Below are 288358 nucleotides of genomic sequence, written 5' to 3'. Positions count from 1 at the left end.
TTTACAGTTTTTAGCATACAGATCCTGCACCTATTTTGCTATATTTATTCCAAGTATATCATTTTGGAACAACCATAAATACTACTAATTTTTTTAAAAATCTCAATTTCCGGGGCGCCTGGATGGCTCAGTCGTTAAGCGTCTGCCTTCGGCTCAGGTCATGATCTCAGAGTCCTGGGATCGAGCCCCGCATCGGGCTCCTCGCTCTGCGGGAGGCCTGCTTCTCTCTCTCCCACTCCCCCTGCTTGTGTTCCCTCTCTTGCTGTGTCTATCTCTGTCAAATGAATAAATAAAAAAATCTTTAAAAAAAAATCTCAATTTCCAACTGTTCATTGATAGTATATAAAAACATAATTGAATTTTGTTTATTGCTCTTTTATCCTATGACCTTGCTAAACTCAATTATTAGTTCTACAAGTTTTTTTGATAGATTCCTTGAGATCATCTACATAGACAATCATATCATCTACAAGTAAAAACTGTTTTGTTTTTTCCTGTCCAATCATTTGGGAAGAAAAGAAAAATGCCTTTTATTTCATTTTTTAGACATATTGCATTTGCTAGAATTCTAGTACAATATTAAATAAAAGTGGTGAGACTAAACATCCTTGTCTAGTTTCTGATGTCAGGGAGAAAGCAATCAGACTTTCACCATTAAGTACAACATTAGCTGTAGGTTTTTCATAAATGCCTTTATCCGAATTTTTATGTTCTCTTTTATTCCAAGTGTGCTGAGAGCTTTTATTACATATTGGATGTAGAATTTTGTCAAATGCTTTTTCTGAATCTATTGATATGATCATTTGTTCTTTTTGTCATTAAGTCTGTTAATGTGGTTATATATATATTAACTGATTTTAGACTTTGAAGCCAGGACTGGTGGAATGATCTCTCATTTCTAATTATTTGAGAGTTTCCCCAAGATAAACCTTCACATGGTTGTGATTTATTATTCTTTTTATATATTGCTGGATTTGACTTTCTAATATTTTTTGAGGATTTTTCTGTCTATGTTTAAGAGGAATATTGGTCTGTAGTTTTCATTTCTCATGTTGTCCCTGTCTGGTTTTAGTGTCAGAATAATGCTAGTGCTGTAAAATGAGTTGGGAAATGTTCTCTCTTTTTCTAACTCAATGTGAAATTTGAAAAGTTGATGTCATTTCTTCCTTAGATATTTAGTAAAGTTCATCAGTGAACAATCTGGGCTTGGAAATATTTTTTGAAGGTGTTTAACTCTGAATCAGATTTTTTTTCAATAGGTAAAGGATGACAAGTTATCTCTGTTCTTGAGTTTTGATATTTGTGTCTTAAAAAGAATTGATTTATTTCATCTAAATTATAAATTATGTGCATAAAGTTGTTCATAATATTTCCTTATTATCCTCTGAATGTCTTTTGGGTTGTTAGGAATATTCCTTCTTTTATTCCTAATCATTTGTGATCATTTGTGTTGACCATTTATGCCTTATTTTCTTGGTCAATTGCACTAGAGATTTATCAATTTAACTGTTTTCTTTTTAAAGAACCAGATTTTTGGTTACCTTGATTTTTATGTTTTCAATTTCATTGACTTTGCTTTTCTATTTGTATTGAGTATATTTTGCTCTTTTTTATGTTTCTGTAGGTAAATAAACATAGCCATGTTGGGTTAAGAGCCATTGGGTTTATTCCTCTTCTTAAAGCAATCCCAGTGACTGTGGTGATATGTAGAAGTGAAACAGGTAAGTGAAATGAACACTTCTGCTGTGAATGTTTTAGGGAAAGAAATTTTAAAAAATTTGTACCTAAAAGCAAACTAAGATGTTGAATATGGATATTAGCTTTATTCTACACTTTCATTCTTAAGATTAATCAGTCAGCCTCACTTTAATGAGTATTGACTCATAATAGTTATTCTCAAATATTAAATTACTGATTTGAGAACTTTCTTTTCTCATATAAATTTTTAATGCTATAACTTTCCCCCTAAGCACTGCTTTAGCTGTATCACGTAAATTGGGGTGGTTATATTTCCATTTTTATTCAGTTCAGAATCATTTCTAATTTCCCCTTGAGATTTCCTCTTTGATCAATTATTTACTAATGTTTTGTTTAATTTTCTAATATCTAGAAAACTAGTGATTTACAGATATGATTCTGTTATTACTTTCTAGTTTAATTTTGTTATGATCAGAGAACATACTTTCAATAATTTAAATTCTTTTAAATTTAATAAGGTTTGCTTTGTGACTCATAATATGGACTCTCTTGGTGAATGTTCCATCCATGCTTGAAAAGAATGTGTATTCTGCTATGACCTGGGGTGTTATACAAATGTCAGTTAAATAAAGTTGGCTAATGGCGTTATTCAAGTCTATACTTTTGGTTTTCATTTGTTTGCTTTTTCACATACTTTCTTTTCTCCTTCTATAACATGAATATTATACCCAAAGCTCCCTGATTCAATTTGTCCCAAAGCTCCCTGAGGTTCTGCTTCTCTGTGTGTGTCTCTATCTCTGTCTGTCTCTGTCTCTCATTGTTTAAAATGGATAATTTCTATTCCCTGTCTTCAGGTTCACTGACTTTACTGATTCCTTCCTTCCCATCTACATTCTGCTGTAAGCCTCTTCAGTGATTTTTTAAAATTTCCATTATTGTATTCTTCTGTTCTAAAATGTTTCTTTTTTTTTTAATAGTTTCTATTTCTTTGCTTCTATGTATCTATTCTCTTCAAGAGTCTTTTGCCTTACTTCCTGGAGAATGATTATAATGGCTGCTTCAGAGACTTTTTCTGTTAATTTCAACACTTGAATCATCTTGTGGTTGGTGTCTGTTGTCTTCCTTTTCCCTTAATAGTTGTTCAGATATTCCTACTTCTTTGTATGTTGAGTAGTTTGGGGTTGTATCCTGGACATTTTGAATACTATAAGACTCTGGATCCTATTTAAATCTTCTGTAGAACACGGATTTTTGTTTTGTTTTAACAGGCAGTCAATACATATCCTGGCCCACTTTCTATGCACTGTCTTTACAATGTCGACTTGGTTTTCAAAAAATTTGCAGTGACACCTGGTTTACCCAGCTTGTGAGCCACCCAGAGTTCAGACTAAAACCTGAGCAGTGGTCCTCACCATAGGTCTGTGTTCAAAACCTTTGCTGAGGTGATTCCATTTAGTTTCAAGCATGTACAGCTCAGGAGTTAGTCCAGGACTTTAAACATAGATTTAAATGGTCACTTTCTCCAGCTACTTCCTCTCTATTATCCCTTCCCCACTCTGGTTCCCGGGGTTCCATCTTCCTGGTGTTATTATTAGAAAGATAGAAAGTTAGCCTCACCACACTACTGTCAGGGTGCTGATCTTTAATTCTGCCTCTGTCACAGCAGTGAGGAGGGAAAAGGGCTCCATCTCTTCACTGGTATTCTGAGGGGTAACAGGGCTAGGCAGTTCTGCAGGGCTTGGCCTCACAGTGTTTCTGCTGCCATGCTAGCCCGGAGGTGAAGAGGTCTCACCTTTTTGTCGCCACTCACTTGATGTAGGCTGGGGAGAATCCGCAGGGCTACTCTCCTTGGACCACCATGTGCTGGTGGAGAGAAAGAGCTTTTGGAAAACAAAAATTCAACAGGAGACTCACTTGCCAGATCATTCCTCCAGTCCTGAGATCCTTATCCAGTCTGCCTGCTTTTGTCCATCTGTCACTCAGTTGCTTAATGTATTTTATTCTGGGCTGTTTTAGTTATAATTAGTGGATGAGATAGGGTGGAGTGTGTTTACTCCATTGTGTCCAGAATCAGAAGTCCCTTTTCAAAAAAAAAAATCTAAAAAGTGGATAAGAGAGAAAGGAAAAAGGAAACCTACCTCATAGGAATATGTATAGCAAAGAGAATAAATGATAGAATACGTCTGGCAAACGATAATGCTAGGGTGAGGCATTTAGTTTCCACTCCGGATGTATCCTTCCATGTAACACACCAGGCTCCCCCCCTACCCCACCGACTGCTTCCTAACGAATCAGGAATGAGCTGAAGTCTATTGGTGAGTTTGGAGTAACACAGGACATGCACTGCCCAGCCACATCTATTTCCCCCTGCTCTTGCCCAGAGCAAGACTATGTTCTCAATTCCTCTAAGTCATATGATAAAATTAGTGGCAAAGGCCCTATCCTTATGGCGCAGGTGTGCAATGGTGCAGTTCAGTATTGAGAAACCTGCTTACAGGTATAAGCCACATTTCTCAATTTCAGCAAATTAGATTGGATATTTTTGTCTCCATATGATTTATTCATTCATCCTGTTAGTTTAGCACTCCAGTGAGAACAAAAGGGGAGTAAAATGCTGGGCCTTTTTAAAGATGCCAACATACACTAAATAAACAAAAGTTAGTTAATTCACTGAAACACCATCCTTTCAATAACAGGGTATTCAGTTATTATATGACTATAGGGCACCTTAATATCTTATTGTGAAAGAATCTAATTCACTTTTTTATCCCCAGTGCTTAGCACATTGCCAAGTAAATGAACACGTAGTAAGTGCTTAGTATATGTCTACCAAATAAACAAATAAATGATTCAGTGAATAAAAGAATTTCGATATGCATAATGTTAGGTGTACCTTTCATAGGAACAATCTTTTATTTAATGGAGGCGATTCCATCTCAGATAGCTCCTACTTCCTCAATCGATATAAGATATCTCGGAATATCTAGCATTTACTCTACCCCAATTAGAACAGTTGCCAATTCATTTAATCCACATAAAGCTCCTCTGAGGTAGATACTATTATTATCCATATTTTACAAAGAAAAAAAGTGCTGAGCAAAGAGAACAAGTGACTTGTCAGTGGTCAGAAAGCCAGTCAATGACAAACCCGTGAAGTTGGTACCTATTTCGAACACACCAGACCATCTCCCAAGGCTGAGCTTCCATTGCCCTCACCAACACCGTGTTCATATGTGGGCTAGTCCTAGGCTTACAGTCAACCTCTCTTTCCCTTCCGTCCCCCAGCACAGGCACACCTCGAGACCTGGCCTGGCTACATCAACTCCGTCGCCCCTCCCCGTGCCTCTACCACTCAGGGCTACACAACCACAGCCAGAATCTTCTTCCACATACTGTCAGTCCTCACCTCAAAGGATTAGCCTACCTTCCTTCAACCATCATCAGCCCTGCTGCAAGCCTATGGAAAATCCTTTGTATCTTCAGGTCTTACCAGTTAAGAACAGGGCACAGTAAACTGAGAGCAAATAGTCAGTGGGAGGGGAATGATAACATGTAGGGCTGATAAGCAATAAAGAAGTTATAGCACTTTAAGTATAATGCCTTTCATTTTTCAATACTATTTCTCTTGACTTAAATACCTGTATACTTGAAAATTTTTTGTCATTACAGAAAGCTATGATTATTTTCCCCTGCTTCCAAAGTCCAAAAAAAAAAAAAAAAAAAGATGTAACAGCTTAAAACAAAGCCATTAATAGAATTCCTAATTCTAATAATTTGGTTATTTCATTATTAAAAATGTGTAATCTAAGTCAATTTGGAATATTGCCTAGAATAATTATGCAAAAAGTAAAATGTGAAACAACTAATTCAGAAGCAAAATGGGTTTTAAACTGTTTCATGTAGACCATAGACTCTAGATGAACTCTGACCTTTGTTTTAAAGATTTTATTTATTTATATGAGAGAGAGAGAGAACGAGCAGGGGGGAGGAGCAGAGGAAGAGGGAGAAGCAGACTTCCCACCAAGCAGGAAGCCCAATGCAGGGCTCAATCCCAGGACCCCAAGATCATGACCTGAGCCGAAAGCAGATGCTTAACCAACTGAGCCACCCAGGTGCCCTGAACTCTGACATTTTTAAAAAATATTTTATTTATTGAAGAGGGGGAAATCGGGTGGGAGACGAACCATGAGAGACTATGGATTCTGAGAAACAAACTGAGGGTTTTAGAGGGGAGGGGGGTCGGGGGATGGGTAGCCCGGTGATGGATATTACGGAGGGCACGTATTGCATGGAGCACTGGGTGTTATATGCCAACAGTGAATCATGGAACACTACATCAAAAACTAATGATGTAATGTATGGTGACTAACATAATAAAAGAAAAGAAAAAGAAAAGAAAAAAAGATTTTATTTATTTATTTGAAAGAGAGAGAGCACACAAGTAGGGGAGGGGCAGAGGGAGAGAGCCAAGCAGACACCCCACTGCTCGTGGATCCCGGACTCGGACTTGAAGCTCGACCCCGGGACCCTGATCATGACCTGAGCCAAAGTCAGACACCTAACTGACTGAGCTACCCAGGCGCCCTGAGCTCTGACATTTTTAAAGGTATAAATGTTTTACCATTCAAGTGCCATGGTCTCCTATCATATTTTACGTATGTTATCTTCCCCAATAATTCTCAGATTTCAGTGTACATAAGAATCACACCTGGGGAGTGAGGCAAAGAATAACGTTAAAAGTACTGGTTCCTGAGGACTAGCCTCAGGGATCTTTGAGGACAGAACCCAAGCAAAAATATTTTGAAGGAGCTTCTCCAATGATTCTGATGCCCACAAAGTTTGAGAAACACTAATACATATTTGACTTTCAGAACTGAAAGATACAGGAATAGTCTGTAGACACTAAAAAAATTTCAGATAATTAGTCTGATAACATCTCTACTCCAGCATTAAACACTTACTCATATTGGCCCTTGTGCTGATATCTTTCTTAATTTTCCACTTAAATACCTCTTTGAAGAAAAGTCTACTGTAGGTTCCCCAATATAAAAATGTGTTTTTTTCCACAAATAACAAATAAAAGTGCAGTTACGACTTAAAGAAGAGTCTGGTCCTATATGATACAGATAAATGTACTACCCCATTTTATTTATTTATTTATTTATTTATTTATTTATTTATTTATTTATTATTTGTTGTGTGATTTACCACCTTTCTTGTCAATTTATTTTCTGGGTGTGTGGGTGTTTATGTATATGTATTTGAATACACAAGGCATTTAAAAAGATTGGCAGCTAGATAATTAAGAATTTTTTCTATGTAGTCTTTTGGCTTTTTACATATCATCTGCTAAACCTCAACCAGCAGGCAACAACAACAAAAAATTATGCTGAAATCATTGGAGAAATACTAAAATATGTCATGTGCATTTGCTTCAAAAACCTGTTTAATAGCTCTGTTAATACTTGTCAATCACCATGTGTTCTTAATCTTCTTGGTTATTTAAACATAATTTCTAGTTCCTTGTTGAAATCTTTTTCTAGTACCTTTAGTATCTTCTACATAACTGCACATTTTTCATATTAAAATCAAAATTGCTTTCCATTTGATTTGTCTTCCTAGCCCTTCAGTTGCTAAAGTTACTACTACAATTCACAAAATATTCAAATTCCAAACTTTCCTGTCATTTGTTGAATCAAAACACTCATCTGAATGCTTTTTGGGTAATTTTATTGTATGTTTATTTCTCCAAGACAAACCATTTCAGAATGCCTAACAATAAATTACCACCTGTCTAAAGAAGTCTTGCTGTTTGAAGAGTTCTTCTCAGCTTAATTCCTTAAAGTAAAATGTAGCAGGTTCATTTAACATCTCTTCAGAAAGAAGAGCGTACACAATGCAAAACTAACCTGTTTATAAGGTAATGTCATATTAGTATCTCAAGACGTGTTACAATGAATTTTCTGAAAGCAATGGTAGTCATTCAAAACCAGAAATGGAAATTAGGATATAAAGAGAATTAAACTTGATGAAGGGAGACCGAGCACCGAGCTTTAGAATAATCCCTTTCAAAACATGCTTCTAAGCACAGTATTAAGTGCATTCAATCAGTTCCAGCCATAGGTTGAAGAACCTGTGCAACTCACAGAAAATGTCCATTCTCAGCCCCATGGATTATCATCCCTACAAGGAGATGAAATAAAAACAAGTTTGTTTTCAAATTCTGCCTAGCATCAAGGAGTAACCCCAGCTGCAAAAAGTGGTCATGTGATGCCCCAGCAGCATGAAAGGATGGAAACTGAGGTGCTGTGATCAGGGCAACACCTTTAATCCTGTACTTGAAGTTGTCTAGTCTCAGTAAGGTATCAGATACTAACTAGTAAATGGCAAGGCTTACATGGCATAGACGGTCCTGTCAATGACCACACTCCTGGGGCTCTGCTTCAATTCTCCTAGGTAAAGGAGCCCATGGCCCCATTCGTGGAAGTGCCCAGGGAAAGAGATAAAAGTCTTGCTTTCATTTCAACTAACATGTTCCATTCTAGTCAAACTCCCAAAGAGGCCCTATCCTGATAACAGTGCTCAGACATAAGGTACACATAGTTGTCACAAATGCATCATCATTTAGCTACCCGAGTCTTCAACAGAAGGCCAAACTATTAAACAAAAGAAAATTACTGAAGCATATGGGATCAGCTAAAATAATATAATTGTGGGAAATGAATGATGGAGTGCTTCTCAGAGGCTAGTAAAAGACCAACCATGATTATCCTCTCCTTTGCCAGGGCAGATCCTGTTGGCAATCCAGAAGGACAAGAACTTCCATGTTCAATTCTAACTGGGCTTTGATAGTCTCCTTTGGATGGAAGGAAGCAAGCTGATAGTAACAAGTATATTTTGAAAAAGAAAATTTATGTCTATGATCTCTCTTTCCCACCCCAAACCCTAGACCAAGAGAGGCTCTGGCTTTGGGGGAAGCTCGATCTCTTGTATACTATTGCTTCATCATGCAAATCAATAGCAGTTCAGTTGTGAATAGAACGGATGTGGACAGAGACTAAGAAGTCACCCGGGCCAGCTGGTATAGATTTTAGCAAACGGATTTTTCTGGGTTTCCATGCAAAGTCCTAAAATAGATAATTTTGAGAACCAGTTAAAGGCCTCTCCTCTGGCAGAGAAGTCAAAGGTGCTGGGGTTCGATTTGTTGAATGCCAGTCTCAGCTGAACTCTAGTCTGCCCTGAAGGAAAACAGCAGTCATCATTTATACTTCACCTGTGAGAGCTAAATAAATATTTACTAACAAAGAATGTTGATACATGGCTTCAGGTATAGATTTTCCTATGATTTTCCTGTCTACTTTCAATTTGCTGGGTAAGATTTTTCTGAGACTCTAGTCATGATGGAAGATTTTGTTCAGTCACAGAGAGAGAAAAATTAGGTTCAGCTATGCACATAGCTGAGGGTCCATGATTGTTCAGAATGTCCCCTTCTACTGGCATCGACAGGACAAGGTGAAGACTCCTTTTATTTTTTAAAATTGCTGACACTCAGCTCTTCCTGTTAAATCACCTCAATCAGCTAATGCCCCCATCCATCCCTTTGTCCTATTTATATTGTGTATAACTTTCTTCAATGACAAAATCGTGACACCTCTTATGTGTCATCAGAACCATCTTTTCCAAACTTTCACAAAAATATCTCCTCCCTTTGAATATGCTTCTTCCAGAAAATATCTCTTGCATCCCAGAATAGTCTTGTCACTCTGGGGACCTTCAGAGGTACCTGAATTGGCATTTCTCTAAATAGGGATTATATTTTCCAAGGCGGTTCCAAGATCTCCCATTGTACACTCTCCAGTGTGAATATGGACACTCTTCCCTGGGGCAAGAAGGGGTCCACATTTCTTCCCCTTGAGTGTAGGTGGCCTGTGACTAAAGCAGAATTGACACGGTGTGCTTTCTGAGACTAGATCATAGAACCTACCTTCTATCTGGTTCTCCAGGAAACTCACCCTTAGAGCACAGCCACCTTGCTGTGAATGGATTCTAGTCTATGAAGAGGCCCCATGTGGAAAGAAACTGAGTCCCTTGCCCACAGCATGACTGAGCAACCAGATGACAGTCAGGACTATAAACTTGTCAGTCATGTGAATGTGCCATCTTGAATGAAACCTTCAGTCAAAAATAGAGCTGTCCCAGCTATGCCGCATGGAAAGCAGATGAGCCTTCCCAGCCAAACCCCAACCAAATCGCAGATCCAGGGGCAAAATGAATGATTGCCATTGTTTTAGGCTACTAAGTTTTCAGGTAGATTGTTAGGCAGCACTGACCCAAAATGAATAAAGCGGTATAGTAACTGATGTATTTGTCTATTTGTGGTTGGGGGGGCGGGGCGGGGTTGTGTGCACGCACACTTTAAAGCACAGTACTGAGACTGCTGACAAGGGGAATACGTTACTCCTTAATCACTGAATATAGCAGTTCTGAATCTACCTTTTTACAATCAACCTAATGCTGATCCCACGCCCCGCCCCACCTAACTGAGGAAAACTTCCTATTCAGTCCCTCTGGGGCCTCTCTTCCTATGTGCCATGATCTGAGAGTTGTGTTCAGTGCCAAAGCACTGCAAAAGCTATAAGGGAATGAAACAAAATGTTGTTTCTGTGAATGGTACTTTTAATTTTACACATACTGGAATTCTGTTCTTCACTGAACTGTTTACTCATTTACTTGACATTTACTGAGAAGTTGTTACGTGCTTATTGTGCTTGGCACTGTGCTAAGCACTGAAGACAAATTCACAATTAGACTCCTTCACAATTAGATGCTAAGAACATGCCCCATAGTCATGTAATAACTGGGTTCTGTGTACAGAAATAACCTCTGTCTTACCACACAGAATCTCTTTAGGTGTGGTGGTGATTCCACTATCTCTGAGCCATGCTCAGAATACTGAGGCTGAAAGCCCCAACATTTAGGATCAGACTCCCCAGGTACCTCATACACAGGCCTTCGAGACCTCACAATCTCTTCCCACACAAAGCAGTATTTCAAACAATTGTCCTGCCTACCTGAGGATAACAGAAGCGTACGTGGTGTACTTGCCGTGTGCCAAGTTCCAGTCTAAATTCCTTACGTGTAGTATTACCTCCCTTAATTCTCACTGAAGCCCTGGGAGGTAGGCAAACCATTCCCATTTTTCAGATGAGCAAATTGGAGCACAAAAAAAGTACTTTATTTGAGGTACAGAGTTATTACATGGGAAAGCCAAGAGTTGAACCCAGACACTGTCTGCAGAGGTATTCTCAAATACTGGGTTGTACTGCTCTGTGGCCTTAAGAGCAGATAAGCATTTAGAAGTTCCCACCAGACTGATTCTGTTCAACTTTCATGCTTACTTTTTGACTAATGTAGAATGTGGAACCGTAAGTCAGATCATGACTTTCTACATTTTTTTTTTTAAGGATTTTATTTATTTATTTGAGAGAGAGAGAATGAGAGACAGAGAGCATGAGAGGGAGGAGGGTCAGAGGGAGAAGCAGACTCCCTGCCGAGCAGGGAGCCCGATGCGGGACTCGATCCTGGGACTTCAGGTACATTCTTCATGATATAGTATACTATGTGTTTTCACGTAAGGGTTTCTTTGTAATTGTTCCTTTAATTTTATCCACTATTCTTACAAAAATATATTATTCATAAGCAAATGGTAAAACAAAACAAAACAAAACAAATGGCAATCATCTAGTCCAGATATATAGTGAAAGCAGCTAACCACACAGCATATTCTTAAAGGTCATTACTGAATCTGGGTCAATGCCCTTGCACATCTCTGTTCCTATACTTTTTCCTTTTGGGGTTTGCTAACTTGGGCAATGTTATCTCCTTAGAGAAGATCAAGAACTTGATCTCCCTCTCAACTATGAATCAAAGCCAAGTATAAAATACAAATATGGAGTTCTAATGGCCCCAGCTTATTTCTCACTACTCCCACATGTCTAAGCTACTCCATGTCTCCAACATACAACTTAATATTGCCACATCTGTACCTTTCTTCATGATGTTCTCCATCGGAATCATCTGCTTTTATGTCCTTCAAAGCTGCCCACCATTTTCCTTTGGAGGGGACCTCCCCCTGAAACCCTACATGGCCAATACCCCACAGGCCTTTCTGCTGTTCAGATAAAAGTCCTACCCTCTCTCTTTACTCTTTCCCTTGTGATTGTCTCTGCACCATCTCTGCCTGTATTCAGCACCTAACTTTCTAGCTCTGTCTTCTGTTCCTGACCCATCTCTTGAACTGCCTACTCTTGGGCACAAGGACTTATCCATAAGGGCTGCAGCATTTCTGCCAACTTTCTACTGGATCTGGTTACACTTGTGCTCTGGCTCCATCCAGCCTCCAGGACTCCATCCAGTAATTTTAACCTGTCTGACTGCGGGACTGGATAAATCTAGACCATATTCTTCCTTCAAGGCCCAGCTCAAAATTTACCTATTCCAAGAAGGCACCTCCTATATTCCATCTTGCAATAATCTTCCCTTTCAAGGCATTCTATTAGTGCTTACTTAACACTGCCACTCTTCAGAGCTCGTTTGAATACTTTTGATATTATTCAGTAGTCACTATGTGAGTGCTTCACTTATTTTCTCTGAACAGTCTATAAGTTACTTGACAGCACCAAGTGGTTTTTCTATGTTTTATGTAGGTTTCTTTTGTTTCACTTTGAGATAAAATAGCTTCAGTTTAGGCACAGATATTCCATCCATGCCTATTGAGTGGAACAAAAATAAAATCCAGATCACAAAACACTGGAGCTTAATGACCCTAAGTCTTGGTGAAATATTCACAGGTAGGTAAGGGAAATGGTGAGGGGGGTATCAAGATACAGGGAGGGTGGGGCGCCTGGGTGGCTCAGTCGTTAAGCGTCTGCCTTCGGCTCAGGTCATGATCCCAGTGGGGTCCTGGGATCGAGCCCCACATCGAGCCCCACATCGAGCCCCACATCGGGCTCCCTGCTCGGCGGGAAGCCTGCCTCTCCCTCTCCCTCTCCCACTCCCCCTGCTTGTGTTCCCTCTCTCACTGTGTCTCTCTCTGTCAAATAAATAAATAAAATCTTTAAAAAAAAAAAAAAGATACAGGGAGGGTGTTTACCCAAAGACAATTTCTCCAAAATTCTAATGCATCTGGGAGGTGCTTCAATCATCATTTCTTTAATAATTCTTGCTACAGTGGTGCATTAGGATATCTCCTATCATTCAGAGGATTTGAGCAGAAAAAGTTAAGAACCACTGCTCTGTTACAGCCATTGAATAAACTATATAATGAAGTTTTCTTAGAAAATGCTAATGACTTATTCAAAAAGATGTTGCATTAAGCCATGGCAATTTAGGACCAGATGACTGTCTCTTCTATAAATCAAGAATAAAGGCCTAATTATATGGATTTCACAGGTTGTAACAATAAAGGGGCTTTAGCTTGCCAAGTTCTGGGGTAAAAAGTTTCTCTAGAGACATTCAAATTGGGAATAAACAAATATTAAATCTTTTTGCTCCACATGATGCCCCCCAAAATAAATTCAGTTCTCTTCAAAATAAAGATTGACATGAGTAGCTTACCCTTGTATAGCACTTAGGCAGTTAATATCTTGTTTTGTTTTCTAAGAATTCAATAGGCATGGCAAGGTCAAAAGCTCTCTACTACAAAAGAGCCAGTAGGCTTTTTCAGCAAGGTATCCTCAAGAAATCCTCAAAACAACCTATGGGATGTTAACAATCTCCCTTTTTAGATGAGGAGACCAAAGATTAATGAGTTTCAACAAATAGCTGAAGTTACACAATAGCAAATGGCAAAACCTGGATTCCGTATTTAAGTTTTTTAACTTTTAAGTCCAGGCTCAGACAGGTATTTCCCAACTACTTATTATATAATTACGTAACACATTGAATTAGACACAGAACTTTTGCTTCATAATTTTAACCTTAAAATGAAACCAGATTTTAAGTTAGGATGAATGGTAGCTCTTGAAAAGAGGTGATGGGATAACTATTTTCTCTTTCATCTATTATCTTTTTTATATAAATTTTAGCCAGAGATTTTTATTGAGCATCACAAACCAAGTAAGAGTTTGGGTACTGAATGCTGATTGAAATGTGTTCTTTTTTTCTGGTTTTACCATCTTTATAATTCTGTTTTCTTCCATGTGAAGAGACAGATATTCAGGGGATATTTCTCATGGTACTTATTAAAAAATCCCAGTTACTGTTTCATCACTCTGTGAATGGACCTATTGTCCTGCTCACCAGACGGGCTACCATTGTAATGATCCAGCACTGTGTATTTTCACAGACATCCTCAAATCAAACTGGTAATTACAACTAGATGAGAAGTCAAATTCACATCAGAAATCATCTGTGACAGAATTTCAGAATTTTGAATTCGTTTAAAATTACGTAACTCTTGTAAAAATTATTTTAACCTGTGTTGAGGTTTCCTCTTCGTGTACACTATTTAAACCTCTGTTAAAATAGCCTTTGGGCCTCTCACCAACTGCAGGACTGACTCTAAATCAGGAGGTGGGAAAGAGGGGAGGGAAACAAGGGTGCTCGTCAAAGACATCCTCTAGCACTGGGAACCAGGAGGGTAATAACCGTGTGTCGGAGACAGTTCATCACAAAGGTTCCATGATGGGAGCAGCGCTGCAATTCTTTACAGCTGACAGAATACAGCTCAGGAAATCTGCCCCAATCCAACCTTCCATGTACAACAGCTGTCCTCGTGTCTTGAGTTTGAAAAAAGATGAAGAACATTCCTTGACCACACAGTCCAGGGGTTTGAATCTACCAGTTTTGTTGTTCTTTTATTTTGTCCTGAAAGAGGCCTTGTCAAATCAAAATGAAAAGAATGTTGTGAAGCGTGAGAAAATTCAAATTTCCTATTTAAAGCCTGGAGTTCATTAGTAGCAGTAGACTCACTTATTTCAAGGGTCACTGGGTTACCTAGAAGAGCCTGTCTCTTTGCTACCCAAATCCCAAACCATTCACCTGAAAACAGTTTAGAAACACTCTTAAGTCTATTAGCTTTCTATGGGACCTAATTCATCTTTGCTGTGCTTTATCTTGTGATCCTGTCAAGTCGAGGGCCCTGCTTTGATTATGTGCTATTCTTTTTTCTCTTGATCACTTTTCAGTTAAGTAATTGTCTCGGTTTAATTAGTTGTAATGATTAAAACTTTGTTTATATTACACTGCAGTTCTATTTTATCAATGACACTTAGGTTAACTATTTTACTATTTACTGCCCAATACAGAAATTTTACCTGGAAGAAATAATCTTTTTAACTGGACTTTTTTTTAATTGAACTATATTTATTATACAGGCATTAAGGCTAAAATATAAATTTTGGGAAATAAGAGAAATTGCCTGTTCTTGACATTACAGATTTAGACTGGAAACAAAGAGATTTTATAACATTATAATACTGGGAGGTGGAATGTAATGAGTATGGGTTTCAGACTCTAACAAACCTGGCTTTGGATTCTGCATCAGGACTTACCAGGACATTTCTGAACTTAAATGGTCTCATTTGTAAAATGAAAATATTAATATCAACCCCATGCAGATGGCTTGAAGATTATAGAAGAAGGGTATAAGGTACAATATTGAATCTAATGTTAGCTATTGTTTGCTTTAGCTTTGCCACTAAGCAGCTAGGCTATCTTGAGATCGAGCAACTTCATTTCTTTGTGTTTCAGGTTCCTCCGATAAATAAGGACTAGATCAGTTCTACTTTTTCTGTTAAAACTCGGTTAATAAGTAAACCCTCTCTATTGGTTCTCTGTAATTCTACATTAACCAGAGTTTTCTCATGTTAAAATTTTCCAGGTGAGTAGAGGTGGCATTAGTTGGAATTTGGACAGTAGTGTGAGGACAAGGTGACAAAAACAAAATGTCCAGCAAGAAGTGTTCCCATACAGAACACTGGGACAAGAACCAGAGTAAAATCAATCACATTTAGAAGATAAAACCACAAGTGAGTGGTTAAATAAAATGTTTAGAGAACTTGTATTATGATTCCCTAGCAGATGTAATGAGTGTTCTTAGAAAAGAATCACTGGAAAAGTTTAATCAGCCTGCCTAATCTCAGCTTACTCAATTTGTAGCAATGAGCATCCCTGCCACCTACCTAGTTGTGTGAGTTCCCATGAGAAAAAAAGGCAATGAAATACATTAAATGTGATCATCTTTATACTTGTCAAGTATTTCTGTTTACAACACATTGACAGTATCTGTTTATCTGCCTTGTGGAGAAACATTTTTTTTTAAATGACCCCTAAGTTTTATCTCTCATCAATAGTGGTAGGTTTTATTTTTAATTTGTTTTTACTTTGATACAGATTTACTATTTTTCTAAATATATTTTGCAAAAACAACTTTATTTAAAGACATAAACCATGTTTAATAATTCAAGCTATAAAGACAGCAACACAGAATGTGAAACCTGGGAACACATACTTTCTTCTTTACAAATGCAGCGGGGGAGACATGGACACCTTTTCCCCCTGTTTGTGATTGAGTGGTCAAGACACATGAGCAAAAGAGTTTCAAAACTAAGTGCTTATCCAGATCTTCCCTTATCTGAAATCCTTACTCTAAATTTGGAATAAATAAACTTTATATGAAAATCAGCATTGTAGGTGGGAGTGGGCATATGGTTAACCAGGCTGGAACGAACAGTTTTTCTATGATAGAACAGCTCATCCTGAAACACCTTACGATAAGAAACAATAACAAAGCATTCATGGCAATGCTAATATCTACCTTCCTTTGAGCTTTAAATAATAGGCTCCATGACACAGGACTTTTCGTACATTATGCCTTGCCTGGCAGTACGTTTCTTATATTACATTGAGAAAATAGGTGTGTAAATATATTTTAGATAATTTGAAATTTCATGTAATAGCTTGAGCCCATTTATAATGCTCAATTAGCTCTATTAAAATTCCATACTCTCTAAACAATCAACCACTCTTTAGACAATTAAAGGTATCAAAGCATGACTAACTTGAGAAAGCTCTCCCATTTTACTCCAAGCACAGAGTATGACGTTTTACAAAATTCCTCATTCCAACTTGAGATCCTCACCATATCACAAAACTTCTTCCAGGGCAATTTTTACCAATTACCCCCAAGGCAGCCTTAAGAATCTTTACCACTGCTCCTGCATGTCATTCTATTCCCTTCCCAACTTCATTCTTCCAACACTACAAAGCCCTATTCCAGGCAAGAAAGCACAAAACAAACACACTGGTTATCTTCTCTAATTCTAGTGCGGTAACCATCAGGGTCAGTCTTAAGGAAGGAAGATAATAAAGTATACAATTTCCTTCTAATGCAGATACTTTATACATTTATTTCTACTTGTACCTTTATTTATTATTCTTATATGAATTTGGAAACAGGGACAAGTAGGAAATAATAACAGGTAATTAAAGCTACAAGGTAACTCTCAAATTCTTCTTAAACCTACCCTCTCAAAGTAGGATATACAATTAATTTAAATTCTTAGTTTACGTCCTAGGAAGAGGATTAACCTAGTAAGCTGGGACAACAATGGGGAAATGAAATAATCTTAAACTTTTTTTAAGTACTTATTTTCTTTAGGGTTCTCAGAAGAACTTGGGATTCTGTGGGAGTCTTGCTAAAGAATAACAAGGAAGGAGACCATTACCTCATGTGACTAAGTTTTTTAATACATATGGCTAGAGAACACCAGAGGCACATTCATAAGAAAGAGCCAGGTAGCTTACTAACAAGTGACAAAAAGAAAACCAAACAACAGTTAGAGTGGAGGAGGTGGTAGTGTTACCCTAGCCAAGAAATGTAGCAACCATCACTCCCTGAGGTATATCTAAATCAAGCAGACAGCAGCAGAAGTTCAACAAAGTACTGAGGATGAAGAATTCAAAAGGAATCTCTAGCCAAAGACATTGAGAGGAGCTGGACATGAGACGTCTCCACTTGGTGGCTGATATCTGGAAACATTACTCAGGATGACGGGATGGTATGGCTTCCATCCTCAGAGAAGGTAGTGAGACTTGAGCTAACTAAGACATGAGCAACATCCGCATGAATTTTGGGAACCACTGCTCCCAAGTGAATGCTACTTCAGCCTAATAGGGGGAAGTAGGAAGCAATCCCACTACTGGGGTAAAGTGTTAAAAACTTCAAAGCTACTTTGCTTTTATCGCTTCTTTAGGCTTAAGGATCTCCGCATAAAAGCAGCTCTCTTTTCCACAAACAACACAACCAAAGGGAACAACAATATGGAGAAAACTATAAAACTAAACACAGGGAGAGCCTGTATTGGCATCAGCTTGCTACAGGCCCTCATGAGGCTGCACTCTGTTTTTGCCCAGATCCCTCAGCAGGCCAGGTCTTAAAGACTTAGCATCACCTCCTGCCTCCGCCAGCTCAGTGCCCTGTCTTCTGGAGGGCTTCCGCTTCCTAGACCTCGAGAAGGTCTGGCAGACACAGCCTAAGAAGCGACCAAAGCAGAGTGGTGGTGATGCCAAGGATGTCACTGCAGGAGAAGAGGACCCAGGCTCCGGGGAAGCTGGGAGCTCACAGGGCTGGATCGGACACTCCTGATGCTTCACACAGGAATCCTCATCCTGCTGACTCTGTAATTGGGCCTGCAAGCAGAAGAAAGTTAAAGCCCTCAATGCCAACACACATACACAGAGACGGCCCGTCACCCTCTAAGCCAATTCATACTTTATCTGGGCCCAAGGATCCCAGTTTGTTCCTCAAGCTCTTTATCCCCACCTCCTCCCACTGCAGGGGAAGAGTTGTCATTATTTTTCCTAGGAAAATGTGGCAAGCCCAGACTTTTGACACCCCATGCCTCATCCTTACCTCATTGGGAAGGTCAGGATCATCTTCCTGAGCACTGAGTATGGTCAGCTTTGCATCTACCACCTCATCTTCTTCACTCTGTGGTGGTACCAAAGGTGTTGGAAGTATCGGGGGGCAGCGGGTCTCCACTTTCTCCTTCCTCTTGTTCTTCCTCATTCTCTTTGTCCTTATGGCCTTCCTAAGATGTCTATGCTTTTTTGGAAGTGGATCTAACTTTCTTCTCTGGACTGGAGGCATGACAGGATCTTGTGAAATGTCACCTTTTTGACTCTCAGATGTCCCCTCCAATGGCTCTGATGATGATTCCAAATTTCTCTTCAGAGGGTCATTCTCCCATAGGTGGAAGGTCTCCTCAGTATCTTGAGTATCTGGTGATATGTTCAAGTCATCAGTGACATGTTTTGGGATGGAGATTGGAGATTCCCAACCTCTTTCATTAAGGGTTTTTTTTTGACCCACTAGGCGGACCCCAGCCAGCTTTGCACGAACAAAAAGCTCACAACAAAAGGACCAAGAGTCAAATGCAAAATGAAGTAGTTAGTACCCTGACCCTTTCCAATAATTTATCCTCAGCTATCACAGACACAATATTATACTGATCTCAGATTTCCTCTCTGGACTTATCTAAGGAATTCAATGGCTTTCAGAGATATTCCTCAGTTTGTTCTTCTTGGCCTGGGAGATCACAGATTTCCTAAAAGGAGAGAGAAGATCATTGAAGTAATTGCTCCATGGATAGTGGAGTTCCTCCTACTCACAGAAAATGTAGGATTTAATAAGACTCTGCCAAACATAGCATGAATTCCTCAACAGTAACAGTATTTAGCAACTTAACCAATTTCCAAAGCAATATTTTTAAAAGTAAGAAAATTCTCCATGTATATCAGAATCACCAGGGGGTGCTCTTTGAAAAAGCAGATTTCTGGGATGTACCCCAGACCTACAATCAGAACCTCTAAACTAAAGCTGGGTTGCAGGAATTTGTATTTTTTCCCAGTAACCTACACTCTAAAATCTGTACTCTAAAACCTGAAAACTACTGCTTTAGAAGGACACTAGATCCAATATTTTATGGGGTTATGGGGATGACTATTCTTAAAAACATGCCACTTTCCCCTATAGGCTTTCCCTAATCATCTCAGCCCAGAATGATCCTCTGAACTCATTTAGTCATCCTCACTCATTTTGATATGTTATCCTTTATTACCTTCTATTATAATTTAACTTCAAAACCTTGTAACTCTGTCTTCTAACCAGAGTATAAGCTTCTCAAGGGCAGAGACTCTTAGAGTTGTTAGTTCTCTACAGTGGCTTGCTAATATTAGTGCTTCATAAATTGAAGAAGTGAATATAAATATGAATAGGTTTATATCCCAGTGTACAATGATTGATATGAGGCTTCTCTGTATGAAGAGTTATAGAGCAACAGAATGTTAAAAAGGACACAGGCCCTGGGAAGAACCTAATCGAATTCCCCTAGGTTTACAGATGGGGAAGCTAAGGCTCAAGTAAGATAATGGCCTGCCTAAAGCTGGGGTTGACAAATTTTTCTGTAAAGGGCCAGAAAGTAAATATTTTAGGCTCTGTGATAAAGTCCTGCCACGAATATTCCTCTCTGCACTGTGGCACAACAGAATTACATAAACAAATATTCATGGCTGTGTTCGAATAAAACTTTATTTACAAAAACAGGTGGTAGGTCAGATTTGGCAGCAGGCTATTGTGTGCCAACCCTGGCCTAAAGCCATACAACTAGTTAGCAGGTTAGCTAGGATTAGAAATCAAGTCACCCGATTCCCAGCAAGTGCTCTTTCCACAAAGGAGTAGACAACTGTACAATGAGAAAGAGTTTTCTCAATTAAAAAAGGGGCTTTAAAGGAGGAAGAGATCAAAATACATCTGGGTGTGTTATACTTCTCAGATGGTTTCTGATGACCATTAGTCATTTACACAACTAGTAGCTGAATTCTGAAACTGGCCAATTTTCAAACAGACTCCACCAACTAGGTGGGGTAGACTGAATATTTTCTATCACACCTGCTTAGGAAAGCATACTATTTGGTCCCTTTTTTACTGAGCAGAAAACCCTGCAGATAGGTAATGGAAAATACTTTCCTCATTCATTTCTTGAAATCATCATGGCCTAGTGAGTACACAGTGCACAGCCCAGTGACCAAAAGTTTCAAGTAATTACCAGAGGAACATGGGAGCAGAGATAGGATAGGTTATCTAAGAAGCTAAAACCTCACTTCCTAACCCAAGATGCTCTTTAATAATGAAAACGACCCTACTATTAAAGATTAAGTACCCAAAGTCTTGAGGTTATTTTATATTCTGGGCTTTCTGAGAACTCTGAGGTCCATCCAGAACTCTCTGTTCTATTTTCTTTTTTTTTTTTTAAGATTTTATTTATTTATTTGAGAGAGAGAGAGAATGAGAGAGAGCACATGAGAGGAAGGAGGGTCAGAGGGAGAAGCAGACTCCCTGCCGAGCAGGGAGCCCGATGCGGGACTCGATCCTGGGACTCCAGGATCATGACCTGAGCCGAAGGCAGCCGCTTAACCAACTGAGCCACCCAGGCGCCCTCTGTTCTATTTTCATTTCCATCCCTAATGTGTTCCTCATGTCATTACTCTGCCTTCACAAAGTAAATGATTAACAAATATTTGCTGACTGATGGATTAATAGATGGATGAGTAAATAAATGAATGAATGAACCAAATGCTATTAGAAAGTTCCTTGATTTTGCAGCTATAAAAATAAACCAGAGCTGGTACATTGTGCAAGAGGAAGTCTAATATTTTTTTAAGTTACCCCTCAGTGAAGCTAATAGTGCCGTCACATAGTGTAAATGTCAATCAAAGTTTCATGAATGAATTCAAGCATTTGATGTAAGCGACTTAAATTACATGTCAAGTACAAAGTTATCCTGCTCGTCTCACACACACACACACACACACACACACACACACACACAGTATCTAAGATACGTTAACATGGAATTCTTTGTAATTAGCTTCAGTTCCGCACCATTAGGAGAGTTTGGTAAAATCTCTGAGAGAAGAACACTCCATGGGATCAATGAGAGAATGCAGGCTCAGGTTAAATCTGTAGCCTCCAGGAGAAACAACTGTGTAGACAGCAACTACAGAAGCAGCCCTTGATGCCCCCAAAGAGGTGGGCGAGGACTCTAAAAGAGAAGTCAGCTGGACAAATTCAAGACTCTAAAAGTCAACCTGGCTTCTTCACTGCCTTGGCAATGGACCTGGACCAGGTCCTCATCATGCCTCAACTGTATTTTGACAAGGCTCTATTCCCTCCACCCCACTCTCCATAAAGGAGCTAGAATGATCTTTCAAAAACAAATCTGACCTGTCACCCTCCTATTTAAAGCTCTGCTCCCTAGGCCCCCCAACAAGATACTGGTCCTTTGTGATCTGACTTCATGTCTCCTATCCTACCTCAAGTCTACCACTCACCCTCAGAGAGCATATGCTGTTGGGGAAGACAGACCACTTGCCATTTCCTGACGACACCGTGCTTTCTTAAACACTCTTCCTTTTGCCTACAATGCGTTTTTCCTCCTCAGTACCTGACCTAGTTTTAAGTATTACCTCTTCTTAGAAGGTTTAGCCGACTTCCTCAAGCAGAAAACAAACAAAAACAGATTCAATTTATGTACCATTCTGTACCTACAAAAATTATCCCATTGAATTTAAGCCATTTGGAGATCTGTGTCCTTCACTGGACTCGGTGCTCCCTGAAGGCAGGAACTCTTGCTTCTCACTTGATTCCTAGTGTCTCTGTGGTGCCTGGCACCTGCAAGGTGGTCAGGATTTATGGACTTCAAAATGCAGTTGTCTGGTCTGCCTCCAGGGCCCGAGCTCTAGAGGCCAATTCACCCCTCTCTCTCTGAATGAACAAACACACTGAAGTCTGGAGGACAAAACCGAGAAGCTATGGCCAGGACTCAAGAGCCATACATCCAGCTACCAATTCAAAGCCTGTGTCATGAGTAACAGGTTTCACTTAGGAAAGAACGAGCTGCTCAGGCAGTGGTTAGCACTACCCAGCACAATTCTACTCTAGGAGCCTCCTTCCACCCACTTCCTCATGAGAATTACAAGGAAAGCTAGCAAAAGAGGTCCCAATCAGATCCCTGGCTCCCTGCAGGCACGCTTTCCTCCAGCCTGGACCACACTTCTCCATCTTGCTGGTCGACTCTCAGCACCCCTTACCCATCCCTACTTCCCCCACCCTGCTCCATGTGGGAGCCTCCCCAAACTCTCAGTGATGCCTGCATTGCAAATTTTCACCCACAATCGGCATTCTCATTCCCACAGGACATACACCCAACTCCAGGCCTTGGTTCTTTCCTTGAGTGCCCCTACCTGGGAAACCTGTCCCTGGGGCTAGATGTGCTCATCTGCAGGGATGTTGTTCAACCCACAGAAGTCATTTGCCTGACCAGAGGTGAAAGAGGTTTATACCACATCAATCTCACTGACTCTGGAGCCCATGATTCCCCTGGATTTTACACATCAGAAAGTATTGGGTATAGGGGCACCTGGGTGGCTCAGTCGTTAAGCGTCTGCCTTAGGCTCAGGTCATGATCCCAGGGTCCTGGGATCGAGCCCCGCATCGGGTTCCCTGCTCCAAGGGAAGCCTGCTTCTCCCTCTCCCACTCCCCCTGCTTGTGTTCCCTCTTTCGTTGTGTCTCTCTCTGTCAAACAAATAAAATCTTTAAAAAAAAAAAAGAAAGTATTGGGTATATAATACAAGTGAATTCACATGTTACACTCTGAGTCCATTTGTCTCCATAGACCTGTTGCACTTCAGCTTTCTTTGTGATAGATTCCCCCCCACCCTTTTCACATATGACTTGAAGCAAAGCTGAGAGTATTAAAGCGTTGGATGAATCCGCTGCTTAAGCAGACTCGAAGCCAACTGAGAGGCCCTAAGACAACAAACTCTTGGCCACTGAACTTCTGGCTCATCCTGCAGAAGAGATGAGAGAAAAATTTCACTAATCACTATTGACAGCGAAGTGACTATCTCTCTTTAAAAATGGGGAAGAAATGATTGGCACGAACTCACTTTGCTTCTCAGTGACTCTCTGGAGAATTAAATAACTGAAGCATCAGACAACAATTTTCTTTGAAAATGACCTTTCATATTAAATGAAAAGCCGAAGAGCTAGTCTCAAAAGGAAAGAAAATGAATAATCTGTGAGGGCAAGTACTCATTCATGAGTATACAGTAACAAAAAGACAAAAATATGATCGTAAACATTGTCAAATGTTGTGTGACAAATTAAGTGTATTTTCATTTTCAGGGTAACATTTATTGAGAGCCTACTATGAATCAGACATTGGGAAAGTTGCTCTTTGATTTAAAAAAATGCATACACTTGATCAATGTAATTTAAATCCGTTGTTTTCTAGCGTTAGCAGGCATGAGAATTACATGGAGGGCCTTTAGAACACAGATTGCTGGGGCCCATTAGAATGTGCATTTTGAACAAGTTCCTGGGCAGTGCTGCTGGTCTGGAGACTGCACTTGGAGAACCACTGAATTAGGTCATCTCAAATTGAAAGAGGAGACAGACTCAGAACCGATTAAGCAGCGGGGGCGGGGGGGGCATTCCTAACCATGTATGACCAGATGAAGATGTACAGGCTTTGAAATGATTATCTGCAGGGCTGATTCCTCCAGCCATGCTGCCATCCCACCCGCCTCTTGAGTTGTTGGGATGATATGGCCAAAATGCAGTGTGCTTGAAATGTGGATACTATGGTCCCTGGGCTTGTCCACGGGTCTTTTCTCCAGGAGCACCCCTCTCCCCCCACAACTCTCCTTCAGTCTCAACCTCAGGCCAGTTACAAGCTTCAGAACTTGAATGTCATAGACACTCTCTAATTATTAAAAGCCTAGGAATGGACATATAAAGCCATGAAATAGTTTCATTTTCTAAGGAAAATATGTGACTATTATCCCTTTATTAAGTTCTTGCTCTTTTCTAAAATTTCATCATCTCCTTTTAAAACTTTACCCCTCTGGGTTGAAAGTCACTGCAGAAAAGAGCTTCAGCAACCTTTGATTTAGCCTAATAAAACAATAACACCACACTCAGTGGGTGGTTAAATCTGATAATATTTTGTGCTGAATTTTCTGTAGTAATTCAATTAAAAATCCTATGGCTGGCCAACAGAAAGCATACAGATCACCAAAGTTTTATAGTATTACATTTTTTGGTCTTAAAATAGCCTATATTAATTTGGTGCCTTTATTTATTAACCTAAATAGTTCAAGTAGAGTTTCTCCTAAATGTAATTTAGGATAACCATTTATATCTGTACTGTTTAAAAACTTCAGCTGGCTCACATCATTATGGTGCTTAAAATTCCAATTAAAGTGGGAGAAACACTAATCAGAGAACATATTACAAAAGCTGTATTAATATGACCGCCACAATATCACCGTTTATTAAAGGTTCTGGGGAATCAATTCATGCTGACTCCTCTATGTCCTCCTTCAATGAGCAAGGCCCCTGGAAAAGGAATATTGTCACTCAAAGCAAGCTGAAGCCATTCAGAATCACTGAATCGTTTGGTCACATCTATTCCTGCCAGGGTTCCTCGCCAAAGAGTCAATGATCCTGGGTTCTCTTCATGCCTTCTTTAATGACAGGCTTGGAACATTCCAGAAAACTTTAGCACTTCCTTTTTTAACCATAAATTGCACGTAACTCTCCAAATTCTTAGTCTATAATTTCTCATAAAACTCTTTGAGATCCTCTGGTGAAGATAAATGGCAAGACTTATTGGACTTTAAATTATTATCCTTCAATGTTATATGCACTGGATCATAACTCTATGGCTTTGGTTCCCTCATAAAACTAAACCATGAAGCCATTCTTTTCATTTGAAGCTTAACAGCACACAGGCCCACGGGTGAAGCAATATAAACACTCTTGAGTAATTTCTCAAATCTCTTCTGCAAAAACAGACTTGTAACTCAGTGGTATATAATCTCTCCTCAGAATCTGTGAAGTTTGTAGTTCTCAGGCCACCCAAATGGAATGGTGAGAATAATGTTCATGTATAGAAGTGGGACAGGACTAAGAACTGTCTGTAACTATAGAACTTAGAGTTAGCTCCAGCTCCACCTCTCTACTGCCCTAGACAAGTCATCAAGCCAGGTTACTGTTTTTGGGAGAAAAGGTGAGACTTCAGGTCCACTGAAAATTTTTTTTAATCCCAGGTTCACAGAATTAGTTTAATCAAAATTACCAGTTCATGACACACTCGCATCATTGCTCCATGCATGGCCTTTTATATATTGTCTTAAATGTCATTTTTATCATATATACTCTTAGGTATACACCTGAGAAAAAGTCATGCAAAATGTGCATTAGAAATATGTATATGTTTATAAAGACACTATATACTACAAAAGGCCTGGAAAAAATCCAAACATCCACCATCAGGATAATGTGGTAGACTCCCACAATGGAACAGTAAACAAAAGCCAAATGAAGAAACCACAGGTACTTGTGAGAATAGAGAGTCACTGTTTCAGAGTCTCTCTTTTGCCCTCTTAAATGGAGACAACAATACCACTTACCTTATCTTTTTTTGAGGATTAATGTAAAAATCCTTTGAAAATTATAACTAATATATGCTAATTATTTTCCTCCTACATTCTCTATTCTCTGATCCTATAAGAATAATCTGGAAACATCATAGTGAAGAACAGGAAAACAGTATAATTGGTGATACTAATTTGGAGTTACACTACTGGGGTTCAACTCTCTAATCTAGCAATTATTTCCCGTGTAGACTCAGGTAAATTAATTAACCTCTCTAAACCTCAGTTTTCTCTCATGTGAAATAGAAACAAAATTAGTACCTACTTGACACGTCTGGGTGGCTTAGTCAGTTAAGTGTCCGACTCTTGATTTCAGTTCAGTTCATGATCTCAGGGTCATGAGATCAAGGACCACGTCAGGCTCCATGCCCACACAAGATTCTCTCTCCCTCCCTCTCCTTCTGCCCCCCACCCATCTCTCTCTCTCCTTCTCTCTCTCTAAAAAAAAAAAAAATTAGTACCTACTTAAGAGGGTTTCACTGAGGTAATCCAAGTACTTAGCACACTGCCTGATACACCATAATAAGTGTTCACATCATCAACAACTATTACATTAACAGGGATCCCTTAACATTTGTCAAATGGACATAGCTGCTTTCCCCTGTCCTTACCTACCTTACTTACCATTCATTCTTCCAATGCAACACATGCACACTCATTCACACATAGATTTTCTTTGCTTTTGCCCATTCTTCAGCTCCTCATATTTAGATTAACATTGAGAATAATAAACACAATAATTAGGCCCAGAGTTCCTGCCTTAGACATCAAGACAGAAACAGGAACAATTTTATCAGATTATAGTACCCTAAAATATAAAGTTCTTCTCAAAAGAATTTTGCTTGGAATTTCCATTAAAAGCGAAGTTCATCTGCATTTTATTTAAAAGACCTGTAAATGGGGAAAGGCAACCCTTTTCACAATCCACACAGAGTACTAAAAAAGTGTGGGAGTAATTCTTTAAATGTAACATAACCCAATTGGAGTAAAAAGGATTAAACTACAGTATCTGAAATATAAACATTCTCTGAAGGACATATTTTACATTTGCGGAATTTGTTACACCAGGTCTGGGCAGGTCATAATGGAAGACGCTGGGACCTGAAACTAGACCTGCCACCAGGGAGGATGGCCCCGCTGCAGGTGCTGGGAGAATGTCCAGTCTGACAGGCAGAACAAAGTAGCTAAAAAATATGGCAGCACATAAGAGCTGATAATGCAGCTAGAAAACTGGCATCAGGAGGCAAACATGAAATAGCGGAAGTTCACTCAATATGAAAGCACCGTGTGATGCCAAGGAATTCAGAAGCAAAAAGTGACCCCAAGATTCAGGCAGGCAGCATCAGACAGCCTGATCTGTGACAGCAGAGCCTCAGTCAGCCTATGGTACGGAGGCTGCGCGCTGATGGCCGAGAGAGAGAGGGAATGGCAAGTGTGAGGTTCTTTGAGGACCTGAGGAAGCTTAACAAGAACTGCGGTGCAAGGTCAATCCTGAACCCAAAGAATGAGAGACATACATGATTCTAGAAATATGGCGTATGGCAAAGGCAGACTAGAAGCCTAAGGCGATGCTGAGGAACAAAAAGTGTGGATTTAGAGTTCCTTCAATGACTTCTATCTCAGGTCTCAGGTCTGGTCACAGAAAGCCTAAAAGGCTCAGTGAACAAGCTGTGGCCATGATGATCATGATGACAGGGGGCAGAGGGATTGGGGGCGGTGCAGCAGAAACTGGAGAACAGGAAGGACTTGACAATAATAAGATCAGGAAAACAGAGCCGGTAGTTCCAAAATTACAATCACTATAATCACCTTGAAACTTCGCAAACAAGTAGCAGCACTCTTATTGAACCAAATCCCAGCACAACAACCACAAAAATAATTAGGAAAGTCCATGTGAATTTGTTTTAATGAACTTGACCTATAGTAAAAAAAAAAAAAAAATAGGCCACTAATCATCAGGGAAATGCAAATCACAATCGCAATGAAATACCACCTCACACTTGTCAGACTGGCTAGTATCAAAAAGATAAGAAATAACAAGTGTTGGAAAGGATGGAGAAAAGGGGAACCCTCCTGTACTGTTAGTGGGAATGTAAATTCGTGCAGCCGCTATGGAAAATAGTATGAAGCTTTCTCAAAAACTTCAAAACAGAAGTACCAATTGACCCAGCAATTTCACTACTGGATATCTGCCTGAAGAAAATGAAAACTTGAATTTAAAAAGATATGTGCACCCCTATGTTTATTGCAGCATTATTTATGATAGCCAAGATATGGAAACAACCTAAGTGTCCATCAACGGATGAATGGATAAAGAAAATGTGGGGTATACATATATATAATTGAACATCAGTCAGCCATAAAAAAGAATGAAATCTCACCATTTGTGACAACATGGATGGACCTTGACAGTATTATGCTAAATAACTCAGAGAAAGACAAATACGGCATGATTTCATTTACGTGAAATCTAAAAAGTAAAACAAAACAGCAAAACCCAGACTGATACAGATAACAGATTGGTGCTTGCCAGGGGGATGGGGTTGGGGGTGGCAAAATAGGCGAAGAGGATCAAGAAGTACAAACTTCCAGTTTTAAAATCACTAAGTCATGGGGATGTAATGTACAGCCTGGGGAATATAGTCAATCATATTAATTTGGTATGGGTGACACACACACAAATGTTCCCCACATCCATGGCCCAGTGCATTCAGAAGAATCACCACAAAGCCATCCTTGCAAGTCAAGGATCTCCCTTTGGGGTGTGAACATTCATGAGATGGAGAAAGAGTACTTTCATAAGCCAAATATACTCCATTTCTGCTGCAGCAGCCTATCCCTTACGAGTGTAATGACCACTGGTAGCCTGGATCTCTAAACTATGCAGTTGCAACCAATCAACAACTTCATAGTCAATGTCCGCAGGTCCTAATAAGCAAGGGATCTTTAGCGGAATAGGTATTCACGAGCAACTGCTCCTGGAATGCTCCAAAGCCAGATAATTAACAGCTGTGTACTGCAATTAATTTTTATTTATGCCTTAGATATTCAGGCAAGATATTATTTCTTGTGTATGACCGATTCATATTTCATGCTGGGTCTCAAAGCAGCAATAAGAAAAACAACATCAGTTATGGTTCTGTTTTTTAGATTTTTTTTTTTTTTTTTTTTTTTATTTGACAGAGAGAGAGAGAGAAAGCACAAGTAAGCAGAGAGGCAGGCAGACGGAGAGGGAGAAGCAGACTCTCCACTGAGCAGGGAGCCCGATGCGGGGCTCGATCCCAGGACCCTGGGATCATGACCTGGGCCGAAGGCAGCCGCTTAACCGACTGAGCCACCCAGGTGCCCCAGTTTTGGTTCTGTTTTTATTTTCTTAATTCAACTGCTCTGCCATTTGTATCGCAAAACACTGTGCTGCCTTGTATTGGGCGAGCAAATTCCAAAGCCCATACAAGGGGACCGTGAGGGAAAAACTGGCAAAGGCAGCCAAGGCTTCCCCCAGGCATTCACAAGCCCTTAGAGGGTGCCAGAAGGCACAATCTAAATTAAGGCGATGACACTGGAGTCTCAGCAGTCCCAGTTCACCTCCACGGCCCCTGTGGGCATGTTATTTCATTCAGCGATTGTTAATTGAACGTCCACCATGCACGAGGTACTGGTCAAAGGTTTGCAAAATAAAGAGACTGGATAGCGTTTTTCCAGATTCTTCCAGCTTTATAATTTTACAAGTCAGTAAGTCTAGAAAACACAGACCAGGACCTCGAGGAGTGTACATTTCTGAAGGTGAGACCAGATTACGCAAAAAAAAAAAAAAAAAAAATTATTCCAAGGCAGGATCACGAAGTGCCAAATCCAAGAGGCCACCGTCATTAAGACCACAGAGGAGAAAGGGCTTTGAACGCCAGGCTGCAGAACTCTGTGGCAGTGATTCTCAGAACTCCAGCATGCATCAGGGTTTGTTAAAAGAGATCAGTGGGCCCGACCACCAGAGTTTCCAATTCAGTAGGTCTGGAGGAGGGCCCCGAATTTACATTTCTCACAACTTTCCAAGTAATGCTAATGTTGCTGGTTCAAGAACCACATCTTCAGACCCAGGGTTCCATGAGAAGCCATCAAAGTTCACTGCACAGTAGAAAACCACGATGGGGGGGCACCTGGGTGGCTCAGTCGTTAAGCGTCTGCCTTCAGCTCAGGTCATGATCCCAGGGTCCTGGATCGAGCCCCGCATCGGGATCCCTGCTCGGCGGGAGGCCTGCTTCTCCCTCTCCCACTCCCCCTGCTTGTGTTCCCTCTCTCACTGTGTCTCTCTCTGTCAAATAAATAAAATCTTAAAAAAAAAAAAAAGAAAGAAAGAAAGAAAATCACGATGGGAGCAGTGTTTTGGAACAATTAATCTAGAGATGGCAGGTAGGACCAACTAAAAGGAAGTCAACAGATTTACAAAAGGGCCAAGGCCAGAGGACCTGTATTTGAAAGAAGAATCAGCTTGACTAGCACAGAATTGACTTGACTAGCAAATCGGCTATTTGGTGACTTTAGCTCCAAAGGATTCCTGATGCACAGAATGGAACCTTGAATGAGTTTATTTAGCTATGTTGTGTCCGAATCCCTCCAGGGATGGTAAAGAATCCCTTGGAAACCCCATCTAGCCTTAATTTGGAGCTGTCCAGATCGCTCAGGCATGAGAAGTTCAGAAGCCTCTCTTCATATTTCTCGCAAGTTTCTCACAGTACTTGAAATCCCACCATTTGAATCACTACTTTAGATTAAGGTGCTGACACCCTAAAGCCTATTAAAGGTAGTGTGTGTTATTCTGCACCTCAGTTAGGAACTCTTGCTCCCTTGTCACTCCCAGGGGACAAAAGTGGTTTTTCTCTTAAAACTCCAGCTTTATGAACTCAGCTCTTTCATAGTGAGTCATTTGGATCCTCACACATTCCAGCCAGTAATTGAAGACATAAGAATCTCGGCAGCTTTACTACATGAAGAGGAATTTTGGAACAGGAGTTCTATGCATGTCAGCAAATTGCAGGTACGTGGTGGTTACCAAGCTGCCCTTCTTGCTTCCCTTCAAAGGATGTTTGCTTTACTGTTTCAGGTTAGCCAGCCAAGGCCACTTGGCACCCACCCTACACCATTTACCTCTTCTCTCAGCCTCCCCCAGCCAAATGGTTCAAGAGTTTTAGCTACTTGACTCCCATCTGCCCTTCCCCACACCTCAACCCCACAGGCCATGCCTAACCTCTGTCAGATGGTTACAGAGTTTAAGCTCAGTAACTGGGGGTTTATCTGAAGTCACACTGAGCTTCTTGTGCCCAAGACCTGGCCCCTCTTTGCTTTGTTCAACTGTTCTGGTAAGTCACAGTATATGCCAAAGTCTCTGTCTCTATTTCTTCTGGATGTGGGACCTACCAACTCGAACTTGTCACTTGGTCAGCCCCGGCCCTACCCAAACCCTTTTCCAAACATTTCTGAGTGACTTTACAGCTATCCATAATTCACCCCACCCCTTTCCAAAACACAGCAACAAGCCAAAGAGCTTAAACAATGGTCTTTGCTATTCACTGTCCGAAGTACGGAGCTTTCACAGTTCCATGTGGAGGAGATTCTAGGCGATTCCCTAGCCTTCCTCTACCCGCTCCTCCCCAATTCGATCCTACGATGGCAGAATCTACTCAGTCCCCTCTACCCACGTCTCTCTGGGTTTCTCTGTCCTTGATCCAAGCACTGTCCCACCCCCCCCCCACCCCCCCGGGAGAAGGGAAGAGAGCTCTATTCTGTATCCTGGTCAGCTGGTGTGAGGGCTTGCTCCTACCTTGCTGGGCTGGCACGACGAAGTGTCAGGCCTTAGGCCAGATGTTGAGGACACAGAGATGAATTAAAAATAAACAAACAAACATCATTCCTACTTTGATGGAGCTTTCATTCTAATGATCAGGTACTGCTGACCTGACTTCCTAAATTTAGATAAAAGACCAGAAAATTAATATGAAGTGAGAATCCTAATATTATTCAGAAATAGGCCAGATGTTTTTTGTTTTTTGTTTTTTTATTTTGTTGTTTTTTTTTTATAATCAGTGTGTATCTCAGTGTGTAATAAGTCTGCTTGAAAATGACTTTAAAAAAGAAAAAGGACTTGGGGCACCTGGGTGGCTCAGTTGGTTAAGCGACTGCCTTCGGCTCAGGTCATGATCCTGGAGTCCCAGGATCGAGTCCTGCATCGGGCTCCCTGCTCGGCGGGGAGTCTGCTTCTCCCTCTGACCCTCCTCCCTCTCATGCTCTCTGTCTCTCATTGTCTCTCTCGCAAATAAATAAATAAAACCTTAAAAAAAAAAAAAAGAAAGAAAAAGGACTTAACACCTGTTGCAGTCTGTTTGCTGGCCCAGACAGAAAAGCGTTTCTAAAGATTTTGTCACAGTGTAATGCAATCTCCCTTGATTGTTGCCCCAGGTGCCTTTCCCTCATTGAAATCTATCATTAAAAGAGGATCCTACATGTCAGATTAAATGGGGAGAAGAATAAAAGAAGGTCCTTTTCCCACCTTCTGGAGTTGGCACCAGTAAAAAAAAAAAAAAAAAAAAAAATGTATCCATGAAATTTTGTTTCTAATACAAACATCAACTTTTTACCTAGCAGCAAAGTTCTTTCACTTTCTTGCTAACTTGTTTCTGATTATAAAAGCAATACATGCTTATAATAGGAAATTTGGAAAATACAGGCAAGTACGAAAAAAGAAAACACCTGTATTCTCACTGACTAGCAATCATCGCTTTTGATATTTTGGTTTACTTCCTTCCAGTGTTCTTTATTTTTCGATGCACATAGGTATACACACACACATTTTGCATACCTCTGATCACACCATATGTATATAATTTTGTATCCTATTTTTTATTCTCACTATTAGACAACAAAAATGTCTCCCTATAATTATTATTTGAAAACATCAGCAAGGCTCTCTTCATGCTTATAGCTTATTTCTCCCATTAATCTAAGCCCCGATCTTCTGTGAGAGACCTACTTCTCATTTACTCTAAACCTGACATTGAAATCACACTGAAGAAAAAAGAAAAAGAGAGAAGTACTGATAATGAAAGCTCTTAAATGAATTGAGGAATAAGACACTCTGCAAACCACGCCTTCCTCTCTGAAGAAAATTCCAGCAAACTCAAGAGAAGTGAAGGTGATGTCCAATTCTCTCTTCAGACCTAACAGGTAGTTCTTTAAGATTTCACACTAAAGTCTAGTCTCCTGGCTATTGACCCTCACCCTGAAAGCAAGAAAGGCATTTTTGTTTTTTGGGGTTTTTTTTTTTAAAGTAAAGTTCAGAATTCCAGTTTGCAAGATAACCTGGCTTGGCCACATCTATGTTAAAAAAAATTCAAGGATTTTTATTAAATTGACATGAACTTGATATGAACCAATGTGTGATATACTTTCTATAAGAGCAAGAGAAAAAAACTTTAAAAATCGAATACATTTTTATTTTATATGGAGTTTACAGGTGACAAATCATTTTAATTTTTTTTTAAAGATTTTATTTATTTATTTAATTGACAGAGAGAGAGAGAGACTGCGTGAGAGGGAACACAAGCAGGGGGAGTGGGAGAGGGAGATGCAGGCTTCCAGCTGAGCAGGGAGCCTGATGCAGGGCTTGATCCCAAGACCCTGGGATCACGACCTGAGCCAAAGGCAGTCACTTAACCAGCTGAGCTACCCAGGTACCCCATCTTTTGTTTAATTTTAAAATATATCTTACTTTTTAACTATGTTGATGTGGTCATAAAAGTAGCCCATAATCATTTAAACCACTTCCTTTTGTATTTTATCCTCTGAAAAACCCTATGAGGTGAGTGAGTAGGCAGAGGAATATTGCTATGCTGGTTTCAGAGATCAGGTCATTCAGAACCTGGAAATGTTAAATGACTCATCCAAGGTCACACAGGAAGTCAAAGAAGTGGAGGTCGAAATTTTCTTTTAACTTAAGTGCACCATTCTTTTCAGATCATCTATTTTGAGCATCTTTTATAGAAATACGGTTTGTCTAGATTCTGTTCTGTTCAGAAATTTATAGCATTCTATCCAACGTTATCACAAAACACATTTTAAGAGGAAAACTGGTAGTCTCAAGTTGGCTCTAGAGGAAGGTAAAAACTACAGATGTGAAAACTATAGAAACCATGTTCTATGACCAATAATGGATGAAGGAACTTGGTATATTTAGCTCGGAAAAAAGAAAATCAAAAGGAGATAAGAGAGCTCTTTCAATGTTTAAAAAGGCTGTCAAATGCTCAGGTGAGCAGAACTGTTCCATGTTGCTCCAAATACCAGACAAGAACAATGGACAGAACTTTAAATCTTTTTTTTTTTTTAAGATTTTATTTATTTGAGAGAGAGAGCATGAGAGGGGGGAGGGTCGGAGGGAGAAGCAGACTCCCTGCTGAGCAGGGAGCCCGATGCGGGACTCGATCCCGGGACTCCAGGATCATGACCTGAGCCGAAAGCAGTCGCTTAACCAACTGAGCCACCCAGGCGCCCTGGACAGAACTTTAAAGAAACAGATTTCTACGCAATAAGAGATTTGTCTTTTGAACCAATGGAACTGTTCAACTGTGGAACAAACTGCTCTCCCTCTAAGACGGCGAACTTTGCTGCACTGGGAGGTATTGAAAAAAAAAAAAAGCTGTCAAGGATGCTCTGATAACTTTTTGGTTTCAGTATTTTCAGTTTACATTTCCTTTGTTTTTCTTGGCTCACTAATTCAATACATAGTGCACTGCAGGTGAGCGAGGAGACGCTACTACAAACCAGGTGCTTCCCAACGATGTTTCCCAGCTGATAAGAATCTCTGGGGGTGGCTGGTGGCTCCCCTTGAATCAGGAGCTGCAGAGACCTCAGAGGAGGGGCCTGGGAACTGTTGGTTTTACAAGTGCCCCCAGGTGATTTTTGTCATCACGGAGGTTTGAGAAAACTTTTCAAAACATCATTTTATCCATATAATCCTCACCACGATCCTGGAGGGCAGATGAGAATCTTAAGGCTCAGAACTCTGTACAGTGTGTCCAAAGTCACACAGCAATGATGTGGCCGAAAAGGGATTCCCACTCAAGGGAGTTTTCGTCCAGAGCCTGAGATCTTACCTGTCCTCCACGGGATTCTGAAAGAATGACACAAAGCAAGGAAATGAGTAACCAGAGATGGGTTTCGTTAGATGCGCATTTGGGGTTTTTTAAAAAATGGGCCATGAGTCGTTGGTATGCACGGTAAAATGTTGAAGCATGTAACTGGTGGTGTTCTGATTTAGGCAGGGACTCTGTTGAAGTTTGCATTTTTGTCTTCCATGAATAATTGTGAAAAGGGTGTACTAACCAAATAAATAATTTCAACATGATTACAAAGAGAACAACATTTTAATGCACTTAGCAGAAGCAATTTACATGCATACAATTAATGTGCTAATTTCAGTGATCTTTAGCTATTCATTAAAACAGGCCTGGCAGGTCCTGTACTTGGCAACACTTTGTTAGTCATTTCCTGCTATTACTTTATGTACTCAAAAGTAATCAGCCATCTATAATTTAAGACTTTTTGCTAATTAAATAGCCCTTTCTCTAATTATGTCCAAATTAGAGAGGTTAGTATTGGATAAATGCGTTTGTATTTGGCACGAGTATTCAAAGAAGGTGATTTCTCAGTATGTGACAACAAAGACCAGTATGTGATCGACAGTCTCCAACACAGAGTAGAGGGGAATGTTTGAGTGTGCAAGAAAGGCCTTTTGACTTAAAATCTGAGCAGCAGAGGAAGAGTATTCTCTTTAAGACAGGCTTTATGCTCAGCCTTGTAAACCTAGCAAAGTCTGGATTTGTTGACCTTCAGGGAATAATACAAGGATCATCTGTTTTTTCAGATCTTTGCCCAAGAGATGAAATGGAATGAGGGTTCAGGGAGAAAAGAGTTAAAGGTTGTGTTTGCAGGAATGTGTTTGCTGACATTGATCAATGGGTAATTTTGTGATCGTAGGTTTATTCACATAGAGGGTTCAAAAAACAGATCAATAATAAAGCAATGGTGAAGATGCCAAAGGAAAGGTGATTAATGAAAAATATGGTGGAGGTGCAATCTGCCACATAGTATGAATGCTCCTTCATTTAGCACCCTATAAATAAATATGCATCCGATGGAAACAGAACATTCCCTTGGAATGTCGTTACAGCCAGGCAGAATCTCATCAGAGCCCATGCTTCAAAGAGCAGTTCCTCATGTCCACAGAAGCAAGTTTAAATTCTCCTGTGTAAAGTCTCTGTAAGCAGTTCCACTCTTGCATTATGCATGATTCTGACATCTTGTAACATGAGCAGTGTTCTAATAGTGATTTCCAATTTTATTTCCTGTGTTACATTTTAACGATCCTATTTAGGTTAGCATTTTACTTTGGCCACATATCTTGTCACATTTCCTCATATAGCATTTAATTACAGTAGCAGTACTGTAACCTAGTATTGGATAGATGCACATGGATTTAGTGTAGCCTTTAAAGAATTTGTTGCTTTTAAGCTTGTGCTTTGTTCCGTCATTTTTCACTGTGCCAATTTAATATGTAATGGTGAGTGTGAGGCAGGAGCCTAGCTCCTTACACCAGGGACCTGATAATAAGTAGTAACGAACTATGCTAAAAGTGAATACCAAAATCTAAGACAACCAAATATGACAGTGGGTTGTAGGTCTTTCCTAGGGCAATGACACTCAAGTTCTTAAATGGAAAACTCCGGGGAGGGTTGACCCTAAGTGAACTTGTAAAGAAGCCAAACATTTCACTCTTCCCCTTTGTGTGTCTCCCTCCCTCTTCATCCTCTTTTTTCAGGAGTCCAGGCTTTCCTCCCTATTGACCTTTGCCCTTAAAAAGGACTTGAAACCAATCTTCAGCACCTAGATGATGTCACGTCAGGAAATAGCTTCTCCACATTTCATGTATATCTAAGTGTTATTTCTCACTCTGGAATGTCAGTCCCCTATTTAAATTATTTCAGCAGTCCATAGGAAAGTCATGGATGGCTTCTCAGTAAGCAAATGTGAAACCAGTTTTCTTTCCAGATCTCATTTTTTTAATGGTCCAGAGAAGATACGTCTACCCTGCATTATGGATAATATGAAATGCTTTCAAATACCCTCTCAATGCATCACAGCATTGAGAAATATGATTCTTTTTAAACTTTTACTAGGCAGTTTAAGCATCTTTACTGATAACCCAGTGATGACCAAGTACGCTCCTCTCCACGAATGGTGACAGTAGATACGTCAGAGAAAAGTATGTTTGTGTGTGATATGTGTCAGGTATGTAATCTACCGTATAAAAACCGACTGTTATATGCCGGCTGTTTTGCATACATTGTCTCATTCATGAACTCTGCATATACTTGCACCTGGTGTCCAGAGGAGGAGGCAGAAGGCAGGGCAGAAATCCAGTCCAGGCTCTCCTTGCCAAATCTAGGACAAGATACACTGTTAGCCCTAACAAATGATAATTTCCAATAATTGGTCCCCCCAAGAGGAGCGCCTGTTTCTCATTCCCATAACGGCACTGTATGTGCTAGTGCTGAGCCGGCTCTCATTTCATACTCAATACAAGTCCATCAAGAGTGTGTGCTTATCGGGCGCCTGGGTGGCTCAGTTGGTTAAGCGACTGCCTTCAGCTCAGGTCATGATCCTGGAGTCCCGGGATCGAGTCCCGCATCGGGCTCCCTGCTCGGCGGGGAGTCTGCTTCTCCCTCTGACCCTCCTCCCTCTCCTGCTGTCTGTCTCTCATTCCCTCTCTCAAATAAATAAATAAATCTTTAAAAAAAAATTCTCTATTAAAAAAAAAAAAGAGTGTGTGCTTACAGGTAAAGACCACAGAGGTGAGAGGCGTTAAATTACTTGCTTCAAGCCCAAAAACTACTAACACACTTCAGAACTTGAAATGAGCCCTTTAAATACCCAAGAAAGGAAGAGTAGGGGGGAAACTCACACATTTCCTTTATGTATGTCTGCTTAGCTCAATTGTTTGGAGCTCTGTGCTTATGAAACTACAAAGCCAGCAGGTTTAGTTAAAGGCACTGAACTATACTCTGTGCTGGGTCATGACTGTAGTCTCTGAATAGTGGGCTTGGGATTGCAAAGCAAGGAGAGGAGGGAATTCGATAGCGTGGTTCAGTGGTTCTCAAACCTTAGTGGGCTTCAGAATCACCTTGGAGGGCTTGTTAAACAGAGATTACTAAACCCCCACTGCAGACTTTCTGATCTAGTGGGTCTGGGATTGACCTGAGAATTTGCATTTCTCACAAGTTTCCAGGTGAGGTCGGATGCTGCTTACCTGGGGAACTTACTGGTGTACAGATCTACCCATCACCAAAACAAAAACTAGAACCAAAGTCACTTGTCTATAAGTGAGTCAGGAGTGTTATCTAAGAACTTAAAAACAGCACAGGTCTTGGGCCTCGTTTTTCCCTCTGTTCAAATGAAACTGCTTGCTGGATTATATGGCATCTTTAGCTTTCTATTTACACCCACCTTGTATTAAAGGTTAAAATAACAATAAAAGATAACAGGACACCAAACTGACTGGGTCTGGTGTTACCTGTCCAGCCTACTATAACATCTTTGGGAGGAACGGTACTGCTGGAAATGGCATAAAATGAATAAAGGATTGGAAGCCTGCCCTCCTAATTGCATATTTATTCCTATCCCTTTACTCATTTTTCATATATGGACAATCACAGTTAATCACAAAGCATTTCTCTTAGGATCCTTCATAAAGTGTGAAATAAATTCTCCAATAAAATGTTTAGTAGAGTGTATCCAGTTTCCAATTAAAGAAACATGCTTGTATGGTGTCATGAATTCCTTCCACAAAACATTCCCTTTGTGTAGAAACACTTTATGGTAAATCTTAAAATAACTCTATTTTGTCAGGACGACTTAAAGCAGAGTGTCTGGTGAGCCCCCCAGCCCTCCTCCCCTGCACACACACCCTAAGAAATAGTCTATACAAAATAACTTGTTCTTGTCTGTATACTCAGTCAGCCACTGTGGTGTGAAAGGCACTGGTAGTCGTCTTAATCTATACGTATCACTCCATAATCAATAACGGCTAGCGTACCACCTGAGTGATCCCATCAACAGATTCTGTCAGCACACACTGAAGGATGTCTAGGGCCACCATCTATTATCTAGGGCCACCATCCATTTATCCATGGGGGATCCAAAATAGCTTTGTCATTTTTTTTCTTTTTTTTTTTTAACTTTTTTTTAGGTCCATTCCATGCTTTTAATCTTCTTTTAAAGAATCTCCAGTCTCCCACTCTATTAGTAACATGAAAAAAACAAAACAAAACACAAAACAATGAGGCAATCCATTTTCTGAATGGTGGAACAGCAGATTCACAGCATTTAATTAGAGCTAATTTAAGAGAGTTTTTAGTCTTCAGGACCAAATCCCTCAAGGGAAACGGTGATGCAATTGTTTGATGTCTTTCACTCGGGGCTCATCTTTAGAGTTCTTAGTTATGTCTGGGAAAAATTCAGACAGGTGGGCTCGGCTTGATCCCCATGGAAGCAGCATTGCCCTGACAGTCTGATCACAGTTCTGGAAATCTAGTTTTTCTGGCTGTGAGTTACTGACAAGTCTGTCTCTGGCTTTAAGGACAGCCTTGCTTGGAGAGCTGTTTTCTTTGATGGGGATGTCAAACTAACAGTGATCACACTGTAACAATGGGGCTTTTTCTCCCTTTTTATTAAAGCCACAGGTACAAGAGGTGGTTATCCGGTTTTCATGTGAACTATAAGACATGAGAATTTCCTAAGACTTTTTTAAAGGCACAAATTACTAAGAAAATTGTAATTGAAAAAAAAAAAAAGAGAGAGAGAGAGTTGTGGCCATCTGAAATGGACCTAAAGGTCAATAAATCATACGAGAAAACCTCATTAGAAAGCTAAGGTATCTTCTTGTATATTCAGACCAAAGCTAGCATGGTAATTGACTTGAATGCAGGATTTTAAAAGAATCAGATTTGCCTCTTTCTCTCAGATTGTCTTCTCAAGGGACTTTTTTAGCTCCTCAATTCTGAAATGATAATAATAAGAAGAAAAATAATAGTGGAGAGGAATGACTGGTGAGGCAGAAATTTAAGTCTTCTAATGAGAGAATACACATTTCAAAAACTGCCAACCCCTTCAGGTTCTACAAGGGGAGACGTCAATTAGCTGTGGAAAGAACCATTTTTAATTACGTGGCGTAAGACAAATAGGCATCCATTGTTATGGGGCAAAGGTATTACAGGTTTCCTTTTTACTTTTCCCCCACCACTGAAGATGCTCTACCCAAATCCCTTAGAATAGGGAACTAGAAGATGCTGGAATGGGAATGGGCAAATTTCTACAGTGTTTCTAGAAAGAAAGGGATGGACAACTGCATCCCTGTTCCCTTTGAGGCTGCAGATTATTCAGACACCTCTAACTGACATGGCTGAGGTTAGCTGGTGGTTTAGGAGCTTAGGAAATGCACAGAGAAATCTCACCATGAGAAACAGATTCTAGACTAAAGAGCCAGACTCCAGACTAGGTCTGGGTTGTCTCAGACATGGATTACTTCTGTGGAAAACTTGCCCGAACCAGCCATCCTGGTACAGTGGGTTTGTCACAGGAAAAAAAGCTGTGCGAATACGCGTCTGTTCGAGTGTGTGTATACAAACCTAAGAGTTCAGTGATATTTGAGGTCCAGCTGTCTTCTAGCACTGGGTGACTGTGGCTGGGGTGACCCTGGCTAGGAAGCTTTCTCTCCCCCTGTGGATCTGCACCCTGAGGATGCAGTGGGAAGACGAGACCATTTTCAACAGCCAACACCTGCTCAGTGAGGCCAGAGGCTGCAGACAACCAACCAAACAACTGATTTCGTCTTTTTTAATTTAATTTTATTTTATTATGTTATGTTAGCCACCATACATTACATCATTAGTTTTTGATGTAATGTACCACAATTCATTGTTTTCGTATAACACCCAGTGCTCCATTCAGTACGTGCCCTCCTTAATACCCATCACCCGGCTAACCCATCCCTCCACCCCCCTCCCCTCTAAAACCCTCAGTTTGTTTCTCAGAGTCCATAGTCTCTCATGGTTCATCTCCCCCTCTGATTTCCCCTCCTTCATTTTTCCCTTCCTTCTCCTAATGACCACATCTTCTTTATCCATTCGTCTGTTGAAGGGCATCTCAGCTCCTTCCACAGTTTGGCTATTGTGGACATTGCTGCTGTGAACATTGGGGTGTGTGTGCCCCTTCTTTTTCACTATATCTGTATCTTTGGGGTAAATACTCAGTAGTGCAATTCCTGGGTCATAGGGTAGCTCTATTTTTTTTTAATTTTATTTTATTATGTTATGTTAGTCACCATACAATACATCATTAGTTTTTGATGTAGTGATCCATGATTCATTGTTTTCATGTAACACCCAGTGCTCCATGCAGTATGTGCCCTCCTTAATACTCATCACCAGGCTAACCCATCCCCCCACCCCCTCCCCTCTAGAACCCTCAGTTTGTTTCTCAGAGTCCATAGTCTCTCATGGTTCGTCTCCCCCTCCGATTCCCCCCCATCACTTTTCCCTTCCTTCTCCTAATGTCCTCCATGCTATTCCTTATGTCCTCAGAAAATTAAAAATAGAGCCACCCTATGACCCAGCAATTGCACTCCTGGGTATTTACCCCAAAGACACAGATGTAGTGAAAACAACGGCCATATGCACACCAATGTTCATAGCAGCAATGTCCGCAATAGCCAAACTGTGGAAAGAGCCGAGATGCCCTTCAACAGATGAATGGGTAAAGAAGATGTGGTCCATATATACACTGGAATATTACTCAGCCATCAGAAAGGATGAATACCCAACTTTTACATCAACATGGATGGAACTGGAGGAGATTATGCTAAGTGAAATAAGTCAAGCAGAGAAAGTCAATTATCATATGGTTTCAACTGATTTCCTCTTGATGGGATTTGATTATAATCCCAACTGACCCCAGATCTGAGATAGCCTCTGGGTTCCTGGGCTCTGCAAGGACAGAGATGTTCTTACAATGACAACCTGGCTGTTCCAGGCCTATCAAATGGAATATTTAAAGAAATATGACTCTATTTTGTTCTGGGGTTCATAACTGCTGGTGAGTCTGTTAAAACACACACACACACACACACACACATAACGATCACCTAACATTTATTCAAAGGGTACCATATGCCAGATACTGCAGCAAGCACTTTGCACATATTAACTCAATCTTCACCATGCTTTTTTCTAGAAAGGAACCCCCTTTGACAAAAGATCACACATTTATGAAGGAGAGAACAAGGATTCAAATTCAGTCTCATCCAGTTTAGCATCTAGAAGAATTCAGCTAGCATTACCAATCTCAAATTCCAAATGCTCTTACGAAAATCTCTTGGTAAAGAAAATAATTAACTGAAGCCCTGTTCATTTAAGGGGTTAGCTACCTAATCTTTTAAAATAAATCCCCTAGAGCTAGTACTGATTTATGAGAGATAAACGAATGCAGTTCCACATAAAAGTTACATTTTCAGAGCATAATTTTCAGCAGATTCTGAGGATAGTCAATGATGTTGTCCATACACTTAACACATCACCCACCTACCTGTATTACACTGCACAACCCTCCCTCTCATACCTAATTTTACTTGTCTTCAACAGACGGCCTTTATAGGCCTGGAGATTTGAATGGAGTTAAAGTTTAATTTGCCAACTTGAAGAGGTTTATTTCTAAAAAAGATATTTAGGAAGGCTTAGCAACAGTCCAAGCAAAAACTACTTGCCCCTCTGAATTCCCCACTTCTGATTGTGGCTCCTCCCCCCAACCCCAGTGCTTGCTCCCAGTCAGCTGAGCTAAAAAACCTTCAGGTCTCTTCTCATTCTCCCTCTTCCTTCACCTATCAAGTCAGTAAGACATCAAAGCCTGTGACTGATCACTCATTCATTCATTCATTCATTCATCCATTCATTCATCCCACATCCTTGAGGAGATTTTTCTTTCTAGATCAACCGTCAGTCATTACAAATTCCACCAAAATCACCCCCACACAATACTCCAAGCCTCTTCATTGGCCTGCCTACTTTTAGTCTCACCTCCCTGATCCATCCCATACAATTCCAAGACTGACTCCCCAAAACAGTACTTCATGCAATCTGGTTCAACAGTACTCTTTGTGGTGATTCAAGAATATATTAAATCCTTAGCCCAGCATTCAAGAGAAAGCACAACAGAGCCCAACCTATGTTTCCAGCTTTCCTTCCACTGCTGGTCCCCCAAACTCATCCCTTTGCTCTAGCTTAAACAGCCTACTCAAAGTCCCTCCCAAAACAACTTGGATTATCCTGTCATTTCTCTAACAAAAGAGTGACGCCAGCAGATTGGAATGAGGTCGAATTTAGCTTCTATTTTGGTTGTTACTTAACACTATGCATTTTTTTTCAGAGCCCTAAGGTGAATTACCTGTCTAGGGGCTAAATCAGTTCTGTTCTTCCTCATGTACAGAGTCTGTAATTGGCATAAATGTTCAGTTTCTGTAGATGTACCAAGTGTCACCCATCTGACTTTGTGACTCAGATGGATTTTACAGCTTACACAAAGAACAGGGACTCTTTGATGACCAGTGACATCCCTTAAGCTGACAATCACTTCCTTGTTATCCCTGGCATCTCCCACACCTAACCCATTAGTAAGTGGCAGCTTTAAGAGATGCTGAAAATTGAGGCAAAAAATGAGAGCCAATGCCAGTCATTTAAATACTGACAGGCCTTAGGCAGACCAGATTTTTAAATTAGCCATTCTGAGACAGAGAAAGGATTCTGCTGTTCAGATCAAAAAGCTACGTCCCATAGCCTTCCTATGTGGCGGGTTTTAGTGCCTGGGAGAAGTTGTGCCTCGGATGGTAGCTGGTTGCATACACTGTGCCTTACTTTCCTCCTCTTAAATGGGTGAACATCTTCCTTAACTTCACTCAGATGAGCATTATTGATACGAATTCTGCCATTTCAGGTTAAATGACTACTGGCAGGGGCCTCACAGCTGAAATTCAAACATGCTTGGGGAGATGTGCAGTGTATTTGTCTAGGGGACTGTGGAACCTCTTGGAAGATAATTCTCCCTAAGAGGGACTCAGACCCAAAGGCTCAGCTGATGAACTAGCTTGGTTTCTGCCATTCCAGCCCTCCAGGCACTCATATTTGGGTTCTAAGAAGTTGTGGGTAGAAACTAAAAGACAATGGAGTACAAGTAACTACTACTTTGGAAGGACCTCTAATAAAGGACAACCCCCCCAAATGGAAGAGAGGCATTTCCCCCACCCCAACTCACTACAGGATCAACCCCAGTTTCAGTGGCAACAGCGGCCCCCGGAAGAGGCAACGAATGGTGCTGCGTAAATGCACCACCATGTGGGAAATAATCAGCGTTGCTCACGAGTGCCTGAGAAACAACCCTGTTGCATTCTCAGAAATACCTGAGCAAGACATAATGCTGTTTAGAGGGCTAGAGTCCAGCAGTGGCCAGTGATAGCCAGTGAAATATGGCAGATCTCTCAGAGTGACGCCATTTTCACTCAGGGCGCCTTGAATTGAAAAAACAGAGATGGTCCCCAACTTATAATGGTTCCACTTACGATTTTTTGACTTTACAATGGAGCAAAAGCTATATGCATCCAAGGAAAGCTGTAATTTGACTTTTGAATGTTGGTATTTTTCCGGACTAGCCATATGCGGTAAGACACTCTCTTGCAATGCTGGGCAGTGGCAGCAAGTCAGAGCTCCCCATCAGCCAGGAGATCACCAGGGTGAACGGCTGAAACACTTAGAACCGTTCTGTACTCATACAACCATTCTGTTGCTCACGTTCAGTCCAGCACTCAATGAATTACATGAGCTATTCAACACTTATCACAAAACAGGCTTTGTGTGACCTCATGTGCCCAACTGTAGACTAATGGAAGTGTTCTGAGCACGTTTAAGGTAGGCTAGGCTAACCTATGATGTCTGGTAAGTGAGGTATATTATATGCATTTTCAACTTACGGTATTTTCAATTGATGATGGATTTATCTGGCCATAATCCCATGTAAATTGAGGATGATCTGTAAAGCTAATGTTTACTGAGTGTTTTGAACATGCCAGTATTTTTCACTTGCTAGTTTATTTGATCCTCAAGTCAACTCTATGAGGTAAGTACTAATATTTTTTTTTCATTTTATAGATAGGAAACCTGACCCTTCAAGAGATTAGGTAATTGGTCCCAAGGCTAGGAGCTGATCAGTGATAGCCTGGGCATTCAGACTATCCTAAAGCTGTGAGATTCTTGAGCCTAATGGGGAACGACTCAGGTATAGAGGCTATTTGCTGGCACTTACAGAGACAGCTACATGGGCTTGTTCTTGTTGTGAAAGCCAAATATAAATTCTTTGTTCCAACAAAGGCCAGAATTAGTGCAACTATTTAACATTAGCTGAGAACACTACAGCTAGGTCACAATCAGGACCCCACTCTCTAAAATAAGCCACGGAATGGGGCGCCTGGGTGGCTCAGTCATTGAGCGTCTGCCTTCGGCTGAGGTCGTGATCCCAGGGTCCTGGGATCGAGCCCCGCATCGGGCTCCCTGCTCCGCAGGGGGCCTGCTTCTCCCTCTCCCACTCCCCCTGCTTGTGTTCCCTCTCTCGCTGTGTCTCTCGCTGTCAAATAAATAAATAAAATCTTAAATAAATAAATAAATAAACTAAGCAACCTTAAAAAAAAAAAAAATGAGCCACGGAATCTCATAACCTAGTGAGGGAACATCCCCGAGCAGGCAGCCTGACATCCCACAGACCAGTTGAGGCAGGTGTGGGATCCTTGACAACTCCTGCAGCTGCTTGCTGCCACACTGTCTTGGAGCTTCATGGTAAGTGCTCACAGAGGTTAGCACATTGGGAGAGTTCTTGTCTCCATGATGTGGAGAGGGGGACTAAGACAGTGTCCTACTGTGCATGCTGGGAAGGCTTATTATTAGTACTTTTAGGGCTAAGTCTAGGTGGGGCTGAAATTTTTCCTGACTTTTCCTGGAAAATCACTTCCTCACTCTGAGTATTTGTCACCTGTGTTATAAAATGAGGGAGCTGGAACAGATCACCTCTGAGTTTCTCTGTTGGACTAAGAAAGACTCTCTGAATTAGAAAATTGGGAAAGCAGCTTTTACATTTTTATTATAAATCTTTAGAAAGAAAGAAAGAAAAAGAAAATTCAAAAACAAGCCAATGGAGATATTAGAAACTGTGGTCACTGTAAGAAAGATAGAACAAGTAACAAAATGAGAGAGAGAAAGAAGGCATCCTAGGGTTAGTAGCTCCTAGAGAGAGGCAAAAGGTTTTCTCCAGGTTTTAACAGAAATAGATTAAACCTTTCTTCAATGTGTTGAGACATCCTGCAGGGTATTTTATGGGCCAAAATAAGTCAGAGCCTTCTCCATTCAAGACCCAACGTACAAAAGGAATGAGGTGGAGAATATGAGGAAGTTCTGAAAGTGACTCTGTCGGCTGACATTCAGACACATTTCTTGACCTTGTAAACAATGGGATTTTTGGATTCATCTCCTTTAGAGGAGAGTGAAACCTTTGTCCCTTAGAATGTTTTAAACTAAGATAGACAAAGAACGCACTGTTTTAGAAATGTTCTGTATTGTATTAAAGAGCATACCGCAGAGAATGGTCTGATGGGGATCCCCGGTGTAAAGAACTGGGTGACCTATAACTTCTCTATTTTTGTGGATTTCTGCTCTCTTAAACCTTTTGCTGCAAGCAGCCAGGTCCCCGAGGAATGGGGAATTGAAATACAACAGGTGGCTTGGCTGGCTCTTTCCAACAGATGTAGAAGAAGCATGCCAAATGTTCTGTCACCAACATCACCAGATGTGCTCGCATGCTCCCCGCCACTCTCAGACACATGAGCACACACACACTCATCAACACACCTTTTCTCCTGCCCTGTGCTTCTAGAAGGGCCTACACAGGCCAAGTGAGGAAGAAGGCTTTAGTACTGTGCAGTGTTATAGCTCTCCGTAAGGCAGAGACCAGAGAAGAGACCAGTCATGCTTTTTAGCTCATCATTGCCCTGATGATGTACCCAATTTTGATCGATCTGTAGGAAGTCATGGACAGAAATCTATACAAGAAACCAAGGCATCCTGAAATGTAATAACAATGTAAGAATACGTTCACTCAGGAACGATTCAATTCTCTGATAATAAATACAAGCAAAAACAAAATAAACCACCAAGTAGACAAACTGAGCTGAGATTATGTTACTCTCTATTACAACTTTAATGTCATATATATTTTATAACATCAAATCTTAGAAAAGGCCAAAAGATTTAAAAAAAAAAAAAAGAAAGAAAGAAAGAAAGAAAGAAAAGAAAATGTCAAAAGATGATTCAGGGAAATTCAGGGCAGAGGGTGTGGGGGGTGGATCATGTAATTCCCATTTTCAAATGCCATCACATTTTTACTGAATGTTTTAGGTATGCAACAAAATAGTGTCCTTTCCCTCACAGGGCTTTCAGCTTATGAGAGAAAATGTATGTTCAAACATCCAATTATAATAAGAGAGTATTTTTAGTAATAAGAGTACAAATAATAAAAGAGTACTTTTATTATCAAAGCAAACGAGCATAGTAACAGATAGGACAGAAAGATTCTGACTGTGAGGGACTACTTAGGGTCATCAGAGAAAGCTTCGCAAAAGGAGGAGGTTGAGGAAGAAGAAGAGGAAAATATATTTTTTCTTACTTAATAATCTTATATTATCCCCAATTTGCAGATGAGGCAATGAAAGCTCAAAGGGATTAAATAAGTTTCCCAGGATAGTTAAGCTGTAAGAAACAGAAATTTTGCCCAGGCCTCTTTATGTCTGCCACGCCCTTCCATCATAACTAGGCTGTGATCCTTGAATGGATCCATCAGGAGTGAAGGGTTTTAGTAACTGGAGACAGAAAGATCAACCTGAGTAAATCCACATGGGGTGAAAGGGCATTGCAAACTTGGTGAACTTTAAGAAATCGAAGGAGATTGGAGCATCAAACACTTAAGTATATATAGAAGATGAGGTCAGAAACATTTTAAAGTGAAAAATGGATACAAGAAATTCAAGTCTTAGAAAAATAGAAATCCCAGGGCACTCTTCCAGTTGCTGATCTATGTCTCCCCTCCCTCAGATCAATCATGGTTTTAGAAAATGCCATGGCATCAGGAGCATGCATGTTAGATATTCGATTCTCACAGTGGGTGACAATCGTGCTGTTTTCTTTTAACACTCAGAGGAGGGATGAATGGAATATTTGAAGGCTTGACTTATTATATGACTTGAAGATAAAGAAAGGGGGCAGGAAGATGAGAATGGGACAAGAGAGCCTAGCGAAATCAAATGCACAGATTATCCTAAATCCACCGCGTACTTACAGAGCCCTTAAAGCACTTGAAATTCTATCACTGGCACATGTAAACCTATTGCCAAAGCTTTAGAAAAGGGGGCAGGAGGAAGAAAGGCATTCCATGTACATAATTTGTCCCAAAAATATCAGAAAAATGAATCTCTCTTTGGCTGCTGCCAGAAATTGAACTTTGTATGGAAACTTCAAATTTCAGCCCAATCCCTAGACTTCTCAAAATACTTTATCTCATGACTCAATTCATTCTCACGCTATGGTAACGCCAAATATGTGGTCTAAACAATGTACATTTGGTATAATGTAATGACTGTAGTCAACCAGAGCCACACTACATGATAAAATCCTTCTATGCATGATAAACAAATGAACTCGGCAAATGTCCAACTTTTCCTTTTCCAAGATCACATTTCTTATTCAAAGAACTAAATCTGAACATATTTTTCCTTAGTACTACTTCATTATTTCCAGGATATAGATGTTCTTGTTTGTATGCTTCATTATCTTTATAAAATATCAAACGAAAGTGCTTTTCCTATTTCCCTGCTAAGTGGAGAGTAATCCAGAAATTTACTGGGTTTCTATTGACCCAGTAAATGTAAGACAGAAATCTAAAGGCTCTTCACATTGTTTATGCTGAAAATGTATCAGATTCTATTCTGAAAGTACACTGACCTAAAAAAAGTATTTGTCTTGCTCTGGTAAATAGGAGCCCTGTGTAAATGGATATCTCAGTTTGAACTGAAGTTTACTTTATTCTAATCAGAACTGATGTATCAGATCACTTAATGATGTCCTTGTTACACAGAAGAATCATCCACTCCCCAAGTTGTCTACATTGCAGCATACGGTACTCCACTGAACTCAAAATGAATAAAGAAAGTAGAATTTTTTAAATCCTACAAAATTGAATAAATCTCTCGGAAGATAAACATAACAAAGAAAATCTGGTTGAAGTTGCCATTCTCAAAAATACATTCCTCAGAAATAAAAATGCCAAACAACATTCACAATGGATTTTGTACAATCTTGCAGCCCAGAAGATCAAGAATCCAAAGGCATTGAGGGTATTCAGACTCCAAGATTAGCAACTCCATCAAGACCGTGACCTTGTACAAAACTTAAAAGGGTAGGGCGCCTGGGTAGCTCAGTTGGTTGGGCAGCTGCCTTCGGCTCAGGTCATGATCCTGGAGTCCTGGGATCGAATCCTGCATCGGGCTCCCTGCTCGGCAGGGAGTCTGCTTCTCCCTCTGACCCTCCTCCCTCTCATGCTCTCTGTCTCTCATTCTCTCTGTCTCAAATAAATAAATAAAATCTTTAAAAAAAAAAAAAAAAACTTAAAAGGGTATAAGGAACCTGAATGTTCATGCAGCATTCTTTCAGAATAACTTTCTTTCACTTCCTCTTGCCTTTGCTCTGCCAATGCCCCTTTAAAACTCAGCTTGGGCGCCTGGGTGGCTCAGTTGGTTAAGCGACTGCCTTCGGCTCAGGTCATGATCCTGGAGTCCTGGGATCGAGTCCCGCATCGGGCTCCCTGCTCAGCAGGGAGTCTGCTTCTCCCTCTGACCCTCCCCCCTCTCATGTGCTCGCTCTCTCTCTCAAATAAATAAATAAAATCTTTAAAAAAAAAACAACTCAGCTCAAGCGTCACCTCTCTGGCAAGTCCTTCTTTAACCACCCAGTTCCACGTAACCATCTCTCCTCTGTGCTCCCAGAGCCCCTTATGCCCTAAAGCCGCAGCTCCTTCTCTACCTGGTAGTCTGTGATGGACTTGTCTGCTTGTCCTTTGGTACAAGAAGATGACCTATCCGACTTGGTTTTCCCGTTGCTTTGCTTGGTATCTGGGACAGAGTAGCTGCCCAGTATGCTTCTTTGAATGAATAAATGACAAATGAACAATATCTCCATTCATGTAACAGGAAGATCAATTTGTACGTATGTCCAAAATTGCATCTTCAGACTTTCCTATTTATTCTCTGTCCTATATTTTAATATACAAAGACGTTCTAATTTTGGCCTCTGTGTATAATCTGGCACATTTTGACTTTCAGCACTGTGATTTCCATCAGGCAGCATATCGCACCAAAAGTGTGAAAAACTACAAAACGTACACATATTTTACCTAAATGTTACTTGAAACAATGGCATGGGCTTATGAGCACAGTGATGAATTTATAATCTGAAATTCAGTGATTGTGTTCCACTGTGACTTGGGTATAAAATTCTTTCTTCAGGCAAGGGGCTGTCAATAGGCAGCTTCGAAAAATAATGAATGTTTGCAGTAATAATTTCATGGGTTGACTGAAACTTAATAGCTTTTATTTCCAATTTAGACTTGTGATGTGTTCCAATAGAAACAGTCTCAAACAAAATATAGTCTAATACAGTACTATTTAACCCTCTCTTATTTTGTTAATCCTTTGTTGCTGTTTTATTTGGTTTTGTGTTAACAGTCATACAAACTGAGTTAGCCACCTCACTTTTTACTTTGCTGCCTGTCTCAGCCTTTCTCGGTCTACTCTCCATCACCCAGAAGATGGATGTCTGATGACTGATGATCTGATTGATGAGGACCCTTGCTTCAGCTCACTACTGCCAACCTCCCCCTTGGCCCTTTTACTATTCAGTATTGCGTAAACGAGAAACAAAAAAGACTAATCTAGATTAGTTCACCCTGCTTATTGTCAGCAGGTCAAATTGGGGACAAGGTTAAGACTCCCAAATGAATAAAAGTCTTTGGTGTCTGTAGCTATGGAAAAGTCTGACTGCCAGGAATATGGAATTTGATGGGCTTGAATCTGCAGGCCTACGTGTGTAGAGACAACTGAACAACTTGTCATTATGTACAGAGCACAATTTTAGCATTTTGAGGAAGGCAGAAAGGAGACAAAAACTAGGCTATACTGAAACCCTTGGATTGCTGAGCGTATAATGTACAATGGAACATTCTTTAAACTAACGACACTTATTTGGGATATGCATCAGGTTGACTTGGGATGGTTTTACAAAATTACACACAATGTGTATCCACCCTAGAACAAATGAATCAAAAACTCTAGAGGTAACCTTAACACAAGCATCTTAAAAACAAACGAACTCTTGGGTCTGATGCACATTTCTGGGTTTGGTGCACATTTCTGATAATAATAAACCATTTATTAACTATTTTCCAGGTAGTGCCAAAACCAAATAATCTGATGGGAAAAATACGTAAAATGGTTCAGCGTAGTTAAAGAACAAAAACTCTCTAGATTCTGTGTCATGGTGCTCATGGCAACAATGTTCCTATGCTCTTCCTGATACTGATGGACAGAGAAATATTGACCAGCACAGACTCATTCTGCCAGAGAACAGGTCAAGTCAGTAAATACAGTAATTACCTTGAATCATCTTTTATCTAAACTAGACCCCCCCAAAATCACATAATTAGACAAAATTTCACCAAGAGCTTATTTTTAAACCCAATGAATAGACTATGGCAGATAACGAGAGTTCATTCACAGTTCCCCTGTCTACTCTAGAATTAAAGAGGTGCTCATACAAATCTAGTAACTAGGAAATCTATGAAGGGAAACAATAATGTTACTAAACCATATCATTTGAAAATATTGTAGATACTACTAGAAAAGATGTGATGAACCAGGGGATGTTTCTTTCCTCCTGGAGTTGATGCCAAAATAACTGAGAGTAAAGGGATGAGAGCAGCAGCACTAGAAGAAAGAAATTTTCAGTAGAAATACAACATCTGGGGTGGGATCGATGAAAGAAAAAAGTTGGTCTCTTCGGTTCAAGTAAATGACTCCTCTGCAGAGTTACAATGTAAGGGACAAGAACGCCAAAGAGTTGACCTCTTTACCAGAATAAATGATTCCCTGGACAAAAATCAAGAATGTTTCCATGTTCTCAACAGTACTCATCATCTTGCTGGCCTTCTGTCAAGGTTAATAATTATAATGTGTCTGTCCCTTACTGTGACCTCTGAGAGGACCCGTCTTCCAAGTCCTTTCTCTTGAGAAGAGCATCCCGCTCCCTCTGCTCCAGGGCCAGCCCACTTCCTCCGGCAGGGATGGCCCTCATCCAGAGGCAGACCCTTCCTGCTGGCAGCTCTTGTCTGGATCCAATTGGCCTCAGCTGGAGGTCCAGATGGCTCGTTCCTTACTCCCCAGCAGGGTTTCGGCAGCATCCAGCCCTTCCTGGTCTCTCTGCCGTTAGTGCCATCAGGACTTGAATGTTTTCCCTCAATCCTAACAGCAGCTTAGGAAAGCATGTAGATTTTATTCCCATTGAATAGACTCAGCAAGAGAAGGAAGACAACTTCAGAAAGGATACAATAACTTTGTAAAGGAGTGAGGTCCAATCGTGAAGTATTCTGAAAGGTAGCTTTTATTCACGGCACTTCCTGCAAATGTAAATGGCCTTTATATATCTATATCTATCAATATCTATTGATTCATCTATCAACTGACAGATAGATCAGACTGACAGATGGACAGAAACTGAAAAATACCATATATGGATAGAGATATAGACATAAAAAGAGATACAGATAGAGATAGAATGTATAAATATCCATATCTACAGCTACAGCTATGTAGATATAGACATCACTTTTAAAAAAAAAAAACTAACAACACGATAGGTATCCTGTTTAAAATGTTGTAATAGATAAATCTGTATCTATATTCATCTACCTATACAAACATTTTTAAAGAGTTTCTGACAATTTGTCAGTTTACCTATGGTTGCCATGCTATATAAGTTTTCACCAAATTTGAAGAATATGATGGGGATGATCCTACTTTAAAATATAGACTCTATGTCAAATGCAAAATTCAGTCTGGGAGACTTTCTAAGGTGGCCAAAACTGAGGATATATTTTACCTCATTTGAAGTACACATTTGGGATGGTCTGATTTAAGACCTGGGTAATAGAGGGACACTTGGGTGGCTCAGTCTGTTTAGCATCTGACTCTTGATTTCAGCTCAGGTCTTGGTCTCAAGGTCATGAATTCAAGCCCCATGTTGGGCTCCATGCTGAGCATGGAGCCTACTTTAAAAAAAAAAAAAAAGACTTGGTTCACTTTGTGAACCCAAAATCATCTTCCAGAACAGGTGAAATGAGAAAATGTGCTAGTTTCCTAGGGGCTCCTATGACAAATTAGCACAAAATGAGTGGCTTAAAACAACAGAAATGTATTCTTTCACAATTTGGAAACCAGAAGTCTGAAATCAGGGTGTTGGCAGGGCCACGCTCCCTCTGAAGGCCTTAGAGAGGAATCCTTCCTTGTCTCTTCTAGCTTTTGGTGGTTGCTGGAAATGCTTCTCATTCCTCAGCTGTGGTAGCATAAATTTAACCTCTCCCTCAGTCTTCACATGCCTTGTCCTTGGTGTAACCTCTGTGTCTTCAAATCCCTCTCTCCTTATAGAGACACCAGTCATTGGATTTAGGACCCACTCTAATCCAGTATGATCTCATTTAACTTGATTGTATCTTCGAATACTGAATTCCCAAAAAGGTCATATTTCCAAATAAGGTAACAGAGGTTCGAACTTTAACGTATCTTGTAGGGGGACACAACTGAACAAATAACAGGAACTATTTAGCCAACATGGGTGGGGAACCACAATATGCCAGGCACTAAATACCAATCTGGAGAGATAGGCCCCAGGCTATAAAATGCTATGAACACAGAAAACAAAAAGAGCTGCAATTAGGATCCCAAAAAGGATAAAGAAAAAATTATTATTCAAATTAAAATACTTTTTGATAGGGGCGCCTGGGTGGCTCAGTCGTTAAGCGTCTGCCTTCGGCTCAGGTCATGATCCCAGGGTCCTGGGATCGAGCCCCACATCAGGCTCCCTGCTCCGCGGGAAGCCTGTTTCTCCCTCTCCCACTCCCGCTGCTTGTGTTCCCTCTCTCGCTGTATCTCTCTCTGTCAAATAAATAAAATCTTTAAAAAAAAAAAAAACTTTTTGATAGTGAAAGTGGGTGCAATGCATAATTATGTCAGGACAACAGGCATAAACCAGCACTATTCTGAACAAAGTAAAAGGCAAATTTACCTTAGCCCTAAAGGGAAAAGTCGCAATATTAGACTCTTGAATTGAAAGTATTATTTTGCATTTGAGTTGCTTCTCAAATGGGCAACTCCACATAAGGTGCTCTAGGGTGAGGCACAGCAAGGATTTATATTTTTAATGATGGATAATAATTTCTTTCGAGTGACACTGATTTATTGAAAGAAATTATTTATAAACATTGAGATGTTTTTGTTTATCTAGTAATCTGCAATTGCTCTGGCTGTGAATTTTTTAGGTACTTAAAAAATACTTAGCGACATTTAACTCAATCTCATCTTCAGCGTATGCTGGTTAGCAGCTCCCAAAGAACAGTCCCTATGTCGTCTTTCCTCAGTATATTTGATCACATCTGGCAGGAATGTTACTGGTTATCTTCCCTGAATCTTGTTTTCTCATGCCACCAACATTAAACCCATCATCTAAATCCTTACGAATAGAGTGAGGGACTGTACAATATGCGCTTAGCTATTCAAAGTCCCTGAAATTCAAATGCAATAACAGAGTGAGAAACTTTAGTTTTGTTTTGATTTCTGTAGGAGAAGAATGTAAGGAGGGGAAACCTCAACCAGCTGATAGTTTATCTTAAAAAGTAGGTCAGCTCATAGAATGAAAGGATGACTGTTTAATTAACTAGAAGCTTGAAACCCCAAAGTGGGTAAAGCACTGTGTTTGTCTTTTTAGAGCTTAGCCTTATCAACATCTTACATGTCTGCTGGGTCCTAGCTAATAACAATCAATTATATAGTTTAGAGCCCCTTGATTACCTACCCACACTGTTAGGTACTAGGGCAGCTAGGTAAAAATAATACATGTCCAACAGACATTTTTGCTGAATATTCAGAATACACCTACCCATATAACTAGAAATGTAATAGCAAACTGGTGACCCAACTAAGAGTAACTTAAAGCCAAATGCCAATCAATATGGACTGGAATGACAAAGTAACTCTCAGAATGAGTGTTCTAAGTACTGCTCCTTGAAGGTGACAAGAAAGAAGGGAATCTGCCAAGAGAGAAAGAGAGTGTGCAAGAGCACAGAGGAGAGAGGAAGGAGCTAACATTTATTGAGTAACTACTATGTGCCAGTGAGAGGGCTAGCCACCTTACTTACATGATCTAACATCACCCTCACCACAAGCCTGGGCAGCAAGTGTAAGTGAGAGATGATCCATCCAAGTGACAGAGCTGGAAGGCAACAGAGAGAATATCTGCGCAAAGATTCTCTGAATCCAGAACCTACTTTTGCGCCTTGCTCCTCCATGGCACCTATTCCACAGAGTGAGGAGACTGGCCCAATAGCAGACCATGCATTCGAGCTGGACAGGAGCAGAATCTCCTGAGCAAGAGGAACTGCAGCTCTCCGGAGTACCTCCTCCAGAAATGGTCACCACACTGAGGTGGATTCCTCGTTTGGAGACGGATATGTCATCTTCATCTTCTCCTCTACAGACATTTGAAAGAATTACTCTAAGATTCTGGTTACAAGAAAATGTGCGAGTGGGGAGGGGAAGTGACTTTACACAGCTGTCTGTGGGAGTAATTTTAGCAGCTTGAATTTATATTAAAATAAGCTATAACGTAAGTGTAAATGTGATGAGTCAGTATTCTGCCATTTTGTACATTTCAGGGCCATTTTTCTCTACTTGTTTGACATGATTCACCAGATTTTTTTTTTCCTTTCACACAGAAAGAACCATACAAGAAGGGATGGGAAAAATAATCACTTGACTCCTTCTAGAAGTTGTTCAGCTTAGCTACACACTCAGGGGTCAACGTTTCAAAAGTTTTCAAATCATTATTGCACAGGCAGCCTATATAAGCACGACTAATTGCCAAAGGGCAGGAAAGTCTGCTGGATTAAGAAACACCTTGGACTAATACAACTTTGAATGTATACTTTCTCATTAGTGGATAAGAATCTACGAGTTTCTTAGTTCACAATGATAAAAGGAGTTAGTGATGCCATCTCTTTACCTCTACACACGGGATCTTGTTTCCACTAGTTAATTAGTTTTGGTAAGGCCATGTGAAATCCTGAGATAAAAAGGCTGTATATATAGTACACATATGAGATGTTGGTGAATGTGTCATCAGAAGCATTATTTGAATTTCTTAAACTGAAATATGGATTCTGCTTAAGGTACTTCATACACTTTAAGGTGAGGATTTTAGCAAGGTGAATTTTATACTCATTGAACTCAAGCTTTTAGCCAAGTGAACTCAGTAGCTAAGCATGTGTAAAGGTGTTGTTCTCCTCCCTTAGGTCAATCTGTGCAGTGCATTCACTCACGAACAGGTTAAGAGTAAAACAACTTTCCTTCCTCTGTAATTGACTAGAAAAAGAAAAATGGACAGGTAAAAAAAAGTTAAATGTTTTTACGAGGTTGTGGGACAGAGTAAAGTAAGAGCCCCCTAGATCTATATAATACTGGCGCATATAAAGAGTTTCACCGTGTACCAGACTCTGTGCCCGGCATTCAAGGCGCACGCTAAACACGACAGCCGCAGCTTGCAGTCTAGTCAGGGAGGCATACGGGCATGTCGGCAATAAGGACAGAACGTGGTAAGTGATGATGAGACTGCTCTCAGACTTGGAATATCAAAGAAGATTTCCTGGAGACAGCGATATCTACACTGAGACAAACCATATGAGGTAAGTTAGCTAGATGTAGATCTGGGGTAGACTGGGATGGGAGTCAGAGTGGGGAAAGGGTTTACTGGGGATGTTTCAGGCAAAGATAACCCTGTGTTCGAGGGACTAGGGTATACTGAAGACCATATTCAGGAAACTAAAAAAACTACAGTATGCCTATGACATAGAGCTCTGTAGATAGGGCCTGCTTCATACAAACAGACTGAATGACATAGTCATGAGCCTTACCCTCAAAGAAGTTAAATCCGTTTGGGCAGATGAAACCAAATTGCAAATAAAGCAAGGGCTAATTATGTAGCAAAGAAGTGGGCAAAGAAGATCAAATCACTGGGGGAAAGGGTACGTCACCTCTCTGCCTCCTCCCTTCAGCACCCCTGTGCACCACAAAAGTTTTGTGAAAATGAAGAGCAGGATATCCATAATGACTCAAGCTCCTTGGAAAAGGTTTAATATTTGCCTGAGTACAAGTATGCTCTCTGGATCTCTTGCAAGAGGAAGAGGTCAATCAAGAGTATACAAGGAAATACGAGTGTCAGTGTTTGACTGAGGACAGGAGCATGTGGTAGAGAAGCCACATGGCAAACCCATCAGGTAACCTAGGAGAGGGCAGGAGCTGGCCAAGAATCTGGTGAGTCAAACATGTGGCCCTTTGATCTGAGTGGGAGTTCAGTAAGTGGACCAGAGAATTGCAACAGGAGGTATATACAGTAAAGAGAATAATTTTACTATGCTCTAGGGAAATCCCAAGACCTAATTACAAAACTATCAGGGTGAAAGTGGATCCCGATCCTTTTAAATGTCAAATCTCTCCTAACACTGTACAAGTTGTAGTTGGAAACTCCAGCTGCTTCCATCACCAGGAGAGAGCAAAATAGGACTGGGCCAGCCACATTAATTTGAATGCACTATTTGATGCACTGTTCATTCACGAGGCTTATATATCACCCACAAATGGGTCATTTTCCATAAGAGGATTGATTATCAGACACTTGAGTTAATCTAGAGGTCAGAGACTTCGTGATCTTCTGTGTACCCCCCTCTGTTGGTGTGGACTTTACTGTTCTTTTTCTGGTAGTGAGGACCACATCACTGGAGGCTAAATCTGGGAAGGTCCGCCAGCAAGAGGATGGCTAGGGTTTGCTGTGCAGTTCTTGGAGTGTACGGGTTAGATGCGCGCACACGCTGATGAGCACGTGTGAACATGTATCTCAGAAGTAAGAAGCAAGAACAAAGATGAGGAAGGAAAAAAAGTGAAGGCAACAGAATGAGCCAGATAAAGATGTAGATGAGGAGAACAAACATGCACAAAAAAAAAAAATGAAAGACAGGGCAACAAAAGTATAATAAGGGTTGAGAGTGAAGAAATAATTAAATGGAGTAAGGAGATGATCACTTATCTAAGTTTTTACACATACACCATTGTTTCTGCAACAAATTTATAAGTAGTTTTTAAAAAACTGACTGGAAAAATCACTTCAAATTCATAAAACAGTTCCCTGTATGAGAGGAGCAGGGAAGATAATGGGACTAGGTGAAGAAAAGGAAGCCAATGTTAGCTATGCTTTAAGTCCAGAGCATCATGTGAAAATGGTTCCAGTTTTAAATTCCAGGTGGGTTCATTGGTATTTGTTATACTATTCTCCACAGTTTTATGGTGTCTGTTTAACTCTTCAAAGTAGAAAAAGAAAGAGAGATGAAAAGGGTCTTGATGACAAAGTACAAAGCATCCATCAAGGTACGTGGTCTACCAGCTAATTACCAGCCAAAGGAGGCAGGCAAGTATTTAATGTCTCAGCGTTCTGGGAGTGACTGAAGGGCAGTCTACCACCCAGGATAAAGAGAATTATCTTCCGTGTTCCTTCCTGTCTGGGTGTGCTTTTCCTAATACCACCTCCAAGAACCCTTCTGGCTGCTGGGGGATCACTCTCAGTGGCTCAGCTTTGTTTACTTTCTGAGGTTGCTGATTACCTGATGTGTTTCTGTCCGCTGAAATTTACAGACACATTACCATGTTTGTCAGGCACTGGGAGCTACAAGACAAGAATTTCCTGAGGAGAAAAGTGCAGCGGGCACTGTTTGTATTCCCTTCTGACCAAGGTGGTGTGTCCTAGCTCTATTAATGCCATTAGTGTGATGTGTTAAAAATCCCTCACGAAAATTCTTGTTCATCGGGTACCTGCATTTCTAAATGGTAAATTGTTTTCTAAGCCAAGATATTATAGTATAATAGATACTTGGGGGGTTGGCGGGGTTTTTTCTTGTTTTGTTTTGTTTTTTTCAGTATAATAGATACTTGTAACACAAACTCTTACTAATAGGTTTTGTTTACCAAGCAAGAGAAGCTTTTCATATCTCAGGAAAGGGAGTGGAGGTAAAGCTTCCAGCCAACAGATTACATGGGCTCTGAATAATTGCAGAGCTGAGAAAAGAGAAACTGAGGAGCTTTGAAAGACAAATGAATACAAGAAAGTACATAAAAAAGATTGATTTGTTTATTTTATTGCATGGGGGCAATAGTAGCCTGAAGGAGGAGACAGGTTAATCAATTTCCTGAGGTCACATATGGTGAGGTTAGTAGCGTATAGAATCAATGGTTAACCTACATCTCAAGGGGAAAACCAATGACACGTAGAGTGGCTTTTAGATATACTTCAGCCACAAAGGGAGCCTTAACTACAAAATCCCACAGTCTAAGAAAGTTTCACTGCAGGTTACAGGGAAAATGGGATTCTGTGATTTAAGAAGTACCTAATATTTTTTGTCTATTTATCTAATAGAAGTCATGTAAATACCCACTATCAGCCTACTAGCCCCATCTTACCAGAAATGAAACTAGGCAAAAAAGTGGCTGAGGGTCACAAAGCAATGCAGATTATAAATTATCACTTCTAGGCCTGTTGCTTAGCTACCAAACCAGCCTGTCTTCTTACCCCTACACTGCCGGCAAGCATCATCTGCTGTTATTTAAATACACTTGAGCAAATGCTGAAGTTAGAGATCAAGAAATTATTATATGGATACAATTAAGTGAAAGAAAACCTCCTGAGTGCTTAAGATAAAATCTACTGCCTGGGCAAGAGGGTGAAAGTACTGAAAGGGTAAATTGTGGCGTTGGAGAATTTCTGGTCCACAGTGGAAATTTCACTAGTAGAACTGGAAGCAAAGGAACAATTGATCATTCACCTGAAAGCAACTGCCAGACAGCACTGTCTCTTTGGTGGTTTTGTGCTAAAGAAGAGACTGGTTTGTTTCCTGTCTGATAGGAATTGGCAGTTAAGCTGCCAATCTTCGAACCTTGTTATAAATACATGCTCTATACGTGACCGTGTGCATCCATCCATGTGGAATACACACACACATAAAGATCACTCTCAAAGATATTTACATAGGTGTAAATTTAAGAAAATATTGGTACCTTGTTTGACATGGTCAGCCAAGTATTACATAACCATGTTATAGTTCCCCTCATTACCAAATGAAGAAAAAAAAGGAAGAAAAAAGAAGAAAAGAAGCACAATGAAATTGCAAGAACTGGAGCTCTGGCAGATGCTTCTCTTGTGTGAGTTCTTTTTTTCGAAACAGTATGAAATGCAGATGCAAATGAAAAGTGAATGTTTAAATGTGTTTTGTATAAATGTGAGGAGTAAACATGTCGAGTGGCTGAATTAGTTGCATGTGTTGAGAGAGAAGTGTGATACCATCTGAAGAGCTAAAATTGGAGGTGAGCAATGACAATGACCGAGAAACAAATTGTCTAGGTGTTAGTTTCAATAAAAAAGATGAGAAACAGAGCAGACAAGCTAAAGAGAAGGTAGGAGAGCATTCTGATCAAATTATGTTTGATCAGGGTTTGAGAAGTGTATGGGGAGAGGAAAGTGGGCTCAGTGCATGATTAAGGGAAGGGAAGAGAGGGACGATCATGCCAATATATTTTAATAAGCAACTAAAAAATGTAATTTTAAGTTAACTTTCAATGGTGATATTAATACAAGGTTAAAAGGACAGATGCAAGCAGTGTATTAGATAAGGAAGAAGCATGTTATTTGGTAACTAAGAGAAAACTCCATGTTTATATCATGACACCTTAGCTATTCAGTTGATGTCCCAGGAAGGTCTTCCAAATAAGTGAATATCTACAATAATGAAAATGTAACCCCTTAAATCCCATTACAAAACAATGTAATCATTTTGCTGAAAGTCTGGCTGAGATGTATAATTCTCCTCCTGCTCATATCAGAGAATAGGATTTACCCTTTTCTTGGTAACAAAGAGTCCTTATCATGAGCATCATGCTGATGTTCTGAACATCTCAAGACCATTGAGGACTTCAGACTTTACACTGAACTCACTGAATTCCTCCCACCTACTAGTCTATTCTAATTGCCAGTTTTTAGCATCTCTTCCCTATGTGGTAAGTCCAATGGTATGGGGGGCAGCCTCTATACTAAATGACCTCAGACTACTGCTCCAATTACTGAATCAGTTTCTTCCTTTGACCCTGGGCTGGTTTCCTAGATATCCTTTGCTCACTCTCTGTCTGTAACCTAACATGAAGTAAAGATTGATGGGGGGAAATTAATTTTAGTCATTTTATGGCATATTGACTCACAAAGAAAAAATGTGGTTCTACTCTACTAAGTAGCAAAATGTATGAGATTCATGCATGGGCTGTGTTCTTATTTAAAGATACTTTCTGCTAAATATTAAATAGTGAAAATGATATTCTACCTGATAGATAAGGCAATGGGGTACCTTGGTATTATCACTTTACCTTCTTTCAACTCTGATTTTCCTTTTACACTTGCCCTTGCTCAGACTGACCACTCTCAGCCTTGGTCATTTTCCAGTTTTTTACATTGCTACTTCACTGCCAGAGCAAAAGCCCCAAAGAAGCCCTGCTTGTTTTGCAGTCCAAGGTAAGATGTACACAGAAAAATAGCACTTTTATCAAACATGTTACACTTTAGACACAAAATCCTCCACAACTACTTCTTGTCCATTTTTCCTTCTTTCAGAAAGGAGAGACAGGAGGTTAGATGAAATGAGGTAAAGCATTTCCTCCCTTGAGAATCTGCTTGCTCAATAACTTAAGCTCTCACTACTACACCTAATACTCCCCTTGGTTTAAATGTCTTAGGTACAAGATACAGCCACACTAAGTGTGGATGTGTCCTCAAGCTTAACACAGATGACATGGATGCCTCACATCCATGTCATCTGAAGTTTTTCACACTTCCCTCTGAAATTAGTTAAGCGTAGATAAATGACCCCTCTTATTTCAGAAGGAGAGAGAATTCTGGGTTTGTCATTTGGCTTTGTTTTGTTTCTGTCTCCTTATTTAAAAGGGATGTATCCTGCACTCAACAATCAGAAAAATTTCTTCCTTGCTTAGGAGTGTCTGGATATGATGATAAAGAACCAGAGCCAAAGAGTTAGATGAAAAGTCTTCATGCATTAATAACTAGACATGAGAAAGATCCTCTGACTAAAAGAACAACATGGATCTCAAGAAGGAGGCAGCATGAGTGAGTAATGAGAAGGCTAGATAACCAAAAAGCCAGAATGAGTTACCAACCTAGACTCAAGCTAGAGAGGTACTACTCATTCCTGAAGCAGTAGAAACAGCTGCTGTTCAAAGGACAAACTGTCTTTATACAATGTGTTTGTTTCCCATATGACTGATAAGATGATGCCTCCAACTCTAAGTTCTCTAACTTTCTGGGGTTACTCTTCCTGTAGTTTATATTTTAAATAGCTCAAAACTCCATCCTTCATAATCTTGTGAGGATTTTACACATGTCACAAGAATTGTAATTACTAGAGTCAGATGTTCTCATTGTCACCTCTTTTGCTTGTAAGAAAACCAACAACCGGGGCGCCTGGGTGGCTCAGTCGTTAAGCGTCTGCCTTCAGCTCAGGTCATGATCCCAGGGTCCTGGGATCGAGCCCCGCATCGGGCTCCCTGCTCAGCTGGGAGTCTGCTTCTCCCTCTCCCTCTCCCCCTGCTTGTGTTCCCTCTTTCGCTGTGTCTCTCTCTGTCAAATTAATTAATTAATTAATTAATTAATTTTAAAAAAACCCAACAACCTAAAATTGAATATTACACATCTGTGTTTTTAAAGTCCTTCAACCAATCTCTACTCTTCCTTCCCCACCACCATGGAAATTTCTCACTGGAAAAATCTTTCCTCTCTGAGCCCCCATTCCCAACACATTGCTGCATCACCCACCATAAGCATCTTTAAACTTCCCCTTTTTTTAGTGTCCCTAATCTCTATCTTCCAGGCTACCTAAACCTCTAGATTCTCTTTTATGTAAAGTTATTCAGTGCTTAGCTTTGCCTCCTACTTCATAATCGTAACTGCACATTGGAAACCTGAGAAGCATACAGCATACCAATGTCCAGTCCCCACCCTACACCAAATGGACTGTAATCACTATGAGTGAGGCCAGAATATCATATTTTAACAGCTCCCAGGTGATTCTAGTGCACATCTTGAGTTGAAAACTTTTCTAGCCCAGTGCTTCTTGAGCTTTAATGTGCATAGAAACCACTGGGGGGGGGGGACGCCTGGGTGGCTCAGTCGGTTAAGAGGCTGCCTTCGGCTCAGGTCATGATCCCAGGGTCCTGGGATCGAGTCCCGCATCGGGCCCCTTGCTCGGCGGGGAGCCTGCTTCTCCCTCTGCCTGCCTCTCCCCCTGCTTGTGTTCTGTTTCTCTCTCTGACAAATAAATAAATAAATAAATCTAAAAAAAAAAAAAAAAGAAAGAAACCACTGGGGGAGCTTGTTAAAATACAGACGTTGATTCAGTAGACTTGAGGTGGGGCCCAAGATTCTGCATTTCTAATAAGCACCCAGGACTGCACTTTGAGAAGCAAGATTCTAGAAGCATGTTTTCCAAATTTGCTGTACACTGGAATCACCTGGGAGCTTTAAAAACTGATGCCTGGGTCCTAGTCCCCGACATCAGAATTTTTAAAGTTTCTCAGGTGCTCCCAAATCTCTGGTTTAGACCATGAATACAGGAAGAGTGAATCTGTCATATCTGTCAGTCATCTCTTCCATTTCCAAACAAAAGGTCATCTCTCCAATAGGAATCTGGTTGCTCCCCTTATATACAAAAGCTTCTGCAGTTGGCTCTTATTTTAAATAGCATTTTCCATCCTAGTTAAAGGATACTGTACGTGTGTCTAGGACAGCTATTTAGTAAATCAGTATTAATTATTGTCAACTAACATTTCTATTTCCAAAGACCCAATGCAGTAATACCTTTAAGTATTATTTTTAGCAGATATTTCTAAACCCAGGTGGACTTTTTCACCCATCAGGTCTCAATAATAAGATCAATAGAAGATCATTCTAGAATTGGTACCCTGATATGGTTTCTTTCTAAAACTGGTACTTAAACAAGGATGCCAAGGTCTTACCTTGGGGGTAGTCAATGAGTTATTCACTGCATAGGGATCCCATTTGGAAGTCAAGATAATTACTGGTAAGTTTATATGGAGAGTCAGTGGTTGACTACAGCATTGACTTTATATGCAAATACTCCTGTGTTTAAATTCTCTCTTCAGGGGCGCCTGGGCTCAGTCGGTTGGGTATCAGATTCTTGGGTTTCAGCTCAGGTATAATCTTGGGGTCATGAGATCCAGCCCTGCATCAGGTTCCATGCTCGGCAGGGAGTCTGCTTGAGGTTCTTTCTCTCCTTCTGGCCCTGCCCCTCCCCCACTCATGCTCACTTGCTTGCTCGCTCTCCCAAAATAAATAAACAAAATCTTTTTTAAAAAAAATAAATAAATAAATTCTCTCTTCAAAGCATTACTTGTGTGACCTTGTGCAAATTTATTAATTTCTGGGCTCATTTTTTCCTATATATAAAAATTAGAATAATTACACACACATTATATTACACACAAACACACATGATAGATATAGATAGATAGCTGAATTTAAGAGAAATATATACATTAAATTGTTGCCTGCCCCTAATCTTGTGCTCAAGAAAAACTGGCATCCTTCCTTTGCATATTATACCCCAGCCAGTTTGCAGTTATAGTGGGCTAGTAAGATTTTTCAAAATGTCTGTACTTTCAGAGCTTGACTTTATATCTAATTCGAACGCACACTACAAAGAAGAGCAGTATACCAGATATTGTAGAGAAGTGTGAGGGGAGTAGATATGTTCTCTGTATTTGAAAAGCATATCACTTAGTGTCAGGCAGGATAAATATAAATATGTAAGTATATAAAAACACATACTAAAACACACAGCTAGTTTCAGCTGTGCAAAGAATCAGACATGAGGGCTATACTGTTGCTCAGAGACCAGGTCCTGGGGCCATCTATCTGTGAAAGCTGTATAAAAATGATGAGTTTGTATAGAATTTTTAAGGCACAGAGGGAGAGCCTTGGTGTGACAGAAAAGGGTGAGAGAGCAGGTAGAACAAAGAAGACTACTATTTAAGCAGTGTCATTGGCAGCGTTCCGTGGCAATACAATCCCATCAAGAAAACTTTACAGATCAGGATTTAGGGACCTGCATTTTAAAATGATTGAATATAAAATGAACATGATTTTTAACACTTAAGTTCCAAAGGTACTATGGGATTCTCCTTTCTCTTCTCCTGACAATTCTGTAGTATTATATACAAAAGAGACATAGTTTAAGAGATTTAAAGAGTATCCTATTACCTTGAAGATTAGCCTGATTTGCAATTGCCTTGCTGTTATGTGTTCTTTCTGTAGAAACTGGAGACCTTTGAATAGTTTGCACTTCAGAGTACTTTTAAGTCTTTTCCTAAAGTGAAATGTGTTTGTCGTGTGTATTTGGCAGGAAGGACAGGAAAGGAGATAAAGCTTTTATTGTACTTGACACTCTGACTATTTGAATTTCATTCACCTATAATGAGATGGCTAAATTTACAATAAATAGCAGCTGCACCATCATCTGATCAACAGGGCTCCATGCTTGTATAACCAGATGACATAAATGCACATGCCAAAAAGTTAGCAGTCTTACTACATGTTAACAATGTTGAATTGATCAAATACCCTTTAAGATTATAGGTAAATGGATGCTGTGATATGAGATCGCTGGGCTGGCCAGAAGGTTTTCCAGCACTGCTCAGCACTATTCTGAGCTCAGCTGTCTTTTTAGCAGTTTTCTTCTTCGTTTTTAAAAAATCATCTATCAAAGGCACTTGAAAACAAGAATTATTGCAAATCCAACTCTTTTACTACATTGTTGCTACTCTAAAAAGGCTCAGAATCATTCTTCCAACTTCTTACATGTAGATGTGTCTCCTCTACTGGAAAAGGTATAAGACTTTTCAGTTTGGGAGCACCTCAAAAGCCAAGTGCTATGAATAGAACAACTGGATAGATTGGCTATCCTGCCTGAGTCGTTATGGCTTCACTATCTGCTTCAATTCTATACTCAAGGTGTGGTGGCTCAATATTTAAGCTCCATGTAATCTCACACTGAGTACATAACAATAAAATGATGGAAAATCTCTAATACTTGAACCCATCATTAGTTGAGGTTGCAGGGGAGGAACAAACTAACATGAAACCTAAGGAAATGCCCTCCAAAGACAGAAAGCAAGAACTTGCTGACCTGGGGTAGATGCTGCTGGACACATGTAATAAGAATTATACTAAAATATTTAAAGAATAGCTACAGGCTGAATATGGGCTAGCCAGAGAACACAGAACCCCGGGGGCTGCAAACATAGGGGAACTTGCACCCACTTGCAAGCCCAGTCTCTACAGACCTTCCCAAATGCTTGCAAAAACACCGGTGAGAGTACTAAGAAAGCCTTCCTTGAAATGCAGTCCTGGGAAGGGAACAGTCCTGGGAAAGCACAAAACCCGATTTGGATCCCTCTCTCCTCTCTCTCCTAGAATCAAAGGGCTTAAAACTATTGAAAAAGGGAGGGAGGGAAACCTGTTTCCCTTATTTTAGGGCATTGTTGAAAACCCATTCTAGCTAAAGGATTGGAATAGGAAAAAGCTCTTTACCCTTAGGGGAGGGGCAGAAACAAGTACTGATCCCAGACCAGTAAAGGTCTTCTCCAGCTGGGTAAGAGATATCATGAGATGACCCATCATGAGATGACCCATGAGACTCCCAGGACCCAGGACACAATGCCTGTTTAAATCTTAATCAGAACAACAGAAAATACTCATCACCACCATGCACGTGCATGCGCGCGTGCACGTGCGCACACACACACACACACACACACACCCTTACCATGATGCAACTAAAGTTGAGTAACAAGAAACAGCAGGGTACTTTTGGGAAAGGAACAAGATCACGGAGGGAGGCCCTCTCTGAAGGTAAGGTTTAAAACAGAGGGTGAAAAAAAAATTAAAAATTAAAAATTAAAAAAATAAATAAAACAGAGGGTGGAGCAGCCATCAGGAAATCTTTCTGGCAAACCAGTCCCCACCCTGAGCATAAGATAATTCTAAAGGATTTGAAGTTGGTGTTATACAGAAGGTAACCATAGCAACAACAAAATGCAAACAGAGCTCAACTCCTAACTAACTGACCTAACTTCCTTCTATACTAAAGGCCTGTCAGGAAAAAAAAAAAAAAAAGTTGTTACATCATCTTCAGGCACAAAAATTATTTATCTCATTTTTTGCTATCCATTTTTTTTAAGATTTTATTTATTTATTTGAGAGAGAGAGAGAGCAGGAGCAGGGAGAGAAGGAGAGGGAGAGGGAGAAGCAGACTCCCCGATGAGCAGAGAGACAGAAGCAGGGCTTGATCCCAGGACCCTGAGATCATGACCTGAGCCAAAGGCAGACACTTAACCTAACCAACAGAGCTACCCAGGCACCCCACAGTTTTTGCTATCCTTCACAAGATGTCCATATGCCAAGAAAAACTTAAAAGACATCCAAAAAGCAAATAAAAAACAATACATTGTCAAAAGCAAAGCAACAAACATACCCAATCTCAGATATGATATAGATGTTGGAAATAACACACTAGTAATTAAAAAATAACTATGATTAATATATAAAAAGCTCTAGTAGAAAAGGTAGACAACATGCAAATTCAGACAGTAATTTCAGTGGAGAAACTGAACCCATAACAAAAAAAATCAAATGAAAATGCCAGAAGTTAACATAGATGAAGATGGCTTCAGTGGGCTCAACAACAGACCTGACCCATCAGAAAACAGAATAAGTGAAATTTAAGGTAAGTCAAAAGAAATTAACAAAATAAAACAAAAAGAAAAATGGGTGAAAAAAAAAACAGTGCATCCAAGAGAAATGGCACAATATCAAACAATCCATATGTGTAATCAAAATTCCAGAAGACAGAGAGAACATGGCAGGGAAAAAAATGTAAAGAAATAATGGTTGAGAATCTTCCCAAATTGATGACAGACATCAAACCAGAGATCCAAGAAGTTCAGAGATCACAAAGGAGAATAAATATAAAAACACAAAAGAAAATAGCTGGACAGGGCACCTGGGTGGCTCAGTTGGTTAAGCAACTGCCTTCGGCTTAGGTCATGATCCCGGAGTCCCTGGATCGAGTCCCGCATCGGGCTCCCTGCTCGGCAGGGAGTCTGCTTCTCCCTCTGACCCTCCTCCCTCTCATGTGCTCTCTCTCTCATTCTCTCTCTCTCAAATAAATAAATAAAAAATCTTAAAAAAAAAGAAAATAGCTGGACATATATTAAAACTGTTGAAAACTAAAGACAAAAAGAGAAAATGTTAAACACAGCCAGAGGTGATAAAAATATATATATATATGTAAAATTTTCTTGCACTATCATTTACAATATTAAAAATAAGAAATAATTTAATTATGTATTGATATACTAACTCATACAACAAACAGCTATCCATTCAGTGAGCACTGTGTACCCAAACTGCTCTAGACACTGAACAATGGGAAATAAGACAATCAAGTTTCCTATTTCCATAGAAGTAGTAGGGGAGACAAACAATAAAAAAGTAAACAATAAATATACAATATAATTTCCAATAACAATATGAAAATTTATTAATTTGCCAAGTAAGTTTTGGTACCTTTATACAATGGCAGGTTATAAAGCCATTAAAATCAAATTGTAGGAAAAAAAATTGATGTGGGAAAATGTTTCCAATGTATTGCAATCTGTAATACACACTACAAGACATATATATAAAATGAATAGTACGACGTTTATCACAGAAAAAAAAACTGCAGTATCAGAAAAATAATGCAAGACTATACTCTAAAATGTTAATAACTTTTTTCTATTGTAATTTTTTCCCTTTGAACTCTTTGTTTTCCAAGTTTTCTGAACTATACATATACTATACCTTTGTGATCAGAAAATAACACGTTCTTAAAAATGAGTGTAGTCCATGAAAGAAAGTAAAAAAATGAAACAATGGAAGGGAACATTTTTGAGCTAGTGGTTCTTTGTACTTCTTTGATTATATTTTAGGCAATTTCATAAAATGTATAGGTCTAGGAGAAAGTAAATGCAAAAGGAGATGGTAAAAATAACAATGCAAGAGGAAGTGGTTGTTAAACATTGTCCAAAAATAGATGGCAGTATTGGGATCTTAGACACAAGAAGTAGACCAGCCTTGAGGAGGAAGAGGGACACACTTTCTTTTGAAACAGGAAAAATTAGAAGATAAATAAAACAGCAAAGACAGTTTAGATGATGCACAAAAGCACAAAGATAGCTTAAAAGAAAACAAAGTTGGGAAATTTCATAATATATATATATACACCATTTCCTTAATTAAGAGATAATCAATTATGTCTGCTCACAATTAAACCATCAGGGATGAGTATACAAGCTTGGCAGAACAAAAGAAGATTTCAAGGTCAAATGAGATAAATGTGCAAGGGAGTCAACTTGGATGAATAAGGGACAATTGAATAACTATGAGACACAACTACATTCAGAGACAACCAGTAATAGTGAGACCAACCAACATGGTCATATGATTCTCTCCAGACTCACTTTGCAGTATGGAAACAGGAGCAAAATTGAAATTAAAAATAAATGGTTCTCTCCATTAGTGCTTGCAAAAGATTTTAAATTCCATAGGTGAATTATACCATAGGAAAGAGTAATGTCTAGAATTGAGTATTTCACATTTTGGGAAAGCACAGAAATGGACTGTTTGCTGGGCAGGATTCTTTTATTCATTGTTTAATTCATCTTGTATTTTTAAAAAGAAAAAAAAAACAACTTTTTCTCATGTTTGTGGATGAGGCTTATTAAAGTGTTAAAATTACGGCCATCACATATAGACATTTCTGAATTCACATGGGTTGACTAACTCTAGGTGATATCAGTAGAGCCAGTGTTTTGCATTTCACCATCACATCTTCATCTTTTAAAGTCTAAACTTTTCCTTATCTGTGGTTAGAAAAAACAAGGTAGAAAAATATGTTCCCTTCACATTACCTCAAAAGACTTCTGATTAGCATAAAAGCAACTATATCAAATGGCAATGTGCTACTTTGATTCTTCTGGCTTCTACAATGCTACATTCAATCATGATCATGATTGACATCACACCCTTTATCAGACCCTGTTATATTTTTCTCTTTGGAATCTTCCACTTCTTCCTTATGTCTTGCGAGTTCAAAATTGTTAGCCTGGTATCATCTTTCTGATCCAAAGTTACTTTATCCTTTGGCCACTAAAAAAAAAAAAAAAAAAAAAAAAAAAAGCCAAGACTGTGTTTTGTTCACCATGGCACAAAACTTGACACGTGGAAAAAGTTTAATTTTTTTGTAAACAAAAATTTTCAATGTTCAAGAAAAGTGTATGCAAGTTGGTCTTCTCTCGTCTGTGTCTATGGCTTACATATGTTTAGCTAGCTGTTAAGTCTTTGCTTGGACTTCTTTCTGGCTCTGTGCAAAAGTGGTTAAAAAGAACAGCCAATATACACAAACGATGAATCATGGAACACGACATCAAAAACTAATGATGTAATGTATGGTGATTAACATAACATAATTAAAAAAAAAAAGAACAGCCAAGAGAAGCACTTCTAGAATGGGAGAGTAAGTGCCTCTGAAAATCTACTCCTCCATAAAAGTGCCTCTGAAAAAATGGGAACATGGGAAAAAATTGTAAATATCAACTTTTTTGTAACTATGTAAAGTAACCAAAGGCTTTCAACAATCTGAGGAGTGTTCCTTCAAGAAAAATGGCTAAATATCAAGAACAATAAACTTTGTGACATTTGAATTTGTGTTATTCCTATTTCTCTCTCCCAGCTGCATGATAGGTCTTTACACCAGTGAGTAGTCTTAAAACCTATGAAAACTAGCAGCCTAGCAGCCACTGGAGGGAACAAAATGGGTTTGGAGCTAGGTACAAAAGTTCAATTATAAAATAAGTCTTGGGAATGAAATGTACAGCATGGTGATTATAGGGAATAATATTGTGTCACATATTTTAAAGTTGCTAAGAGAGTTAATCTTAAAATTTCTCATCACAAGAAAAAAAAACATGCAACCTTGTATGGAGACAGATGGTTATTAGGTTTATTGTGATCATGTCACACTGTATACAAATATCTAATTATTTTGTTGTATACCTGGAACTAATATGACATCTTATGTCAATTATACTTCAATTTTAACAAAAAGCTTTAAAAAAGCCCACATCTAGATAAATAACTTCAGTGATAAATTCTACCCAACAATTAAAGAAAAATTATTGCCAATTCTTACAAATCTTTCAAAAAATATGAGAGGACATTTCCCAACAAAAGAACTTGTTTTATAATGTCAAAACTAGATTAAGATGTCACAATTAAAGAAAGCTACAGACCAGTATTGTTAATGAATACAGATGCAAAAATCTTCAACAAAATACTAGCAAATGAATCCAGTAATATTAAAAAAAAAAAAAAATCACACAACATGGCCAAGTAGGATTTATTCCAGGAATGCAAAGTTGGTTTATCATCCAAAAATCAGTACAATGCATGAGATTAATTAATAAAATGAAGGACAAAACCACGTGATTATCTCAATAAACAGAGAAAAAATAATTAATAAAACCCAACCACTTTCCTAAGAAAAAACTCTTAACAAACTAAGAATACAAGAAACTTCTTGAACCTTTTGAAGGATGTCTACAGAAAACCCATAACTAACATCATACTTAATAGTGAAAAGCTGAATGCTGTCCCCCTAAAATAAGAAACAATACAAAGATATCTGCTCTCACAACTTATATTCAACAGTGAAAGTTTTATCCAGGGCAAACAGACAACTAAAACAAATAAAGGACTCTCAGATTTGGATAGAAGCAGCAAAACCATCTTTGTTTTGCAAATCATATGGTCTTGTATATAGAATATCATAAAGAATCCACAAAAAAATTATAACTAATGAACAAGTTGAACAAAATTGGAGAATACAAGATCAATATTAAAAAATCACTTGGAATTCTACACACTAGCAATGAACACCTTAAAAACAAAATTGAGAAAATTCCATTGACAATAGCATCACACACAAAAATAACAATTAATACATATAACAAGAGAAATTAAATACATGTACTCTGAAAACTATAAAGCACTACTGAAAGAAATTAAAGAAAATCTACATAAATGGAAAAACATCTCATTTTCATGGATTGAAAGACAATTATTAGTAAGATAGAAATACTTCCTTAATCGATCTACAGATTCAATGTAATCACTAATCAAATCCCAACTGGCTTTTTTTGTAAAAATTAACAAGTTGATCTTATATTTTATCTAGAAATTCAAGGGACCTGGAATAGCCAAAACAATCTTGGGAGAAAAACCAAGTTGGAGGTCTCATATTCCAGAACTTACTACTAAGCTATACTGATCAAGACTTTGTCACATTGGCTTAAAGACAGACGTATAAACAAGACAAAACCATATATTTATGATCAATTGATTTTAGAAAAGGGTGCTAAGACACTGTAATGGGGGGAAAGAACAGTCTTTTCAACAAATGGTACAAGGACAGCTGGTTATCCACACAAAGGAAATTAATTTGGATCCTTACCTCACACCATATACAAAAATTAACTCAAAATTAAGCATAGACATAAATATAAGATCTAAAACTGTAAAACTCTTAGAAAATGGGAATAAAACTTTGTGATCTTGGGTAAGGAAAAGTTTCTTAAATACTGACAACAAAAATACAAACAACAAAGGAAAAATAAATAAATTGGGCTTCATCAAAATTAAAAACTCTTACATTTCAATTAACAGCATCAAAAAAGTGATAACATCACCCACAGAATTAGAGAAAATATTTGTAGATCATATACCTAATAGGAAATTTGTATTTAAAATATAAAAAGAAATCTTAACAACTCAATAATGAAAATACAAACAACTCAATTGAAAAATAGGCAAAGGATCTGAATAGATATGTCTTGAAAAAAAAAAAATATATATATAGCCAATAAACACATGAGAAAATGCCCAATATCATCATTAGCCATCACGGAAAGTAAAATCAAACCTGCAACAATACCACTTCATATCTACTCAGATGACTAAAATTAAAAAAAAAAAAAAAAAAAAAAACAGACAATGACAAATGTTATCTAGAATATGGAGAAATTGAAACCCTCATACATTGCTGGTACAATTATAAAATGGTACAGCCACTTTAGAGAACTGTTCCTCAAAAGTTCCTCAGAACTGTTAAGGATATAGTTGCCATAGGACCCACCAATTCCACTCCAAGGTATACATCCAAGAAAAATCATAACATATGTTCATGCAATGACTTGTACACAAATATCCACAAACAGCATTATTCAAAATCATTAAAAGTAGAAACAATTCAAGTGTTTATCAGGTGATAAATGGACAAACAAAATGTGGTACATCCATACAATGGAATATTATTCAGCCATTAAAAGGACTGATAAGTACTGCAACATGAATAAATCTTGAAAAGATTATGCCATGTTAAGGAAGCCACACAGAAAAGACCACATATATGAAAGACCACATATAAAAAGACCATTTATATGAAATGTCCAGATTAGCCAATCCATAGAGACAGAAAGTAGACTAGTAAATGTCAGGAACTGGAAAGGGAAGCAGTGTATAGTGACTGATAACACAGGGTTTCTTTTAGCTCAATAAAGGTATTCGGCAAATAGATACATGGTTGCACAACTCTGTGAACATACTAAAACTCACCAAACTGCACACTTTTAAAAGGATAAATTTTATAATATGGAAATTATGCATCAATTAAATTGTTTAAAGAAAAAGAAAAAAAACATCCAAGTATCTCAGATAGGTAAGAGTCAGAGGAAGAGGTTGGCAGCTTGGGTGATGGGAGCATGACAAATTTGGCTGAATGTTTATCTTTTCAGAACCTCACTATTTAAAACATGGAAATGGCACAGAATGACAGGAGAGAAAACTATAAGCATAGGCTGAGGGTATTTAAAGGATTTGAACATTGTTATGTATGTGTTATAGAGCCCAGGAAAGAATTCCAGCGAGCAGGTGACCTGATTTCACAAATATCATCATGAGGATAATCAATAATAAAATAGAGCGCCAAGCACACTTGCAGCATGTTGGGAAGCAATATAAAGGAATTAAAATACATGTCCTCTGGTTTTGCAATTCTTCAATAACAACAAAGAAAAAAGTGCAACCATCGTGAACATCTAAAAAAAAGTTTTCTTTTCAATGCAATAAATCATAGAGAGGAGAGATCATTAGGAATTGGAATGAACAAACTATTTTAAAAGCCACACAGAACACATGAACTCAAACTAGGCCTTAAAGGGGGAATGGAATTTAGATAAACTGAGGAGAGGAATTACCAGAGGTCAAAGTATTAGAAGGTCAAGTGCCTATGCCAAACCACAACAAATTTGGATACAGTCATGCACAAAGTCAATTTCTTACCCCCAACCCTACCCCATTCAAAACTACAAGGTCATCAGAGTAATATTACTAAAACCTCCTTACCTTGGCTTTGATGTCTCCACTATAAAGTTCACTTACCTGATTAGGAATCATGGCATAGGGGCGCCTGGGTGGCTCAGTTGGTTAAGCGACTGCCTTCGGCTCAGGTCATGATCCTGGAGTCCCGGGATCAAGTCCCGCGTCGGGCTCCCTGCTCAGCGGGGAGTCTGCTTCTCCCTCTGACCCTCCCCCCTCTCATGCTCTCTCTATCTCATTCTCTCTCTCAAATAAATAAATAAAATCTTTAAAAATAAAAAAAAATTTAAAAAAAAAAAAGGAATCATGGCATACCCAGGTCTTTAAAGACTTCCAATTCTCATCTTTCAGCTCCCCACCCCCAGCAAACCTTGCTCCTAGTCCAGCCCCTACCCCAACCAACCCTGTTTCCAGGAATACTCTGTAACCTCAACACTCCATATTCAACTTTCCTATTTATTTTTTTTCCCCATCACACTCATTGCCTTCTAACATACTACATATTTGACCTATTTATGGTTCATTATCTGCCTTGTCCATGAGAAAGTAATTTCATTTGGCAATTATACCTCAATAAAGCAGAAAAAGGAAAAAAGGAAAAAAGAAATAAGGAAGGAAAGACTCCAAAAGGGTAGGGGTTTTTGCTTGTTTTGTTGATTACTCTATCCCTAGCATTAAAACATCGCCTGGCACATAGAAAATACTCAATAATTTTATGTTACAAAGCACATTTGTTATATAAGTCAATTCCTAATCTGAGTTGAACTCATTCTCCTAGGATACAATAGGAAAGTAGACATTTTTGTCAACCATTCACTTTACTGAATCCTCATATTCCTCACTTTCATATTTTCTCAGGAGAGAAACAAAATGTTATTCTATATTTCAATTGATAACTTTTATATTTTCAATGTGGGTAACTTGCAAATCGAGGAAATTTAACTTAATCTCTTCATTTTCTCATTATGTAATTGACTTATTACACCAAGAATGCAAAGAAGAATTTGATACAAGGTTATTAAATTTAGAATTAGCATATATGGTATTTATACACTGCCACGAAGCTGACCACACAAAATCCTACAGAACTGAGAACACCGAAGGAATGATAGCCAGATACCTGAGAGAGTTAATGGTCAATTAGATTCAACCCGATAAATAACAACTAAGGACAAGATGGCTGGCCAATGGAGGAACCAAAGCATCACTTTTACTACTACCGAAAGCTTGCGTGAAGGTATGGGGCAACAATGGGCTCCCTAATTGTGAACTGCAGGATTGGGCAGACTGACCCCGCACAGTGACTGGCAGCACTGGATAACCAGCCAGACTTCCCCATTCAAGAGCCTTCCCAGTGAAAGAAACTCTACCTGGAACAGCACAGAGGAGCAAGCCTCGATCTGCACAGCCTCTGAAGAAAGGACTCTCAAGATGAGAGGAAAAGCAGAACCAGGCATGCCCAGTTCCTCCCCTCCCTCAGATCCACCAATAAAATGAAGTCCTTCCTCCTTGCTGGGGGAGGAGCCAATGAGGAGGGCGGGTAGAGAATAACGGAAGTGTTAGGAGAAAAGACTTCCGGGGAGTTAGAGGACCGAGCTAGAAGGATTTCTCCCAACAGGGATCCTCAGCCTTGCCTCTGGTAACGTCATTGCTGCCCTTACAGAGAATATTTGGAAGGTCTCCGCTACCCTAAAGGATGGGTGGAAAATGAGAGCACCCTCTCTCTCCTCTCTGACGTGTTGCCTAGAGTGGAAACTGGAGGCTTCCATAGTACTTGCTACTGTGAGCTCAAAGATCAGTCTAGAGGGCCCCATCTTCTTCCAAATAGTCTTTGAAAACAAACAAAAAAACAAATTTCATTTCCCCTATTCCTTTTTTTTTTTTTTTAGCGATTTTAAGTTTTCTTTATTATCCATTGCTAATTTTTCTCACAGCTTCCAACAGCTCTTGTTTCACTTTTCCACGTACTTGGACCTCTTTTTCAAGGTATTTCTCAGTTCTTTGCTTTTCCTGAAGTGACCCTGACGACTCTTAACTTGCTCTCCAGGCTCGCAGCACACCTCTCTCATCCTGGCACTTGGGTTGGCCATCATCTGGGGAACTGCTTTCAATTCTCTCTAGTGTTAGATCTCCTGTTTCCAGAGTCCATGTTTTCCTCTTTTTCTTGAATTAACTCCTCATTTTAGAGTCACTACCTAAAAATTAGGAAATGGAAAGGAAATGTTCTTAGACCTTACTTTTTCGAAAGTGACATGGTATTTTTCTCTCAAGTTCTTTATAATTTGTTTGTGGATAGAGTATGAGGGTTGAGAATCATTTTCATCAGTTTTTAAGGTATCTCTCCTTCAGATGGCTGTTGAAAGGTCTGATGTTATTCTTAGTCCTAATAATTTGTTTGTTACCTGTTTGTTTTCTTTTGTGGAGAACGGAAGAATTTTCTCATTATTCTCGTGGTCTGAATTTCATGAGACAGTACCTTGGTTTGGGTCTAACTTACTTGTTACTTTCTTCCTTTTTCCTTTAATTAATTATACTAGTCTCTTGAATGGCACTTTCTTCCCTCCCCCCTCAGGTTTTTGGGGGGGTTTTTTTGGTTTTTGTTTGTTTTTTAGAGAGAGAGAGAGAGAGAGAGAGAGAACGACTGGGGGGAGGGGCGGAGGAAGAGAGAATCCCAGGCAGGCTCCATGCTCAGCACCAAGCCCGATGTGTCGCTCAATCTCACAACACTGAGATCATGACCTGAGCTGAAATCAAGAGGCAGATGCTCAACTGACTGAGCCACCCAGGCACCTTTCGAATGTCACTTTCAATCTGGAGATTCATAGTCTTCATTAATGGAAATTGTCTTGCATTATTTTGTTATGAATTTTTCTTCCCATTTTCTCTATACTATCCTTCTAGATCATCTTTTATTTAAACATTAAAACTAGTGGATTGATCCTTCATTTTTCTTGTCTTTTCCTTTCCTTTAGCCTTTTATTGTATTTTCTGAGATTTTGCCTTGATTTTATCTTCCAATCAGTATAGTGATTTTTTTTTCTTATTTCAGATACCATGTTTTTATTTTCTAAGATTTCATTCTTAATGTTCAATCATTTAATTATTTTAGCATCTAGTTCTTATTTTATTTATTTATTTTTTAAGATTTTATTTATTTATTTGAGACAGAGAGAATGAGAGAGAGAGAGCACATGAGAGGGGGGAGGGTCAGAGGGAGAAGCAGACCCCCCGCTGAGCAGGGAGCCCGATGCGGGACTCGATCCCGGGACTCCAGGATCATGACCTGAGCCGAAGGCAGTCGCTTAACCAACTGAGCTACCCAGGCGCCCTAGTTCTTATTTTATTATAATAGCATCATTTTATCTCTCTGAGGGTGTTTTGAGAGTCTTTGTCTGATTTCTGGGTTGCTTCTATTTTTGTCAAGTTCTTTTTCTCTGTTTGTTTTGCTCTCTTTCATGTTGGAGGAATTCCCCAACTGGCAGGTGATCCTTGATGGCTCATTCATATGTGAAGGTGATATACTTTAAGGATTACTGGAAACTCCATGAGAGGACAAAGCTTGTTGAGAGCGTGCACTTACTTCACTGTGGGGTTTGGGTGGCTAGCTAGCCTTTTTACTAGGTCATACAAAAATGTCAATATGTATAGTTATTTTCTCTGTGGCTCTTCAATTTCCTCACAGAAAGATCCTAACAATTCTTGCCTCAGGGAGGAGGTGGCCACTGGCTTTCTGGGATTTGAGCAGGAGAGGGGGGCAGGGTGTATTCTCATCATTCATGGTACACACTTTCACTTAATCTATTCTGCTTTGAGTTAGCCAGTTTACCCACATCTATCTTTATGCCTGACAACCACAAACCTAGAGTCCTTGTGGTTAAATTTCTTCCGAAACCAAATTTTTCATTTCCTCTGGAGGCAGCAGAAGGGTGGGCACATGCTGCATGGGGTCGGGATAGGTACCTAGATGACTGACTAATCCTAATTCGTATCTTAAACCAATTCATTCATTTTTAGTCTCCATCTTACCCCTCATCATTCAGGTTATATAACAAAATACCATAGACTGGGTGGCTTATAAATAGCAGAAATGTATTGCTCATAGTTGTGGAGGCTGGTACCAGCATAGTTGGATTCCGGTGAGAGCCCTCTTCCAGATTGCAGGCTGTAGACTTCTCATACCCTCACATGGCGGAAGAGACATGGGAGCTATCTAGGGCCTTTTTCATAAGGGCACTAATCCCATTCATTAGGGTTTCATCCTCATGACCTGATGACCTCCCAAAGGCCCTATCTCCTAATACCATGACCTTGGGGGTTAGGATTTCAGTAGATGAATTTGGGGAGTGGGGACACAGATATTCAGACCATAATACCTCTCCTTGTGATTAATTGTTACCTCTAATGTGTGAGCCTTTCCACAGTTTGACAAATGAATAGGTTTGCACTGTGTTACCTCCCTCTGCTTGCTTTTAAGATTCATCCTCCCCTACACTATTAAGTGTTTCTTCCATCCACATGCTACATTTCCCCAATTTTTATCTTTCTAGTCCACTGTTGTCTTCTCTCCCATTCTCATTATCCCGTATTGTATAAATCAGTAACTTTTTTATTCCTTCCTATAATTTGGCTGGAAATTTGGGAGAGAGAAGAGAGATGAACACATTTATTCAATCAGCCATGTTTACCTGACAGGTTTCTGTGAATTTTAAAATGCATATACAATACTAGTCATATGGGAGTATATCAAGGGCAAAGGATTTAGTCTCTGCCCTGAAAACCTTAAGAATTCAATTGCATTTTGAGGTAATAGTTCAGGAATAGCCACAAGGCAGTAAAAATTAATGGTATAGACAAGAAATAATATCGTCATTTAGATGAAGGATTGAGTTATATGTGACCTTGATCTTGATCAACAGAATACTCTTCTTCTGGGTATTTAAGAAGAAGGGAGATTGTGTCCCAGGCTGAGAGAACTCAAGAACTACATGTCTGAAAGATTGTACCATGTCATGATGGAATAAGAACTCCAAGTTCCAGTACAAGTTTCATATTGATGGTTAAAGTCTATTTGCTCTATTGATCTAGTCCTAAATTTCCTTCTTCTACTCATCAGCATACATAACTCCTGAAATGCTCTTCTTGATTTGCTGTCATGGTGTAGTTTAAATTTTCCATGCAGACAGCATCTGAAATTATAATAATTTTAGCTAGTCCCTGCTTAGTATTCATATTGAAATGGTCTGTTAACACTCACTCAACTTTATAGTCTCTTATTTTTTTCCTTAATCTTCCGACTACAAAATAAAGTAATGTAATAGGTATATTTCTGATGGCTTTCTCCCCATTCTCCCAAAGTCCCAATAAAAATCACATAAACCCATTGAATTGGTATATATGGGTAGATATGTTTCCCTGAGCCAATAAAGGGATGCTCGTAGCTGTATTTGAGGAGGTAGGAAAGCCAGGAGGTGCTATTGTTTGATTTTACACAGTAAAAACGTGAACAGTCTTTGCCACGGGTTCAATTTTTTAAGTTTTAGGACTTTGCAAAAACTTCCAGGATTTCAATCACAGATTTCTAATATTTTACAGCCCTGCCAAGTTAAACAGCAACAGTTGTGAGATTTATCTGCAGAACACGTGGCTAATGACCTTTAAGGCAACCTGCCTCATATGTCAACTAGAAAAAAACATGAACTATAACTATTGAGATGAGTTGCTTTTCTAATTTTTGCCCCTTTATGCAACTCAATATCTGGTATAATAGATGTAACATAAGTGCGTGGAGGTGTTTTTAAGGACAGTTTTTCTCTAAAAAATGTCATTTTTGAACCTAATTATTAAGAAAATCGAGTTTTTGGCATTTTAATCTAAAATATGTCAATGTTCTCAAAGTAATTGGGTTGAATTTTTCTACAAATGTGTATATTGGCTTATGTTAATCTTGGCTGAACAAACTGTTACCATGAGATTGCGTTTAAAACAACTGGTGGGATTTGTGGGAAATACATTTCAACTGCTAATAATTTGCCTTAATATTACACATTTCTTCAAGCAGCTCAAAGGAGTTTATAAGACATTTGTTTTTATTCTAAATGTCTTATAATATCTTACAAATGCCAGACATTACTTTTATTACAAAGAATTTTTATTCGTCCCATAAGGAATGATTATCAATAAAATGTTACAGATAGAAAACCTGAAATATATAGGGAGATTTTATTCACCAGTAAGAAGGCTTTGTTCGAAAACAGCTAGCAACAATACTTAGTCTAAGTTCTGTGTGTTTGATCCATGGTTATCACCAAAAGTGGGCTAGTGTCTAGGTTAACTACAGTCCACAGCGTGAAAACAGAAAGGGTTCTAGTACTCCAGGTATTTACTTTCAGGCTTAGGCACACAGACCTGAGACTAAATACTGGTCTACTACCTCTAAGCTGTTTTACCTGAGGCAAATTGCTTCACTTCTTCATTTGTTGATATAAGTAAAGGCACAAAACCATGGCAAATAATAAATGGAGACTATTATTAACTTATACAACAGAAGTAGCAGCTAATGGGTCAGGACTTGCTAGTCTCTGGTCAAAAAGTCAGGAACCTACCTTTCTTGAAGGAGATGCATTTAGGTGAAGAGAAATTTTGACAGACCTCTTCAGGAGAAATCTAGACAGTGTTCTGTAACTTTGCCTGATAGGTTATCTTGTCCCCTTTTATTCTCTGTATATTAAAAAAAATGTCTGCCTTCACTGTTATTAAAAATATAGAACAAACAATAAATCATAGCAAATCTTCATAACTTATGTTATTCTAAATAACAAGTTTTCTGCATTTCTGAGGATATGTACATCACATTAAAAACGCTAAGTATTTTGGACAGAAGCATTTTTAAGCCCTATTATGTACTTTCATGCCTTCTTAAATGGATCGTATGAACTATAATTTAAAATATTTTTAATGATTCATGATCCTCTCTGTGAACAGCTAATGGATCATGTTCAATTCATTCTTTCAATAGCATTTATTGAGCACCTCCATGAAAGGAAAGTTCCTTTTCTTGATGAACTTATACTATGGTGTGAGAGATAGACAAGAGAATTAAAAATTATAGAACAACTTTATAGTAACTATGCTATAGATAACCGCAAGGTATTGTAGGAGCTCAGAAATGGAGTGCCTAATGCAAAGCCAGGATGTGTACTCTGGCAGAAGGGATGGGAATAAGTTTTTTCCAAACAGGAGATTTCTAAAGATAAAGAGAAGTTAGCCAGCTAGAGTAGAGGGAAGAGCATAGGAAATTTTAGTAACTTAAAGAAGTTTGGTTTGGCTCTATACTCAGTGCAGGTGACAGAACTGCAAGATATTAATGTTGGAGAGACAGGCATAGACCATCGATAATAAAGAATTTTGAATGTCAAGATTAAGAGTTTGACATTTATTGTGAAGGCTATTAGGAGCCATTGGAGATTTTTAGTTTAAGTGGCTATGGAATGACCAGACAAAATAGACATCAAGACAAGAAGTATTACCACAAGTATAGATGGACATTTCATAGTTTAAAAATAAATCGATTTATTAAAAATACATAACAGTCATTAATGTGTATGCACCTATGAAGAGAGGTTCAAAATATACAAAGCAAAAACTAAAAGCGTGAATAGAGTGTTATTCTAAAATTTCTCCCTAAGTCATTGATAGAACAACTAGATGGAAAGACAATAAGTATAGGGAAGATTTGAATAGTAGTTACCTACTTAAACTAATTGATTTTATAAAACACTACATCCAACAAAGGGAGAATATACATTCTTTACAAATACACATGGAAAGTTCACCAAGACAGAGCATAAGCTGGATCGGTAGCCTGTCTCACTTTTCAAGGATGCTGGCAGAGCATGTAACACTCCAGGATCAGAGATAAAGGACCTTATTACTCACAACAATAGTTATAGCCAGATTATCAGCATTGGTGCCAATTCACTGAGCAGCAGTTCCCACAGGATGACACAAAAAGCGTCAGATGATAACTGAACACACAATAGAGCACAGTACAGGAGAGGAATCCTGAGTTTAGGGAACCCAAATATTTTTATGTTAGGCAGTGAGCCTGCCTGACATTTGCCTAGGAGGGAGACATTATTTTTATTATATTTATTATAGTAGACAATAAACGAGCCTGCCTTTTATTCTGGAGGGAGACACTATCTCTGATTTTCAAGACTATTTGCTATATAAATATCCTTGAAAAAATAATCTAGAACAAAGGCCATCAGTACCTCTGCTCACAAGACATGCAGAGATTTGCAAAAATCCACAAAGATGTGTTTTTTAACAGTAGTATTGGCATAAAGAAAGGCAAATAAATTAATATCATAGAATAGAGCATCCATAAAGAGATACACACATCTGAGCAATTGCTTTCCATAAAGGTGCCAGAACAATTCAGTGAGGGCAGAAAAGTCTTTCAACGGGTGGTACCAAAAAATCTGGATAGGTATATGAAAAAAATAAATGGACATTTTCCCCTACTTCTCACAATACACAATTGGAATAATTAGAGATGATTTTTTTTTAACCACAATATAAAAGCTAGACTTCCAGTGAAAATACATGAGAGATTCTTCATGACTATGAAGTAGACAAAGACTTCTCAGGACATAGAAAGTACTAGCCATACAAGAAATTTTGGTAATTGGACTTCATAATTAAAAACTTCTATTCATTGAAAAGACACTATTTAAGAAAATGATTAAGCAAAACATAGATTGAGAGAAAATATTTGCAACAAATATATCTGATAAAGGATTTGTATGAACAGAAAAGTTAGATTGTACATAGAAAAGGAATTTTTAGAAGGGTACCTTAGAAGGACAAGGGGCAAGAGAGAAGAGAGTAGTGCATGAATGTTTGAAGTCTTGGGTCAACAGATGTAGGCTGGCCAGGAGAAAAAAGTAAGAAAGTGGACTTTGTATATTAGAAGACAATTAAGCAATTATTTGACTAGAGTTATTGGACTATATTTGTGAAAGGAAATACAGAAAAAGTGGAGGAAAAGAAGACAGTAACCAAAAGAACATACGTTGGAATTTAAGATCTCAGATGTAGAACAGATCTGGGAAATAGTGAGACAGATCCAACACCAAGGCACAAGTCAGCTCCTGACAATGGGCTGCTGAAAAGTAGTAAAGTAATAATGGGGTAGCAATATTGAATGGATGATTTTAAGCACTGAGAAAGAAAAGAAGCCAGTGAGCCAGGTGCCAAAGCTTTCCGTGATTCTGGAATAATCAGAAATTTAGCAGTTGAAGATTACCAGAGGAGAGTGAGGGTCACTAGTTTATAATGGCATAATGGACCCTTATTATATACTGTGCATAGTTAGGCATGCATGTTCATATTCAATTTTCACAATACCCCTATGATAGTAAGACCTCATCCTCATTCACAAATGATTAAACTGAAATTCACAGAAGTTAAGTAATTCATCCCAGGTTATAGAATTTGTGAATGGCAGGGCTGGATTCAGACCTTTATCTGTTTGACTCAAGAGTTAGTGTCCTTTCGGGGCACCTGGGTGGCTCAGTTGGTTAAGCGACTGCCTTCGGCTCAGGTCATGATCCTGGAGTCCCAGGATCGAGTCCCGCATCGGGCTCCCTGCTCGGCAGGGAGTCTGTTTCTCCCTCTGACCCTCCCCCCCCTCATGTGCTCTCTGTCTCTCTCATTCTCTCTGTCTCAAATAAATAAATAAAATCTTTAAAAAAAAAAAAAAGAGTTAGTGTCCTTTCTACCATATCATACTAACAGCCAGATAGGCTGGGCTCTAAGTGAGAAGGAATGTGAAGGAGTGGTGCTGCTGGTTAGAAGGAGATTAGAGGGTCAAAAATGTGGACAATCCGCTTCTAACCCACAGGAGACTAGAGTAGGACCATAGTACTTACCACTGAGAGAGCTCAGAAGAGACATTTAACCCTCAAAGAAGAGCAAAGAATTGGTTAATTAGGCTGATGAATTGTTCTTTAAACACTTTGGATGTGTGAAGGAGGTTTTTGTGATTCTTAGGGCACAAAACAGACCACTTAAGAAGCTGTCATTCCAAATCTCAACTGAAATTTTTCTGTTATTTATAGGTTTGTTTTATTCTTTTCCCTTTGTCATCAAGCACATAATTCTTCTCACAGTAGCCAATGTCCTTGAATGGAGAAACAACTCCCCGCTCTCCTAATGTGATTCTTCTAACCTTGAAGATGGTCGTAAACCTGATAGCCAAGCTTATTAAAACCATAGGCTATATAAAACTTAATAAAATTATGTGCTACATAAGAGCAATTGGCTTTGACGGAGGATCTGGGAGTCCTTCTACACATGAGGAGCAGAGCTTTTGTTCATGTGATCTATTTTGGTTTTAGTTTGGTTTCAAGCTCTGTTCTTAGGAGATGAGTTTGCTGGTTAAGTGAATTCCAGATAGGTAAGGTATACTGTACATAAGCAGCATAATAAAACTACTAAATATAATTTAGTTAAACATTATTTAACTAACCTTTAGTCAACCTTAAACGAATGATATTAAGCCAAACTCTTTCAATTCTGATGTCTTCTTTTTAGTCTGTATTTTCGGTCATCATTTGGAAGGTAAACTAAAGATATTTTTAATGATCCAAAATCTAAATCTAAATTCAAACAAAATGAGTTTCTTTGGGACAACTACTGACAGTATTGTTAGATCTTTGAACCTGAACTTGGAGCTATTTTTTATGTTGGATTGAAAATGGTGGTATCATAATTTATAAGGAGAGAATAGACTCAGAATGAGACCTAAGAAGGATCAGAAGAGATACATGAAACTTTAGGTCCACATACCTTGTGGTAATTTCTGAGAAACCTAACTACATTCTAATTTTCTAAAGTATTCTGTTTCTCCATAACACAGACTATCATTAGACTGTTTTAAGCTACATAATGAAAAGTCCATTGGTCTAAACTAACGTCTTTGGGGAAGACTATAGGAGACATATTTCTGTAATATTTGGATTTTAGATAATGAACATATATAACTCGTGCTCAGAAAAAAAAAAAGCATGATAAAAATGAAAAAAAAAAACTAAGAAAAACTGTAAACAGAATTTGCTGGATGTCCAAATTACACTGGAATAAAATTGAAGTTCTACTAATTCAGAAAGTATATAACAAACTAAGTCTTGAAGCAAACCATCTTTGTCACAAGGGCTAGCTCTAAACCACTGTGTGAGCCCTAGCAAACCGATCCAAGTGCCTGCTACATTCTTCTACAAATTAAAATACCTTAAAAAGAAGATCCAGAACTATCTTGAAAAAACAAAAATGACATAAGAAAGACCATTCTCACCCTGAGGAGGATATGAAAAAGACAGAATGTATAATGCCACCAACTTTTGTCTTGTGGAAGCTTATGTCTGAAGATAGGGAGAGAGAGAAGCAATGGCATGAGCTTTTCTTTATTTCTTTTATCCTTCTGACTGTTCTCTGGAAAACTGGTATGTCATCAGATCCGTACACCAAAGCTCTAATATAGGTAGGAACTGCCTTTATTTTAAGGACCATCATCACCTACAAACAAAAGAAATGTTCGAACTTGCTTTATGTTATCTTTTCTCCAGCTCCTCTGGCATATGAAGGGAATTGAGATTAAGGCATTTTTTTCTGCTCTTCCTATTACAGGCCTATGTTGTAATTTATAAACAAACCAAATTGTCAGTTTCTTTTAACTCATCATTTAAGAAGAAAACAGTTGTTTGAGGTGGTTGTTACTTTTTTAAGAAAAAGTGCGTCTGTACACTTTCGAGGTAATCTTGAATTCCAAGTTTGATTTCATCAACATATTATCAGTTGAAATTCTGAGGAACAGTATGAGTAAATGTTACTTTTTTTTTTCTCTTTTGAATATGTGTTGTATTTAAATATGAAGTTGAAATCTTGGGCAATTCATATATGAAGTGATAGAAATTATATTGTAATCAACATATTTGAGTCTGTGTTTCCTAACTATGCAATTATGTTCACATGCAGAATATAAAGTAGAGGGCCTTCCGAGAAGTAAATTTAACCTTGAAAGTGAATTGTCTCTTCCACTTTCTATAGCCTCCTGTGAACGTTTACAGAATTCATAGAAGAATTGCTAGAGAATGTGCTGGAGAATCTAAGGAAATATTGTTTTTAAAAAGTAACCTTAACATTTAACATCATCGATGTTATATTGATTTTTTTAGCAGAAATTTCATAAGCCAAATTGCCTGTACATGTTTTCCAGAGTGTAATATTTTTAAAAAATTATTCTACTGGAAACGATGATAAACGAATTTCCCTATAATTCATCCTGGCCATAGCCACTTAGTCTGGCTGCACTAGCAAGAATACCGGGGCAGGGACCAAGAGGTGGGTACAAAACCAAACTGTGACCACAGCAAGGAACAGCAACAGGCATGGGACTCCCCAAATCAGATTCTTCCCTTCACATGGGCAGAACAAATAACCACTCACAAGGTTCGATTTTGAATTATAGAACATCACAGTTTATGGTAAAACTAAGGACCAAAGAAATGTGTGCAGCAGAATGATAACTTAATTGCTCCTGCCCTATACGTCCTAGTCGCCTTGCCGCCACTTGGGCCACCCACTGCTCTCTGGCTGCCGAGAGTGGAGCCACCCGAAATCTCAGACACTCATTCTTTTTTTTTTTAATAAAGATTTTATTTAATTTGTCAGAGAGATACAGAGTGCGCACAAGCAGGGGACAGAGGGAGAAGCAGGCTTCCTGCTGATCCAGGAGCCCGACTCGGGACTCGATCCCAGGACCCTGGGATCACAGCCTGAGCTGAAGGCAGACGCTTAATCAGCTGAACCACCCAGGCGTCCCTCAAACACTCATTCTTTTGAGATTTGAAGTTTTGAGCCAGGTGTAAGGCAGGAAAGAGTAAAAAGATCTCAACTCTTCTAAAAGCCCCGTTTGAACTTTATTGTTACATTATCTCAGAGCACACATCCTCATATTCTTCTAGTGGTGGGTTTGCGCCTCATGTGATTCCTGCAAGGGTGGCTTTTCTCCGTGTTCCTCTTCCCCCGTCAGTGTTCATCAGTCCCTGCATGCCTGTGCCTCCGAGGGCGTTTCTCTCCAAGCTCTTCCTTGCCTCTCTGTCAGCAGTAGACTACTGTCGCTTATTATGTGATGCTAGGCTCCTGCTAGGCACTGGAGGTGGTTCCTGATTCTCCCAGTGCAGCCCCAGGATCAGGCAGAGTCTATGCCCCTGCGCCTTGGGGCTGGGCCTTTTCCCTACTCCTACCTTTATCCCCATGGCAAGCAGACCTCTCTTCATTGCTTAGGCTGCAAGAGCAGCTCGCTCTCTGGTCTTCTGCCCTGACCAGTCTTTCCAAGAGTAAGCCCATGGAAAAGAGTTTGCAAATCACTGTGAACTTCCCTTGTGAATTGGGCTCTCAGTTATTCTAAAGTGATATCCTAGCCCACATTTGGCCCAGAGGAATTTGTTGACATTTTGCAGATTTCTTCCCACCTGCTTACATGAAAACCACCTCTTCCCCCCAGGCTCTGCTAATCGTGGAAGCGTGTGTGCATCCTGTCCCTCCTCGGAGGGACTTGTCGCTCTTTGAGGTTTAGTCGCCTTAGCTGCCTTGCAGCTTCAGTTCTCTGAAGTTTAAATTGAAGAAAAGATACACTTTTTAAGACTATCTGGATTATTTGTGTTGTTAGTATGGCTCTAGTCTCAATGGGATAGTATTTAAAAATGGGTCCTTTGGGAAGTATAGGGTTAGATGAGGTCATAAAGGTAGGACTCTCACGATGGGATTAAGTATCCTTATAAAAAGAGATATCAGAGGGCTTGCCCCCCCCCCACTTCAAGCACCCAAAGAAGAGGTCCTATCAGCGCACAGCAAGATGGCAACCACCTACAAACCAAGAGAAAAGGCATCAGAATGAAACCGACCTTGCCAGCACCTTGATCTTAGATTTCCCAGCCCAGAACTGTTAGAAATAAATGTCTGTTGTTTAAACTACATAGTCTGCAGTATTTTGTTATAACATCCTGAGCTGACTCACCCAGTACTGAGCATTCAAGAATCAGCTGAGAGAAGTTCCAGTGAAAACTGTTATCGTTTGGCACTGGAGCGTGGGAATCTCTAATCTAGAGAGCTTTTAGTTATGGAGTGGCTTTTTGCCTAACACCAACATAGGCTTACATGGGCAAACCAGACCATCTGAAAGAGTTACAAAGGATGGACCTATGTGGTTTGAAGATCCAAAGTCACTCCTATGGGATGGTCAACAAAGAGAGCAGTAATATCTTCAAAAGGCTCTGATTAAAGTTGCACTTATATTTTCCCAGATAGAGTACACTAGTCGGGACTTCTCTTTCCTGCATCTCTCCTTTGCATATCTGAAGACGTTTTTTGTAAAATTCATTCATTCATTTAACACATTTTTTTTTTTTTAGAGAGGGAGAGAAAGGGACAGAGGGAAGGACACAGAGAGAGAGAAAGAGAGAGAGAGAGAATCTTAAGCAGGCTCCATGCCCAGCATGGAGTCCAACACAGAGCTCAGTTTCACAATCCTGAGGTTATGACCTGAGCCAAAAATGAGTCAGACGCTCAGCCAACTGAGCTACCCAGGTGCCCCTCTTTTAAAAAACTTTCACTGAATGCTTAGATCATGCCAGGCACTGTCCTGGTATGTTGGAGTATATCAGAACACAAAATGGACAAAGATGTCTATCCATAGAGTGCAGTTTTCATTCTAGTAATGGGAGTCAGAAGTAGACAACATATGTGATAAATAAGTACATGAAATAGAATAAGGAAAGTTGTAGATGTTACAGGAAAAAAAAAAAGTAATTGTGGAGTTAGAAAACGGTGGGGGTGGTAAGTTACAATTGTAACCAGGGTTGTCAACGTAGACTCCGGTGTAAAGGTGACACTTGAGCAAAGACCTGGAGGAGGTAAGGGAGTGAACCATGCAGATAACTAGGGAAACACTATTCCTGGCAGAGGGAGCAACAGACAGAAGGCCCTGGGTGGGAACAAGCTCAGTGTGTCCCAAGAACAGTACAAAAGCCAGCAAAATGGGGAGCAGTAGGAGTGGATGTTAGTTAGAGAGGCTAGGGACGGAGGTGTCAGATCATATAAGTAGCAGGCTTTTCTAGACATATTTCTAACCCCCATGCTGAATCCCCCTTCTGTTGGTGAATGATCCCTCTCTTTTTGTATCTGGCTTTTTAATCAAAGACCCTTATAATGTTCCTACTGGGAGTCACCAGACGGAGACTGATTGGGGAGAAAGAGGCAATAGTTCAGTCCCAGATTAGTAATACAGCAGTTAATAGAATAATTGTTACCAGGTAATGGAGGCAGTTCTCAGTCTAGAAACCTTGAAATAAAGGTCAGTCAGCGATCGAACTGCTAACTGTGTAAAAATACCTTAAGATTGCAAACAAAAAAGAAATACAGATGATCAATAAGCAAAATGATGAAAAAGAAAATTCAGTCTCATTTGTAATCACCAAGATGGAATTTTCTACTATCAACATAGATTATTTCTATATAATCTAGTTTGATATACAGGTTTTATACTATTATCGACTGCTGTCAAAGGTAGGGAAACCGAGATTCTCCTATCATATAATGGGACATTTACATAGGTTACAACTTCACTGGGGAATAATTTCGCAGCACATTAGCTGCTCCCTTCACTGGTCTCTTCTTAACTGGTTTTCTGGATTAACCAGCACTCACCATTCTTTCTCCAAAGCACATTGACTAGTTCCCTCTGCATACTAAATGCTTGAGCCTGAGGGTCCTCTCTCAAATTCATCTAAGCACTGCTGCTTTTTCAATGTTTAATATTTGGTTTAAAAGCAAAGGGACTTATCACCAAGAGTTAGTTGTGTTTTTCCTAAACTTATGTCAGTTCTATTCATTATTATAATTGTTATTTAATTAAATTATATAATTTGATTAAATAGAAAGTGATTTGTTTTTTCAATGGAAACCAAGTGCTTTGCAAAGACTCGATAAATGTAAATTTTTAAAAGTGAAAAAACTGCTGTCAAATCAGAAGTGGGTGAGTCAAATGCAAAAGAAAATTGTAAAACTCGTGAAGAGCTACTTTTCAAGTGCTTAAGTTCTCTCTCCATTTTAAGGAAAGTGAAACTAGAATCATAAGTGATTTATTCATTATAGTTGTATTTTTATTCGCTAATTGAATTTAAATAAAAAAAAAGAACTCCAAGAATGTACTATAAAACAGAAAACAAAACAAGCAAACAAACAAAACTCTGGCCCAACATTAAAATACTGACAAATGAAGGTACATAAAGTAAAAAAAAGGTGTGGTGGGGAAATACATATATATCATTTTAAAAGATTTCCTGCTTTAAACAACTTCTTTCAATTAACCTATCACTTATATTGGGCAAAAGGGCTTCTAAAGTATATGTCAAAAATCTTAAAGCCATATATATGGTCACGTTACCAGTCTAATAAAGAGAAAACATCAGACAAATATAAACTGAGAACATCTATAGAATAACTAACTGGTACTCTTCAAAAGTGTCAAGGTCATGAAAAACAATTTGGAAAAGATTAAGGAGACATGATAACTAATTGCAACATAATTTTATGGATTAGAATCTGGAATAGAAAAAACATTAATGCTGTAGCTTAATTTAATATTTACAGTGTTAGTAAATGTACCATGGTTATATAAGATGGCAACATCAGAGGAAGCTGGTTGAAGGATATACAAGAACTTTTTTTTTAGATTTTATTTATTTATTTGATAGAGGGAGAGACAGCAAGAGTGGGAACACAAGCAGGAGTGGGAGAAGGAGAAGCAGGCTTCCCGCGGAGCAGGGAGCTTGATGCGGAGCTCTATCCCAGGACGCTGGGATCATGACCTGAGCCGAAGGCAGATACTTAACGATTGAGCCACCCAGTCACCCCTATACAAGAACTTTCTGTACTATCTTTGCAAATCTTCTGTAAATCTAAATCTAAAATTATTCAAATAATTGTGTAAATCTTCTTTAAATCTTAAATTATTCAAAATTTTTTAAAAATTTAAGTATATGGGTAAAATACCTTTTACCCAACTCCAGAAATTTTGCTGGTCATTTATTCTAAGGAAATAATTTAAGATGTATGCATGGGGCACCTGGGTGGCTCAGTTGGTTAAGCATCTGCCTTTGGCTCAAGTCATCAGCCCAGGGTCCTGGGATCAAGCCCTGCATCTGCCTCCCTGCTCAGCGGGGAGCCTGCTTCTCCCTCTCCCTCTGCTGCTCCTGCTGCTTATGCTTTCTCTCTCTCTCTCTCCCTTTCTCTGTCAAATAAATAAATAAGATCTTTAAAAAAAAAGGAAGCACATCTCTAGCCATCAGGGAAATACAAATCAAAACCACAATGAGGGGCACCTGAGTGGCTCAGTCGGTTAAGCGGCTGCCTTCGGCTCAGGTCATGATCCCAGGGTCCTGGGATCGAGCCCCATGTCAGGCTCCCTGCTTGATGGTTAGCCTGCTTCTCCCTCTCCCACTCCCCCTGCTTGTGTTCCCTCTCTCACTGTCTCTCTCTGTCAAATAAATAAATAAAATCTTAAAAAAAAAAAAAAACACAATGAGATACTACCTCCACCAGTCAGAATGGCTAAAATTAACAAGTCAGGAAATGACAGATGTTGGGGAGGATGCAGAGAAAAGGGGAACCCTCTTACACTGTTGGTGGGAATTCAAGGTTGTGCAGCCACTCTGGAAAACAGTGTGGAGGTTCCTCAAGATGTTAAAAATAGAGCTACCCTATAACCCAGCAATTGCACTACTAGGTATTTACCCCAAAGATACAGATGTAGTGAAAAGAAGGGGCACATGCACCCCAATGTTTATAGCAGCAATGTCCACAATAGCCAAACTGTGGAAGGAGCTGAGATGACCTTCAACAGATGAACGGATAAAGAAGATGTGGTCCATACATACAATGGAATATTACTCAGCCATCAGAAAGGTTGAATACCCAACTTTTACATCAACATGGATGGGACTGGAGGAGATTATGCTAAGTGAAATAAGTCAAGCAGAGAAAGATAATTATAATATGGTTTTACTCATATGTGGAACATAAGGAATAGCACAGAGAACCATAGGGGAAGGGAGGGAAATCTGAAGGGGGAGAAATCAGAGAGGGAGACGAACCATGAGAGACTGTGGACCCTGGGAAACAAACTGAAAGTTTCAGAAGGGAGGGGTGGGGGGATGAGGTTACAGGGTGATGGGTACTAAAGAGGGCACATGTCGTGATGAGCACTGGGTGTTATACGCAACTAATGAATCATTGAACACTACATCAAAAACTAATGATGTACTATACAGTGGCTAACTGAACATAATAAAAAAATTTTTAAAAAAAGATGTATACAAAGATTTAGCCATAAGATATTAATAGAAAATAACTTAAATGTGCATTATAGGTGATTGGTTATGTATAATGAAGCATTACATTAAGTGGAATGTTCTACAGTTTAAAATATTTTACAGGTATTTTCAATGATATGGTGTGGGAGTGATGACAAGACTGACTTCATCTTTGGCCCTCTCTCTTGTTCATGTTTGCTCAATAACCTCTTCCGGGGTCCCTTGGAGGTTAATACATACCTTAGAAATGCCCGCCAAGGCCATGATGCGGGGGAGGCTTGTTTTGGCCTCCCATGAATCTGTTAGAGATAACATAATCTTTTCCTTCCTGATGCACAGGTGTTGCCACAAGACCTAATTAAAGGTTAGCTGTCAATTAGGTCCATGAAAGCCCTTTGAGGTGCATGGGAACTCTTTGGTCTCACTGCTATTCTGCGTGTGCCCTCACTCTGTAAAATCTGTGGACTGAGGTCTGGATTTTGCAGAGAATAACTATGCAGCAGCTGCGGAACATCCTCCATTTGACCCTCCCCCCCCCCCCCCCCCCCCCCCCCCCCCGCCCAAGTAAGTTACCCTGAATAAAACTCTGTGCAAACTGTATGGAGTGGACTGCCTTGTTTTCTGGTCTCAAAGTAACCTCTCAGTTTGAGGAATACCTTACTCTTTCTCCTCCACCTCTGACATATGGAAAAATCCTTATAAAATTCTAGTAAGTGAAAGAAAAAGGAGATTTGAAAATAGGCTGTAGAGTATGAACCCATTTGTATGATTGATTATATATGCACTCCCCCAGAAACACACATGCACACACGGATGCACGCACACACAGAAAAATCTTTGGAATGCCAAAGATGTTTACAGGGGTTTTCACTAAATTTTGGAATCAGTCCTGCTTCATTTTCCCCTGATTTTAACATATACTGCATTTTATGATCTATGTCAAATAAACTTCAATTGTTTTCTTTCTTTCTTCCTTTTTTTTTAATGCTAGTAAGGAAGTGGAAATTTCTATGTTTTTTCTCTTTTTCTTCCTCCCTCACTCACTTCCTCTCTTCCTCCCTCCCTCTCTTCCTTTATCCCTCCATCTCGCCCCCTTGCCCTTCCTTCCTTTCCTTCTTTCCTTTCTTCCTTCTTTTTCGAGAGAAGCTACTGCTATTATAGACAATCTTTGAAATTGCTTGAGGGAACCATATTTGCATAAGATTAGTGGCTTCCTGAGATATTAGAGTATGGGAGCTCAAACCACTTTGCCCCAAGAGTCAAGATTACTGAAATCTGTTAGAATAGGTTAGGATAACCCCCACAGAGGCCCAGTGACAAGAAAAGGCAAAAAAAAAAAAAAAAAAAAAAAAAAAGCCACAGAAATAAAGTCACCACAAGGGCAGAAAAAGATAGGACCAAGTGGCATGGAGGACACAATTTTACTATGGAACACTACTATCCTAGCAGAGCACTGAAGAAGGTGCTGGGGAGAAAGACAATCCTTCTTGGAAATCTTGAAGAATCACCAGACTGCTCTGCACCGGCTGATGTAAAATCTACTGGAGCATAAAGTCCACTCTAATCCTCATTGTCTTGGACATCAGCCATTCTAAATGATTACTGGACTTCTGGTTGCCGCCGAATTTGGTGGCAACACCACCTACAAGGCAGCGGCCCCGTGTTGGAGGAGGTAATGGCTTTTTAATGAGCAACTAACATCTGCGGGCTGGTGTGAAGTCGGCCGGCTCAGCGGGTAGAGTTGGCAGATTTAGTGAGCTAAAATACAGGATGACCAGCTAAATTCGAATTTCAGAGAGACAATGGATACTTTTTTAGTATAGGTCTGTCCCAAATGTTGCATGGGACCTACTTAGACTAAAAAAAAAAAAAATCACGGTTTCTCTGGAATTCATGTTTAATTGGAAATCCTATATTTATCTGGCAATTCTCCCAAGGTAATGAGTCCAAATCCCCACTCTAACAAGATAAGCATATGTTACTTTTCATTTTTCTAACTTAAAATGTTACTAAAGAAAATATTACAGCGGGAGACATTAGAGTGAGACCTCGTAGCAGCTCTAGTGCCTTAGCAGGTAATTATTAGGAAGAAGAGTAAAGATGGCCAAAGGCAGCTGACCTCAGGCACTCTTCTAGTAGGAGTGCTCCTATCACCCCTGAGCTAGAAGTCTATAGATTAAAGAACTCTTGGCCGTCAGAATTGTTTTAGGAGTTGTTTAATTGCAAGAAGTATAAAGGCAATAAAGCTGGCAACAAGATAGGAACAAACAGAACTGGCCCTTGGAATATGAAAAGGACCTTTGGGAGGAGATGAGTGTCAGAGAAAGATTGATTTCTTGCTAACTTGCTTATCTACGTGAGTGAAGTCAAACACACTATTTGGAAATGTGGTTCACTACCTGGGGCAGTTATTCACACCTCACCTCTAAACTGGGACACCCCCAATTACATCGGCAATGATCATTTGTTACTTAGGCAATAAAGAATAATGACTGTTAAGGAACAAAAGAAATAGGCCAAACATTTGGAAGCCAGGAATTCAGGTAAGAAAAGCGAGAGAAATCAGATTGGTCACCAATGTCAGGGCAAGAAAATCTGGAATCTAGAATGCTGCATCACAATCAACACCCCTGCCATGAGAACACGGAAGGGTCTAATTCCAAGGTGAGAAGTACCTAACCTCTTAATAGTTCCTGCCAGAGGGGGAAGATAGTGAGCAAACTCAGGCTTCCCTGGGGCTGTTCGTGATTGTAAGGACATTATCATAAGTGACCTTGTGTTCCTAATGTCTAGGCCTTTGTTGGCATATAAATCCATCAGATTGTATGGAAAGAACTGATATTGCAATCTAGTCTTAACACAAGGTGTAGGTAACAAAATTATTAAGCTTTCTTCAGTAACAAAGGATACATACAGCCCTTTTGCCCTAATCCATTTTGCAACCGTGATTTCATTTGCAATACAATGAATAAGTAAGTGCTTAATAAATGCTTTTCGGTGGGAATAGGAATGGGAATGTTTTGAATGGTAATAACAGGGTCAGAAGGAGACTTGAAGGGAAAGTTGACTGCCACCCATATAGAGACCAATTTGACAGAAAGAGTCAGCTGGGCAAATATTTGACTTACTGTATTTGTCTCCATCTGTCCTTGTCCTGGAAGTTTTAAGAGAGCTTAGCTGGGCAAATGTGTTCTTGCTTGGTGGCCTAGCAAGGAACACACATGATGGAAATGTTATCCCTTTCTGGTTGTACCATGTTTTCTTCAGCAAGGGTATAGTTCCTTTTGGAATGGGTAAATCAAATTAAACAATTACTAAGTCTTCACCTTACATTCCATCTGCAAATAAGTTCTTCATATTCGTTCCTTGGTACATATTTGCTAGGGAATATTAAGAAGACTTTAAATCAACTATCAGATTATTGAAATTAATTCACTCAAGCATTTCTCAGGGCCTACTATGTTAAGGACCTTTGCTTTGTGTTTAAATTTTTTTTTTTGATGGAACCAAGAAATCCCTCAGCTAGGCAAATATCTAAGGATGCCCGTGGGTATTGATAATAGTAGCAAAAACTGGAAAGCAACCCCCAAATTCATAGATTATTATGGATAAATAAACTGTGGAATATTCATACAGTGAAGTATTATTCATCAATGAAATGATCGAACTCAATCCATACTCACCAACATGAATGAATCTCAAAATCATCTTGCTGAAATCTCAGACAAATTCATGCAATATAATTCAGTTTGTATAAAGTTTAACATTTGGGGGAACTAAGCAATATAATAACGTTTAAGGATAAATATCTAGGTGGCAAAACTACAAAGAAAAGCAAGAGGAATAAAATTTAGGAAAGGAGTTACTTCTGGGAGAGAGCATAAAGGAATACATTTGGCAAGGTGTCTTCAATGTGCTAATAATGTCCTGTCTCCGAACACTGGGTGGTGAGTACAGAGATACTTATTTTACTGTTATCTTAACTTTACAGATAGGTCTTATACACTTTGTGTAGATGCGATGTATTTCAAAAACAGAGGTTTAAAAAATAATTGAAAGGGAAAGCACTGGGTGATATTTTTCCTATTCGGCTATCTCAGAAATACCAAATCTATAAAACATATTTTAATTAACTACTTTACTTACGAAGAACTTTCTCAAGTTTATAGGTATTCAAATGTTGACATACAGGGGATCATTTAGATGATCACCATTGTGGGAGGACTGTGGAGAAATGGGGAGTATATCTCTAAAGAAAATCCATTCTCCAACTTTGGCTTTAAGATGGTCACATTTTGTTAAAAAAGAAAACCATGTTTCTATTTGGTATAAATTTGAAAAGAGACAATGAATTAACTGAGATGACATCCCACTATACATCTATAATATGTATTAGCTGAGAGTAATCAACTGAATGTCAAACAAAATTAAGCCTCAGAACTGACTAGGTAAGTCAATGACCCCATTATACAGATGATGAGACTTTGATTCAGAGACAACCAGTATTAAAATTATAATATTAAAGATTTGTAAAAAGTTTATTAGAGCACTTAATTCAGAGACTGGTTTTTCTTTTATAGTGTGAAAGAGAAAAAATGAGTTTGAAATAGGTCTTACCAAGGAAAAGATAATGGAATTGGAATTGCCTAACCTGGAGAAAGGAAACTAAGAAATAATTGATGGCCAGCCTCAGACCTATGAAGGGCTCCATACAGGAGAGTCCTGCATACATGTTTCCTGTCTGTCTCTGGAAACAAATAAACAAGAGACATTATATTTAAATTGAGATAGGACTAAGATAGATAGATAGATAGATAGATAGATAGATAGATAGATAGATAGACAGATAGATAGATTAATGCATTTTTTATTTGTAAATACATAAATCTAGAAGGCTATGCAACAAATTAACAGGAATTTGCTTGAGGAATGGCATCAGAAGAAAGTGAAACTTGGGATACAAAACATTAACTTTCTTTAATTCCACATCACTTGATCTTTTTTATAATAAGCATGTATTATTTTTTATTTTTTAAATGTAAATTATTAATAAATAAATGTAGTGGGAAACATTTGGGCTGGACAGCATGGTGGCTCTGATACTGAGGCTGTTATCTCTGTTATTTTATTATCCCTCCAGTTGGAAATAAAGAACTTTTAACCATAAGCATTGTTTTAGTTGAGCATTGTTTGCTTAGTTGCAAGAAAGAGAAATGCACTTGAGCTAGCCGAGGCAAAGCCATTGCAGAGGACAGGAAGTGCATCCAGGATGGCCCGCAACTAGAAAGCTGGCAGGAGCTCTCCAGCCCAAATGCTCTCCTTGCCCTGCTCTTCTGTGTTAATTTGCTTTACTCTTCTCTTCTTCTACGCGTAGACAATTTTCTTCCATTTTTCTGTTCCCAAGAGATGGTGTCCTGCATCTCGGAATCTACATTATATTCTAAGACTGGCTTCTATAGCCAGCTACCTAATATTTTAAGTCACATTTCAGATCCCAGATGTCTCCCTGAAGTCAGTCGTCTGTACCAGAGTGTTAGATTTTCGTATCTTTTTTCCAGCTCACAGGGATTGAGGGAGAGCTCTGAGAATGGGAAATGGGCAGGTTCTTGAAGATGGAATGTGGGTAGAAACGGAAGAATAGCATCTTTTCTAAAGGATCCTAAATCATTGCAATGGCCTGCTAAGGCTTGACTTTGGGGAATATGCCATCCACTGCGTATGTTCCAAAGTTCAATGTAATAAGTATTTTAATACTCATATATGATGTTTTTAGTAACATCACATTTGAATTTTCATCAGACTATATTATCCATGGAAATTTCTATCCAGGTTATTCAGAAAAGATGTGCCTAAAAAAATCTGGGTTGCTTTATAAATCAGAAGCATCTCTGCAAACTCTAAAGCCTGGGAGAAGCCCAGTGAACACAGAATAGCAGTACCATCAGGAAAAGTGAAAATAACAAAAGTCACCCTGGGACGATAGAGGACAATGGCAGGTCATCAATTCCAGATAACCTTAACGGTAGTATGTCCATGAAGATGCTCCCAGTCTCCTCTACACAAGACAGGCTCAGGCTATCTCTGGTGTTTTGCTAAATGTCTGAGGTGGCAAGAGACAGGCTGAGAACAGAAGACTTAACATTAGGTATATTTGTGAAGATAATGGCTGCAAAATGAGCGATAGAAGCCATTTTCTAATGTAGAACTGAAAAGTTCTATTGTTATGTATAGAGAGACAATTGCAATTAGGTCAAATTAAGGAAAAACTCTTTTGAGGAGACAATTTCCTTTTTATTGCCATGACCCTGGAAGTGGATTTTCTAGTCTTTCAAACTGGATACTTAACTTGAACAAAAGATAGTAAAAATGTGAAGAATTTATTTAAATGAGAATCTACCCATAGTGAATCATATCTTAATAGCTTAGCATTGTACATCTGATCATACATTTTTTTTTTTTTTTTTTAGCAAAGAAGATAAGTAAAAGTTCAGACTAGATCAAGGACTCTTTTGAAGTAAGCTAGGTTCAGTGCATTAATAAAGAGTTCCAGAAATCAGTTCAGTATAAATAAAGTATTAGACAGTCAATGAAAATAATTCAAACTAGAAGATTATCATTTAATATTACCTATACTTCTCTTGAGCTAATTAATTTGATAGGTGTTAGGAGATAGAAGTCATGACCAAGGACCTTTTTTTTTTCCTGATCCATTTTCTTAATCGAAGTGTAGTTGACATACAGTGTTCTATTAATTTCAGCATAGTGGTTCAACATAGTGATTAAACCATTCCATACATTAGGCAGTGCTCACTTTATTTTCTAACTGGAAACCTGTTCTCTTAATCCTCTTCACCTATTTCACCCATTCTCCCACCCCCTCCCCTCTGGCAATTACCAGTTGTCTGTGTTTATGAGTGTGTTTCTATTTGTTTTGTTTTTCAGATTCCACATATAAGTGAAATCATGTAGTATTTTTCTTTTTCTGTTTGACTTATTTCACTTAGCATATCACCCCCTAGGTTCATCCATGTTGTTGTGAATGTTAGGATTTCATTCTTTTTTATTCTATATGGAGAGATCACACACACACACACACACACACACACACACACACACATACCCCACATCTTTTTATCCATTCACCTTATCCATGGACACTTGTCCATATCTTGGCTCTTGTAAACAATGCTAAGATAAACATAGAGGTGCATATATCTTTTTGAATTCGTGTTTTCATTTTCTTTGGATAAATACCCAGTAGAGGAATTACTGGGTGGTATGATATTTCTATTTTAATTTTTTGAGAACTTCCACACTGTTTTCAATAATGGCTGTACCAATTTACATTCCATGGGCCAATAGCTTTTTAAACACTGCATAGGCCTGCAATCTTGAAAACATGCACTGTTGGTTAGACCCAAGCAAGATCAAGTAAGACACAGCAGAGAACTCGATGCATTTTAAAAATCATATCTTAGCAATCTATTTTAAACATTTTGTCTTGGATGATAAATAACATCTTTTCAATTAAAGACCAGAACATGTGTTCAAACAAAATGCTTTATGGGGTAACCACTTGCCTTAATTTAAACTAGGGTCTCACTATTCTCAAAGTACAATCCCCAGACCAGTAGCATAAACACCACCTAGAAACTTTTTGGAATATAAATTTTTAGGCCGCACTCCAGACCTACTGAATCAGAAACTCTGGGGGTGGGGCCCAGCAATTTTAACAAGCCTTCCAGGTGACTCACATGCACACTAAACTTTGAGAACCACGGCTTTAAACCATTTTAGTCTGATGATCTTTACTGAAAAAAGAAAAATATCTAGGCCATTGACAGAAATGAATTCAGCATCAAAACACCTACAAATGTACTTTTAAGCCTTGATAGATTAATCATTCAGCCTGGGATATAAAGATTAACCAAAATAATTGCAATTCAACAGCCTTTAAGCAGTACCTTATTCTACATAAAAGAAGGCAAGTTTCCATTTTTCAGGTGAGAAGTGTTACTAATAGTATTACAATAATTTTTCTTTTGCTATTGAAGATTCTAATTATGGAATTCTCTATAATCAGCACTGCAGAAATGATACTCTAGTAATGACTGAGAATGCTTGTTTAATGAGGTTGCCTAATTCAAGAACTTGAATTAAAATTTTCAGAGTTTTTCCCTGGCCTAAAGATTTTTAGACTGGTATTCTATGTTCCAGAAGATCATCTTTTGTTCATATCTCATTTTTCTTACCTTCCTATTTTTCCCAGAAATGAAACTTCTGAGGACTTCAAAGGATGTTATAAATGCTAGTTACACAGGGAATTGATAACTATCTATTTTATGGTCTAATTGCTCTGTTTCTTTTTCCTGCATCTCTCTCCATGTTTCTCAGGTCCCCCTCATTGATCTGTAAGAGCCCTTAGAGGCTAGTAATATTGTCCAGGGATTAATGAAGCTAATTTCAGGTTAGAAAACCATTTTGAGTTGGTAAGGATGTTAACAAAACTTTTATAAGCCTTTCCAAAAAATCTGTGTTTGGATAGAATTTTAGGCCTAACCAAGCCTTCTTGCAGCCAAAGGGCCCATTTTAAAAGACTCATCTAATTACATTATCCTGAGGGAGGGTTTTAAATGCACTGTCATTTATACAGAAAACAAAGTATTACTTTGATGAGAAAGGAGAAAGTCACTGAAGACAAAGGCAGAAAAACATATCCAAATTTACTATTAAACAGTGTAAGCTACGGAAAACAACAACAACAAAGTCTTTTCTACTTATATTTTTCTTTTCTAAGCTTATAAATAGAGTAAGAAATTTTCTTTTTTTTATTTCTGCCCCTCTTTAATATAATTTTCAGTTATTTAACTTCAAAAGAAAAGGTATATAAAATATAAGGTTTTTTTGAGAAAAAACTTAGATATAATTGAATTAAAAATGAATAGCTAAAACTTCTCCTCTATGTGAATTTTATGGTGAATATAACTTGAATATCACATCTTAAGATATTCTTAGTACAGCTACCTAGACTAGTAGCCAAATTTTCCCTAAAAGGTAGCCATATATGTGAAGCTATTCATTCAGTACCAAATATATTTTTTTGGTAGTATCATTGTTCAATATAATAGCTTAGAGTAATAGTACTACACTTGATCTTAGCCAACAGGCCGAGAAGCGATAGTAGAATGCAATGCTATATAATACTTAGTCAAAGATCCAGATATATCAGAATTTTGTTCCAGTAGTCACCCACCACTATAGGAGGGTGACAGATCCATTTAGTCAACACGTATTTGTTGAGCACCTACTATTTGCCAAGTTCTGGGGATACAGTAGTGAACAAAACAAATCACATTGTTGCTTCCACAGAACCAACAATCTTCTCCTTGGAGTGACAGATCATAAACAAATATATCAAATAAATATTTAATGTATCCGATGGCAGAAAGTATGGATATGAAAAATTCAGTTAAGGGATGAGAAAGAGTGGAATATAAGTGGACAGGTAATGGTCTTCTATTTTTATAAGCTGGCCAAGTTAGGAAGGGCCTCTCTGAGGAGGTAACAGTTGCACAAAGCAGAAAATGAAATGAGGGAAGAAGCTTTATGAATGTAGGGGTTGGGGCCGAGGGGTGAGTAAGTGAGGGGAAATTGAAATGATGAAGTATTAGTAGCCAGGACCCAGATCACCAAGTGCTGTGTAAAACAAGCGAAATCCTTTGGATCCATTCTGAGTGAGACAGAGAACATTAATGTGTTTAGAGCAGACATGACATGGGTTTTTTTAATGATTACTCCAGCTGCTGTGTTAGTGGCAAAGTTGGAATAAGGACACCAGGTAATAGCCCAGGACTATTGGGCGCCTGGGTGGCTCAGTCGTTAAGCGTCTGCCTTCGGCTCAGGTCATGATCCCAGGGTCCTGGGATCGAGTCCCACATCGGGCTCCCTGCTCGGCAGGAAGCCTGCTTCTCGCTCTCCCACTCCCCCTGCTTGTGTTCCTGCTCTCGCTCTCGCTCTCTCTGTCAAATAAAAAAAAAAAAATAGCCCAGGACTATTATAATAGACTATTATATTATATTAGACGATTACAATAGACTATTATAATAGCCCAGGCAAGGTGTGACAGAGACTTGGATTAAGATGGTAGATATGGATGGGGTGAAAACTGGTCAGATCTGGGATATCTTTAAAGGCAGAGTCAACAGGGCTTACTTAAGGATTAGATATGGGGTGTGAATGTTAAGGAGGAATTTGGATGAGTCAGGGGTTTAGGCTCGAACACTAGAAGAATGAAAGCTCAGCAGAGAATATACTTAATGGCAAGGGGGAGAAAATATACTTTATTATTAATGGAAATCTTGACTTCTTGGGGGACTCCGTCATATCCATTGAAGGAAATAACTGGCCAATGAGAACAATGTCCTGAAAGAATGAAGGCCATTCCCAGGACAGTAGCCTGCAAGAGGTAAGCAGGACATCTGTGGGATGTCCAGATGCTCATGGGCCGCCTTCATGTGGCCTCTAGACAACGGACCCCTCGGCATCAGACATTCTCAGATGCAGGTCCGAGCTGGAGATAAGAAAGCTGGAGATAAATGGAAGGTGCCAAGTGGTAATAGCTGATAGAGCTTGGGCATGATGATAAAACACCCCAGGGAGACTACAGAAAGAACCATGAGAAGTCTTGCAGGGGCTGGAAGTTTCTGCAGTGCCACGTGTAAAAAAGAGACATCAAAACACAGTTAGTGTAATATTTATTTCATTCAAATAGAGTTCAGCTAACCTAGGATTTCTTACATGTTCCTTTGGTTTCAGAGACTTCATAAATGAGAAATGGCACATTGCTTCCCTCCTGCCATGTTTCACGAGTGAAATGTTTTACAATTAGTTTCCTGTATTACAATATGGAAAATAAAGGTTGTAAAGTGGCGCAAAATGGCATTTTAAACATCTGAAACCTGTCTTTTCATATGATTTTATCAATAACATATATATACATATACAGCTATAAACATAGATCAGATTTCTATGTGATTTTTACTTTTGATATTTCTTATGCAAGCTACTTGTGATTTTCTACAAGCAGATGTATAGTCGACCAAGCCTCATTTGAACCAGGTATGCGCTAAGATGTAGTACATCTTTATATGTAAAGTATACATAGTGCATGCTGTAAATGGTATTTTAAATCACTACAAATATGGTGAAAGAGAGATAAGAGGATTTTCATACCATATCTAGGAATATAAACACCTCTTCTCTGAATATAAAATATCAACTGTCAGTGAGAGCTGATGATTATTTATATAATAAAAAAGATGCATTTTGGCTTTTGTGATATACACAGCTATTTTTCTCAATTATTCTTGCCATGTCACCCATCATACCAAGAACTACCTCAGAGATAAGAAACAATGACCATTTTCTTCTAGGAACAAAGTGAGAATTACTTTGTTTCATGATGTGATTTTTCTTTCACAGTTCTGAAAGCCTTGTTGGTGTGGAGGAGTTATTTCTTAAAATCTTCTTCACACCAAAGATAGAGTAAAAAAAGAGAGAGAAAGAAGCACCAATATAGTGCTATTTTCATATTTTAAAGGAGCACTGAAGCGAAATTACAATCTAAATGTTCAGGACCAGTTTTAAGATTTTAATGATGGAGACCTAAATGGAAAGCTAAGTTTTGGGTTTAATTCACTTGGATAAGAAAAAGTGAACCCCATGAATTCAGTGAGTGACCATCAATGATTCAATATAAAGTGTTGCTCTTTAGAGCAAACTTACGACAATTAGAAACCCCAGTATATTAAGAACAGCTGCTTATGTGTTTTCCTGGATGATATACTGGTGAGCTTGTCATTGTGTAAAGTAAAATAGAACTATTTTTACAAAATCTATAATTAACCCAAGGGACTTTGCTCCACATTTATAGCTTAGCAAGGATTCTAAATGGATTTAAACAGTAGGAAAATGTCGCTGTTGCTTTTCCATGAATAACTCTCGAGGGCTATAATGGACATGAAATAAGGATATCCCTTCTCCTTTCTGAATACTAGCACTGCTTCCAAGATGTGGCAAGATTTTCAGTGAGATAAAAGGACACGCTTCCTTGAATGAAAGACACTTGAAACATGATCTCCATTATAGTAGGGAGCCTGTTGGTCTTGTTCATCACTATATCCTCAGCACCTATCACAGTGTCTGGCACATAATAGGAGCTCCATGAAGATATTCAATACATGATTGAACCTATTTGGGAAAACTGTACATGTTAGCATGGCTGCTAATGCAAGATGTATGACAATGTTAATCCCTAATATATGGGAGTGAGCTGAAAGGGAAGATTATCTGGAAGTGTTGCAGTAATTCTGTCCAGGGCCAATTAAAGAACTTCCTGGGATCTCATTAGAAAGGTAAAATTAATTACAGGAAAAGGAGTCTACAGTTTAAATCTTGATTTAAATCTTAAAAGCATTGGTTTACATCTTAAAAGCATCCCACCCCTGATCTCCCCTTGGGCTTTACCACTGTGATTCACTCTAGGCGACCAGCATCTTCATCTCTTTGCCAGAGGGCTCAGCTGGCTGGCAAATCAGGGCTGGCTTCTTCAGTGTATGAGCACTGCAGTCTTACGGGTTCCTGTCCTCAAGGGAGTGCCATGCTTGGGGTTTCATTCTTCACAGTTGCTCTATTGCAATTCTTAGTAAGCATGTCTGAACTCTTGGGTTCTGTTAGTGAAGTCCTGTGGGACAATAGAACATCTACAGGAGGCTCAGAGCCTTCACTGAGTATGAGTGAGTCCCCTACCCTGACCCAGTGTTGCTCACTGTCTGCTCATGGCAGGGGCCTGGGCACAAGCTGAGGTGAGTTCTCCCCCAGGATTCAGCTCCTGTTTGCCTGAGGGAACTTGCTTGATAGGTTTCCTTCTCTGTCTCACTTCCTTACTTCCCCACTGGTGCATCCTAACGTCATCTTTCACATCAACCACTTGGATTTGAATTCTTGAGTCTGTTTTTGGAGAAATCCAAAGTAAGATAGATTCATAAGCCAACATTTGAGAGATGTCTAATATCCTTGACTAATTGAAAAATAAGTATCTCCAATAGAGTAGAGTCCTTTCTTCCACAGGCTTTTCTCAATTCAGAGGCTTTGGGGTTTGTGTTTCTGTTTACCCTTTACTATTTAGGATGCATAACCAAACTTAATCATTTCCCTGTTGTTAATTTCCTCCTTCGCTGATTTGTATGCAAAAGGTTTGAGCTCCCCAGGGGTCCCTCCCCACTCTATAATTCTAGGAATCTCTTGGCCTCTTTCGAAAGAAAAGAAAACCTTGTTCTATACCTATTACCACAAGGTACAATAATTTTCTGTGGATTTCTGAATTCTGCTGTGGAGGTATTTGTTTTTGTTAAATATGACCTTCAAATTACAAAGAAACTACACATGTCTCTCTGATCAGTTAGTCTGGAAAACAGATATTTTCAACTAAATCTGAAAATGTGACTTCAACATTCCTTTCTGAATTTGGGAAAGAAATTGGAAATACTGGAATGGTATATGAAGTATGAGATTTATTTTAAGAACAAATACGTTTTGGGGCACCTGGGTGGCTCAGTCAGTTAAGCATCTGCTTTCGGCTCAGTTCATGATCCCAGGGTCCTGGGATCAAGTCCCACGTTGGGCTCCCTGATTTGCAGGGAGTCTACTTCTCTCTCTGCCCCTCCTCTCACTCATTCTCTCGTTCTCTCAATATCTCTCTCCCTCTCTCTCTCTCTCTCTCAAAAAAATTTTTTTAAAAAAGAACAAAATATGTTTTATGCTTCACTATTTCTAAGTTTTAAATCTTTATTTTAGAATTTTATTTTTTGTACCATGAAACTTGATATTATTATTATTATTATTATTATATATCCTCAGGCACTACTGCTTTATTCTGACATGAAAGCAAGAGAGTTTGGAGAAGGAGCTCTCAGGGTTTTGGTCAAATCTCCCATTTTGGGAATACCTTGGAGGAAAAAAAATATGATGCTAAAAATTAGTAGTTAATTTCCGCGTGCTCCTTGTTCCCTCCAGTGATTCTTGGAGTCTTGGATAAAAATAGTTGCAATCATTGACAGAAAAAGTTTCCCTCCCTTGCCATGTCTGAGACCTAGTAGATGCAACATAGATGAAACTAAATTAGGGCTGCTAAGGGAAATTCCAGATCATTCCCGAGATCATTCCCAGACGTAAGTACTTTATGCGGACCTTATCTTCTCTATGTATAACCTTGATTACTAAGCCTCTTGACTTGGAGCTATCTGCTTGACCTATCTCCCCTGATTCTTCAGTTTTAACTATCTTTTGTATCTATATCTCAAAAATCCTCTATATCCATCCACTTCCCTGTCCCAACCCCTTGTCCTGGTGAAAAGTTCACTCATTCATTCATTTGTTCATTCTTTGAACAAGTATTAATTAGTAAGCTACAGTGCGATTCAGTGAACTATAATTCAAGTACATCTGTGGTCTGCAGAACAGCAATATCAACATCACCTAAGGATTCTGTTAGAAATGGAAATTCAGGGTGCCTGGGTGGCTCAGTCAGTTAATCCTCTGACTCTTGATCTCAGCTCAGGTCTTGATCTCAGGGTTGTGAGTTCAAGCCCCATGTTGGGCTCCACGCTGGGTGTGGAGCCTACTTAAAAAAAAAAAAAATGCAAATTCTTGGTCCCCATCCCAGACCAACTGAATGAGAACGCCTGGTGGGAATCTGTTCAGGTGCATCTAAAAAGCTTAAGATGCACACTGGTCTTGGTCTAGATTGGAACCTATAAATTGCATTTCTAATAAGTTTTCAGGTAATATTGATGCTATTAATCCAGGGGCCACACTTTGAGAACCACTGATGTAGAAGTTCAAATTATTATTCCCGCTACCTAACAAAAGTCTAAATCTCCCCAAATTATTTTTCATCTTTAACCTCTTCTTTGATCACACCAAACCCAATTTTACTGTGAATGTTTCAGGCCCAACTTGCCAACTCACAGCTTTTCAAATTCGGTGGCAATTTGAGATGCCACCACTGTATCCTATTCATATGATCACTTTCATTGTCTTCATTTTTGTTTCATGTGCTTTAACTGAAAATTGCACAACATGTTGGACTGGGCACAAATTAGATTCCATGAGTTTAAACTATAAATTTGATCACATTACCTGTGTAATTTTCAACAAGTCACTTACCACTTCTGAAACTTATTTCCCTACCTGCACAATGGAGATGAGATGGATTGAAAGATATTATATATTTGAAAGAAGTTAGCAAAATGGTCTGGCACATAGCAGGTGCTCAATAAATGTTATTTAGGGGCGCCTGGGTGGCTCAGTCCTTAAGTGTCTGCCTTCGGCTCAGGTCATGATCCCAGGGTCCTGGGATCGAGCCCCGCATCAGGCTCTCTACTCGGAGGGAAGCCTGCTTCTCCCTCTCCCCCTCCCTCTGCTTATGTTCCCTCTCTCGCTGTGTCTCTCTCTGTCAAATAAATAAAATCTTTAAAAATAAAAATAAATAAATAAATGTTATTTAAATTGTATATCTTTTTTAAATGCCATCTAATGCCAGGTAATGACATGAGATATGTTAAAATAATCTTTTAATCTTGTATATGTCTTCAAAGTGCATTTAGTTTCATTTAAAAATTGATTTAACCTTATTATCTATACTTTCTTCCTTCTTCATTTTGGTGACCTCTAAGTAGTATAAAAATTCTATTTTCCTTTGATTTGTAAAAATACCTGGAGTTTTTAAAGCAAAGCACACTATTATAGAATGTTACAGTGGTAGTTCTAATGTTCAGTTTCCTATATTTCTTTGTCATTTGATGTCAAATAAAAGTCATAGCTAAATGTACCCTAAAATTTCTCATTAGAAAAAAATAGTTCCAGCATTGACTAAGCCTTTCATCTAAGCACATGAAACCCCTTTATAGGCATTAGCAAATTAAGTTTAAAACACCTCCATCGGGAAAGTCAGAATTAGAACACATGGACTAGAACGACATAGGCTAGCTTAAGAAATAGGAGCTCATACTAGATCTACCAGAGTGCCTGAAAAGATTACAACCCAGCCAGTCTGCTAATTCCCATCATTTTAATGACTGACACAGAACTCCAACTTTGAAATGGGTTTTTGTTTTAAATATCATATTTACATAAAAGTAATGCATGCGTATGCTTACAGAAATCAAATAGGACTGAAAGGGTTATAACAAATATCGGTAACATCTTTCTCCAACCTTCCCCAACCCCAGGTTCCCTAGAGACAACCTCTTCCTAACTACTAGCTTGTGTATTTATAAATAGTAAGCTTATATCGCTACCCTTGATTTGCCAATTTAGATAGATACTTTTTATACCCTTCTGTGATCAATGAGGAGTCAGCTATTAAGACACAACCACCACGGCACCTCCCCCATTCCTTTCTCTGTGACTATATTGTTGTAATTAAATCACGTAGCAATAGAGTATTTTGAGTATATATAAAATTTCCCTGCAGAGTCAAGTAGGTGTTCTATCAAACAGTTGCGCTATGGTTCCATTTCCTTTCATACACAGCCTTTTGGTTTTGCTCCTGGAATTCCTGATTATTTTACTTTGTTCTTGCAACTTCTTCTTACAGCCATCTTTTTTTTTTTTTTCTGAAGTCCCATCATATCAGGTTCTTATCAAATGAGTCCCTCCTCTCTGTCCTGCCCCAACTACAGAAAGTTTCCACATCAACCTTCTGCTTCATTTGGGGTTGTGGCTCTCCAGCATTGCTATCTTGGGACCACCCTCGACTCCTGTCCTGGGTTTGCAACACCATTTCCTGAATTTTATGTCTTTCTATTTCTTAGTATTGCTGGAGGCCCATTCTCTGAGTCTTTGCTGGTTGAAAATGTTTTTCTTCTACTCTCTACCCCACACTTAAAAATATACATATATTTTATTTCTTTATTTGAGAAAGAGAAAGAGAGATCGCATGAGCGGGAGGAAGTACAGAGGGAGAGGGAGGAGCAGACTCCCCACGGAGCAGGAGTCCAAATTGGGGCTCCATCTCAGGACCCTATCTCAGGACCCCAGGGACCATGACCTGAGTCGAAGGCAGACACTTAACTGACAGCCACCCAGGCACCCCTCTACCCTACATTTGATAGGTAATTTACATAGGCATAGAATTCTAGGTAGAAAATCATTTCCCATCAGGATTTTGAAAGGATTTTTTGTTGTCTTCTAAAGACAGTAAATGAGTGATTATGAATAAACTGACAGATCATGGATTAAACATGCCATGGTCTAGTTTGGTGTTCCCAGGTACAAGCATCTTAAGAATTCTTAGAAAAAGGAAGAAGAGTCTCGATCACATGGTAAGATTTTGGTTTAATTCACTACATAATTTGAGGGACCCAGTACAAAATGAAAATGTGGGGCCCTTTGTTAACAAATTATTAAAAATTTCAAAGCAATGCCACCAGAGCACTAAACCAAGCACAAGGGCCTTTTAAGTTCAGGGTCCTCTGCACCTACAACAGGTGACACACCTGTGAGGCTGGCCCTGGTCTCAGATCTGGCTCCGAAGACCATCTCCTAATCTTCAGTCTCTCATGGAACTTCCCTGAGCCATAGAGTCACATTTATAAAATAAGAATGACAATGGCTATCCTTCTAACCATCCAGGGTTGTGGTGAGTCATATAGAACATGGTAAAAATAATACGTGTGTGAGCACTATGTAAATCATAGAAGTGTAAAGAAGAGTAAGCCTTTATGGAATATTTTCCTTTATAATTCATCAATAAAAAGTATTAGGTTGGTGTGTGCGTCATTGCATCCTCTTTTATGGCTGGATAACTGATATATAGACATTTCATGGCTTCAAATATATATTTTAGAGCCACTCCAACTAGAGTTTTTTACAAGAAAAGCTATAACTCATTGTTGACCAGCACATTGTAATCTAAAGCTCTAAGACTTTTTTACTAAAATTTCCTACTAATTTCACCTTACAAATAGCATTTTAGAGTCAGCACTTAAGTTGTGAAACACGGTGGTAACTGTGAGCATGATTTACTGTTATTCTGCCCCGAGTTTTAGCTGGTGACCCTAGGAGTGGGGGAGGGTGGGAGGGATGGGGTGGCTGGGTGATGGACACTGGGGAGGGCGTGTGCTATGGTGAGCGCTGTGAATTGTGTAAGATGGATGAATCACAGACCTGTACCTCTGAAACAAATAATACATTATATGTTAATAAAAAAATTAAAAAAATAATAATAGACCTTTACCCAATCTTAAGCTATATTCATCGGTATGTGTGCCGATGGCTCTGTTTTGCTGTTTGAATCTTGGATTAGTTACTAACCAGCTAAATTACGGAATTTTTTGAGCCTCATAGGTTTTCTGTGGGGATTAGCTAAAGTATGAAGATTTCAGACACATAGTAGGTGCTCAGCAAATGGTTACCATTATAGCTATCTATCTTATGAAGAAGAATAGGAATAATAATTCTACTTTTCAAATGACCAAGCATACCGATTTTTGTACAAGAACATTTTTTTAAAAATAGTCCAATTCAAATATACTAATTTTTCATTTCGTGAACAGAAATGAGTACTCAGCTTCTCACTAGATCAGCACTGAGCCTCTAGACCAAGGGCCCACAAACTACAGCCCACTGCCTGTTTTTTCTACAGCTTATGAGCCCAAAATTATTTCTACACGTTTATCTTTCTTTTCTTGAGATATATTTGACACACAACATGGTGTAAGTTTAGGGTTGATTTGATACACTTACATTGCAATATGACTGTCACTGGAGCATTAGCTAACTCCTCTCGCGTGTCACACTATCACACCCTGTAGAGTTGGGAACAGTTAAGATCTCGTCTCTCAGCAAGTGCAATGTGTATAATACAGACTTGCTGTCTATAATACACTCTCAAATGGTTGAAAAAATGAAATCACATTTTGTGACATGTGAAATCATATAAAATTTAAATTTCAGCGTCCCGAGTTTTGTTGTAACAAGCCACATTCATGCATTGACACAAGGTCTGTGGCAGCTTTCATGCTACAACAGCAGTTGAGTAATGGAGCAGTAGCTGCCCCATGGCCTGCAAAGCCTAAAATAGTTCCCGTCTAGATCTTAAAAGTTTGCTGACCCCCAGACCATGAGTCTCCCCACATAGACACAGCCTAGTGAGACCATCCTAGGACGCTTGCATTGCCGCGTCTCCATCTGGAAATAGTCCCGCTGTAGCACCTAGCGTTCCACCAGTCAAACCATCCTGAGTCCTCCGCTCCTCCTCCCTCTCCCATGTCCTCATTGCTCCTGCTCTGGTGGCTCTCACCTCAGTTGCTTGTCTTAACCACAATTCACACCGACCTCTGACGTGATAGCCCCTCCTGCTAATCCGAGAGGAGACCAGCAGATCCCATTCAGATGCAGAAGTCCACCCCAGCAGCTAATCCAGCAAGAATCTTCAAGTGTTTTCTGGATGCAATTTTGGAAAATGTAGTGGATTTTTTTCGCAGTGCGTATTTTCACTCTTGGCCACTATGGATATGAAGTATCCGCTATATACCTAGCGCTCTACTATGGAAGAGGTGGGGGGCTAGAAGATGGAAAGAAAGCTGAGTTAGGGAAGAAGGAAGAGGCCAAGAAAGGTGGTAAGATAAAACAATCAAGAAAATGAACCAGTTTGGTGACAGACTATAAGGCACAGAATGACTGACTGACTGAATGAATGAATGAGTGAGGGATTAATGGGAGTGATTAAGAAAGACTTTGCTGAGAGGCTAGGATCTTAATTAGTTGGGCCTTAAAGGATGGGATGGATTTGAAGAATGCCTACTGGAGGGGAGTAGGAAAAATAAATAGGTCGGTGAAATGGGTTCTGCATCTGAACAGCCTCCGACAGGGGTCAGGGGTTGTAGAGGCGGCTCTCTTCTCCAATCTCCCACCCTCCATCACAGCAGTCCCGTCACCCAGTCCACACAGCAATAAATTGCAAAAAGGCATCTTCAAGGAATAGACTATAAAATGGTGACTCTCTCTGGCTGGACCAGTTAGGTAGAGGCGCTCTCTCCTCCAGGGAGGCAGCCAGGCCTGCACCAGGGCAGGAATAGGTGGACAAGGTGGCTGTCAGTCTCCACTTGCACCCCTAGGGCCAGACACCCTCTTTCACAGCACAAACCGACTAATATACTGCAGATCTGGAATGGGTCGATCCCCAGCTGCATCTTATGTTTAGATATGTTCTGTTGGAATTTTCCAGCATATTAAAATGGTTTAAATGAACATTTGATAATATGCTCTGTTTGGTGAGGCTGTGGCTATGCAGGTGCTCTCGTTGTTGGCAGGAAAGCAAAAATCAGACAATCCCCACAGGGAGGAATTTGAAAAAATCCAGTGCAATCACATATGCATTTACTCCTTTGACACAGCAGTTCCAGTTGTAGGCATCTGTTATAAAGACATACTGGCAAAAATACAAAATGATTTATGTTCGAAGCTGCTTTTTAAGGCATCATTTAGAAGAGCAGTAAAGGGGTGCCTGGGTGGCTCAGTTGGTTAATCATCTGCCTTCTGCTCAGGTCATGATCCCAGGGTCCTGGGATCGAGCCCCGCATCAGGTTCCCTGCTCTGTGGGGAGACTGCTTCTCCTTCTCCCCCGCTTGTGCTCTCTAGCTCTCTCTCTCTCTCCAATAAATAAATAAAATCTTTTTTAAAAAAATAGAATAGCAGTAAATTGGAAACAACCAAAACTATCTCTTACTAGAAGAATGACGAAACAAACCAGGCAAAAATTTTCCTATAAATGGCCAAATAGTAAATATTTTAGGCTTTGTGGTTATATGGCCTCTATTGCAATACTCAGCTCTATCATCTGACTATAAAAGCAGCCATAAAACATCAACAAATGTGTGTGGCTGTGTTTCAATAAAACTTCATTTGTGAACACTGAAGTTTGAGTTCTATATAACTTCCATGTCACAAAATATTCTTCTTCTTTTGATTTTGTTTTCAACCATTTAAAACCATAAAATTCATTCTTAGCTTGAAGTACATACAAAAACAGATCACAGACTGGATTTGGCTCTTGGGCTGTACTCTTGTTAATCTCTGGAATAAACTATGGTACATCCAGACAATGGAACCCTATATAATTGCATAAAGAAGCGAGGAAGATATCTATTTACTGGTATGGATCCAGAATTTAGTAAGTGAGAAAAAAAAAACAAGGGGCAGAACTATGTTTATAGCATGCTATCGTTTGCATAAGAAATTGAAGTAAATAATATATATGTAAAATATTTATGTTTTCAAAAAGAATGATGGAAGGATAAATCAACAACAACTTAAAGCAGTTACTTACAAGGGAAGAGCTAAAACAGGGTGTAATGGACAGGAGTGGAAACAAGATTTCTTTGACTGTAACTTATAATATTATTTTGACTTTGGAATATATTTTTGACATAATTAACACATAAAATGAAATCACAAGGAAAAATAATTGATTTAGTTGTCAACATTTAAAACTTGGGATATTTTGTAAAGAAATCTAAATTTCCTTTCTTTTGAAATATTGAAAGATCTGGCTGGCATCACTGAGTCTACTTGCCCATTTGGCAGCTGTCTGAGGAAGGCACATTTCAGCAATTTCCTTTTTAGTAAGACATGTGTTCTTGGATTTTGCTATAGGACCCACTCCAGTGGCTTCACTTTCCCTTGCCTGCCTGGCCTGTGTGGGCATTAAGTTTGTAACTTCTGCCCTAGGAGAGGCAAATGAATGAATACTGATGCTTCATAGGGCAGTAATAGGAAACTATGCAGTATTTTGAGCACAAGTATGCAATGATAAAAGTAGTATTTCAGGGAGGTTAACCTGCCAGTGTAAATGAGTAATGATCTAGAGTGGGGAAGAGCCTGGTCCCAGAGAGACTAATCTAGATTTGGTCATGCTAACATAGGCATGAGATAAATTGACCTGCATGGGTGATGGCTGCAGGATGGAGAGAAAGTAAAGAAAAAGTCATCGGGACCAGGAATCAAAAAGAATGAGGAATTACATCAGAGCTGGAAAGGACCTGAGAGATCATCTAATCTCATACCTCTCTTTTATAGGGAACTGAAGCCCAGGGTGGTAAAAGGCTATATTTGGAATTTCACATCTGGTTAACATCAAGGTTAAGATCACCATCTAGGTTTTTCAAGTCTTGATGTATGTAATGTAATTGCCATGAAATTTTACTATTTTGAGGTTGCCACTGACAGGGAAAGACAAAACTAGTTAAAGAACTTTATAACACTAGGGCGCCTGGGTGGCTCAGTTGGTTAAGCGACTGCCTTCGGCTCAGGTCATGATCCTGGAATCCTGGAGTCCCAGGATCGAGTCCCGCATTGGGCTCCCTGCTTGACAGGGAGTCTGCTTCTCCCTCAGACCCTCCCCCCTCTCATGTGCTCTCTTTCTCATTCTCTCTCTCAAATAAATAAATAAAATCTTTAAAAAAAAAAAAAAAAGAACTTTATAACACTTATAACCATATAAGTACTAATTGCACCGTGGTGTTCCCGGCTTATAAAGCAGCTGCTATTCTGGCTGATGGCACAGTTGTACCACTGACAGAAGTAAAGACACGCAGAGGATTTTCCTTGGGGAGAAGATAGCAAATTTGAGTTTTAAACATGGTGGATAAAGCGAAACATGTAATTGGTGATTCTAGTAGGCAAATGAAAATCTTTACAAATAGGCAATCTTATATAAGATATTTCTCTGGTTATTGCTACTATAAATTAATGTCAATTTACTTAGGGTACCGGATCTGTTATAACAGAAAAGAGAATTGTCACTATACATTTGTCAAAACACATAGATTATACAATGCAAAGTAAATAATAATGTATCAATATTCGCTCATCAACTGTAACAAATGTACCACACTAAAGCAGTATGTTAATAGTAGAGGAAAATTACCGGGGTTTTGAGGGGACACATGGGAATTCTCCATACTTTCTACTCAACTTTTCTGTAAGCTACTCAAAACAATAAAGTCTATTAATTTTTAAAATTACATTGATGGAAAGATCCACCAGTAACCTATTGTGAGGCCACAAAATCAAAATTGCAAATTTTTTCCCTCAGTAGCTCTCCATTGGCAGAAAAGACACAAATGACTAAATGCCAACCCAGATTTAAAGTGAATATTACTTTCTGCTTCTGAAAAAAAATTGTGAGGATGTTTTAAAGATCAATTTAAAAATCAGTAAATGAAATGGAAAAAAATAGTTTTAAAAAGGGAATTGTTTGAAACCCATACACAGTTTTTCTGGCATTTTTTTTTCTGCTGAAATTTGACTTGTTGGTCATTGAGATTATCAGTGAGATTGGTCTTTGTACCTGACAGAGGTTTTGTATTATAATGTAGATTGCAATACATACTCACTGATTCTATGGCAAATGGCTGGAAAATATACATACCAAACTGCCAAAATGGACCACAGCATCACCGACCTAAATGTGTCAACCCCCTAGGAAGTAACTACTGATCTCTAAAGCTATACTGATTATACAGTGGTCCACTTGGGTCATTATCATCAAAGTAATTAAATCAACCCAGGTTGTTCACATAATAATGTAATCATATTTTAATGACTTTAAAACAGGTAAAGAGTGACTTGTCATTCGTGTTTGCTCTCCAAGAACACAAGGAGATTCTAAAAGTTCACTTTTCCTTCTCTTTTTTTGTTATTATATTTTTGATATAAGTTACTGTATAACGTCAAGGAAATGAATGAGAACATATAGAGACACTGGCTTTGTTATGCCATTGATTAGAATATTGTAGTGTTATAGTTTCAAGGGATTGACTTATTTTATTCACATGGGTCTCAACTGGGAAGCTTATACCCACCTATGCCCCAAGAGCCATTACTGCAATTCAAACTCTTTATTTTAAACTTTCTGTTGTTTTGTTTTGTTTTTTCAGATGTATTTATTTGAGAGAGAGAGCGCGCGCACACACTCAAGCAAGTGAGTGGGGGGAGGGGCAGAGGGAGAGAATCCCCAAGCAGACTCTCCACGGAGCAGGGAGCCCGACATGGGGCTCTATCTCAGGATCTTCAGATCATGACCTGAGCTGAACCCAAGAGTTAGACACTTAACCGACTGAGCCACCTAGGTGCCCCCAAACTCTTCATTTTAAGGAGAAGAAACTAAGGTTCCAAGACATTGGTTGATTTGTCCAAGCTCTTTAGTGATAGGTCCTGGACTTGAATCTATTTGTCCTTTCCTGTACAGCATCCTTCCTTTCACATCACATTACCGTAGGTCAGTTGATTCAGTTCTGTGTACCTCTCGTGTATATCAAGAAAAAACAAGTATGTTAAGATGGGATGATCTCTACAGTCCCTTACAGTTCTATGATTCTATCAGTTACCAAGCTGTGGGTACATAGGAGTGGGTGTGGGGAGGAGGTAATAGTATTTAGCTTTGATTCCTTTCCCCTCCTCTCCCTTAACTGTAAAGCAAAAAAGAAAGGTAAATATATTTAATCCAGCATACGTATGGAAGTTAGACTGTAGCTGGTCTGCAAAGTGACTTCTAGGGTCAACCTGTATATCACCGCAGACACCAGGAGGCTCTGACGAGGTCTTATCTTTTGCAGGTAGACTAACCTTCCACTTTTCACATTCCACCCAACTACTGCTCTCGAAGTAGGGTCTTATTGCACAAAATACACACACTGGCATAACCACTCGGTCTTAAATTTCTACATGTTTCCAGAGCATTCAAGCTATAAATAGCTGTTAAGCCATCATTCCTCTTTCACGTGAATTTAGTTATACATAATTACCTTCTTAATGGCTGCCTTACATTTCTCAATTGGAATAAGATCTCATCTTCCTTTCTGCTTAGGAGAAAGGTTTGAGAGAAGCTTTAAAACCTAGTAAATTACTCTTTCTTTTGTCCTTCTTCAATTCTATGGCTTAAATTCTCCTTCAAGCAAGGAAGACGTCTTTTCAATATACCCTTCAATTCTGAGAAAAACAAACTACCAGGAGCTGAATTGCTGTCCTGTGACCAACAGGCAGTTCCTGGCTTCTGGCTCTAACTTCTCTGTGTACCTCTCTGAATTGTGAAAATTAGTGACACAGTAGGTCACTGTGGGCTGTCTTGCCTTGTGAGAAGACCTTTGGATACATGCACCTTCCTATATATGCCCTGAGCCAAAGACTACATACAGGAGGAATTCTTAAGAACAAAGGTATGTTTCAAATACCAAGCATTATAATCTTTGTATAGTGTAACAGGAAATCCAGTCTCCTGGGGAAAGAATAAAATTAGAGGTACAACGCTTGAATCTCTAGAAGCCATTCTTTAAACAGGATCCCATCACAATTAACACATCTGAGATTGTTTCTTTCACAAACCTAAGGGAGAAGCTCAGAGTTGTGGTTCATGCAATTAGAAATCACATTTGCAAAAATATTGGTAATTCTTCTTACTCTACAATGTTCAATATACCCACACACACATGCACATTTTTAAGAGAAAAAAAATCCAGAAAATATTGCTTCAAATACACTTAATTTTTTTTATATTTGAAGATAATAATCACAGCTACCAAGACAGGCTGCATGGGAGCTTCAAGAGCATCAGTCAATCTCATAGTGAGCAGCATCGCCTTTCTTTGGGGAACACTTTGTATAAGGGAGAATGTGCCCCTGTTCTTGCGAGGAGAGACAAAGGGAGCTGAATCTAAAGGGTAAGAACAAGCCTGCCTGTTCCCCATGAAGGGCAGGGAAGGGGAGAATTACTCAGCAGCACTCACTCTTCCACCTGCTTCCCAGATGCCTCTTACTGTTTTTGCCTTGTCTTTTTCCTTTAAATTTGGACTGTTCTCAAAGATAGGTAAACCTTGCCACAAATACTGGACAATCAGACTGGGCTTTCAAGAACTGCCTGATATTACTTCCTCTAGCCCGGATTTTTGGGTTTGGGATCTGAAATGAAAATAAAAGAAAATCTCAGGGTGCCTGGGTGGCTCAGTCGGTTAGGCATCTGCCTTTAGGTCAGGTCATGATCACAGGGTCCTGGGATTGAGCCCCACATCGGGCTCCCTGCTCCGCGGGAAGCCTGCTTCTCCCTCTCCCATTCCCCCTACTTGTGTTCCCTCTCTTGCTGTGACTATTGCTGTCAAATAAATAAAATCTTAAAAAAAAAAAGGAAAATCTCAGTGCACGAATGCCTTTTAAATCATTCTTTCCCCTCACTTTTTGGTCTTTTCTCCCTACCTATTTTCTACCTCCCAATTTATGGAAGGAGTAAATATGTGAATAAATATGGAATATATTCATTAAAAAACATCTGTTATTTGTTTTTATTCATTTGTTCATTTAACAAATATTCTTTGAATGCACCTAAGTGTTAGCTAAGTGCTGGGTATGTATGTAGTAGTCAGTAAAATAGACAAGGTCTTAATGAAGCTTATACTCTTCTGAGTTAGACATTAAACCAAATAACTATTTGCTAAGTGAAGAAATAACCTGGGGTGGTCCCTAATTTAGACTGGGGGACCAGAGAAGGCTTCTCTGAGGGGGTAACACATATGAACATCTGAAAGATATTTGATTGTTCTCTTAAGTCTTCTGGTATAAAAATCTCTGAGCATATCTACATACCTGCAAAATAAATGTAACAGAAAGGTGTGAACATTTATCTGTAAGTGGAGGTCTCTTCATTTTTCCAGAAGTGAAACCGGTTTCATCCAGCAATCTTGCATCTTCTAGAACTATGAGAGAAAACGCCAGATAAAAATACTTCATTATTTGACGTCAATGGGGCTTACTAAATAAAGTGACAGAGTTAAGACAAAAGCGGTGGGGCGCCTGGGTGGCTCAGTTGGTTGAGCGACTGCCTTTGGCTCAGGTCATGATCCTGGAGTCCCGGGATCGAGTCCCACATCGGGTTCCCTGCTCGGCAGGGAGTCTGCTTCTCCCTCTGACCCTCCCCCCTCTCATGTGCTCTCTCTCTCTCTCTCTCAAATAAATAACTAAAATCTTAAAAAAAAAAAAAAAAGACAAAAGCGGTGGACCAGATACACTGTCCTTTAAATGTGTTAGGATTTAAAAGCTCAGTGAGAAGGAGGAAAGGAGTCTGCTTAATACTCTGAACACATTCAAACCCTTTTTTGATTACTCCTTTGTTGTTATTGCAAGAATGCAAAGAGGACAAAGAACACACAAACATGAAGGAAAAAGTTTTCTAGACCCGACCTTGTTTAGATTTTAGAACTTTGTTATAAATCCATGAGGTACTGTGTACCCCAATGAAATTACTGACTTAACAAGATGATACATTTGTGACTTGCTTTCTCATTTATAAAATGCTTAACATCCCACTTGATTCTCTGCTATATCACACTGCTAAGCCTTATTGTAAGTCAGATACCCTGAGCCTGTCCCAAGTGGAGTGACAGATTCCACAGAGCAAAATGTCAGTTGGACAATCATGCTTTCTGCTGTGTCACTTCATGGAGAACAAGGGGTCACAGCCTCATCTCATTCTAGTTTCCTTCAGAGACTCATTATAGGATCTCACATCCAAAAGCACTAGGGCAGATAAATCTTAACTTTTCGTGTGGTTTTGAAGCATCTTGTGACTAGCACCTGCGGAAGCAAACATGGCTTAGGTGAGACTCAGTCTCATAGCCCATTTCTGCCATGAGTGTCTTTCATAAAGAAAAATGAATAAGTAAGAGGTATGGAGGTTCCTGACTTAGGTGAGAATTTGTAAGCATGCTGAGACCATCTCCTCCTAGAAAAATATTCAGTGGAGAGGGTTCTTCACAAGCCTGATTTGCTCTTTAAAGGGGACATAAAATCCTTCTGAAAAGAGATGTGTGTGTCCCAATAATTCTGATGTTTAAAGAAAAGCAAGTTCCTGGCCTCAAGTAAGATGATGATAATAGTAGTAGTAACAATAATGATGATGATGATGATGATGATGATGGTAGTGTAGACAATGGGACACATTTACTAATTCTGTCTCCATTATTCTGAATAATTATACTTCAGGCAACTTAGGCATTCTGGAATTATTTTCCATCTCAGAGTATTTAGAATATGGCTGATTTCTAATTATAAGGAAAATCATTTTCTAAAATCACAATAGCTGTGCATGATTGACTTAGTCAGTTAGTCAATCCTGCAATCATTCCTAAAATGATTCTTGCAAAAGGCTAGAAAGGCCCATGCTAGGCATAGCCATGTGAACTAGTCCTAGCCAAAAAAAAACATGAGGGAGGTCTCTTAAAAGTTTCTGGGGCGGGGAGTGGGGGGTTACTATTGTTGAAAAGATGTTATTGACTTCCAATCCTCTCTTCTTTTTGCCTTTAACTTGGCCATAATGCCTGGAGCTGTTGCAGCCCTTTTGTGACCATGAGCATTGAAGATAATGAAGGCAGAGAGTCAAAAATCTATAGAGACCATGGCAGAAAGACTGAAATTGCCAAAATGTTATTAATCAGCTGAACTAACACAAGCATTTGGTTCCTTTTAGCCTTTCCATCATACAAGAAAGTAAATCTCTCTTTGTTTAAACTACTATTCCTGAGATTATTTGTAATGTACAGCTGAAGGAATTCAGTTGATAACACTGTGTAGTTTTGAGCTAGTTACTTAAAAGGCTTGAACCTAAGTTTCCTTGTGTATGAAATAAAAGAAGGTTGAACTCTTTTAAATCTAAGAATTCTCTGATTCAAAAAGGACATTGGCCCCATTGTAATCAGAAACAATTCTTTTAAAAGATACTGTACACACTTCTTTCAATTTTATAAGTAGCCTTACATTTTAGTACCATGGGAATATGAAATAGTACCTATTTTCAACATGTTTTGTTATTATTTGTTTACTATTGAAATGGGTATATCACTTATAACCCTTCAATCTCCTGTCACCAAATCGATGCTACTCTTCCCTCTTTCTTTCTGGCCCATAAAAATGGAGGAAATCATTATTCAATGCAAAGTATTTTGTGTATTCATAATTCTTCACAAGTGTGGGTTCTAATCAATGCAATTGGAATATTCCACTGGATTTATACAGAAAGCCAAATGTACAATTTATATTTTCCCATACAAATACAGAACTATTGGCCTAACACTGAAGAGTATCTATTTTAAGAGGACTAAGACTTAGTCACAAAAGGCCTGTCAATCCAGTCTTTACTCTGAGCCTAGCACAAGGAAAATACTTTTTCCAATGACAACTTCAAAGAAAACATCTTTTTATTGTTGCTATTTAAAGATCACTATGGGAGGTAATGTTTGATCATAGAAAAGGAACTATCTCCATAGGCAAAAGAATGAAAGTAAGGGATTTTTAAAGCACTCCCTAAGTAGATTTGCAACAACAGACTTACAGGGAATGAATATTACCTGCATTTTCAATAGGATACTATCCTATCATAACAAAAACTATTGTGTCTTCTCACATATAATTTTAAGAATCTTAAATGAGAGAAGGGTCTTAGCTACATCTGAAGATTAAATTCCTGGGAAAATACATTTATTTTCAATCTGAAAAATTAGGATTTTAAAAAAGCAATTCTAGTGAGCAGACTCTTTCAGAGAATAATATTTGCAGTGAAAAGCCTGAGAAAATAACAATGTTATTACTTTTTTATGCCTCAATTTTTTTAAAAAAAGATTTTATTTATTTATTTGAGAGAGAGAATGAGATAGAGAGAGAGAGCATGAGATGGGGGAAGGTCAGAGGGAGAAGTAGACTCCCTGCTGAGCAGGGAGCCCCATGCGGGACTCCATCCTGGGACTCCAGGATCATGACCTGAGCCGAAGGCAGTCGCTTAACCAACTGAGCCACCCAGGCGTCCCTGTGCCTCAATTTTTTAATGGCTAGGTTAATATGTCAGAAATAGGTGATGCACATCAGTTTTCTGCTCTTCACATTTTAATAGTTATAGATCAGCACGATTCAGGATATAGTTCTACTTCTAAGTTTGGTTTAAATGGTGGAATATTTTAAAAATTCAGCTTAGTACACTTTTCTAAGTTCCTTTTAAAAACCTCTCAAAACAGATTCTTATTATCCTGGATTTAACATGAGTAATAAATCAGTAAAAAAAAAAAAAAGTTTACACTAAGCTGACAACTTGTTTATAGTTTTAGAGATGGAGCTTAAACTAGTTCAAATCTCACCAAATTTCTGAGAATTTAAGAAATTCAAATTGAATTCGTGTTGCTTCTGTGTAAACAAATCCTTGTAAATTTGTTCTTGTCGCTATGTGACAGATGATGGCCAAGAGTAAAAATTAGGCATTTTTCCTAATGGGGTGGCATTTCCAGGCAGCTTAATCACCCGTTCTTATGCTGTCCTCCAACTCAGAGACCATCTCTTCCTCAGTTTTCCTATTAGCAAGAACACAAAAGTGAAAAACATCTCACTTTCATTAACCTCTTCCTCCAACCAGCTAAGAGTTGCAGTCAAATTGGACAACTGAGCAGCAAGGAACCAGTTTGGCTCTCTAATAACCAACATGGAGCTGGCCTTCAATACAGCCTTGTGAATTGACCACATTCCCATGGTCAGCTCCTTCTCCTATTCTCCACAACAATTACTTCCAAGCTCTATCTTCTATGATCCCATTCCCTCTGTACTCCTAATATTCTCACGACATTGCATTCTCCTTTAAAAAAAATAAAAACTTAAAAAAAAAAAAAGCCTCAAACAGAAAATGTCTTCAACCCTTCAATCTGCTGTCACCAAATCAATGCTACTCTTCCCTCTCTTCTTTCTGGCCTGTAAAAATGGAGGAAATCATTATTCAAAGCCAATCTCTCCACACATTCTGTGGATTATGTTTCCTTCTGTATTTCCACAAAATTCATAGGCTTTTTGTGCTCCCAGTGTCACTGTTTTGATTGGGCAATATATATAAATGGTTCAAGGTTCAAAAATGATAAAAGGGAATATGATGAAAAGTCTCCTTTTCATTCCTAGTGCCAGGTACCTGTCTTCTCCTTGGGGCAAGTGTTCTGCCAGAGATATCCTATGTACACATGAGAAAATGTATGCAAACGTCAGGGAGGAAGAATTTCCTCTGCCCTTCAAGGGCTTCTACCTGGATGAGGAATCAAACTGACATGAGACAGATTAACAGGAGAAAATCAAATTTAATTTTGTACATTCAGGGAATCTACATAGATATGAAATTACCAAGACAGCCAGGCAACATGAAGCTCCTAGGAGCTAAGGAGAGCAGTGGGGTCTGGGGATACAAAGGGGAGGAAGAGCACTAGCAGAAAGATGAGAGGAGATGTTTGGAGAATGAAGATTGCCCTGTTATACGGAAAAGTGTCTTAGGAAGAGGAGTCTCTGTTAATGGCTCCCTCCCTGATACAGGCAAGCAGTTGAGGGGGAGGTAAAGAGCTTTTCCTGAATCGGCTGCACTCCGATTGCTTTTAACTCAAAATAATGTTCATGCCAAAGTGGCTCATCTTGGGGCAGTTCACCCTTGGCCCTCACACAAGCATATACTTTCTAAGGTCTTAAAAAAAAAAAAAAAGGAATATTCTGTACACATTGTTACATATCTTGCTTTTTTCACTAAAGAAATGCATCTTGGAGACAATGTTAAATCACAAGGTAAAGTCAGTGTCCATCTCATCAATTCAGGTAGAAGAAAGAACACTAGAGGTCATGTCACCCCAGGCACAGCTGGACCGACAAAGAAGCACATGGGCCTAGGCTCAAGGGATAGGAATGCTTGTTTATCACTCACAGGAACCTGTACGACAAGTAGTTAGCCTGCAGTAATCTAGAGATAGAACCACCAGATATGCCTAACGAATTTTCTAACATAAAAAATAAATATATTTGTTCAGATTCCAAGTCTCTTGAGAAGGAAAATGTCCCCAGGGGAACAGATGAAGTGACAGCAGAACATCTGCTAACATGACCTCATGGGCCTACACTCACCAGCATCCACCTTCTCAGGAGACCCCTGCCACTAATTTTGCCCTAAAAACCCCTCCCTTGCAAGCCATAGGGGAGTTTGGGACTTTTGAGCATTAATTCCTTGTTCTCCTGGGTGGTACCTCACCGATAAATTGCCTATCTTTCTTCACTGTGAAGTTTCAGTATCAGTTTTGGTTGACTTGCTGCACATCAGGTGAAGAAGTCTTATTTGGGTCAGTTACAAAAGTACTGGCTCATTCTTTTTTAACTACATAACATTAATTATGAAGGACCCTTACATTATTGAATCCGACCTCATTGGCAAACATTTAGCTTGTCTCCAAACTTTTATTATTATAAACAATGTGGCAACAGATAATTTTGTACATTGAAAATATACCTATAGGTTATATAAATTCCTATTAGGGGGATTGCAGGGTGAAAGGGAAAACACAATTGAAATTTTGACAGATGTTGCCAAATTATCTTCCACAGATGTCAAGTCAAACTACAGTTCCACCAAAAATGCATGAGACTGATAATTTTCACCCAACGAAAGGGCATCACAAAGTTGTTTTTTACTGATCTCATAATATAAATGAGCATTTTGCTTATTATGAGAAAGATTGACAATCTTTTCCAATAATTAGAAGCCATTTTTAATTCCTCTTCTTTTTTTTTTTAAAGATTTTATTTATTTATTTGAGAGAGGGGGGGAGAGAAAGAGAGAGAGAGAGAGAGAGATAGCACAAGCAGGGGGAGGGGCATAGGAAGAGGGAAAAACAGGCTCTCCGATGAGCAGGGAGCCCGATGCAGGGCTCAATTCTAGGACCCGTGGGATCGTGACCTGAGCTGAAGGCAGCCACTCAACTGACTGAGCCACCCAGGTGCCCCTTAATTCCTTAGAACTGCTTATATCCTTTATTTTTCCATGGCATTGTGTTTTTAAAATATTGATTTGTAGAAGTTATTTATATGTAAAGACAGCTTTTGTAATATGAGTTGCAATTTTTTTTTTGGGCCATCAAAATATTTTTATAGTCAGATTTATTAGTTTTACTTTTATGGCTTCTGGCTTTTGTGATATATTTAAAGAGCCCTTCCCTAATCTAGGTTTATGGGGAAAAAATTCTTATGGTTTCCTCTACAACTTTCATGATTTCTGTTTTAAACTTTTCTTCATTCAAATTTTACAGATTTGTTGTTAAAATCATTTCCAGATATTTTACCTTTTTATTGACATTGTAAATGGATCCTATCTTTTATTAGATCTCCTAACTCATTTTAATATATGAAGGGTACTAACTTCTGTATGTTAATTTTGTAATCAGTCACTTCATTGAATTCTTAAATTGTAATAGGTTTTCAGTTAATTGTCTTGGGATTTTCAGGTATACAATTATATTACCTGCAAACAGTGATAATTCAACTTTTCCCTTTCTAATGTTTAAATCTCAAATTTCTTTTTTGCATTTTCTCCATGTAGTACCCCCAGAATAATGTTAGACCATAGTGTCTAATAAGCGTAATATTCTTATCTCCTTACTTGGGTAATCCTTCACTGTAGATTATCTTCTAATGCCTAATATCATCAGCTTCTCCCCATCTCTTAGATATATTCCAGTCTGGAAAAACTCTATGGATACCACATTGCACTCCTGTTCCTGCTCCCTTACTCCTCTTTCCTAGCCATATGACTTGGAAAAGTTCCCTATACTTGTTCTTCTCACGTCCTCCTCTTGCATTCCTTCCTGTTAGTTTCAGTCTAGCTTCTGCTTCTACAGCTGGGCAGATCGGGTTCATGGCCAATGAAGCACATGGTGCTCGAGAAACTCTCTTTGGTGGTCGTGATGGTGGCAGGAAGACTGTGTACCTCAGACGGTGGCAGCAGTGTAAGAGATGGTGTCTGACCGGGTTCAGAACACAGCTATCCCAAAACATGGCACCTGACATATTGAATATTTTAAGCTAGAGAAGTTTGAGATAATGGCAGAAGGCCACGCTGACCGTCCCCCTGCCCTTCTCCCTGAAAGCCGGTCGTAGGACCCTCTTGTGAGAAGGTGCCTTTCCTGTACCCGGAGGAGAGGAGCATCCTTATCTCTGAAGACAAGGGCCGCTGAGAAGAATCAAACAGGCCGAGTTGTTGCCCCCAGTTTGCTACACTTACGTTAACCTCTTGGCCCTTATCACATTTCTCTGTGACAGTCCACTCTTCACGGAGACTAGGACAAGAAGTACTCAGGTTTAACAGTTTCTTTGGGTTTTTATTTCCTTATGAAGGCTCCCGTGTCACATAAAACTTACATTAGGTAAATTGGTAGGTTTTTCTCTGTTAATCTGTCTTTGTCAGTTTAATTTTCAGACCCCACCGGGGATGCTAAGAGGATTAAGGAAAACTGTTTCCTCCTCTACATGTCTAATATTCAGTTCAAGCCTTCTTAGTGCCAGATGTAGCATCTAGTGCCCAGGGCCTGCAGCCACAGGAGCCTCTCCTGACCGGCCCTGCAGTGTGACTTGGGGCATTGTTTCTGGCTGCTGGTATCCAGTCTTATTTATCAAACCTCCTGGAGATTTAATGAACTACCCAACATACTTTTAATAAATTCTGTTATTGTATTAATACATAAATGAGCACTGAGTAGGTGGAGATGCTGTTCACTAAGAAAAGACAATTTTAGGGGCAAACATTATAATCTTGAATTGGAGGCACACGTGAGACCTCCACGCAGATATAATTATACTGTTAGCCAGATATAGAACTCATAACGTTGGTCTATTCTGGGGAAGTAAATTTAGAGATAATCAGCAAATTAATCGTATTTCAAGCCATGTAAATATATGAGTTCACTTAGGACATGATATAGAATAAGCACATAAGCCCTAATCCTGAGAAGCAGGAATATTTAATGACATGTTGAAGAAAAGGCAGCTCTAGCAAAAGGGACTGAGGAATTGCCAGACAGGAAAAAGGGAAACTAAAAATGTGGTGTCATAAAAACTGAAGGATAAGAATGTTTCTAGAAAGAGGGAATAATCAATTAGGTTGAACATTATGATTAAAATGAGGACATTGGTAATCTCAGGTAAAGCAAGTAACAGAAACCAACTATGGCTAATTTAAGCAGAATTTATTATATTATTAATAATATTGATATAATTAGGGCCACCTAGGTGGTTCAGTCGGGTAAGCGTCTGCTTTCGGCTCAGGTCATGATCCTGGGGTCCTGGGATCCAGCCCCACATCAGGCTCCCTGCTCAGCGGGAGTCTGCTTCTCCCTCTCCCTCTGTCCCTCCTCCTCCCCCCAACTCATGCTCTCTCTCTCTGTCTCTGTCTCAAATAAATAAAATCTTTAAAAAATAATATTGACATCATTGATATAACTAATTATATAATTATTGTCTTTTCTCAGTGAACGGCATCAGTACCTACTCAGTGCTCAGGTCAGAAACTTCAGAATCATCCTTGACTTTGTTCTTCTTACCATCAAAATCCAACCAATCCTCAAGTCCTACCAATTCCTTTTTAACTCTGTCAACTTCTCTATTTTCATCATTTTGGCTCTATCATCACTTGTTGCTTGGTTTCCTATATATACTTAACTTGAATTTGCTTTTATTCTTACCAATCCATTCTCTCTGTGGTAGTCAGATTGCTTTTAAAAATGGGAAGTTGATCATGTCACTTCTCTATTGAGAATCTTTCAATGGCTTGCCATTACTATTAGAAGAAGTCCAAAATACTTAGCATGACCTATAACAATCTCCTTTACCTGGACCTTTCTACCTCTCTGGTCTCTTATGAGACAGAATACAGCCAGAAAAAACAAACTAGGGGCGCCTGGGTGGCTCAGTTGTTAAGCGTCTGCCTTCGGCTCAGGTCATGATCCTAGGGTCCTGGGACCCAGCCCCGCATCGGGCTCCCTGCTCCCCGGGGAAGCCTACTTCTCCCTCTCCCACTCCCGCTGCTTGTGTTCCCTCTCTCGCTGTCTCTCTCGCTGTCAAATAAATAAAATCTTTAAAAAAAAAAAAGAAAAAGAAAAAGAAAAAACGAACTAAAGGACCATTTCAATGAGTGGGATTTTACCTGAAGATCAGGACGCTGCTTCCCACCCTGGGCTAGAGTCCACTAGCCTTCGCTTCTCTTTCATATGCTGGAGACATAGTACACATTCTTATTGCTGTTGGAACCAGATAGGCACTTGTTCTGTGAATGCTGTTAAAAATCATTACTGACTTCTGGAGCCCAGAGTCTTCTACCCCTTCTGTGGCTCTACCAGAGGCTCCATCAAAAGCAGAAAAAAATGGCCTCTTCATTTCTCTTACTCTATCCCACCAGTGCTGCGTAGTGGCAGAAATGAACAGGAAACGTGCTGACAAAGGAGTCTGCAAAATGTAGTTTGTGAGCTCCCAGCCCTGTGATTTGGAGAACATGGAAGGTCGGGATGGAGTCAAGTCAAAAGCTACACACATGTGACTGGCACATGCTCCCACTCTAACTTTTCAAAACTGACCAACGGTGGCCTTTATACTGGACCCTTGTAAGACACACAGGCAGACACACATGCACCCACGCAGTTTTCATGGGGTTGATACCAATTTGTGTTCTAGGTCTTAGCTTAAATAACAGTTACTCAATGAAGTGACTTATTTTAATTGCAGTGTAGTTAACATAGTGTTATATTAGCTTCAGGTGTATCATATAGTGATTCAACAATTCCATGTATCACCCGGTGCTCATCACAACAAGTGCCCTCCTTAATCCCCATCACCTATTTAACCCACCCTCCCCCTGCACCACCTTCCCTCTGATAACCCTCAGTTTGTTCTCAGTTAAGAGTCTGTTTCTTGGCTTGTTTCTCCCTCTCTCATTGTTTTCCTTTGCTCGTTTGTTTTGTTTCCAAAATTCTACATATAAGTGAAATCGTATGGTGTTTGTCTCTCTCCACTTGACTTATGTCGCTTAGCATTATACTTTTAGCTCCATCCACATTGAGCAAATGGCAAGGTTTCATTCCTTTTAGTGGTTGAATAATATTCCATTATATATATATATATATATATATATATATACACACACACACACACACACACACACACACCACATGTTCTTTATCCATTCTTCTATCGATGGACACTTGGACTGCTTCCACAGTTTGACTATTGTTGATACTCCTGCTATAGACATCGAGATGCATATATCCCTTTGAATCAGTGTTTTTATATTTTGGGGGTAAATACCCAGGAGCACAATTACTGGATCATGAGGTAATTCTATCCTTAACTTTTTGGGGAACCTCCATACTGTTTTCCAGAGTGGCTGCACCAGCTTGCATTTCCACCAACAGTGGAGGAGGGTTCCCCTTTCTCTGCATCCTCGCCAACATCTGTCCTTTCCTGACTTGTTAATTTTAGTCATTCTGACAGGGGTGAGGAGATATCTCATTGTAGTTTTGATTTGCATTTCCCTGATGATCAGTCATGTTGAGCATCTTTTCATGTGTCTGTTGGCCATTTGGATGTCTTCTTTGCAGAAATGTCTGTTCATATTTTCTGCCCATTTTTTATTGGATTATTTTTGAGTGTTGAGTTGTATAGTTCTTTATTTTGGATACTTCAGTGGAGTTATTTTTTACTGCATGTATGAATTCAGAATGCTTAATATATACTCTCTGGCACCCTGTGCCTTTCCTCGCACCATTAATAAAATTATGACTAAAAAAAATGCACAATTATTCATTTAATATCTGCTTCCCCTGCTAAACTGAAAAGTCATCAAAGAGAAGGATCTCTGTCTTTTTATTGCTATATTTCCACTCCATGGAGCATGGACGATCTGGAATATTTATTGAATAAATGAAATGTGTCTTCTATCATAGCATTCAAAAGCATAGTTCATTTATTGTCAATAATCCCTACAAGGACAAAATATGTAATAGTTCTGAAAGGTTATTTTATCATTAGGCAAAAGGGTTAGTTCCCCAGGAATTTCTTTCATGCTGTTATAAACACAGAGATTGGCAGAAATGACATATTAGTTTCTCCAGGTGAGTTCTATTGGAAATATGAATGCCTAGATCTTTTTCAATAATATAGTGTATTTCATAGTAATCTAAGTAACCATAGAGATAGTTATGGAAATATATAGGAAAAGAAATTCAAGGAATTAAACAGATAGAATTCTTATGAAATGTGTAAAGGGCAGAGTAAAAAGGACAAGGAAAATTAGAAAGCAAAGATTCCCTCCAATCCTGAGGCTCTAGCCACCTAGTCATAGAATCACATATGAAAACAATAACAAAACCTGTTTATTTACCCAAATACTCACCAACATTTGTAGCAAAATGATATTTTCAAACAGTGAACGGCAACAGCTAAGCATTAAAATTTTTTATCATGAAAGGGACAGAACGGATTCCCTGGCAAACTGGCTTGTAGCTCCCTGATTTAGTTCTATGCATTAGGGCAACTCCTTTGTTTGGCTTTTCATTTCCATCAGAGAAAGTGTGTAGGGTACCAGAGGGTAGGAAAGCTATCAGCAGAGTGTTATCTTTAAAGCTGAGTTCCTGATTCCAAAGTTGGATTTTAAGAATTCTAATACTAAAAGTGTTTGATCTGTTTCTAAGAGGCAAGTATATCTATGCTCTTCCATCCTTAGCTGCTTAGAGTATAACAACCCACAGGTTCTGATTTGTGGGGGAGGGTGGAGATGAGGTTATGGTCAACAAGCTTTTAAATTAAAGGTAAGGGAGAGGAAAGGGCAATAAGGTAAGTTAAATGAGAAGGCAACGGATGTAATTTATCTAGGAGAGAGCTTTACTTTTTTTCAGGGAAATAAGAAACAATGTTACTCAATGAGAGCGCATGGACTGAGGAAAGGGATGGAGACCTGAAGAGAAAGAAAAAATTTGGGAGCAATCCCAGTAAAGGTTTCAGTAAGGATGATTTTAAGGGCTGTGGAGTAACTGTGAGAACCTGAGGGGAAACTTGATACCATGAAATTTCAGGAATTAGAACTGGTGTCTTTGTTGAGATTTCATCTGGCAGCTCTCAATCTGTGGCCGGAATGCTGTTGTAAGTGAGGGTCAGCAAAGCAGTCAAGGGCCAATCAGTGCATTATTGAAATGGAGCCTGGTCTGGATATGAAGGCAGAAAAGCCAGGATGGGAATAATGGATTTGGAGATAAGTGTTAGGAGACAAAAACAGGAAGATGGGGCGCCTGGGTGGCTCAGTCGGTTAAGCGTCTGCCTTCGGCTCAGGTCATGATCCCAGGGTCCTGGGATCGAGTCCCGCATCGGGCTCCCTGCTCTGTGGGGAGCCCGCTTCTCCCTCTCCTCCCCATTTGTGCTCTCTACCTCACTATCTCTGTCTCTCTCTCTCAAATAAATAAAATCTAAAAAAAGAATTAAAAAACAGGAAGATGAAGAGTACATTCAACAGTGATGGTAAACTGGTAGGAAACAGGAGGCTAGGCTAGAAAAGCTTTTCAGTGAGAATTTCCCACTGAGACCGAAAATCTGCAGGAGGTTGGAAATAACATTGTCAAGGACTTCAAGTAGAAGTAGAATAAAAAAGTGTATGTGGCTGGGTTGTTGAACGAAGGCTGCAGAATAATGATCAGGAAGGAGATACCCCCAGTCCTGCTTTAGGCGGCATGGATTGAAGTGGAAAAAAACAGAAGCTTTCTGTAGAAGATAATGCAAAAGATAATAAATGTTAAGAGAAAATCCATTTTTTTCCATTTAGTTTGAGAAGGCAGGAATGTTAAAAGCAAGGATATGGGGATGTTTGCTCATAGTGGAACAGAGGTCTTAAGGAGTCTCATGAAGACAACAAAAAGAATGGTAAGTAATGGAGTTGGCCCACAGTGGTGCTAAGGGAAGTTAGATGGGGTGGATTAGAAATAGTGCTGAGTTTTATGTTAAGGTCCTTGAGTGTTGGTCAAAGAAAGTAGGGCGCTTGGGAGGTGTACTAGTAAAAGAAAACTCAGGTTTCCTCTCTACTCACACCAACTTCTGCACTGAATGTGGGGAGGGGTGTTCCCAACTCTATATCAACTGGGTATCCTACAGTTCAATTTTGACACTAACTACCTGGAGTTAGCACAGACCCAACAGGCTAAAGCACTTCAGACGTCAAGCACAAGTCCCAAATTGTCACCTGTAGTTCTGACCACTGGCAAAATATCGAGGGTTTCTGTGACTCTCCCTCAGGTTTAGTAATTTGCTAGAATGGTTCTCAGAACTGAGGGAAACACATTTACTGGTTTATTATGACACAGCTCAGGAACCGCCAAAGGAAAGAGATGCACAGAGCAATGTCTGTGGAAGGGGAGCAGAACTTTCATGCCTTCCCTGAGTGCACCCCCTTCCCAGCCTGTCCATGTATTCACCAGCCTGGAAGCTCTCCAAATCACTTTGGTTAGAATTTTTAATGGAGGCTTCATTAAGTAGGCATGATTGACTAAATCATTGACCACTGACGATTAAGTCTATCTTTAGCCCTCTCCACACTCTGGAGGTTGAGCGGGATAGTGAGGCTGCAAGTTCCAACCCTGGAATCACGCGGTTGGTTTCTCCAGCAACTAGGCCCCCATCCTCCAAGAGTCACCTTGTTAGCATAAATGCAGATCTGGTTGAAAGGGGCTTATTAAATAACAAAGCACACTCTTCTCACTCCTCTCCTTCAGGAAATTACAAGACTTCTGGGAGCTCTGTGCCAGGAACCTGAGACACAAAGATTCAGTATATATTTCTCACTACATCATAATTAGTTTTCTACTGTTGCTGTAACAAATTGCCACAGACTCAATGGCTTACAACAACACAAATTTATTACCTTACAGTTCTGTAGGTTAGGAGTCTCACAGGGGTCTCATCTGGCTAAAATCAAGGCAAGGGCAGAGCTGCATTCCTTTCGGGAGTCTACCTCCAGGAGAGAATTCAGGTCATGGCCTTTTCCATCTTCCAAACCTTGACATATTCCTTGGGTTATTGTCCCTTTTCTCTATCTTTGAAGCCAGTAATGTTGCATCCCTCGGCCATTTGCCATAGTCACATCTCCCTCTGACTCTTCTGCCTTCTCCCATTTTGACTTTTAATAAGGATCCTTGTGACTGATTTCATTGGGCCCACCTGAATAATCCAGGATACTCTCCCTACTTTCAAAGTCAGCTAATTAGCAACCACAACCATTTGCAAACCTAATTTGCCTTAGCCATGCAACCTAACACATGCACAGGTTTTGGGGATTAGAATGTGGGCATCTTTGGGAGACCGTTTTTCTGCCTGCCGCAGAAGGTGCAGGGCAGAATGTAAATGGTACATGGTGAAGAAGAATGCTGAATTAGCACAATCTGGTTAACGGCAGGCAGAGTTCATCGGAACTGGTTTCAAGATTTCAATTACACTTGGGGAAAGTAAACCTGCTCAAAATTCCACTCCCAGGTTGCTGATGATTGATAATGTGATTCCTGAATCTGTATTTAAACATACTAACACTACTACCAATAACAACAACAAAAACTAACACCTCTTGGGCTTTGTATATCAGACCTGTTCTAAAATCATCGTATGAGCTAATTTTATCCTTAAACAATACTGTGAAGAAGGCATCAATGTTTCCTCTGGACAGAATTAGTAACTTGCCCAAGCAGAGGATTGGAACTGAAACTTGGGCAGTAAAGCTTCAGGGCTTTTAACCTTACATTACAAAGCCTCCTCAGGGTCAGGAGCCATGGAGTGGCTGATCAGTATCTGTTGTGGGTTAGATACCAAAGGGTACAAGTTAGAACTACAGCTTCAGGCAACTAATTAGGGCAGGATTTGTTGAAACACCCATGGCGGGGAAAGTGGCTCTTCGTTGTACTGAACCTACATGGACACCAGATTTCTTTTGTACGGGCAATCGAAATATGAAGCCATCCACAAAACTCTTCTTTCTTTTCTCTCCTTTCCATCCAACAGTTATTTATTAACGATAATATAAAGGAAAATGTACAGGCCATTACATGAATCTGAGTTATGCCCATAAGAATTAAAGGAATAATATAAAGTGGAAGTAAATTATAAAATTTGCCCAGTAAGTTATTAACCATCAATTATATATATTATTTCAACCTCTGTCATTTGATCCCCTGACCTCATTTTCTTCTCCACATTCTTTCTTCTTTCAATGTCCCTCTGCCTCTACCTCCATGTTCATTACCTTCTTTTGAGTGCCTCTCCTTTCATCCTTTTTTGTCCTTTTGCTCATGTGCCTTTTGCCTCCAGAGTTGCCTCCATTACTACCTGTTAGCTAGCCACGTATACTCAGGCCACTGCAGGAATAGACAATTTTGTCTTAAAATAGTAAAATTCTCCTGAATTCATTTTCTCCTTTCCATCCACTTACTGCTGCTTGAGTTCAGACTTTAATTTGCTCTGCTCCTCACAACAACTTCCTTCTGGAATTTCTACTTATTTTTCCCAAGCCCCCTGAGAATCCATCCATCCGGCCTCACTTTCATACACCTGATTTTTCTAGAAAACCTAATGCTGTCATTGCCCTACTCAAAGTTCTTCGATTGTTCCTATGATCTACCAGATACAATCTAAACTTCTTTATAAGACCTCAAAACTCCCTGCCTATCTAACTTCATTTTTTACTCTTCCAATTCCCCTTTTCAGGTTACCCTCTAGCAGCACAGTAATACTTGTGGTTTCTAAAACACATCATACCCTGTTATGCTTCCATATCCTTCCATCTCCTATTCCCTCTGCTGCTTTTATGCCATCTGTATGGAGAATTCCTAGTCATTCTTTAGGACTATTCAGATGAGATTGAGCACGTTCAGGGTGGTGTGGCCATAAACCTATAGGACTATTCAAATGTGATCTTTGCTTTTAGGGCTTTCCAGTCTCTTGCAGGCAGACCTGGGACTTCCCTGCTCTCTCTTATGGTGTATATCCCTCCATTGCTTGTAAGAACACTGTTACTGGTATTTGGGGTCAGGACTTGGTTTTCATCCCCAATACCTAACACATTGTAGTTCAATCATCTTTGCTAAATTAGCCTACCCTTTCACCTGACCTTCCATAATGCAATGGCATAGCTCTTCTTTCTGCCTCAATATCAGTTCCTTGAACTGTATTCTTTGGAACTCTGGTGATTCTACAGAAGAGTTGTATATTATAGAAGTAGGCTTTAGATAGCTATGTGAAATGTATGTTTGCTTTTACTGTAGGTTTAGGAAAGAAGTCCATTTCTTCTTTTCCCAAATAATCCTCTTATCTTTTAGTTCCATAATGATTCTCAAGTGCAAGCAAGTTCTGTGAAAGAAATAAATCACCTAAACCACCTAAAATTGGAAATTTCTATTTGTTTTCACCATAATCTAAAGAACACCACCAACGACAAAAGCAAGTCATATGTATATATGACTAAAACTCCAACGTAATTACCACCAAATTTACTTTTACTCAAACCCACCCCACTTAACCTGGATTATTGCCAATGAAATAGAACAAATTTTGTCCATTACCTTATTGTTTTTATTTACATTAATTAACAGATTGACATTGGCTCTGTTATTTTAAACAGTTTGACTTAGAGAAAAGTAACTGTTACAAGGGAAGGTTTTGGGAAATAGTCACTGAAGAAACAGACCACCGATTAAGGCCCAATCAGGAACACAGGAAGCATACTATAGTACTGAGGGAATTTAATAATAGGGTATTGTTACACAGGGGTTTGGAGGGAGTCTCCACACCAAAAAGAGGAACACTGAGGTAATCCAGCAATGTAAACTAGAAGGAGCCATTATCATCTTTAGAGTGGGGTAAACAAAGAGAAAAGTTTGGGTTTTTAGAGCTCAGAAGCTCAGAGGTTAGGGTCCCTGCTGAGCGAGGGCTCAAACCTCTGAGAAGTGGGCACAGCCTGGCCAGTGCTGGTACCTCTGCGGAGATAGGAGGAGTCTGGTTCTTAGAATGTAAAAGTGGGAGGCTGGAGCCAACTGCTGTTGACAATGGAAAGGGCTGTTACTGCTGATGGGATGCTGGTAGGAAGCAGGAAGCAAACAGAAAGGATCAAGTCTCTTTGCCGCTACTCCTGCCTTCCACCATCCCTCCAGGGACTTCTATTGATAGAACCCACCAGGAAGCCAGCTGGTAAAGGAAAGAGAGTTTGCAGAGCCCCAAACCCAGTATTACAAACATGGAGTGTGGAAATGTCAATACGGATTAGAGAGAGGAGAGCTTAATAAACAGCACTAGGAGTAATTAGAGTGTTGTTGTTTTTTTTAATTATTTGAGAGAGAGAGAGAGAGAAAAAGAGAGAACAAGCAGGGGGTGGAGGAGGGGAAGAGGGAGAAGTAGACTCCTTGCTGAGCAGGGAGCCCAACACAGGGCTCAATCCCAGGACCCTGGGATCATGACCTGAGCCGAAGGCAGACGTTTAACCAACTGAGCCACCCAGGTCCCCCTAAATAGAAAGTCTTAAGCAATGGTCAGCTAATCATCTTCCAGCTTAAATAACTCAATATGATCATATGCTCAAGGCCTTAAAAAATTAATAAATTAATATTCTTCTGTTGACTTCATGATTAGACACACACTTGAGTATGCTATGTCACTATAGTTATCATTTAGTCATCCGGTCTGGGACTTACATGGCAGATACTGTTCTGGGTGGTTGGGTTTCAACAGTGAAAAAATAGATAGGTCCCCGCCCACCCTCATGGAACTTTCATTCTAGTGAAGGGAAAACAGACAATAAATAAAAACATAACGTGTCAGATGGTGAGTACAATTAATAAAGCCAAGTCAAGGGGGATAGGAATTGGGGGTAGGGGAGCTCTTTATATGGGGTGGTGATATAAGACCTCAATAATAGAGTGAAACTTGAGCAAAGATCCAAAGGAAAAATGAGGGAGAAATCAGTATGAATATATAGGGGGAATCTTTTTAGTAGAAAATGGTTGCATTTGATAAATGTGAGACTGGTGAAGATTTTGCAAGTGGGTGGACTTTTTTGTGGGTTTGCAGTTTGATTTTAACTATTTGCATACTTCTGCTTTAGACGACTGTGATTCTAGTAGAGTGACATCAACTTATTATCAAATATAGTACCAAGTTCAAACATTCCACAAAGCATTGCTCATCTCTTCCACTGAGGGAAAAGCTATACTTCTTCACGCAGCAGGTTATAAAAAATTCGCTGATGGTAAGGGGAATGAGCTGAGTACATAATGGCCCACCTTCACTATAAAGTACTTTCTTTGTTTCAGAGTCAGCTATGAAATTATTATAATAGTCTCAAACCTTTAATTTGGATTATTTGAGTAAATGTAAAATGCCCAGTAATGTACATAATTACTTCTTTGTTAAGATGTCAACCTTTGTTTTTTAGTTAAGAGTTAATGAACCTCGATAATTAGCCAACAGTCTTTGAGGCAGAAAGTGGGATGGACACCATCAGTACTCTTAACCCAAAACAATGAAATCATTGTTGGCAGTAGGATCTGTTGCCTTTTGTTCAGATAATTTTCTTCTTGGAAAATACACGCATATTTTGGATTTAATGGTGCCAGAAATATTAATAAGTTAGCTATAATTATTCCTGAACCCGTTTGTCACTCAAACAATAAAAGTGAACTTATCTATAAAGTTAGACAACTAAAATGGTATAAAACACAGTAATACTTTCATGATAAAGGTTTTTTTTTTAAGTCAACAGTAATTCTGGCCCTTGAAAGAAAATGAACTGTATCATATAAAATCTCATTCTGTAGCTAGTAATACTTTCCAACAGGAAGGCTTGGGGTGAGTATGTCTTCATTTGAGAACAATGTAATGTAAGACTGGACACTTAGAAAGTAGAAATTTGAGTTACCTCAGTAAATTTGTTTTTAACGTTAAAAGGAATCTTGGGAGGTCAGTGGTGCCCAGTGGAAGGCAAGAACTTGGATCAGGCAGGAAAACCACCCACATGTGGCTTGTAGTATTTTCAATTAACCTCTCTGCCTAGGTTCCTCTCCTTGTCAGGTGGGAATAATAGTAATTGCTACCTTCCATGGGAAGTAAGCCTGTGCTTTGACATCTCTGGCCAAAGATGCTATATCAACACAAATGATTAATATTAGGACATAATGCGTGTATGCACATAAAACACCAGCATAGTGCTCTTTTAATGTTTATATAGTATCTATAAATACTGCTCTTCCATGCTCTCTCTTCACTTTAGGTCAGAGAAGAATAATCATAGCATGTCACTAATCCAATTTCTCAAAATATGGAGGAAATACATTTTTTAAAGCTCCATATCATCCTTTTGAGAAGCACTAAACCTGCTAATCCCTCCTGGTCTCTGTAGCAATTGCACAATGGCCCCCCATATTAAGCCTTTGGCACCTTTTCAAATGTTAGCTAAATTACTTTTTCTGGAAACTGGAACCATCAGGGGAAGGCCAGGGGAATGAAACTGGCTAGCGATATTAAAATTTTGGTTGTTTAATATTTAACTGGCTCTCAACAACGTGTTGAAGTGCTATCTAAACAGATAATTAGCTAGTCGCTGCACAGTGGGCTTTATCTAAATTTAGCAGTGAAATTAGGTTTAGAGAATGAGAAAATAGGAAAAGAAATTTTCTCAAGGGAAACGGTGGTGTCAGCACAGCTGAGGAATGTCACAATAGCTACATTTCGTCCATTATGATCATCATCAGGGGATCTCCGGGAGAGACGCAGGACAAGGTTTATTCATGAGTGCATCCTGAGGATAGGCGATGGAAAAGAGTGGCCGCAGGAGACAGGCTGGATGAGAGACAGAGATAGAAAGAGAGAAAAAGAAAAACAGAGGATGGAGGAAGAGAGGTACTAAGCCGATCGCTGGGAGACAGGATGGGAGGCGGAAGTTGAGAATGAAAAAAGAGCGGTAGGCAGGGGTAGAATGGTGTGTAGCTTTGGAGGTGAGTAAAACACTGTAAACCAGGGCTGGCGGGGGGAGCCTAGTGATGGAAGGGGTGTGATCTTGGCGGCAGGCAAGCATTAGTTTAGCTGCGACAGGCGGCTAAATCCTTGTTCGACTTTCCTTCTTATTGGGAGCACATTTCTGGCTATCTGGTGGAGATGCCAGGACCTACATAAAACTGTGTCCGGACTGAGGACGTGTGTCCTCTGCCTCCAGTCCCTCTCGGGACAGTCCAAACTGTCCTCCGCCCCTGCAGAACCGCCAGTGGCTGTGGCTTCAAGGTCAGGCCACCAGGGCTGTGGGTGGCGGGCGGATGAAGAGGGCAGGGCGCGTAGCCACCTGGGGTGAGGGAGGGTCGTGGTGGATCCCAGACCTGTTACGGGCAAATGCTTAACACTTCCCGAGGTTGCTTTACCGCGATCAGTTCAGAGGAAAACAGGCAATGAAAATAAAATTACACGTGCGAACATGCAAATGAAACAAAACCAAAGAAAAACACCACCGCACTCGAGGCGCTCCGATGGGGGAAATCCATGGCCTCCTGTTACCAGTTGCCCGGCGAGGACAGCGGACAGCTCGGCGGCCGGAGAAGCAAGGGCGAACAAGCAAACCTTCTGGGGCCCCTCTTCTCGCCTGCCTCCGCTGACCCTTCCACCAAGCCGCCCTCCCAAGAGAAAGGAGCAAGAAAAATGCCTGTGCAAACAAGCCTCGGAGGGCTGGGGGAAGTGGAGCTGGAAAGAAGGGAGGGATTCGGAGAGCGCCGCTGTCCCGGGAAGCAGGAAGGAGAAAGTCTCTCCTTCAGCCCCCGGCGTCCCCGGCGAAGAGCGAGATGACTAGTTCTGCAGGCTATGTACAGCCTCCTAGACAGGGACCTTTAGCGTGGGCAACGGAAGGGCAGCCCCATCCTGCGTTCCCCTCCTAACTCCCCCCCTCCTGTCCCGGCTCCCCGCCAGAGGGAGAGCGCGGCCCGGGCGAGGCGAGCAGCCAGCACGATTGTCCCGCCGCCCGCCGCCCTCCGCCTCCGTCTGCGCCCGGGCCGCGGTGGACCCGCGAGGGGCGGAGTGGGCGAGACCATTGGAAACGTTGGGAAGGGGGGAACGAGGCGGGGACGAGGCAGGAACGAGGGGCGGGGCCTACTAACCTATTCCAGATTTTCCTGTCTTTTTGAAAGCCCTGCTTTGGGAGAAACCCGTTATCAAAGTGGAGAGAAGAGATTTTTTTTTTTTTTTTTGAAGTGGGAGGAGCGTGTGTAGGAGGGCGGGGTGGGAGGAGACGCTGCGTGCAGTCCGCGATCAGACGGGAGCTGGAGTTGTGCGGGGAGGGCGGGCGAGTCCCAGCGCCGGCTCTGAGGGTCGGCTTCCTCTCCCCCTCCCGTGCGGGGCGGGGTGGTGCGTTCCGAGTTCCCAGGAGTTCGAGGCGGGCGGGTGCCTGGGGGAGGGGAGTGGCGGCGGCGGCGGGCGGCTCCCGCCTCAGCCTCGGCAGTGGCGTCGGCGACGGCGGAGTCGAGGCAGCCGTGAGCGCTCCGCTCAGTGTCAGCCGGCGGCGACGGCTCAAGAACTGGGAGTTGGGGACCCGTGCGCCGGACCTTCCGCCGTCGCCGCCGCGTCGCGGCCGCTGCTGCCGCCGCCCAGAGCCTAAGGCGCCGGGGCCGGGGGAGCCGGGGGGGGGCGGCGGGCGAGCCAGCGGGCCGGGGGGAGGGTGGGGGATGGCGCGGACCCCGGGGCCGGCCCCGCTGTGTCCCGGAGGCGGCAAAGCACAACTTTCCTCCGCTTCTCCCCCCGGGGCCGGACTCCTGCTGCCGCCCCCGACGCCACCACCGCTACTGCTGCTGCTCTTCCCGCTGCTGCTCTTCTCCCGGCTCTGTGGTAGGTGAACCTCGGCGTCCGGCGCGGGCTGAGGGAGGCGCGACCTAGGGTCCCGGCGCCGTGGCCGGCCGGCGCGGGCCGCTCTCCGAGGCGGCGAGGCAGTTGTGCTCGGCGGTTGGCTGCGCGAGCGGGTGCCGCCGACTTTGGCTGGAAACTTTTCGCCGCGCCCGGGGCGAGGCCGGGGAAGGGCCGGGGCCAGCGGGTGCAGCGCCGGCCGCCCGCTCCGCTCCCCTCCCCCGCTCACCGCGCCGTTGCCCGACGCCGAGTGCTGGGTGCGCTGGGAGCTCCTCCGTGTTTGCTCCGGGGACCGTTACCTCCTCTCTCTTTCGCGGAGGAAGCCGAGAGCGCGGACTTCTGGGCTGGGGCGAAGGTGCCCGGCTGCACGGTTGCTGCCTCCTTTCCCTCCCTCTCCCCCGCCGTGAAACTTGAGCTCTGAGCCCGGATACCTTTTGGGACCAGAGCCCGACGGATGAAACCTTTGGCTCCCAACCCCTCGTCGCCTTCCACCCTGGAGAAGGCACCATGTTAGCCCACCCTACAGCATCCCCTGCAGTCAGTTTTCTACGATCGTCCGGCCCGGTCCTGCCCTCGCAGCCTCTGGGTCGCGTTGCATTGAGCCCGTCGCTGCCTTCCAGTTTGTGGGACGTCTCTCACACTGTCTATGTTTATTTTAGAGAACCCTGTTTGTCTTCGGGACTTCGATTTATGTGTTAAATACCTGATTGCATCTACTGTGCCCTGGCTGTTGTGATCAAAACAAACCCCACGCCTCTTCCCGTCTCTTTCTTCCCTCGTTTTGTGTTACAGCTTTCCTGTCACATTTGGGAGTTAGTCTCTTTGTAGATTCTGTTCCTAGGTATCGGAGACTAGAAGTACACTTGTTAAGGATAGTGTAAAAAAAAAAAAAAATCTGAAATCTCTTAAGGATCGTGTAAAAAAATCTGATCTCTCACGCAAGAGAGATGGACGTAAGTGATCATTAGTGGAAGGCGGTGATTTGGGAAAGTAAGGTCACCAGTCTTTGGGGATTAGCTCTGTGTGTCTTTTGATAATACTGAAATACTGCAGGAAGTTATTCATTTCTAAGACACTTACTTGGTGAGGAAGGTGGAGAAGCAAAAACTTAACGCTTGCTAAAGATTGGTTTACCCAAGACATTTTTATTGGTACATTAAGGCTGCTGTTGGATCTGTGTTTAATGAAATCGTAAATGAAACCAGAAGTTTTATCAGTATTTATTGAAAGGAGAGATGTGTGCAGATTTCTGGGATGGTGTGATTTAGAAGAAAGAGCGTCCTGTTCCGGGAGGTGTGTCAGGGTAGTTGGTTATGAGGGAGGCAGAGTTTTCAAGAGATTGAGTGCCCCTTATAGGCTGAGAATTTCCTCTACCAGTTCACCACCACGTTTCAAGCATTGTAATGAAAGTTTCTGATTTACAGAGTATAGTCTGATAAACTGCTTGTTATCTAATCTACATTGTTTCTGTAGCTCCACTCCCCAGCTGTTTGGTTCCACAACACAGTTCTTAATGCTGTTACCTCTTTGAATTGATTTAAGATTCTAGGTTGAATTTGTGTACTGTTCTTTTCCATTAGGGAGGATTGTGGATTACAGTTGGGTGGGAGAAAAGTTGGAGGGAGTGTTAACAGTTTACTAGCCTGATTTAGATTGTGTTAAGGACCCAGTGAATAGTACTTGTATCTCCAATAAAGGCTAATCTAGCTAGGCAAAGCCTTATAGAAGACTGAAACTAGGTGGTATGTGCGGATAATCAAGGATATAGAATTTGAGTAATAATTTCATAGTGCTTGTACAAGTGAGGTGTTGATTACTTTTGAAGGAATGCATTGGTTTTCATGTGGAAGAAGAAAGGAGCTTTTTTTTTTAACCTCTTCAGTAATGTCCTATCGGAGGGGCTTGATATTTTTACTTTAGGTCCTAAAAATTCACGTAAAATAGGCAAATGGATTGTGATTTAGAGCAGGTGTAAATTGAAGTTTTTAGAGTCAATTCTGCTTGTAGTTGTAGGGACAGGCACTAGCTTTGTGTTATTCTGTGCCCTGTTCTTTTAAAAAGCTTCCTTTTCTGGCTTATAGTGTTAATAACACCCTAATTTGTGAACCCTTATGACAAGTTTTTTTTTCCATCAACCTCTCTCTATTTTAGACAGTCTTTGAGTAGGGCACAGTTGTCCTGACTTAGGGATGTTTAATAAGTATGGAAGTAGAATTTTCTTCATGTAACCTGTTTGTTGATCTGACATTCATAGTACTACTGACAAGGTTTTATGTGTACTATTGTTTGAGTAGTCAGTTTTAGAGTTGAAAAGATTTTTAGGCTTTAAAGAGATGATTATCTGATTTGTTAATCAGAATCAGAATCCTTGTTCAACATTTACGGATATTTTTTCCTTTTTGCTCTTATTTTTGATACGCTGCTTATGTAAATTTAGCACGACCTTAGCTATGCTTAACATCTGCAATATCATCTATTAGTGCAAGGTAATTTTTATACCATGTTCATTTGCTTAAAAAAAAAAAAGAAAACCCTTGCAAATGGTAGACTTGATACTCTGAAAGCTGTAAAAAATGACATCATTTATGTTGTTTTGCGGGTGTACACTGTCTTATATGAAGAACTGAACTTTTAAAATGTTTACAAACTGTCAAGTTTTTTGCTTTTTGTTTTTTAAGCCTAAGAAATTCCTAGGTATAAAGGTCAAGGGGGCTAGATTTGCAATACCATGTGACTTCGTAAATCTCATTTATTTAAAGCTCATTATTCGGGAATTCCGTATATATCTTTTTAACTGAAGTAGAGTTAACACATGATGTTATATTAGTTTCAGCCATATTTTTCTATGATGGCAATAATTAATTCATAGGTGGTTAGATTTATCTCACTTTCCTTCCACCATTTTTCTTGAAAGGTAGAGAATACTACCTGGGATATGGTATCAATGAAGGAAGGAGAAGGTAAAGGCTTCTTGACCTTTGTCAATTCCTATTTGAAACTAGGATTCTATTACTTTGCATTTTCATCAAGGTTTTATCTGAAGAAGAATGTTAGAAGGTGATAAAAAAGAAGATCTAATACTATATTGAACCTTGAATAGCACTTAATAGTACTTTCTGTATTCTGGCACTTGTTAGGCACGTGGGGACATAAAACTTGAGTATGGCAGAGTCCTGGCTTCAAGGAACTTACAGCATTGTGATGATAGACATGAAAGAAATAGTTGTTCATAGGACAGTGCAGTGTTTATGATAGAGATCTTTATGAGGTACTGTGGGGTTGCCCAGAAGAGGGATACCTAACTCATTAGGTGAAGATACATGAATGTGAACTGAGAAAAAAAGAATTACTTTTTAAAATATCAGTTGAGGGGCACCTGGGTGGTTCAGTTGGTTGAGCATCCGACTCTTGATTTCAGCTCAGGTCATGATCTCAGGGTCCTGGGTTCTAGCGGATTCTGCTTCTCTCCCTCTCCTTCTGCCCCCGCCTCTCAAATAAATAAATAAATCTTTAAAAAAAGTAAAAAATCAATTGAGTCAGATCTTATTGAGATTAGGCATTGTGGTAGGTGGTACAAGTTTGCTTTCTCTGTCTCTGTTCTTTATGGTTTAGATACTAAATAGGCAGTTTGATTCTGAAAAAAGGCTGTCACTAGCCTTTTGAATCCTTGGCAAGCTGTTTAACCTCAGTAAACTTAAGGTTTTTCATCTTTAAAAAAAAAGATGTTATCACCTTGCCTATAGAGTTGTTGAGAGGATTAAATCAAAGAATAAAACAGGGTGCCTGGAATATAATGAACATTCCAATGTTAGCATTTATTAGATTGCACCTTATAAACTAACCTGCCTAGTGTTTGTCATTCTTAAATTCTACTCTGGTTGTCTTGAATAATTGGGTTTTCAAGGTAATTGACCTACTCTATTTGCACTTTACATCTTTATTTTGAGTGTATAATGCAGTCAGTGTTCTTCAAATATTTGTTAAATTTACTTCAGATAAATATTCAGAAGACCAATTTTGAGAATATTAGGATACAGTGAAGTTAACTAACTTGTGTAATTGTATGGAACCAAGTTGAATCTTCCCTTGGTGATATAGAATGCCTTTTAAGATTTGGCAGTTCCATAAGGTTGCTTGGAATGTTAGTGTTCATACTGAAAATGTAGAGTTGGAGAAAAGTGTCACAATTAAGTTTATCAAGTTATCAGATTGGGGCCTATAATACACACTGCCTATATAAATCTTTCTGCATCCTAAACAGATATAATTGGAAAGTGAACCAAATTTAGAAGCAAGCTAAAAGACCCAAATCTTTCATTCTTGCATTTAGCTGTAGCATCAGAAATAGGAATTGGAAAAAGCTGGGCAATTATATATTTGTGTGTGCATGTATGTATTTACAGTCTTGCCCTGTTTATTTCACCTATGCTTCCATATATTTATATATGTTTAATTTAGTGATTCAGCAACTCTGATGTACATTTTGTATCAGTGTAGTAAGAAGTAAAACTTACGGCTTATTGCCTATTATTTCAAAATTACTGAAAAGAAGCTGGATGGGATACCCGTTTTAAAAAATAGAGTATTTTGACATTTTGTAATTTGGCCCTTTAAAATTAGAGAGTAAATAACATTTTTATAGCATATTCTATACTCTGTTAAGGTGCTCATAACAATTCATAGTAAAGACAAACTAGTTTGTGAAAGATGTGACATTTAATTAATAATGGCTATTAATATATACATTTAGGATAAAATCACATAATCCTTAAGCTAGTAATGGGATGACTACTAGATGATTTTATGTACCAGGCATTCAGATCCAAAAATCTAAGTACGATAAATGTCATACTTTTGATTACCTTTTGTATTTTTATCTAAAATTATTTAAAGTCTTGAATATCATTTCCTGAATATTATAAAACTTAAGATTTCTATTTTTATATAAGTTCTGACATATTTAATCATTTATTTAAATAAAATTTGTTGTGAATCTTTATCAAGGGTGAGCTTTAAGTTTTATCCTAAATGACTCACTTATTATACCATAGGTCATTAATTTAAAATTTTAGTGAGAGCTGCCCCTTATGAGTTTAGGTACAGCCATTTTGCAAGTACTGTAGTTATTTTAGAAAGGATATTGTATTGCAGATTTATTCTGAATTTTACATATTCTCTTTAATATAGCATCTAGGGAGATTGTTTTTCTTGCAATTCCCCAACAGTTGTCTGCTAATTAAGATGAGTAGGAAAAAACTACCTGTTGTATCGTGAAGAGATATTCATAAACTGGAGTTTTAGGCATGTGTGAAAATATGCCAGCTTATAACTGGATTAAGTGGCTAAGATTGGCAGTATGCTTTTCAGTACTTTTTTAGGTGTAAGATAGTAAATTATACATGTGGCTCTATAGATCGGAAAGTTTTAAAAACTTTGATTTTCTTTAACTTTAATGGTTAAAAAGAATCAAAGTTATTTTAAATAGGTTGACTTTGCACTGAGTGGAGGCTTTTTAGGCTCTCGGGTTATTCAGGGTTATTCAGAAGAAATAAAGGTGGGGGGACTATAAATCACTGTTCTCAGCTGGCCAGGGTCAGCAGAAGTAGGGCGTGCAGGTGCATTCATATCTTAGTTACTAGGAAGTCTTCTTGAAATAACACAGCCCCACTGTGGACTTCCTGGATTGACAATTTTTGCAAGAGGGGTGGATATGGAGCCTGGGGATTGGGGCATTTGTATTTTGAGAGACATCTTCAGATGATTCTTTCTTTCCTTGATGAATGCTATTTATTATATTTTAATTTATGATTTGACCAGATGTCAGTATATTCCACTTGTTTTGTGCACTCATGTATCAGAAGTGCTTGGCATGTTAGTAGGCACTCAAATTTCTTTATTTCAAGATTTTAACAGCAAAATCAAATTTAATCTAATCCAGCACTGTCCAACAGAAATATAATGAGCCATATACATAATTTTAAGTTATTCTGATACCACATTAAAAATAATAAAAGGAACAGGTGAAATTAACCTTAATAATATATTTTATTTAACACAACATAACCAAAATATCATTTCATCATGCAATTTGATATTAAAAAGTTGAGATGTTTTACATTTTCTTTCCTAGTAAGTCTTTGAAATTTGGTGTGTATTTTATACTTACCAATCGTTATTTAAACTAGCTATATTTCATGTGCTCAGTAGTCAGTTGTGGCTGGAGGCTACCATATTGGTCAGTGCAGGTCTAAACCATACATGTCTCTGAAGTAGGTTGTGCCCTTCTTTGGTCCTTACTTACAAGGCCTAAAATGACATTGCTCTTCCTGCCTGCCAACTCAAATTCTGAAGTACCTGGTTTAAGGTTAATTTTCTCTGTGAAGCCTTCTCTTACCACTTCTTGCCTAAAGTGAGCAAATTCTTTGTAAAGTAATTAGTCTTTGTAATTGTTATGTAGTATTTAATTATAAGTTGTTTTGTGATATGTGCTCTTTGCCTAAAGATCTTGCCTCAGGCTTCATTGTATGTATCATAACACATATCACAGAATAAACAAATTATTTTTCAAACTATATAGATTTTAACATTTGCTTTTTTTTTTTCCTGTTTAAGAAATTGACCAAATTTGCTATACTGTAAATGGCATCAAGAGAACACTTGGTGTATGATTTCATCTTTCATGTTGAAATGAAATAATAGAATAATAGCTATACTAAGTAACTATGAAACTTTTCTGAACTTGATTTTCTTATCTGATCCTAGGTATCTTTTATTCCTTAGTCCTTGGATGCCTGCCCTCTTCGGTGTTTAATAATGTGACATGCAGTCATTAGAGGGAAAAACATGCACACTCTATTCACTTTTTTTTTTTTTCCATGTTTTTAGGTTTAGAGCAATGTTTGCCAAAGTGTTTTTGTGGAACTTAAGTCTCAGAAGATATGTTTCTGGGAGAAAGTACCATGGTGAAGTAGACTTGGGAATGGGAAAAACTAACCATGTAACCCCCTCATGTAAAGTTAGTTTGTTAATAGTCTAAGAAATTCTTCCATAAGCTATCCTGTTTTACAAATTAAATTTTTTTGTGTAATATCTGTTATGTTGAAGAAACTATATTTTACAAAACACACTAGAAAATCTATCCTTAGAGAGATTTGTGTATTTGATATTATTCCTATTTTGACATTCCTATTCCTACCTTCCAAGATAGGGGGAATGTATGTATGTGTGTGTGTGTGTGTGTATATATGTGTATATGTATAATGTATATGTGTGTATATTTATTTATATTTATATAAATTTATTATATATTATTATATATAAAACTGGAAGAGGTTGTTAGGTTTTAAAGATGTTGCTTGATGAGGTAGTTCTTTATTGGTTTTTCTTTTTTCTAAAAATTCCTTTTGCTTTCTTCAGTTCTGTCTCTCTATTCACCATTGTCTTATCCATTTTAAATCTGAGATGTTTGCAAAATTGACCTAGGAGGAATGCAATTTTTTTTTCCTTTGGTATTGCAAAATCAGTTGTGTATTATTTATCCCAGGACATATGTAGTTTAAGCAGCTTCTGTGTGACATACCTCACTTTATATATAACATATCTCACTCTGGGTTTGAATTTTTGAAATAAGTTGGGTAAATTTAAGATAGCCAATTGTTTTGTAATGGAAATATGTCAGTGCTGTTATTGGGAAGGACATGAAAAAACCAGGAGGCAATTACAAAAATAGGTGCATACAGTGAGGACTCCAACTCAGTGTTGAGAACATTGTATAAAATGAAGAGTGTATTCGACTTTTCTAATGGCTTCAATTTAGAGGAAAAACAAAAATATTAATGAAATGTTAGTATTGCTAAACTCTGGCAAGACCATTTTCATATAGTAATTATTTCTGTGTGTTATCCCCGATAAACATTATTGTCATTATTAAAATATTTTAGGCCATTGTTTTTGAAATTTATTAATATGATTTCTAGTTTAGTCATAGCTATTGCGGGCTAGATTAAGATTCATTTCACAAGTGTCCTGTCATTATGAACTCCAAATTCCCTTCTAATTTGATTTAGATTAGAGATAATCATTCATGGCTATAAGTTCAATTTAATATTGACTGAGTCACACCATTAAACTGTCTAGTTTTTAAATCTGCTTAGAGATACCCTGGCTCATTTATTTTAAATGCAAAATTTTAAAAAAGCTTCTCTGTTTACTTTTTACTGAAGAGATTCAAGTGGGAGAAGGTACTTAGCTACAGTTCTATCCTTCTCATTAAGGGCACAGGGCTAGAACATCATAGCATTTTTCACTAAACCATGAGTCTGCATATGTTAATGGCTCTAGCAGCTGCTCTAAATCTCTGATTTCTGCTTGTTAAAAGAGATTTAAAAAAATTACCACAAAGAAAAGCCTTGAGTAACATGTGCAAGTAATGCAGTTGTATCAACTTTTATATTAGTTTCACCATCCTTGTAAGCATTGTAACTATCTGATTATAAATATAATTATAAGCATATGATTGTTTTATGATACAGTTTTGGCTAATTCATATTAAAACCAGAATGAACTTTAATATTAAAGTATAATGGTAGGAACTCCTATTCTCTTTCAAGTTGTTACCTTCTGTTTGTTGTACACGAGTGCAATGTCAGAGATTTATTATTTTTTTCTTTGAAAACTGGTATAGCTCCTGTGGTTGCCTGACTGATTTTGAATAACAAAAAGAAGGCATATCAAGGCTAGAATGAATAACACTAATGATGACATCTATCCTTAGCAAGAAATAAGACTGTTTAGACTATTGACATTCTTTTCTGTATTTAAGATAGATTATTTTTACACTTTTTAATGAAAAAGTATTTCAACTTTTAGATTCATAAGAATTAGTAATTATGGTGGCTATTTTGAAGCCATGCATTATTGTTCATCAAACTTATTTTTCATATTGTATATAAAAGGATCTGGACATTGACACAGTTTTGTTATATTTATAACTGCTAGTGAAAATGTTTAAATACATAAGTAGTTGGTGAAATTTGTATAGAGGATGCAGAAATGTCTCTTGCCTTCTAAAAACTTTAATCCTAACAACATCTGTTAAAATATAAAAACAAATCTGAAATTGCCTAAGAAATATACGTAGCTTTCTTTGGGAATACTACTGTTGCTTTGCTGCCCTCTACAGTCATCTAAAATAGTCACTCTAGATTTTTCTTCCAGCAGATGATTAAAATACTTACTTGACATGTGAACTTTAAATTTCAGGAGTGGATTGAGTAATATTTACTGTTAAAATATAATGTTTAGTCACAACAGTTGATCCATACCTGTAATGCAAAAAATAAAGGACTTAGAAATTAGAGCAGGGGATAGAGAGGGGACTATTGAGCATCAATCAGGAAATAGGTAATATAGCACCAACCGACTGCTAGGTAGTTTAGAGGATACCTCAGTGAAATAAGATATGGTGGTTGGTGCCAAGTTTATAAACCCATTAGTAAGACTAACTGCATGCTAAAATATAAACAAAGATATTTGTAAAAAACATTGCAAGTAGTATGATACAACCTTAAAAAAAGATTAGTAGGGCCTGGAAGAGTCAAGGAAAGCTAATTAGAGGAGATGAAACTTTTGAGCTCTGTCTTCAAGAATGGATTAAGTTCGGACAAATAAAACAGGGTTATTTCAAACAGGGAAAAGAATATTAAAACACAAAGCATCTGTTACACAGAAAGGACTATGTATGCAAGGGGCTTTGGACTCTTTCTTAATAAATGTAAAACTTAATTGTTAGGAGATTTGGAATTAGAAGTGTGTGTGTGTGTGTGTGTGTGTGTGTGTGTGTGTTAAATCCAGTTACTTAGCCTCTCTGCCTGTTTCACTCCCTGTAAAGGTGGCTAAATCATTTACAGAGTTGCTGTGAAAATTAAATGAAATCCTTATTAAACTGCAATAAAGTGCTTTGTAAATACAACTAACAATAATGCAAGGGAAAATGAATTGTCTTATATTAGAAATATAAGAGTATTGTGGGATTATAGAAGAAGGAGCAGTTTTATTGGCAATGGAGGAAGACTTAATAGAAGATCTAATTCTGTAGCTGAACCTTGCAGGAAGAATTTAGATTTCCATTTGCGAGGAAAAGTCAAAGAAAAGGGGCATTCCAGGCTGAAAAAAAATCACTGGACTGAGAACTCTGTGGAAGGAATGTTTCCATGTGGTTCAAGCATGAGCTTTTTGTAGGGAAGTCATGGATTTTTAAATATTTTGCTGATGCTGAGGAGAGTAGACTTTGTATGGTAGGCAGTGAGGAGCTTTTGAAGCCAGGTAACTAACTACTGAATCTTTCTGTGATTTGAGGATATTGTATAGCTCTGACAGCAATGTATAAGATATATTGGAGATATGAGAGACAAAAGGGAAAACTGTTGCAATTGTCCATGGAAAACAAGGTTGTGGAGACAAATGACAATTTGGCAAAAGGCTTGAATGGAGAGATGGATCTGAGCAGAATACCTGGTGTTTGGATATCATAGTGGGTGAAAAAGGAAGAGTTGGATATGTACTTAATGCTTGTCTTTTGAATGGCTAGAAAAGGATAGTAAAAGGATTGATTTAGTCCCATAACTTATGCAGAGGCATTTAAATTGTGGTGCCTCAGGGATACATTTTAGAGCTGTAGTTGGAAATTTATTATGAGATGGTGGGGGTAGTATGTGGAATTGGGAATTATCGGGATTGAGGTATTTGGAATAGATGAATTGTTTGAGGCAGAGGGGGAGGAGGGGGGAGGAAAAAGGGAGGGAGAAGAGAAGGAAGAAGAGAGGAAAGGGAAGTGGGTAGGGGACTGGGAACGTTTTTCAAGATTGCGGTATTTTAATTATATAAGAAGGGGGAGGGAGGTTAATCTAGAAAAAAAATTACTTGATAAATAGACCAAAATATTTAGTAGTTAAGAGGAGTCCACCGATGACTCAGTAATTTAGTAAAAGTGGTTAGAAGTCAAATTCCAAGAAATCAACAAATGAGGGGATAGTTAAGAAGTAGTAGGGTAGGGCCTACTCTTGGGAAAGATGGAAAAGAGAATGAGTAATTTGAAGGGGAAGAATAATGTATCAGTTGTTATGGGCTGAATGTTTGTCATCCCAAAATTGATACGTTGAAGCCCTAACTCCCAGTGTGATGGTATTAGAAAGGGTTCTTTGGGAGGTAATTAGATTTAGATGAGGTTCTTGAGGTTAGACCCCCATAATGAGATTAGTGGCCTTATAAGCAGAGGAAGAGACATCAGAGTTTCCTGTCTACATTATGTTGTGGATACAGTAAGAAGTCAGCCATCTGTAAGCCAGGAAGAGAGTTCTCACCAGAACTAATCATGCTAGCACCCTGATCTTGGATTTCCTATCCTCTGAACTATGAGAAATGTTTGCTGTTTAAGTTACCTAGTCTATGGTATTTTGTTATAGCAGCCTGAGTTGACTAAGACATCAGTCAAGGTTCTGAATTACAAATATTAGAAATTTAACTTCATTAAAAGGAAGTCTTTTGAGGGATATCAGGTGGTTCAGGTATGGAAATTAAGACCCAAAGGAGGCTAGGCATCTAGAACCATATCCAGAACTACAGCCAAGATAATGTCAAGGGGCAGTCTGTCAAGGTCATTGCTTTTTGCTTCTTGAGACACTGGATGTTATAGCTTTGCCTCTTAGACTGGCATTGCTGTTCTTAGAAACTGGAAATTGTTATCATAGCACAGGGGAATATACTTTCTAATGGTGTCACTACAAAAAGTTGAAGAAAAGCTTTTTTTAAAAAAATGATGTATAGTTGACATATACAGTATTCTTTTTTTAATTTAATTTTATTATGTTATATTAATCACCATTATATCATTAGTTTTTGATGTAGTGTTCCATGATTCATTGTTTGCGTATAACACCCAGTGCTCCATGCAGAAGGTGCCCTCCTTAATACCCATCACCAGGCTAGCCCATCCCTCCACCCCCTCCCCTCTAGAACCCTCAGTTTGTTTCTCAGAGTCCATAGTCTCTCATGGTTCGTCTCCCCCTCCGATTTCATTTTTCCCTTCCTACTATTTTTTTTTTTAACATATAATGTATTATTTGTTTCAGAGGTACAGGTCTGTGATTCAACAGTCTTACACAATTCACAGCATATACAGTATTCTATTAGTTTCAGATGTACAACATAGTGACTTGACAATTCTATACATTATTAGGCTATGTTTACCACAGTAGGTATAGTTACCATTTGTCACCCTGCAATGTTATTATAATAATACTGACTATTTTATTCCCTATGCTGTAGTTATCATCCCCATGACTTATTTTATAACTGGAAGTTTATACCTCTTATCTCCTTTACCTGTTTCACCCATCCCTCCCACCCCCTACTATCTGGCAACCACCAGTTTGTTCTCTGTATTTGTGATTCTATTTGTTTGTTTCTTCATTTTTTTTTTTAGATTTTATATATAAGTGGAATCATATGGTATTTGTCTTCTTTGTCTGACATATTTTACTTAGCATAGTACTCTCTAGGTCCATCCATGTTGTCACAAATGGCGAGATCTCATTCTTTTTTATGGCTGAATAATATTCCATTGTTGTGTGTGTGTGTGTGTGTGTGTGTACATATGTGCCACACCTTCTTTATCCATTCATCTACTGATGGACACTCAGGTTGCTTCCTTAACAACTGCAGTAAATTTAGTGTTTTTGTTTTCTTTGGGTAAATACCCAGTAGTGGAATTACTGAATCATGGTATTTCTATTTTTAACTTTTTAAGGAACCTCTGTACTGTTTTCCACAAGAGGTTTCACCAGTTTACATTCCCACCAGCAGTGCTATATAGTTCCTTTTCTCCACGTCCTTGCCAACACTTGTTATATCTCCACTTTGTGATACTAGCCATTCTGACAGGTGTAAGGAGATATAGCTCATTGTGGTTTTGATTTGCATTTTCCTGATGATTAATGATGTTGAGTATCTTTTCATGTGTCTTTTGGCCCTCTGTATCTTCTTTGGAAAAAAGTGTGTTCAGGTTGTCTGCCCATTTTTAATTGGATTATTTGTTTTGGTCCTGAGTTGTGTAAGTTCTTTACATATTTTGAATATTAACCTCTTACAAGATACATGATTTGTAAATATCTGCTCCCACGCAGTAAGTAGTCTTTCTGTTTTGTTGATGGTTTTCTTAGCTGTGCAAAAGTTTTTTATTTGGGTGTTGTCCTAATAAGGTTTATTTTTGCTTTTTTGTTTCCTTTGTCTGAGGAGACATATCTAGAAAAATGTTGCTAAGGCCAGTGTCCGATAGATTACTGCCTCTGTCTTATTTAAGGAGTTGTATGGTTTCAGGTCTAACATTTAGGTCGTTAAATCCATTTTATTTTTGTGTATGCTGTAAGAAAATGGTCCAGTTTCATTTTTTTTTTTTTTTTTTTTTTGCATGTAGGTGTTCTGTTTTTTCAACATCCTTTATTGAAGAGACTTTTTTTCCCCCTGTTATATACTCTTGTCTCCTTTGTCATAGATTAATGACCATGTAAGTGTGGGGCTATTTTGGGGCTCTCTGTCCTGTTCTGTTAATCTATATGTCTGTTTTTGTGCCAGTACTATACTTTTTTAATTAATACAGCTTTTGTAGTCTATCTTGAAATCTGAAATTTCAATACCTCAAGCTTTGTTCTTTTTAAGATTGCTTTGGCTATTCAAGGTCTTTTATGGTTCTGTACAAGTTTTAGGATTTTTTATTCTAGTTCTATGAAAAATACTGTTTTTTTTAAATAGAGATTGCATTGAATCTGTAGATTGCTTTGGGTGGTATGGACATTTTAACAATACTAATTTTTCCAATTTATGAGCATGGTATAGCTTTTCATGTATTTTTGTGTTATCTTCACTTTCATCACTGTATTTTAGTTTTCAGAGTACAGGTCTTTTATCTCTTTGATTAAATTTATTCCTAGGTATTTTATTCTTTTTGAAGCAATTATAAATGGGATTGTTTCCTTAATTTCTCTTAAAATCTTTTTTAGTTTTTATGATGATATTTGTCTGTCTTTGATGAGGCGGGGGGTGGGGCACAGTGGGAGAAGCACACTGATAATGGTAAGGTCCAGGAACAGAAAGTAAGTAGAAAGATAAGATCACAGATGAGAGAGGGTAGCCTTAGAAATGATGAGCAGCTCTTCTTTCTACTAGATAGGGGATAATAAAATGGTGGGTGAAGATACAGAGACATGTCAAGGTCTAAGAAAGGGAGGTTGTGGCAAGGCTTGGATCTTTATGATATAAGTGATATATTTTGAGAATAAATGAGTGTAGGGTAATACGGGACTTCATAGTAGAATTTTGGGGGCAAAAATGGAATAAGATATTAACTAAGAATGAATAAAATAATGGGTTATTTGAAAGCATGAGTTGGCATAACATGACCTTGTAAAATACGATGGTGTGGAGGTAGTGATAAGTTTATGTTGGTGGTTAGTATTTAATTGAGCAGTGTCTACCAGAATTATTCTAGGTACTGAGAAAAACTAGCTGGTAAAGAATAAAACGTGGGGGTGCCTGGGTGGCTCAGCTGGTTAAGCGTCTGCCTTCGGCTCAGGTCATGATCTCACGGTCCTGGGATCGAGCCCCACATTAGGCTCCCTGCTCAGCGGGGAGTCTGCTTCTCCCTCTCCCTCTGTCACTCCCCCTGCTTGTGCTCTCTTGCTCTCAAATAAAATCTTTAAAAAAATGTGTTTTTGAGGACCAATTGTGTTTATGTATTGAAAAAAGTAGAATAGAGCCAGACTGCCAAGCACCTTTTGAATATGATGTAATAGAGTGTTACTGAAAGTTTGGGAACAGAAAAAATGACACAGGAAAGTAGTATTTAAGCAATACTTATCATAAGTGGGATAGTCTAGTTGTGGAGTTATTAAGGCCTGAATTAGGATGGCAGTGGTAGAAATGAAAGGGAAAAGTTTAAAAACAATAGATAATTAAAAGGCAAAATATCTTTTGATGATCCCAGTATATGAGGAGTGCATTTGGAGTTTGTGAATTAGATAGATGGGAGAATAGTGTAAATATTGCTGAAAGGGAGGTTGAGGTAAGAATTAAGATATTACATGGAAGGGTGTATTAGTTTCCTAGGGCTGCCACAACAAAATATCACAAACTGGGTGGCTTACAACAACAGAAATTTATTCTCTCACAGTTCTGGAGCCTAGAAAGTCTGAAATCAAAATGTCAGGAAGACCACATTCCCTCTGAGACTCTGGGTAGAACTCTTTGTTGTCTCATCCTAGCTTCTGATGGTGGCCATCAGTCTGCAGCTTTCCTTGGGTTGCATTACTACAATCTCTTCCTCTAGTGTCATATGGCATTTCTGTCATGGTGTTTTCCTTTTTGTATAAAGATAGCAGTCACATTGGATTAAGCCTACCCTCCTCCAGTATGACCTTATCTTAACTTACATTTTGATTACATATGCAAAGACCGTATTTCCAAGGTCTTTGGAATCTTGGTTCCTAAAGTCACATTCACAGGTACTTGGAATTAAGGGTTTCCTTGTATCTTAAGGGGAACACAACTCAACTCATAACAAAGGGGTAATGATTTTGGTTTTGATTGTGTTAACTGAGATTTTGAGGCTTGATTTGAATCAAAGTACCAAGTAAACACAGCATTAGAAGACGTGAGGTATGAGTTAGTTTGAACAAGGCTGGAGACAGATTCATGAATTATTAAAACTTTTTATTGACATACATACAGAAAAGTATTCATGCTAAGTGTGCAGTTGGATGAACTGTTGCAAAGTGAGCATGTCCATGAAACCATTACCCTGGTCAAGAAATAAATCTTTACTGGCACTCCAGAAGCCCCCTCACACTCTTACACTCTTTCCAATCACAAATCTCTCTGTCTTCCTTAGTAATAACCACAATTCTGACTTCTAACGCCATAAATTAGTTTTATCTGTTTTTGAGCTTTATATATAATACTTTTTTGTTGATGTTGTGAAATTCATTCATCTTGTTAGATGTAGCATTTTTTTAACACCACTGTGCAGTATTCTGTCCATCACTGATCCATAATTTATCAGTTTTAATGTTGGGCAGACGTTTGGGTTGTGTTCACTTTGAGGCTTTTATGAACAGTACTGCTATGAACATCACCGTACTTCTCTTTTAGTGGTGGAATTTCTGGCTCATTTTGTGCATGTTTTTGTTGAATAAGTTCTCAAAGAATACCAATTTATACTTCCTATCAGTAGCTTATAAATTTCAGTTCCTTCACATCTTCACCAGCCCTTTGTAATGTCAGTATTTTTTTTGTAACCATTCTGAGCAGTATGCAATGGTATAACATTGTGATTGTAATTGGTATTTCCCTGATGGCTGGGATCTAAGGATTATGGGCCATTTGAATATCCTTTTGTGAAGTGTCTCTTAATTCTTTTCCCATTTTATTCAGTTGTATTGTCTTTGTCTTCTTATGGATTTGTTGGAATTGTTTATGTATGCTAGGTTTGAACCCTTATATGTATTGCAAATTTCTCCTATTCTGGCCTTTTCATTCTATTAATGGTGTCTGTAGATGAACAGAAGTTCCTTAATAATTATCCAGGTAGTCAAAACCAATCTTTGTCTTTATAATTAATTCTTTGCCTTATTTACAAAATCTTTCTCTAGTGCATCATCATGAAAACATTTTTCCCCAGGGATCTTTATCATTTTGCCTTTGCTATGATTCATCCAGAGTTTGTTTTTGTGATTATGAAGTAGGGCCCATATTTTTTCTTCATTTACTATCCAGTTGACCATCACCATTTATGGAAGAGAGCTTCTGCTCTGCCGTGCTGCCTTTATAATAAATCAAGTAACTGCCCGTGCCTGGGTTTATTTTTGGACTCTCTTTGTTCTGTTGGTCCACTTTGCTATCTTGGTATAAATGTCACAATATCTCATTATAGATTTATGATATATCCTGATATTGGGTAGAGGAAGTCCACCTACTTGTTCAAGTTTAATGTGGCTAGTCTTTGTCCTTTTCCTTTCTATATACATTTTAGTAGCAGTTTATCAATTGCCACAAAAAACCTGCAGGGATTTTTTTATTGTGAGTGCATTAAATCTATAGAATTAATGTGGGGCTAAATTGACATCTTTATAAAATACTGAATCTTTCAATCTGTGAATCTGGTTTTTCTTGCCATTGACTGAGGTTTTCTTTACTTTTTTTTTTCCCCATAAAACTTTCTAATTTTTTCTGTGTGTAGCGATCTTGCATAACTATAAATTTTTTATTAAATTTAATCTAAGTTATTCCTTTTTTTCAGATTTTATTTATTCAGAGAGAGAGAGAGCGAGTGAATGAACATGAGTGGGGGTGGAGCAGGGATGGGGGGAGAGAGAGAATCTTAAGCAGACTCTGCCCTGAGTGCAGAGCCCTTGAGGGACCTGAGATCATGACCTAAACTGAAATCCAGTCAGTCGCTTTACCAACTGAGCCACCCAGGTGCCCCTAATCCAAGTTATTCTAATTAAAGATTTCAAATTATTTGTTTTTTGATGTTATTATTATAAATCATTTTAAAATATTACTCATTATTTGCAGGCATATAAAAATCTGATGATTTAGATATCATGACCTTATATCCAGAGACCTGTTAACTTCATTTATTTCTAATACTTTGTCAAATCTTTTCGATTCTCCATCTACATAGTCATGCCATCTGTGAAAAAAGAAAGCCTTATTTCTCTCCAATCCCTATACTTTTGTTTTTCTTTTCCTTTGTTTATTGCTCTGGCTAGGACCTCCACTTTGATGTTGAATTAAAAGTGGTGATCACAGGCATCGTTGTCTCATTCCTAATCTCAGAGTTAAAAAAAAAAAAAAAAGTGTTCAACATTTCATAATTAAGTATGATGTTCTCTGTAGTTTTTTTTTTAATAGAATCCTTATCAGATTAGGAAATTTTCTATTCCTAATTTGCTAAGAAATTTTATCATGAATGGTGTTTAATTTTATCAAGTACTATATCTTAATTTTGAGGTGATTGGATGATTTTCCCCCCTTTTTAATAATGTGTTGAATTCCATTTTTTAAAAATGTTAAACCATCTTTGTGTTTCTGGAATAATCACAGTTTGGTTTTGATGAATATATCTCTTATTATATCACTGGATTCAGTTTACTGTTATTTTCTTGATTTTCCTTTCTTCATCTATATTTATCCATTGTCTTGGAATATTTCTTTCTTATGATCTTGCCAAGTTTTGGTATCAAGGTTATGCTGGGCTCAAAAAAACTGAGTAGTATTGCATCTTTTTCTATCCTGTGTATGAATTTAAGATTGGTACTATTTTTCTCTTTAACTGTTTGATGGAATTAATAGGTAAAGCCATCTGAGCCTGGAGTATTTTTTTATGGGAAGGGTTTTTAGTTATAGGTTCAATTTCTTAATAATTATGGTACTACTTAGATTTTCTTTATTCTGTGTCACTTAGGACCCATTCTGTTTTTGTAGGTATTTGTCAATTTCGTGCTTTTAAATCTAATGACATGAAGCTTTTTTTATAATGTCCTCTTACTACCTTTTTTTTTTTTTTAATATCTGAAGGATCTGCAGTGATGCCCCCCTTTTCATTCCTTATATTTGTAATTTGTGTCAGCTTGGTTTTTGGATCAGTCTTGCAGGGAGTTTTATCAATTTTATTAGACCTACCAAAGAACTCACCTTTGATTCATGATTGATCCTCTCTGTTTTATGTTGTTGTTGTTGTTGTTGTTGTTTTCTGTTTCACTATTTTCTGTTCCATATTTTCTTCTACTTTTTTTGGAGAGTTTATTTCCTGTTCCTTTTCTATTTCTTGAGATGAATGGATATTGATTTGCAGCCTTTCTCTTTTTCTTATATATACATTTGAGCCTATTTTTTTCCCTTTAGTCATGACTTTGTCTGCATTGGGTGCAGATAAATGTAAAAAAATTTCCATGTGATCTTTTTTGGAGTCTTGGATTATTTTGAAAATTATTATTGGGGTGCCTGGGTAGCTCATTGGTTGAGCATCCAACTCTTGGTTGCAGCTCAGGCCATGATCTCAAGGTTGTGAGATCGAGCCCCGTGCCAGGCCCCACGTCAGGCTCCACACTCAGCTTGGAGTCTGCTTGAGAAATTCTCTCCATCTCCCTTCCCCTCTGCCCCTCCCCCTGCTGTGTGGGCACTTGTGCTCTCTCTCTCTTTCTGAAATAAATAAAACCTTAAAAAAAAGAAAATTATTACTTAACTAAACATATGAAGATATTTTAGTGACCTTAGTTTTTGATTTTTAGCTTAATTACATTGTGTCAAAGAACTTGTGTCTGATTTCAGTCTTTGGGCGCAACATTAGGTCAATGTTGACAATTCCATATATACTTGAAAAGACTGTACATTGCCCTTCTTCAGTTAATTGTTTTCTCTCTGTGTTATATATCAATTAGGTCAAGTTGGTTGCATTGTTCAATCTTTATCTCTTGATTTTTTCTCTACTTTTTCAGTTAATTACTGAGGGGTCTTAAAATGATATTCCATGATGTGGATTTGTCTTTTTTTTATTTTGATTCTCTGAAGTTTTGCTATGTATACTTTGAGGCTGAATTATCAAGTACAATTAAATTTGGAATTGTTTCATCTTTTGGCTCCTGGCCCTTTTATCATTAAATAGCCCACTATCTCTCGCAATACTTCTTTCCTTAAAGTCTACTTTGTCTGATTTTAGTATAGCTACGTTAGGTATATTTTGGTTAGTGTTTGCATTTTATCTTTTCCCCAACCTTTACTTTCAACCTTTCTGTGCTCTTAAATTTAAGGCATGTCCCTTGTAAACAGCATGTAATTTTTAAATCGAAGCTGCTAAGCTTTGTCTTTTATTTGACATATTTATTTATAATTAATTATCACTTACATATTTGGGCTTAAATGTTATGTTACATTTTAATTTCTACTTGTGCATATGTTCTTTGCTTTATTCATTGCTTTTCTTTCTATTACTTTCCTTTCTGTTTTCCCCCTTATTGTTAGTGTTGTAGTTTTTTGCTGTTCATTCAGTGGTTACTTTAGAGATTATAAAAGACATTCTTGACTTTATTAAAGTTCGATATAAATTAGTATGTATATTATTCCTTTTTAGACAATACAGTAGACTGTCAAACCCTTCAACTCTAGCCTTATTCTGCTATTAGTGCTAGCATCTGTGTCTGTGTATGTATATCCTATAAGACATTAATGTTTTATACAGTAAATATTTAGTTTTTGCAGTATGTTTACCTTTTCTATAGTTCTTTCTCTCTGCATCTTGTTTCTGCCTGGAATCCTTTTCTTCTGCCTAAAGAACATCCTTTGTATTTTCTTTAGTGAGAATCTGCTGATTAATTTCTTTCTTTTTCTTTTTTGCCTGAAATTTCTCTACTTTCTTTTAAAATGTATAACAGCTTTATTGATATAGTTTGCATACCATATACTTCACTAATTTAAAGTGCATAATTCATGGTTTTTAGTATATTTAGAACTGTTCAACCATAATCAGTCAATTTTAGAATATTTTCATCACTGTCTGCTCCCCCCAAAGTAGTCATTCTCCCATTTCCCCTCTCCTCTCTCAGTACTAGGCAATCATTAATATACTTTGTTTTTATAGATTTACCTATTCTGTACATTTCATGTAGATGTTATATAATATGTAGTCTTATATGTCTGATTTATTTCATTTAGCATAACGATTTGAAGGTTCATCCATATACCTATATCGGTACTTCATTCTTTTTTATTGCCACATAATCCGTTGTGTGGATATATCACATTTATTCATCAGTTGATGGACATTTGCATTATTTATGCTTTTTGGCTCTTATAAATAGTGTTGCTGTATACATTCATGTATTAGTTTTTGTGTGGACGTATATTTTTATTTCACTTGGGTATTTACCTAGGAGTGGAACTGTGGTAACCGTAACCTTTGAGGAATTACCAGTTTGTTTTCCAGAGTGGCTGTACTGTTACACATTCCTACTAGCATTGTAGGGGGCTTTTCCAGGTCCTTAACAAACACTTATTATTTGTTTTGTTTTGTTTTGTTTTGTTTTTTAGGATTTTATTTATTCACTTGAGAGAGAGCAAGTACAAGCAGGGGGAGGGGGAGAGGGAAAGGGACAAGCAGACTCCCTGCTGAGCACAGAGCCAAGAGTCAGGCTTGATCCCAGGACCCTGAGATTATGACCTGAGCCCAAGTCATTCGCTTAACCGACTGAGCCACCCATGCATTGTAGCCATCATAGTGGGTGTGAGGTGGTATGTCATTGTTGTTTTAATTTGCATTTTCCTGATGGCTAATGATGTTCACCTTTAAGATGTGCTTATTGGCCATTTGTGTATCTTCTTTCAAGACATGTCTACTTAGGTCCTTTGCTCATATTTCAATTGGATTATTTGTAATTTTACTATTGAGTTATAAGAGTTCTTTTTCTATTCTAGATACAAATATTTTTGATCTATGACCTGCAATTTTTTTCTTCCAATCTGTAGGCTGTATTTTTACACTCTTGATGTTGTTCACTTAAACACAGAAATTTTTGTTTTTAATTAAGTCCAGTTTATCTCCTTTTTTATCCTTTTGTTGCTTGTGCTTTCAGTGTCCTATCTAACTAAAAAGGTTTTGCCTAACATAAGTTCATGAAAATTTGCTACTATATTATAGGAGTTTTATAGTTTCACTCTTACATTTATGTCTATGATCTGTTTTGGATTAATTTTTATGTATGCTGTGACGTTTTTTATGTGGATATTCAGTTGCCCCAGGACTGTTTGTTGAAAGATTATTCTTTGCCCATTGAATTATACAGGCACCTTTGTTGAAAATCAATTGACCTTAACTGTAATAAACTTGCTACTGGACTCTCCATACTATTCCACTGATTTCTGTGTCTATCTTACACTAGTTTCACACAGTTTTGATTACTGTATACAGTTTTGCCACATGTTTTTCATTACTATATAGTTTTGCATAGTCTTGAAATTTAGAAGGTGTTAGTCTTCCAACTTTGTTCCTTTTTTTTTGGTTTGGCTATTCCTACTCACTTTAATTTCCATATGCATTTAAGGTAACCTTATCAGTTTCAGCAGTGATGCCAGAAACTACACAATAGGTTAATCAGGGAGAGTTTGACTTAAAGAATTATTAACTTTGATTTAAAAAAAAAACAACAACATACAATATAAGGAGACTGTGTGGTATGGAAAGGCTGTGAGGGAGTGTACCCAAGGAAGGACAAACTTGGAAGGGGCTCAGACTTTGTTGAGAAAGTATAGTTCAGGCCACCTGATAGTAGAGAAAGCTGGAGCTTGTCTGGAATTATTAGGCAAGGAATAAGCTATTTTCTGGGAGTAAAAGTGGTGGAGTGTGTAGTGCGATTTCTGGTGCTAGTGGGGCAGTAGACTTCTGAGAACATTTGGCTGCATGGAGTCTGGTTTCTGTGTTATGAAGACTGAGGAATGGTTATTGCCTGGCTGAGGCTGCAATTTGTAGGGGGACTGAGTCTGGACACATGGCTGGGGCTGGCTTTTCCCAATATCCTCACATCCATGCTGCTCACTCCTAGTCTGCATTGGACATAGTAGGAGAGCCTCTTCCTGCAGAGTTCCTATAGCGCCATGTTCTGAGAAAGCTTAACACCATATTTACGTGAAAGGAGAAGTGCTTAAAGCAATTCCATTTATCAGAGAGCATATATGGATGGTGCATTTGGAGTTGACAGACAATAAATTGGATAACACATTCGTCTCCATAGTGTAAAGCACTTTAAAGGTATATGAGATTAGAAGCTAAATATTATGTGTTTTGTTGTCCTCTTAAGCCAATTGAAATGGAACATGTCTATATGAACTATCCATTCATGTAAATAAAACATTTTAATTTAAATATTTAGAAAGTATATGGAATGTAGAAACAACATAAATATAATTTTTAAAATTTCTACTAGTCTGTTTTTTGAATGTTATAATTTGCATTAATTTCTGACTTATGTGAGATACTTATTCTGCAGATGCTGATTTACTGCTTTAACATATCAAATTTTGACAGTTATCATATTTCATCAAATGTAAGAGGTCATTGATTAAGAGATACACTGATTTTATAGACCATTAAGAAGAAAACAACCTATGACAGTACTTGCCTATCACCTGGAATTTTTATTTTATGGGTGTTGACTTATTTTTATTTATTGGACTTTTATTTCATACTTACCAGTATTCATAGATTTTTAGAAATCATCATAACTTATGTGTATCCATGAAAAGCAAAATGTAAGTGGAAAAATGGTTAAGGTATTTCTAGTCTTCAAATTCAGACTCCTTCTTTATATTGTTTTTGCCTCTGTGCTGTGAAGAGCTCTTTGATGCAGTCTTTCTTAAAAGATGTGTTTGTAGCATAGGGAATATAGTTAATGGTATTTTGATAACTTTATATGATGACAGCTGGTAACATTTACCATGGTGAGCATTTTGTAAGGTATGCAATTGTCAAATGATTATGTTGTATACCTGAAAGTAATATATTATTGTATGTCAATAATACTTCAAAAAAAAAAAAAAAGTGTTGTAGAGTTACAAGACCACCCTTAGATTCAGTAATTCTCTAAGATTTCTAGGACTCAGCATATATTTGTACTCAAGGTTATGATTTATTACAGTAAAAGCTCCCACACTAAACAAAAGGTCACAATGCAAAGTCTGGGGAAAATCAGGCACAAGCTTCCAGAGCCCTCTCCCAGTGGAGTTGAACAGCATATACTTAGTTCCCCCAGGAATGACTTGTAACAACATGTCTTGTTGCTAGCCATGGAAGTTCATTAGAGACTCCATGAACAGAATTTTATTGGAGATTGATCATGTAGGCCTAGCACATATCCAGATTCCAGATTCTTAGAAGGAAAGTAGGTGTTTGTCATAAACCTATTGTTTGTACAGAACAATTTAGGCACAGTGAGCCACTATTACCAATTAATGGTGAGAACTTTACTCAGATCTTTTAAGTTACCCACCATTAGCCAAAGGCCATCCTTGCATGAAGGCCTTTTTAAGGATACCAGTTTAGGCTCACTATGTTAACTCTTTATTGTATCTATAGAAGTACATTGTCTCAGATTTTTCTTACAAGCCTCTAATATCCATTCTGCAAGTTTTCATTCTAGTGCTATCCTGATCTTACTAAAAAGATACAGTGGAACATATAATTCTTGCTTTAAAGGTCATAGGTCATAGGGTTGCCTATCATCAGTCATGCCACCAGGAATAATAACCAAGTTTGCATATACATAGGCCACTTGTGACCCAATTTTAGAGGTGGAAAAGATCTGCATCTTGGAGACAGTGGAAAAAAAGTGACCTAAAAATGGCTTTTTTTTTTTTTTTTGAGATTGCTTGCTATATTGAATGGTATATTAAAGAGCTTAACTAGATTCAAAGGATAGTGAATATTTTCATTGAGATGGTTTTTATGGAAATTAGGATGGAAGAGATTATGGTGGGTGGTAGGATTATAGTACAAATCGTGGGAGTCTAGTTTTGTCCATCTTTTGACAATGCAGAAGAAGGGCCAAATTGCCAAACAGTGCTGAAAATGACTCTAGACATATAGTCTGGTAATATTCAGCCCCCTTACTTTTTCCATTTTCTTTCCCCTTCCAACAGTTTTACATGTGTAAGATTGGAGCTGCTCTGATAGAAGTTCTAAGCACTGTCCTTTGTAATTTTCCCCCATAAGTCTTTTCTGTTTGCATCTGTATTCTCACTACTCTTGTTCTGGGCATTTATGTCTCGTGCTTGGTTTAGTGCAGTGGCCTCCTATGATAGTTTCCTAGGGCTGCCATAACGAATTATCATAAACTTGGCTTAAAACAAAGATTTATTCTTTCATAGTTGTGGAGAATAGAAGACCATGCTACAAGTGTCTACAAGGGCCACATTCCCTCCAGAAAGCTCTAGGGGAGATTCTGTTCCTTCCTTCTCCCAGCTTCTGGTGGTCACAGACATTCCTTGGCTGCATAACTCCAGTCTCTGCCTCAGTTTTAACATGGTCTTTGCCACTCTTTATATGATATTTGTTACTTATAAGGACACTTGTCACTGGATTTAGGGCCTACTTGGGTAATCCAGGATGTTCTCATCCTGAGATTTTTAATTATTGGGTATTTGAATGTCCCCATTAATAGCCTAATAAGGTCATAATCAGAGTTTTATACTCCTAATTGCTCTTTCTGTATCTGTGCTTTTTTTCCCCCACTATAACAAGTGAACTTCTGCTAGATGAATTTCCTAGCTTATTTTTTGGCTTCCTAAATCTTCACTCTATGATGTTACTTCTTTTTTTCCTTCTGCTTGTTTACACTTTCTCTGATTTGGCTTTAAGCTTCTGAAGGGTAAGGAATGTTCCTCCTCCTTGTCCTTCCTCAGCATTAAGCCTGGTCAATACAGGTAGCTGTTAAATAAGTGTTAATGAACAAAATGGATGCACACATAAACTGAATTAAGAATTTGCCTTTCTGGCTTCATCTCTGTTATTTTTTAATTTTTTATTTTTATCAGTACCTGGATTTTTCTGGTTTCCCAGACTCTCCTTGAATTTTCTGTTTCTTTGAATCTCTTTATTTTTGTTTTTCTATAGTGCCTTTTCTCTGCTTGGAAAAACTCCTCTTGCCTAAGATGCAGCTTAAATTCCACTATTCTTCCACAAATCTACTGAAATAAAATTAGAATTACTAGTTTATACTTAGCTAAAAGAAAATTTCACTTTTTCGATGGAGCTTTTCTCACTGTACACATGTCTCTCATTCCTTCTCCCAAGTTACTATACATTGGCACCCTTGACTGGGGTGACTCTCATAAATGTGATATATCCCATTTTGTCTCGGAATGCCTAGGTAACTGTTATTCTGGCATAATTATCAATAATGCTCTTTCACTTCCCGTTCACTATAAAAAATTTATGTTTTGGCTAGGATAACAAATTATATGGTCACTCTACCCATAATATCCATTGCCTTAGAAGCATTATTTTCTCGTCTAAATTCTTAGCTCTTGGAAATCTCGGGGTATACTATTTTCTACCTGATAGTACCTAGTACTTAATATTCAGTGAATGAAACTCAGTAAATATTTTAACTCTTACTATGTGCCATACCTTCTGTATTTTGGTCCATATTAGCTCACTTCCTTTTTCAATCTAGATTTGTCTTATAATATCGAATCCTTTTCCCCAATATTTTTCACTTACACCAGCCTTGTAAAACCTTAACTCTAAATCAGTATAGCTGTACAGATGTTTTATGCTTACCTCTCAGCTACTAGAGGTGCTTGGGGGGCATACAGATTGGTGCCACTATAGAATTAGGCGTTAGCTTTAACTGGATCTAAAACAATTCTAGCGGAGTTTCCTTTGGTGCTGTATGTTTTGAATTTTTTGAAAAAATTTAGCAAAATCTTGTTAATTAGGTGATAATAGTCCCATTTTATAGGTGATAAAACAGGCTGTCAAGTACCCAGGGTCACACTGATAAAAATTTAGACATCTGTGTGTTCTTGGATCTAGGTTAGTCTGGCTCCAAAGTTCTTGCTTTTTCGCTCCACCCTCTCATCGTTCACAATTTAAGTCTCATTCTCGGTTCTGAGAAGTACTGTACTACTGAACCCTAGGCTCCACATAATTGTTTAGAGATGTCTCTTAAAACAGTAAATTTGAGATTTCTGGATTTTTAATGCATGTTGTATAAATGTGTGTATACATTTTTACTTGGGTCTGGCTGTCCTTTATGAGAATTGATAATAGATCAGTGTCTTTGAAGCACCTGTTCTTTACAATGTCTACTTCATCTGAGAGTACATTTCATAGGTTTTCTGTTTTTATGTATCACTTATAAGGTTAAAGTAAATTAAAGGATCAGAAATAAATTCATTAGTAGGGTTAAAAAACAATTCTTTTGGTTGAAAAATTGCTTAATATTATAAATTTTACTGCTGGAATAGCAGTAAAGCTTAAGTTAATATAATTACTATAGTATTTGGGGAAATAAATGTTATTAGGATTAAAACTCATAATTTCATTGGTGTTTAAAACTTGCCACAATTTCATAGGTTGCAATGGGATTGAAAGAGCAAATTCTTAGTAATTGTTAGGAAAATCCATTCTCCCAAGAGCATTTCACCTCTAGTAGGAGTAGTACGGACTTAAGAACTTAGGCCCCCCCCCCCCCCTTTTATTTTGAAAATCACTGAGCATTTGAATGTCCCCATTAATAGCCTTTCTAGATATTCTTTCTGTAAAACATTTAGAATTTATTTATAATGTGCTCAGCATGATGGAGTTGGAAAGATTACTTTTTGAAGCCAGAAGGCTTCTGGTCTCTCTTTTGCCACTAGCTATATGTTAAGGGCAAATCACCTCAAATGTCTCTCTAAAATGAGATTAGATTAGATGTTCTCTGAATTCTCTTCCGGATCTAAGATTTTGTGCTTCAGTTCTGAAAATATGAAGAAACTGTGCTTTTAAGCATAAAGTAAACTTAACTAAAGAGAACCTTTATGTTGGTTAAATCAAGATATTTTCTTTATTTGAAATTGAAAGGTGTGATTGAGAATAGATGGTGGAAACAACATTTTAGAGCATTTTGTAAAGGCTGAAATTACTACTTAAAGGTAAGATGATATGATACAATGGGATAAAATTTATAGTTAGTGTTAATATATGGAAATATTGTAGTAGAACGTTTGCCATCTCTTGCACCCGTTATTCCCTGTGTTTGGTTCCATGTAAATCATTATAACTCTTTTTGGCTGATTTTTTTGTTGAGTTTTATAGAAAACTCAGACCTGTAGTTAGAAGTTTTATTAAACTTCCATTCTAGAACTGTACCTCATGAAACAAATGTTATATAGCTGTACTCGAACTGTAGTCATTGGCCACATGTGGCAATTGAGCTATTCTAGGAATTGTTAAACACTGTGCCAAAGCATAATTAGAAGTTTTAATTTTAGTTTAGTTCTCTACTCTGTCATTTCTGATTACTGCCCTTTACTCATTTTGGATTCAGCCTTCCCTCTCATCTTATTTTCTGTATTTTGGCCTAATACTGGATCTTTGATTAACCTGCATTGGTATACCTAGCCTATGAAGATCTTAGTTTTCAAGGCACAGCTTAAATTCCACCTGTTGCAAAGCTTTCCCTGATTCTACTATGGCAGATGGCACTGTCTCTTATTATTTGTATGACCTCGGGTAAGTTTTTTTTTTTCTTGATGTGTCATATGGGGAAAAAAATTACCTCTCTACCTCACAATGTGCTTTTTTTGTGGGGAGGGATAGGGTGTGGGGATCAAATGAAATGGTTAAATGAAAATCTAATAAAATGGTATGTAAAAACTGACAATTTTCAGGAATGTACAACTGTAAGGTGATGAGACATCTTATAAATGTGAAAACTAAGTCTCAGAGAAATTGACTTCCCTACCATCTCACATTATCCACCTCACTTTGCTTAGAACTTTAATTCCTACAATCTTTAGCTACATTTGTTTCTATAACCCTTTGATCCTATTTCCTTTTCTTCTTTTCTTGACGAGCTGAAAGTCTATGTATGGCCTATCATTGAACTCACTTCTTTGTACCATCAGCCCCTTGTTCATCTTTTATCTGTGCCAGCCTGGTAAAACTCTCAACCTAGGTTAAATCTTACATACTATTTGCCTTTTCCATGCCTCCACTCAGGCAGCTGCATGCTGATGAATGTCACCATAATTCAAGAGTAGTAACTGCAGGTGATTCTTGGTACTACCCTGAAATACACGTTTTCCTAGTCAGTGGTTCTTTTTTCTACTCTTAAAAAAATTATTGAGGACTACAGTGAGCTTTTGTTAGTGTGGCTCTTATCTGCCAGTATTTACTTGATTAAAAATTAAAACTGAGTAATTTTTTTTTTTAAAGATTTTATTTATTTATTCATGAGAGACAGAGAGAGAGAGGCAGAGGGAGAAGCAGGCTCCCAAGGAGCAGAGAGCCCGATGCGGGACTCGATCCCAGGACCCTGGGATCATGACCTGAGCCGAAGGCAGACGCTTAACCATCTGAGCCACCCAGGCGCCCAAAACTGAGTAATTTTTAAATGCTTTAATTCCTTCAAAAATAATCATTATATGTTAACAAATATTTTTATGAAAATAAGTATTTTCTATTAAAAATAGTGATGAGTGGTATACTTCTTTATTTTGCAAGTGTTTTTAACATCTATCTTAGTAACAACTGCATTTTCATACCTGCTTCTGTATTTAACCTGCTGAATATCATATGTTCTGGAATATCCACTGTATACTTATGACAGAAGGGAATGAAAAAGATGGTTACCTAGAACAACTGTGACCTTAGTTTTGATTTTATTAACCACCTTAAAAGGTCTTGGGGACTCTCAAGAGTCACACTTTGAATACTACTATGTTCCGTCTACTCTTCCCCCACAGCTATTTTATACCTTATGTCTTTTTAAGCCTCTAGACATCCTCTCTTATTCTCACATGAAATCCTTGCTTTCTATTTTAAAGAGCAAACACAAGTAGTCAGAAAAGAACTTTCACTACCATACGTACCCATCTGTAAAGGTAGACTGCAAGCTACAACTGAGGTACAATCAATGGCTAACGATATCCCTCAGAGTCCTGTCCCACACTGTGTTTTCTCAAAGATATCACTTTTAACAACTGTGCCTTTTCTTGTCTCATATATTTTCCTTTTCAATCATTTCAGTCAGCATGAAAATATGTTATAATATTTCTCATTAAGAAAAGACTTTCCGTGATGCATAATCTCTCTTGAGCTACTGTCTGATCTCTTTGTCTTTATAGTAAAAATCATCTCGAGTTATCTATATACAAAATGTTCTCCCATTCTTCTCCTAGTCTCATTTTTATATAAAACAGTTTTATTAGGTGTAAGTGACATATAATAAGCTGCACTACTTAAGGTTTACAATTTGATAAGTTTTAACAAAGATGTTGCCTGTTAAAACATCACTACAGTGAAGATATTGAATATTCTCTATCCCTCCCAAAAGTTTCCTTGTATTGTCTGTGAATCATCCATCCCATCCTTTCCTATCCACCTTCCCCTAAGCAAGCACCTACCTGCTTTTTGTCATCGTAGTTTGCATTTTCTGGAGTTTTATATAAATGGAATTATATTTTATGTACTCTTGCTTTCTTCTTTCAGCATAATTACTTTGAAATTTAACCATATTGTCGCATGTATCAGTTTATTTCCTTTTATTGTGAGTAGTATTTGGTTATATAAGTATTCCTTTTTAAAATTTTTAATAGACTTTACTTTTTAAGAGCAGTTTCAGCTCATAGCAAAATTGAATGGACAGAGAGTTCCCATATGCCCTCTAGTCACCCTTCCCCTCAGCAACCCCCATCAGCATCTTCTACCAGAGTGATACATTTGTTGAAATTGATGAACTACTTTGACACTTCATCATCATCACCCAAAGGCCATAGTTTACATTAGGGCTCATTCTTAGTATTGTGCATTCCATGGGTTTTGACAATTGCATGACATGGATTCACCATTACAGTATTATGCAGAGTAATTTTACTGCCCTAAAAATTCTTGATATTTTACAGCTGTTCATTTCCCCCTTACCTCCAACTCCTGGCAACCACTGATCTTTTTACGGTCTCCATAGTTTAGCCTTTTCCAACATATCACATAATTGGAATCATTAAGTATATGGCCTTTACAGATTGGCTTTTTTTTTAACTATATACTTTTTAAAGTTCCTCCATGTCTTTTTGTGGCTTGATACCTCATTTCTTTTTAGTGCTGGATAATATTCCATTGTCTGAATGTACCACAGTTTATTCATTCATCCCCTGAAGGACACCTTGGTTGCTTCCAAATTTTGGCAATTCTTAATAAAGCTGCCATAAACATACATTTGTAGGTTTGTTTCTACGTAGAGGTAAGTTTTCTACTTGTTTGGGTAAATACAAAGGAACACAGTTGCTGGTTTGTAGCATAAGAGTATATTTAGTTTTCTAAGAAACTGCCCAACTGTCTTCCATAGTGGCTGTACCATTTTTCATTTCCACCAGTAATGAACGGTAGTTCCTGTTGCTCCATATCTTTGTAAGCATTTGGTATTGGCAGTGTTTGGATTTTAGCCATTTTAATAGGTGTGTGGTGATATCTAATTGTTGTTTTAATTTGCAATTACTTAATAATATGATGTTGAGCATCTTTTCATACGTTTCTTTGCCATTGATACCGCTTTGGTAATGTGTCTGTTAAAGTCTTTGGCTCATTTTTTTTTTTTTTTTAAGATTTTATTTATTTATTTGAGAGAGAGAATGAGAGCGTGAGAGGGAGGAGGGTCAGAGGGAGAAGCAGACTCCCTGCCGAGCAGGGAGCCCGATGTGGGACTCGATCCCGGGACTCCAGGATCATGACCCGAGCCGAAGGCAGTCGCTTAACCAACTGAGCCACCCAGGCACCCTTTTGGCTCATTTTTTAATTGGGTTGTTTCTTTTCTTACTGTTGAGTTTTAAAAGTTCTTTATGTATTTTGGGTATTAGCCCTTTATTAGGATATTTCTTTTGCAAACATATGTATTCTCCCAGTCTGTGGCCTGTCTTCTCATTCTCTTGATAGTGTTGTTTGCAGAGCAGAAATTTTTATTTTGATGATGTCCAGCTTGTCCATTATTTCTTGGATCATATCTTTGGTGTTGTGTCTAAAAAATGATCACCATCCCCAACATCATCTAGGTTTCTTCCTGTGTTATCTTCTAGGAATTTTATAGTTTTGCATTTTACATTTACATTTGTGATCCATTTTGAGTTAATTTTTGTGAAGGGTGTAAGGTTGGTCTAGATTCATATTTTTCCATGTGGATGTCCAGTTGTTCCAGCACCATTTCCTGAAAATATTCTCTTTGCTCTATTATATTGCCTTTGCTCCTTCGTTAGAATCTATTGATTATAGTCATCTACTTCTGGGCTCTCTATTCTGTTTTAATTGATCTGTTTGTCTGTTCTTTCATCAGTGCCACACTTTCTTGGTTACTATAGCTTTATACTAAGTCTTGAAGTCATGTGGTGATAGTCCTCTGATTTTGTTCTTCTTTTTCAATGTTGTGTGGGCTATTCTGGGTCTTCCATTTCTCCAAGAATCAGTGTGTTGATGTCCACATAGTAACTTGCTGGGATTTTGCCTAGGACTATGTTGAATGTATAGATCAAGTGGGAAGAACTGACATCTTGACAATATTGAGTCTTCCTATCCATGAACATGGAATATGTTTACATTTATTTAGTTCTTTGATAACTTTGGTCAGTTTTGTAGTTTTCCTCACATAGATCTTGTACATATTTTGTTAAGATTTATATCCAGGGGTGCCTGGGTGGCTCATTCGTTAAGCATCTGCCGTCGGCTCAGGTCATGATCCCAGGGTCCTGGGATCTAGCCCCACATTGGGCTACCTGCTCCATGGGGAGCCTGCTTCTCCCTCCCCCACTCCCCCTGCTTGTGTTCCCTCTGTCGCTGTGTCTCACTCTGTCAAATAAATAAATAAAAATCTTAAAAAAAAGATAAATATCCAGATATTTCATTTTTGGGGTACTAATGTAAATGATACTGTGTTTTTAATTTGAAATTATACTTTTCATTGTTAGCATATAGGAAAATGATTGTATCCTACAGCTTTGCTATAACCGCTTATTAGTTTGAAGAGGGTTTTTTTTTTTTGGTCATTTCTTTCTGATTTTCTATGTAGACAATCATGTCATCTGTGAACAAAGTTTTATTTCTTCTTTCCTAATCACTGTATGTTTCATTTCCCTTCTAACATTAGCTAGAATTTCTAGTATAATGCTGAAAAGCTACAATGGAGGGGGGCATCTTGCCTTGTTCCTGATCTTACTGGGAAAGCAGCTAGTTTCTCACCATTAGTATAACGTTAACTGTAGATTTTTAAAAAGTTAGTGTTCTTTTTCAAGTTGAAGATGATCCCCTCTGTTCCTATTTGGGTTTTCCCCTTTGTTGCTGAATAATATTTTATTGTATGGCTGTGCTACAATGTGTTTCTTCATTCACTTGTTAATGGACATTTGGGTTGGTTCCAGTTTTTGGCTGTTAAAAATAAAGTGGCTGTGGGAGCACCTGGGTAGCTCAATTGGTTAAGCATCTGCCTTCAACTTAGGTCATGATCCCAGGGTCCTGGGATTGAGCCCCACATCAGTCTCCCTGCCCAGCGGGGAGTCTGCTTCTCCATTCTCCCTCTACCCCGCTCATGCTCTCTCCCTCCTTCACTCTCTGTCTCAAATAAATAAATAAAATCTTAAAAAATAAATAAAGTTGCTGTGAACATTTGTGTACAGGTCTTTGTATAGACACATGTTTTCCTTTCTAATGAGTGAAGACACAAGAATGAAATGGGTGAATGATATGGTGCTTGTATATTTAACTTTTAAGAAACTGCTGGTGTGTTCCAGTGTGATTGTACCATTTTGCAGTTCAACCAGCAATGAAGAGCTCCAGTTCCTCCACATTCTCTCTAACATTTGGTATTTCAGTCTTTTTGATTTTAGCCTCTCTAATGGATGAGTAGTGGTATCTTATTGTGGTCTTAATTTGCATTTCTCTAATGATGTTGAGCACCTATTCATGTACTATTGGGTGATGTGTCTGTTCAGATCTTTTGCTCATTTTTTTTATTGGCTTGTTTGCTTTCTTTTTATGAAGTTTTAAGAGGTCTTCATGTATTTTGCATTCGAGTTCTTTATCAGATATAAATCCTTTATCAGATATGTTCTGCAAAGTTTTTTCCCCCATTAAATGGCTTGTTAAGAGTGTGTTTTGAAGAGTAGAAAATTTTTTATGAAATCCACCAATTGAGGGCGCCTGGGTGGCTCAGTTGGTTAAGCGACTGCCTTCGGCTCAGGTCATGATCCTGGAGTCCCTGGATCGAGTCCCACATCGGGCTCCCTGCTCGGCAGGGAGCCTGCTTCTCCCTCTGACCCTCCCCCCTCTCATGTGCTCTCTCTCTCTCAGTCTCTCTGTCTCAAATAAATAAATAAAATCTTTAAAAAAAAAAAAAAAAGAAATCCACCAGTTGTGCTTTTGGGTAACATACCTAAGAAATATTTGCCAACCTAAAGTCAGAAAAATTTACATTTGCATGTCCATGTGAATTTTAAGAAAAAAAAAACTTGTGAATTTTTTAAAAAATCTGCTTGGATTCAGATTGGGATTGTGTTTAATCAGTAGCTCAATTTAGAAAAAATTAATATTTTAAGAATATTGAGTTCTAACCTATGAGAAAAGTTTATCTTTCCATTTATTTAGGTCTTTAATTTCTCTTAGCAAAATTTGTAGTTTTAACTGTAGGTTTTTCATACCTTTTGTCAGATCTGTCCCCATTTCATCTTTTTTTTCTTTTGATGTTATAACAGCAGTGTTTTAAATTTCTTTCCCCAATTTTTCACTGTTAACACATGGAAATAAAATTGATATTGATCTTAGGTGCTATATAAGAACTACCATCCTTGCTAAATACCCTTGTTATAGTAGCTTTCTTGTAGAAAATCCATCAGATTTTTCACACAGATGATTGTTTTCTGCAAATACATTTTTTTTCCCCCTAATCTAGATGCCTTTTATTTCTTTTTCTTCTTGATTGTACAGTGTTGGATAGAACTCAGGGAGATTTCTTGGCTGTTAGATTCTCTCTCCCTATGTTAAGGGCTTGGAATTCATGCCAGGTGGTAAGCTGAGGCCAATTACTGGGCTTACCTTGTATGTTTACTGTCCCTCAGGATCAATATTCTTTGTTGCCTGTTGATTGTTGTCTTGAAATGGTTGTTTCAAGAAGGAGAGGGGTAAATCCCTTTACTACTCCTTGTCTACAAGCAGAGGTCTCTGTACTATTATAAATCTATTCCAGCCAGGCATTTATCCTCACCACTCACTAAGACAGTTGCTAAATTCATTGGTTACTTCCTGGTTCTTCTTTTTTGGCCAGTTGGTAATATTTGGAATAACTGATCACTCTCTCTTTCAAGGTGCTTGCTTCACTAACAGTGCAGGATTCTTCTTTCTTCCCTGACTAGTCTTTGTCATCTTTTTTTGAATTCTACTCAACTTCCAAATGTTTGAATGCACCATGGATGCTTGGTCTGAATGCTGTTATAATACTTTGTAGGTGGTTTCATTCAGTCTCATGACTTTATATACCTTTTATGTGATGATTGGTCTAAATTTATATCTTCAGTCTGTCACTTTCTCCAGAAAGTTATATTCTTATATCTTATAACAGCGTATTCTTATATAGCCAGCTGCTTATTCAACAGTACGCATTTGGTTGTGAAATAGGCAAGTCCAAAACTACTTCTGAATTCCTGTCTACCTCTAACCCTTAAAAATGTTCCGCTTGTTAGTTCTCATTTTGGTAAATGGCCAACTCTTTTCGTTTCACTTGCTCATGTCAAAAACTTTGGACTAATTTTGGCTTCTCTATTTCTCTCAGACCCAGTTTTTTTGTTCCACCAGCAATCCTGTTTTGTTTTGCTGTTTTTTTTGTTGTTGTTTTACAATACAGTATATCCAGAATCTGACTACTGCTTACCACTACCACTTTGATTATCCTGATTCAAATCCCATCTTCTCTCTCCTGCATCAAAAAAAAGCTATGCTAGTGCCCTTAAAAAAGCTACGGTGGTACCCTAAACCAATCACTGTTACCTCCATAGTTCTTACTATCTGATATCTTTTTATTTTAATTCTTTCTCTCCGATTAGAATGTAAACTGCATAAAGACAGGGGCAGCTGTTCAGTACTATACCCAGTACTTAGAACAGTACCTGGTACAAAAGTGTGTACCTAATTCATACTGATAAATGAATGGTCTTGGGTTTTCTCCATCATTTTTAGTATGTAATCCAGTTTCTTCTTTAGGCTGTAGGACCTCCTGTGATCTCAGAGTTAATTTTTCTAATTTAAACATGACAAGAAGTTAGAGATTCTCTCATATTCTAATAGTATTTGAGTTTGCCATTATAGTTAGTCCTTACATTATATTATTTAATTCACTTGGCTTGACTCTTTGCTTATTTCTGTTTTGAGTGTTGTTTGGGGATGTTGTTGAAAAGACTTTTTAAAATTTTTAAAGCTCATGTGACTTAAACACTTAAAACAATTCAAATTAATTATTGAATGTGCTAGTGATAAATCTGATTCATCTAAAATTTAAGTATGCCGAAATTGAGAATACCTAGACACTGTGATTTTGCTCGTTTCTTGAAAATGTATACTACTACAGTTGTTGCTTTAAAAATTAGTCTAAATTTGAGGAGTCTGAAAGGGTCCATACCTTAGAGATTTTTGGAGGTTTTATTTGTATTTGGACATAGAGTACAGTAAAGTTTGATTTGTAGAATATTTGCATATACCTATTTTGTAGATCGTAACATTTGAAAGATCCTGGGACCTAAAATGTCCAAGATGCCTGCCGTTTCCATAGTTTGAAAATGAGATATGGTTAAAAAATAATAACAAAGTACCAAAAAAGGTAGTATTAAAGATAGATTTGTGATAACTTCTATTACTTTTTGGTTCATTGTTGGTAGTGGGAGAGGTAGGAAAGTGAACTGTTGTCACTTTATACTTGCATTTCAGACACTTCAATGTGATCTCTAATATGAATGTCAATCATTTTGTTTTTGTTTTTAAATAACCCATAGAAGTTATCATACACGAATCATTACATTTTATTTTTCTGTCACAATTCCTTTTGAATATTTTCAAATGATTTGTGTTCTCTGTACGCTCTAAAACCTGACTGACTGTTCAAATATACATGAAAAATCCAGACAGTTTTATTTTCATGGTTCTAGTGTTTTCATGGGAGCTACAAGTAGGAAGAAAACACTCATTTCTCTCTCTTTCTCTCTGAAAGGATGATAAGGTCAATTAATTAGTTAATGGTACAAATGGAATGTTTTTCTTTGGCCTCTAGAGTGTATAGTAGCCAGGAACACCTTCTGACAATGTCAGGTAGGGTCTTGCCAGATATGAAAAGTTCAAGTCTTTGCTGTTCCTTAGCCTCTTTATATTCTAGACTTATATCACTCTTAATGAAGTACTTGCTTCAGGGGTGCATGGGTGGCTCAGTCGTTAAGCGTCTGCCTTCGGTTCAGGTCATGATCCCAGGGTCCTGGGATGAAGTCCCGCATCGGGCTCCCTGCTCCGCGGGAAGCCTGCTTCTCCCTCTCCCACTCCCCCTGCTTGTGTTCCTGCTCTCGCTATCTCTCTCTCTCTGTCAAATAAATAAATAAAATCTTAAAAAAAAAAAAACAAAACTTCAAATAATTTAGGTCTTTAGAAACTAACATTTATGTTTCTCCAGGATACACTTCTGCTCTCCTGTCAAACTCCACTTAATATGGGGAAGTGGGGGAAAGGGGTAGTCTCAGTGTTTGGGAGACCTTGAGGCATTCGAATAGTGACTTTGGTCTAAGAACCATGGTGGAGAATCTGTTTCTCCACAGTTTTAAGATTCCATGGGGGAAAATCTTACTTAGAAGTGGTTTTTAACTTTTGGGTTTTGTCTAGGATTGGAAATGTATTATACACTTGTTTACAGGCAACAGAAACTCACTTTGGCTGACTAAAACACAAAAAGGGAGATACATTATTAGAAGCTCATGGAATCTAAGGGAGAGCCAAATTATCAAAACTTGCTCAGAGCTTTAAGGATTGAAACAACAGAAAATTGTGCCAAAGTTTACTTTTGCAAAAACTACCCAGAATAATTTTGTAGAAAAATTGGAAAGTAAAAATTACTCATTATCTCCTAGATATTAAAACAAAAGATGAAAAAGTAAAACCTGATAGTTATGTTAATACTTATGAGTAAAATTAAACACTTACTAAAAAATAGCCATTTGTAGTTTTTTTAATCTACTCAAGCTCTTTACTAGGGGGTCAGTTTTCCTGGTCAAATCTATCAACCCTTTTCTAGGTGGTTTTTCTATCTTTTCTTTTATGCTGAGAGTGGCTTTCCCTATTTAAATATTGTAGAGTGTATTTAATTTTTTTTTTTAAGATTTTATTTATTTATTTGAGAGGGAGAATGAGAGACAGAGAGCATGAGAGGGAGGAGGGTCAGAGGGAGAAGCAGACTCCCTGCCGAGCAGAGAGCCCTATGCGGGACTCGATCCCGGACTCCAGGATCATGACCCGAGCCGAAGGCAGTCGCTTAACCAACTGAGCCACCCAGGCGCCCTGTAGAGTGTATTTAAATAATGTAAATATGTTTTTGAGTCAGTGGATTCATTTTTTCTTTTTCCTTTCTCCCAATACTTCCCCCTTCAGTAATGGTGGCTCACTAGGCCATACTTCTTACCAGTTGTAAGGAGTTAGGATTTAGCACTATCCCTCCCAGGTTATTTTGATACTTAATGTCTTAGATCAGATTGCTGTAACAAAGCACTATGGACTGGGTGGCTTAAACAACAGATACTTATTTCGCACAGTTTTGGAGGCTGAGCAGTCCAAGATCAAGGTGTGAGCAGATTCAGTTCCGGGTGAGGACCCGCTTCTTGACTTGTAGATAGCCACCTTCTTGCTTTGTCCTCACATGGTAGAAAGAGAGAGAGCTTGTCTTTCTTCCTTTTCTCATATGAACACTAATGTCACCATAGGGGCTCTACCCTCATGACCTCATAAACCTGATTACCACACAAGGGCCCCATCTATAGACATTATCACTTTAGAGATTAGGGCTGTAATATAAAAATTTGGGGAAGTGCAAATACTCAGTCCATAACACCTTATCCTATCTCTTTTCCATTTCTACCTGAGACGGATTTAATTCTGTTTATTTTTATTTTTAATTTGCTTTTATTATGAACATTACTTATAAATGATTTTGACATCAAAGAGGAACACAAAGTAAAAACTGAAAGTTCTTTCCTTAATCCTCAGTATCGCACTCTCTAGGAGTAACTAACGTTATTTGCCAGAATATACAAAGTTATTGTCAGTATATGTGCAGGCATATGTGCCTGTTTTTTACATTTTGATCTTCAGTCCTTGTGTGTGTGTGTGTGCGTGTGTGCGCACACGCGCGCACGCTTAGTGTGGAGCGGGGATCTATTTCCAAGTATTTAGCTCTTGTCCTTTCAGCATCTTGACTAATTTGCTATTTCCCCACTCATACAAAATACTTTGTTGTATATCAATATTTGTGTGTGTGTGTGTGTGTGTGTATAGGTCAGTTTGTGTACTTTAAATTGTTTTCAGATACTAATAGTAAGCTTTTTATTATTTTTATTTTAGCATTTCCCCTCCCTCCTACTGGGCCATTGTTGTTTTTGAAATATTTCTTAGCTGTTGTCACTAGTCTAGTTTCAAGAATTTTTATCAGAGATTTCACTGCAGTTGCTTTGAAATTTGTGTGATATGGGGCGATATGATGTCTAAATAGTATTAAGTTTTCCTATAGGAAAATGACATATCTTACATTTATTCAAGTCAGTTGCTCAGGTTTATAGTTCTTTACAACTTTATTCATGGGCATTTGAAATATTAATGTTTTACAAATATTGTCTTCTCTATAATAAATTTGTAAAGGTTATCACCTATCCTAACATGCTGATTATATATTTTGGATATATTTTGCATGTTTTATATGCACCCATATTATTTGTTCTAATAGCCCTTTACTTGGCCTTTTTAGATTTTTCAGGTAATAGGTTTTTCAAATAATAATTCTGTCTGTTCCTTTCTAATGCTTTACCTTCCCTGTTTCTTTCTTTCTTTCTTTCTTTTTTTTTTTACCTCATTGCACTGGAATTTCCATTGTCAGTTGAACAGTGATAATGATACTGCACCATTTTGTCTTGATCTTTTTTTAATAGCAATGCCCCCTTTTTCTATTTTAGTGTTGTGGTGATGGCCACTGATTTGAAAATAATCTACTTTATTATTAAGAATCCTTCTTTTCTCAGTTGTTAGAGTTTTCTAAAAAATCAGATAATGAATGCTAAACTTTATAAAATGCCTTTTCAGCATCAAATGAGAAAGTCAATGTGAGCTTTCAGTGTGATAAATAGTTTAAAAATATCCTTACAATCTTGGAATATCCTACTTTGTCATTGTGTCTTTTTCTTTAAACACAAAGCTGGGTATTATTTCATAATATGTGAAAATTTTAATATTCATAAATTGTCCTTTGTATATTTTTGGTTTAGTACTAGGCTTATGATAGCTTGCTAAAATACATTACAGTACTTATAAAATGTATATGTCTTGGATTAATTTTAAAAGCTTAGTAATTATCTACACTTGAAAGCATGATAGAACACAATGGTAAATTTTGAGGACTTGATACTTTTTTGGGACAATGGTTAAAAAAACCTTTTTCTTCCATAACTGTTAAGTATAGTCAGTGTGAATTGTCTATCCTTTTTTGTTTTGTTTTGTTTTTATGGTAATTTATTTTTTTATTTTTATTTTTTTTATTGTGTTATCCTTTTTTGTAATACATCTTCAGTCATTTCCTAGATGGTACAGTTTGCTCTCTTGTTTGTTTACTTACTATTTTTTAATTCATTTACAATTTGGATGGTATAGTTTGTCTATTTCTTTATATTTTACTTATACATTTATGGTTTTTTTCTCCCAAAAAGGGCTGGTGGAAATAATAATTTGTAAAGTTTTTGTTGTTGTTTAGATCTCCTTGAACATGTTTAAACACATTTTTCTTGGTTATTTTTAAAGTGATACCCTCTACATTTTTGTATTTAAGAATATTAATAAGACATAACTTTAAATTTCAAAGATGATATTTATACAATGTATTGTTTTTACAGTTTCCATGTTTGAGTGTTTATATTGATTTACTTCTGAATTTGAATATTTATTTTGTCAGGAGACATGTGAGTCATACACTCTCCAAGGGCTTATATATATGTTCCAATATACTTGTCACTGAGCAGCATCTTGCTTGACTTTAGTATTCATAAATATTAGTCTTATTTGTCCTAAAATAATTTAGATTTGACCCAAGGAAGTCAGTATTACAGGGGAGAAGTTTGATGTCATTTCATTTTAACTTTTGCTTGTGGGATTTTTTTCTTCATCCACGAAATAGGGTAAAAAAAATTGATTTCACATTTACATAAATGTTTTTTAAATTAATGCTTTCTGGTAGTTGGTCTGTCTTAAATGAAGTTTTTTATAGAGCTTCTTGATAGAGGAACCCTCCAGAAGATACTTTAGTATTATATTTGGTTTGACAGATCCTTCATGTATTAGTGATCTACTGTGAAGTAATAAATTACCCTAAAGTTCAGTGGCTTTAAAACGACATGCATTTATTATCCCTCTTTGTGTCAGAAATTCATGCATGGCTCAGCTGGTTTCTTTGCCTAAGAGTCTTTCACAAGACTGCAGTCAAGGTGTCAGGGCTGGGATCTCATCTGGAGGCTTGACTGGGGAATAATCTCCTTCCAAGCTTATTCTTGGTCCAATCTAGTGCTTTTTCCACTGCGACACATATTGGCAGGTATTTGATTTATCTGAGAGTCACTCTTTGGGTCTAACATTCAGCCCTGGGAACATCTGCCTCTTTTGAGTCCTTCCTATTATTTAGTCATAAATGTATGTGTGTATGTGAATGTGCATGGACACGCAGGTGAGCACCTATAGAAGGGCTTGTGGGAGGGACAGAGGGAAAGAAGAAGGGAGGGAGAATGATATATGTTAGTATAACTTCTTTCTATTTTAACAACTATTTTTTCCCCCATAGGTGCCTTAGCTGGGCCAATTATTGTGGAGCCACATGTCACAGCAGTATGGGGAAAGAATGTTTCACTGAAGTGTTTAATTGAAGTAAATGAAACTATAACACAAATTTCATGGGAGAAGATCCATGGCAAAAGTTCACAGACTGTTGCAGTTCATCATCCTCAGTATGGATTCTCTGTTCAAGGAGAGTATCAGGGAAGAGTCTTATTTAAAAACTATTCACTTAATGATGCGACAATTACTCTACATAACATAGGATTCTCTGATTCTGGAAAATACATATGCAAAGCTGTTACATTCCCGCTTGGAAATGCTCAGTCCTCTACGACTGTAACTGTATTAGGTAGGTATGCTTGAATTGTATATTTTGGTGGTAGTGGCAAGGATTATAGGAAAAGTTTTTTCAAGATTTTAAAGTAATTGGATATATATAAATCTAGATTTGAAATAATTCAAATGTGATTTTTCAAGTTTTGTCTTAAAATTCTGTGATTCTCGGCTGTCTCAATTTAAACAAAATTTTGTATCTACCTACCTATCTATATAATGCTATGTGGTTCTTAGTTATTTTAGTTTCTTCATGAAATACTGTTTTTTATTTATAATACTAAGTGCTCAGTGTTTTTGAGATTTTCAGTATTCTTTCTCAAAATTCCAAACCTTCCTTTTTAAATAACCTTTTCCATTTATTTAAATGAGTTGTTTTAGAGCCATTGATAAACTTCATGTTTGTTTCTGAAATGAAATTTTATTTCTGCTACTGTGCATTTCATAGCTGTTTAAATCTTGGGCCATTGCTCATAATGAGTAATCTTCTGCTTTTTCCTATCTGATAACAGTTAGAATTTATGGTGGAATTTAAAATGAGCTTATCAGCATTAAGATAGCCACTTGCAGTGAAAGGTATACCAATTTGGAAATACTGGCTTGTACTTTTAGAATAATAGAGTAAGGATTAATAGCAACCTTAGCCATTTCCACTCACAGTAGGACTCCTTTAATGGGCACTCTGCTCTGCATCTACCTGTTTGTCTGTTGGGGACTTGGTTGGATCTGCTGATAGCTCCCCTCCCTAACCCTCCTTCACTCTCCTCCTGGGAGTTACACTCCAGTAAAAAGCCCTTTGTGCTCCTCACTTGGTCTTAGTTTCTGCTTCCCGAGCAGTGAACAAGTTCACAGCCCCTAAGATTTAAAGGCATCATTTCAGGGTCTCTGACATGCAGGAGAGCCGTTTCGTCCAGCTCTGTCAGATATTTTTTCATGTTGAAAGATACTATTTAGAAATAAAATTAAATATTTGAGGACTTCATATGTTTATGACACTGCCCGAACAGCTGTGGGAAAATATAACTCATGTTTATGAAATTGATACTTTTGAGAAACATTTTGATGAGAAGGCAAGGCATAAAATAAATATCTGAAAAATCAAGTGCAGGCCATCAGGGTAAAAAAGGTCACAAAAGAAGTTCATTGGCTAGAAAATAATAGTTTGTGTGTAGAAGAGGGAACCCATGGGAATAAAGGCTTTTTTTGCCATAAATTTTAGTAATTCCCCCTAAATTAATACAGTACTCAGTGGTTTAAAACTTAAGACTGTTTATAGTACAAGACTACTCATGATTTTACCCATGCCTACGTCTCTAGCTTCATGTATTTCATCTCTTGCTCCACTTTTCCTAATAACACAAATTTAATAATCATGATGAACTATTTGTAGTTCTGGTAATACCTGTTTATGTTTTACATGTGTTTTTCTTTCTTCTTGGATTGCTTTCTTTTTCTTCCTGTCTCTCTTCCTACATTCTTGTATTTAACTGCTATTTATCAAACCACAGCCTTTTAGAAGCCATTGTTGAAATATATACCCACTTGCAGTTTGATGTTTGTTTTTTTTTTTCTTTTTTCTTTTTTGGCTCTTTTGCCATTGTATCTTGAACTTAGCTATTGCTGCAGTTACCATACTGTTTGTTGTGTGTTTTCTCCATTATAAACACATGGTGGACTGCAACTCTGTACTTCAAAATTTAACTGTATCTCTCTCAGGCCTACAAGAGTTCCTAGTATTTAGCAGTCATACACCATTTAAGTGTTATTTAAGTAGGGTGTAGGAATGGATTGGTGAAACTTAGTAGTCTACAAAAGTCCTTGAATTTTGGGTAGGTTTGGGGTAAGCAAAAGGGAAGTAAGTATAGGGAGAATAAATGAGCCAGTGCAGGGAGGCAGAAAACAACATACATTAGGGCAGAGTTCTTTTTAGCGTCAGCATTGTTGACATTTTGGGCTGGAATTCTTTGTTGTAGTGAGCTGTCATGTCCATTGTAGACTGTTTGGTAGCATCCATGACCTCTACCCACCAGATGCTAGTAGCAGTTATGACAGCTTAGAATGTCTCCAGACATTGCCAAGTGTCCTCTGGAAGAGGAGGGGAGAGATCGCTCATTGTTGAGAACCCTCATTAATGGAACCACTGAATAATTTGTTGATTGTTCAGAGGATTTATATAAAGTACCAGAATTGAAGGCTAGAAAGGTTGAATAGGACTGCATTAAAGTAACTTGAATGTTATGATAGGGAATTTGAGCTTTGTATTACTAAGAAATGCCAAGTTGGTGTAAGGTGTAAGGTAAGGTCTTTTACCCTCAGACTTTTGCTATGTGAAGTGTGGTTGCTGAACCAGCAGCATTGGCAGCACTTGGGAGTTTGTTAGAAATACAGAATTTCAGGCTCCTCCCAAACTTACTGAATGATAAGTCTACATTTTAGCAGGATTTCTAAGTGAGTTGTATGCAGAATAAAGTTTGAGAAACACTGCTTTGATCACCTTCTCACCTTGCTTGGAGGGATATTTAAGTCGTAGTAGATGAGATTCAGGGAGTAATGTGATAAAAGTTGTGATTTATGAAGATTAGTCTGGTGTTTTTGATGGATTGAAATGAAGTCCTAAAATCATAATCCCTCAGTCATGTGGCCATGAAAGCTTGAAATTAATTTTCTGATTTCCGCCACTTAAGGGAAGAAGGGAGCTATTACAAAGGAATAGCTGTCAAGACTTCGTAACTGATTGGATACAAGAAACAAAGGAGGTTTGAACATAAACAGGTTTTGAACCTTGGTGATTGAGTAAATTGTGTTATTAATTCCCATGGACGTGTCTGAATGAAAACCAGGTGTTGGGACTGGGAGGCTAAGATTGGGAGGCATTTGCTTTATTGAGTTTGAGGATATATAGGTAGACAACACCAGGCAGGTGGTTAGAAACTGTGGAGTCAGGCCTTGTATCAAAATTGAAGAAAATTAGAGATCATGTAGATAGTAGTGTGTATCAGATAAAAATTTCTAAGGGAGATGCAAACGGTAATTGAAGGCCCAGAACCCAGTATTTATTAGTGCAAAGGTTAGAAGAAATAGAGATGAAGAGCTCAACGAGAGCTTTGAGAAAAACTCAGGCAAAATAATACGACTTGTAACAGGAGAAGATAAAAGTTTTAAGATTATTCTAGCCGTTTTTTTTCCACAGTGAGTATTAAGCCTTATAGAACATGATTTGAATAACCATTTTTTCAGTTTTCCTAAGAATGGTGCACAGCTCGTATTCTAAATGTACAGCCCAGATGACAATTCATTACTTAGAACAGGTACCTTAAGGCATTAGTACTTAATTCTTTTGGAACTGAATGTGAAGAACTGTGTCAAAGTTTGAATTTCTACCAAATTAGTCAAAGAGAATGGCAAACAAAAATATTAAGCCTGTAGATTACATGGTAACATTAGAGTTTCAGTGGAGTGGTATTAATAGAAACCAAATTAAGGGAATGTGATATAACAAAAAAGCTTTGGGAAAATTTAGCAACAAATGCCCCACAGTAGAACAGTTGTTTTGCAATTGCTTACTTCTCTTGATGGGATACTTTATAGTTGTTAAAATTATGGTTAAGAGAAGTGTTGCTGCCTGAGGAGAAGACCCAAAAAATTGTAGATATGCCAAGAAAATGATAATAACTGCATTAGGATATTGTCATTGTGGGTAATTTTTCCCCATTTTCCCAATTTTTAGAAATACTGCTTTTGCAGTAAAAATATAGACTTCCACTATATGTTGGCTAACTGAACATAATTTAAAAAAAATAGACTTCCCTTGCTGTGGATGATCGAATACAGGGACTGGATTTACCCTCTCTCTAAGAACAAGAAACCAGGCAAATAAGAAACAGTTTTTAGTCATGGGACAATAAGCAGTGTAGGATTATGATCCCTGAAAGAAGGAAAACAAACAAGGTGAGTCGCTATAATGTTCTAGCTTCCTCCTTAGGCAATTTCCAGGCTCAGTGACAAGGATTTGAAGCAGAGAATGATGGTGTCAGGGAGTAAAAGAGACATACTGGAATTCAGGGAGGACAGGTGATTAGAATTCGTGGAGCAGAAATACTGGAAAGCAGAGAGCATCAGAGAGTGTGTGTTTTAGAGATCTACAGAAGGGCCCTCTGAAGTCTTTGGGTTAGTACTGATCTGTGTCCATGGGAGAGGAAACTTTTGAGGCTTGGGGAAAGAACCAGCAGAAAGCATTAGATCTAAGTAACAATCCTGGTGTTCACACAGGGCTGGGAAAACCATGTTCCCTCCATTCAAGTACACGGCACTGGTAGCATCTTAAGAGGAAGCAACAGCAAAACTGCTAGACAGGGAAGGTTATAGAGAAGTTAACTAAAATACTGAAATATATGAGAAAAGTAACTTTAGAAAGCAAATAAAGTCTACAACCAGATTGATTCCCTCCAGAAGAAACAAATAACGTAACTTAAAATTGACTTTAAAAGTTTCTATTAATGATGGCATAAGTTGTTCAGACCAACTCTCCCATGGGAGTGAAATATAAAATACCATCGAAAGCTTCAAGGAAGTAAGAACATAGTGAGAAATACAAGTAGATCAAAATCTAGGAGTAGGTAAAAACAGAAATAAGCCTAGCACTGAAAGTTGCATTCAACCTGAGGACTTTTGATAATTGAGAAGAAACACCTGAGATGCTAAGCTGCGATTTTGAAAGCCTTGAGAAGACAGAGACAAATTTCTAAGTGTAGTTCTGCTCAAGATGGGGGATGTCTAATAACTCTTCTCTTATTCACCTGGTATCCAAAGGCTTACATTTTCGGAATAGTAGGAAACTAGAAATAAACCAGTCTTCTTATAGACTTACAGGTTTATAATGACCTAAGTGGTTTGATCTTAAATTCAGGAGATCCTGGACTGGTTAGTGATTTCAGGAGTTTGGCAGAAGAAAACTCAGATCTTTTCTAGAGGAAAAGTATCTTTATTCTAGACCTCACATTATTTCTACCTTAGTTATTCAAACACAGGCATATAGTCTCCTTGAATCGGCAGGTATACAAGTAAAGAAGACCTCACAAGGAGCAGCCAGCACAAATAAGACAACAGGAACAGACATGCAAAGATATAGGATGTTGGAATTATCAGATACAGACTATTAAACAGCATCATTTAACATTTGAAGAGATAAGTCAATCTATAGAATTTCTGCAGGAAACTATAAAAAAATCACATAGTAATTGGCCTTAAAGTAGCGAAGTAATTTTTAGTGTATAAAAGCAGTTAACAATAAAAGAAATTAAAAACTGATCAATTTTAGTACATTTGAATTAAAAACTTCTGCTCATCAAAACACACCATTGGGCAAAAAGATAAGCCCTAAACTGGTAGAGAGGATATTTTTACCACATGTCATTTAAAAAAGGGCTCTCCTTCCAAATCAATAAAAAAAAGCAGTTGGCTTTAATAGGCATTTTGCAGAAGAAATTCCAAATGGCCTAAACATGGAAAGACCTTTAACCTCATTCATAATATGAGAAATTAAAAAATACAGTCTCGACAATACGCCATTATATATAAGGTGGACAGACATTGAGAAGTCAGACAGTATCAACTGTGGTGAGTGTCTGAACTGATAGGATCTCTAAGATTGGGAGTAAATTGTTACTTTGGAAAGCTTTTTGGCATTATCTCGTAAAGTTGAAATTAAAGAGTAGTAGCAATTCCACTCCAAGGGACAAACTAGAGAAACACCTGTACAAATATACCACGATACACCAATGAGAACGTTTCTTGTAAAATTGTTTATACTCAACAGGAAATAGCACCAATGTCCAATGGTAAATAAACTGTATAGCAGTTGATAATTTATAGAATTGCGTGGAAATTTAAATGATTTAAAAATTAAAAGTAAAAAGAACCCCGAATTCCAAAATAATAAATTAAGTCTGATTATTCTCAAATAAATTAATCTCAGGAGCACAAAGTTGAGTCAAAGAAAAATGCATATAGTTCAATACCATTCATGTAAAGTTCAGAAACAGGTAAAATGCCATTGTTGTTTAGCTTCGTAGTTGTTGCTTGTAGACCTGTCATGGAAAGTAAGCAAAAATTTATTTCCAAAGTCAGTATAATGATTTCAAACTAGGGCAGGTAGGTGTTAAGATCAAGAAGCATGTTGAGTGACCTGGAAGGTACTAATGTTTTTCATTAAGATGTGTGTTGTTTACAATATAAAGTATTCATTACATGTGTTGTATGTACTTTCCCCTTTGTTATTTTACAGTAATACATCTTATACAATACATAAGGAAATACATAAGGAAAATATTAGTATCTCGAGTAGATTATGAAACATAAATAGTTAGACACAAATCAAGAACAGATGGCATTGAAAACCGTTTGGAAATTTTGGAAGTAAATAAGTTATTGAGATAAAAACTTAATATACAGAATAAACTGTAGGCTTGAGACAATTTATGAGGTGAGACTGAGGAATTTATGTAGAAAGAAGCACATGAAATTTGCTGGAAAATAGGAAGAGATAGGTAGGATATATGGAAAGTAGATTGAAAGGTCTAAACATTAAGGTTACTTTCACTTGCTAAGGACCTTTCTTATACTAGAATAAGATAATGGGATACACATTCTAATAAATGTAACTATTATTGACATTACATTTTAACAGTGTAGGTTCCATACTGGTAACTTAATTTATATTTTCTATAAGCATTTTTGCTGCAAAATGAAGCACTGTGTCTTAAAACTACATCTTTTCCCCTTTCAGAGTAATATTTAAAATCTCATAATGAAAATTATCCAATTTACAGGAATTTTTCATATACTAACTTTGGGGCAAACTCATTGGTCCCTATAAAGAAAAATCGTATCTCTCCTAGGGAGAACCTTCTTTAAGGGTTTCAAGTCTTGCTGAGCTTCTTGTTTGTCTTGGCTCATGATCTTCTCTTCCAAGAATCCAGCTGATGTTGGCATTACTTAAAAGCGTATGTGTAGATTTTATATGCATTTGCCTCTAAGTTTATGAAATATGGCTAGATACGGCTTGGAAAGATGTAAATATATTCTTCTTTGAAATGTGACTAATTATTTTTTAAAATTTGAACAGTTGAGCCCACTGTGAGCCTGATAAAAGGGCCAGATTCTTTAATTGATGGAGGAAATGAAACGGTAGCAGCCATCTGTATCGCAGCCACTGGAAAACCAGTTGCACATATTGACTGGGAAGGTGATCTTGGTGAAATGGAATCCACTACAACTTCTTTTCCAAATGAAACGGCAACAGTTGTCAGCCAGTACAAGCTGTTTCCAACCAGATTTGCTAGAGGAAGGCGGATTACCTGTGTTGTAAAACATCCAGCCTTGGAAAAGGACATCCGATATTCTTTCATATTAGATATACAGTGTAAGTAAACAATAACATTTGCTTTTTAAACATGTCATGCATTTTATTTTAACTTTCTCCCTGTGACTAATTCTATGTCAGACTTGTTAGTTTGAATATTTAATATTCAGATATTCTTACATCTTTTCCTTATTGACCTTTTTTTTCTTAATTTTTAAAAATACCTTCATGGAAATTTCGTTTAACCAGAACATTTTTATTAGTTTGTAAAGATGGACAGTGACTTTAAAGTCGCTCTCCAACCTAAAATTATTTAGCCTTCTCCTTTTTAGATCTTAAAAATAGGCTGGACCTAAGCAAATTGTGGAAATTTATACCTCAAAATGTGCAATACTTAGAGATAAACAACTACTTTGCCAGTTCGATTAATTTAACTATTACTCAGTTTTATTCATGCTACCCATGATGTTTTCAGCAAGAATCTTTTACTGCCTAGATGCATATTAATTAGTTTGAAAATCTTTTGTTTTTCCAGGACTATTTCTCATCTGATTTTACTGTTCATGTTGTAAGATTCTCATATAGTAAGACAGTATTTTAAAGACATCATTGGGATAATAACCATTGTAGATAAGGTTCAAAGCTTGGCCTGTCTCCTATTTTTATTTTTTTGTTAAGGGATGCTCCCTTGTGTGTAAAGTTTGTATGTGTATATACGTATGTGTATATACTTTTTCCTATACGTTAGCTCAGTTGTTGACACATTCTTTGTGTTGCATTTAAAAATTTTGAGCAGAAGAAAAAGTGATAATGCACGTAACTTAAAACAAGGATAATGAAAATTAATAGGTTTTTAAAAGGAGGCGTTACAGTTTTTGTTCTTAGTGTTTTATTTTTTGATATGACATACATGGAATTTTAAATTGCACATATTCGTTACACTTGATGTAATGGTTTCTAAAGCTAATTCTAAGACTCTTTTTCAACATTTATAGGGTTGAACTTGGGAAGTTATCTTGCATGAATGTTACTACCATTTTATTCTTGAGTGCAGATACCTTCTTTTCACTTCTCTGGAGAATCCAATTAAAATTTCTCTTTTTCCTTTTCCTACCTTACTTTCACAGACTCTTAACTTTTTCCTTTTTCTTGTAAAATTCAGATCCCAATTGTAAGTACTATTAATATTTTTCTTAAATATAATGTCCTTCCTTGTATCTAGTAATTGACTGAAATTTTCTTCATTTGTATTATGTACATTATGCTTTTTTGGTTGTTGTTTGCTTGAATGCAATCCTAAATATATAAAAATATTTCTTTTAATGTAAGACTTATATAATTATGGCTTAGATTTATTGCCTTGCTCCTAAAATATTCTTAGAGTACTCATGATTTTTTTCCTCTTTTTAATTGGGAGCTATAAAACATGTGAATAAAGTTTAAGGAGATAAAATCTTATATCCAAAGTTCAGATCTCAAAATTTAGAGGTTTTCTTTGGGGATACCTTACCTTAATACCTATTCCCTCCTCCTATTAAAAGAAATTAAACTCACAGATCTCTCTACTGTTCTTTCAGCAACATTTTTTAGTACCAATTGTAAGTTACAAAAATGTTAATTCTTGTCATTTATGAGGCAGGCATTTCTTTCTTAAAATTACTAAGGTAATTAATTGTACTTTAGTTTAATTTAGTTTAATTTTTTACTACTCTTTTTTGTAAACATTGCTTGATAATAGATCAAGCTTACCTGACAGAATTGAACTGACCTGGTCTCTAACTTCCCATCTGATCCTGTACTCTTTATCTAGTTTACTGTGTAACTCACAGGAGGGTCCCTGTACTATGCATAAGTGACGTTTCCTTAGGGAAGCTTTCATGACCTTCCTCAGCCTCATCCCCAGTCTAAATTAGGTTCTTCTTCTCTATATCATCCTGTTCTTTTCCTTCTTGCTCTCATAACAGGTTTTAGTTTAATACTTTTAAAATATTCTCTTCCTTATTAAAAACTATGGGAAAATAAATTTTATGAATACAGAGTCTGTATTTATACCAAATGCCTAAAACAGTGCCTGCCACTTATTAGGAGTTAAACAATATGATGTTAATGAATGATTCGTATTGGATTGTATGGTTTAAATGCATAAATTTATATTGCTGGTAAATATGGATAATTGCTTATTTAACTAACTATATTGCACATATACCAAAAGACGTTTGGGTGCATTGAATGGTTAAAATTTAATGTTTTAGAACAGTTGAGGCCACAGATAACTTACTTTAGTTGTAATTATAGCCTTACAAAGTTTGTGTCACATCTCTCCTTACCCATAGAATATTAATTAATTGTAATACAGGGAATCTAATCTCTGTAATTGACTTTGTATCTCTCAGGAGATACTTTCTTTCCGATTAAACATTTCTTTGAAGACAGTTTTATATGGTGACTTGGAACTTAAATGCCATGTCTCATCAAATTAAATAGTATAATGTATTTCCTTTGTTCATAAATCTACACTTCTCATAATAGGACTCTTATATGTTGTTCTTGGTGATTATATGTTTGTGAATATCCTTATATTCAGTGTCCATAATAACTAGAACTGTACTTGGTATAGTTACCTAGTGTTTGGGTACTCATTGTCCATTCATGCACTTATTCTTTCAGTCAACTAATATTTATTAACTACTGTCTTCCACAATAGTTATGTATATTGACAGAAGGAAAAATGATTTCTGTTCTTCTGAAGTTTAGTCATTATGTTAATGCTTTGTCATTACATGTTGCATTTATCATTAACAAAAGATAATTTGTACTGTTATGCATTTATTCTATAGATGCTCCAGAAGTTTCGGTAACAGGCTATGATGGGAATTGGTTTGTAGGAAGAAAAGGTGTTAATCTCAAGTGTAATGCTGATGCAAATCCACCACCCTTCAAATCTGTGTGGAGCAGGTAATAATATCACATACTTCTAAAGGGAAATTATTTAGTGAAAAGCATTCTTTTTTTTAAATTTAATTCAATTATGTTATGTTAATCACCATACAATACATCATTAGTTTTTGATGTAGTGATCCACGATTCATTGTTTGCGTATAACATCCAGTGCTCCATGTAGTACATGCCCTCCTTAATACCCATCACCAGGCTAGCCCATCCCTTAACCCCCTCCCCTCTAAAACCCTCAGTTTGTTTCTCAGAGTCCATAGTCTCTCATGGTTCGTCTCCCCCTCCAGTTTCCTCCCCCCCTTCATTTTTCCCTTCCTTCTCCTAATGTCCTCCATGCTATTCCTTATTTCCACAAATAAGGGAAACCATATAATTGACTTTCTCTGCTTGACTTATTTCACTTAGCATAATCTCCTCCAGTCCCATCCATGTTGATGTAAAAGTTGGGGATTCATCCTTTCTGATGGCGGAGTAATTTTCCATTGTATATATGGACCACATCTTCTTTATCCATTCATCTCTTGAGGAGCATGTGGACTCTTTCCACTGTTTGGCTATTGCGGACATTGCTGCTATGAACATTGGGGTGCATATGGCCCTTCTTTTCACTACATCTGTGGCTTTGTGGTAAATACCCAGTAGTGGAATTGCTGGGTCATAGGGTAGCTCTATTTTTAATTTTTTGAGGAACCTCCACACTGTTTTCCGAAGTGTCTGTACCAACTTGCATTCCCACCAACAGTGTAAGAGGGTTCCCCTTTCTCCACAACCTCTCCAACATCTGTTGTTTCTTGCCTTGCCAGTTTTTGCCATTCTAATTGATGTAAGGTGGTATCTCAGTGTGGTTTTGATTTGAATTTCCCTGATGGCTAATGATGATGAACATTTTTTCATGTGTCTGTTAGCTATTTGTAGGTCTTTGGAGAAGTGTCTGTTCATGTCTTCTGCCCATTTTTTGACTTGATTATTTGTTTTTTGGGTGTTGAGTTTGAGAAGTTCTTTATAGATCTTGGAAATCAGCGCTTTGTCTGTATTGTCATTTGCAAATATCTTCTCCCATTCTGTGGGTTGCCTCTTTGTTTTGTTGACTGTTTCCTTTGCTGTGCAGAAGCTTTTTATCTTGATGAAGTCCCAAAAGTTCATTTTTGCTTTTGTTTCACTAGCCTTTGGAGATGTATCTTGGAAGAAGTTGCTGTGGGCGATGTCAAAGAGGTTATTGCCTATGTTCTCCTCTAGGATTTTGATGGTTTCCTGTCTCATATTGAGGTCTTTCATCCATTTTGAGTTTATCTTTGTGTATGGTGTTAGAGAATGGTCGAGTTTCATTCTTCTGCATGTGGCTGTCCAATTTTCCCAGCACCATTTATTGAAGAGACTGTCTTTTTTCCATTGCATATTTTTTCCTGCTTTGTTGAAGATTATTTGACCATAGAGTTGAGGGTCCATATCTGGGTCTCTATTCTGTTCCATTGGTCTTTGTGTCTGTTTTTGTGCCAGTATCATGCTGTCTTGGTGATCACTGCTTTGTAATAATAGCTTGAAATCTGACATCGTGATGCCCCCAGCTTTGTTTTTGTTTTTCCACATTTCCTTGGCGATTTGGGGGCTTTTCTGATTCCATACAAATTTTAGGATTGTTTGTTCCAGCGCTTTGAAAAATGTCATTGGAATTTTGATTGGGATGGCGTTGAAGGTATAGACTGCTCTGGGCAGCATAGACATTTTAACAGTGTTTATTCTTCCGATCCATGGGCATGGAATGTTTTTCCATCTTTTTGTGTCGTCTTCATTTTGTTTCATGAGTGTTCTGTAGTTCCTAGAGTATATAGATCCTTTACCTCTTTGGTTAGGTTTATTCCGAGGTATCTTATGGTTTTTGGTGCTATTGTAAATGGAATCGTTTCTCTAATTTCTCTTTCTGCAGTTGCATTGTTAATGTATAAGAAAGCAGCTGATTTCTGTGTATTGATTTTGAATCCTGCCACATTACTGAATTGCTGTATGAGTTCTAGTAATTTGGGGGTGGAGTCTTGGATTTTCCACATAAAGTATCATGTCATCTGCGAAGAGAGAGAGTTTGACTTCTTCTTTGCCAATTTGAATACCTTTTATTTCTTTTTGTTGTCTGATTGCTGTTGCTAGCTAGGACTTCTAGTACTATGTTGAACAGTAGTGGTGAGAGTGGGCATCCTTGTCGTGTTCCTGATCTTAAGGGAAAGGCTCTCAGCTTTTCCCCATTGAGGAGGATACTTGCTGTGGGATTTTCATAGATGGATTTTATGAACTTGAGGAATGTTCCCTCTATCCCTATACTCTGAAGAGTTTTAATCAGGAAAGGATGATGTATTTTGTCAAATGCTTTTTCCGTATCAGTTGAGAGGACCATATGGTTCTTCTCTCTCCTCTTACTGTGTTCTATCACATTGATTTGCGAATGTTGAACCACCCTTGTATCCCAGAGATAAATCCCACTTGGTCATGGTGGATGATCCTTTTAATGTATTATTGGATCCTATTAGCTAGGATTTTGTTGAGGATTTTGGAATCCATATTCATCAGGGATATTGGTCTGAAATTCTCCTTTTTGATGGGGTCTTTGCCTGGTTTGGGGATTAAGGTAATGCTGGCCTCATAGAATAAGTCTGGAGGCTTTCCTTCTGTTTCTGTTTTTTGAAACAGCTTCAGGAGGATAGGTATTATGTCTTCTTTGAATATTTGGTAGAATTCCCCAGGGAATCCATCAGGCCCCGGACTCTTGTTTTTTGGGAGGTTTTTGATCACTGCTTCAATCTCGTTACTGGTTATTGGCCTATTCAGCTTGTCAATTTCCTCCTTTTTTAGTCTTGGTAGTTTATAGGTTTCCAGTAAGGCATCCATTTCTTCCAGGTTGCTTAATTTATTGGCATATAGTTGTTGATAATAATTTCTAATAATTGTTTCTATTTTCTTGGTGTTAGTCATGATCTCTCCCCTTTCATTCATAATTTTATTAATTTGGGTCCTGTCTCTTTTCTTTTGGCTAAGTCTGGCCAGTGGTTTATCAGTCTTATTAATTCTTTCAAAGAACCAGCTTCTGGTTTCGTTGATCTGCCTCCCTATGACAGGTAAATATTATTTACTGCCAGTAGTATACTGGAATTCTGTTTTCTTTTGTCTAAGATCTTTGTTTTCCCTGAGCCTAATAATTCTTAGCCTCAAAGAATATCCTTAATTCTCTTTATCTGTAAAATTTCAAACTGTTATACTAAGGTTTTCATTTGTATTTCTTAGTATTTGGGGCCCGCCTTTAGTCTTGAGGCTTGTATCTATCAACTATGTATAATTTTGTCATTTTTTTAATCATTTCCCCTCTTTTTTTAATTTGCTTTTACTAGACCTCCTATTTATTGTGTACTAAACATGCTTTCTTATTTTTCAGTTTTTTGTTTTGTTTTGTTTTTTCTAGGAAATTTCCTTGACTTTTTTCCCCATTGACTTAATTGATTTAAAACATTTTTGGGGCATGCATATTTTTAATTTCTTTTTTTTTCTTTTTTTAAGATTTATTTATGGGGGGGGGGGGAGGGGCCAAGGGGGAGGGAGAGAGAGAGAGAGAATCCTCAGGCAGACTCCCGCAGAGCCCAGTCCCAGGACACGAACATCATGGCCTGGGTCAAAATCAAGAGTTGGCAACTTAACTGATTGAGCCACCCAGGAGCCCCCATACTTTTAATTTCTAAGAGCATTTTCTTATTTCTCTTTCATTTCATTGCATTTTTTCTTATTTTATGGATGTAATGTTTTGTTTCTTCCTAGGAACACAATACTAAAGTTATTTCCTCTTCAGAGAGTTTTTACTGCTTCTTATTGTCTCTTCTTTTCTTCCTTTGTTTTTTTGTTTGGTTTTTCATTTTGTAGATATTCCTTAATTTTCTCAGTTGTCCAGTCATTTCACAGTGATGCATTAAAATATTAAAATGTATTAAAATTCTTAGTGGAAACTCTGTCTTTATAGTGGGGACTACTCATTAGTAGATACCATTTAGAATTATCAGGTAGAGAGTTATTTCCCTGGGGAAGCTTCAGATGTCACTCAGGAAGAGTGGAAGTCCTCTTTGGTGGCCATTCAGTTTATTTATTGAATTAACCTTCATTCTTTTTAAAACATAAATGCCTAGTATTTGTACAAAGTTGAGAGGAGTCTATTTTTTCAACTTTCAGCTAATGTCCATAATTCTAGCCCTCTGCTTCACTCTGGTCTTCTGTAGTAGTACAGTGAGTCAGACTCCAAATCTTGGGTTCCTTGGACCAGATTGGCTGCTTTCCCATTCATACGCCTCTTGGAAGCACTTCTTCAGCCCAACGTGGAGCTTTTCATCCTTGGCACTGTTGACATGTTGAGCTGGATAAACCTTTGTTTGGGGGAGGCAATCCTATGAATTGCAGGATGTTTAGCAGCATCCCTGGCCTCATACCCCATTGTGAAAACCAAAAATGTCTCCAGACTTGCAAGTTGTCTCCTGGAGACAAAATCACTCTTGACTGAGAAACAGTGGCTCATAGCATATATTGTTTCCTCAGTCTGTTTTCTGTCTTCTAAAAGTTTGTTGAAACATCTTATCTGATGAATTCTGCCTCCTGTTCTCTTTCTCCTAGTGGGTTTTTAATAGCTTTTAATTCCTTTACTCTTGTTTTAGGTGGGATTTTGTGGGAGTAAGGAAACAGTGTATTTGGTCAATCTGTTGTCTTTAAGCAAAAATGCAGTTTTTAAAGTAGAGAAGGTTTTTTTCATTTACATTTTCTTAAAAGTGGGAAGCAGTCATTGGTTAAGATGTGTGATATGTTATTTCTAAAAGTCATACAATTTCAAGTTCCCTTCCTAGTATCTGTACTTGGAAATGTCTTTTTGAATAAGACATCTAACCTCTCTAATCCTTTGTTTCCTCACTGATAATAGTAAATTATAGAGTTGTAAGGGTAGAGACAATGAATATAAACCAGGTAACATAGGTAAAAGAGTATAGAAGGTGCTTAGCATGTCATTTGCTGTGAGTTTAATGTGATATTTAGATTTTTTTTTTTAACTGTGGCTTGTTTGAATAAGCAACTTTAAAGGATTATAAGCCATTTTTATATTTCTCAGAATTAAAGGGATTAGAATTTGGGCCTCAAAATGTAGAGAGATAATTGGTATTTATATACTCCATATTCATTCTCATCCTCCTAGAAGTTCATCTTTTGAAAGTCGGTGCTTGTACAAATGTTCTTATCAAAGTTTTTTAGAAGGTTGGGTGTTTTTGTTTTTTAAACCATGTAAGAATATTACCTTTTTCTTCAATGTAAAATGAAGTTCCTGCACTGTAAAAGATTTTATTGACTGTTCTTCCACCTATGACCTTTGGATTTGCAGAACAAAATCATTCCTCCTATTGTCCAGTGTTGGTTTTGTTTCTTTCTACCTTTTTATTATTTTTTGTTCTTATTCTCTTCATAATTAGTTGTCAGTCTTCTGTGTACTTAGATCATTGAAAGCAAATACAGTATCTTATTTACTTCTGTATCTCAGCAACACCAGCAGAGCAGAGTATGGTTAATATTAAGCTCCTGGCAATTAAATAATGGATGGCTGAGTGAATGAATAAATGAACCATTTGAAAATCTGCTTAGCTCAAACTGTAATAGTTGAGTGCCTGGTTTACTTGACTTTTTGTTCCCCTAAAAAATAATGGGCTTTAAAAATAATTTCAAAATAAATGCCTCTTGGTGTGTTTTTTGGTACCCTAAGGTTGGCAGTATGATGCATAACAGTATACTTAGTTCCATTGCAATGAATGGCTTTAGAGTTGTCATAGTGGGATTTTATTCCTATTGTGGTTTATAGTAATGCATACACTAGACCTCTTAGCCAAATTAGTATAGACACCATTTTTAAAAATTGTTAATTGGTGCAGAATGGCACGTTGGTTTTTACCGTCACAGATGCCCACTTTACAAATGAGATTATTTTATAAGAAGACCCTTTTTGATGCTTTAGAAACTGTCTTTGAATGGGGCACAGTATAGATTTGCTCAGTATGAATTGAATATGTTAAATATTTAATATGTTACATAAAAATATTTAAATATGTTATGGAAGGTGCTAAAACATTATCATGTACTTAAGTGGCTTTTATCTTAAATTTCTTAAGAAATTTGTAGATATATCATGAATAGATCTATTCACTGAGAGTTATTTTTTTAATTCTTTTGATACTGTAGGTCTTCAAATAATATATTTTTCTAGTTTTCCAGTTTTCTGAATATAATTCTTTAAAATCACCTAATTTTTTTTCTTTCCTTCCCTCCCATTCTAATATGCTGGCCTTCTTGCCCTTATGTCAATTGCTATTTTGAAAAAATGGGTATTCTTAATGGATTTTATCAATTACTTCATTCTTACTGAAATAAAAATTCATATCTTACATATTTCCATTTCATAGTGAATTCTACCTAAGGAATGCCAGTTCTTGAATCACTAACATCTCAAAAGTATAATATTTTATTTAAATAGCTATCAATGAATAAAGTCTGAAGCTGCTTAAAATAATTTCATGCTTTTTAAAATCTAGGTTGGATGGACAGTGGCCTGATGGTTTATTGGCTTCAGACAATACTCTTCATTTTGTCCATCCCTTGACTTTCAATTATTCTGGTGTTTATGTCTGTAAAGTGACCAATTCCCTTGGTCAAAGAAGTGATCAAAAGGTCATCTACATTTCAGGTAAGTTACTATCTACTCGCAAAATGAGTTACTTAAATTATTCCTATAACAACAGTCATAATAACACTGTGTTCTAGTTGGTAATTTATATTTGCTAATATACAGATTCCTCACTGTGAGGTTTTCCAAATAATCAAAATGAAATATAATAAAGTAACCCTACCTGAACCACATATGTAAAGTGGTGTTACTTTACTTGAAGAAATGTCAAAATGTCTATGCAGCAAGCTTATATACATTTTATTTAAGATCTTTGCTTATAGTTAATTTTTCAGTTACAAAGTATTAAGTATTCCTTTTATAGGTAGTGTGTACTTTTCTAGGTTCTCTCATTTTTACACCCGAGAGCAAACACTGGGTTTGTTTGTGTGTTTTTTTGGTGGCTACTCGTGACACAGGTGTCTCATAAATAAAATGGGATATTGACTTTGATGACCTGGGTTATTAAATAACATAGTTTGTCACTCGATATGGAACTATATCATATTGAGTTACTGAGAGTGAAGTAGGAATGCTACTGAAAATGTTCTAATGAAATAAAATTTAAGATGTTTCTTATTGTCAGTCCTTAAGCCACTAAGAACTTACCATTAGTTTTGCTATGAGTGTTTTATTAATTTGAGTATATAAATTCGGTACTCACAAAATACATTTAGAGCTAAAAATATATTTTTCGTGGGTGTGGCTATAAATAACAAATTATCAATGTAATGCTCATTTATAAAAACTATATAAAATATTTTGAGCATCTACTTACTGACTACAAGAATATAGCAATCTTCATGTCTAAACAATGGAAAATTAAAGGAAAAAGGAAGAGAACCTTGAGAAAAGCAGGTTTGTATGGCAATTATGTAATTATGTAAAACTGAATAGTTAGATTTTTAGAGAAATTTTAAGCTTGCTTTCATGTTATATTCTTTGTATGATCACTCAATCTAAGAACAGTCCCCCATATTATGTTCTCATGGCATTTCCCACAATTTGTAGTTGTATACTTACTTGTGTACTTTTTATCCATCCTCATATTTAAGCAATTTATGTTTGCTTCATTTACCGTTGAATACTCAGTACTTACTTAGTGCCTGGCACATGATAGGGATGATGCAAATATATTTTTGCATGAATCTCACAAGAAGCTTAGAGCTGTGTACATCCCTAGCCAGCCCTTTCTCCAGTAGCAGTGCTTTGGTGGAAATCAGAATGAGATTAAATATTAGTCTATTAGTCTCCCTTTCTTCCCTTAAATGTCTCTCCCTTTCCTTTTCCCTTACTTCTTGGATCTTAAAGCCACAGGGAATGTATATTTAGAATGTAGTTACCTAAGGATGCTTACTTTTTGTTTCTGTTGTACAAAATTTGGTGTGGGATATTACTTGTAAATCTCAGGCTCAATGTATTATTATGTAATCATTTAAATATCAAGGCTCAATTTGGGCATTCTTATATATACTGATTCTGTTGATGATATCCTAAATTTATTATATCTTTTGGCATTCTGGATCCTTTTCCGAGTACTTTCGACTTATGTGTCCAACTGCCTATTAAAATCACTAACTCTGTGTAGAGGTATAATAAGCATTTATGGGTTAACATTCAAAACCGAGGTCCTGATTTTTCTTCTGCCCCTTGCCACCATACCTCTTCCTCCAACAGTTTCCCTCCTTTCCGTCATTGGTAACTCCATCCTTATATTTGCTCAGGGTTTAATCCCTGATGCTTATTCTTGATTTCAGTTGTTCTCTCATAACCCATCCAATCCATCAATAAATCCATGGCAGCTCTTCCATTACTTTATATGTAGAACCTTACTATTTTTCCACTTCTGCTGTGAGTATTCTGACCCAAGCCATCAGCAACCCTTACTTCATTATTAAAAGAGCCATTTAATCTTCCTACTTTTAATTTATCCTCAAAAGAGCAGCCAGAATGATCCTTGTAAAGGGCATGTCAGATCAGGTCACTTCTTTCCTGCAGACCTTTCACGAACTTCTCATTTGACCCACAATGAAAACCAATTCTTGCAACGACTTACAAGGGTCTATACATGCTCTGGTCCTAGATGACCTCATCTCTTATTATATCCCTTGCTCACTTGGCCTTGTTGCTGGCTTCCTTGCTGTTCTTTGAACATAACAGGAACATTGCTACCTCAGAGTCCTTGACTTGCTGTTTCTCCAGCTGGAAAGCTCTTCAGGTATCCTTATAGCTCTTTCCCTCACTTCCTTTAGGTCTTTGCTCAAGTTTCACTTTCATGACTATAATTAAAATTGAAAATTGAGACTTCTCTTTTCTAATCCCTTTACTCCTGTCTCCTTTTCTGCCTTATTTTTCTTTACAGTATTTATTGCCACACACCATCTACATGTTTTATTTATATGCTTTTCTGTTTATACTTCTACTAGAACATAAGTCCTTTCATCTGCTTTAATCACTACTGTATTTCCACCATCTGCAGTAATGTTTGGCATGTGATAGGTGTTCAGTAAACTTTTCTTGCATGAATGAAAAAATTTGAGAAGAAAACAATCAGGAAAGAATTAAAAATCTAGAATGTGCTTTTATATAGCTTTATTTTCTTTGACAAGGGAAATAACGTAACACTGGTGATAAACTTCACGCATTGTTTGATCAACCTCTACTAAGTCCTAAAAGAGGAAATAAAATTTTGAGTAAATATGAAAAAATCAGTTAATTACCACTAAGTGATTCAGAAAGATAGCATTATATAAGATGATTTTCTTTAAGTAATCATTAGAATTAGACTTTACCTTTCTATCCAGCGTCTTTAATATTTAATACAGTACACTACATTGAGTTTAGTTATCACCCCTGAGAGCTTCTTGGAGGACATGAAATATCCTAGATATAATAACTGCCTTTCCAAAATGACTAGTAAATCCTAGTAGGCTTTTATCAGAACGAAAGGCTATAATTCACCCAGAGTAAACAATCAAGCTGTTGATCTTTTTTATTGTAAATTATATGTACCCTTTTTCCTGTAGAAAATTTTTTTTACCTCAGTATTAAAATTGATAAAAAAAAATTTAGGAAATGATTTTTAAAAATATTTCTAAAGTGAATGCATCTTATGACTGGAGACTAAAAGATCTACTCAGAACAGAGTTAGCAACTCTGTTTGAGGAAAACTATAATTTTATTCTACATTTTTTCCACATTGGTAAGTGTAAGATTTGGACAAAAGGTGATTGATCCAAGATTACAATATTCAACTTCAATTACTAGTCATGGAGGTACAGTGAATCTTTGTCCATTACTAAATGACTGCTGCAAATTGTGATTTTTCTAGTTGTTCTTGGTGTGTTTTCCCCTGATATTTTGTACTTTTCTTTGAGAGTATAGGAACAAATTTTTATATATCATGTAAGTTCTCCCATGCCTAAAACTCAAAGTATATTCCTGTGCAAATCTTGAATTTTGAATCCTATTGATTTTAGGAATTAGGTGTAATATTTGGCATAAGAATCCACACTTAATTAGGAAACTATAAAATTCATAGGTTTTGGTTATGTAAATAATTCATATGAAGTCTAAAAGAAAAAATCAATTCATTTATTTTTTTAATATATTAGGCTAACATACACTTTATAGCTACAAAAGCCTTACTGGACTATTTGTTTTCCTGTTTGGCAGAACTCATTAATTTGAAAAAAAAAACAAAAAAAACCCACTTCATTTGGTTGTAGAGAACTCACAGTGTCTACTAGTTCATTACATTCGTTATATACTGATTTATTACACATTCTGCAAATAATATCAAAAAACAGTAAAGAAATAAGGAATGCTGTGGGAAAGGATTTTAAATTATGATAAGTAACTATTAGTGATTACAAAATAGTCCATTTGATTCCTTATGCAAATTCTAACTCTCAGTGTAATTATTTTGGAGTGGGGCAAGAATTCGGAAATGTGAATAAATATCTTGTGTGCATTGTCCTATATATGTGCATTCTTAAAATACAAAATAATTATTAACAATAGTCCCTCTTCCATGGAATCATATTAATAGTGAGGCTATGCTATCTTTATTTGGTTGAGGAGGAGATGGCAGGTTAAAAAATTTCTAAACCACTGACAAAATTGTATAAGATTTTAAAATAGGGACTTTTTTTTGTTTGGTTTGTTTTTGTTTTTGTTTTGTTGGTTACTCTTTTTTTTAGTTAGATTTTCTGAAAGTTAAATCTGAGTTAATTAGTGGCCATCCCTCTGTGTTTACATAAAGAACATTGCAAGTAGAAATAAAAAATACCAATGTGGTTTTTTTTTTTAAGGGATACTTGATAAAAATAATGAGTTCTGTATCTTATACTGGGTGAACGTTCAGGGGCATACACTGTTTTAAGAAAAATAGCATTCGATTAAGAGCTGTCAAAAAGTTTTAAAATCTTATGTGCACAAAAATGTGTGAATTACAAATAATTATTTAGGTGATTTGTACTTAACGTTTAAACATGCCAATGCCAGTTTATTGTAATTTTTTTCCTTTGGAAATCATTGTAAAGATAACATTTAATATTTAAAACTTTTCCATTAGTCCTACCACCTCAGAAAATACATGGGTTGTCTTACAGATGATATATTTTTATTTCTTTAGTATCCTGGTTCTCTGAAGTTGCATTCTATGATAGGCTTTACTACTTTTATACTAGAAATGATCCTACAATTCCACAATTTTTTCTAAGATGGAATTTGTTCAGCTAGTGAATAATATGTTCTTACAAATTAAAACCCTTCCCTGATTCTACATATAATATGATAACTAATATTCACTTCAAAGTACTTGGCAGGATTGCCTGTTATATTGGTTTAAATTCATAGGAAATTAGTTATACTGTACTTGTTAAATTTTATATTGTACTTGCTAAATTTTTACCACATTCTGTACATATGGCATTCCGTGATGAAACCTGTTTCAGTAAGTATTTTTCTTTAGCTTGTAATTTTAGAATAACTTACCCCATGTAGATTTAGCATTTTTCTAACAATCATTTTTTAAAAGCTCTATCAGTACCACTCATTTAAAAATTAATTATAGGAAATTACCATTCGGGTCATTTATTTTTATCAAAGAAGAAATTCAAGATTTTTTAACTCATCCTTTCTTCAACTCTAGAGTTTTGTGTAACATGACCTACAAATACCACTTAATTGATAATTAACCAATCTTTAATTTTTACTATTTATGTTTAGTTGCTTTTTAATATTAATGGCTATTTACTCTGTAATCTAATGGCAATACACAGGATCATCTGCATCTAATATTTAAGTATTATTAGAATGTTCTCTCTAAAATATTAGCTACTCTTTGAGACTCCATACTAAAGCAATGTGACACTAAATTTTGCAGATACAGTTGAAATTCTTCAACTTCCTAAATGTTCAGATATCTTACCCATGGGATATAGACATGGTGATGACATTTTTATAACACTTGGTAACATGTTTTTACTTTGTCTTTGTCTCTTAGTCTCATTTGATAATATAGCCCATTTGGCTAACACAGTTTAAACATACGCTTTTTATTTTAAATTACTAAATAATGGTATGTACTACATATGTCCTTTCTAAAAATTGAAGAGTTCTCTTTACTTAAGGAAAATATTTTTGAGAGAATTATTAAACCAACAGCTTATACTATGGCCACTTAACAAGAATCTATAGTTTTTCATTCTTTTAAAGATAAGTTCAGATCTTATAAAAATAAATGAAATTAGGTAAAGATGTATATTAAGAAAACATTAATTTTTTTTTTATTCTTTCATTTTATCTCTTTGTTCTTCTGGCTAAGAAAATATATATTTGGATTACTTAATCTTTTTGTCTGATAATTCTTAAGCCAGCTGTGTATAGGACACTTAAGTAATGCTCTTCATTAAAAAAAAGAAAAAAAAAAAAGTATTCCTTGAAGTACACAATACCATGCTTAAACTTGGAATAGAATAATTTAGGATTTACACCATAGGTAATTTTTCATTCCTTTTACTTCATTGGTAACTGGCTAAATGTCAGTTTTGTTATTTTTTAAAAATACATAATACCACTACATTCTGATCTTAAGAATGAAAAACTATTGTTACTATGAATATATATTCATTAACTGTGCTGTCTTTTCAACTTGCTGCTGAATCAGCCTGCATTGACATTCTTTGCCTTTCTGTGTCTTGTCTATCTTTACTGTTTCCATTAGATCCTCCTACTACTACCACCCTTCAGCCTACAGTTCAGTGGCAACCCTCAACAGCTGACATCGAGGATCTAGCAACAGAACCAAAAAAGTTGCCCTTCCCATTGTCAACTTTGGCAACAATTAAGGATGACACAATTGGCACAATCATTGCTAGTGTAGTGGGTGGGGCTCTCTTCATAGTACTTGTAAGTGTTTTGGCTGGAATATTCTGCTATAGGAGAAGACGGACGTTTCGTGGAGACTACTTTGCCAAGAACTACATTCCACCATCAGATATGCAAAAAGAATCACAAATAGATGTTCTTCAACAAGATGAGCTTGATTCCTACCCAGACAGTGTGAAAAAAGAAAATAAAAATCCAGTGAACAATCTAATACGGAAAGACTATTTAGAAGAGCCTGAAAAAATGCAGTGGAACAATGTAGAAAATCTCAGTAGGTTTGAAAGACCAATGGATTATTATGAAGATCTAAAAATGGGAATGAAGTTCGTCAGCGATGAACATTACGATGACAATGAAGATGACTTAGTTTCACACGTAGATGGTTCGGTAATTTCCAGGAGGGAGTGGTATGTTTAGCAACCACTAAATGTGACTTACCTATGTACAATGTTTCATTCATACTAGTTGATCATTTTCAGATTGTTCATACTTTTTCTTGAGGAAGAATAAGCTTTTTCAACTTGATTTTCAAGCTTACTTTTTATATTCTAATTTGACAAATGAAAATGTAAAATCTGGGTTCAATGTATCTGAGCTGCTTTACAATTTTTTTTTTCAATGCTGTACTACTGTCTCAAGATTTAAATTTTAATGCAGAGTACTTTATTGGTCTGAGGCACACAGGTAAGAAGAAATGTCAACATTAAATGTATGACTTTTTTGGTACAAAAATTAAAAAGAAAAAAAAAAGGAAACTACCTTGGCATTGTGTATTAAATGTTTACCTAAGACTATAATCTCAAGTATAATGTTTGTTAAACATATACCTCTCAAAATTTATCACCACTAAATGATACTGCATCAAAATTGACTATAAAACTAATTCAAGAAATGTTTATATATATTTTTAGTATACAAAAAAATATTCAGCCTGATGAAACACCCTTCCTTTTCAAACATTATTTTCTAAGTTTCTATACAAATGGAATCTTTACCTCTGCATTTTAATGAGCCTTGCCATAATTACTGTAGAGTGGCTTTTCAAAGATATTTTGTTGCACTAAAACTGTGGTAGTAAACTCAGTGAACATGATGTGTGGAAGAGCATAATTAGCTGGTCAGTATTTTTGTCCAAAATACATACAAGAGTTATAATAAAAACATGCCTTTTAAACATAATTATTACAATTTTTTTCATCTCTGGAGGACAGTTCTTAAATGTTGTATAAACATGGATTTTGGTATGTTAAGTGGCATAGTTTTGTTTGAATGCTTTATGTCCTAAATATAAGAATAATAATGAAAAGATGGTATGCAGTTAAATAAAGTTCAGAGAGGGCATTTCAGTATATGGAACAATGTGGGTAAACTAGCATTGGAGTACTGGTTTTCAGAAATGAGACATGTCAGCCAAGAAACTATACAAAAAATTTTTTAGCCCATCTTGTTTTAGTCATCTAATAGTGATGTTGTTCAAACGGGTAATATATAGAAAAATTAGAACAAACTTGTAAATTTGAGGTTTAATGAGAAAAGTCTGAATTATAGAACCAGTCGCTAACACTTGCTAATGGATATTGGCAAACCATCCTCCTTTTCCTCCTAAATGTATGTATTTGTTTCAAGGTTTTTGTTTTTCCAATTAAAACTGGAAACATCATAAGGTTTTATGTTTTGTTTTTGTTTTTTGCATAATTCATTAAGTATATTCTTTCCAGAAATCATGTATCTTTTGAAAAAGAAATGTTATCTAAATCTTCAAATGTGGATCTTCTTTGTGAGGTAATTAAATTGCTTCTACAGTAGAGTCCTATAAAATTGTAATAATGACAACTATTTTGAAGCCCGAAGAATATGTTTATTCTGTTGATGATTCATTTGAAAAAGGACTGTGTAGAATTGCCTTAGGTGTTTTGCCAGGGAATTGAAGTGGAAGTTAGTAGGAAAATCATAAATAAATTATTTTGTTAATAAAAAGGCAAAGTAGGTACTTTTTTTTTTACCCCCCAACCACCCAAATCCTGATGATTCTCATCAAATCTAAAGGAATGTTTTATAAGGCAAAGTTCTAACATGTTCATAGAATTTTGCAAGTAGTCAAGGCCTTATTCTAAACGATTATAACATAATTTCCTTTCTTTGAACTAGCAGTATTTTGTGGAAATTAGGAATCTATTTTATTTCTCTTCCCAAACATTCACACACTTAGTCTAAAACTATAATATATCAGCTAAGGATACAGGTAAGCTAACTGATACATTGTTAAGACTATCTGGCTTTAATATACTTAACCACTGATATACAAATATTAAGACTGTTTGATCCAAGTCATTGGAAGCAAAACTTTATTGGTAATACCCTGTGACTGAAGTAGACTTTATGTTTTAATTTAAATACCAGCACGGATATGGCCACAAGAAAGATGGATCTAAAATTCTTGCCATGGAAGATGTGAATTTGTGGCTTTTTGTTCACAATTTCATCTTTAGAGCAATGGTTTGAAATGCTACATGAATCTGAGCAGGATAATCACTGTATAAATCTCAACTTGAGTATTATTTGAAGGAAGTTAGCAATGTATTTTAAGAACTGCATTTCAAAAATATAAATACTTAGTGATTAAGACCTTCCTTTATATTGTGGCCATTATGTGTTTAGGGTGGGCTTTCTTGTTTTTGTTTGTTTTGTTTTGTTTTTTGATGGCAGAGGGGAGAGGTTGACATGGAAAACTACAAGTGAGTGAGACATTCTGTATCCTTAAACTAAATCATTTGGCAAACTAAAAGATTTCAAAATTGTAAGAATCTGATACTAGTTAAGACTTTTTGAAGCATTGCACTGCTGTTTATTAGAACTTTGTTTACTGTACATATAAACTTATTTGTGAACATGAATAATCATTAAGCATTTTTGTTAAATTAATTTTTTAATATCCGTGATATACACAGCTAATTGATAGGTACATATGAAAATCCTTTTCTTTTTCTGGAAAAGATGGCAGAATGTTTTATTTTGACCATGTTCATTTTTGTTTCTTTATTCTTTGAACTGACTTTTCATTTTTGTATTCACTTTAGGGTTTTCTTTCACACTGGTTAAAATATTTCAGTAATGCAGGGATGATGAATGCAACTTTTATTTTTTCCTGCCATTTTTATAAAAATATATTAAAACTTTAATAGGCTAGGGGTTAACTTTAAAAGTGACATTTGAGTAATACATTATAGTTGAAATATTTAGTATTTTACCATGTGCCTAAAAGGTTTCTATTTGATAAGTCTAACATTTAAAGAAACCATTAAGGTTTTTTTCAGTAGTAAGTATTGCTTCTGATAGCCATATATAGGAACGTTTATTAAAGATAACCCTAGCTAAATGTGTAGCAGAAGGGCTTGTAGGAAGTACAATGTATGAGTGCAAAAATTGAGATAAATATAACAATTTTATATGTGAAAACATCTGATTTGAGTTTAATTTTGTTTTTGATAAATACTAAAGGTATATGAATAAGAAGTTATGAATGTGTGGAGGTATGATCAGTGTAAAATATAAGAAAGGAAGAAATGGTACACATATTGAATTTTTAATTCTAATAGAGGAATGATATACAGATTTAATTGTTCTTTCTGTTTACTTGTTAATTGGAAATGTATCATCCCTAAGAATCTCCTTTTTCAAATTTTTGGTGTATTGGGTTTGGATTTAACTTTAATTTGTACTAGTGGTATTTTTTACCAAGTTATTTATCAGGTGGTAGCCCTAATAGCCATGCAACAAATCTTTAAATAAAAGTTTTTTAAAAATTCTTTAGAGGCATATTTCTATAACAAACGTATGTCTCTGTATTACCTTCTTTGTCCTCGTTATGTTATTTGATGGAGTGTGTGTGTGTGTGTGTTTTGTATGTATAACCTAGTTCTTATATTTTAATTAAGTTTTTATGGGAATTTGAAATCTATTTTATTTCTCTTACCAAATAAGACTCTATCAGGTTATGGATACAGTTAAATAAAGTTTGAGAGCATCTAAGTTTGTAGGTTAGCCATTATAGAATTTGCTTTTAATTGACCATTTAATTCCTATTTCCTATCTACACATTATGAATAACATTCTCCACAATCATGAATTATCTGTTTCTCTAGTCTTAGCAGTTAAAACAAATTTTGAATGTTTTTGCTGTTGTGAGTTTGACAAAAGTTAAATTATATATATTGGCTTTCATTTGGATGAACATATTTCACGAAATATTTTGTAAGTTGGCATTTAGTGTTTTTCACTTATAAACGTTGTAATGGCTTTCTTTATAAATGCCATTGTTTCTAATTGTAATTACCTCCATGTTTTCTATCTCTGATGTTTAAAATTATACTTGTTTTCCTAAACTTTAAATTATCTTAAAGCAAGCAGCAGTTTTTTTGTTTGTTTTTGTTTTTAAATAGCATACAGTTTGACTAGATTAAGCTTGGTTTCCCTCTTGTTATACCAATGGAAATTCATGCATGAAAGAATATCTGGAATCGTGTACATGGCATGTCACCTTTTCTATGTTCTAAAAAATGCTTTCTGTTTAATATTTGTTTTCTCCTATCCCAGTAAGCTGCAAGTTTTTTTGTTTTTGTTTGGTTTGGTTTGGAACCTATGTACTTTGAGTTGAGTAGTGATAGGTTTGCTTACAAAAGCTTTCACTGTATATATCCTTAGGGGTCATTTTCTTGAACCTTGATGATAGTTATTTTATCATGTTCATTTCAATTTATGAGGCTAAAACTTGATTCAATTTTGGGTTGTCCTAGTTCACTTACCTTTTCTGCTGTTCTGGCTGGATGCCATGGGTGAAGCAGAGTGAAAGTGAGTTTAGTAGGATAAGTTTATAATCTTAAAAACTTGAAAGAATAATTCAAGGCCCCATTTCCCTACATGTATAATATTTCTATAGAGATATGATATCTAATTTCACAGTTTCATTTATGAGAAATATCTCAGGAAGCACCTAGTCTTAAAGGGGCAGCGTGATCTAAAAGCCAGAGGTAACTAAATCTAGAAGGCTGGCCTCCCTTTAAAAAAAAAAACAAAAAACACTGTATTATGGGAAATTATGCAAAAGTAGGATAGAATAATGAAATGAACCTTCATGTACCTCCTTCAATTATTATCAATTCATGGTCAATCTTGTTCCATTTAAACTCTTACCCACATAATCCCTCCTGCCATTAATTCATCTATAAATGTATCAACACACAGCTCTGAAAGAGAAGGAACACTTAGGAAAAGTAACCACAAATTTATTATTACACAAAAAATTAATCTGCGGTTTTATTTAGTATCTGAATGTAATCCATATATTATATCTTTCAATCTATATGTTCTCTGTGAGGCACTCCCCTCCTCCCTTGATTTTTGCCTTGTAATTTATTTGTTGAGGAAATGGCTTCATGTGTGTCCTGCAGTTTCCTGGTTTGGATTGTGCCAGTTGTACCTCTCTATTTTCTGTAAATTGTCAGGTCTAGAAACTTTATAAGGTTAAGGTTTAATTTGGGGTGGGGGCAGTTACTTAAGTGGTGGTATCTTCTGTCGGAGGGCACATCATACCTGCTTTTCTTTTGATATTAAGCAGTCATTAGATGCTCAAAGCCTAGATCTAAGCGGGAACCTACTTAATGTCTAGATTTATTAACTCTGTTTTTCTTACCATACCATGTGCTTTGATGTCTGAATAATTACGTCCATGCTGCTTTTACCTGAGCTTTCCTTTCCACCCTTTTCCATATTCAAGGTCCAGCTCAAACCATATGATTGTTCATTTGTTTTTGTTTTTTTTTTTATCTTGGCTTTAGACTTTTGATTCAGTGATTCAGGGATTTGATTCCATATTCAGTATATTTTGATATATGGTTTTTATTTTGATACTTAGTAGCTAAAATGCTACCTCTCAACAAGTAGATTTAAATGGAAGAAGTACACTGTTGGGGACCTTAACAGTTTTAATCCCAACTACTGTTTTTAGAGCTAGTCTCCTGTTTAAAATGTTTGGTTTTTCAATGTTTTGCTAATCAAATAACCTCATCCCTCGTATTACCTACTACTTTGAAAAATATGAATAAAGAATGAATGGAACCCGGTGAAATAAGTATGCAAGAAATTTCACAGTTTGGGTCTAGTGTGAGGTTTATCATTAATAAGAGTGAATGTAAACCTTTATCTTATTTTATTTGGTCTTCTAATGTGTTTCAGTTTTTTTGGTTGACCCATCACATCTGATTATATGGCTATGGTTTTACTTCATAATGTAACTGATCAAGTTTATGCATTAAGAGTTAGATATTTGCATTGCTGTTTTGGGGGTTTTGTCACTGTCTGCATCTTCATTATTGGTGTTCTCTTCATTCTGCCAGTTCCTTGCAGGAATGACATCTACTGGGAATAAATGTTTACTAATATATAACATGGATTAGCACCATACCCTCATTTGGTCTATGTGTCAGATGTACACCCATCACCCAGGGCACCCATGTCGTGCCTCCTTTACATTCTTGACCTCTCGTTAAATCGAGGGTGGTTACTAGTTCACTCATGAGCTCTCATATATCACAGTGGGTCACAGTATGCTGACTGTGCTGAGAGGGAACAACCACATGTCTATTGGATTTCGTTCTGGAACTATCCCACCCCACACTTCCCACAGGATTTTGTGGGTGCTTTGTGTAGCACGTGAACTCCTGACATTTGGACAAAGTGGGGCTACAAGTGCTAGTCCACATATTAATGTGCTAGTACACATGTATTTTGTAATTATCACTTATCCTAAAAAAAAGAAAAGGACAGGATAAATGATGATAATCCCTATGTTGGAAAATATATATGTATGGATTCTGTGACCCCACTTTGGGGATTTTGCTCTCTACGGTGAAGATAGGGACTATGTAAAATTCATCCTTGCCTTCTTGGCACTTAGCACGTGCCTGACACATATTAGGTTACTATTGAGAATTTGTTGAATGAGATGCTGACAACATTGTTCTGACCCAGAGAGAGGACTTTTATTAAAAAGTAGTGAGATAAATATTTGGATGGATATAAAGAACTAGATATATTGAAAAGGTAAGCATTAAAGAGGCTATTGAAAAATAAAAATAAGATATATTCATGGGGAAAATCTGTAATACAGTGATAGATATTATGGGAGCAAATAGAAGTTTGTAGATAATTCACATTAATGTGTGAATCATGTGATGACATCACTGAAGTTTTGGTGAAGGGAATGAAAAAATGAAACAATGTTTCAATTAATTGTTAGGACCTAGTGTTTGAATATAAGTGTGAAAAGTGCCTGTAGATTTCTATACCCACCCATTTTAAGTGGTTTTAGCAAATAGCTCTATTTTACTGTATAGAGTAGAATTTTTTTTTCAAATCTTGTGAGATGTGAATTAGGTGAACACATGTTCGAAAGCTTTCACATATTTTTTATTCATATGTATCAGTAATAAAGACAAACTTAAATTCAGTTTAGTAGTTATATGTATATTTTTTCAAAAAGTAATGAAATTTCTTCTATCTATATTGTTTCTTTTGGTATGATGTGTTAACAGATTTTTGAACGTTTTTGCCTTGAGGCATAGGCATGATACTTCTGGTTATGGGCTGTAAGTTTTTTGTTGTATTGGGGAGTGCTATTTCTTTTGTTTTTGTGGATGAGTTTCCAATATATGTGGGTTGATATGGATGCCATGATAATAGGAAGCTATTCTTTTGAGATACACATACACCAATCCTTTAATGTCAAATATTTTAACGCTTTTGTCTTATTTTCTACTGATTGTAAGCCTATCGTTAAGATTTAGTAGGCCATTTCCTTGGGTGATAGTAATGTTGCTTCATGTCAGTCACTCAGTAAATTAGCTGAATGTTTGAGAATGCCAAATTTTTATACATTTGCTTTTTTTCTATTTTGTTACAGAGTCTATGTAGATTATGTGGGCAGATGTGGAGGAGACAGTGTTAGAACTAAATTCTCAATTTTCATTAAAATTCTTTTTGAATGCAAGAAATTTCAGCCCTTCCTTTGCATTTCATACTAGTGTTCATCACCTGTTAATACCCTTAAATATATTCTTTAGTTTTTTTGTCAATTAGTAGAAAAATCAGAAAGGGAAATATGAAATATATCCCATATATGTATTTAACATAGTCAGTTTACCTATATAGAATATCCAATTGGTAAATGGATTCATACCCAGCTTTTCTTTCAATTGCTCTTTTCAGCACTTGCTAGACTGTTCTGATACTAAGAAGAGGTATACAAAAAAGAAAAATATGAATAAAGAATGAATGGAACCCGGTGAAATAAGTATGCCCAATTGAGATCGAAGTAAGAGTTATGGTCAACATGCAGTCAACTCTGTTACAGAGTCCTAGAGCTAGGAATTATAAGGCTAATGGGACAGAAGTAGATAAGTAGACCGTAACTTAAATGTTTAAAAATAGTGCCTATTTGGACTTGAGAATTACTTAAGAATATGAAAAATAGTGTATAGAGTTGGGAATTACTTTAGGGTATGAAAAGTATGTGATTATGTTTTATTACAAGCACTATCAAATTTAATATCTTTGTTAAGATTAACTGAAAGGTTTTCTTGGAGGTGTGCAGTTTGATGAAGAATGTATAATGACCTGTACATTGAAAATCTTACATTCAAAGAGTAACCTGAGTTTTTCAAAAATAATTTTGGAAGTATTACTATACATATGGTATTAACTTTGTCCTTACCATCAAGATAACCCTCAAATTTGAATTCAGTACTCTTGGGCAAAAATGATAGGGCTGCTTTTTATCCTTTAGCAAAATCAAGATTTCCTTTAAAGGAAAACCTTTAGAATAATTAGTGTGGCATAAGTAGCACATTTGACATGTTGGGATTTTTTATTTGTGCCACTGACAATATATATGGCCTTCGTCACGTAACCTCAGGCACGTAACCTTAATAGGTTTCAAATGACCTATTGTTAAAGACTGAATACAAAGCTATAATTTATACAGTGGGAAAAGTGATAGTGTAGAGTAGAAATTATTCCTAGGTCATTCCAAATCTTTAAACATTTACAAGAGCAGAATAATATTTGACTGGCTTGGATTTCAGAGCTTTCCTCGTATAGCACATATTCAAATGGAGATAGTGGGGATTAGAGAAATGAGCAGTAATAGGAAGATAAACTAGGCATGTATTAGCAAATAAGGGTAAGATCCCGAATGAGTAAGCTGGTTATATTGCTTAAAATAATTGTATTATCTAAGGACATCCGGGTGGCTCAGTCGGTTAAGTGTCCTACTCTGATCTCAACTCAGGTTTTGGTCTCAGGGTCATGAGTTCAAGCCCCGCATTGGGCTCCACTCTATGGAGCCTATTTAAAAAAAAAAAAAAAAAAATGTGTATCTTACTATTTTTAGATTCTAACCAGTGTTTGAAAGGTTACTGAAATGGGTTACTTATACTGGCGTAAGGTTCTTAGTGTAGAATGAGACTAATAAAATGACTCATTAATAAACAGGATTGATAGTTTGCTAAGGAAATTTTTATAATTGAGAAAAAAGTAAAACATTTTTTAAGCAATCTAAAACACCATGCAGCTCACATTTTAATAGAAACAGAGTTGGAAAATACTTCTAAATATATATTTATATAGAAATACGATGGTAAGTTGGTGAAACATATTTCAAAACTGATAGTGCTTTAATTTCCTTTAAATTTGCCATGTCTGGTTCCAGCGGTCATTGCAGTTATTTAGAAGTTTATGTGAATGTCCATTTAAGTGAAAGCTAAGAGTTCTTCGTTTCCAAGTGGGGGCCCAAAAGGAGAGTCTACATTAGGTATTGCAAAAACCATTTTCTCCCAACAAGGGCATAATGGTGAGGGCTTCTAGCCTACCCCAGCTAGCTTTCTTTTACTCTTTGTTCTGTACTAGTTGTTGATTGAATGAGCTTTGGCAGAATATTTAACTTTAGAACTGCAGTATTTTCATTTTTACAATATTATCTTAAACATCTTATTGGTTAGAAAATAAAACAAAATTGTGTATATTGATGGTACTTGGTTGTTACTCAAAAAGTTTAATGTTGCTGAAATTATCAAAATACTTACACATAAGGATTGATTGTACTGTCATATCCAAATATTTATACTTGAAAATACATAGATACAATAGTTTTAGGTAAATTCCCTTATTTGAATGTTCATAAAGTAGAGTGACTTAATTTTTCAGGATCGTATGAAGTGATAATTGCTAAATATGTTTTTAAAATCCTTAACAAAATTTATGGTGCAGGCTGGGAAAGAGAAATTGGTATTAAGAAATTATGTAGTGTGTTTACAGCCAAGGGATAGGGATGATTTTCCATTTAATTTTGTAGTAAAGACACTATCTTCAGTGTACTTTGTATTAAATGTTCATGAATTAAGGGAAATTATCTGCAACAAGTGCTGTTTTTATAATACCTCTATTTAAAAACATATACAGTGTCATTTTCGACTGTATTTATTAGATCTGGGGTATTTTTTATGTCTTTGGTTTGCCCCTTCTTGAAACCCTTTGGTTTCCTTAATAGAATTTCTTTTATATCTTACTAGTATAAAAATGGTAAATGTATTTATTGTTGGTTAACTCAAAGAATAATGAAAAAATTGTCTTATCTTTTAGAGTAAGAATTTAAAATAGTTTTCATCCTTTTCTCCTCCAGACATTCTTTGCCCATAGAAAATAGATTCACTTGTTGCTATCTGACTGGGAATATTATTTCCATAACTTGAAAAAAAGCAAAGCTGAAGTGCTAAGGTGACATCTTGGCAAGGAAGAAGGGTCTTAGCATAATCCTACAAAAAGTAATGAATCCAATTAGGGGTTCTCTAAGCTTGCTGTTGGGTAACATGCTTCAATCAGTCTTTGAACATTTTAGAAATTAGGATATGCAAATTTAAGAACTTTTTAAAATTGTTTGAAAGGCCTAATTTTTGTTGCTTTACAGATGTCCCATTTAAGCAGACCTCTTCCGTAGCCGTAGCTGGAGCTGTAATCGGAGCTGTTCTTGCTCTCTTCATCATTGCTGTCTTTGTGATTGTCCTGCTGACTCCTCGAAAAAAGAGACCATCCTATCTTGACAAAGTGTAAGTAACTTTTTTGCTCATGTTCAACATTCAGTATGAGTCAGTCTTTATCTTTACAGCTACTTGTGTAAAATGTCTGAGGGATGGGAGTAAAGACACAGATCTTTGTGAGATGACCATGGTTGCATCAGAATGTACTGTTTTGGTAAATAGTGTCAAGGAGCCGTTGGAGACAAATAAATTAGACACCTTTTTCACCTACAAATACACTGGACATCTTTCCAGATGATAACGTAATGACACTGTATTTTGTCCTGCCTTGTGAATAAAAATGCAGGCCTTTGACGGAGTGTGGTTCAGAGATTCAAAATAGCTTAGAAGTTTAATTGCTTCTCCAGATTGTATATGCCAGTCTTATGTCTAGATAGATCTTATTAATGTTCAACTGCCAAGAATTATCAAATAGAGTTTTAAAGCTTTTTTCCTTAAACAATTTTGGTTTTGGTGAGTTACAAAATGTGCAACTTTTTTATTTAAAGAGAAAGCAGTATTTTGGGCCTAGTCATTGAGCCAGAATGTTAAAGTATAAATTGCATTTCGCTGTAGAATCAAAAGACCAATGTCCCAATTCACTGAATTCCATCAACAGCTTTGTTGCTTCATCTGTGAAATGTGAATAATATTTTTCCTATTTACCTTCCATGGTTGTGATGAGTAGAATAAGATGTTGCTTATGAACTGTGGCGTTTTATACAAATGGCATTATTTCTTATGTAGTTACTAATATTTTTATATTAGGACATGAGGCTGTCTCTCAAAGAATGTATTTCTTCTGTCTTCATAAATGCCTTGTATATGTCTCTGCCTCTCTAATCTGGCACAGGTATAGCATAGATCTTCTTAGATTAAAGACAACTGAGTGTTAGTCTCAGCTCTATCATGATCAAAGTAGTGGTGTGATCCTGAACAAGTCACATCACCTCCATGGGCCTCACTTTTCTCACCCAAATGACTGATGGCACCTTGGAGCTATAAATTTGCTGTGATTTTCATTAGATGAAAGGAAATAATTACCTTTAAATAAGAACTGCAAAGTACCTTTTCAATGCAACACCTGGAACACTGATTCTTTAATATTTATAGTTAAAATATTTATATGTAGCAATAATCTGTATAGTTCTTTACTATTTCAGGAGTAGCATGCGGTTAACTTCATTTTAGTTTCCAAGTTATCTCAGGCTTTTCTATAATTTCAAAAACATAATTTACTAGTAGGCTAAATAATTACATCCATGTAACCATTTTATTTGTTATTTGAATTCTATTCATTTAAAATTATTATTTCATGCCCACATTGAAAAGTTATTAGGCCACAGAGAATTTGTAATTACTTTGGCCTTTATAGATTTCATTCTTTTTATTTTTTAATATAGGTAACATTTTTGTTTGATTTAGTCATCACATGTATTGAAAATTAGTTATCTTTGAACTTCAAAAGTATGAGAATATATAAAAAAAATTGTTCTCTAAAATTCAGAGCCACCAGATATACTTAATTTTATTTTTATTATAACAACAATACTTAAATACATGAAAATATAAGTTTTTTTAAAAGTTTATTTGGTTATTTTGGCAAAAATAAATGTATTCCCTGAGGATGTAATGGCCTCTTTATTTCATGTGACAAGGATTTATAATGGTCTTTAGATTGAAAAATCTTAATTTGCATGATGGATATTCTAAGAGTAACCATGGGTTTTGAAAATTAGTTTGGAAGTATTTCCAAAAAGCAGTATAATTTTTTTTCATTATCATTTTAAGATACAGTTTTTTAAATTACTTTTATGACATGTTGCCTTCCATTGCACACGTTTGACTATCTTTAAAATGATGGTAGGCATAGTCAGATGGAAAAATGTGCAATACTGAAGTAAATTGGTTATGTACTAGGTTACTTAATAATTTTCAGAAAAATGCTTCCATTTGAGTTACTTCTTTAAATGAATCAATTAGATTGGTTTTAAACATTGGAAGTTTAAAACCAGGGTTTTTAACATTGGAAGTTTAAAACCAGGGTTTTTTTTTTTTCCCCATCTGTGATAGGTTAATGGAAATATAAGAACTGAATTAAGTGTGTACACTAATATAAATATTAGTGTGAGGTTCTCAAAACTTAAGGGAACCTTGTTTTCCCCCTTTTTCTTTCTTTTCTTTCTTTCTTTTTTTTCTTGCTAAATGTTGCAATCACATTTATTAACATTTTTAATGCAGGATCGACCTTCCACCCACACATAAACCACCTCCCATGTATGAAGAACGATCCCCACCCTTGCCTCAAAAAGATCTATATCAGGTATGTGTTCATGGTTATACTTAAAATAAAATGAAATAAAAAATAGTAAGCAGTGTATTTTATTTGAGTATTATCTAGTCATTATACATTAAATGTTGCATAATAACACATAATCATTTCTCTGAAACACTTAAAGGATCAAACTTTGTCGACAAATTGGTAAGAAAAGATGTGATAGCCAGTGTGGATGGAACAAAGTAACACTGTATTAAGAGTAGAGATTTTTACTAAAAGTTTATGGCCAAAGACTTACTGTTAATATAGTTTTATTGACATATAGACTCATTGTAAAATATGCATTTTTATATAAAATAAAAGAAAAATTGAATGCCTTTGGTAGGGTGTGTTTCTTTTCAGTATACTCAAGGTCTAAATTTTAGCATTCTTTATTTAGCAGCAAAAGGTTTATATTCCAGTTTAAAATTCTGGGTACGAATATTGGTCCTCATATTACATTTATGATAACTTTTAAATTTTCTTTTGGAATTAGTTTGTAATAATTCATGTGAAGGTATCGATTAAATGCTTCTATCTCATGTTCTGTACCTAGATTAATATGCTCTCTAGAGGAAAGTTGAAACCATCAGAATATTTGAATACTTTTACTCTTAGCATTAGTAGTTTCGTTTTTTTTCCCTCTCATATCCATGTAACCTTTTGGGGCTCTGACCCTATATTGGGTTTTTTTGTTTGTTTGTTTTTACCTGTGGGAATATTCTATAGTATTTTCCTCCAAAGATATGTTTCGTATCTTCAGCTCAAATAAGGCAAATTATTTGCCCACCAATTAATTTAATTTGGTGGGAAAACTCCAAGGGAATATATGTGTTAAGATGTTGTTAGCTTCTGTATCTTAGTTGACCAGATAGTCTCCTGCCTGAGAATGGGGCGGGGAGGAACATTCGTTCCCTGGCTTTCGCAGTCATTGCCAGGGGTCACCTGCTCTGTTGTCTTAACCAAAGCTGGTGTCTGAGGGGTGAGACATGCCATCTTTTCAGACCCCTTGTTTTCACAGAAAGAGTGTAGCCTCACATCTCTCTTGGCAAATAAATGAACTTGACAAGTAGTGTGGAATGTCAACAAAATATTTAGCTAGAGCTGTTGTTAACTGCTGCAGAAAGAAAGCTGTCTTCCTCCCTCCACAAAGCTAGTAATTAATCAGAGGATTTCTAGGTTTAGTTTTGGGCATTCTCTTAGAATGTTGTTGGTAATTTTCTAGGACAACCCTAACTGTGTGTAATTTCATTCCTGTCTGTAAAACCAACTGACTATATAACTTACTATTTAATATCTTCAAATTAAATATTTATAAAAGCTTATGAATCAGGGGAAAATTATTTGGTTTTGATCATCATCTGTCCTTGGTTTTAGTTTAAAAAATATGATTGCTATATATGTATTTAGCTACCAAATAAACACAAAAGGAAGATTTTTCTTGGATGATTTGAGTTGACAGTGTTAGAAACTACAATTTTTAGAATCCTTAGAGTTAGGGAAGGCTTCCTGGCTTTTGGAGGTAGGAGTTATGACGCATGTGATGCAATTACTCAGTTGTTGATTAGAGTAATTTGATTTATAGTCAATTGCATACTCAAAAGCATAAACCTGGGTAGAAATAAGAGCCATATGGAAAAGTAATGAAAAGTTTAGAAAGAAAATTGGTGGGAGAGCACCTGCAATGAGTAACAAACATTAGACTTGGAAATCAGAGACCATTTAGTAACATTGTGACTTTTTCCTCATCTTGAAATTAGGCAGGTGAAAAATGTGATTGTTTTTCTCTTCTAGCTATAAAACTGGTTTTATAAAATATTGCTGAGGGTTAGCTATTTGCTGTCATTTTGCTTAAGAGAGTCAGAACTTGAGTTGGAGATGAAATAATTCCTAATTTTATAAAGCTTTTAAGAATAAGTTAGGCTAGGGGTGCCTAGGTGGCTCAGTCATTTAAGTGCCTGACTCTTGATTTAGGCTCAGGTTATGATCTTAGGGTCATGATCTCAGGATCGTGAGATCAAACCCTGCTTCAGGCTCTGCCCTGGGCTTGGAGCCTGCTTAAAAATCTCTCTCTCCCTCCCCTGCGCCCCCAACGGCTCACATGGGCGCACTTGCGCATGAGCGCACTTGCGCACGCAATCTCCCTCAAAAAAAAAAAAAAAAAGAATAGGCTAAAATCATTATCCATCAGTGAGATAATTTGTTATGATTCATGCATTATAAGGTCATGTGTTAATTATGTGGCTGTTTGTGTTTTAATTAATGTTGTGATCTCAAAATGTAAAATACACAGAACTGTGTCTCGGTAACCAAGAAATATGTAAGTGTGTCATTACTATCTGATTAGGTTTGTGCAGTGATAGCATGTTGTAATACTAAATGCCTTTGTAATGTTCCACTTCACTAGGTAACTTGTCACCTTTAAAGTGATGTGTTAATTCCTGCTTGAAGTCATTAGCCCTCAGCCTTCCTAGATAACTAGGTCACAAGGCCATGCTCCCAAATGCCTACATGGCTTTAAGGAACAGAGTCCCACTTGTTCTACCCATCAGTGTTCTACCCTTGGGAAGCCACAGAAGGAAGCACTTCCTCACTACCCACATTTGTCCACCTTGTATGATTATTGCTTTTTGTGGTAATGGTGCCAACACTCATCCCTGAGAAGTTTTCTTCTCAGTGTAAATTAGGAGAATGAGGCCTGGCACTGTGAGGAGGCAGTTTGCTTGAATGGGAGCTATTACCATACTGCAGAGAAGATGCATGGAGGCATGCATGTAAGTGTGAGGGAAATAAAAAGAAATGTCTTGCCTGAAGGCAAAGGTTAATTAAGAAATACCACCAGCTTGTCATGTATTAGGTAATCTATGAAAGTTGAGTCTTCATTTAGGAAACAAATATTAACTTAATGACATTAAAGTATATTTTACCTTTTTGTTACGTTGATTAACATTATATAGGTAATCCGTAAGTATATTTTTGGAACAACAAAAAAAAATCAGAAACTACAGAAATTTATAGTCAACTGTGAAAGCCCTTTTTCATTGCTCCATCACCAAATACATAATTTCCTTCTCCAGCAATCACCACTGTTATGAATTTAAATATTCTCCCACACTTTTTTCCATGAATTTATGTTCATGTGTATATCATCCATATTTACATCTGCAAATATTTTTTTAACGCAAATGTAATCATAGAATACATATTGTTCTAGAAATTGCTTTCCCGCTCTTATAGACCAGTATTTTTCAGACTGGCCAATGTTGCTTACAGTTTAGTGGGTTTCTTTATCTCATTCAGCTTCAAATCCAGTACAAAATACTGAACACTGATATAAAATTTCTTTGTATTACAATTTTGGGCAACAATTTCCATTTTATGAATAATGCTGTATTTTAGCCTTGTATTGGGAGAGTTGTATACTCTGATGTGAAAAAAATATTTCCCAAATCAACAATCATTTTCAGGAAAAATATACATAACAAATAGAGTTTGATGTCTGATATGGAAAAAATCTGGATGTAAATGTAGATCTTTTAGAATACTCTGGTTCAGTCTAAAATAGCATTTATTTAACTTGGAAAGTCAGGGCTAGTAGATTCCATGAAGTAGATACCGTTACTTGACTTTACTGAGGATCATAGCAGGAATTTCAGTCAAGCAGTAATACTGTAGGGAGTGTGGCTCTTGAAGTTATTTGCACAATGCTGACATATTATTAAAAGCTTTCTAATCTCTTGAAATATCATGAGATTTTTTTCCTCTTTGGTAATCACATATGCAGAAGTAACCATATGTCAGTGGATTTTTGGTAACTTAAAAAGTTTTTAGCAACCTGGAAAATGTTTTATGAACAGTATTTCAGGTGTTGGAATACACAGATCAGTTTTCAAGATTTCAAACACTTGGTTTGTATTTGTAAATATATGTGTGTGTATTAATATTCTGTGTGATTAGATGGGATATATGCATAAAGTGCTTGTGTGCTTGAATTCCAAGCTGAAATTAGGTGCCTTTTTGTGGAACACCATTTTTACTTAAAAGAATGACTAACAAACTGTGCCATTCAGGCTTGAATAATTTGCAGACATTTTCTCACAGATCAATGAACTGAACCTGTCACTCAAGGCAAATAACTGACAGTGTTTGTTGCCAATGAAAAAAACTTGAGGTTCCACGTAAAAATTATAATTTCTATAAAACCTGTATCTACAATCATGGGATTGACATTGGTGGGGAAATTAGTAAATATTTTTTTTATATTGAATAACGAAAAGTACCAGTGTTTGGAATAATCAAGCTTGCTTCTTTTGACTTGGATATTAAAAGGATTTGCAGGGCGCCTGGGTGGCTCAGTCGTTAAGCGTCTGCCTTCGGCTCCAGTCATGATCCCAGGGTCCTGGGATCGAGTCCCACATCGGGCTCCCTGCTCGGCAGGAAGCCTGCTTCTCCCTCTCCCACTCCCACTCCCCCTGCTTGTGTTCCTGCTCTCGCTGTCTCTCTCTCTCTGTCAAATAAATAAATAAAATCTTTAAAAAATAAATAAATAAAAGGATTTGCAAAAATGTAAAAAAATAATAAAATGCCACTCTTCTCGCTAATCCTTATTTTGAAAAACATGGTTATTTTTTCATGTAAAAGATGATTTTTGTATCATATTATCCTGTTTATATGAATTAAATATTTTAAAAGTCTCTTAGTTTTAATGTTTAATATGATAAATATAGATAGCTAAGGTAGCTACTACCCATGTAAATGAAAGTACTTTGGGTTCTCAAAATTTTAAAGTATAAAGGGATCCTGATACCCCATTTCTGAGAACCTCTGCTGTAGACCTTAAATGCTATGAAGGCAAGGATCATGTCTCCCTTGCTTAGTACTGTAGTCTCAGTGCACAACACTTTGCTTGGCACATTGTAGTTACCTTACAAAAAATTTTTGAATGCAAAAGTGAAAAAAAGAGTCAAACCCCTCTTTTTATTCTTTTCAGTATGTGATCATGTTTACATTGTGTATTCTAGAATATCCCTGTCCCAGATACACAACTATGCGTCAGTATATTTAATGTCCCTATATCTAATATCAATGTCAGGTATCAAGAATGAAAAAAAAAAAAACAAAGGGAACCAAGAGACTATAGCAATATTCTAAAAGATTAACAATGATTATATATTAGACTTCTCTGTGAATATTGTTTTATTTTATATTTTTCTGTAGTTTCTAATTTCTCTACAGTGCTTTTACTCCCCTCTGTCAGTGACTTTTTTTAAATTTTATTTTATTATGTTAATCACCATACATTACATCATTAGTTTTTGATGTAGTGTTCCATGACCTTTTAGCATAAGAAAATAGAGAGCAGTTGAAAACCTGAATTACTGGACTGGAATATTGTTATCAGTCATATTGATTATGGCAATACTTCAGCAGAATTTACTATCTGGGAAAATTAAGATTTTCCCCCAAATAATTCATTGTGGTTTATCACATTCTTTAGTAAATTTTTGTAAATGCTAATGGCAGAGTGTTGTAAAGGAAGAGTGTTTCTACATACTTTTTTGAGTAGATAATACATACAAAACAATATAAAAAATGGGTATTTTCTAAAGTCTCCTTCCATTTCCATTCCTCTTTACCCTATGCCCAGCACCTCCTACAGAAAATCACTTTAATAAATTTCTTGTTTGTCTTAATATGGTTTATTTAAGCATAGGAAGGAAACATTATACACCCATTTTATTTTTTCTCGTATAAAATGTAACTGTATGTACTGTTAAATATTTTTTTGCTGTTCCTCCTAAGATATACTGGAGATCTTTTTTTATTGCAGAGCATTCTCATTCATATGTCTACAGAAAATTCTAATGTGCATATATTACATAGTTTATAATGTCAAAATATTTTAATAAACCAATAATGCTGCAGTGAATAATTTTATATATATATATTGCTTCTATGCAAGTATAATCTTCAGTATAAATTTTTAGATTTGCTCTTGCTATATCAAATAGTAAATGTGTTTATACTTTTGATAGGTCCTGTCAAATTGTCCTCTATGAATATTGTACTATTTTGCACTCCTATGAGTCACGCTTAAAAGTGCCTATTTCTCCACATCCTTACTAACAGTATATGTATTCCACTTGATTATTGGTAATCTGATAGGTAAAAAATTATGTGTGTGTGTATAAAATTATAATTTTGCAATCTAATAGGCCATTTTTTCTTGCAAGCTCTCATTCTTGTCTGTGCTTATTTATTGGACAAAATTATGACCATTTAAACACTTATTGAGTAGATAATGAAACTTTTTTCTTTTAATTCCAGTGTGAGTAGTATATACATTGCTTCTTGATATCCAAATTTGTGGTACAGAATGTTTAGTAAGATGAATTTTATATTTCCATTGACATATTATAAAATAAGATAAAAAATGAAGTGCTGTTTTGATTGGGCTCAAATCTTATCGAATTATGTGGCTTTAGAAACATGAGGGTCCTACTCATTAGCAAGTTCTAGAGTTGGAGATATGTCCTCCAGGTATCTTAATTGTTACCAATCATGCCATATTTCATTCTTGAACCTGTCCACCGACTACTGTATAGTTTTGTACATTTGCATTATTTCCTTTCAAAATTCATCTTTCGGACACATCACTGCCATTTTCCAATAACATTTTTTTTAGATAAGCTGCTTTTGTTAATTATCATCAGTGGTCTGGTTTTCTCCCGGATCTGAATATTTTAACATCTATCCAGATACTACCAGTAGTTATAGGCTTTGGGGTCAGGGAGAAGGGAGGGAGAAAGATGACAGAAGAATTAATATTTTTCATCCAAATTAGAGAAAACTATGCGACTGAGTGGATTATTTTCAAGTAAATGAATACTGAGTATTTCTAGCATCGTTTTGCCCTCGAGTGGCAAAAAAAGTTTACATCTTGCATATTGCCTCCAATTAATAGGTAGTGGCAGTTATTGAGACAGGATGTTAAAGACTTATTAGGGCCTTGTTCTGGTCTGTGGGGGGTGGGGGAAGTTTTGTGATCAATAAAGCTTGGATGAAATGATGATTTAGAAACAATATTGAAATAATATATTCAAAGGAAATATAGATGCAACATTTGAAGTATAAAGGATCGATATCTTTACTAAAAATTGGTATACAACAGATGGCATATATTTAAAGTGTGAGTTTGATACATTTTACATATAATACACAAACACAATACACAGATATATACATGAACATATATACACACTGGGAAACCATCGCCACAATCAAGAAAATGCATATATCCATCATCTTCCAAAAGTTTCTTGATGCCCCTTTGTAATCTTCCCCTCTCCTCATTTCCCTGCTCCCTTTCCACATCCCCAGGGACCCAACCACTGGATTTACTTTCAGTCTCTATATTAACTTACATGTTCTTGAATTTTATATAATAGAATCATATAATATGTTCTTTTTTTTTTTTTTTGGTGTCACTTCTTTCAGTCCATATAATTGTTTTGATTTTTGATTCCTTCATGTGGGTTGGTCAGTGGTTTATTCCTTTTAGATAGGTATACCATGTAGATATACTACATTTTATTTACATTTACCTATTGATGGACATTTGCACTGTTTCCATTTTTCGACTATTTTAAGCAATGCTGCTGTGAACATTTGTGTATAAGTTTTTGTGTAAATATATGTTTTCATTTCTCGGGTAAACATCTAGGTTTGGATAGATGGATCATATGATAAATGCAACTTAAAAGGTGTAACTTTTTAAGAAAATGCCAAATTGTCATCCTAAGCAGTTTTACCATGTATGTTCCCACCAGCAATGTACACGTTGCTCTGTACCCTTACCACCATTTGTTACGATCAGACTTTTAAAATTTCAGATGTTCTAATAGGTGTGTGGTTGGTACTTCATTGTGATTTTAATTTGTATTTTTTCCCTAGTTACTCATGTGGAACATTTTTTTTACTTGCTGATCTGTCATCCATTTAACTTCTTTGGTGAAGTGTCTATTCAAATATTTGCTCATTTTTTATTGGATTGTTTTCTTATTGGTGAATATTGAAAGTTCTTTGTTATGGATTGCATATTTGTGTCCCCCCAAAATTCATATGTTGAAATCACACTTAACCCCCAGTGTGATGATATTTGGAGGTGGGGCCTTTGGGAGGGTTTAGGTAATGAGGGTGGAGCCCTCAGGATAGGATTAGTGCCCTCATAAGAAGAAACAGGGGAGAACTTATTTCTTTCTCTGCTTTTTGCTATGTGAGGATCAAAGAAAGTAGCCATCCGCAAACCAGGAAGAGGGCCTCCACCAAGAACCAAAATCTTAGACAGCCTCTGGCACTGTGTGAAACAAATCTTCTTTAAACCACTTAGTACATGGTAATTTGTTATAGCAGCCCAAGTGGAAGAAGACATTTTGGATACCAGTCTTTTGTCAGATAGGTGATTTGAAAATATTTTCTACCATTCTCTGGCTTGTCACTCTCTTAACTGATTTTTGAAGAGCAGAAGTTCTTAATTTTGATGCGTCAGTATAAAATGACAGTGTGATACCATGCTTTCTCTCTGCTGTGGGTTAGGGAGGTAATACCTATTTTTGCTAATTGCTATTAAGACAGTTAAAACATTTTTATGATACATTATTTTCTTTATTTTTCCTGTATAAACTTCATTATCAGCTAGGAAATTTATTTAATTTAAAGGCAATAGTTTTCCTTGGTCACTAGTGTTCCTTCAGCATTTAGTATCTTCAGGATCCATACATAGTATGAGTAATTCTCGCCTCATCTGAGAAAATGGAAATTAGGAAAACTTGGCTCCTCTAATAGTGTTTCATGGCCCGTAGCACCTAAGTGGCCACTATCTTTATACGTGTTCTGTTCATCTCTGTATTAAACAGTAATGATCACAGAGGAGATGTTTGATAAAAATTTTAAAATAGGACATAAGTAAGTGGTCCATGAAGGAAATATGTTTTAGAGTCATGTTGTTAACTTATTTTTAGTAGAATCAAATGGAATCTAACAATATTATTATAATTAAGAAGGTTGAAGTTGAGTAATTTTGACTTGCTGTAAATTGTAAAAATACTCTAAGAAAATTTATTTTAGAGTTACTGTATACATATAAACCATCACTGATCTGGGAAACCTGGAGTGATGATTTCTAAGTGATAAAGATTGAGTTTAATTGCATTTCAGTATTTTTAATGGTATTACCAGCATCAGCGCATTGATTACGTGATTTTTTTCAAAGAAGTTGAAAACTTCTGACCTCCATTCCCATTGCAGTCTGTTTCTGATTTGTAGCCGAACTGCCTTGAGTGAGTTAGGACTGTATTAAAAAAAGGAAAAACAAAAACAAAACCCCAAAAACTGAAGTATGCAGTAGTACCCTTAGAACTATTTCTCCTACTGATTGAATTATTTAATGCAGTTTAAATGACCAAAAAGAATTGGCTTCCTTCTAGTCACCAATACTGAATACCAAAAAAATAAATAAATAAAAAGATGATTTAAATAAAAGAATTAAAATGTTGGCCTTTTAAGATATTCTGAGCAATCCAGAGAGGAGAACGTCTAATTCACACCCTTTCATAAAACTTTATAGTATAATTCCACTTAGCTCTTTGTTATAAACATATCTTCTTTCTTTCAAATCCTTAGCACTGAGTTTTAAGAACGAATTCATTATAAAATTGCATACTCACTATTCTTAAATATGTATATTTTGTGGTTCTCCCATTTTTCTACTTTCTGCTCTTTGGAATCTAAAACCATGACTACTTGCCTTTGTAACCTTTCTTGAGATTAATAAACTGCTCTGTACAGAGGCTACTCAATAATTGTTGAGTTGCAGTGATAATAAAATTATTTATGGGGCGCCTGGGTGGCTCAGTCGTTAAGCGTCTGCCTTCGGCTCAGGTCATGATCCCAGGGTCCTGGGATCGAGTCCCACATCGGGCTCCCTGCTCGGCGGGAAGCCTGCTTCTCCCTCTCCCACTCCCCCTGCTTGTGTTCCTGCTCTCGCTATCTCTCTGTCAAATAAATAAATACAAAATCTTTAAAAAAAAAAATTGTTTATGAAATCAGAATTTCCCAAGCTAGCTGAGGATAGTTCCAGGAATTTGAGGGAACAGGGAAGATATCAGAATTTATATACAGTGTTATACCTCATCCTTCTGCCTGTGTAATACCTAGAAAATTTATTTTAAACAGTTAGGAATTTTATAGTCAGTCTATCATTGTTTTTGAGCAAGATATGTAACAAGATCTCAGTCTGTAATATCATTTCCAAAGAATTATCACTATTAATTCATAATAACTGGAAATGAATCTCGACTTTTTAATGTTATCACCAAAATATTTTTAAAGTACCTCATAAACCATGTTAAAGTCTGAAGCATTAACTCAGATGTAATGCTAAACTTTGGGGAAACAAACTTTTAATGGCTCAATGCTACTTGCAACCCAGGTAGAAAGGTATTATCCTAACCATTAATTTACTTAAATTGTGTTTTTTTCCTTGGTTTATGAAGAATTAAATTTAGACTATTCATACTTGAGATACAATCAGAACATGAAATCTTGAGTGGTTTATTTGAGACCTGTGTTAAATTCATACTGCCATCAGGGAACTATAAGTCTTAATTAGGGGTGACTCTTGATTGACTCATGGGTAAGTAAAAGTAAAAGAACTATTGAAATTAAATGCATTAAGCTGAGTACAGTGAAATTTCCTCCCAAATTTTAGAGGACCTAATAGTTGTCTTTATATAAAAGGTCATGATTTCCTTTATTGGAAGTGATTCCTTTTTTTTTTTTTTAAGATTTTATTTATTTATGAGAGAGCGAGCACACGAGTCGGGGGAGAGGGGCAGAGGGAGAGGGAAACAGACTCCCCACTGAGCAGGGAGCTCCAGGTGGGACTCGATCCCAAGACCCTGGGATCATGACCTGAGCCAAAGGCAGATGCTTGACCAACTGAGCCACCCAGGCACCCTGGAAGTGATTCCTCTTTAGGTAGAGAAGTTTGGACAGAGAACTGAATTATTTTAAATGTTCAGAACAAAGCAACTAAATTGTTTTCAGAGAATAGACTTTTTCATTATTTGTGAATTAAATTTTACATGGACATTATCAATCTAATTTTACTTTGAATTTGGCTACTTAGTTTTGATTTTAGTCCTGGCCAATTGTTGTTTGTTTGGTTTTGGTTTTTTTGTTTGTTTGTTTTTTTCCTTGAAGTTTTATTGACAAGTTACAAGAAATGGGTAAAGGCTCCGTATGGACTTTTGAGAGAATAATGTAAATAATATATTACCTAAGTTAAATGTTATCCCTATGTCTGAACTTACAGTGTTCATTCATTCATTCAGTGAATTATAGTAAGCATTGCTGAGTGACTTTTTCCCCCTTTTTTTTAAGACTCTTCCTTTAGAGTAGATTCAATTACGGAGTCCATGGTTAAATCAAGCTGACTTAAATGGAGAGTCGTTTTAGGCAGCTACCTTCATATTGTGAAGTGTGCAATGCCAGTGGGGTCTTGATGCCCACCCCAGTGCTTGATTTCCCAGCAGAGAATAGTAATAGAGATTAATAATAGAAAATAGATTAATAATAGAAAATTAATAGTAATAATAGAAAATTGACATGAAAATACTATGAGGAGACTCTCTCAGGCTATTGATTATTATCAGAACTCTCCTAGGCATAGCAATCTTTTATCCCAGCATTTCCAGGAAGGTCTTTATTTCACATATTTGTGCCCTAATGTTAGTTATATATATAAGTGCACCTACCCCAATTTTGAGACTTCTGTTTGAGAGATCTCCCTAGTACATCTGACTTCTGTTATTCCCATGCCTTTACCCCCCAGTTCTTTAATAGCCTCCTTCTCCATTTTTGATTGTTAAACTTCAAAGTGCTTTCTTCCCATAGTCAAAATGGCTCTTACATCTCAGCCTCCTCTAAAAAATCTTCCTAAGCTGATAAGAAGATTTAATTTAGAATAAAATGTACCAGTGTGAACTATGGTAAAAGTACTTGTATTGTGATAGTCACTTTCCAAAGTGTAATTGGAGACAGTAATCTTATTTGGAGAACTCTAAGAAATGGAGTGTAACCTAGGGTTCTAATTTTGTGATTTGCTATAAATTATATCATTTATTTAATATTTTTATTGTTTCATAAAATGATGGAGTAACTACGGAGCAAGAATTCCTGTCCCCTCAAAGGTCCTAGTAGCTGACTAAGAATCAAATTGACATGAAACAGATTAACAGGAGAAAATAAAATTTAATAGTGTATGTACAGGGATTCCCCACAAACATGGAAGTTCCAAAGAGACAAAATGAGGTTTATGTCATTCTAGACTAAGGAGAAAGGGAGTAGGGGTCTGCGACTTAAAGGGAAGCAGTGCAATTTACAGGAAGATGAAAAAGAGTTAATGTTTGTAAAAAAAATATTTGTCCTGACATAAAAATGGATTACTCAGATAAAATTTATCTCTGGGAATAACCCTTATTCTATAAAGACTGTACAATTTATATTCTTCTATATAATTAAGGGAGGGTCAGACTTTTCTCTTGAGGCCCCAGGGTGTTGATAGCCTTCACTTCAAAATAATCCACATGCCAAAATGGCCCATCTCAGGGCAGTCTACCCTCAGCCCCTACACTAGAAAACAGCATGATATTTTTAGGAAAAACCAGAACCTGGGTAATTAGTCACTTCATTTAAAACCAGTTCATTTCATGACAGATTTACTGAATACATACTTTTTTTTTTTTAAGATTCATTTATTTTAGAGGAAGAACACACACGGGGTGGGGGAGGGGCAAAGGGAGAGGGAGAGAGAGAGAATCTTGAGCAGACTCCCCACTGAGTGTGGAGCCTGATGCAGGGCTTGATGTGGGGCTAAATCTCACGATCCTGAGATCATGGCCTGAGCTGAAATCAAGTCAGACGTTCAACCAACTGAGCCACCTAAGTACCCCCCTGAACACTAATGTACTTTTGATTGTTTTTGAATCTATTCAGATATCTTAGATAAAATTAGAATGAACATTCGCATTAGAATAAAAATTTGTTTGAAACCTCTTGAATTTGAAGAAAGCATGTTTGAATGAACTAATTTAAATGTTTCTGAAATTTATTTGGTTTAAAAAAAAGCTTACTAATAAAACACAGGCCCTGATTTTTTTTTAAAAATGCTCCAGGTTAGAATATCAGTTTAGAAATACTAAATTAAATTCGAGATGCTTGTTGTTTTAGTAGTCTTTAAAATGCCAAAAATTAAGACATTTAAAAAAATCCAATAGATGGAAAAACATCCAGAGGGGTTTGTTTTGGGTAGTCAAGACCACAATTTATCCTTGGGTGAGTTACCCTTAGTCATTTGACCTAGAGCCACTAAATTATTCTGTTTTCTTATATGAGTATGGGAATCTTCCACCCAGTCTGTCTTGGCAACTTGTCAGATAACTTTCCATAGTTACAAGCTACCATAGTACAAATTTTCTGTTCCTGGGCCTCATAGTAAATAGGATTACCACTTTCTTTCCCCAGAGCCATGTTTTCACCACTGGTTTGGTTAAGTTTGGTTGTGGCATGATTCCAAATTCCAAATTTATTTGGTTGATTCTTTGGCACATATTTTCAACCAAGATGTTTGTTCCCTCAGTTTTATGTACAGTAATCTCCCTTTGCTTGCTTTACTAATATTTGCTTAATTAGAAATAAGTGCAGGGCAAGCAATTAGCCTGTTGTTGACTCCATGTTTTTGTTTTTGTTTTTTAAATATATTGCTTGCTATTTGAGAATCAGATTCTAAGAAGAAATAAGCCTCATAGTAGCATGTGTTTCCTTGGACATGTGAATTAAATGTTTAATCTTGTATTTCAGAGTAAACAGCATTTTATTATTGGGGAATTAATAAGACGTTGTTGGGAGGGATGGGGAACTTATCTGGAGTGGCACTTTAGTTTGAATCTTTGATACCTTACAAGTATTTTTTTAAAAATCATTGAGGCCTATTAAAATCATTTCCGTATTTACAGACACCTCCCATTCCATATCTTTGTGTGCAGATTACTAGCAAATGCATGTGTAACACAGGATCACTCCTTATGATGAATTCTTTAGGTCTATTTCTTGTTTTTTGAGACCCAGCTTGAGTTTGTTCAGGAGGAAAAATTTTCTTTACCCTTCAAGGTTCTTGTAACTGGACTAAGAATTAAATTGACTTGAGATCGATTAACAGGAGAAAATCAAATTTAATTTTGTATGTACCAGGAATCCATGCAAATATGAAATTACAAGGACAGGTAACATGAGGTATACATGTCATTTTCAGCTAAGGAGAAGTGGGAGAGGTCTGGGACTTCAAAGGGAAGGAAAGCAAGTCACAGGAAGATGAAAAAGAGTAAATGCTTGGTAAACAAATATTTGTTGGGCCACTTAGAAACAATGGGACATAGAGGACTTTGATCAAAGAGGCCTTGCTAAGTTCCTCCCTATCTGCCATATCTATGGTGATAGCTATCTTCCTATCTAAATTCTTTTAGGCGCCTGGGTAGCTCAGATGGTTAAGCATCTGCCTTTGGCTCCGAGGTCCTGAGATCAGCCCCACTTCTGGCTCCTGGCTCAGCGGGGAGCCTGCTTCTCCCTCTGCTTCTCCCTCTACCTCTCCCCCTGCTCGTGCTCTCTCTCTCTGTATTTCTGTGTCTCAAATGAATAAATAAAATCTTTAAAAAAATAAATAAATAAATTCTTTTAGGCAGCTGGAGGGGACTGGGAAGGCAAAGTTTTCTTCCTGAGTCTTCTGGGCCTTGATTGTTTTCACTTCAAAATAATCTGCATGCCAAAGTGGCACGTTTTGGGGCAGCCTGTCCTTGGCCCCAAGTTCATTTAGCATTTCTATGATTAATTACATAGTTGCTTTTCTGTTTTGTTTTTTTTTTTTTTTTTCCCCACAGAGTTAAACTCCATGATTATTTCCTGTTCAATTGATTTTGAGAGTGTAATTTTTCTTTGTAGTTTTAGACAACAGAACTAGGATCAGAAGGTGATAGGAAGATAGATTTGAATACTTACTCTAAAGAAGACCTTTCCAATAATTAGGTCTATCTGATGATGGGGCTGATACACAAGAAGTCCTATATATTTCCTAATTGGCCTTGTTAAAGGACTCAGCTGTTGTCTTTTGTTGTATGTTATAGGAGGCATTTCTGCATTGGGTTTCAAGTTTAATTTTAAGCCCCTCCTAGTCCTTTTCTCTTGATTCTTTTTTCCCCTAAGAAAATAATATAGGTGGTAGATTAAAAAGTAACATTGGAGTTACTTGGGACCTATCTTCTATATAGATATCTTAATGTGATTCTGAGTGTATATATAAAATATATATGTATAGTTAACATTTTATATATATTTATATATACATATATAGTTAATGAGTTACTAAAAGTACATACGTTAGAGGTAACCAACTCTATTCTGTACATGTTTTCATTGAGTTTAATTTCAAGGTCTTTTGGCATTTCCAGATATTACTGAGTCTTTATGAAAAGCAGTTTGATGTAAGCAAAAATTACTTTAAAATATTTTTTTGCCCCTTTTTAAAGAAGAAAAAGGTTTTCTTCTGTAAATGCAAATTATACATTGTTTTATGGTTGGTTTACAATTATAACTGACCTCTCACATAGATACTAAAGCTTTGAATATCTTTATAGCAGCTTTAACTACAATGAAAATTAGATGAGATATAAAACTTGCTAACTGCAGAATATTTCATACACATAAGTAACTTTAGAAGAATGAGAATTGTTAAAGGTCTTTAAAAGGAAATACTTAGCTTTATAATGATTCCTACTTTAAATTCATTGGCACTTACAAAAGGTAATAATCTCAATTTCAGCTTTTTGGCGGGCACTAATTATTTAGGCTAGCAATCCTGTTTATTAAAAGAGATGCCATGTAAATGTATTTGTTTGAAACATTTTAAATGCCTCATTACTGATGTATATGTTCCCATGGAAACCACAAATATCCCTTTAGAAAAATGATGTAAAATAGCAGCTTTACTTTTTAAGTAGAACCTGAGAAATTGCAGGCTCTATTCAAGGAAAGGTAGCTGCAAAGTTGAAAATGTTACTGTGATTCTATACCGCTGAGCTAGGAGCTGCAGGTAAAATGGTGTAACCATACATCAGGTGCACACACATACACCAAACAGGTTAATTGTACGAGAACAGAAAAACGTGGCATGTAAAAGAATAATAAGTGATAAATTAGACCTCATTAAAGTTAAAAAATGTTTGCTCTTCTAAAGATACTATTAAGAAGACAAAGAGAAACCACAGGTTGGGGAAAAAATACTTGTAACACATAGATCAGACAAAGGAATTGTATCCAGAATAAATAAATAAGTTTTACAATTCAGTAATAGGAAGACAACAACTCAATTTAAAAAAAATGGACAGAAGAGTTATACAGACTTTTCATCAAAGAAGATATGCTGATGGCCAATTAACACAGGAAAAGAAGCTTGACATCATTAGTACTCAGAGAACTACAGATTAAACCACAGTGAAATGTCACTACCCTCCCATTAGATTGGCTAAAGTTAAAAAGACTGTACTAAATGTTGACATAATTAGTAATAATTCCTACTTATAAGTCTACTTTTGTATTTAATTATATAAAAGCAATTTATACTTAAATTATTTTCCATTTTTGCTCTTCTAGTTAATTTTCATTATTTTCTGTTCTTACAGTACTATTTAACTATATTAGGAGTCCAAACACCAAAAACTGTCTCAGAGAATATTCCCTCATCCACATCCCCATTAAAATTCTTATAAAAAGGATTTATAATGAATATGTGGTATGGTTCTTGGCTCTACAAGAAGTGACTCGTTTATATTTTTATTTTAAAGTCCTCTGTAACTGAGTAATCCTGTGCTTGATGGTAGTTTTTTTTTCCCCCCATAATGAACTGCCTATGATCTACATGGTACTTACTTTAAAAAACAACAACAACAACAACAACAACAAAAATGGGGAATGTGACATTATGGGTCAGCTAAGTTGCCAAGGAAGAGAGTTGTCCGGGCGGCATAAGGCAAATGTGAGTTGTTGCCCTGGAGCTGAAAATGTCATTTGAGGTTTTGTAGCCTGGACTCCCACCCAAGACAAAATTTCCTTTAATAATACCTAAGAAGATAGTCATCCAGCCTCAACTTAAAACGTTAGCAATTTCACTACCTCACAAGGTACTAGATTTCATTTTTGATAGCTAAAATTGCTAGAAAATTAGAAAATTGCATTAGCAATTTCACTACCTCACAAGGTACTAGATTTCATTTTTGATAGCTAAAATTGCTAGAAAATTAGAAATCTAGGCTCTTTTCAGCTTAATTAGTCCTGATTCTGATTTCTTTAATTCTTAAAATTCCTTTCAGCATTTAAAGCTGCATCGATTAAGAACATATTTCTTTTAATCCAGATGCTTTTCGTACATAACCTCAAATGTTTACAACAACCTTTCCAGGAATTGTTTTATAGCTTTTCCAATATTTCAAGCTCTCTGACTTGCTTCCACTATTTTCTACAACCAACCTGGAGTGTGTCCCAGTATCTTTCACTATTTCTTTTAGGATATAGTTTATCTTCCCTCACTGGTTTCTCTCCTCTGAGAAAATTCTAGTTTAATATTTCTCATGAAATATATTCTCTGGAACAAAATGCAGTATTCCAGGATGGCAAGTATCAAGTGAATTTAGATTATAATCTCTGTCTTACCCCCTACATCAGTTAAAATGGTTTGCTTCCATTCGTGTGTGTATGAGTGTGTTTTATTAATCCAGACATCTTTCTTGCAGTTATATTGATTTTCTTAACCCAATTATTTTTCTGTTAAGTTTAACCTTTATTTTATTTATTTTTTTAAAGATTTTGTTTATTTATTTGACCCAGAGAGAGAGAACACAAGCAGGCAGAGCGGCAGGCAGAGGGAGAGGGAGAAGCAGGCTCCCTGCTGAGCAGAGAGCCTGATGTGGGGCTCGAACCCAGGACCCCGGGATCATGACCTGAGCCAAAGGCAGACGCTTAACTGACTGAACCACCCAGGCATCCCTAACCTTTATTTTAGATCAAAATTCTGAACTACCGCAAATATTTTACCTAATACAGTCAAAATTCAGAAATTTTGATTCTTTAATATCCTGAACTGGTGTGCGAAGTAGGTAGCCAAAGTGATATGACTCAAAACAAATAGAAGGAGATGACCTTGTTGGATTATCAAAATCCGTTATTGTAACATTCATGCCTCCATATCTGAAGACAGTCTCCTGCTCTTTTCCTTATGGGTCACATCAATCTTTTTTATGTGATTTTTTTTTTTTACCTTAAATAGTTTATACTGTGTAGATTTTTCAGATAGTGGGCACGTATTTTCTGATTTAAATTTTTTTTCTAAGACATTGGAACTCATAGAAAAACATTAGATTGGGACATAGGGAGGAGCAACTGTTGAGAACAGAGCTGGAGAAAGAATGAACGTATATCTCTTGTAATCTTGAAAGTAAGAATGCCTGAGGGTGTGGAGTAAAAATGGGGTGGGGAGAACTGTAAAATGTGTATGGATTCTGTATTGGCATCAGTATCCACTGTCACTCTTGGCTTACAGAGAAGAGCCACCACAGGACTCTTCAAGGATGCCAGAGCTCCCCTCATGAATGCATTTCATGCAGACGTTGGTTAAGAAATGTTCTCAGGATGCTCCTGGAGGGTACAGTTGAGGGGTGGTTAAAACAGGCCTTAGGTGATAAATCAACTTTAGTATCTGGTCTCCTTAAGCCCGTAGATACTTTCCTCTTCTGTATCCCAAGGAAATTTAGAATTTCACCTTCATTTAGTGTAGTCCACCTTTGGGCCTAGATTTCAGTCATCTAACTGAACTCTTAGAGCTACCGGTAGCCACTCAAATTAATATATTGAATCAAGAATCTTGACATAGTACATCTGTATGAACAAGTTTTGTTTGATTCATTATATTCCATCCACCTGATCTAAAACCCTTAAGATCTATTTCCATGTAGGTTTCTCAGGATTTTGTCTCTAAAATCTTGCAATTTGGGGGAGGGGGCACACTTTGCAGTTTACCCTAGGGTAAATTGATGTAGAATATTAAATAATTACTTTAATAAAAAGTAATATCTCTCTGCCATATGCAGCTTAAAGAAAACTTAGTAGGCACTTAGAGTAGTCTGCCTAGAAATCTCCTTACGTAAATATACCACTTCATTATATATATAATTTTTGCCGTATCATCACAGGCAACAATGCTGCTGAACTTTATCCCACTATATGGTAGGATCCCCTTTCCTTCAGCTTCGATAGGGTTTTCCTAACCTTCCTTTAAATGTGTACCAAAGTCACCTTGAAGGCTGTCAAGCTTTGTCATTAGCTCTCTCTTCAGAGCCCTTCCAATGGTTGCATGGAGCTTGGGCCTAAAGCCACTGCCATGTTTTAGGGTGTGTTAAAGTAGCACCCTACTTCCAAGTACTAAAATCTGTTGGTTTCCTATTGCTGCATAACAAATCTTCCAAACTTAACAGCTTACATGAACAGCAACCATTTATTACTAGCATGTTCTATGATCTGATTCTAGTGGTGGTTCTTGCTCAGGGTTTCTCACAAAATTTCACTCAGATGGTGGCTGGAACTGCAGACATCTGAATGCTCATTCACTTGTCTGGTTCATGGGTTGGAAAGACTCAAACAGCTGGGGGCTGGAACTGTTTGCAGTCCTGTCTCAGGAAGCTCTCTCTCTCTCTCTCCCTCTTTATTTTCCCTGCACGGGCCCTCCAGCATGGCAAATTCAGGGCAGCAAGTTTTCTTACGTAGCAGCTCAAGATTCAAAGATACAAGGCAAGACGGTGACACAGACTCCACCTCTTATTGGGGTGTCGCTATATCTGGAAAAGCATATGTGGTTGGAAATAATGTTGCAGCTCTTTTTGGAAAATAAAATTTGCTTTCTCTATGTGTTTTCTTGTATCCAGAGCCTTTTGAAACATGTAAGTATAAAACTAAGAGTGAAGTAGATATCCGTATAGGAAAGTAAATCTTTGTAAGACTTATCACTTTATAATCTATTTGACATTATATTTGCATTGTATTTGCCATACATTATTGGGTGGTCACAACATTTCATGACCAATGCAAGACTAAAGGCAAAGATTTTAATGCTGGATGAAATGGGATTAAGTAGGGAAAGATGTTTGAGTGCAAATTCATTTTATAGGTGGTTATTTGATTAATGAATACTTTGATGTCACAGTGACTTTTTCAAATCCTTTGTGCAGTCATGATCAGTTACTTGGATAAATAATATTTTGAAAAAGAGTGTTGCTTCTTTTTCACATATGGGTAGAAGGGATCTATAAAGTAAATGGATAATTCAAAATCAGGAAAAGATTGCCCAATGGAAGAGAGAGAACAAGTAAGAGCTAGGGATACTATCAAAGTAATTTAAAAAAAAAAAAAAAGTACAATAAGAATAAAGAATTACTATCTGTAAAACAAAAAGGAAAGTTAATTACAAAAGTATAAAATGTGAAAAGTAGTTGTATTTCAGAAGTGATTGCGCCTGACATCAAAGATTAGTCAAACTTCTTGACTGGAATGAGTATTAGAGATAACTAAGATACCATTGTTCCAAGAAAGGCATCTGAAACTCTGTTAAACCTGTTGTTCCTTGTAGCTATTTTTAAAAATCTGAAACTTGTGTTCATTTATAATTTTTTAAATCATTTTACTTTTTTAAGTGTACTCTTTAATCCTCATCACCTATTTAACCCATCACCCCACCCCCTCCTTTCTGGTAACCGTCAGTTCTCTGTAGTTAAGAGTTGTTTTCATGTTTGTCTTTTTCTCTCTCTCTTTTTTTCCTTTGCTTGTTTTCTTTCTTAACTTCCACATGAGTGAGATCATATGAGATTTGTTTTTCTCTGACTGACTTATTTCACTCAGCATTATATTCTCCAGATGGCCATCGTGTTGTAAATGGCAAGATTTCTTTCTTTTTTATGGCTGGATAATTGTCCATTGTGTATATATAACACATTTTCTCTATCCATTCATTAATCAATGGACACGGGCTGCTTCCATAGTTTGGCGATTGTAAATGATGCTGCAGTAAACATTGGTGTGCATGTATCCCTTTGAATTAGTGTTTTTGTATTCTTTGGGTAAATACCTAGTAGTGTAGTTCCTGGATCATAGGGTAGTTCTATTTTTAATTTTTTGAGGAACCTCCATATTGTTTTCCACAGTGGCTGTCCCAGTTTGCATTTCCAACAGTGTACGAAAATTCCTTTTTCTCCACATCCTCACCAACACTTTTGTTGTTTCTTGCCTTTTTGATTTTAGCCATTCTGATAGGTATGAGATGATATCTCATTGTGGTTTTGATTTTCATTTCCCTGATAATCAGTGATATTGAGTGTGTGTTGGCCATCTGGATGTCTTCTTTGGAGAAATGTCTGTTCATTTCTTCTGCCCATTTGTAATCGGATTATATGTTTTTTGGGTGTTGAGAATGAAACTTGACTACTTTCTTACACTATAAACAAAAATAAACTCAAAATGGATTAAGGACCTAAATACGAGACCTGAAACCATAAAAATCCCAGAAGAGAGCACAGGCAGTAATGTCTCTGACATCAGCCATAGCAGCTTTTTTCTAGATATGTCTCCTAAGGCAAGGGAAACAAAAGCAAAAATAAACTATTGGGACTACATCAAAATGAAAAGCTTCTGCACAGCAAAGGAAGCAGTCAAAAAAACTAAAAGACAACCTATCGAATGGGAGATATTTCCAAATGACAAATCTCATGAAGGGTTAGTATCCAAAATATATAAAGAAATTATACAACTCAACACCCAAAAAAGAAATAGGCCATGGTTTTTTTCAGCCACAAAGCTGTTGGGGTCCTCTTCAGTGCTGGTCACTGAGAACCTTGGTTGCTCCCGCTGTGTGGCTGATATTAACCCCTTCTCTTCCTTGTTCCTAGCCGGCTCTGCCTCTCAGTTTTGCCTGTCTCTGGGTGGGGTGAAACTCAGACAGATCCTTCCTGTAGTACTCCAAAACCCTGGGGGAGCTGGTTGTTCATCCCACCCTCCTTTCCCAGCAAGGAGAATTCTTTGTAGCTGGGACATTCCTTCCAGGGACTCAGTGAGCAGAGCCAGCCTAGGGGATGGGATGATGCAGGCAAAATGAAGCTGTTCTTCCTTCTGTTTGTGTGTGGTTATTCTCAGGTTTTTTGTTCCACTGTTACTGAAATGTGTTAAATGGACTCCTGAGCTCTCCTAGAGCTGTTTTGAGAGAACATATGTTAACACTAATTAGAGCTTACATTTATTTAGCATTTGTTAAATGAAAGGCATTGCCCTAAGTGCTTTATATATATTAACTCATGTAGTCCTCGTAACAACCTGGTGAGGCACATGCTAGGATTATCCTCATCTTTCACATGAACGGACTGAAGCTCACAACATTAACTAACTTCACCAGCATCACCCAGCTCTGAGAGCCAGGATTAGAACCCAGGCAGTCTAGCTTGAGAGTTCACACTGGATTGCAGGTAAATAATGTAAAGATCACCAGCCTGGGCATCAAGAAGTATGGATCTAGATTTTTGTTCCAGCTCTGCCATGAGTGAATCCTTGCAGAAATACCTTTACTTCTCTGGAACTCTGTTCGCTCCTATGTGAAAGGAGGGCATTTGTTTCTGGATAATTCCTGAGGCCCTTCTTGCACTAATATTTTAGAATTCCTCAGATGGAAAGGGCCAAGCAAGTCTGCTGTTTCTGATTCGCCAGTTATTAAGGACAATCAGACTTTAGCAGCTAGGTTGTCCCATAGCCTCTGGGATCATACCCAGAAGATGCTCAGATGCTGGAATTTAATACATCATCCTTTCCCTACACATCAGGTGACTTTGCATCTGTATAGAACAGAGCTCTATACTCCAGTGCCTATTGCCATTTGAAAGCTATTTATAAGGAGATATCATAAGACCCCACTGCACATATGGGTGGAACCTCATAAGGAAGAAACCGTCTTAAATTAAAAGCAGTTGAAATACATATATATATGTCATCTCCTGTTAAGTTAGAAAAACAGTTTAGCTACACTGAAGTGCATGTATTTTCCTAGAACACCTCACTTCGTCATCCATCTTACTCTCTTAAATTTCTGTTGCACAGATTTGTAGCCAAGTACTTGAGTAGATGTTTTTTGTCAACATTTCACAAAATAGGGAAACATTCAGGCATCTTGCTGGCATTATTCATCTAAATATTCTGAGCCTTTTCTTGTTTTGAACTGAGTGCAGAGTGAACTAAAATGATATTCTAAAATAAACAAATTGAGGGCTTTGTACTATTACACGCCTTTTTTCTTTTTGGGTCCTTGCCATACGTTATGACTTTTCTCCATGAGTTCTACATGTAGATTTTAAGCCCTCTGCTCTTGATGCTTTTCTCTTTGCCTGTGTGTGTGTGGCAGCTGCTTTCCATGCTTCCCTCCCTCCCTCCCTCCCTCCCTCTCTTCCTTCCTTCCTTCCTTCCTTCCTTCCTTCCTTCCTTCCTTCTCGCCATCATTCCGCACCCAGACACACATACACTCAGCGTGTACACACATCATGGGTCCTTCTGGGCCCTTTAGCTTGGTGCAGAAACTGAAACGATGCTAAGCTAAAATATATATTCATTCGTAAAGGAACATGAACTATCACAGACATGTTTAAGTCTAAATGAGGAAGGATGGAAATAAAAACATGATCCTTTCTATTTAATTTTATACATTTAAAGGATCTAAAGTTAGTCTGGATTCTATTTCACAGAAAATAAATTTGAACTATCTAGCTGCTTCACGTACATATTTTTTAAAAATTTATATTTCCCCAAACCATACTAAATATAAGATGATATGGTATTCAAACTTGATTTGAATTAGAAGGAGAAAAATAAAATGGGTCCTTAGGTTCAATTGTTGAACATACTAAGTGAATCTTTCGTCCTTAACGGTGCCATGATACCTGTTAGAGAATTCTCCACACACAAACTGTCATCAGGAGGATATCTTTCCTCTGATCTGTCTTGTACCATGCACATGGGCTGGAGGCCTCATTTGTTCTGTGAACACAGTAGAGCACCCAGACTTACAGTGAGATCTTGCACAAGTCTTTCTAAGAAACTTTGTCTTACCTATATTGCTGAGTTTCACCAAATCCTTTTGAACTAAAAATGAGATTCTAGCAAAGACTGTGAGCTTCTTTGGAGGAAAAATGATAAAAGATTTTTGCAGCTTTTGAAGCTACTTGCATTGAGTATGTTCTTTCCCTCCTCTCCTCCAAGCAACTTACATAGAAATGCAATTTAAAAAAAGGGGGGGAGGCCTACAATCAAAAGCAAACATTGTCTTTTCCTTTAATACACAGATGTGCTTTTACTCTCTTTGATATGTTACCTATTCTGGGGCTGTTAGGAGAACACGACTTCTCTTCCAAGTGCATGCCACCCTTCCTTAATACAACATGCTTCATCTCTATGAACAAGGGAGGTCTATTTTTGAGCTTGCAGCAGCTGCTCATCTTCACGTGAGCAGCGGTGTTTTCCTCCATGTGAGAACATTTAACCCCTCCCATTTTGTTGCATCTTGTCATTTTCAGGCCTCAAGGGGCTTTCACCCTTCTGGATCTTTCACCGGCAATCATGTGTGATCCTTTCAATCAGAATCCCTTGATTCAACTCTGATTCACCTCAGTCTTTTGTTGGGGCCTAGAAAGTCTTACCTACCGCTTCGGTGCATAGCCGCCCCATCCCTTCTACTCCTCCTCCCCAGCCTCACAATCGGTTCATTGTAACAGGAGCTGCTCACTCCCTGGGGATTTTATAGTCTTTGTCTTGTTATCAAGTGCTGTCATTGCGCCCCTAACCCAGCCCCTCTAATACACTCTCTCCTACCACTGAGTGGGTATTTTTCTCCTTTCACTGTGCTTTTAAAAAATGTATGTTCTGTTTTCTTGGACAAAATGCGATCATTCTCACAATTTCACTCAATCTGTGGTGGTAATCTCTGCTGTTATCCACACTGTTATCCTTTTCACAGACAAATACAGCTTTTGTCCTATAAGCCTTAATGAAGTATATGGCCTATCCTTATTCTCTTTTTCTCCTGTTTTCGGTCTTTATACAAATTTCTAGGATCCGCAGACTTGACTTAGGTCTGTAGATCTGTTGGCATTTTCTGCCTTCTCTTTCCCCCTTCTCTGCTCTCTACTATTGGTATCCAAATCCTGGATCCTCCTGTGCTCTAGAAATACCTAGAGCTCTAGAAGCTCTTCTGTGCTCGGGAAGAAGAATCTAAATAATGTAGCCACACTCACCACCATCATCGTTACGATCAGTATCATTGGCTAGTTAGTATTTCTCACACCCTGCTTTCACCATGTTGCTTCATAACCTAGGATCTGTGTGGCTCCAGAGGCTTAGGACTCCCAGTCTGGTGCTCTGTGATTGGACCCACCATACCTAACCCAGGGCCTTCAGAGTGGTCACGTGAGTCCTCCCATCCCACCAGTAAAGTCTGGGTCCTCCCTAACACTGTTTAACCTCCACCTCTCCATAGCTTATCTTGACTTCTAGCCTCTGAATTCCTGTATTGCAGGTGTATACTGTTATCTACATTTCCAAAAATCTCTAAACATCTAAAATTTTTCCTAACTCATTGTACACCAAAATTTGACCTGAATTGCTGACTCTCATGTGGTTAAATATAGTCATTTCTTTCTTCACTTAATGTGAATACTCATCTTTTCCCCTGAACAGCTTGATTATGGGGTTCTGTATCAGATCCTGCTGGAGATGTTTTACAAATATGTGGAATTAGTAACTATCATTTTTCTAAAAATCTGAAAAATTCAGAATTCCAAAATGTACCTGTTCCTGAAAGTTTCAGATAAGAAATTGTGGACCCATAGCTATTGGAGGTTAAAATCAGATCAGATCAGCAGGTGGTTATATGGTTCTACACCCACGTGCACTGAGTACTGTGGTAGAAAAGAAAAAGTAAAAGCGTAAGATAGGTTTCCCACTTTTAAGGTGCTTGCATTCAAACTACCTTGCTTTGTTGTTTAAACTGGAAGACAAGCCACATGAAACAAGACTGTAAATTCCTGGAGGGCAGTGGCCCATAAATTCTTTTGCATCCCTATTAGTAGAGCATTGCTAATGATGAGGTTATTTCAGAGGACAGACTGTTTCCAGGCCATTTAGGAGAAGACTTAACTTCACCTTTGTAAAGCTCAGTTGTCATTGACAACAGACCCCAAATTCCCATCCCATTGCTGGGCAGACATTTCCAAACACGATGGCACGCCTTGTAAACACCGTGTCTGAACTAACTGCATGGGACTGGGGAAAGAGCTCTTGCCGCCTGGGACACCCTCTGATGGCTCTCGAGGAGGCAGTTCCAGCCAGGGTCACCCACAGCCTGGGGCCATCCCAGCTTGGGCAGGAGTTACATAACTTTTGTCACCGTAAATACTGTTGATAGTTAATTTCTATATTCTTTTAGAATTATGTGTGCATGAACACAAAAGGTTATTTTAACCGCTGTTAACCTCTAGTAAGCAGTGTTTCTTGCCTCAACGAAGAGTAGCAGCTAATAAGAGCATATCACTATGTAAACATCCAGTACTGACAGTGTAGAGTGAATTGAAAACATAAAAAGATCCTTGACTCATTTTATTAGCTAAGCCACATATCTCCCCTGGACGGATTTCCCTCCTTTTGTAGCTAACTTACTTCCGTTGCCTCCTCAGACCACTGGTGCTGTGAACTTTCATGCCAGTCGCTGATGTGTTCTGGTTGTGCTTAATTCATGAGTGGGATTCTCCCTCAGGTGCCTTCACACAGTTGGCTGAAGACTTTAGTACCCGTGTGCAGGGAAGTGCCAAGCTGGGATTACAGTTACTTTTCTAATTCAAACAAAACTGCCTACTCTGGGTTTTATATTCACAAAACTGCTGTCCCCGAAGGTTAATATTAGTTTTCCATAGCAGATGATTTCTCTTTCTGTCTAACCTTCTTTATTGCTATTGGATTATCTTCCTTCAGAGGAAGAAATAGGGCATGCTATCTATATTTTCTATTTTCCTTCCAGGAAAATGGTGCAAAATACTATTCAATTAAATTTAAGACCCCAAAAGAAAATACATGTGATTATTAACTAAATATGTTCAAGGGATCCCTTCGATGGTTTATGGGATAAGTAACCAATAAGCAAACAGATAAGACCTTTCCGTGTTTTATTTTCAACTTTTTAATGACACCCTCAATGGAAAAAGGAGATGATTGGTAAGGGAAATGACTCCTATATTATCTCACCTTTCAATAGGAAAGAATAAGATGATAGTGTTGTTCTACATTTAGTATGTTTCCTTTTGTCTCACAATCTAAAATATGTTCAGTATTGAAGATTTTAGGAGGCTCTTTTTAGTTTTTTTTTAATCTTTTTTGCTAAGAATAGCATAATTATCAACCACAAAGAAAGTCTTGCGAGATATCTTTTTTTCAGGGCTACAAGTTAAGGAACTTAGATGCTGGATTAAATAGGAGATTGGGGAGGCCCATATTAATAGTTTCTAGAGAGGAATTAGAGTTTGGTTCTTATTTTAGCATGTAGAATTTTGACCATTACAACAACTAAACCAGAGATGGGACCATTTTTGTCATGTTTTCTCTGAGAACGCATCTTTTCACAAGGTATATATGACAGTATGATGGATAATATTTCTGCAGAGTGGCTTGGGGTACAGTACTGTGCCTGACATAAAAAAACAATATCTTCTTTGAGGGTGTTTGGAATGTGGATGAAATTACACTAACAGCCCTAAATTGAAGGATTACCTTGTGGGCAAATTTGGAGATGACGTGGTGTGAGTGGGTAATAATGGTACAGCATTAGGGCAAGGGGTTGAAGATCAAAGATGCCCATTGTGACAAGGACAGCATAGCATTCTGGTGTTAAAATGTTTAGTTAGGGAAAATAGTACATATGAATGCATAATCATTTGATTTGTGTCCTGGAAATGGGTAGGATTTATGATCAGGGACATCTTAGCATTATATGTGGGTGTCTAGTTTGCTCACAAATAATTTTCCATCACCTTTATCATCTGTCTGCTTTAATTAGATGCTTGGCTGTGCATACACGTTATAATTTAGGTGAAGTATCACTGTCTTGGTATTTTAATGTAAGGATTAAGTGAGACCAAAACCAAGATAAGAATTTTCATTAAAATGTGTCATATCAAATTTCACTTTGAAAAATTAAAATCTAGAATGTATACTCAGTAGAAGTAATGAAATTTATTTACCACTGATAAGGAGGAACACTGTCTCCCTTTTGGATCATACAACATTTTCAACAACAACCTGGCTGTTCTAATTCTCTGGTGACTTGAGAAAAATTCAGTGCTACCTTGTGAGATAAATAATCTAATATTCTTCTATTGTATAAATAAACCTCATGATTTAAGCACACATTTGAAGAGTTTGCCATAAGGACATTCTGTAGGCATTTCTTCCTGTACCTGCCTCACTGAAATCTTTGATATAAGGTATTAGAGGAGTGGACATTGCATTTTAAGGTACTAACTATATTACTGAAGAATATAAACAAACAATAAAACTGGAGGGAAGATGCCCTCTGAATTAATTTTAAAGGGTATTATCCCATAGTGGATGACCATTCTGTGTTCAGCGCTGGGCTGGAGCCGATTAAAAACTCTGAGAGTCTCAAGGAAAGCCTTGTCTTTGTTTTCCTTTAATCGAGGCTGGAGCCCAAGCAGGAAGTGAAGTAACACAGGCTGTAGCTTTTATTTGACCAGTTCAGATGCAGATAACCCAGAGCAGGTGGCAAAGCCGGCAAGTACTGAGAATCGTGACTCTTTTCTCTGGTTTCTGTCCTCTCCCCTAACAGATGCTCAGTGTCCTCCTGCTTTTCATTCCCCCTCTGCAGTCACATTAGGAAGAGACCAGATATACTATCTTAGGCAACTTTGTGTGACAGTGTAAGACACAGACTTTGGAATTACGTAAACGTAGATTTGAATCTTAGCTCTACAAACATGGAAACATTGCTGCTTCTCTCCAAGCCTAGCTTCCTCATCTCTCTTATGGGAACAGTGATTGAATTACTTCAGGGAGATAGAATAGGAACATGAGCACATCTAAAGCATCTTGTACAATACCTACCTTAAGCAGCAGGGAGTAGGGGAAGAGTCTTTGGTCAGTCCTTACAAGTTACAGTTCTTTTGCCTACACTGAATTGAACAATGTCTTTTCACCATGTTGACAGTATTGAGCCAACTTCTTTCTAGACCTTCTCCTTCGGTCTTTCTTTACAAGATTGCTGAGTACTAAGGATCTAGCACCTATTTGCATGGTGCTCACTCCCTTCTCATGAACCAATTCAGATATAAATTTGCCCAGTTCCTTGAAGTTAGGAAGTCAGACCCCGGGGTTTCCAGTCCAGCTGGCCCAGGTTTCCCAACATGGGCTAGCACCCAAGACCTCTGTGGGGACCACCTACTAAGAGTAAGATTCCAAGGAGATCCTGTGCATGGCATGGATCATACATCAGCCAGTGTTTATTGAGCATCTGCTGTGTGATAGCGCCATATGAGGTTTGGAGAAAACCTCCCTGTCTCTTAGGGGGTTAACAGGAAAGGAATTATAGGACGATGTACAGACAGAACATAGAAATGAACCTTACTTCCCAGGCACTGGGAAAGAGGAGTTGTAAGTATGTCTTAGGGAATAAGATCCAGACCGACTTCATATATTTAACCTGTATAATGTATAGTGGCAGTCTGCATTGATCATGATTGATTATAGATGCTGCAGAAACAAGAATTAACTAAAAAAATAAGGAACCATTTCTAAATTTCAAAGGAAAAGGTTGATTAATAATACACTACTCCTCATTGACATTCATAGAGGATACTTCACAAGCTTTTGAGAAACCCTACATTCTTAAATACCCCTATCTTTTATAAAACTCATAAGAGTTGAGAATAACAAAGACACATTGAAAAGTGGATATTGAAGCAGTTGCTAAGCTCATTAACTAGCTAAATGATTATCCCATCACAGAAGCCTCCCCAATCTTGATTCAAATTTGTGTCTCAATAAAATTACAAATTACAGCCTTACAACCTGTTATAACCTTTTTAAATTCACTCATGAATGGTTAAAACCAGCAATGTTAAATCTGTGAATGCCAAGGGTCTACTGTAATAATAAGAGACATTCATGTGAATAGCTTACCCTTATGGTTAATTATCATGGAGAACAGTAACAATTATTTATCTCATTAAACAAGTACCTAATTAATGTTTTAAATTTCGCTTGATTAGAACACACTCTTTACAGTTGTTGCTCACGCAACATGTCAACACTCTCACAGTTATTACAAATGAAGTAAAAGGGAAAATTGACTTTTGGTTCATGGTTTTAGTAATACAAGTTCTTTCAGAGAGGTACTTAATAGGAATGTAATATCCTTGATGCCTTAGGAACCCATATTTTGTGAATTATGTATAGTAGCTATTTCTTCATGTGTTCCTCCTTTAGTGTGGTGAAATCATCCCTAATAGAATGGGACTCAAGTCACTAGAACAAAGTAAGCAGTTGGATACTGCCATGAAACTCCTGCATCAAGGACAATCTGTGATGAAGTATTTATTGAGAATTTACTAGGCTCTTGTATCACAGATTCCAGACTGCATCAGTGACTTCTCATTCTACTTTGCCTCCCCACACATGTTCCTTCAAAATAGAATAACTAGGATAAAATGGAAAGTATAGGTTTTTTTTTAATATTCAACTTTATTGAGATTTAACTTACATAATACTGTGCTCCATTTTAAGTGTACTGTTTGATAAGCTTTGCCAAATGTATACATTCGTGTGAACACTACCCCAATTAACATTTCTGTGACCTGAAAAATTTGTCGTACATACCCTCTACCACCATCCCTCCCAACACCTCCTGCCTCAGGCAACCATTAATATGATTTCTATCCCAGTATGTTAGTTATGCTTTTAAAAAAGAACTTCACATAAAGAGAATCACAGCATGCTCTTTTGCGTCTAATTTCTTTTGCTCAGCATAATGTTCTTGAGATCCATGTTGTTGCATGAATAAATTTCCTTTCATGGTTGTGTAGTATACCATTTTATGAACATACCATGATTTGTTTATTCATTCCACTGTTGAGGGCTGTTTTTATTTCAGGTTTGGGGATTTATGAATAAAAATCTTTAGTTTTTTTTTTGTAATATTTTTGGTTGTGGTACTAGGGTGATGCTAATTTCATAAAAGGAGTTACAACGTATTCTCACCCCCCCCCCATTTGCAGAAAGAATTTAAGATGCTTTTAATTGTTTGATAGAATTTACTAGTGATTCCATCTGGGCCTGGAGTTTTTCTGTGGAAAGGATTTTAATTGTGTCTTTCAAGACATTTGTCCATTTCATCTAGGTTTTTGAGATTGTCATCAAATGGTTCATAGCACATCTATCTTATTCTTTTAATTTATATGAGATCAGTTATAGTGTCACCTTTTTCATTTTGATATTGGTTTGTGTTTTCTCTTTTTTCTTACGACAGGTTTTGCAATTTTATTGAAATTTTAAGAACCAGCTTTTCGGGTTTTGTAGAATGTTTGCCCATTGTTTATTTATTGATTTTTCACTCTTTCTTTCAACTTCCATTGGATGTAATTTGCACTTCTTGTTTCAGCTTTTTTTTTTTTTTTTGATTTTTTATTTATTTGACAGAGACACAGCGAGAGAGGGAACACAAGCAGGGGGAGGGGGAGAGGGAGAAGCAGGCTTCCCGCAAAGCAGGGAGCCCGATGCGGGGCTTGATCCCAGGACCCTGGGATCATGACCTGAGCGGAAGGCAGATGCTTAACGTCTGAGCCACCCAGGCGCCCCTTGTTTCAGCTTCTTGAAGAATTTTAAACTCGATCATTAGTTTGGGACTTTCTTGTTTTCTAATATGAGCATTTAAAGCTACAAACTTTTCTTTAAGGAGTTCTTTTTTCAAAATCTGAGAAGTTTGGTATGTTATAATTTCATTTGCATTCAATTCAAAACACTTTCTGGTTTCCCTTATTATTTCTCCTTTGGCCATGGAGTTATTTAAAAGTATGTTCTTTAGTTTCTAAACACTTTTGAGTTTTCCAAGTATGTTTTTGTTATTGACTACTCACTAAATTCTGTTATGATTTAAAAATATATCTATAGGATTTCAAGCCTTTTAAATATTTTCAGACCTCTTTTATTGCCCAGCATATGGTCCATCTTACTGAATGTTCCATGTGCACTAAACAAATATATATTCTGTTGTTGAGTGTAGTAATCTATAAATGTCAATTAGGTCATGTTGGCTGGTCATGTCATTCAAGTATTCTTTATACATAAATGATTTTCAGTTTACATTTTTATCAGTTACTGAGAGAATAGTGGTATTTCCAGCTGTATTTGTGAATGTTGCTGTTTCTCCTTTCAGTTCTGTCAGTTAGTTACTCATGTGTTTTTATTGGGTGTATACACATTTAAGATTGTTATGCTATGTTGTCCTTTGATCCTGTGATCATTATGGAAGATTCTTTTTTTTTTTTTTAAGACTTTTTATTATTTGAGAGAGACAGAGCAGAGCATTTGAGAATATGAGTGGGGAGAAGGGGGGAGCAGAAGGAGAGGGAGAAGCAGGCTCCCTGCTGAGCGGGGAGCATGACATGGGTCTTGATACCAGAACCCCAAGATCATGACCTGAGCCGAAGGCAGATGCTTTATCGACTGAGCCACCCAGGCACCCCTAAAAGATTCTTGTCTCTGGTAATTTTCCTTGTCCTGTAGTCACTTTGATATTATAGCCACCCTGGTTTAAATTTCTTCTTAATGAATCATGCTTTCCTCGTACGTGTTTTTCCATTCCCTTAGTTTTAACCTACCTATATCTTTATATTTAAAATGCATTTCACATAGCTAACATCGAGTTGAGTTGCTTCTTTACCCAGTCTGAAAATCCCTGACTTTATTTTTTTTTTAAGATTTTGTTTATTTATTTGACAGAGAGAAAGAGAGCGAGTGCACGAGCAGGGGAAGCGGCAGGGAGAGGGAGAAGCAAGCTCCCCACTGAGCGGGGAGCCACACACGGGACTCGATCCCAGGACCCCAGGATCATGACCTGAGCTGAATGCAGACACTTAATCGACGGAGCCACCCAGGCGCCCTGTTTAGTCTATTCTTATTAAATATATTTATTGTCATGGTTGGGCTTGAGTTCATTTTTTTTCTGGTGAATGGCCAGTGTAATTCTTATCTTTATTTCTCTGTACATACTGTATCTTACTTTTTCCTCTGGCCACATCTTAGATTTTCTTTATTATTGTTTTCAGCAGTTCAAGTTTGACATGTATCGAAGTAGTTTCCTTTATGTTTACCCTTAGTGGAGTTCATTGAGCTTCTTAGAGTTATTGATGTATTTTTCATCTAATTTGGAAAATTTTAGCAATTCTTCAAATATTTTTTCCTGACTTGCCTTCCTTCTGTGATTCCAGTTATCGACAAATGGTAGATCTCTTTATATTATTCCACAGATCACTAAAGCTATATTTAATTTTTCTTTTTAAGCTTTTTTCCCATCTGTTCTTTGTATGGATAGTTTCTGTCTTCAAATGCATTGGGCTTTTCTTTTGTGGTGTCTATTAAGACCCTGCAGTGACTTTTTCAATTCAGATATTGTATTTTTTCAGTCCTAGAAATTCTTTTCAGTTCTTTCATAGTTTTTGATTCTCCTATTCTGTTCATAATTTTTACATCCTTACCCGTATTTATAGTAAGTGTTATAAAGTTCTTGTCTATTAATTCCCTATTTGTCACTTTTGGGTTCGGTTCTACTGACTTATTTTTTCCCTGTTTTTTTTTTTTTTTTTCTCCATGTTCAGTACATTTTAATTGGATGCTGGACATTGTGAATGTTATCCTGTCAATTATTTGAATTTTGCTGTCATTCCTTAATGAGGATCGAGTTGTTTTTTGTCACTCCGTTAATTTAAGATCAACTTGTTCTTCTGGAAGCTTGTTTTTAAGCTTTGTTAGGGTTGTTCTAGAATACTCTCTGCCTTAGAGCTATTTTAACCTTACTCTTAAAGCATGACCTTGGGGTCTCCACTGAATGTCTCACATGTCCAGTGAGGATTTTCCGTCTTTTCAATACCCTGTCCCACAGATTACAGTCACCTCAGCTTGCCTGAGTGCTGAACTCTGTCCCCTCAGCTCAGCAAGGTTCTGTGCTCTTCTTGGGTTTTCTCTTCCCAGATCAGCAGAAAAATCAGATAGTTGCCAGGGCTATTATAGGATCACCATATGTTTTTCTGTCTCTTGAGATCCCAGTCCTGTGTAGCACAGTTATCCACTGTCTGAAAGCTGTTGTTCATGTATTTTGTCCAGTTTTCTGGTGTATCTTTGATGACAGGAGGGGCTAGTCTGGTATTAGTTCTCCATCATGACTGGAAGCAGAAGTAAAAAATGTATCACTTGTCATTATAAGGAAGAAGCATTAGAGCAAGAAAGTCTAATGACTTAAGAAATGAGGAAAGTGCTTATGGATAGAAGTTGTTACAAGATAGTACACGCCAGTAAGGAAATCAAAGTATGTATTGAGATTCAGAGTAGCCTAAGGCTTTCTAGGGAAAAAAATGTAAGAATAATAGAATAATATATGCTGTGTATCCATTAGTTAAAATATTGTAAGTTAATTTAGTACATATATATTAAGCACCAAACATAAGTAAGGTATTATGCAAGACACTTTGCAATATACTGATGATTAACCTAAAGTCAGATATTCAACATTTCAGGTAGTTTAGGGAGTGCAGAAATAGAACACGTATACCACCCACCATTAGATTAAATGAAATTCCTTATGTATCTTGTCAGAAATTGGATGGCTGCACAGTGCAGAAGCCAGGGCGGCATGCTTTTCCATAACCCCTGATCCCTAATTCAGGGCCATCTCTAGCATGTGTGGTACTTCTTTTCATAGAATTTGGTTCAATATTATATTACAAAATTCATGGGCGCCCATGAGGGATAGTGGTTTGTTTGTGATAGTTTACAATATTGGGTAGAGAAAAGGACCTTACACAGTATGCTTGTCATCCATTCAGTGCAAGTGAAGATTATTCATAGTGTCCTGCTCAGTTCTAGAAACTCTCTCTTCTTGTCCTTTATTTTCACATGTACCACTTCTGGCTAATTATATATCTTCTACTATGAGACAAATGTAGCAATGCTATTATTACTCATAAAGCCACGGCTCTTTGAAATCTCTTAATTGAAATGAAATAGACAGATTTTCTTGCCTCTGTAATGCTCGAACACTATTAATTTATTACTGGCTATATTGTTACTCAGGGTGCTGAATGGTTCATCCTGCCCACAATGAACACTGGCTTCCAAAGGCTTTTGGTTGTTGCTGTGTTTCACTGACAATGACCAAATATAAGTATTATCCTGAGTGTTCAGGAAAATCTGGATGGTAATTTATTTTCTAGTCATATTAAATTTGCCATTTGGAATTTTATAGCGTAAACATAGAACAGCACATATTCCAACCAAATGTTTTCTTGAACTCTTGAGGCTGTAATCACTGTATTTCTAGAACATGGTCTCTTTTCAGTGTTGACTGCACCCTTGGTTTCTGCACTCTGCCACTAGTGGGAAGAAGGGCACTGAATAATTTCTCAGTTACCTGTATTGATAGAAGGGGAGAACAGCAACCAGGATCATCTAAAACAGCAAACAAAATGGCAATTTAGTTTTAGGTATTTTTTTCCCTAAATCTATTTTCCTTGGACCAGGACCAGCCACATAATTTGTGAGGCTCAGCATAAAATGAAAATGCAGGGCCTCTTGTTGAAAATTAACAATGTCAGGACGGTGATGTCAGGTCCTAGATCAGGGTGAAAGACTTGTCCTCACTGAAACGTGTCCTCTAATCACCTGCCAGAAATACCATGATGTGGGGGGCATGCAGTCCTGACCCCAGCCTTCCCTGTACCAGCACTCGGGCCCCTGCCAGGGCAGAGGACAGCACAGTCACTGGACAGGGACAGGGAGGGGAAAGCGAGGGGGATCTGGGACACCAGGGTAAGGGGGTGCGGGCCAAGAACCAAATCAAACACAAGCAGCAGGAGAGGACATCCTTGAGTGGAGGCTACAGGTCACTGAGGCATGCTCCACTGTTTCATAAGACCACTTACAAAACACAGAATCTAAGATGGCAACAACCACTGAGCATTAAGCCCCAGAGTGGGACCTTCTAAACACAAGGCCCTGTGTGACTGGTCACACTCCATGAGGCTGGCCCTGCCTTGGACTTTTACCAGTGTGTACTGTCCATCTCATGTGGTCATGTGGGAAGCACCCTAGAATCATGCAGAACGTGACAAGAGGAACAAATTTGTCAGACATAATTTATAATTTGGATAACCTTAATATGGGATACCAAGAATTAATAGTTTAGAGTTCAGTAAATTCATTAGTTAACTGTTGACTTCCTACTGTTGCAGAACCACAGGCTAGGGTTTGGAGCTGGAAGAGGAGGGCCAGGAAAGCTCTCACTCTTCACTAGGGTCGAAAGGTACAGATGTTGTCAGATAGATCAATGGTGTGTGCTATGGTAAAGATATAAACAAGAACAGTAAGAAAACTTACTAGGAGTAAAGAAATGAACTTTGATGGGCCTTGTAGGAGGAAAAAAAAAAATGACTTCAGCCAGGCCAAGATGGATGGGGTAGTATTTCAACTGTCAGAGACTAAGGGGCAGACCTTCCAGGCCAAAAGGACAGCATGAGGAAAGGAAGTGAAAAGGAGAACATGTTGATAGATATGCCTATATGCTGGGACTTTCGGGCCTTCTTCTGTTATAGTTATTAAACATCTATTTTCCAGACACTGAGCTAGAGGCAGGGGATATAGGAATATAGGATTAGGATTCAGACAAAGCCACGTGTGAATCACAATCCACTACTCCCCAGCTGTGTGACTGGAGACACCTTACGGAACCACTCTAAGGTTCAGTTTTAGTCATCCATAAAGTAAAAACATCAGTTTTATAGAATTTTTAGAGAGATTATGAAGGAAGTAATGTTTTTTTTTTTTAAAGATTTTATTTATTTATTTGAGAGAGAGAATGAGAGAGAGAGCACATGAGAGGGGGGAGGGTCAGAGGGAGAAGCAGACTCCCCGCCGAGCAGGGAGCCCGATGCGGGACTCAATCCAGGGACTCCAGGATCATGACCTGAGCTGAAGGCAGTCGTTTAACCAACTGAGCCACCCAGGCGCCCGAAGGAGGTAATGTTTGTAAAATACTCCAACTAGCACCCTCAATCCTAGTGAAGGAGACAAACAAATATAAACAAATAATTGCAATAATAATATATGCTTTATGCAAGGCTTCTTGGAAGAGCTAATATTTGACCAGGGGGCTGAAGGGTAAGAATGCATTTATAAGCCAAGGGGAAGCTGAGAAGGATTCTTCCTAGGGTGAGGTTTGAAAATGAGGAATCCCCTTGGGCGCCTGGGTGGCTCAGTTGGTTAAGCGACTGCCTTCGGCTCAGGTCATGATCCTGGAGTCCCGGGATCGAATCCCGCATCGGGCTCCCTGCTCGGCAGGGAGTCTGCTTCTCCCTCTGACCCTCCTCCCTCTCATGCTCTCTGTCTCTCATTCTCTCTCTCTCAAATAAATAAATAAAATCTTTAAAAAAAAAAAATGAGGAATCCCCTTTATGATCTGTGAGGGGGTGGGAGGCAGGGAGTAGGTATCAGGAAGAAAAGGGTGACCATAGATAAGGACAAAAATAACTTTTCATTACCACCCCCAAATCACTTTTAGCTGATTCAAAGTATCAGATTCTTCTGCAGAAAAGATAAGTCCTCCCTCAGGTAAGATGTAAATAAGTTTGCATGAGAGGTTCTGCAGCAGATGCTCTGTATGTTTTCTTCCTTCCAGAAGTCTGGAGTTAGGAGAGAGAGAGACAAACTCAAGAAATGTATTTATTTATCCCCTCCTCAAATGGAACATTGCTTAGTTGGCATACATTTGACAAGACATGAAAGGCTCTTTTAAAAATAGCCATCTTCATGGTCTTGATTGATATATTTCACCATGTGTTTGGTGCTTTAAAGTGCATGTCTTGTTCCTTCTTCTTCCTCCAGACCGAACACTTGCCTTTGCAGACTCAGTTCAAAGAAAGAGAGGTTGGCGGTCTCCAGCACTCTGTAAGTAACGTGGTCCTGCTGCGGGGGTCTGCCCAGGGGGAGCTGGTGGCTACCATACTTATTAGAATATCACTTGATTTCCATGAAAATTATTTTTTTCACCTCTCTGCTATCTGAGCATGCATAGTATGATTTTGTAAAGTCCTTGAGCTTGCTTGCCCATCTTAGAAGTAATTGAGTTTTATGAAACCAGTAACCGGGTAGAGGGGTCAGTACCAGAGACACCACAGAGCATCATGGGGGTTCATTTGATGGTGTCAGCTCTGACAGCGTTTCTGATTCTCAGTTACGTTGGGCATATGGTCAAATACAAGTTCATTTCACTGTCTTTTCCCTAATTCCCCAGCACTGAATCCTGAGGTTTCTTTTGGTTTTGTTTTGGCTGTTGGACGTAATTCTCTGTATATTTCATGCACACATTCCAAGCTTGAGGCTTGCCGAGGGATTCCGGAAGTTCACAGCCTTGTTCTTCCCTAGTTTAACCGATACCAGTTCCAAATTTTGAAACCTGAAATTGACTATAGTTTCCGTTAGTCATAACTTTCTATTTAGGAGCTGCTGCGACTCTTATTCAGGTATTGTAAGCAATGCAGGACTGGAAAATGGTAAGTTGTTGGACTTTACCTTGCCTTTCAGTAGCTTGTGGGATAATGAATCAGAGACACAGACTGTAATGAATTCAATTCTTGCCTGTTTTTACCAAAGTGCTAGAAAAATGCAAACAGCTGCTCTGTTAATGTAAGCAATATTTGAATTTTTAGAATGGACTAAATAGCAGGAGATTGGACTATGAAGATGAGAATTCCACGGGGGAAGATGGGATTCAGCAGCTGTACCCCCTTTACAGTCAGATATGCTACCAAGACCGGAGTCCTGGCAAACATCATGAAAGCAACGAGCCCGAGAGCGTCTATATCAACCCACGAGAACACTACGTGTGATTTCCCTCTTTCCAGTGTATGTCCTCCTGACAAATGTTTAATCTTAGACTGGGGAGAGAAACTGAGGCCAATGGTTATGATTTTATTCTCTCGTATAAAATAATCCCAGTTTACCTGTATCAGAAGTCGTGATGAATGGCTTGGAGCCAATAGCAAATTTCTTTCCTTCCTCAAGTTTCTTAGCCACCAGGTGTGTCTGGGAACTTGACAATAGCTTTGTCTGTCTCTGTGACGGTAGCGTTTAACTACTAACATTTGGCCCACAACGGCCCGTTCATTTAAATGTAGAGCATCTGCCTGTGATAGCAGCAGTGATTCTCCAGAAAGAAAGGCCCCGGCTGGGAATGTTAACCTTGCTGGGGCTTAGGAAGGCCAGCCTGTTCAGCTGTAACTCAAATGAGCAGAAAAAGGAGTTCAGAATCCATCCCACTAATTATTTCATCGGGATTTGGCTTTCCCTGACATGCTTAATGCAATTACAGTACCTGTGCAAACGGGAGGCCTGAGGAAAGAGGCAAAATTTGCTCTTTATCCAAAACAACAACAACAAGAACAAAAAGCAGCTGAAGCCCTCAAGCCTGTTGGTTGCTTTTAAAGTCTTGTGATAACTGTAATCGGTGTTCTTTCGTGATCACTAAGGTCGGAGGGATACATGTTTTGTGCCGTTCTCTGCCTAGGCTCGATTAGCTGCGTGCTCACCAAGGTTCTGCTCTCACTCTGTTGTTCCCACAGTTCTGTTCTTCCCTAGCCAGATTAGCCTATTTCCCACCTATGAAATTCTAAAAGCCTTGGCTAAGTGGTGGACAGCCTTGAGCCCTGTCCCTCTTTTCTGTAGTATTGCATATGACAAGCTCAGCTTTCACTTCTGAAATTCCTTTCAAACTAATCCTAACCACACAGGCTTTGGCCACCCTCTGCTTCTTCAGACTACTTCTCCTCCCTGTTTTATCTACCTCAGAAAAGCCTGCTGGAAAATCACCATGAAATAACTCCTGCTCTTAAAAGCCAGGTAGAAAATGTGAATTTTTTTTTTAAGTGCCACTTCAGTATGGCATATATGCTAAACCCTCATGTTGTCCTTTATCCCCCCACCCTCTTTTACCTAGTCAAGAACAAGAGTCAAGGGATGCTAAAAAGCAAATAATATAGTGACTGACTTACCAGTGCAACATTTTGGTGCCTGCAAATATCTGTCTTGAGTTTTCTCCGTCCCCTTTGCCAACGTAGCCTCACTGAGATTGAAGGTAGTAATTATAGGGGGGTGAGCAGGGGAGGGGGCCCAGGTACCCGCGCAAATGTTGATCACTCTCCTCACATCTTAAGGAAGGCATTGTTTTACCGTGTGTTCTGGAAGATGAGAGGTATGAAAAACACTGCAGACTTGTCGTGTATTAGGAAAGAATGACATAAGTACTAATAAAAGAGTACACGTTTCCACCCTAAGTTTCAGCGGGGACAGGAGAATATGGACCTAGATTTCTAATGAGATACCAAAGATACCTTGTGATTCATGTTGTGCCGGCTCCGGTTCCGGCTCGTGTGTGTGTTCCCTTGTTTTAGTGCCACACTCTTTCAGGCAAGTTTTCCAGGTGGTTCCACAGTAGTCAGGCAGTCTGCCCCTATTGCCTGGGGGACTGACAGTTCTAGGAGAAAAGATGCTTAAACTCTAACTCAGCACTTTAGCAATTGAAAAGGCTCTAGGGTTATATGGAATTCAAGGGTAAATCCCAAGGACCCTCCTTGCTGTATCACTGCGCTACCTCAGAGTTTACTGCCCTTTGTTGCAAGATGGCATGGAAAGAACATATTTGATTATTACCTGGAATCCCATCAGTGAATTAGTGTAGCTGAAGGTGGAGGAATCCTTGCAATTGTTTCCCAGCAGAAAGATGGCTGTGGTTGGAGTTCTCCTTGAGAATAAAGTGTTTTTATAAATACTAGATGTTACAAAGGAAGAGATGGTGGTATGTCACCTCCTTTAGAAAGCTTTAAAAATGCCTTACACACTAGGGATGGTTTCTAGGGTCCTGCTGGGAAGTGGGTTGATGAATTAGAATCACAAAAACTTATCTTGGACCTTGGAGGGGGTAGTAAAGAGGTCTTCATTTGCACTAGATTTGGAAGGGCTGGGTTTTCAGTGCCTTTTGGCCTGTCTTCAGAGCCCTCCCTACCAAGAAGAACCCACTATAAAATTTTTAACATTTTGATGTAGTTATGGAAAAGAAATTTCGTGGTGTAGACACCTCTCTTATAACCAGCTAGTTCACTATCCTCTTTGCTTCTCTGTCAGCTACAATAGTTCTCAAACAGACTGGTAGATTTTATAGCTGTTGGCCCCTTTCATGGGTCGGATAAGCTATATAATTGTTTATCCTGGTGTCTCCCTTCTGTTCTCTCTGAACACTGAGTGGAACAGAAAGGAGCTTTAAAAGGGTTTGATCAGCCAGCCCCCTCAAACAAAAAATGCCATCCAAAATTAGCCCATTGATTTCTAAATTTGGAGCTTAGACAACTTGATGATGGCTGTTTAAATTTGGAAGTTATACTCTTAAAGGTCAGTGAGTGATATAATCCACAGCTGATACTAGATACTCTTCCCATAACTGGTTTACTAGAACACACGGAAACAGAAAGAAATCCCCAGAGTGCTTATCCGCTTAAGGTCGAAGCTTAACGTTTCGGGGGGGTTGGAGTGTGCGTGCTCCCTCTCAGAATTGCAGCCATGGTGGCCCGTTGCATGGGCAGCCCAGGCTCCAGGGTCACCAACCTTTGCACACCAAGCCAAAGTACAGCCTCTGGGCCGTCCAGGATTGGCCCGGCATAATGGGATATGAATTGACATTAATTCTTAAATGGCAGTGATTTGTTGCCTCTTCTGTGAGGGTTCTCCTATCCTTGGCCTTCTTATATTTTCTAAGTTTGAAGAAGTCCATGCTTTCTGATAAAATTCTTACCTGTGATAGACCTCCCTGTAACACACACAGGGTAGATACTAAAGAAATAAATGCCCTCTAAACTAAATGAGCTGGTTCCTCATAAATCTGTTAGGGCCTCATTTACTCACAAGGGTAGCACAATTTCTTCGTCCATCTTTTGGGGATGATTTCCTAAATGCTCTTCCATAGTAGTCTAAAATTGACTTTTGCTTTTCGTTGTACACTCTTTGCCTGCACTAGGCTGGCCTTGTGGTACTATTCTTTACATACAATAGAGCCTTCCTTCAAGCCTCTTATTCCCTGGGGTGTCGAGGACAGACCATCTACCAAGAACCAAAAGAACAGATTCTACTCCCAACCTCCCCCATTCTGGCTGCGAAAACCTGAACAAGTCACCTAACCTGGCTAGGGCATCGGCTGCCCATTATCCATAAAGTGGAGATTTTACCTTTCCTGTCAGCCTCTCAGAAATGTGAGAGTTAAACAAGATAATAATACATGGGAAATTATAAGTTCTCTTCAAACTAAAAAAGCCTATGACTCTATTATTATTAAATGTTGAACCTAAACTCCCAGCGCCCTCACCAGCACTGGGGAGAACCAAGTGGTAACATGAAAACTTCCATTTGATCCAATTTGAGTATAGCCAAGTGCAAGAGGGACTTATACTTTCTTTTGCTGTAACACCTATTTTGTCTTAGGGAAAGCTTGATATCTGGAGCTTAGCCTCTTAAGCTTTGTCTAAAATTGCAAATGCATGTTGTCATAACCAGGGGTGCTCTTGGTTTTCAGATTACTACTAATAACAGCTACATTATTGAGTTTGTGATATGGACAGGATTCCTGGACAAGTCCCCTACATGAATCCCTTCACAGACTAGGACCAAACTCCTGTGTCATCCCCTTTCCAGGAGCCCCTGTGGGGATGGAAAGGCTCACACTCCTATGCTGCACACCCACAGACCATGCTAGTCACCAACCAGCTGTTACTTCTTTAAAATCTGCTTCTGGGGAGAGGAGTTAAGAGAATACATTTTCCTGATTGTTTTTGAATGGAGGTCTAAGAAAATACATAAGAAAAAAACCCATAAAAAACATTTATTAAAATGAAAGGAAGCACAAATGCTCATTTTTACTTGGTTTTTGAACTTCTCAAAATGCTCAGAAAGACTTATATCTGTTAGATAACCATAGCTGCAAAAACAATCAAATAATTAAAGCCACTCCATCCCAGTTGGTTCAAAATAATTTGGGCACAAACTTCTCTCTAACACCTTCACCTTAGTTCTTTGATACACCGATCACTCTGTTTGGTCTGTCCCACCTTTATTGAACTCCCAGGGAGAGGCGGATAGATGGAAAACTAGCTAGCTTTGGTAGAAAACCAGAAGAAGAATAGGAAGAGTGTGAAGTAGAAATGCCAGGGCCCCCACCACTGGTTCAGCCGTGTGCTTAACTGACAAGGTTCTTCATCCTTGGACTCTTTGCAGATCTTCCTTCTAGGAGGACCAGGGACTTCAGTTCTTCTGATAAGCCAGAAACTGCTATCAGCAAGCCTATTCAACTATAGATGCTGCCTGGATTAATTTTATTATATCTATAAGGAATTTCTATTTCTTCCATTAAAGAAAATTGTTGTGAACTGGACTTGGCCAATTTGGTCCCTTGCAGGGATTTGGTGGTTCTGGTAGCCTTCAGGAGGTAGAGGTGGGTGAGGGCTGTAGCTCTTTTCCCACCCCCATCCCCAACCTCACCAGGTGATTCTTTACACTGAAATCAGCCTTTGACCCATTTCTGCATCATTCATGTTGATAAGCAAGCAGGCACCCTGTAACAGTCAAATGTCCTGTAAGCTTGAAAATGTTCTAGTTCTGTTCTTTAGGGAATTCAACAATATCTTATGCAAAAGGTTTATTAAAAGCAAATCCAATAATATTCCAGTATATTTAGTGTCAGGCGACCCAATTCTGTTTAACTGCTAGACACAGAAGAGGTTAGTAATCTAGGGATCCAGGGCTAGCGGGCTTGCTAGAGTCTCATACCCTATTGATGGAAGGGCTGGAGTGCCCTGCAGTATTTGGCCAGTCCCAGTCCACGTACCTGTAACACTACTAATATGGCCGTTGAAAATAATCATTTATTAACAGAGTCTCTGGTGTTAAACTATAGATAAAGCTCTTGTGGTAGAAGCCTCTGAAGAGACTAGAGTTTTTCAAATGCTAACAACCTTTGGAGGATGTTATTCCCCCAACAGGATTCTTCAAATGTTTACTCACCACTCCCAGAGTGTTTATTAAGACTAATTAAAGATTGCCAAAATAATTTAAATTACATAGAATGTAACAGAATTTGTTAAGGATTCCTCAGGATATCACACCTTCTGACATTTCTCCTTAGTGACGACCTTTCCTTTCTTGGCGGGGAGGGGGCAGGGTCGGTATGTGAGAGAGACAGAGGGGAGAAGGGTCCACTTAAAATTCGCAGTTAAAAAAAATTTTTTTCCATTCACACACACAAAAGAACCCTCACATCTGCAAACATTTCACTCTTTCAGACCCATTTTATCATATTTGCTTTAGCATTATCTCTGCAAAAAAGGTTGGGGGGAACAGAAAGGTCATATTTACCTTGATGGTCAAAATACATAAAACATTAGGTTTATTTCTACTGTATTTTCATTACTAGGTTAGTTATTCTCAAGTTTCAGTTTGATTGTGGTGCCGAGTAAACTAGAATGAGAGAATGTCAAAACCTCAGATGCCACTACATTACTGTTTTATCATACGGTATCAACTGAGAAGAGCATGATGTGGGAGTTCCTTCTACATACCAGGGAGAAGGGAAACTGCCATGGATGAATAAAAGGATTCTTCATGTCATCACTTGGGAATAGCTCCCTTCTATTGGTCCATTCCCAAGAATTTTCTAATCAGTGTTTGGGGTCTAAGGACATGATATGTATCAAGTTACATACCTCCCTGCACCAAAAAGAAGTAACTATATTCTGTATTCTTTACCAAACAGTTGCCCTCTTGAAGTTTTTTTCCAGCAGGATCCTTGGTATCATAGCCTACACTGGTTGTATTTATCATCATGACATGGGGTTGAGCTGTGACAGTCAGTTAGAGGACACCTAGAGGGAAGACCTCCCTGGGAATCCAGAACATCAGATTTGCCACACTGGCTTAGAACTGTGACCCATCCTGCTACAACTGTGTCTGGCAACCATGAAGGGATGCTTTATAAGTCTCCTCCAGAGGTTAGGAATAACCTCAAACATCCCTAATGTCCCAATAACTCACAATAGATCTAGGAAGTGCAGGGTCACACAGGATTTTCCAAGTAACAGGGTGTCACTGCTTTTGATTTTTAATAATGTTTCCAGTAACAGCCAGTATTTTTCCTTAAATTAGCACATTGATCAGGCTAAATTAAATTCTTCTCTCAAGTCGTGTTGATAGCTCAGTGTTCCCCATATTTTGACTACAGCCAGCAGTATTTTTTCCTACATGTGGTAGTTTGCACTTACCCGCACTGTGGCTGTTATGCCTCTGCTTTTTCACGCAGTCTTATGAGAACTTACTGCATATTTCAATACCCGGAAGAGCATTTGTCATCTTAGGTTTCGTTGTGTACTTGAAATTCCAAGTCCTTTGTAAAAAAAAAAAAAAAAAAGTTAAGTAGCTGGTGTGGCTACTGGATCCCTGGATTATTCCATTTGTCCATGCAGAAAAGTTCCTGTTTATCCTCTACCTTCTGTTTCTATTTCTAAGCCAATGCTTTAAGACATAACATCTGCTCCAGCCTATTCCCTCTCTAGTCTTAACGTCTTAACTTCTGTACTCCTTAGTCTCACCCTGTAAGTTCATACTCTGTACCTCACAGGGCTTTATGGAGGGAAAAATAAGATACTTAAGGGTTGTCTTCAAGAGAGGTCCTACTTTTAAAGTGATTTTATAAAAGCCCCTAGGCTTAGAAATGAGAAACTCTATAGCTCTAATTCTTTTCCTATTCTTGTTTTGCTATTGTTATTTCTGGAAAGTGATCTCTGTCTGAATAGGCTTACTCTGGTTTTAACTTTCTTCCCATTAACCCTTTTCACACTGAAATTGTCCTTTATCTTATCCATGCTCAGAACTTTTTACTTACAGAGCCAAAACTAATTCTCCCACAGCAAATCCCACCTGCGTTTACTCCCATCATTAAATGAATGAATGTATTCCACAAACAAGCATTCAGCTCTGCACATAAGTCAGAAGCTAGTGAGACTTCACTCTGGCCCTGAGAAGATCTGACCACGTGCCTTGGTTTCCTTGCATAAACTGAGGTTAATTCTGCTATTTCACAGCACCTGGGGTCGTGAGTCTTGACTAATAAATGGTGAAAAGCATCTTGCAAATGTCCCGTACTGTATAAACGTGTAACGAATAATCTGGAGAGTCTTCAAGTAGAAATGTATTCTTGTGCAGCTCAGTTCAGAATACTAATCTACCCATTGTTTTCAAATAAAATGTTTTACTAACCTGTTTTCTCCTTTTTTCTTTTAAAAATATTTTTAGTAAAAATTAGTTTCTAGGAATTTGAACTATGTATAGGGACATAGGTCCCTGATAGAAGAAACCAATAGTATATATTCTTGCTTGTCAGAAAATGCTCAAGTTGTATTTTAAGTGTTAAAACTAAAAGGGTTGCATAACAATATAGTGGGGTAAGGAGGAGGATTTTTAGCTCAAATGTGGCAAAATATAGAAGTACAAAAATTAGCTTTGATTTTGAGATTGTATTATAAATAGTAGAGTTAATGTGGTTGTTATAGATACTCTTTATTTTTAAGTTACCAGAAATTATCTTTTATTTTTGAACTGTATGGTTCTTGACATGTGTTGAATAAAGTTTTTATCACCTAAAATTTTTCATTTACCTTATTATCAATAAATCAGTTATGTTTAAAATACATATAAAAAGTGATAACCTAATTACATGACTGCAAAATTCAAGATTTGAAGAACATCTTTTATAGAAATGGTAAATTTCTATACTGGAATCCATTTTAAAAAAAGATTTTAAAAATAGCAACAGAAGTACTTTCATACTTAAGGCAGTATTGGAAATGTTTTTGAAACGTGATCAGTTACACATTATTATAACTGCTTGTGAAAATTACTTTAATACCTTTTTTTTAGTGAAGCTAAACTTATTCCACTTAAAGAATTCTTCATTCCTTATTAATCCTTAGGTGTTAAAATATGCCTTCTTTTATGAAATGATATTAGTAGTAGAGAGTAACTTTAAAAAACTTTTTTTGAAGATTTTATTTATTTATTTGAAAGAGAGTGAGAGAGAGCATGGCGGGGGGAGGAGGGTCAGAGGGAGAAACAGACTCCCCTCTGAGCAAGGAGCCTCATGATGCAGGCCTTGGGATGGTGGGACTCTGGGATGGTGACCTGAGCTGAAGGCAGTTGCTTAACTGAGTGAGCCACCCAGGTGCCCCAGTAACTTTAAAAATATTATTACTTACCCCCAAAAAAGTTGGCATCTATCATAGGTCCCTGAATTTTGTTTTGGGAATGAATGCTTACTGGTCTGTGAAATGTCCAAGTCTGGGAACCACTTAGGAGATACCATAAAATTCATCCTTTTAAAGTATATTAACTCAGTGATTGATCAATTGATTGATTGACTTAAAAGATTTATTTATTTGAGAGAGAGAGCACGAGCAGGGGGAAGAGCAGAGGAAGAGGGAGAGAAACTCTCAAGCAGACTCCGCTGAGCACAGAGCCTGACATGGGTCTCCATCCCAGGATGCCGAGATCATGACCTGAGCGGAAATCAAGAGCTGGCCACTTAACCAACTGAGCCACCCAGGCGCCCCTCAGTGTTTGTTTTAGTATATTCCCAGAGTTATATAATCTTCACCACAATTTTAGAATATTTTCATCAACCCCAAAAGAAACCCACTCCCATCCACTCTCCCCACCCCACCACTCCCCTTGCCCCTGGCAACTACTAGACTACTTTCTGTCTCTGTGGATTTGCCTGTTCTGTACATTTCCTATAAATAGAATCATATATCGTGTGGTCCTTTGTGTCTGGCTTCTTTCACTTGACATGCTTTTAAGGTTCATCCATGCGGGCACCTGGGTGGCTCAGTTGGTTAAGCGACTGCCTTTGGCTCAGGTCATGATCCCCGAGTCGTGGGATCCAGTCCCCTCATAGGGCTCCCCTTGCTCTGTGGGGAGCCTACTTCTCCCTCTCCCTCTGCCTGCCACTCCCCCTGCTTGTGCTCTCTCTCTGTCTGTCAAATAAATAAATAAAATCTTATTAAAAATTTTTAAAAAACAAACAAAAAAAGGTTCATCCATGCTTTAGCATTTATCATTCACTTCTTTTTATTGCTGAATAATATTCCACGAACATTCCATTGTATGGAGAGACCACATTTTATCCATTCATTGGTTGATGGGCATTTTAGTTGTTTACAACTTGGGGAAGTAATTATGAATTATGAATAATGCTATGAACTGTCATGTACCAGTCTTTGAACATACGTGTTTATTTTTCTTACATATATATCTAAGAGTGCATTTGCTGGATTATATGGCAACTGGATGGCTTAACCTTTTGAGGAGCTGCCGAACTGTTTTCCAAAGCTGCTGCATTTTTTTACACTCCCATCAACAGTGTGTGCGGGCTCCACTTTTTCCACAACCTCATTAATGCTTGTTATCTGTCTTTTTTGCTTATAGTTGTCCTGGTAAGGGTGAAGTGCTATCTCACTGTTTTTTATTTGAATTTTCCTGTTGGCTAATGTTTGTTTGTTGTCTACGACCCTCTAAATATGTAAAACCTTTCTTAGCTCATGGGCCATATAAAACCAGGGTTTGGGCTGGATTTGACCCATAGTTGGCCAAACTTTCTGATCTAGAAGATAGAATTAGTAGATAGACACATTAGAATCGGTATTATAAATACATTCTCTGTGTTCAGAATGCAGAGGAAAGCATGAGCCTCTTCAAAGGAGATGTGGAGTGTTAAAAAGAATACAAGTGGTAATGGTGCTGATAAATCTGCATGCTGGATTTGGGGGAAAAAAAAACCCAAAAACTTGGTCTGTAACATTTTCTGATTCCCACGGTGTGAATATCCACCCCACCGTGGTCAATTCTAAGCTACGGACACAACAGCACTGAAGTTGGGAAGGGACGTGCATAATTGGCGGCTGCAAACATGTCGCTGACCTAAGCCATCTCCAACTGGTATGACATGGGGTGATCAGCAACCGTGGCTACCACCCTCAAGGCTATCCTTGGTTTTCTCTTCCACTCCTATAAGCAGCCAATGGGAGGGAGAATATCTGCCCGTCCCATTGTAGTATTAGACCCCCAAACAGCCTTTGTCTCTGCCTTCATTACTCTGGGAGCATAGCTACATTTCCACAAGGCAGATGCATACACACGCACACTCCTTGGAATGTCAAAAAAATGTGTTGGAATAAAACGATAACGTAACAAAGGGAAACATATTCCGATCCATCCAAAAGACTTCCTGGAAATATATTTTAGCTTGGTGTTGAATAGGTAGGAAATGGCCTGGTAAACAAAAGAGCAGACATATTCCACACATATAGATGGTTTGTGCCAGAGTACAAATGTGGGGAAGATTTATCTTGGTGGTTAGATATGCAATTGCGAACCCCTGTGATCAGGGATTTTCCTGCAAGTTTCTTCTTCCCAGAGGTTCTGGGAAAAGCCTCAACTTTAGATTTAGGCTTTTACCAAAAAGCACAATATAAGGGGGAGAAAGTCCTTTTATACCTTCTGAAATTGCTATAAGAGAGAAATTAGGTGGCGAATCATCCAGACAATAATTAGTTCTTATCTCAGACTTTAAATGGCCCTTTGAATTTCTCGTCTCCTACATTTCCACATTGCTATCAGTTCGTGAACTGTTTTTAAGAAGAGCTCTGCCTTCTTGTCCACACTCTCCTGGGGCTCCTTCTCCCTTTTCTACACACTTCCCTTCCTAGGGTTGGTAAAACCCAAAGTGACAGTGTGGGGTTGGTGCTTTTGGCCTCTACTCGTCTGCTCAAATCAAAGAAAAGAAGCAGCTTTGCTGGGCAGAAGTGGGCATGCTGTTACCTTGCTCAGTAGAACAAGGGCTGGAGCTATTCATTGCTCAGAACTCACAATTGTTGATTACCCAAATACGACATTTCCTAAGTGGAAATGTGGGCGTAAAGGGACTTGAAGAATCTGTGACTTTTTGTAAACTCCTGTGCTTCTGTTGGCTAAAGAGAAAGCAAAGCGTTTTCTAAAATGCAGAGGACGTCCTAGCACAGATATCCCCCGGCAGAATTCATTCCAACTTCCTGGGTTTCCTGGCACGGCCCTGCTTTCCAAAGTCGGTCCTGTTAAACCTGTGTTCTCTCCTGAGGTTCTCAGACTTCAGCTTGCATTGGAATCACCTGCACAGCTTGATGAAGTTCCGATTTTATCCCAGAGTTTCTGATTCAGTAGGTGTGGATGGAGTAGTGAGAAGTTGCATTTCTAAGACGTTCCTAGGTGCTGCCGCTGCTGACCCAGGGATCCCGTAAGCTTCTCCACAGCGCTGCAGGTTGGGCCCTGTGGCCGCCACTGTCGCCCAGCTCCTCACTGAGACCATTGCATCTACCTGGCTTGCTGCAGGCCGTTTCCCACTTGGCCTCTGTTATTTGGGGGTCTTGCCATTTGGGGTCCTCTCCTATTACCATTTGTGGTCCTGTCGTCACTGCTGAACATTTTAGTGATGCTGGAGCCCTTCCCACTAGCGTGTTCCTGATGACCTTGGTAGATGGTATGTCCTCCAGGCCTTTCTGTGGAACATAATCCCTCGGTTGGTTGCTGGGCCTCACATAATCTATATTATAATATATATGGAGACACTCTAAGCATGTCTACATCCCTGAGCCTTTGAATCCTTTCTTCCTCAATCGGCCAAGGAAGTTCTGGCATTTCGGCTTTGCTTAGTGTAGGCCATTGCTCTCTTCAGGCTCCTAGGAACCATCCTAGTAGCAAGGTGATGCCATCTCCCCGGGGAGGGGCGGTGTCTTGCCAAGGTCTGAATCCTGTATCTCTGGAGAATGCTCCCTACAGTCGTATGTCCCAACAGCTGGCTCGGGCAGCCTCAGAGTCCAGTGCCAAGGGTGCTACCTTGGCCTTGGCCAGTATATGTTGGTTAGGCCTTGCAGCTCCTTTGGACCAGAGCCCCTCTTCTCCTGTGTTGTGCCCAGCCTGACCCCGGGGGAATCATGCTGTGACCTAATCCTCCCATCAGCCTTGTAGCCAGCAGAGGTGGGGGTAGCTCTTGAGTGGGGCACATAGCTCCTAAGGTCTACCTTGGTGGGATATTTAACGGTCTCTGGAGGTCAGCACTAGATTTAATTCTGGGCTTGGGCCTCAGCTGCAGGAGCTGAGAGTCTCTTTGTAACTACCAAGGAGACTTTCTGGCTCTCATATTTGGCTTTTATTTGCCTATTCATTGCCTGCAGCTTTTCATTATCTTTTGTGTATTAATGGCTTTTAGCAACACTCATCCAATTCCACTGTCTTTGTAATTACTCTTTCTCCCTTCTCAACACCTGATAAACCTCACCTGCTAGTTTGTTCCTTTCCGGGGATATACCTTTTCATTTAACCACCTATTGGACCATCACCTTGGGCCAGGGGATGCTATGTTCTGTTTATCACCAACTGGGTCCTCATTGCCTGCCAGGTGGCTAGTGATTTGGCTCCAAAATCCCATCTTATTGACCACTTTCTAGGAGCACTCCTAGAAGAACTGTGGCAGGTTGGGGTCTTTAGAAGCAGATGCTGAGATGGATTTTGGTGTGCAGGGACTTCTTTAGAGAAGAATGCCTGTGGCCGGGGGTGGAGGCGGGGCAGGGGAAGAGATGGAAAAACTGGGATGCAGGTCTGGGAAGCCTTGACCCACCCCACAGGGCGTGCTGGACTCTGTACGGCCGGCACCCCAGAGGCCCCCCACGCTGGGTGAAATAGCTGCGTTTCCATGCCCCTGACTCCCTCAGCCACTGGATGTGCCCCCGCCCCAGGCTCTTCGGTGAGGAGACGCCCGGCAGCAGGGTCAGCCTCGGAGGCTGAGGGCTAGGGCAGCGAGTTCTTCCTCCGTTTTCCCCTGCTCACACCAGGAGAGACATTGAAGGAAGCTAGTTACTTTCATTAGACCAGTTGCTCTTTATTTGTAGGCTAGGAAGGGGCTGCAGATGGTAAGGTGATGTTTAAGTTATGTTCTCTGCCTGTATGTTGCCTCTCTCTTTTTCCCCATTCAAGGGGGTGGTTTCCTCATGTCAGGGGAGGTTTATTCTGTTCTTTCCTGAAATTTCCCCTAAAAGCCTAAAACCATCATTCTGAGAGTAGAGTTTGAAGAGAAGGCAATTTCTCTCAAACTGAAAAAGATGCTCTAGGATGGTAGGTCCAGTGAGAAATCTAGATGTCCATGTTGTTTCTGATATTTCTGCATTTGGAGTAGAGCCTCAGAGGGAATGCCATCAGTAATTAGGGACTTTGGACTGCCCTGTGTCCTAGTCCTGGCAAAGAAGAGCACGGTGGCGGGCCTGGAGTGACATGCTGCCACCACCACCATCACGTTGGCACTGTGTAGGACCCCAGGACTTTGAAACAACCTTGAAATAGAAAAGGTAAGCAGAAGAGTGTTGCCAGAATAGCTTTGAATTTCCACCTCACCTGTTGGGATGGAAGCCTGGCTTTAGAAAAGTTGACTAGGAGAAAAGAGAGAGATGTGATATTTCTTGCACACCTGAGTGTGCGGACTGATTCAGACCTGCTGCACATCAGTAAGGGACCTGGTCATGTCGGTCTTCCTCCACACTCATAACTGCTGTGGTCCTCTCAGACCCTCAGCTCTTCCACATGTACTTTCTGTGTGCTTAGGCACACGGCCAGACGGATGCTGAGAGGATGGGGAGCACTTCATGCAAAGCCCTGCTCTGGCTCCTCTCTTTCCCCACCCCACCCACTTGCTGGTTCTTGCATTGATCTGACCTTGACTCTAGTCCCACAAATATTTATTTATAGCAGCACTTTTGGAAAAATCTTAGTCTGTCTCTTGTTTTTATCCTCAGTTTTTTTCACCCTCTCATTCATGTTCCTTTCCTTCGTATCACTCATCTCATAATCTTTTTTCTTCCTTATTTTCAATTTCCACATATGTGAGGGTCTTTGAAGGTTCTAATTATAAAACAATGGATTATAGTGTTTGTCATAAGACACCTCAAAATGCTATTTTAAAAATGAACTCTTGAAGTGTGTAGAACATGCTAATACTGAATTTAGAATTCTGAACAGTATTAAAATAGATTTTTTTTTTGTAGTACTATCCAGCAGAATTAAAAATAGAGGGTGCCTGGGTGGCTCAGTTGGTTAAGCGACTGCCTTCGGCTCAGGTCATGATCCTGGAGTCCCGGGATCGAGTCCCACGTCGGGCTCCCTGCTCATCAGGGAGTCTGCCTCTCTCTCTGACCCTCCCCGCTCTCATGCTCTCTCTCTCTATCTCATTCTCTCTCTCAAATAAATAAATAAAATCTTAAAAAAAAAAAAAGATACCCAGAATTGTAAATGTACAAAAAGATCACTATCTTTAAAAAAAAAAAAAAAAAAGAATTAAAAATAGAAGGAGAAAAAGTCCATGTTTCAAAACCTCATTAGGAATTTCCTGGAAAGATCGAGATTTATTCATGTAGCAGGTCACTTAATGGGTCTCATTTGGATGTTTATCATGCTTCAAAGATGATTCCCCTTTATAATCTAATCAGCCCAGGTTTTGGACACGGCAAGGAACAGGGGGGCTTCTGCTGAGAGGACATGTGTTTCCTTAACTCTTCGGGAATCCAGATGCTGTCAGCTTCATACAGTCGCTCATACAGTGATCCCCTTTTTCTCCACTCTTACAGCTCTCATCCACTGTGCACCCTCAGCCCCTCTCAGCTTTCTGTGATATTCATTCACTCATTCATTCATTCATTCATTCATTCATTCATTCAGTTCGTATGGTCGAGCCAAGTTCTGCTCTAGGTCCTAAGACTATGACAATGAACAGAACAAATAAAAGCTCTGTCTCATGGGGATAGAGGGGGAGAGAGACAATAAACAATTTAATTAAAAAATTGTATGTTAGAAGTATGGATGAAAAACAAAGTAAGGAAGTGAGTCAGTGTTGGGGGCATAGGGTTTACAGTTTAGATTGAGTGGCCAGGGAAGGCCTCACTGACAAGGTGATATTTAAGTAAAAGTGTGAAGGGGTGGAGGGCCATGCACCTGGAAGAAGAAACCATGCAGGCAGAGAGGGAGGAGCAGCAAGTGCAAAGGTCCTGTGGCAGGACTCTGGCCACCACATTTGAGGAATAGCAATGAGTGAGTGAGGGGAGAAGAGGTAGATGAGGTCTGAGAAGAAATGGGAGGTGAGCACTGGATCAGGTACTACTTTGTGGGGGCATTGTAAGGACTTGGGCTTCTCCTTGCATGAGATAGGAGCCATTGGAGGGATCTATGACAGGGGAGAGGTATAATCCGCTTATGCTTTTAACAGGATCACTCTGGCTGCCATCTTGAAACTGACCAAAGAGGGGTAAGGACAGCATTGGGAGTCTAGTTTAGAGAGCATTTAATGGAGAGGTCTGGTGGCTTAGATCAGGGTGGTAGCAGGAAAAGTGGCTTTCTATTGAGGGCATACCCTTCTACTCATCTGTCCATGCTCTGATCCTGCCTGCATCCTCCAGGACTGAACATCTTTCTTGGAGTCCACTCCTCATGTCACTGTCTTGCTCAAGAATGCCACAAGAACTCCTTGCTGACCAAATCATGTTCTATTCTGTTTTCTAGTACTCTAACCTTTTGCAACTTGGCATTCTTCCTCTCTACTTTATCCCTTCCCACTTCCCAGCATGTGCTCTCTATTCCACCAGCTAATGTACTATTCCCCCAGCGTACACTACCCGCTGTTCTAACCTTTTCGGGGAGAGTCCACACTCTCTTCTTGCCTGGAATCTTTCTTATCCTTAAAGCCCCTTTCAAGTGCCCCCTCTGGACGTCTCCCCTAGTTGAAAGTCCATATGAGTGTGTTTTCTGGCATGGCCCTTAGGGCCTGCCCCACCCGTGCTGACAGTTTAGCTTATGCCATTTTGCGCTATTTCCTCATTTGGTCTGTGGTGCCTCCATGAGCTCATAAGCTCCAAAAAGTCATAACCTATTTTTGCCTCCTCCATCGCTCCCCCAGAACAGATGAGGCATGTAATATGAATTTGTCAAATATTTGTGGGTTGAACAAAATGCAACATCTGCTCTTCAAAACTAAAATCGCTCTTTCCACTTCCACAGTGACCTGGCAACTGTCCTAAAGGTGTTAAAGACGCCCGAGAAAACATGAGGACGTTGACTCCCACCTGCAATTCCTTGCTCAAGCTCCAAACTACGTTTCCCTACGGTATTTCCTAGAGTGGTAGCACACTACCATGCCTGCCTCGCAAGGCCGTGACGAGATCTCTCCTGTGTCTCTTGCATAACACCTACCCCCGCGGCGTGCTGCATGGTGCTCTTCAAGGGGTTCAGGAGCTGGCTGCCTTCCCCTGCCTTCCCCACTGCTCCCACCTGCTCCCCACTCTGTCTAACCCTTTCCCCAAGTTGTGTGGATTATTTACAGGCATTACTTCAAGGATGAATTTCATCAAGACCTGCTGAGCTGCATATTTACACAGTCTCCAGGTTTTTCTTACCAGCTGTGGACATTTTTTGCAAATTCTACATTATCACCTAATTGAAACGACTGCTTGGTTCCATTTTTCTTATTAAAGACAGATTAAGAAAATCAGTTCAATACCTTAGCCATTTTAAAGTCATCATTAATCTCATGCCCTTGATTTATAATCTGGCTTTAAAAAAAAATATGTCCCTACAAATCCTTTTCTTGCTTTTCAGTCCCCCCGCCCCACCTTGCTGGTATCAAAACCTACTCCATCTGACTGCTCATTCCACTCGGGTTAGCCTGCTTTACTGGTTAGTTTTTGCTCCTTCCCAATTGGGCCTCTTCTAGTACATGCTCTTTTTTTTCCTCACCCATAAATCTCTTGCAATTTATCATTTGAAGTTTCCAGTTGTTCAAGAGCTTGTATGGTGAGAATGAAATGCAGTATTTTGAGTTTCATTTGGGGTGTCTTCAAGAGCTCTCTCCGTGTTTTCTCTGATGACATTTTTGGCCCCTCGCCACTTCCATCTGCCAGTCCCCACAGCTGAGACCTCTCAAGCCCCAACTGGAGGCGGCATCTGGACTTGGTCCCAGGCCTTGCCAGGAGAATGTTCAGAGTTGGTACCTAGGTTTTGAGGATATTCCTGTCCAGCCAGGCCCAACCCTGCTTGTCAACTCTAATAACTGGCCTCCTATTTGGATGTCGGGGCCCAAGGATCTGACCTAACTTGTCCAGATCCTCAGATCATCGAGAGTCCCCTTAGCCTTGCTGGTCTATCCCCTGAGCCACAGCTAAGGGCCCATGATCCACCTTTGCATGTTGCAACACCTTGATCTAGCCTCACATTTGGGCAGACAATATATTTAGCTCTCCATGCCCTATCAAGGTCAAGGACACCCACCAATGACCACTCAAAGAACTTGCTCAATGCCAAGTGCTGTCTACCTGAGCGACTGCCATCACCTTACACTCTGGATGCATCCTCTGCCTTCCTAGATGAACGTCTTTCCACCAGATGGGTAGGTCTGACCTCCATTTCTAGCCTGCATCTTGGTCTGACACGCACTACTGGAGGGCTTAATGATTCCTGCCCATCCCAGCATCCACTTGAGGCTTGCCTCCCAAAAGAAATGTCCTTAGGAAGAAAAACTATTACACAGTGTTTGTCTCCACACCTTCACGTCCTCGAAGACTCTTTTCTGTCCTCCAGCACCTCCCTCCTGTGTCCAGAGTCCTCTCGCTGGGCAGCTCTGACCCAGCCTCCTCACTGTGGCTCTGCTCCAGGCTAGAGAGCTGCCCCCTTCCCCCAAACGGCCCCCTTCACCCTCCCCCTTTTTGCAGGGGTTGCTCAGATGATTCCATAAGGCATAGCCTCACAGACCAGTGAGTGTCTCTTGAAACTCTACCCTGAGAATACTATAGTTATCACTACATGGTTCCATTTATGATAGTTAAGGAAGGCTCTTTGGATAGACCTACTATAGATGTTTTGAAGAAAATATGCCATATATGCAATCATGCTTTTTTTCCCTAGAAAAATGAAACCTCTTAGAAACTGTGAAACTTGAAACAACAATGATATGGCCATTTTTCACTCCTTATAGAGAATTTTTTAAATGATAATATTTAGTATTGAAAACAGGATATTAAAGTAATACTTTCATACACCACTTCTAGGAATATAAACTAACGCATCTTTCTAAAAAGAAACCCACGCTTTCTGACCTAATAATGTCCCATTCAGCACTCTACCCTGTGGATAGAGTAAAACAATTAGACAAAGATTCATGTGTTAAGATTTGTATTAAATTATTATTTAAAACAAATATTTGGAAGAAAATACAAAAATTCATTCATGGAGAAAAGTTAATATGTAATTATACACTTATACTATGGAACGTTATGTATTCATTGAAATGTCTTCAAAGAATATTTTAAACCAAAGAAAATACTAACGATCTGTTATTAAGTGAAATGATAAGATTCAAAATTCCATGTTCTGCGACCTCAGTTATGTCGCAGCCGCTGTGTGCCGTGGGATACACACATACCACCAACTGTGTACGTGTGTATTGTATAAATAAGGCTGGGTAAATTCATGTTAACAATGTAAATAAATGTTAACAGCCGTTCCTTCATGGGATTAGAATTGATTTTTATTTTATATCTATGTTTGCTTGTTTTCTCAGGTTTTCTATAATAAACACGTATTACTTTAATGGTCTCAAAAACAGCATTAAACACACAAAGGCGGTTATACTTGAGTTCAAGGTAAACATTTTTAGTGGCTGGAGGGTGGAGGCCTGGAGCACCTCTCTTGTTGACAGGGGGGAGGTCGGCAGAAAATAGGGCTTCTCTCAGTGAGTCTTCCCGCTTCCCCACTTGAGAAATCACACCCTTGCAGCTTCTTACCTTATGTGTGTAACATATTTTCTCATGTTCAAGAGGAACACGAGAGCAGAACAGTCATAATGCCTGGGTGGCTCAGTCGGTTAAGCGTCTGCCTTCGGCTGGGGTCATGATCCCGGGGTCCTGGGATCGAGTCCCCACATCGGGGGGGCCTGCTTCTCCCTCTCCCACTCCCCCTGCTTGTGTTCCTGCTCTCGCTAGCTCTCTCTCTGTCAAATAAATATATAAAATCTTTAAACAAATCATAACGGTGTAAAATTGTATTTGTTGAGATAAACTCCATGCAGGAAAAAGCCTCGAACTGCAACTGATCCTCTGCCCTTGACCACTGTATCCCCATGATGGGGCCCGCGGATGGGGCCCACGCCCCTGGAACCCCGCACCCCAGCCCCCTCCCAGATACAAAATTGTGTGGACCGCGGAGCCTTTCGCAAACTCAGGACACATACAGGAAGGCTGGAAGGAATTCTGAACTCCTAGAACGACGGGTGTCTTCTGAGTACTGAGAAATAAATAAATAAAAATGGCTGTCCCTGAAACGAACTTTCTTTCTTTGAGTGACTTCCTAGCGCAACCGCCCTGGAGTGTTCTGTTTGCAGGGGACGGGAACGCACCGCGGAGCGGCCGAGCCCAGGCAGCAAACCTCAGACGCCTTCCTGGGCTGGGCCCGCTGTGGTTTTGGTTTTCGGAGGCGCAGCGCAGCTGTGGAGTAAACCGCGCCTTCGGGATGCCCCTGTTCTCCCTGTTCGGCGGACCTGCCCCAGGTGGAAGGCCTCGCTGGGGGGCTTCTTGAACTCATTGCCCCCCCCACCCCCCACCCCCCGCCCCAGGCTCTGGTCAGGTGAGGCGTGGCTCTGCCCCCACTCCGGCATCCGTCCGGGCTCCGGAGCTGTCCGCAGCTTCTCTTCCCTTGGCGGGACACAACGTTTCCCAGCTCTGACTTAGGCATTCCTTACTCGAAAGGCTGTATTTTCCTAACCTCAAACCAGAACATGTGGGACAGGACACTTTTTCCCAATTTGTCTTGGAAAAGTCTTTTCAATATTAAAAATTGGATCATATTTAGTTATATTTAGCAAAATGCTGCTTTTGAGGGGAAAAAAATGCATGACCTCGAACGGCCCCAGCACAGCTGGTTCCTGTGATCACTGTGTGTCTGGCTGGAGCATCAGTGGGGTCTGCCCTGCGACACCCCTCCCAGCCCAGGTCAGGTTACCCCAACCTCAGTGGGCAGCCTGGCTGCCTCTCTCTCATGTTGCTGCTCCCAGGAGAGCGTGGTGCAGAATTACTCAGTCACCTCTGAACTAACAGGCTAGCAGTAGTTAGCCACCTGCAAGCTCATTCCTAAAGGAACCCGAGTGTTTTCACTGCTAAGCTTTTGAAACAGTCTCTATATTTGAAAAGCAGTAAAAACAAAACAAAACAAAAATTAGATCTGTCCTCTCCTATTTTTCAATGGTAGCCTTCAGTTTTTCAAAGGTCAGCTAAACACAGAAACAACTGATCTCAAAATTCAAGTTATTTGCAGTGCGGATCCGAGCAATCAGCTCCGAGGGGGGCGGAGCTGGGGAAGGAGGAACTTGGGGTGGGGGAGGGCTTCTCACAGTCTGGAGAGCCAAGCCAGTGAGCAGACACCCCTTCTGTAGGTTAGCTTTATCACTGAGATCCCTTTCTTTAAACTGGGTTTCCACGAGTTCCACAAGGGTTCAAGTGCCTCATAAATGTGTTGTGACTCAGCCTAGAAAATAGCATGAGAGCATAGAAATTTTTCTTAGGGAAGAAAGAGAAAATTCTCAGGATGTCTTTTATTTTATTTTATTTTATTTTTTAAAGATTTTGTTTATTTATTTGACAGAGAGAGACATAGCGAGAGCAGGAACACAAGCAGGGAGAGTGGGAGAGGGAGAAGCAGGCTTCCCGCTGAGCAGGGAGCCCGATGCGGGGCTCGATCCCAGGACCCTGGGACCATGACCTGAGCTGAAGGCAGATGTTTAGCGACTGAGCCACCCAGGCGCCCCAGGATGTCTTTTAAAGGTGGTTCCTTGTCTTGGTCCCCTTACTTTAGAGGATCGCCGAGCTGAATGAGATGAGCGCCCACCCCTGCCCGCTTCGGTGGCTTACACTGCCTTTGATTCAGTGGCTGGTCAGTAGAGCACAGATCTGTCCCCAGCACCTCAGGAACTTGACGGTGGGGACCAACGGCTGTGCTATGTGCCATGGCTACAGGGAAACCCATGTGTCTAGCCTGAGGCAGCCATCTCCAGAACATACTACCTTGGTCAGGGGCGCCTAGGTGGCTTAGTTGTTAAGCATCTGCCTTTCGCTCAGGTCATGATCCCAGGACGCTGGGATGGAGCTCCACGTCTGGCTCCCTGCTCCGCGGGAAGCCTGCTTCTCCCTCTCTCGCTGTCTCTCTGTCAAATAAATAAATGAAATCTTTAAAAAAAAATTACCTTGGTCAAAGAGAAGCAGAGCATAAGAGTATTCAGGAAGAGTGCAAATCCACTACCCCAACGCCAATTCACTCAAAATACATGTCCCAACGGTGCCATCCTTCTCTCTGCAAAGGAGACCACTGCTACTAATCTGGGTTGTAGATGCTTTTATTTAATACACTTAAATATGCTGTTTCCTAAAAGTGGAAAGCAAGAAGGAAGCTTTGTAAAAGTTATCATGCTAGAATGGCCTTGAAATATATTACTGGACTCATCATTGAAGAAGAGAAGGGAGTAAGGGTGTCTTAGTTCATTTTTATTATTCATTTCTTTCCCATGGAGATTTAGATAAACTTGTTTCTTTCTCCCTAATCATCTCCAAGAGTGGAAAAGGATTTCCTCACAGAATTTTAATGCAGGAAGGAACCCTAGAGAATGTCAAGCCCGAGGGTAGATTTACCAGAAAAATCCCCCTTTTTTTCAGATATTCAAAAGAACCTTAGAGCCAGCTTCCCCTCCTGAGAGAGACTCATAAAGGTCATCGATTCCCTCATTTGAAGCCTAATTTCATGCAGGAAGACTTGATGAGGTGGGGAAATAAGAGAGCCAGATTTATTCAGGTATTTTTAATATAAAACAATGGGAAAAGAAATAAATCTATTAAATGACTGATTAAAAAAAAAGCAGTCATTGCGAATAATAGACATGAGCCATGAAGTGTAGGTTTCTAAACAACACATGGTAATAGTACCACCTTATCCAGCACTTGTGCAAGCCACATGTGCTCTGAGTGCTTTACATTTATATTAACTCATTTAAACCTTTTGAGGTAGGGGTGCTATCATCATCCATACTTCACAGATGAGAATCCTGCCGAAAAAGATGAAATATCTTGCCCCAAGTTATATATACGTAGAAAGTGCTAGAGCCTGGTATTCATAGCTTGGCAGTTTGGCTTCAGGATCTGCGCTCTGAACCACTATGCATACAGTGCCTTGAAGTAACAGTTATTCCTGTTCAGTGGTTCCACTCTGTTACTCGAGAACATCTCAGTAAGGGACTAGAGCATTTATTGAGCACCTACTGTATGCCAACTCTTGGACCAGTTCTCACAACAACCCAAGGAGATCTGTTACTTAAGAAAAGCTCAATGAAAGATTTGAGTGAGCATTTATCCTGCAATTGTGGCTTGTTGTTGGGTCAACTCTCACGCAACTTGGAGGGGTAGTTTTCCTGTTTACAGATGAGGGAATAGACTCAGAGAGTGCGGTTCAGAGAGGTGTAGTAACTTGCCCGAATTACAGTGGGTCAAGAAAGACAGTAGATATTTGAACATGTGTCTGTCTGACTTTACATTGCATTTATTCCCCTATCCTACACGAAGAAGTACAGGCAAATAATCTGCTATCTGAATTTGTTTTGCTCTCCAGAGGTTTAGTTTTAAATATATATATATTTATTAAATCTTCCACATGAGATCTTTATAGAACAGAACAATGGCCAGTTAATAACAACGACTCTGTTTTGACCTCATATCTTTGGTGTATGACCTCATATCATACACCTTTGCTTTGAAAGCCAGGGCCTGTGAAATTGCCGAAAAGGTTAACCAGTGTCATTCGCCTTTTCGAGACACTACCTGGTTGAGTCATACAAGCATCAGAGATGTACATACAGTTGTATGTCCAATCTAACTTGAAGGACCTTCTAGAAAGCTTGCAGAAAGAGAGACCAGAGCCTGCAGCTTGAAATCAGCCATTTGTCACTCTCCTCTGATTAGGGCTTCTCGCTTGACCAGTGATGAGCAGAAACTGAATTACAGACTTTGGCCTTTTCTGCAGGCCCTGTGATGCCAAAAAGCAGCTGATTTATCCGTCAGATCTGTGGACGAAATGAAATCGCCCAGATAAACAGATGGTCTGGCCCCAGTGGTATTTCACAGCAACATGTGTTTTTTTGAATAACATGGTCATGAACCTTTCACTCTGGGTCTAAAATTAAATCGTGGCTTTTGGATCTTACCTGGGGCTACTCAAGAGAGAGTGGATTCAAATGTCAAATTTATGGCTTGGTTTCATCAGTAAGTTCTATGTAATTTTCAATATTCATTTATAAGAAGAACTTAAAACATGTGTCTCTTTTGAGTGTGTGTGTGTGTGTGTGTGTGTGTTGGGAGTGGGTATTGTATATGAAGATCCAAACCCTCCAATTCTGATTTTCAACTAAACAGATTACTGCCTTGGGTTTTTTTTTTTTTTTTTTTTTTTTTTTTGCCTTATCAAATGAAAAATAGGCCTCACTGCCATTCTGAGCCTAAAGTTTTATATTCTAACACAATAGCAGGCCAAGGCTCTTGGATCCACTCTGCTACAAAGTTCCTGATTGTCTCCTATCTTAAAAAATTAAGAGAAGGGGGCACCTGGGTAGTTCAGTAGGTTAAGCATCTGCTTTCAGCTCAGGTCATGATCCCGGGGTCCTGGGATGGAGTCCCTCATTGGGCTCCCTGCTCGGCGGGGAGCCTGCTTCTCCCTCTCCCTCTGCTGTTTCCCCTGCTTGTGCTCTCTCTCTCTCTCTCAAATAAATAAATAAAATCTTTAAAAAAAATTAAGAGAAGGTAGGGAAAGAAGCACTCTGTATAGCATTCTGCCCAGATTGCTTAAATGGTAATCTGCTATTGTAGCTACGACTCTTCACATTAGTCCTCTCCAGAGAGCCACGGAGGATGGAGGTGGCATGATACTTACACTCATCAGTGGTGGAGTAGCATGAATAAGAGAGGAAACAGCAATGCAGCTCAGTACTATTTTCTTCCCATAGCTCATATTTACAGAGAAAAAATAAGACTGAAATTTTTGCCTTGTTAAAATCATACATTATTATCTGAGATAGTCTAATAAACCCCATCCTATTCTTTGTATTTATCCAGCTACTATACATGAGAATAAAATAAATGGCCATTATTGTTATCACAGTGAGTTGGTATTATGGAGATTATGTTCTCTTTTCTACTCACTATTATAATTTTTAATAACATTTTATTTTGAGATAATTATAGATTCACATGCAGTTGGAAGAAACAATAGAGGGTTTCCCATGTACCCTACACCTTGTTTCTCCTCACAGTAAAATCTTGAAAAAACTGTAGTACAATGTCACAAACAAGACACTGACATTGATATAATTCACAGGTCTTATTCAGATATGCACTCACTTTTGTGCACATACACACGTGTGTGTGTGTATCACTTAATTCTATGCGGTTTTATCACGTGTAGATTCATACAACCAACACCACAGCGAGATACAAAATAATTCCATCTTAAGGATCCCTTGTACTATCCTTTTGTACCATAGGCGCCTCCCTCCCTCTGCCCCTTGCTAACCGCTAAAAACCACTAATCTGTTCTCCATCCCTCTACTTAGGTCATTTTAAGAATGCTATATAAATGGAATCATACCGTATGTAACCTCTTGAGATTGGCTTTTTAACTCAGAATAATCCCCCTGAGATCTATCCACGCTGTATTTCCTGGTATAGATGTACCATGGTTTGTTTAGTCATTCATTCCATTCAAGGCTAAATGGTCAAAGAAACTGGAATTCCCACCCCCTCACAATTTTGGGCTATTCTGAATAAAGCCATTATGAACATCTGTGTACAGGTTTTGGGGGGAACATAAGTTTTCATTTCTCTGGGATGAATGCCCAGGAGTGCAATTGTTGGATTTTATGGTAAACCCATATTTAGTTGTGTAAGAAACTTCCATACTCTTTTCCAGATCGGCCGCACCATTTTATATTCCCAGCAACAACACATTAGATTGTTTTGTAACAATAAAATCACATTCCGCACATCTCTGATAGCCCGGGCCCATTTAAGCTGACAGCTTCTTTCCCTCATCATTTCTGCCTATGCTTCCCCCCTCTATCTTACATCTCATAGTATCTGAACCATTCATTAATATCGGTAGCCTTTCAATATTTAAATATTTCTTATTTTAAAGCCTCCCCATTCCAACTACACTGAAAACTCACTGAGCCCTAGGGTCGTTATTCTCCTTTGGTATTTCTCATGCTGAGCCTGGCATAATAATTAGTAATCAGACAATGGGTTTTGAATGATTAAAGTTGAATAAATAAGGAGTAATTTGAGTCAATAAAGTGTGTTGGAGTTTTCAAAAAATTGCCAACTTTCTCTTTAGAAGTGGTGTTATCAGATTTAGGTAAATTCTAGAACCATGGTTATTAAGCAAATTGCTACAGATGCAGCAAACTTAAATGTGTGATTATTATATTTTGTTCCACAAATAACCTTGATACCTTCTCCATGAAGATGTTAAACCATTAGTGAAATAGCAAAATATTATATCAAAATTTTACTTAAAATGGTTTAATTAAATTACTGCTTTTCTCCAGGTGTTTCTTGCCTCACCATCCTAGCATTCATTGACTTACATAAGAGCAATGATGTGTTGGTAAATGTTTAACAACCAGCTCTCTGGAAGGAAAAAAATGCCCTCAGGTGTAGCCTTTGTCAGTTCCCATGATGTAAAGCCTCTGACCAAGGCCAATTTCAAGCTACCATTTTGATATCACTGAACACAGATTCAGGAAGAGATGCTTACAGTGGGATCTAGTGAGCCAGTACGAGCTAGCTCCAGCACACCAGCGCTCAGGGATATATTAAATTAAACTCATGGAAAATGTTCTACATTATATACCAACATTCAAATGAGTCATCTGCACACAGACACTGGGAATTTTTGAATGACTTCAGTCTCCACAATCTCTTTTCTCAGTAACCGCCAGTGTTTAATGCTTTCCCAGAAGTAGCCCACTCTACCCCCCAGCTGATGTCTATTCATCCTTTTTGTCGTTCCCGCTGACGGCTCCCTCCCCTCACGTGCCCAGTCTAACCCAAGACCACATGTCATCATTTCTCCTCACCGGTTTGCTTTGCCTTCAGGGTACTGCGTAGGATTTATGGCTATATATTAATTTTTGTTCCCATAGCGTCCCTCAACTAGACACCACAGGAGGGCACGGACTGTGTCTCTTGTCTACCTGTGGCCCCAGCAGCACCACGAATGAATGGGTGGATACATCGCCTTGACTGGGAATTCCCGCTCAGCTCTACCTCGCCAGGGGCCACCTCCTGCCACACTGGGTTGGCCCCTCCTCTGCTCGCCTGGTCCCTGAGCTTTTCAGTCTGTTAAGATACCACAGGGCAGGGGTGCCTGGGTGGCTCGGTTGAGCGGCTGCCTTCGGCTCAGGTCATGATTCCCAGGGTCCTGGGATCGAGCCCCGCATCGGGCTCCCTGCTCGGCGGAGAGCCTGCTTCTCCCTCTCCCTCTGTCTGCCGCTCTACCTACTTATGCTCTCTATCTCTGTAAAATAAATAAATAAAAAAAAATCTTAAAAAAAAAAAAGATATCACAGGGCAAAAGAAGCTATGGTGTTTCCAGCCTTTCTCAGCTCTTGAGAAGAGGCCATCGAACGGACGTGACCGCCGGCTGAGCCCTGAGGCAGAAGCTGGACGTCGGCTGTCAGAGGCTCCTCCCCCCTCCTTGGAATGCACGTTCGGCACGTTCGGCACGTTCGGCACGTTCGGCCCGCCGTT

At 38.1% G+C, this 288358-nt stretch overlaps 1 protein-coding gene and 1 pseudogene across 3 annotated transcripts; one reads left to right on the top strand and one right to left on the bottom strand.

Annotated features, from left to right (window-relative positions):
* Positions 1 to 102957: 102957 nt before the first annotated feature.
* LOC118007231 lies at positions 102958 to 103087 on the bottom strand (annotated as a pseudogene).
* Positions 103088 to 142512: 39425 nt separating this feature from the next.
* Positions 142513 to 277783, top strand: NECTIN3 (nectin cell adhesion molecule 3). 3 transcript variants are annotated; one of them, XM_035000208.1, is made up of 10 exons: positions 142513 to 142709; positions 184622 to 184963; positions 192071 to 192367; positions 195145 to 195262; positions 201847 to 201998; positions 219388 to 219526; positions 221738 to 221819; positions 260202 to 260264; positions 261026 to 261221; positions 277530 to 277783. In XM_035000208.1, exons 1-9 carry the CDS (start codon positions 142550 to 142552, stop codon positions 261203 to 261205), a joined length of 1533 nt encoding a protein of 510 aa, XP_034856099.1. In that variant the 5' UTR covers positions 142513 to 142549; the 3' UTR covers positions 261206 to 261221; positions 277530 to 277783. The 3 variants fall into 3 exon arrangements, with proteins under 3 accessions (XP_034856099.1, XP_034856098.1, XP_034856097.1); XM_035000207.1 differs by lacking the exon at positions 277530 to 277783 and having other exon boundaries at positions 261026 to 269050; XM_035000206.1 differs by lacking the exons at positions 219388 to 219526; positions 221738 to 221819; positions 260202 to 260264; positions 261026 to 261221; positions 277530 to 277783 and adding an exon at positions 208207 to 211518.
* Positions 277784 to 288358: the final 10575 nt, after the last annotated feature.

Source organism: Mirounga leonina, unplaced genomic scaffold (assembly GCF_011800145.1).
Source record: "Mirounga leonina isolate KUSES-001 unplaced genomic scaffold, KU_Mleo_1.0 Mir_115, whole genome shotgun sequence".
NCBI classification, from domain to species: Eukaryota; Metazoa; Chordata; class Mammalia; order Carnivora; family Phocidae; genus Mirounga; species Mirounga leonina.
The sequence above is the reverse complement of the archived record's forward strand: the minus strand, read 5'-3'. Positions and strand labels throughout refer to the sequence as shown.

Excerpts from the sequence above, each read along its gene's own strand:
- NECTIN3 (XM_035000206.1), top strand. The coding sequence starts at position 142,550 with ATGGCGCGGACCCCGGGGCCGGCCCCGCTGTGTCCCGGAGGCGGCAAA. Across the intron at positions 192,368-195,144 it reads TTTCATATTAGATATACAGT|ATGCTCCAGAAGTTTCGGTA; the intron begins GTAAGTAAACAA and ends TTTATTCTATAG. Across the intron at positions 195,263-201,846 it reads TTCAAATCTGTGTGGAGCAG|GTTGGATGGACAGTGGCCTG; the intron begins GTAATAATATCA and ends TTTAAAATCTAG.